The 288,358-nt window shown below is 42.2% G+C and overlaps 10 protein-coding genes and 1 long non-coding RNA gene across 13 annotated transcripts; 6 read left to right on the forward strand and 5 right to left on the reverse strand.

The window, feature by feature from the left end:
* The first annotated feature begins 841 nt into the window (after positions 1–841).
* On the forward strand, positions 842–10,928 carry LOC149303546 (serine protease 27-like). The gene is made up of 6 exons (XM_089480783.1): positions 842–923; positions 2,801–2,827; positions 3,916–4,078; positions 5,188–5,462; positions 9,368–9,537; positions 10,638–10,928. Exons 1-6 carry the CDS (start codon positions 842–844, stop codon positions 10,926–10,928), a joined length of 1,008 nt encoding a protein of 335 aa, XP_089336909.1.
* Positions 10,929–13,134: 2,206 nt separating this feature from the next.
* Positions 13,135–33,460, reverse strand: LOC149303547 (serine protease 27-like). 2 transcript variants are annotated; one of them, XR_016271948.1, is made up of 7 exons: positions 33,332–33,460; positions 23,383–23,409; positions 20,090–20,258; positions 19,269–19,540; positions 17,624–17,793; positions 14,526–16,021; positions 13,135–13,213 (listed from the first exon to the last, which is right to left on the reverse strand). XR_016271948.1 is itself a non-coding variant. In XM_089479823.1 (6 exons), the coding sequence occupies exons 1-6, from the start codon at positions 33,384–33,386 to the stop codon at positions 15,731–15,733; spliced, it is 984 nt and encodes a 327-aa protein (XP_089335949.1). In that variant the 5' UTR covers positions 33,387–33,460; the 3' UTR covers positions 14,018–15,730. The 2 variants fall into 2 exon arrangements, 1 of the variants encoding a protein (XP_089335949.1); XM_089479823.1 differs by lacking the exon at positions 13,135–13,213 and having other exon boundaries at positions 14,018–16,021.
* A 4,567-nt stretch (positions 33,461–38,027) lies between these two features.
* Positions 38,028–45,008, reverse strand: LOC149303548 (serine protease 33-like). The gene is made up of 4 exons (XM_089480784.1): positions 44,866–45,008; positions 43,642–43,913; positions 42,091–42,260; positions 38,028–38,315 (listed from the first exon to the last, which is right to left on the reverse strand). Exons 1-4 carry the CDS (start codon positions 45,006–45,008, stop codon positions 38,028–38,030), a joined length of 873 nt encoding a protein of 290 aa, XP_089336910.1.
* Positions 45,009–58,331: 13,323 nt separating this feature from the next.
* On the forward strand, positions 58,332–94,996 carry LOC149303549 (transmembrane protease serine 9-like). The gene is made up of 13 exons (XM_089480785.1): positions 58,332–58,358; positions 59,175–59,231; positions 59,436–59,484; positions 63,363–63,383; positions 66,766–66,928; positions 68,740–69,017; positions 69,591–69,760; positions 72,150–72,369; positions 78,845–78,916; positions 82,382–82,544; positions 87,339–87,613; positions 91,328–91,497; positions 94,733–94,996. The coding sequence occupies exons 1-13, from the start codon at positions 58,332–58,334 to the stop codon at positions 94,994–94,996; spliced, it is 1,929 nt and encodes a 642-aa protein (XP_089336911.1).
* A 10,168-nt stretch (positions 94,997–105,164) lies between these two features.
* LOC149303550 (prostasin-like) lies at positions 105,165–114,892 on the forward strand. The gene is made up of 6 exons (XM_089479825.1): positions 105,165–105,222; positions 107,850–107,870; positions 108,979–109,138; positions 111,127–111,395; positions 112,513–112,682; positions 114,674–114,892. Exons 1-6 carry the CDS (start codon positions 105,165–105,167, stop codon positions 114,890–114,892), a joined length of 897 nt encoding a protein of 298 aa, XP_089335951.1.
* A 5,152-nt stretch (positions 114,893–120,044) lies between these two features.
* LOC149303551 (serine protease 27-like) lies at positions 120,045–150,311 on the reverse strand. The gene is made up of 7 exons (XM_089480786.1): positions 150,252–150,311; positions 149,757–149,817; positions 136,739–136,765; positions 127,432–127,597; positions 124,882–125,159; positions 122,290–122,462; positions 120,045–120,446 (listed from the first exon to the last, which is right to left on the reverse strand). Exons 1-7 carry the CDS (start codon positions 150,309–150,311, stop codon positions 120,198–120,200), a joined length of 1,014 nt encoding a protein of 337 aa, XP_089336912.1. The 3' UTR covers positions 120,045–120,197.
* A 9,502-nt stretch (positions 150,312–159,813) lies between these two features.
* On the forward strand, positions 159,814–165,520 carry LOC149303552 (elongin-B). Of its 2 annotated transcripts, none has more exons than XM_089480080.1 (4): positions 159,814–159,928; positions 162,579–162,713; positions 163,862–163,970; positions 165,159–165,520. In XM_089480080.1, the coding sequence occupies exons 1-4, from the start codon at positions 159,866–159,868 to the stop codon at positions 165,269–165,271; spliced, it is 420 nt and encodes a 139-aa protein (XP_089336206.1). In that variant the 5' UTR covers positions 159,814–159,865; the 3' UTR covers positions 165,272–165,520. The 2 variants fall into 2 exon arrangements, with proteins under 2 accessions (XP_089336206.1, XP_089336204.1); XM_089480078.1 differs by lacking the exon at positions 159,814–159,928 and adding an exon at positions 159,939–160,092.
* A 24,741-nt stretch (positions 165,521–190,261) lies between these two features.
* Positions 190,262–196,492, forward strand: LOC149303553 (uncharacterized). The gene is made up of 3 exons (XR_016271953.1): positions 190,262–190,322; positions 191,258–191,419; positions 194,456–196,492. It is a non-coding gene; the product is annotated as an uncharacterized LOC149303553 (long non-coding RNA).
* A 3,643-nt stretch (positions 196,493–200,135) lies between these two features.
* Positions 200,136–223,753, reverse strand: SRRM2 (serine/arginine repetitive matrix 2). The gene is made up of 15 exons (XM_089480070.1): positions 223,279–223,753; positions 220,199–220,474; positions 218,685–218,789; positions 218,366–218,545; positions 217,266–217,343; positions 217,006–217,068; positions 216,568–216,594; positions 215,778–215,828; positions 215,603–215,692; positions 215,304–215,496; positions 210,247–215,183; positions 208,041–208,304; positions 203,669–203,794; positions 203,407–203,535; positions 200,136–201,237 (listed from the first exon to the last, which is right to left on the reverse strand). The coding sequence occupies exons 2-15, from the start codon at positions 220,435–220,437 to the stop codon at positions 201,228–201,230; spliced, it is 6,492 nt and encodes a 2,163-aa protein (XP_089336196.1). The 5' UTR covers positions 220,438–220,474; positions 223,279–223,753; the 3' UTR covers positions 200,136–201,227.
* A 33,354-nt stretch (positions 223,754–257,107) lies between these two features.
* Positions 257,108–268,447, forward strand: LOC149303555 (claudin-4-like). The gene is made up of 2 exons (XM_089480077.1): positions 257,108–257,190; positions 267,143–268,447. The coding sequence occupies exon 2, from the start codon at positions 267,163–267,165 to the stop codon at positions 267,805–267,807; it is 645 nt and encodes a 214-aa protein (XP_089336203.1). The 5' UTR covers positions 257,108–257,190; positions 267,143–267,162; the 3' UTR covers positions 267,808–268,447.
* A 12,224-nt stretch (positions 268,448–280,671) lies between these two features.
* LOC149303556 (claudin-9-like) lies at positions 280,672–283,584 on the reverse strand. The gene has a single exon (XM_089480076.1). It carries the CDS (start codon positions 282,891–282,893, stop codon positions 282,237–282,239), a length of 657 nt encoding a protein of 218 aa, XP_089336202.1. The 5' UTR covers positions 282,894–283,584; the 3' UTR covers positions 280,672–282,236.
* Positions 283,585–288,358: the final 4,774 nt, after the last annotated feature.

Here is a 288,358-nt window from a genome sequence, read left to right on the forward strand (position 1 = left end):
TTATATTTGTTGTTCTAGCTCCAGAATATAAACTAGTCTGAAAATTAAGGAGATGTCTCTGGAGTAGAGAGAACTAGCATTGTAATGGATGCCAAAGACACAGTGATTTTGGCTTGGAGATGTTGCTTTTGGAAATTACAGCTCCCAGAATCCTTCTGCCATTGTGGCCACATTGACTAGAAGATTCTGAGAGTTCTTCTCCCAAAAAGTAATGTTTGCAAACTTTGTGATGATTGGATTGCCCCTGAACTACATAGAGTGGCAGATGGTGACTTCCATGTCAGTCAAATGGTGACCCTGCTTCATTATTTTTTTTTTCATATTTAAAGGTGCTATCCAAGGTGATGATTCTCAAAGTTGGTTCAGCACTTTGATTAACTCCTGTAAAGTTCAGAGTAGATTCCCCACTCCACTAACATGGAAGTCACTGGCCACCATTGCAATCAGAGATGTAAAGGCCAAGCAAGAAATTGAAGGGAAGGGGGAAATTTTTCCCATTCTATCACCCATAAAAACTTTTCTCCCAGTATTTGTGTTCTAGGTCTTCACATCCCTATGAGCAATAGAGTTAGGAAGAGGGAAATGGTGAAGCCTGGAAGGAAGAAGGCAGAAGTGTCAAACTGCATCTATCCAACAGGTTTCGTAACATTCCCAGAAGGCAGACACCCATATGTGGCACTCTTCCCAGTCTTGAATACGCCCTCTTGAGATATGTATATATACGTATCCAAAGCTGGGGCTGCACAGATAATAGAGGGTGCTACCGGGTGTTTCTAATTTTGGGAGAGTGCCATCTTCTACCTCTACCTTGCCACCAAAAAAAGAAGAAAGCAGCAGCAATATGGGGCACCAAGGACAAGCACTGGGTGAAAAAAGAAGATTCGTGGAATTGGTTTTTCTAGTATACCTGCAAATATTGATGGGTAAGTGGTGTGTTGGTTGAATAATCAAATTTCCCTACTAGTAGAAGGCATGACAGACCTAGCTTCACCATGCAGCTATTAGAAGTCCAGCTTACCAGAGGCTAAAAAAGAGACATTGTTGTAAATTTCAAAAGTTCCTAACTCGCTGACCTCTGGGGTTTCTGGGGATTGTAGTACACAAAAGTTACTTTGCCATGCTCAGTTGGATTAAAGGAGGAGGCCCACTGGCATATGAGAAGGCACTCTGTCTACAGTGCCTTGAAATATGAGAATGGCATTAGGGCACACCAGGGTGCTGTTGTGTGCCACATGGTTGGTGTCCATGTTCCGCTGTAGGTCTCAGCTTATCAAAGCATCTCACTCTTCTGGCCTGATGACTGAGTGAGAGAATATGTGTCCGCAGTAAATGTCTACTAACTTTTCATAGTTCTTGTCTGGTTCAATCTGCTTGAGAGTTCCCAAACCATGTTGCTTGAAATGAAGGGGAAACCACTTAAGCTACTTAACTGCAAGAGCTTAATGACCACACCGAATAATTTTTTTTAAAATTACTTTTCTAAGTTCTGGTATTGGGTGAAAGGCCTGCACACAGGACTTCTTGAAATTTATTTATACTTTTCTAAAACAAATCTGCGGAAGAGCTCAAATCTATTCAATGTGTGGCAAGGACATTGAATGTTTTATTTCCTAAAACTAGTGAATCCAGATACAGATGTAAAAAATGGTTCAGATATAAGGTGTTAAATTTCCAGTCAAAGTAGGAAGTTCCTAGCTTACAATTTTCAAGCATGGTGGAAATAAACAAGACTTTTAAACAACTGTTAATTCCTAAAACCAGGGATGGTAAAGTATCCGTGTTTTTCTTTAAGAGTGCATTTAGGGACATAGTCTGAAGTAATCTGATAATTAAATACCTGACTTGCCTTTCTTCACTTAATTTTCACCATGAAAATATAGACTTGAAAATCAGGATGATGAGACAAGCTTTTAATGCTTTGTTGCTGATTTAAATGTATTGCCCAAATCAAGAAAGTCACACATTTTTTTAAAACAGCAATATTTCTTAAAACAGCAATGGAATAGTTTTCTCTGTTTTTCAGTCCTGGAATAGTTCTGAATCAGATTCCTGGGATTTAAAAAAGGGATTGAAAAACAGGAGGCCTCATGGACCCATTTTGAGAGATTAAGCAGTGCTGGGTACATTTCACTTTGGTATCCAATGAAATATAGTGCTGGATACATTTCAGGAGTTTATCACATGCAGTTTTAACACTAACCAGGGCACGGGACGGGATTGGACTGGAATGGATTAAAATTGATTATACTGCATGCAAAATTGCTGCTGCACTGCCACCCAACCATCACCCGCCCTGATCCGTAGGAAGAGGCGGGATAATAATAATAATAATAATTATTATTATTATTATTATTATTATTATTATTATTATTATTATTGCCTGTCCTCCAGCAGTGCTCTGGCGGCTGGTTTTGGTGCTACAGAAAGCTTCCGCAATATCAAAATTGGCCGCCAGAGCACTGCTGGTGATGGTCGGGTGGCAGCACAACAGCAATTTTGGGTGCAGTAAAATCAGTTTTAACCCATTCCAGCCTGATCCCATCCTGTACCCAAGTCAGCATTAAAATTGCATGCAATAAACTCTCAGTTTGGCATCCAATTAGATGTGCTTTTGGGGAGCAGCATTAAAAGATGCTGGAAGAAAATCCTGTATCCTTACAGACAAGATCATACTTGGATCATCCATTCACAGTGATCACAAACCATAAGATCAGTTCTCATTATGACATGACTCCTGCTTCTACGTCCCATTATTATTACATTACTACTATTCTGACTTTATTTTCTCTCCTCACTTTAGGTACCCAGCCAAGTTCTGCCAACAAAGGTGAGTGCAATTCATATTACCCTAATCTGACACATTATTAGAGAGGTTGTGCCATCAAATACCACAAAAGAGGACATGTTCTGGAGAAGTAGAATGGGAATAGGAGTAGTTATTTACTCACACCTTGAAAGGAGAATTAAAAGGATTTGTGCTCTAAAAACAAAATATCATCTACAACAAATGTATTGTCCTAGTATGAATCTTTTTGTAGGCAAAATGGCACCCTTCGTTGATAAAAGGGTTTAGCAAATTTGAAAAAGCCATAGAAGTGTCCATTTTTAAAGACTATTTTAAATAAGTTTTATGATCCATAACACAACATATATAATAAAACTTTACAGAATATCTGAATTTTCTCCAATTCAGAGTTAAACAATTCTCCTTATCAAATTGAAAACTTCTCCCCATCATCATGTTCCTTGCCTGTATAACATATAACCAAAATGTTTGTACATAGGGGCACTCCCACCACATATGATGTTCCTTTTTGATCACATCCATGCCAACAATTTGGAGAAAGTTTTTTATCATTGCTATCTGATGTGGAGTTTTATACCATTTGCTGATTAACCTTCATTGATGTTCTCTTACCTTTATATTTTTAATTTTAGTTATCTGAGAGAGCCAAAATATTAAATCTTCAGTATTTATCTTTAGATCTTTCTCCCATATACTCACCAGACCTTCCTTTATACTAAATTGTTTCTCCAAAAGAAATGTGTAAACCTTTCCTATTAACCCCTTTTCTCCCCTGATCCTTCTTTTTAATATATCCTCAAATTGTGATGTACTGTCACCTGCCATAGAAGTGTCCATAGCGAGAATACTTTGCAGTACAACGTTTTGTTCCAGGCCCCTCGTTGTATTAGTTAAAATCATTTTTAGAAGAAAAAAGAGAGAGCACTGCTGAATCATACAAATATCCATATTTTCCAGACATCAGCATTCTACAATGATCAAATGCCTCTGGCAGCATAAATCCTTCCATCTTCCTTGCTATCTCTTACTCCAGAGTATGACTGCTCCATCTAAGCAACAGAGCTAATAGCCATGAATGGGCCTATCCTAATAAAATACCTCTTCTTCAGTATGTGGAAAGCAGGGTTTTCTGAACCGGATCGTAGGAGGGAAAGATTCCCAAAATGGAGAATGGCCTTGGCAGGTCAGCATCAAGCTGAATGGGCAACACCACTGCGGAGGCTCCCTCATCACCGATCAGTGGGTTCTCACAGCCTCACATTGTTTTAAATTGTGAGTATGAACTTGTTAGTTAAAGGTGAAGGTATTCCCCTTTGACAAGGTTGCCAAGTTGTGTCCAACTGTAGGGGGCAGTGCTCATCTGTGTTACTAAGCTGAAGAGCCAGTATTGTCAAAGACAACTCTGTGATCATGTGGCCAGCATGACTGCACAGAACGCTGTTTACCTTCCCACCAAAGTGATACCTATTTATCTACTTGCATTTGCATGCTTTCAAACTGCTAGGCTGGCAGAAACTGCTAAGTTGGCATGAAACAGATAGGTTGGCATAAACGTGTTACCTTCTAAGTATTATTTGATCCTCCTGGCCATCATGTGCACATTATTTCTACAGTGTAGATGTACCCTAAGACACCCTTCTGTGGGTACCCCTTACCCATCATATGTTTGTGACAACTGGAAAAGCGAGGTTAGTGGTGGCTCTGTAATTTTGTAATGCTTCTCATCAGAGCTGTTTGGCTACCAACTAGCTTCAGCACCAAGATAAAAACTTTTTAATCAACTGAGTAGTTACTAGCTACTGTTTCATTTTAATATCATTGCTTACTTTGGCTGGCATCCTGTTGGGATGTTAAGTCATTGTAAATCAACTTACGCAAAGTTGAATTGCTTCATTGTACATTTGTATGTATCAAGCCCACATGACACTATGGGACATCTTGCACAGTGCTCCTTTCTGCATTATTGTACTGTAATTTACTAGCACAGTTGTGTATCATGTCAGCAACATTGCTCCATCATCATAAATTATGCAACATAGCCTCTGATGTCTCTGAGGAGGGACTTCAGCCTATATTTAGCCTGCATTGCTTTACAAGTCATTTTATTTTGTTCATTTTTATTTTATTTTTATTTACTTACCAGTATATGTTTCATAAGCTGGTTTGTGCTTGGGTGGGGGTTAAAACATTTCTAGGAAGCATTGTAACAGTTACATGCACTGAACTTTCTGTTTTTGAATACAAATTTAAAAATAGATTTATTTGGTGAAGAATTATCTTGGAATTCGTTTCAGTGCCTCTCGGAATACCATACTTTGTCCCCCACAACCTGAGGGGGAAATCTCCCCATAGTCTTTTATTTTCTCTCTTTTTCCCTCCAGGGTTGATTCACCTTCCAAGTTCACAGTCATGCTTGGAGCACTGAAACTCTCAAATCCAGGTCCTCATTCTATCATGACTGGTGTGAGACACATCGTCCTCAATCCTGAATATGAAGCAGGAGATATGAGAAGTGGAGACATTGCCCTGGTACAACTGGACCAGCCAGTGGAATTCTCCAACTGGATCACCCCCATCTGTGTCCCTGATGCCAATGTCAACTTCCAACCAGGACTCAAATGCTGGGTCACAGGATGGGGGGATGTACAAGGCAGAGGTAGGTACCGAAAAAGAAGCAAAACACATACCTATAATTCCATTTTTCAGCTGCTTTTAAAATGTCCCAGTCTCTCTCTCCTCCTCTCACTTTCCCTCTTTGTCCTTGGCTCACATCAGTTGCTGCAAATTCAGTTCAAAGTGTAGGGGGCAAGAGAAGAGGAGCTGGCAGAATCTTACACTCCTCAGTAGGCTCAGACAATAGCAGCCTGCTGCATCCTTTCCTAGTTTGTCTGTTCTTCCTCACTGATAACTTTTGCCATCTTGACCACACTCTGATGTTGCTTGGCCCCATGTGTCTCTGTTTTCATTTGTGAAATCTTGAGGGGTATAGCATTCCCATCCCCTGCTAAAACAGAAGCAATGGACAAGTGGTTCCCAATCTAGGGAAGCAAAAAATCCTGGGCCACCCTGGTTGGGAATCAATGAGTCGGAGAGAAATTGTACTGCAGATTTTGTATCATCTTAACATTCATTCCCTCTTTTCAGAGAATCTTGAGAATGTTCACTTTGCGCATGAAGCTGGATGCTAAGAATCTTTAACAGATTACCATTAATACACCCCATCAAAGTCCAATTCTCAAGATTGCTTGGGAGGGAGCCATGACAATTACAGAGCTATAACAATGATATATATTTATTGCTATAGATGTGCCCTTAGGCCGTACAAATCCATAGCTATGGTTGATAGAGTTCATAATGCTTTGGTTTCTGTCTGTGATATTGCTAGTTAATCCCTGATAAAACCAGTTCACAGCGCTCAGGTAGGAGGATGGAAGTGGAGCCATGACTGTTGTGCATCTCACAGTTACATCATGATAAGCTGAAATACAGAAACAGATGCTTCACATAAGGGAATTTCTATTCTATTTCTCAACAAGTATCCAAAGCTTCCTATAGCAAAAGTAATAAAAAAAAATCAATTTGAACACCTTTAAAAAAAAAACCTCAATATAAAAACATGTGCCCTATTAATAAACAGGATTCACTACATTAAACAACTCTCAGGACAGGAGTAGACATTAAGCAAAATGCATGTTTAGTTTTTTGTGAATTTTTTGGGCTATATGGCCGTGTTCTGGAAGAATTTATTCCTGACGTTTCGCCTGCATCTGTGGCTGGCATCTTCAGAGAAATGCATGTTGCCAGCCATGAACACATTTGTAATCAGACTTGCAAATTAAACCCATGTTTGCTTTCCACTAACCCATCATAAAATCAAACCTGCTAAATGCAGGTGAGGAAAAACATGGCGTATGACAAACAGATGTTTTTTGCCACAAGAAGGAGCACCTTTTCTAAGTAAATGCCCACCATATTGTATTGTTTGACCCTCAGAGTTTCAGTTCAGCTTCTAAGGCCTTTGAATCAAAGGCCATGAAACTATATCTTGCTTAAAGGGACCAGTAGAGTCAATCTGGCAATTTTCTCTCAGAAATGTGTGTGTGTGTGCACACGCGCACGCGCACGCACACGCATGCACAATTGCTTATGAAAGTCTTGGTGGTGGTGGTCAATCTTGCCTTGACAACAGAGGGCCCAAACAGATAGGCCAAAATAAAACTGCTTCGGGTCATTTTGGAGGTATGTTGTTTAAATTACACACACATCTTAAGAGGCCAGAAGCTGTGCCAAAGCTGTGCTCCAGTCCTTAGGACTGGAGTGTGGCTTTGGTGCAGCTTCCGACCTCTTCGGACAAATGCATCATTTAAGCAGCATACCTCCAAAGTGACTCAAAGCAGCTTTATTTTGGCCTGTCTGTTCGGGCCCCGAATCCTGCAAAAGTGGCCTTCATCTCTGACCCATCTTAAGCAGAAGGGGAAGCATCTTAAAAGAAAGTAGTACTGGAGTGAGTAGGAGAAGGAGTAGCCACTGTTACTGCTTGCTGGTTCCTTTGTCCATTCTCTTTGGATAGCAATGAGGTTTGTGCCCTAAGGCAGAAGTAATATGATTATAAGGAGAAGGAGAGAGAACAGTGTGTTCATCTACTTGTCCTGGAGCCAAATTACATAGGATATTCATAATCAGAAATTGCATTTTGAGTTTTGCCAAGAAACTGTCATGACAACCAGGGGGACTCTGTCCTTATTGGTATAATATATTGCATATAATGGTCTGAATACTGTTGGTTAGTACAGATTGGAATAGAACCAATGAATTAACTGTTGAATGGTGCATCACCAAGTAGGTAAATCCCATTAATTTGATGAGTCTACTGTAGATGAGAGCAATATGATTTAGACCAATGTGAGAAATAATTAGAACATTAGAGGGAATGCGTATATGTGCCCTTAAGTTGCCTGACGACTTATGGTGACCTAATGAATTTCATAGGGTTTTCTCAGACAAAGAGTACTCAGAGTTGGTTTTGCCAGTTCCTGCCTCTAAAATATAGCCTACAGTACATGGTATTCATTTACAATCTCCCATCCAAGTACTAACCAGGGCTGACACTGCTTAGTTCCCAAGATCAGAGAGGATCTGGTGTCTTTAGGGTATTTATTCCCTAATATTGGTGAGAATACTTGCACCAATAAAAACACTGTTCTTAAAGGTATTCAAAGTAATAGAGTTCAAAAGTTTATTTGTGCCTGGGACTCTCAATTTATGGACAGAAAAAGAAAAATTGGGGAGGATTTTTTTTTTAACAAAGAAAGGTCCAAAACCCAAGAGACAGGTGTGCCAATACTATTAACGTAAAGGAGACATAAAAAAAGAGATCCAGTACAAAGAGCAAAAGTTTCAGTCAGAGCAGGTGTGACCAATTCCCAACTGATGATGAATTGGCAAACTAAGATAAAGAGTGTACATATACACCCAAACACAGAAAATTTCCTTTTGTAATAAGGGAGCCACTCCTACTCTCTTTTGAGCCCAAGTCAGTTAATGTCAGATCTGCAAATAAATCTCAGCTGACAAAGGAGTTTCCCTTTGGAACTATTTTGTTGATTTATGACAGCTTTCAAGCCTATTACGGGAATGTGCAAATCTATCAGTTTCCAGTTCATCTCACATAGTTTATTTTGTCCAAACCTTGATTCTAACGTTTCCACATTAATCTATGATCTATGTTTGTGTGCACTGTATAGGTGTGTATTCACAATATGTATCTTTTGTATTCTATTCACAAATCATTTTGCATTCTCAGCATGTATTTTTGGTATTCATAGAATCATAGAGTATAATGTACATATTCTTTTACAGTATTATCTTTTCTCAGAAGTAATATCATTAAACAGCTGAGATCTGCATCAAAACATGGGGGATTAGATCCAAACTAGACTAGTTATGTAGTTTCCAAATAGGCTGGAATCATCTTGGGGATTTACATATTCGTAGGCAGACTAACATCTGTGGAAATTATAACTGTGCAGTTCCATAAAATCCATATCTAGTAAAAGGCTGCTGTTATGTAGCTACTTAGGGGAGCCAGCAAGCTGACCAATGTGTGTCAGTCCGTTGTGCACTGAGATACTGGCTAGGGAGTATAAGTATCCTGTTATGCATCTTTGCAATTCATTAATAGGGTTTCTTAGCACCTCTGCTTCATAGCTAAGTATACATAAGTTACATAATATACTGGGTTCCAGTCATAGGATTTTAGCCATGACTAATTTGTCTCATTGATTTCTATAAAAAGGAAATTCACCTCACTTACTGCCCTCATAGAACTGGGAAATCTGGCTAACAGTTATGTTTTGATTCCCATAATAGGCTGAAAGGTAAATATATTATATATTGTAGGAATTCAAGCAGAGCCACTCCTTTAGGACCATCTGTTTTCGGCCAAAGTTATGGAACATCCCAGGAAACTATCATGCTTACCCATTGTTTCCAAATGTTTCCATTTTTAATGTCTCAGTGCATTTCTTGAAATTAAATCTCTTTCTTTTGTCCTCCTTGTAGAAAGGTACCTCACATCTGATATGCTACAAAAGCTGGAGGTTCCCATCATCAGCACAAATACCTGCAATGTCCTCTACCACCAAGGCTCCGGAGAGCCCAAAAGCACAAAAGATATTAAAATGGACATGTTATGTGCTGGTTTTGCTGCTGGACGACAAGATGCCTGTCAGGTGACATTCAGCTCGGGTTCACTCCATTATGACCACAGCATGGGAAACATACTTTCATTTTACCACAACACCCGGAATTCTACTACTGGAAAATTCTGGGGAAAGTAGTTTAGCCCACTTCTGATTCAAATACTGCAGCATTTGAACACATGATTCAGATGCAGCATCACTATCATGCAACCATTGAAGCTTCTAAGGTTCACTGCCAATGGAGAGCCTTATTTGGACCTCCACTCTGGGCCTCCAGCAGCCATAGTTACTGCACCATCTGTTTTCCAGGTTATGACATTCCATTGCATTGTGGGTATAAAACATGGTGGACTATATGTATGCTTTTATGGTAGCTAACATGGTTTTTACCCATAGTGCCATAAAATAATGGAGCATTGCCATTCAAGACAATATAGGCTGCTGAAGAAGTAAGGCAACTTGGTATCACTTGAACTTCTATGTCTCTTCTATGTCTCAGTGATATGGAATCCAGTGACCTCTAGTTTGGTGGGTCAGTAAAGCCCTCTGAGGGGGAAGGCTAAATATCTCCCAAAACTACAAATTCCAGAATTCCATAGCATTGAGCTATGGAAGTTAATGTGGTGTCACACTGTCTTATTTCTGCAGTGTGGCAGCAGCCTAAGATGGGGGCCACAATTATAATTTGTTTTATTTATATACCGCTATTCCAAAGATCATAGCGGTGAACAGCAAGTAAGCTAATTAGCAAGTAAGCTAATTTGCCCCCAACAGTCTGGGTACTCATTTTAGCGACCTCGGAAGGATGCAAGCCTGAGTCGAGCTTGGGCCCTTTTGCTGGTCTTGAACTCGCAACCTTGTGGTCTTGAGTGAATGGCTGCAGTACAGGCATTTAACCACTGCGCCACCAGGGCTCCATTATGGCCATTGGGCACCCGCCTGCCTGCCAAGGACTCCATTAGCCATAGAACTACCTTGACTCAGTTCTGTTGAAGGGTTGCTACTGTTGTTTTGCTCACAAACATAGCCATTTTCTTGTTCATTCTCATGTATACCGGCAAGACATTAGGAATCTCCTCCCATGACCATACCCATATTTCCCATAATCTATTCAAATTCTTTTTGCACAGGGTGATTCTGGAGGTCCTCTGGCCTGCCAGATCGGAGAGTCCTGGCTCCTTGCTGGTGTGGTGAGCTGGGGAGAAGGCTGTGCACAGAAGAACCGTCCTGGTGTTTATGCTCGTGTCACCTCCTACCAGCCATGGATCCACAGTGTGATACCAGAGTTGAGATTCACAAGCACCAAGGACCGCTGGACAACAGTGAACAACAAAAGCGCCACCAACAGTGCCTCAACTGGCAGTTTTAGCCTTCTCTTTGCTCTTGCAGCCACTGTAGGTTTGCTATTATCTTCCAAGTAGACTCTACAGAGAAAACAGACTCGTGTTTTGTGCTATCGTCTTGTTAATCCTACTTGAAAGAACTAATCAGACTCATAATTGCCAGTGAGACCATGAAGGAGAATTCATCTTCTGCTGCTCTATTATGAAGAAGAGTTTACAGGAGCATGCATTCTTTCATCATGAAATTTAAATTTTCAGATTATCCTTGTTGTTGATTTCATGAATTTCATCTTCCAGTCCAGGACGAGATTTTGCTCAAGGTGACTGGAGCAGAAGGATATGCCTCCAAGCATTGTTTCCGGCCTCCTCCAAAACCAGGCTCCCAACATGGCCTATTCAGGGCTGTTGTCTATGGTGGGCCAGGATAGCCTATCTAACTCTCACCATTCACTTCAAGACATACTGAATAGCAGCAAACACCTGGGGAAAGGTCGTTTTCATGTACCCACAATGCCATAGACCCACCATGCTCTATCTGGGCATAGTGGGTACTGTAGCTACAATGCCATCATCTTGAAATCCTCCATTATTTACAATTCCAGTACCTGGAAGTTATTTTTGGACTAGTCATTCAGTAAACAATATAGCTACTGGTTATGATAGCCATGAGCTAGGACTACTGGGATCTATCATAGGCTAGAGGAATTTTTATTGTTTTTTGAAATGCATGAGGTTTTCTTATGAGACATCAGACTACCAGTCTACCTAGCTCAGTATTGCCCTCACTGACTGGCAACTGGCTTTTCAGGTTTTCAGATGGGGGACTTTCCCAGCCGGACCTGAAGATGACAGGATTGAAACTGGGACCTTCTGCATGCAAAGGATGTGTTCTATCATTCAGCTCTGGCCGCTCCCAAAGATTCACTCCCTTTAGCTGCTAAAAATCTGAGAATAGACACAAAGCAACAGGAAGTTCATAGGTTATGACTCTATCCTATGGAATCCTGGGATTTGCTGTTTGGTGAGGCACCAGAGTTTTCTGACAGAGCAGACAATATCTCACCAAACTACAAATCCCAGGATTCAACAAGATGGAACCATAACAATTAAAGTGGTGTCAAACTGCTTTTTTTCCTGCAGTGTGGATGTATCCTTAGTCTAGCATGAAGATGTGATGGGCAATGCTCCAGCTGTTGATTATTTCTGCCCATTGTGCAACTCCTAAAGAAACAGGGTATCGTATCAGCTGGCAATTCTTTGAACAGTTCCCAGAGGTTTTAAGACACCAGGAGTCCTGGTTTAAAGATCCTGTTCCTGGATGTAGTTCAAGAAGGATGCCTGATCCATCTGCTCAGAAAGCTTTCCAGTCAAAATAAGGTTTAGAGCCAAACCAGTTGTCATGAAATTTATGACTCTCCCGGTGTTTTTTATTAGAGTTGAAAGAAGCTGTAGAATTTGTAAGTGGGAGGAAAGGAAAGCAGGGATGCAGTGCTGGGGTATCAATATGTCAGGAGGAGTGGAGAACCTTTGACCCTCCAGACACTGTGGTCTAAAATTCCCAACAACCCAAGCCAGCATAGCACAGTAGGAGACTGTGAAAATTATAGTCCAAAGCATCTGTATATTTTCTCCTGGAGAGGAGAGACAAATTGCAATTTGAGGAGCTATAGATCGAGAAATCATTGCAGAAGAAAACTATACTCCACCTTTCTTATTTTCTATGGCTCAGATCAGAGTTTGTCACTCAAACAGGGAGAGACAATCCAATCATAGATCACATCTACATTACGTCACAAGTGACTTTAAAATGGACTGAGACTAATTAAATGTTTTCAATTATGTGGGTTTTCTTTCTTTCTGGGAAGTGTGTTGCCTATTTAAGCTTCTTCCAAAGAAGGCTTTTTATCATGCAATCACCTTGTTGCAAGCACTGAATTTTACTGGGTGTTCAGGAAAAAACAGGTGAAATCTTATTTGGAGCTGACAAAGTGTAACTTTCCGTCAGCTTACTTACATTTAGGTCCACAAACATTCAGGAAGGTGAAGATGGTTCACTGGACAGTAGTTCATGGGAGTTTTCCAGTATATCACCATGTATTCCTGCAGCCAGTGGCTGTCTGGATGGGGTTGGAGCCGTGCCCAGTCCATCCAGCATCTATTTTACAGCTATGCAATATTTTGCAAGGAGGTACTGGATACCTCCTTGTGTGATGCCAGTAAAAATAGCCTGTAAAAGTACTTAGATTGGTCAGTTAATTTATTGGAAATCACCAAGAGGATTCCTGCTAATGTCTCCCATGTATAAACATCTCATGTTTTCCAATAATTTCTTTCATTTTTTTTCTCTTTCCATCACAACAAACCTGTTGAGAAAATATGAGAAAATAAAGAGACATTAGCACAATGCTTCTCGGCTTATAGAACCTAGAGCCCTGCAAGTGAAAGCTCCATAGGGTAAAGGAGAGGCAAAAGCTACAACACAGAATAAATAGATTCTATTACTGCCTTGACAGCCAGCATGGTTTGGTGGTTTGAACATTGGGTTATGACTCTGAAGACCAGGTTTCAAATCCCTGCTTGGCCATGGAAACCCACTAGTTGACTTTGGGCAAGTCACATTCTTGCAGTCTCAGAGAAGTCAAAGGCAAACTGCCTTTGAATAAATCTTGCCAAGAAAACTCCATAAGTTCACTTCAGGGTCATGCTAAGTCAGAAATGGCTTGAAGGCACACATTTCCATCCTTCCAAAGTCAGTTTGGATGGAGTTTGGGTGACTGGAACATCAGGATTTCTGAATTTTTCTTCTTCTTTAATGTACTGCTTATATATTATGTTGTTATATTTTGTTTATCATTTACTACCTCTGTATATGGGAATTAGCTGCCTCCAAACACAAACTTCTCTTGCCATAAATATTCTTGTCGGGTTGATTTCATGATGTGCCTTCAAAGTTTGCCAACAGTAGAGCAATTTAGAAATTTTATGATTTTGGACTGATGTAATGGGCTAAGACAGTCTGGCTGCATTTGGGGGCCCTCTCACTTATTTTGCTGAGGGGCCTTGGACATGTGTTCTAAAGTCATGTCCTGACAAGACAGCTCATTCCTGAATCACTAGCATGGTGTAAAGGGTGTATATACATGTAAACATATATTTATGTTCTTATTTATTGTTTGTAACACTTGCGACAGATTGTTTTTGTTTTTGCAACATACATGCAACTTCTTAGCAAAGTCCCACACATGTGGGCAATGGAGCCCCGTCTGGTACGTGGCTCCCACTCCCACACATTATTGTCTTTCTGTTTTCTTCTTGCACAATAAACTTCATGAACCTGAACACCAAGATGAAGCAAGATTCCTCTCTGACATGAGCTGAATCTGAGCTGAATCTTATCTGAGGTGACCTGAGGACATAGGAACGTGAGCCAGGCTGCTACTAGCTCACATTAGGTAACCATTTCAGATGGGGTGCAGGAAAACCTCTTTTGTTTCTAAATACACACACACACAAATGAGACATCTTTGTCACTGCCTTCACCAGATTCTTGGCATCCTGCACCCTCTTTCTTCTAAGCTATTCATCTTAAATTGCCGAACTATTCCTATTCAGATTTGAGTATGACAAGAGCCAATGAATGTAAACTGTTCAACAAAAACAAGCTAAATACAGGACCTTTCTGCCATTTTGTTCTTCTCCATCAAACTGCTCCACCAAGGACTACCAGATCTTAGGGCTTTCCTTGGAGTCTCAAGGCCTGGACCACCTTCTTCAGTTCTCATGGCAACCTCTGCAGGCAGAGCAATGCACTGGGACAACTATGAAATTAAAAATCAGTTTCAGATCACCTCCCTGAGTAGAAAGGTTTTGAGTTTCTCCTCTCCCAAAATGTTTCCCTCTCCCCAACACATATTTTTCCCAAGATGGCAGATGAGAGAAGGCCATCACAACAGGAAAGTCTGATTTTACACCACAGCTAGCATCCTGTCATTGACATACATAAGCACAAGTCCACCTTATGCTAGTGTTTGTGGGGGTATTATGAAGCTTGTATTCTCTTTCTCCTTCCACAACATCCAAAGCATACACATACTCAGACGTGGCCATCCTGTTGCTGGTGGGGAATGGAAGGGATCAGAGAAGTGTCTGGCTATTTTCCCATGGCCAAGTACAAACCGATGTCATCAATGGATGTCAGTAGAAGATGTCTTCATTCTGTGTCTGGTTATGGGTACATAGTGAAATGTTTCTTCTCACACTCTTCACCAGCAACAGAATGGCCATGGGGTGTGCAGTCATAGCACAATAGTGAGTACTGTGTGTAGCCAAGTGTTACAGAAATCTTATGTTACCCTCAACCATGTATGAATTCAGCTATTGATAGAGAAAATCTACGGTCAACATATATTGTGCAAATATGCATATATTCACTAGTTTACATAAATAGCACCATTTGGAGCACAATGCAAGAGCCCCATTTTTCCAATATGAGGGATAATTCAGGGGAGGCAGGGGAAGAGATGTAAAGCAGTTTTTGAAATGAAGAAGTCCTGCTCCTTTGTGGATAAAAATTCTTCATAGCCTTACCTCCAATGAGGCTGTGGGTCCATAAAACCCCATGTTGAGATGATTGTGATAATGATGACGACAATGATGATAGTGATGACAAAACATAGAACTTTCTGGAATTTTCCAAAATCTATCAGTTCAGAAAGAACTAGGCTTCTAAGATGTCAACTAGGATGTATGATAAAGCAGCAGAAGCCACTGCATTACCAATAATCTTCAGACCAATTTGTAATGGAAGGTACTAGAAAGAGTCTTTCGTTCCATAATGCATTATCTCCAACAGGTAAACATTTGACCATCCTACTACCCTTCTATGTCAGAAGGGTCCCAATGAAGCAGGTGACTGTCAGCAGAAGAAATAACTGGAAATTTTGATGGATTAGGCCAGAGGCAGAGGCAGAGGGTGTCACTTGGTAGTAGGTGATGTTCACGAGGCCAAATTGGGCTCTGGGGTGGTGTTTCTTTATCCAGTTCTCATAGTAGTTGACAAGAGTGTAGACACCTGGGCGGTTGGGCAGGGCACACATGTCACCCCAGCTCACAACACCTGCCACATACCAGGCACCACTGTCTTGGCAAACCAAGGGACCTCCAGAGTCACCCTAGGTTGAAAAATGAAAGTAGTGAGAGACCACAATATTCCAGGCCACATATTGCCTCCCTCCCGCCATCATTTTATTTATATCCTGCTTTTCAAGGCAGTTTACAAAAAAGCAGAAAAAAGAATAAAACACATATAGATAAAAAGACACAAAATTAAAATCAAAACATTATTAAGTAACAGAAATAAAGCAACAGAATTAAAACGTAGTCCTAATCTGTGTTATGCCCAGCTTCATCCAACCATCCAAGCACTGTAAAGATATCCCTCCTTGTACAAATCCATCTCCTTGGTTCCCTTTCATTTTCACCTGACAAAAAGTACATTGAAATCATGGGAATTTTTCTCTGACAATGTGTGGCTTGAAGATACACAACAAAAACAGCAGCAGCAGCACCAGCATGTGTCAGAACAATGTCAATAAACAGAAGAGAGGGAAGGTTTCCTCAAAACAGCACTCCAGTTCACGTCTTTCACTATAGCTGCTATGCATTGTGTAGTCCTATCAGCAGCAGTAGCAACATTTCTCGTTGGAGTTTCAGCAGCAAATGGCTGCCATTTCCTATCAATCCAAGCAGGCATATATACCCAAAGGATTCTATAATTTTATTATACATCATCCTGAAATCTATGGACATAGGGTAGATGTAAATATTTCAATATATAAACAGAAGCAGGTAAACAAAGTAAAGGTGTATCTTTGTTACTGGGAATGGACTCACGATAAGCTTTAGTTACCTTTTGTTACTCTGCCATTTCATACCCTCCAACATTTTATTGATGAAAGCCAGGACACATGTGGCCAAGCAACATTAAAAGTATAGTCAGGATGGTGAAAGTTATTAATGAGGAAGAATACACAAGATAGGAGACCTTGTAACAGTTTGCTTTTGTCTAAGTCTACTGGAAAGATTCTGCCTCTCCCTGCCCCTCCCCTCCCTGTTACTGAGTTGAGTTCAAATTAATTTTGCACCTTGAACTCAGTTTACAGTAATAAAAGTAAGCTGAGGATCAAGGGGGGAAATAGGAAAAGGAGGGAGAAACCAAGACATTTTAAATTGGGACAAAAGAAGATTGATTGGGACTTTCTGTCAAATTAAGACAGTTGGAAGGTATGGTTATGACCTATAAAACACTGCCTGGCTCAAGTCCTGGCTATTTGCTGAACTGTTTTAAGAGGTTTTTTTATCTTTCAAGTGGCATTTCATTTTTTTACTGAAATGTTAAATATTTTAGCAGTGTAAATGGTTTAATTCAATTTTAATGCTTCATCTTTGTATCTTTTTAACTGTATTGTTTTAAATTGTGAGCCATTTTCTATCCTCAGTTTTTGGGGGGCATGAGGAGGAGGAGGAGGATAAGGATGAGTAGTAGTAGTAGTAGTATTCCCAGGATTTCAGAAGATAAAGCATTACCCATCCCACAACTCCAGATTTCCCAGCAACTACCCTTCCATTAACCCAGCCTGAATATTCCCTGCATCATCAATAGTGTTTTACCCTGTAGACCAGCCTTTCCATCCTGGTGCCCTCCAAATGTATTGAACTACAACTCCCAAAACCCCACAGCCTCCTAGGAGAAAGACAGTTGACTCCTCACTTACCAAACAAGCGTCTTTCTTTCCTGTAGCGTATCCAGCACAGATCATATCATCCTGGATTTCTCGAGTACTGGGGCTAATACTTGTACCAATATGGTACAAGGCATCACAGTGCAGCGTGTCTATCAAAGGCAGCTTAATCTGTTGCAATGTTTTTGGACCACCAAGGGAAGCTTAAAGCAAAAATGACAGGAAAGAAAGAGTGGAAATAAGAAATCAAGCAATGTAGAATAAGCAGAATATTATAAGAGGAGGGATGCAAATTCTTCTCCTTCCACCTCACTAAGATCTCAGGGCCTGGCCACCCTGGTTCTCAGGGAGAGAGGGGAGTTTCAGGGAGAGAACACTGTCTTGAAAGGTATGTGTACTGTTTGTGCGTGTGTGTGTGTGTGTATGTGTAAGAAGTGTGTGAATATGGAATATATATATATATATATATATATATATATATATATATTCCTTATTTGTTATATTTGGTGTTTTTTATTTGAATGACATACATCTGTGCAAGTGTAGTTGCTGCTTATCATATCAAGCTAAATGACATAATGAGAGGCTGCCATCTGAGTAGCACCACTGTAATATCACATTCTGTTCTTTCAATGTTATGCAGCTGATTTTTCTGTGTATGCTTTATACCTAAGTCAAGTTCATAGCTAAATCAAGTTCTATGCTGCCAAACCTTCAGTTTGAGTGCAGATGTTCAGAGAAGCTCTTGCTAACCAAATCTGATTATAGCCCAAATTATTTTTTATTAATTTTATATTCTAACATTGTCATTGATATCCTTTCCTTCTCTATGGTATACAAAATTACTTTTCAGTTAAGCTACAGTACGTAATTACAGTACCAAAATAAAAGGTGTTAAAATTTTCCTTATATGGTCAGCCAAAAAGATTAAGGGCTGGACCAGCCAAAAAAGCCAGCTTCCCAGTGGTTTGGGAGCATGGCATATGCATGATGCACATCCCAAGCTAGCAGGAAGCCACTGTGAAGCTGGCCAGACATTTATACAGCAACAGTTTTACGGTGCTGCAGCAGTATGCCGTTTGGACACCACATACCATAGGAACACCGCAAAGCTGTGGTGGCAGTGGAAAAACTAGCTTTCTGCCACTTTCTTTTGCACCCACAAATAGCTGGATTGGGGCTGTGGTGCCCTGCTCCATGGCAGCCCCAATCCAGCGTTTTTAGGCAGCGTGTTTCACCCCTTACATTCCTTTGGGAGACTGATGTTATCTTGGGCCTTTTCCCTATATATTCAACAAAACACTTCCAATTCACCATGAAATTGTGTTTTTCTTTCTTTCTTTCCTTTGATTATTTGATTTTAGTTAATTTTTCAGTCAGAGCTAGTTGCAATATCATATCATACTATGTCGTCACACATAGTCCCTTTAACTGTTTCCAAAATCTTGTGATGACCAATCTGGCTCTACTAATAAACAACCAATTAAGGGTTTGTGATAAACCTTTGCATTATATTCTTGCAAAAGTCTAGAAGAGCCAGTTCTCGAGTCTGCTGATCAGTGATATTATTTATTACAGAAAAGACTACAGCTCAAAATTTAGACACTTCACTACAGTTTCACCATAAATGTTGGTAAGAGCCTGTGGTCTAATGGCTTACCTAACAACTTCTCCTCACCTCCATATACTGGGGCTCCCCATCCTGTCACCCAGCAAAAGGTGCCACCCCTAAACCGGACTGTAGCATCTGGGAGACAAGCTGGTAGGATACTTTCAGTGAAGCGGATCGGACGTTCCAACTGGGCTAGGGCTATATCACCACTGGTCCCATCCCCAGCATAGTCCTCATGTGCAATCACCCGGGAAACCTTCACCCACAGCGCATTCGGTTCTGGCTTCACAAGCTGGTAGTTTCCTAAATTTACTTGGTATTCAGAGAGTATTGCCTTGCTGTGGGAAGAAAAAAAACAAGAATCAAGACTTGGGAAGAGTGGTATAAACATATATTGTAGGAGATCCTGTACAGATGGATTGATTCAATCTAAGAGGCCACAGGCCTGAGTTCACAAAACCTGATGACCAGGGTTCATGGGGGTTTCTCACTCATGTCACTGCTGTATATCAAAGCCTACTTGATGACAAATAATAACAATGGCAACAAGGTCTGAATGTGCAATACAGTCATTTCCTCAATATTACACAGTATGGTGTGCTCCCTGTTCAGCTATTCTAGTCCATTCCATTCTTCCAGAAACTTGGTTTTCCAGCTGTTTCACCCTGATTATTCCTCTCCAAGGTATAACAACATTTTTTTAAATAATTACTCAGTTTGTAGGGAAGGAGCTCTAATATGCTTTGGGGGACAGAGTAGTCCTCCCCAGGCTCTCTATAGCTAGCTAGAACCCTTCCTCTGAAGGTTGTTGTTTTTTCAAAAAAAAATCAGCCATTTTTCTTCTTCTCTCAGATACTTATTTGAGGATCCTTCTCTTCATGACTTACCTTGGGAAACAATGGGCTGCAGTCAGAACCCATTCGGCACTGATGAGGGTCCCCCCACAGGCATGCTTCCCCCTGTATTGGAGGCTCACTTGCCACGGCCAGGCACCTCGCGAGGCATCCTCTCCCCCAACGATACGGTTTTTGCTCTTTGTTTTCACCTGGCCACAAGCTGACAAAAAAGGTATGTGTGTAAGGGAAGGAACAAGATCATAGAATTTCCCAGAACACCAAAGATCTGTCCTGCAATTTCATGGTTTTTCTTCTTTGCTAGGAAGGAGTAACTTTGCCATATGAAGAGAATTATTATTGTTATTGTCTATTAGGAGGAGGAGGAAAAACAGTAATAATAACATCCTGCCTTTTGCCCAGATCAGGACTCAAGGCAGCTTACTACAGTTAAAACAAACATGTTTAAATTTCATGCCACACAAAAATTAAAAAGCAATTAAATGATCAAAATATGAAATTAAAACCCAGTTAAAATGAAAATCTTTAAAAAAAAAACAAATAAAGATACATGCACATTATACTTGGCCTATTTCCCTTAAAATTAAAATCAACTCTTGAAGTCCTGCTGGAAACAAAAGATCTTCACCTGGATGCAGAAAACAGTAAGAACTGCTTAAAAGCCCACCTCTTGCTCTTCGTCATTATTCCAAACAATGGTGAAGGAGGTGCCAAAGACAGGAGCTTGTGCCTTTTGCTCCCTTTTCTTGCCCACCAGACTCCAGAGTGCATCTATCATGTAGAAATAACGGACTTTGATACCACTGTAAATGCTGTAACTCCATCCTATGGAACCCCGGGATTTATAGTTTTAAAAGGTCTTTAGCCATCTCTGCCAAAGAATGCTGGTGTCTCACAAAACTAAAAATCCCAGGATTCTGTAGAATGGAACTATGGCAGTTAAAGTGGTCTCAAACTGCATTAATTCCAAAATGTAGATGCACCCTGGGTGATAGACTATGCAAGCTACCACATGAAGTCAGCAGTGGCTAGCTAGTGGCTCCCATGTTCATGAAGCTATGAATCCACTATAGATCTTAGGAGCTATCCACTGTGGTGAACCTATATCAGGGGGCAGAATTCAGCATCATGGACAACTCCATTAAACTTTAAATTAAAACCCAGAGTACATTCATCTCACCAAAGCATGGAACCTACCAGCCACCACTACTTGGCAGACCAGGCATGGGAGAGAGAACTGCATGTGTCATGAACTATCTATCTACTTAACCATTCACACAAACATAGAAATGACCCATTTTTCTATGGAGGGGGGGGGGGGGACTGGAGCAACCAGCACTATATGAGCATTTTTCTCCTATATTTAAGTGGGGAAATACAGCACCACTGATCAATCATGTACATGAGTGATTGTTATCATGTCTATGCATTTTAATGTAATTTTCTAGATAAGGCAAGGCTGTATTTCCCAGTATGAAAGGTCATATTTCTCTATATGAAAGACCATATCTCCCTGCATGAGTTTTAAGATCTTCAGGAGAGGCTGCTGGCAGGCAAAACCCTCTTTACTTAGGCAGGCCTGTGGCTATCTTAACTCATTGTTGCAGGAGAATCTTTTAATGGGGTGTGGTATATTTGTATTTTTCTACTATGTTTTAAAACAGTTTTCAAGCATTTAATTTTAACTCAGTGCTTGTTTATTTAAATGTTTCTCAACTTTTGTATTAACATGATTTTATCTGTACATTGTTTTAATTTGTTTCAGGCTTCTTTTGGTTCCATGCCAGGAGAAAGGCAGGAAAGAAACTAATTCATTAAGAGGATAAATCATGCATGCAAATCATGCAGGATGGTTATAACATGGATTATAAACAGTGTGCTGGAACAAGGATCTGTGGACAGGAGGACTCTCCTTGTAGAAGGTCCCATTGCCTCAAGTGAAGGTGTACCTTCCTCCTACACACATCACAGTTCACCCTGTTCAAGAGGTTTTCTGACCCTCTGTGTTACATTTTGAGGGGACTAGAAGGGCTGCCATTTAGAGAAGGACATGAGAAGTCCACTTTTGCCAGCAAGGCTGCATGCTCCTCTCTCTGGATCTAATCCAGTAAGAATACAATATTGAACTACAGAGTAAATATAGGGAGAAACTGAGAACATGTACCAGGTCAATTCCTACTGATCTGCAAGACCTGGCTACGAAAAAACACCAAGCCTTTTGAACTCTCCCACTCTCTGATCTGGGAAATACCCATTTGCAATTTGCTTGCAAACAACTTGGTGCTTCAGTTTGGTGCAGAGATGCTAAATTCAAGGATTTGCTAAGGCTGGGGAAATCTGTCAATGTTACTTTCTTCTGCATTTGATTTTTTTTTTCACCCTTAAGCTAGTGGTTGCTAATGCACTGAGAGGTGATAAATCATTTTAATAAATAATAAATGAGTTATTTTCCCTTCCAAATAATAACTATTAAGTTTGCAAATGTTGATACCTTTTTTTAAAAAAAAAAAAAGCACTAAAAATGAGATTTTCCCCTATCTATACCAGCCAAATTCAATAAACCCAACTATCCATGGCATGGAGAATACCATGTTATGCCTTGCTCATAGGGGTTAAAAATAAGGAACCTCTCAAGGGGAAAGAAACCCCAGCAATCTTAATTCAGGAGCACAAATATGATTCAATAAATTGGGCTTCAAACCCAGATTTTAAGAGTTAACACTCTGAATCCACTCTGAATCCAGAGCCTTGGTGGATAAATCTATTAATATTATTCACCCACATTCATTTTTCAATTTTTTCCCAACCTGAATATTTTATATTTGGACTCAAAATTCTTCTCAAGAAAGAAGAAAAGTTCTCATCCGTCCCTAGAAGGTGCTGCTGTGCCAGTTTGGATGAGTGGCTGAGAAATAGTGGATATTGGTGGCTTCCATCAGTAAGATGGTGAATCCATTTTGAATTTTAGCCTAAACATGAAAAGAACTAGCCAATATGCTGAACCTAATTAAGTGACTGGGTTCAACAGCATTTAAAGCTCAGACTAAGATTCAGAATGCATTCATTGCCTGAGTGATGTGGAAACAACAGCAACCACCAGAAATGAAAGCATTGCTCAACATTAGTGGTCTTCTGCTATCTGAAGCTGACAGCTGTTGGGGGGAAAGGACTAGAAGAGTTTTCCAGTGTCTTTCCTGTGATTTCAGGGCCGGGGTCCAATGGATTAGCCTCAACCTGGGAAAACCACCTTTGTGATCATGGTGTCTCCCCTGCCAGGTAAGCAAGCCACCTTCTGGGTTGTGATGTGGCTAAACAAGTTTACTTACTTGTCTGTGTGCCCTTCTTTGTATCTCCTAGAAAGAAATAGGGAGAAAAGAGAGAGAAACAAAAGATATCATTAGTCTGTAGTTAAGAGAAAACCATTTTAAAAAAACTGAATCAAGACCTGGGACAAAGAAATAAATAAGTTTATGTCATAATTGTAGTAAATGACTTGATTTGATTAAGGAATTTTGAATCTGCTTGAGTTTATCAACTGTTGAATTGTTCAAAAGTCAAACAGCCTATTACCAATGGGCATATGTATCCTTTTTAGGTCCCTTCTTTTCACACTCAGGCCTGTATCCATCCTAACCAGATTTAAAATGTGTTGTGCAGAAGTGGTAGTTAAGCAGAGTGTGCAGAACCTCCATAGTTATTTTCCTCCAACAGGAATTTCAGATCCAAGACTGAGTGGTGGTGAGAGGGAAAGGACCCTGAAGTATGTATTGGCAGGAGAGGCTGCCACCACACTGCTTTAACTGTCGTGGCTGCATCCTATGGAATCCCGAGGTTCGTAATTAGTTATGACATCAGAGCTCTCTGACAGAGAAAGCTAAATACCTCACAAAACTACAAATCCCAGAATTCCAAAGCACTGAGTTATGGAAGTGAAACTGGTGTCAAACTGCATTCATTCTGCAGTGTAGATGCAGCCTGAGAGAGATCAACAGTTTCAGAGCCTTCAACCTGCATTTGTTTTAGGCTTAAAACTGCATGCCTGTCCTGTGTTTGAGTCAATCCAGCATTTCAAAGGGCATGGACAACACATAGCCCAAACACGCCACCCTCACAACCCAGATTTGTGTCTTCATACCCCCTTCCCCTGCTTGCATTTGTCCTGGGAAATTTTGGGTAGGAAAAAAGTGCAAAACCTGGATAACAATCCACAGCCCCTTCCAAATGGGAGTTCTATGACCTATTGGCCTTTTGTTTGCCCCATCTAGAGTAGATCCATAGAATCTATAGGATTTACATAAGTACTTACTTACTATTCAGCTGTTGATTCAATAGGTCAAATCTAGCTGGAATTAGCAATTGAATTTATACCAAAGGCTACTCAGTTTTTAAAACAGTAGGAGCCAGTTTAAGCATATACTGGTGCTTTTTTAATAACTTCACATGTAAGGAAGGATATTTTGTTGTTGTACATCTTTGTGACTATAAAGAGATTTTGGACCCTGCCCCTATAAAAAACAATAACAGATACTTTAAAATGCCTGGGAAGAATTCCTGGGGCCAGGCAAAGTAATGTTTCCCTCATCTGGTATTTTATGAAGAGATGAGATACTTTATGAAGGGGCTTTCATGTGCATGTTCATGCACATAGAATAGTTATACACAAGGTGAAACCATGGCCTAATCACAAGGAAGAGCTCTACAATGGTACATAAATGCACTGATTATATGTATAGATGACGGGAGATATTGACATGATACACGGACAGAAGTATGGCATGCCTGTGGCACACATCAATATCAGGAGTGGGGCTACATCAGATTTTCTTTCACCAGGAAGGGGAGCTGTCAAAATCCTCCACCCACAACATGGAGCATCACTTAATTTTCTTATAAGCAGGACTTTCAAAGTGGTTGATCCCAGAATCCAGAACACCCTTCTGAGAGAGAGCCCATGGTCCCATCATCAACAGACGGAGGCCTTACTATATTATTATTATTATTATTATTATTATTATTACAAAGAGCTATCAAAAATCTGTTTTTAAGGAAAAGGCTTTTCATAGTGTGCTCATCTGCATTTAAAATAATCTCACTGGAAGTGTTTTAAATTGTGATTCGTCTTTTATATGAATTACATGTTAAAATACTTTCTTGTATGTTCTTTCCTATGTTTGGCCTTTTTAACTTTTCTATTTTAATTTTATATATATATATAAAAAGCTTGACTAAAGGAGATATAAAAGAGGACAAGGAGGAGGAGAGGTGATGGATGATCTGAGGCAGATAATCTCCCCACAAAAAGGGTCTCCTTGCCCACGTTGGTTTTTCTCAACCCCATCAATACAGTATGAGTAGTGTTAAGAAAATCACTGAAAAACCTGAACATTTCTTCAGCAATTATGCTGAAGATAAAGGTACATATTTGTTGTAGAATTCAAAACACGGTGTTTTTTCTTCCTACACTTTCTGATTGAGAGATACTCAATGCTTTGAGCTTCATTTTCCAGGACACCTGAGTGAAGCATGAAAAAAGTGATTTCAGAGGCAAAGTTGGAGAACCGGATGGTTAAGTATAAACAGTATCCAGGAAGATAAACTAAACCAAATATTAACTCCCAGGGGAGTGGGGTGGGGGGTAGAGTGAGGGCTAGATTTGGGTGGCATGAGGCTCAGGGAGCATTCGTCATTGGCTTTCTAGCCAATGTCAGCACCAACCTGGAATATCCTGGCCCTGGAGCTGCTTGGCATGCACATCCTGCTGAGCCACCTGATGCATCCACCACTGCCATGTTTTGCTTTGCTCTGAGGTCAGAATAAGCACCCAGTCATGAACACATGGTTGGGCCCCTCATTCTGCCAATAACAATCTTGGTATAGCAGTGTCCTATAAAAATAATGAACATATAACAACAAGCTATATGCAGTACAGCTCTGTAATCATGCAACTAGTATATAGCTTGTTGTTATATGATCGTTATTTCTACAAACCACTGCTATACCAGGACTGTTTTTTGTAGTTGCTGTGTGCCTTCAAGTCATTTCCAATTTATGGCAACCCTAAGGTGAACCTATCATGGGGTTTTCTTGGCAAGATTTGCTCAGAGGAGATTTGCCATTGCCTTCCCCTGAGGCTGAGAGAGTGTGACTTGCCAGAGGTCACCCAGTGGGTTTCATGGCCAAGCTGGGAATCAAACTCTGGTCTCCAGAGTCATAGTCCAACATGCAAACCACTATGCCACACTGGCTCTCAGAGTGGTATTGTATATCTTATTGTTATATGATCGTTATTTCTAAAGACTACTGTTAGTGTATCAATTGTCTGGTTGCCTTGTTATTGTTTTTGAATTGCCACTTATTCTGAGCTCAGAGCAAAGAAATGGTGGCAGTGGCAGACATGCAGCATAGCTCAGCAGGATGTGTTTCAAACAGCTGCCCAGCATCAGAACAGAGGGCTCCAGATCTTCCAGGAAGATCCAGAGCAAAGGTTGATTTATCTGAATGTTAAGAGGAGTATACCCTGGTTCTGATGTTGAATGAGCCAGGGTTTGGAGGGTGCATGATCTGGTCTCCCCACTGAGAGATCAGGGGGAGGTGGTTTTATTTGGCCCTGCAGACAGGACCATAGTCTACTAAGTACTCAAAAGATGGAAAATTACGAGCAAGTTATGTTCTGTTCTAAAGCCCATTGGGGTTTTTGCTTTTTTCCCCCTAAATTTTCAAGAATATGCACAGCATCAGTGCCCACCCAACAACAACAACAATGCAGAACATGTCTGAGCACTCCAGATTGAAGAAATGGGTGGACATTTATTGTCCTATAAAAAAAGGTAAAAAATTATTCATACAAGTTGTGCATCCACATTGTAAAATTATCTGCAAATACATTTTAAAGCAATTCATAGGTTCTAGGAAGTTGGCTTACATCTACATCAGACCATTCTTCCATCTAGTTAAGCAATGTAATCCCATCCTTTGCTGGGATGAGATACCTTGATTCTCCAGATGTTGTTGGGATACATCTCCCATCATCCTCAACCGATTCTTCCTGGGACAGTGGGAGTGAAATACAACATCTAAGGGATACCAGTTTGACTCCTTCTCTACTGATAGCAGCTATTCAGGATTTTAGGCAGGAGTCTTTCCCAATCTTGGGTGGACTCTTTCGCCACAAAAAAGAGGAAAATGGAACAGCAGGCCCACCCAAGTCCAGGTACAAGTATCCAAAGCAAGCCATGTGATTTTGACAACATGAGGCAGAATATTTTCAAAACATCTTTGGATTAATTACTGAAAAGAAAAGTACCTAGGCTCACTCTTGTGTAGAATTAAGATGCTCTGAATGAGGGACTTTTTCACACTATATAGATACAGTGATATGATTCCCCTTTGATAGACATGGTTCCATCTTATGGGATTCTGAGATTGGCAGTCAAGGGAGAGATACAGGATGGGAGACACCTGGCTAAACAACAGTTCAGGATCTAGGAGTCTTAGACCACAAACTGAATGTAAGTCAGCAATGTGATGTGGCAGCCAAGAAAGCCAATGAGAGCCTTCTTGATTGAATCAACAGAAATATAGTGCCTATCAAGGGGATTGATAGTAGCACTGTATTCTGCATTGGTCAGGCCTCACCTGGAATAATGTGTCCAGTTCTGGTCACCTCAATTCAAGAAGGCTGTTGAGAAGCTGGAGCATGTCCAGAGGACGGTGACCAAAATGGTGAAAGGTCTGGAAGCCATGCCCTATGAGAAGCAGCTTAGGGGGCTGGTAATGTTTAGCCTGTTGAAAAGAAGGTTAAGAGGGGACATAATAGTCCTGTTTAAATACTGAAAGGGATGTCATAGCGAAGAGGGAAAAGGCTTGTTTTTCATGGCTCCAGCGACTAGGATTCAATGGATTCAAATTGTAGGAAAAGAGATTCCACCTAAATCTCAGAAGGAACTTCCTGACCATAAAGTTTTTAAACAGAGGCTGAGTGGCCATCTGTTGGGGGTGTGTTGATTGTGTATTCCTGCATGGTAGGAGGTTGCGCTTGATGGCCCCTGTGGTTTCTTCCAACTCTATGATTCTATGATTCTAAATATGGGGGCAGACAGGTGACACTCAATACACTGCAGTTGAGCTGAGTTTGGCCCTGTAACCCATAACATTTCCCACTCTTGGTGACAGAAGCTATCTGTTTGATTGTGGCAGAGAAAGGGGATGCTAAATGAATTGTCACACATTTTGTGTCCCTTGCCTTTTTTCCAGCCCAGGAAAGTTTGGGAGCTACTTGTGGATTCCAAACTGCACCTTTGTATGGCTACAGCTTAGAACACACAATGGAAAAAGAACTTACTGATAACATGCATACCTGTGACATACTAAAGGTCTGCTCTTGTGAGATTTTGGTTCAAATTAATTGCACTCTTCTTATCTGAGACATTCTTTTCACAAACAGCAGGTGCATTATCTCCCAACGGAATTGCAGTTATGCCTAAACCTACAATTAAACATTGGGGGCGGGGGCTCTAATCTGCCTGCTATGTATAGTCTTCATGTTCTCTCCAAAGCCTGTCTTCATTTGATTCAAGAGCCAAAAAGGCAATGATTGTTTTGGTTAAAGATATTCTAGAAAAACATAATGGGTGGATCCTAATTTTGTTATATTTAGGTAAGATAGTTGAAATCTGTGGGTCTTAAGTTAGTCATGACTGTGTTAGAGTTGGGAATCATGTGGCCCTCCTAATGTTGTTGGGCTACAACTCCCAGCATTCATCATCATTTACAATGCTGGGAATTGCAGTTCAACACAATCTAGAGGGCCACATGATTTCCACGTCTGACTGACTTAGCCATGACTAACATAAGTGCCATTCGTATCACTGAGTCTCCTTCAAGTATGACTAAGTCTGGATAACTGGATTTATCCCAGTTATCTATAATACAAGAGTCCATATGTTTCCCTTCCCCAGACATAAAATTCACAGACATATTAGGGTTGCACCAGCAACACATAGTTCATATAGGGAGGCTTCATCCCACCACTATGAGCTGTGTGGAGCCCTCCCCTGCTTTGACCAATGGTAGAGATCATGGAGGGAAGTGGCCTATTTCCATCATGCATTGGCTTATCCCCCCACCTAGGGTCTGGGGAAAAGGCTACTACAGTTGTCTCTCAATAGTTTCTACCACTGACACCAGAGCATGGTGCCACAACTACCACTCACAGAATTCCATAGCCTTGAACCGTGGCAGTTAAAGTGGTGTCAAACACATTATTTCTGCAGTGTGAATGTAGCAATAGTTTTAGGGCTGTAGGAAGCTGTCTGATAGTATTCCCAGCTCTCCAGATAAGGGTATAGATTGCCAAAATGAAAAGGGAAGAGGGCTTCTGTACCTTTAATGCAGTGGTTCTCAACCTTCCTAATGCCGCAACCCTTTCATACAGTTCCTCATATTGTGGTGACCCCCAACCATGCAATTATTTTCATTGCTACATGCAAATATGTGTTTTCCGATGGTCTTAGGCAACCCCTGTGAAAGGGTCGTTCGACCCCCAAAGGGGTCCCGACCCAGAGGTTGGGAACCACTGCTTTAATGGTTGCATAGAAGACAGAAACTCAGCAGTTGTTGCACGCTACCTGGTTGCTGAAATTCCCTCTTCTACACAACCATTAAAAGTACAGGAACTGTGTCCAGTTGTCCACATGGTAGCCCTACTTACTAAGGCATGAGCCTCAGCAGGCACTCAGTATGGATTAATCCTGATGCCAGCAGTGCTTGTAACACTCATGTTATACAAGACTCAAGAGTCGCCTGTTGTTGTTGTTGAGTGCCTTCAAATTGTTTCTGACTTATGGGAACCTATCATGGAGTTTTCATGGCAAGATTTGTTCAGAGGAGGTTTGTCATTGCCTTTCCCTGAGGCTGATAGCATGTGACTTGTATCTCAGTTTTCAGCTGTGAAATGTTGGAGGATATGTGAGAGTCTTATTTTCAATAGGTTTGTTTGATTCTATTATTCTGGGGACCAGGGTTCGAATCCCAGATCAGCCATGGAAACCCACTGGGTGACCTTGGGCAAGTCACACACTCTCAGCCTCAGAGGATGGCAATGGCAATCCCCCTCTGAAGAAACTTGAGAAGAAAACCCTGTGATAGGTTTGCCTTAGGGTCTCCGTAAGTCAGAAACAACTTGAAGGCACATAGCAACAAGATCCCCTTTTCAAGCCATTCAGATTTATGACTTTAACACAAATCCTATTGTTAGTCCTACATTAGTGTGATTGATCTACATATTGTTTGCTTGTCACACAACAATTGGTTCAAATAATCTACTCTAATTGGGACTAACTGGTAGGTTTCAGTCTTTTAACTACATTTTGTGGTAGGGAATTACCCAACTTAAGTACATATTATGTAAAGGACTTCGGTTTTGTCTGTCTTGAATCTCCCACAATTACTAGACTTTAGGCCCTAGTATTCTGTGAGAGGGACAAAATCTGTTCACCCATTACACTGTATCACTTCAAACCACAAGTTGGTGCTTATGGGACAAAATGTTCCTCCACACATTCCTTCCAGCAAAGAAAATGCCACCTCCAGATCCTCTGTTTGTTGAAAAATAGTGCACTGGGAAGACATCAAAGATATAACTTTGCCCAGTAATGAGCTCATTCCATATGCAAGGACATTTTGGTACAATCGTGAACTCCAGCTTCCAGTTCGAAGGGGTACAGTCCAGAAGCAATCTGATCAATTTCTCTGCTCCACTTCCCAGATCAAGTGTGGAAAGCCCATGGGCCGAAAATTCTCCAGATGTCACTGGACTCCAACATCCATCATCCCTGACCAAAAGCCCACAATGTCTGAGGCTGATGGGAGTCCCAATCCAACAGCATTGAGAGGCTCACAAATTCTACACATTGGCCAAGGGCTGAAAAAGTCAATGGGCTTCAATAGTGTTGTTTTTGAGAGAAACTGTGTCAGATGAAAGAGTGTGTGGCAGTGGGTGGATATTCAGTATCTTTTTTTTTCAGTAGCTTAACTTGCAGAATCAAACACCTGTATTTACAGGGAAGGTCTTAGTATGGACCCATCAGGTGAAAGAAGATTAATCTGAGTAAGTGACCTGAACAGAATACATCTTTGAACAGTGATTTCCACAGGAGTTGGGTGTGTTTAGCTCATGGGCGGAAAGCAACCAGGCAGAATCACAAACATACTACTTGATGACCTCTGGTCACTGATCCCAACCTACTTCTCATGGCCTAAGGGCAAACTAGTTGCAATACAGGAGATCTACGTCACACCCCTAGTAAGCTGTTCTCAGCAGCCCAACTGCATTCCTCAGATAGAATACCCCCCAGGGTTCTACATTTCACCATTCATGTACAGTAACATTATTGGAGGGGAGTAGGTTAAAGTTGGCTCCCCCATTGATTACATCCTGCCCAAAAAACAGGTAGATCTGCTGCCCCCACTTGAAATAGCAGTTGGGCAGAGCTTTAAGCCTGTTTCTCCCAGGGGAAGTGTGGTGGGGGAGACTCTTCACCCTTATTTTAAAAAATTTAACATCAACTACCTAACCTCCCCATCCCACCACATTTCCACAGAAGCCCAATGACCCACATAAAAGTGAAGGGCTACACAACCTTGCCCTGAAAGTTAAAAGCGGCCAAGGTATGTAGTGACTGAGTGGCTGAGATGGAAAGTGTCAGAGGGGGATTTTGTTTGTTTTTGGTTTTAGCATACAGCTCGCCAACGTCTTATGCGGGCTTGTCATATGTGGACTCAAGGTCATGCAGACTGCGATCCCTAATATACTGAATGGGGGACGTGCTTGTGGCATGCGCCATGCCACGTGCCATGGGGGTGTGCCCCATTCATTTGAATGGGGCTTGATCATAGGCAGAATTTGCCTTACGCGGAGGGGTCTGGAACGGATCCCCCATGTAAGGCGAGGTTGCACTGTATTAGTATATTATTTTAGTATTTCAATATTTTATAGTGTGATGTTTTATCATTTGCTCTGTGTGCACCCTAAGCTTACATGGGGGATCTGTTCCATGTAAGGCAAATTCTGCCTATGATTAAGCCCCATTCAAATTATTATTATTATTATTATTATTATTATTATTATTATTATTGGTCTGCTGGAAAAGTAGAAACTTCCAGTAGCAACAGAATGCTTCATAGGAGATAACCTGACTGCCCTGGGTAGGAAGTTTTTCATGCTGAAGGCCTGTTCATGCACAGACATTCACTTTCTTGGGACACATGCATGCATCAAATTGCGCAAAATAATTTCTGGCAAGAAAGAAATCAGAGGGAGAATCCACCCAACCAAATAGTTTTCCCTGCCTCTTGCTCTAACTTTGGCCAACTCGAACAGTCACAAAATGGTCAGTTGGCAGACCTCTGATGTACACTGCACTCCATTCAACTTCAGAAAAGTCTGCTGCCAACCCCCAGCCCCAACCTGCATCAGACATCCTGACTTCTAAATCCCATTCTCCACAGCTAGGAACTAAAGCTGGGAATCACCTTTTTTCCCACATGCACAGGAATGGATGTATATGTTCGCATCCCAGAGCAAAGCTTGCAAGAGTTCTTTTTTGTAGACTACAATTTCCAGAACATCCCAGCCATCATGTCCCAACAAAGGAACTTTTATGAGCTCTGTTCCAAAATAACCAAGTATATACAGATTCTTAAATCCTTGGTCACACAGACAGCAAAGAAAAGCCCATGCAGGAGCAGGAAACAGTGAGGACACTTTCTTAGACCCCTTTAATTGCCATCCTATAATGACAGAAAAGGGTAACTCATCTATGGTGAATTAACATAAATAGTCATATATCTTCCCAATATCTTTCCACAGCTGGTAGCAGAACCACCCATCTTGCTTTAACCATTAGATTCTGCTCCCAAGATGGTCAACATCCTTCCAAAACATGTAGAATACAATTGTGGAAGGAAGACATGTCCATAAAATGCAGCCTTATGGAACTGGTTGTATTTTTAAATAGTGACGTTGGTGATTGTGGGAAAGGGGAGAGATAATCCACATAGTCTAAGCCAAAATGCCCTACTGCCACTTCATTGAACGTGACATTAAAACTTGTCTCTTCTAGAAGAGCCCAAGAGGTAAGGTTCCTATGCTCATTGCTTGGGAATCATTACCTTCATTGCTTTAATGCAGAGGGGCAGGATCTTAAAACAAAAAGGCACACAAAAATATAACCCAACACTACACACATACACACACAAACACAGAGTGCTACTTACCCTGTATCAAGGGAAGCATGGAGATGTACAAGAAGGTAGAGAGGGTGATTCTCATACTGCCAAGACTGCCTCTGCTTCACCTCCCAAGGAAGCAGGGCAATCTGAAACTGGTAACCCTCCAGGTTTGCTTCTTCCAGTGCCTAAGAGTACACTGAGCATGCAGCTACTTCCTGGCAGCCCCTTGGGAGAATGTGGACCAACCTGTCTGTCCACCCAGGCCACTTTCTGTTTTTCTCCCCCTTCCCAAGGAAACACGCCCTGTTGGCCTTCTGTCTGTCCCCTTCTAGCCAGGTCAGAATTAGCTGTGACATTCTGATGAGTTTGGACAATGCAAAGGGACCAAGATAAGAGCCACTTATCAAGGGCAATTCCAAGATAGAAAGAAATAAATTTACTATTTTTTTCCAAATGCAAAGATTTTCTTTTCTTTTCTTTTCTTTTTTAATGAGCAAAGAGAAAAGTCAAACAAGAGCCAGGAAAGCAAACACATAACACTGAAATCTAATCAGGGAGAGAGGGGAGCATATTTAACACATTCTTCTCCTTTCGCCAAGGAAAGACAAAGAAGGAGGAAATAGTTTGCACACTGTTGGCCTAGAAGTAAAAATGCAGTACCTGCCAGCTTGCTTTTCCTTGTAAACAAATCCTGAGGCTTACTGGCTGCATGTTTATTTCAGAAGAAATGGGGGGGGGGGACCTACACTGAATACAAACGCATTGATTTTCACTACTCACATTCATGTCCGTCTGGAATTTCTCCTTCTTCAGCACCAACAGCTGAAGTAGATGTGGGCTTGGCATTTTATTTTTCTAAAACATCCCAGATTGTTGTCCTGGGCCATTACAGCTGAGGGGAAGCATTCATCATTGTAAGCAAACCTCTGGGTGGGAAGCATTATACAACTCCTACAAAAGAATTCTGAGAAAACAAAATGACACCTGCCAAGATCAAAATCAATTCAATTGGACACCTACTGCCAGTATAGATACATAGATACTGTAATACCTAGAATCATAGACCACAATGGCCATCCAATTCAATCCCCTGCCAGATTCTGACTCTCCTCTTTCCTCTGCTGAGTTAATGGAGTACAAACTACTTTTAAACTTCGAAATAGGTTTGCAGCAACTAAAGTAATACAAAGACACAGGGGGAAACCAGGAGGAGACAGAAACTGGGATGAAAATGTTTGATCACCCTAGGACTGTCATATTCCAGTCCCTCATATCAAGGCATCAAATTTGCATATTCTGCAAATTATAGCTATGTATATTATTAATTTGTATTATGCAAATTCAATACATTCATCATTGTACTTTTTCTGCCATAGTGTTTCAACCAAGCTAAGAGCTCTTTATTTTTCTTCTTTTTCCCTCTAGCTGCTGTGAAGGGAAAGAGGCTTCTAAGCAGACCCAGAGAGTAAAATGATTTCCTTTACCTTCTCAAAGCTATTTGGAAGTGGAATTCCTCAATGCTGCCTAGCCCTAAACTCAAGCCACAGTCTAGTGGACACAGTCATCACACAAAACAAGGCCATCTCTGTTTGCCTCCTTTCCTTTCCTTTCCCATTTTCTGGACTTGTCAGAGGAAGTGGGGAGGAAATTGAAGAATGGCAATGCTACCCCTGAGCAGTAGCACAAGAGGAGGCTCCCACCAGTCTTCTTGCAAGTTTCCTACTTCATCACCACTGCCACATTTTAACCTACCCATTGTCTTGCAATGAAGGAGAAAACACTGCTTCAACTGGCCCTTCACTCTGGGATTTTCCAGGTTTTCTGAGACATGTGGCAACCCTAGACCATCCCAACCATACTATGCCAAATATGTAACATGCAGTTTTTAAATTCTTTTAACTCCAAGTGTGACTCCCCAGGTGTGTGCCCCCAGTTTTTATTGAGACTATTTTGTGTAGTTGTGGAAGGTTTAAGCCTTTCTCCACATATGAGGTTTCTTTCAGATTTGCATCTTCCACACCGAAAAGTATTCCATTGATAAATTGAAGTTTCCTCTTTTTTTAGATTCCATGTGAGGAGAATCATAGAATTAGAACATAACAGCCATGCAGTCAAACCCCCGACCATTCAGGAATACACAATGAAAGCACTCCCAATAGATGGCCATGCAGCCTGTGTTTAAAAACTTCCAAAGGAGGAGACTCCATCACTCTCCAAGGCAGTGTGTTTCACTGTCAAACAGCTCTTGCAGTCAGAAAGTTCTTCATAATGTTTAAGTGAAATCTCTTTTCCAGTAGCTTGAGCTATTGCTCGCTGGCTCTGGAGCAGCAGAAAACAAGATTGCTCCATCTTCACAGTTTGACATATTTTCAGATATTTAAACATGGCTATCATGTCACCTCTTAAGCTTCTCTTCTCCAAGCTAAGCATGCCCAGCTCCCTAGGTTGCTCCTCCATAGGTTTCCAGACTTTTCACCATTTTTGTCACCCTCCTCTGGATAGTTTTTAGCTTCTCAATATCTTTCTGGAATCTTGACTTCAATCAGAGTTTGGAAAAGTTCCTTTTTGGATATATCTTCCAGAATCCTCAGACAGTTTGCCTGTTAGAGCCTTTTCTCCAGAAACAACAGAAGTTGCTCTTGCTGGATACCTTAGGAATATCAGAGTTAATGTGTGCATCAGCTAGAGATCCTGACAAAGGAGCAAAGACACCAATGGCTTCGAGAAAACAAAGTAAAAGCTTTATTATAGGAACTCCATTCTAAAGATAGGGAAGTTACTCAGTGTGCTATTGTGATTTGGCTACATTCTGGGGAAGAACTGAGAGAGTTCTGGAGAGAAGACGTAGAAGCATACCTACGAATATCAGGTTAGATCACAAAGGGAGCAGGGAAGATACTTTGGTTCACTCAGGCTTTGTCTGCATGCTTCCTGTTCAGAAATACATGGCCCAAACCCTGGTTCTGGTGTGAACAATCTGGATGGTGCCAACATATAACCTCCTTATCCCAGTTTTTTTTTTAAACTACCTCTTAGTCCAGATCTTTTAGGAAGCCCCAGAGCCCTTCATTCCTGCATGGGGGGGGGGGGGGGGCAACTGTCTGCATGGAGTCTTGCTGAGCCACTCAACACATCCACTGCCATCCCAGGGCGCTCACTCTAAAATCAGAACAAGATGCCTAGCCATGTGATTGTTGCTGGATGCCTTGTTTCATCCTCAGAAGTGAGTGACCTGCAGCAGTGGGAGACATGCCAGGCAGCTCAGCAGGATGCCAGTGCAAACAGCTGCCTCTGCAACAGAAATGGTTGGCCAAGTAATGGAAGGAAGTCAGGGCAGCTCCCAGGGAGGCCCAGATACTCCCAACTGTTCCCAAAATATACTGGCCCATGTAGACAGGGCCTCAGACTTTCTAATCCTATTGCTACTGCCTACTCTGAGGCATTGTTGATTTTTCAGTGTAGGGTGTTGTACTTCCAACAAGGCGGATGAGTTTGCAAAGGCCATGTGGAGGCAGAAAATAGGTGTTAGGATCTTTAATTGCATTGCAGAAATAATCCAGTTTGACACCATTTTAACTGCCATGGCTCAATGCTATGATATTCTGGGAACTGTAGTTTGTTGTGGCAGCAGAGATCTCTGACAGAAAAATCCCAGAATTCCATAGCAGTGAGCCATGGCAGTTAAAATGATGTCATCCTGGATAATTTCTGCAATGCAGATGCAGCCAGAGAGAGAGAGAGAGAGAGAGACGACAGTAGAGGCCTGAAACAAAAAGGACAGTGGTCAGCCCCAGGTTAGTTCTTTTGGTCCAACAAAAGGCAGTGATTTGAATAACCCTGGCTAAATCAGATGATGTAATCTGCCTTTAATGCTTTGGTGTTAGACAGAGGAAGCAAGATGGCAGGAAAAGTCAAGTCTAAGGGCCTTACTACACTAGCTCAGAAACTGGATTTAAAGTAGAGTTAAAGTAGGAAAAACCCACAAATGCAGGAAGTTTATCACACAACATTTCTGCAAACCTGAAATAACACGAAAATAAAGTGAACATGAAGGGGAGAAAAACAACACCTTTTTACTTTCAGAACTTCCAAAAGTATAAAGATATATAAGGCAAGTATAAGGATAAGACATTTTATCCTTAGTGGACAAGGGAATATTGAGAACTAGTCCAGAAGCTGCTGCATCTTCCAAGAGATTTAACCACAACAGGAAGTGCTATTCCAGTCCCTTCCTAGCTTCTGAGCTCCCATCATGTATGCTTCACATTCTTTTAATTACTTACCATATGATTAGCAACTTGATTTTATAAGCAGGGGGACTTATTAAAATTTCAGGAAAGCAAAAATGAAGGAAAAGCCAGCATGGTGTAGTGATTTGAGTGCTGGACTAGGACTCTGGAGACCAGCGTTTGAATTCTACTTTGGCCACGTAAACTCATTCATTAAACCTATAAATGTTCCCTCAGCAACACAAGCAAATGTTCAAGCTGCAACCTGGGCATCTCCTAGATACCCTGTGAAGGCTGGTGACTTCCATCTCACTGGAGCTCCACTGTGACTCCACAGTGGGATTTAATCTGAATTTTATAGGGACTATCCAAGATCCTGGGTCTATTTTGCAGATAGGGTTCAGCACCATGGATAGCTTCTTTAAAGTATGAGCTTATACAAAAGTGGAGTCCCACTGGCACAGAAGCCACCAGCTGCCATTGGCAATACCACTCCATGCTGCAGGAAACCCTTATCTCGTGAATTCCAGCTGCAAAAGTGGCAGGAGGAGGAAAACAGAGCAGACAATGAGAGGCGAGCAAATGAACATTGTGAAAGAGTGCCCTTCCCCTTGTAGGGTGATTGGCACAACTCCAAACTTCAGGCCAGGAACGTAACGTTGCAGCCAACCCCCAAATGCCGACACTCTGGTGTAGACGCCGGGTCGATAAGGAAGAGCACAGCCTTGTCCCCAGCTCACAATGCCCACTAGGAACCAGGAATCACTCTTGGCACAGACCAAGGGCCCTCCGGAATCACCCTAGGAACAAAAACACAACAGTGAATCTCTCTATGAAAACTCCCTATCACAAAAGCTATCCCTAGTGCACCTTCAATGCACTCAAACTGACTTTAATTAACATGATATTAGGCTCTTCCAAACTGCTCTAAACTAGTGTAAGTCTCAAAAGATAGCTATATCCATGTCCCTAACTCCATTTTGGGGGGGGAACAGGGTGTTTGTATTGATTTAATGGATCTGCACTAGAGCAGTTCAAAAGGTTTTTAGAAAAATCAGGGTGTGGTTTGCTGAGGTGATCCTATCGCCTGAATGGGAAGTTTTCTCCCTCTTTTCCTATTTTTTAAAAAATTAAGCATTGTGGTGCTAAAAGTGCAGAAGTGTCACTTCACTGATTCACTGATGTACTGAAATACTATAATGCTAAAGAAATGCTAAAGCTGTTGTTGTTTTGATATGTCTGGTGCTGGAAATTCCCAGAAAATAGTCCATCAAAAATATTGTTTGGATTTTTTTAAAAAAAGACCTACAGCAACAAATACCTAAATCTCCTGATGCATTTTTCTTATCTGGAAGGGCCCACTGACAATTGATATTGAACTAAAAGGCACCACATTTGCCAAGATATCGAATCTGGTATTGACCATCCCACACACTTTAGTTGATAACTCCCTAACTATACTGCATTTAGTATCTGCCACCAAATTTCAGCAACGAACTACAGTATCTTTATTTTTAAGAAAAAGTTCTTGATAATACTGGGAGGGGAGTCCAATAAAACTGCTGACTTGAACCAAAAAACACTGGAGGTTGTTTCAGCAAAGGCCCATTGCCAACTTGGCATTATAATTTATGATATTATAATTTTCCCAAATTTTGCTTTCCTTGAGTGAACTGTAGGAAATTTAAATGATAATCCCTATTGGATCTTTGGGAAGTTCAATTTAAAATTCTCAGAATGCCTCAGAAACATGACTGTGTCAAGAGCACTGGAGTATTGCTTCCTTCTTCTGCTGCTGCCACCAGGAAAGCCTGCAACACTATGTATACCCAAAGACCTAAATAGGCTAAAGGCACCAGATCCCATCTGATCTTGGATGATAAGAAAAGTCAGCCCTGGTCAGCATTTGCATTAGAAACCACCAATGAATATCAGGTGCTGTGGGCTATATTGCAGGGGAAGGAACTAGTAAAACCACCACTGGATATTATTTGCCTAAGAAAACGCTATGAGATTCATGGGGTCACCATCAGTTGACAGACAACTTGGAGTGCATCCACAGTAGAAATAATAGTTTGACACCACTTTAAGTGCCGTAGCTCCATTCTATGGAATCCTGGGATTTGCTGGTGGCTCACAAAACTACAAATCCCAGATTCTGTAGGATGGAGCCATAGCAATTAAAGTGGTGTCAAACTACATTATTTTTACAGTGTAGATGTACCCTTAAAGGTGTGTGCACACACACCACAAATACAGTGGAAAGTGCCCACCAGGTGGCACTGTGGTGAAGCCTCCTCAAGCTGAAGAATCTCATCTTAGGATCTTATCACATGCACAAATAAACCGGCTTACCGCTTCCGCATTCAGTTCAGGATCCGAGATGCCCCCAGATGTTATCAGACCTAAATCACCATTGATCTAGCCATGATGCCGCTGCCCAGATGCATCCCGGGTTGAACCCTCACTCAGCCATCAATTTTTCGAAGTCAGAGAGTTTCTGATTTCAAAAGCTGAGCATGGCTTTGACCCAGGAAGCATCTGGATTTTGACATCACAGCTAGATCAGCAGCAATTTAGGTCTGGTAATATCCAGGGGCATTCCAAATCCTGAATTGAATGCAGAATATGTAAACCAGCTTATTTGTGCATGCAATAAGTTGTTTAAATTTTTTTAAGTCCTCTTTCAGAGGGGTTAACAGTTCTATTAAATGTCAAGATATTCTATTTATGGATTTCATGCCTTGTAATAGTTGTTCCTGCTCTCACTTCCAGTCATGCCCTAAATATACTATCATATCATTTACTCTATTTTTCTGTCTTAAGGTATTGTTACTTGTGGTGTCAGTGGGGTTTTCTTCCCTCCCCATCATCCCTCCATAAACTCAAGACTTTCTTCCATGGTTCTCCTCAGTATCCACATTCCCTATCTTGCACATTTATTTTTTTAAAACAAAACCTCTTATAGTCATAGTGATATAGTGCTGTGTTATTGTTTTTATGTGCCTTCAAGTTGTTTCCAACGTATGGAGATCCTATGCCGAACCTATCATGGGGTTTTCTTGGCAAGATCTGTTCAGAGAAGGGAAAGGTCAAAACCACATACAACATGTCATTAGTGGGATCTCCCAGAAGTAACTTGGAGAATAGATAAAAATGTGAGAATTTATCTTCACGCATATCAGACACTTCTGAAACAGTGGGAGAGGGGGGGAGATATCCTATGCCACAAATTTTTAAAGTCATGGGTAATCCCAGAACTTCACAAGACATAGATAGGGACAGAAGGCAGGTCATATAGGCGCGTTACAGACCGCCCCTTTGGGGAGGCCTGTAGGCACTCCTTTCCCCACCGGATCGGTGCCTCAGCTGCCAGAGCAGCAGCCTCCGAGGCCCCGATCCACCCCTATCCAGGCCACAGGGAAGCGGCAAAAGGCCGCTTCCCCGCGGCCTGGAAAGGGGTGTCCTTGGGGCTTCATGCCCCAAGGATACCCAATGGTGGTGGGGAGGAGGAGAAAGGGGCCACTTGGCCCCTTTCTCCCTTGCGTCACTGGCACAGCCATCTAAAGGCTGCGCCAGAGACGCAAATCGCAGAAGGAGCTCTGTTTCAGAGCTCCTTCTAGCGCCGTGCAAAGGGCGCTCTATGCGCCCTCGCACAGCACATTCGTGCTGCCCCATTTGGAGGCAGTGGATTCGTGACATCATAATGGCAGCCCCTATGTGTATAGGACGCCGCCATTTTGTACGTCCTGGGGACGTACTAGGGTTAGGTGTGTGCGTAAGGCACGCACTTTCCCTAACCCTAGTACGTCCCCAGGATGTATTTTATGCCTGTCTGTAACGAGCCATAGATACCTTTTTTAAAAATCCAGTGAGCACCAGACTGTAAAACTCTCACCAAATCTTAAAACTTTTGGCCAGTAAGTATGAACCCTGAGAATTGTTTTTCCTCTGGGTCAATATGGTCCAGGCCTCAGAGGGAGAGAAGAACTGCTGGACCTGATCCCCTTCCCCACCACCATTTCCTTCTCCTTTTGTGTTGTGTCTTTTTAGATCGTAAGCCTGAGGGCAGGGAACCGTCTAAATAAGAATTGTAATCCACTCTGAAAGCCTTTAGGGCTGAAGAACAGGGTATAAATACCATAATAAATAATTTTTTTAAATGGTGTAATGGTTTGGGCATTGGACTAGGAAACTGGGAGACCAGGGTTCAAATCCTGACTTGGCCATGGAAACCCACTGGGTGATCTTGGGCAAGTCACATTCTCTCAGCCTCAGAGGATGGTAATAACAAACACCCTCTGAAGAAACTTGAGAAGAAAACCTTATGATAGATTCACCTTAGGGTAACCATGAGCTGGAAATGACTTGAAGGCATACAGCAACAACAACAATAACAACAACAACATTCATTAACATCAGTAAGCACGAAGTGATTTCAACCTCAAAATGGTAAGTAATGTTACAGGGTTATGGGTGCCAAGAACTAAGTGGTGAAAAACTGGAAACCTCCAGAAATATTTGGGTCCATTTTCCTCACTGGGATCAGTTAAAGACAATGAACAAATTGTTTACCTGGCAAGCATCCTTCCCACCATGTTCATATCCAGCACAGATCATGCTATCCAAAATGGGCTTGGAACCATTGGAATCAGGCTGAGGTATATTGAAGAGCTCATTGCATTGTTCAACCTCAATAAGGAGGACTTTAACTTCTTGCAATGTTTTAGGGAAAGGAAGTGGCTCTAAGAATGCAAAGAAGAAAAGTGTATGATATATTCAAGTGAAGATGGTGAGCTCTGCCCATATAAGAGGAGTAGGAATTGTGTGGCCCATAGTACATATGTGGTGTGGGTGGGTGTGAGTGTGCAATTTCTGCCTCCAAAGACACAGAAAATCCTCAAAATGTGTGAAACATGGGGAAATATTCCTATCCTATCACCCCAAACACCACTGTCTTCCTCTACAGTCCCTCTCAAAATGGTGGCAGGAATCCAACATATTGGATTGCAAAGGAAGCGTCTTTGTTGTGATGCAAATGGATGTTAAGTTTCCTGGACTTGGAAAATCTCCCAGTTGCCACATGGCCAGAAAGAGGAAGTGCCAGCCTGCAAGATATGCTGCACCATACCATCTTAACTAAGAAGAGAAACAGCAAAATGCAGGCCTATGACTAGCATCTTCAATTTTTTTCTCCTGTTTGGTTTGTAACACCTTGCCTGATGAAGAAGCCAGTGAAGCTTCAAAAGCTTGCAACATGTATCTTGTGCATTTTGGTTGGCCAATAATGATATCACTGTTTGGTGGATTTTTATCAGGACAAAGAAGTTGTGCTAGTCGCATGCAAAATCTCAATGGGTGAATTAGGCCCATAGACAGGAGATTTCTCTTCCCCATTCTTCTCTGTTCTTTGGGACTTTCAATTTGTGCATTCAAGATACTGACATTTAATTTAACCAAGTCTTAACCTCGTAAATTTTTCCATTTAAAGGAATACTGTAGATTCAAATGTTTGCATGCAAATATAAGTTCAAAAGAGCTTGCAGCCTCTCCCTGTCTCCTTTCCTTCTCCCTCAAATTTATTTCAGGTTAATATCCACCACTGGCATTACGTGCACACCAGTCTTTCACAGATGAAAATTTGGAGACATATTGCCAAGCAGCACAGGAGTGTGAGCAAGATGATAGAAGTTACTAATGGGAAAAAACACACAAGCTAAGAGAGGCTCCAAAAGTTTACCGAGCCTATTGGAAAGGGAAAACCTTCCCTCTGCCCTTCTTCTCCTCTCCTCTCCTCTCCTCTCTGCTGAGTTACCTGAGTACAAATGACTTTTACACTTTGAGCTCAGTTTGCACCTTTTTAAAATATTGATTGATTGATTGATTGAATGTATAACCTGCTTTTCTCCCAGAATAAGATCAAAGGCGGTTTACGGTAATTTGAAGGAAGATTAAATTAAAATCTTGTTTACAAAAGTTTAAAAACGACAATAGTTCCTCTTGTGGGAGAAGAAAGAAGTGAGAACATTTTAAAAGCAGCTGAAGGGGGGGGGGGGGTGATAGAAGATTAGTTCGGACTATTGTTGCCAAATTAGGACAGTTGGAGGGTATGGCATCTGCTCTTACCCCCATATTGGCTGTCTCCCCATCCAGTTACCCAGCATGGCATGCCCTCAGGGAACTCCTCAGAAGAATATGGCAGACACACAGGGAGGATGTATGGGGTGTATTTCAGAGGTCTTTCGAGCCTCAAAAGGGCAATGTCACCCCTTGTTGCACCTCCAATATATTTTATGTTGCGGATCACTTGGGCAACAGAGACAGTCTGAGTGTTGGAGCTTAGATTTCCAATCTGGTACTCCCCCAAGGTCACTGTGATCTCTGAAAGAGGGTTCTGTCTGAGGGGATAAAAACATGGAAATAGACAAAGAAATGCATTACCAATTGGAAAATAAAACCACTTCCCAAGTGAATCAGGTCAGGGATGGTGGCAGTATCTAACGTAACTGAGCAGCTGCTAAGGCTGACATTACCATAGTGCCCTACAGAGCTTCATCTTTCATGCCAGTCCAACAACCCTCTCCAAGCATGTGCACAGTGATGAAACTGAACAGACGCAGTAGCATTCATCACGTGCTTTTTGAGATTGGTAGTTGTAGAGATAATGACCAAGGGCGGTTATGAGAGCGGGGAGGAGGGGGCATTCAGTGGAATCATTTTGCTCACTAATAACATCTTCTTTAATAGTCCCCCAAAACTTGGAGCTATCAAAAAAAAAACCAGCTGATTTACAAACCAACAACTTCCAAGTAGATTACTATACGCGGCTTTTAAACTGCAATTAGACCTGGGGGGGGGGGGGGGGACAGCTTTGATTATGCTTATTGCACAACAATGCTTCCAACCCATTGCTGCTGCATTCCCCCAACTGTGGTTAGGACATCCCTTGTTGGGAGAAACCATTACTAGCCTCATAAATGAAACGTAGCTTCAAGGGTAGTTGTAATATTGATAGTCACATGGCATCAGTGTCTCCTTGTCTCCTCCAGTGCCATCTCCAATCTCATTATGTATATGAAAATATTCCAAAATCCAAAAAACTCTGAAATCAAAAACACTTCTCATCCCAAGTATTTCAGGGAAGAGAGACTCAACCTGCATAATTTTACTGATATACTTCAGATTTTGTCCATCTGCTCCTTATTAGTTTTGTGAGTCAGGTGAAGTTCTGTTTTGCCTGTTTTAATTCTTCTTCTTTTCTTCCCATTCCTAGATTGGCACCATTGCACAGAAATGCCAAAATGTTTTGGAAATATCCAGCAACATCTTAGCTTTCTCTGAGATACTCACTTGAAGCAGTGAGCGGCAGACAACACCCACTGCTCTGCCACAAGGGACCCACCACAGAAATGCCTTTTGTTCCAACGGATGCTGACCTGCCAGGGCCAGGCCCCAAGCTTGGAAGCTTGGCCACCCACAATTCGGGAAGACATCACTGGTTGACCACAGACTTGGAGGGAAAGGAAAGACGTTACAACAGGGCTAAACAAACAATATCAGTTGATGGCTTACATCTTTTAAACTTGTTTTGCACTTACGTAATATATTTTAGCTCTTAATACTCTAAAGACACCAGACCCTGTCTAATCTTGGAAGCTAAGTAGGGTCAGCCCTGGTTAGTACTTGGATGGGAGTCCACCAAGGAATATCAGGTTCTGGAGACTATGGCACGTTACAGACACGCCAATAGTACGTACTAGGTACATACTAGGGTTAGGAAAGGGCATCTAACCTAACCCTAGTACGTACAAAATGGCAGTGCCCATTCTACATGGGCGCCGCCATTTTGACGTTGCTTTTTGCGGGTTCTTTTTGCTGTGCCAGGGAATCGCACGGTTTGTCCAAGGGTCATCCAGATCAACCCCCTGCCATACAGGAATACATAATAAAAACAGGACATAATAAAAGGAATACATAAGAAAAGAGGCCCATCCAACCTCTGTTTAAAAGACTGCCAAAGAGGTCATGTCCACCAACTCCCAAGGTGGTCTATTTCACTACTGAACAGTTCTTATAGTAATGAAGTTCTTCTTAATGCTTAGGTGGAATCTCTTCCTTTGTAATTTGAATCCATTGGTTCATGTTCTAGAGTCTGGAGCAGTAGAAAACAAACTCACTCCATCTTCTACATGACATCCCTTCAGATATCTAAAGATGGCTCCCTGATTCCAATGTAACCACACCCCTCAGATTTGGAGCTCCTCGTACCTAATTTAAAGTGGGGAAATTATTGGGCAATCCAATCACAGATGCCCCACATTGCATCAGTTTTAGCTCTAACTTTGCCCCCACTCCTCATACTAAAGCACTCTGCCTTTCTGAAACAGGATGCCCAGTTCTGAATGCAAACATTCAAATCTTACTCTCTGGCAGGAGAGGAAAAAGGAAACTGATTCAGAGATCCTAATCTATATATTGATCTAATCCTTTTGATACATCCCTCTAATTTGTAGTTATAATCCTGTTGCTCCTCCAGATTGCTTGGGGAGGTATATGGGAAGAGTCAGAAGTATGGAGGTAGATTCACTCTGCCAGCTAAAGATTGGCCTAATGTTATCTCGTGAGCCCTGTGCCTGAGTGGAGATTTGAATCTATGTCTCTCTGGTCCAAGTCCAATTATGTTGTAGCAGTGCATTCACGTGTGGAACAGCTCTGATCTCTTCCAAATCAAGCCTGCGGATCACATAACACTGGTTGCAGCTGTCAGTAAGGATTATGAGATGTCTTTTTCACATGACAAAGGGCTCACCTACATTGGCTTCTCCTAGAGTATTCTGGTCCTGGAGGTGCCCCAGTTCCACGACCCCCCCGCTACCACCTCCCTCTGGAGTGATGACAGATGGCTGTCCAGACACACATTCTGTTATGCCACCCAGCACTGCCACTGCTGGCACCAGTCATTACCCCCTAAGATCAGAAACAAGGCAACCAGCCTCAATTACATGGCTGGGCACCTCGTTGTGACCTCAGAGGGAGTGACTCGTGCCAACGGCAGTGGCATGAGCCAGGGACAGCACAGTGGCCAGTGGGCAGCAATGAGTAGTAGGACATGTGTGTCAACAGCACTTGGTGTCACTCTGGAGCAAAATGTGAGGGGTTTTTACACCAATTTAGCCAGCGGTAGAACAGATTCCATGTGGAACTGGCCTTCTTCCATAAACACAGTCCAGACTTAAATCAAGGCTTTGGCCCTGCATCGTGTAGACAGGTTGTAGTGAGGGAGCGGGGAAAACCAGTGTAATTGAACCCATGCAGACATGTCCATAATTACAGCACTTCAATAACAGATCAACTGCCATGGCTGCATGCTATGGAATCCTGGGAACTGTAGTTCCATACAGTATTTGGATGTATCTGCCAGAAGAAGTTTACTGCTTCACCAAGCTATGAATCCCAGGATTCCACAGAATGTAGCCATGGCTGTTAAAGTGCTATCAAGGTGCTAATACTGTGTGGTGTAAAAGAGTCTACTTTTCTTCTGAAAAATTCACAAAACCCTAATTACCAGGTCTTCCCTGCCTCTCAAATGCTCCGTTGATGTTTAACAAAGTTGTATTTAATGGGCTGCCACCATTTGTTTTAACATTCCTGAACTGTATGTGGAATAAAAGTTCTGTGTTACCAACATCTGACACACAATACATTACCAAGTCAATGAACAACAATCACATCCCACTATCCTTCTCTTTCCTCACATTTCTTTTCCTTTCTTCTGTTTGTCCCACCTGGCCATCTCCACAGCTCTCCAAACTCCAGGGCTATTTCTCTCTCTCCCTTCCATCCCAAACTATGGTTAAGGAAGATAGAAGATGAGGATGGGTTGAAGAGAGAGAATGGAGACTTGTAATTAAACTTCATAATTAAACAACAAGATGAACACCTATTGAGAAAGGATACAGTTGTAGAATTTAGTTCATGTGACTTTCTTACCTGATAATAACTTATCTCCCTCTGGAAAAGGGTTCAGGCAAGCAGAAGGGAAAAAAGAAGAAAGACATTAAAAATTGGGTAGAGGAACAAAATAAAACTTTTATCAAGTATTTCTCTCTGACTTCTTCTTCTACAGTCCATTCCACAAGCTCTGAAGCTGCAATTTCCAAAAAAAGTGTATCCAATTTCTGTGCTACAGTTATTCTGCCATAAGAAGGTAACTGTTAGACTCTCTAACATAAGCATTGTCAACACTTTCAAGCTTTTTTAATTTTTATTTTTTATTTTTTTATTTTATGGTATTTATACCCCACCCTTCAGCCCTAAAGGCTACCAGAGCAGTATTATTATTATTATTATTATTATTATTATTATTATTATTCCTTTGAGGACTCTGGGTACATCCATACTGTAGAAATAATGCAATTTGACACCACTTTAACTGCCATGGCTCCATCTTTAAAAAATCCTGGGATTTGTAGTTTTGTGAGGTACCAGCACTCTTTGGTAGAGAAAGCTAGATATCTTGTAAAACTACAAATCCCAGAATTCCATAGGATGGTGCTACTGCACATGAGGTCCATACAATTTCCATTTATCATCAAGGATAATTGATCCATGTCTTCATATTACAGCATTGTTTCTTCGCCTTCTGTCTTCCACAACCAATGATGTACAGCTATAAAATACATTGACCCATGAGATTAGGATAGAGTTAATAGGGACTCCATGTGTATTTGTATATAATTTAATGTGCAGTTACTGTTTGCAACTAAAGCCATTGATTCAATGTTTTCTACCATTTCAGTCTAATGTGTCATACAATATTTGCCTGAGTACTGTAATCCAGCAGGGAAAATAATTTATTTTCTTCTTTGGTTGACTCATGAATGTGCTCATAAGGAAGAGCACATGATGCCTTGGTACAAGATATCTTTTGTGAAGATAATGAGATTAGGAGGAAGAACCTTTGAAGGGAAAAGATGTGGACCTGGCTTCTACATGCAAAGTGGTTCAATAATGAGTGGCATGTCATCTCATCCTTTGTACAGATGTTTTAAACACTGCAGAATTTCTACATGAATGTCACCATTTTCAATGAAAGAAGATGCTATAGATGTGCGTAGATTGGCATGTGTGATGATTGTGAGGTTTGTTTATGCTCTGAAAAAGAGGGCTGACTCTCCCATGAAGCAAGGTGAAGGAGGCTGCCTCAAGCAGTCTATTTTGAACTACCACTGAGAGGCAGCAAATTGTAACTTATTTATATGTCTTCTGTCATAGGTAGGGGTGGTAAGAAGGGACATTGTTTGGATTTTTTGCCTGAAGCACAAAACTTTTCCAGGCTGTCACAGTAGAGCATTAGATGCGTATACCAGCCAGAAAGAAACAGTGAGTCGCTCAAAAATGTGTAAAACTGGCAATATAATTCAAAGTTTTATTTCCCTGATTCATTTAGGCTGCGTCTACACTGTAGAATTAATGCAATTTGACACCACTTTAATGGCCATGGCTCAGTTTGTAGTTTGATGGGATTTGTAGTTTGGTGAAGTGTCTGTCAGAGAGCTCTGGTGCCTCACCAAGCTACAAATCCCAGGATTCTGTAGGACAAAGTCATGGCAGTTAAGGTCATGTCAAACTGCTTTAATTCTGAAGTGTGGATGCACTCCTAGACAGCCTGGACCTAAGCTCTATGGTGTGACTCAATATAAGACAATATTTGGACCATTAAAGCAAACAAGACTTTGGAAGTCCACACACATCCTAGTTTAAAATTGTACTTGGTTCAGATTGAAAACAAGCCCAAATTGGCCAAACATTTTCTACAAATTGTATCTAGTTTGATTTAGGTTTTACTATACAGTGTTCCCTCCGCATTCACTGTGGTTATGGGTGAAGATCCCCGTGAATGTGGAAAAACTGTAAATGAAAAAAACACTATTCTTATTACATAAGAGAACACCTTTCTAGGAATCTCCAGGTCCTTTGGTGCATCTCTATGGTTAACATCTGCCAGAAGTTGATCATAGAATCATGCTGATGGACCTCTACAAATGCCTAGAAAGGTGTTTTCTCTAGGAACTTCTAGGTTCCCCAGCACAATTCTATGGTCAACTTCTTGTTGTGCTGGAAGGCCTAGAGATTCCTAGACAAAACATATTAATCAAAACTGCAAATAATCAAATCCGTAAAAGTCAAAGCCGCAAATGGTGGGGGGAGACTGTAGTTCATTTCACTGAAGTAAACGATTAACTGTAGAAGAGGTGCAATGACCAAGCTTATAAAAACAAAAACACAAATAAGGTACACACATCCAGGAGCCATCTCTTATACTCACTGTTCATCCCAAGCAGCATCAAAAGGAACAAGAAGGCCACTGTTTTTCTGACCATGATCCCAGCCTCCTCACTCTTGCATGCAACTTTGGTATTAAGAAAGGACTAAGGATACATACGTAGGTAACCCAGTTCATAAAGATGTCTAAAAAGTGGACATCATCAACAACAAGGAGCTAGGATCCCCCAAAAGCACAAAGAACCCAAGTCCAGCCAAACGTGAAGCACAACAACTGAAAATATTAAGAGATTCTCAACTCCCTTATCCAACTAACTCTCATTTGACTTTCAGAGGATGAACCCAATGCCCTGGCTTTCTTCTCTGTCCAACAGATCACTGAATAACCCAAGAATCCCTCAGTGCCTATTAAACCTCAGTAATGACCTCCCAACTCCAAATCTCTTTTGAGCATTCAAGAATGCTGAATCTTGGGCATTGCAGCTACTAGGTATGCATTCTCTTCCCAGGAATCCTAGAAGTTCCCTCTGCCCCTAGTCAGAATACTCTGAATACTAGACATCTTCCAGAACTGGCATGAATTAACTCTGGTTCCTACCAAATCTCATACAGTCTACTGCAGCTTCCTATCACTCAAGACAGAACCCAGATGCTCTTGATGTTATTTCCTTCTGTAGATCACTAAACCCATTCTTTTTGTGCCATATAAATACCACTTAAGATTCTCTTTACAGATGTCATCCTATCCTGACCTCACCTCTCACTTATCACAGAATGGATCAAAATGGGTACTTAATGATCAAAGTGGGCATGAACCCAAGAAACGTAACAATGAGTTATAGAAGAAAAGCTCCACACCTCCTCCCAATCTGGATAAGATTTAATGGAGGAGGGGGAAAGTAATGAATTTAGAGGAAAACTAAAGTTGACTAGCCTGAAGGTTTGGGTGTATTCCCATTGGAAGAATTATGGGTCAGATTTTTTGAGGGGGGGTTACAAATATGCACTACAACTGTATATATTTCTAGGCCCAAACTGCCAAACTGTATGCCAGGAAAGGTGTGTGCAGTCATGCCAACATCTCACCTTAGCAACCAGTTCTCACTTGTCTGTTCCTTTTCCTTGTGTTCATGTTTACACAACAATCCAGATTTAGGATGAATACTTGGGCTTCTTCTGGTTAAGTAGTCATTAAAAAGTTATTAAGCTGGAATGCGGTAGTTGGAACCTATTTTTAGAAAGACAATGGCTTAGATTCAGGCTTGAGTTAATCTCATGTAGGTCTCATTGAAATCAGTGTGACAAAAGTAAGTCACGACTACAAGTAGGAGTGGCTGTAGCTCAATGGTAGAGCACCTGCTTTGCATGAGGAAGGGGGGCAGTTCAGTCCCCATCATCTGCAGGCAGAGTTAGGAAAGAATTTCACCTGAAACCCTGGAGAGTTGCTGCCATTCCAGGTAGATAATACTACGCTAGATGAGCAAGTTGTCTGACTCAGTAGTTGCTTCCTACAAGTCCCCAGATTTCTGTTGTGCAACTGAGACTGAATTTAATCAGCAACCCCCCCACCCCCGGGTTCATAATGCTGATAACAGCTGTGAACTCTCTAGACTTTCCCTCGCCGCCGGAGCAGCGTTTCCAAGGGGCGGGGCTGGTGAGAGCGGCCCCATAAAGCCGGCTCCCGGCCTCCCCAAGGAGGACGCCACCGCTTGCCCTCCTCCATCCTGGGCAGCGGCTTGGAGGACTTTCCCTCGCCGCCGGAGCAGCGTTTCCAAGGGGCGGGGCTGGTGAGAGCGGCCCCATAAAGCCGGCTCCCGGCCTCCCTAAGGAGGACGCCACCGCTTGCCCTCTTCCATCCTGGGCAGCGGCTTGGAGGACTTTCCCTCGCCGCCGGAGCGGCGTTTCCGAGGGGCGGGGCCGGCGGAGGCCGCCCATGGATGAACTGTTTTTGCGCAATTCTGGCACGCCTCCTCGGGAGGACCGCCCGCGGACCGCGGAGTACCACACCTGCGCAGCACTTGTGTGGGAGACTTGATTGGCCCTGGGAGCAGAGGATGCCTGCAGTGGCTAACCTCTGCTCCTTTAATAGCCATAGAGGGGCGGGGGGAGGATAGGGATGCGGGGGATGCCTGGGCCAGGGATAACACCTTGGTGGGCGGAGCTCCAATAGAGGTTGTGTGGGGCAGGGGGAGGTATGGCGGTGGGAGAAGGGACTTGCGTTCCAGGGGAAGGCGTGACAGATGCGTCATATCTATCTCACCTTCCTGTCCCCCTCCCAACCTGAAGGACCTGAGGGTCTCTCCAACCGTACCACAAACCCTGTCGCTGCTCCTGTGCAATGCCAGGTCTCTCAACAACAAGTCCCACATCCTCCAGGAGTTGTTGGAGGACTCGAAGTGTGACCTGGCTTGCATTACCGAGACCTGGCTGGGGCCTGAAGGTGATACTGTGTGGGCTCAGGCCCTGCCTGCTGGGTACTCGGTGAAGGACCAGCGCAGGTTAGGTGGGCGGGGGGGGGAGTGGCCTTGGTACATAGGAACACCGTGTCCCTCTCCAGGAACCACATCCGACAGACTTCCTATATCGAGTGTATTTACCTGACCCTAAAGGCTAGGGACAGTCTAGGGATTCTGTTAGTGTATCGGCCACCCCGTGCATTAGCGGACTCCCTTAACGAGCTGACACAGCTGGTCGCTGAGCTGATGCTGGAGACGCCCAGGCTTCTTGTCCTGGGCGACTTCAACATCTCCCTCACGGCCAGCTATGTTCCACCCGGTGTGGCTCGGGAATTCATGGAGACCATGGCGGCCATGGGCCTGTCCCAGCTGATACAGGGTCCTACGCATTGTGCGGGTAATACTCTTGATTTGGTCTTCTGTTCGGAGGCGGAGAATCCGTGGGCGGAAATAGTTAATGTTTCCCCCCTGTCATGGACGGATCATTTCCTGGTAGAGGTGAAACTCAAGGCCTCTACCCAGATCCCCCCCGGGGGTGGTGGACCTGTTAGGATGGTCCACCCTCGAAGGCTGATGGAACCTGAGAGGTTCCAAGAAGCCTTAGAGGGACTCACGGTTGGAAATGACGGCGACTCTGTTGACGCCCTCACCGGTATCTGGAATACCGGTCTTTCTAGGGCTATACACGGGATCGCTCCCAAGCGCCCTCTCAGGCCCGCTTCCAAACGTAAGCCCTGGTATACGGAAGATCTCCGGGCAAGGAAGCGAGCTCTGCGACGGCTAGAGTACCGTTGGCGCAAGCACCTTCGCTTAGACGACAAGACTCTCCTAGACCAATTATTAAAGGACTATGGAGAGGCAATACGAGCAACAAAGAATTCGTTCTATGGTGCTCGTATTGCGTCCGCTGAGTCGCGTCCGGCAGAGTTGTTCAGAGTGGTCAGGGAGCTAACTCAGCTCCCTCCCACCCCGAACCAGATCCTTGAACCTTCTAAGGCCTGCTGTGACTTATTTAACGACTTTTTTGCTGATAAAACTTCTCGTATAAGCGAAAGTCTGAACGCCGACGTTATAGCAGAACCTAGGGTAGAAGCGTCCAGAGCCTCCGTGGACTATGTTAAACTGGATCAGTTTGAGTTGGTGAGTACCGAGGATGTGGACAAGATCCTCGGAAGTGTTCGGAAAACGACCTGCTCTCTTGATCCCTGCCCCTCGTGGTTAGCGGCCCAGGGGGGACCGGCGGTAACATTATTGTTACGCCGGATAATTAATTCATCTTTGAGGGATGGGCAATTTCCATCGGATCTTAAATTGGCCATCGTAAAACCGATCCTAAAAAAGCCCTCCCTCGACCCCCTGGTACATAATAATTACCGGCCAGTTTCGCTGCTACCATTTTTGGGAAAGGTGATCGAGAGGGCGGTTGCCATCCAGCTTCAGGCGGTCTTGGATGAAACGGATTATCTGGACCCATTTCAAACTGGCTTCCGGGCGGGCTACGGGGTTGAGACGGCCATGGTCGCCTTGGTCGATGATCTCCGTCTGGGCATTGACGGGGGAAGCGTGTCCCTGCTGGTGCTCTTGGACATCTCAGCGGCTTTCGATACCATAGACCATGGTATCCTTCTGGGACGCCTGGCAGAGGTGGGAATCGGGGGCACTGCGCTCCAGTGGTTCCGGTCCTACCTCTCTGGGAGGTCCCAGATGGTGCAGCTGGGAGACGTGTGCTCCGATGAGAGGCCCCTTAAAACTGGGGTCCCTCAAGGAGCTATTCTGTCTCCCATGCTATTTAACATTTACATGAAACCGCTGGGAGAGATCATCCGGAGACATGGGGCGCGGGGTTATCAGTACGCTGATGACACCCAAATCATTTTCTCTATGTCTCCGACTGATGCAGTGACTGGGGATGGCGTCTCTCCTCTCGCGGCCTGTCTGGAGTCAGTAATGGGCTGGATGAGGGAAAACCGACTCAAGCTGAATCCAGAGAAAACGGAGGTACTAGTGATAGGTTCCCCTGGCCCAGGAATGGCGGTGGTTCCACCTGTCCTGAACGGGGTCACGCTCCCTGTGAAGGACTCTGTGCGCAGTCTGGGGGTGCTCCTTGATTCGTCGCTTCACCTGACTGCTCAGGTGAACGCGACGGTCAAGAGCACCTGTTATCAGCTCCGGCTGATTCGCCAGCTGCACCCATACCTGGCCCAGAGGGATCTAGAAACTGTTGTACACGCTCTGGTAACTTCGAGATTGGACTTCTGCAACGCACTCTACATGGGGCAACCCTTATACCAAACTCGGAAACTGCAGATGGTGCAGAACATGGCAGCCCGGCTGGTCACTGGTGCTCCCAGGACCAGCCATATAACACCGGTCTTAAAGGACCTCCATTGGCTGCCCATCTGTTTCCGAGCTCAATATAAGGCGTTGGTAATTACCTATAAAGCCCTAAATGGCTTGGGCCCAGGATACCTAAAGGACCGCCTCTCCCCGTATATTCCGCCTCGCACCCTCAGATCGACTGGGCAGCAGCTATTGAAGGTGCCTGGGGCTAGGTTAGCCTCCACTTCGCGGAGGACGTTCTCCACAGCTGCCCCAGCCCTTTGGAATGCGCTGCCCATTGAGCTCCGCTCGTCTACCACCCTGGCCCAATTTAGGAAGGACTTAAAAACCTTCCTTTTTCAACAGGCATTCCCCAAATAGATATCCTGTGGGCCTCCCTCCTCTTTTCGTGGCCAAGAGGTTGGGTCATGGGGCTTTTTTAATCTTTTAATTTTTTTTCCTCTACTGTAGGATTGTGTATTGGATGTTTTTATTGTATTCTTATTGTAATTTTTATTGAAATTGTTTGCTTTTACTGTTGTGAGCCGCCCTGATCGAAGGAAGGGCGGCATACAAATAAAATTTATTATTTATTATTATTATTATTAGATACAAGGAATGAAAACCACTGCAAGAACCCTTTGAATAATGTACACATGAAAATGTGACAGCCAGGTAGTCAGAAATCAATGCATGCCAAAATCTCTCCCTTCACAAAACAGGCATTAAAATGTAGTGTACAGCCCTGTTTTGGGTGGCTGGGCTATCAAACACCCATACGTTCTGCTGAACCTTCTGCTTAGCAATACTTCTATGAAAAGCATTCCAGATCAGAATCCCATTTCCTGACCAACCAATGTCAAGCACAGATGAGGAATTACTACTGCTACTATTACTACTTATTCACCCTTCCCTATGGATCAAGATATAACATAACATCAGTTAAAAGAGAATATAACACCAATACAGGGAGGAAGAGGGAGGTGGGTTGAAAAGAGAAAGGTTCAAAATGTTTTTTAAATTCACATACATAGTTGTTGTTGTGTGCCTTCAAGTCATTTCCAACTTATGGTGAACCTAAGACAAATCTGAACTTTATTTAAGCAAGAAACAGTCCATATTTGGAACTAAAAAATCCTGTAAGAAAGGGACAACATGAAAACAAGGAAACTAAATATTAAACTCTTTGTATTGTCCTCCTTGAGACATGTGTTTGCATGCCCTCTTAAAACCTGTTGGCCGGTTTAAACAGATCATGATAAACATTAGTGAGTTCCACGTGAGGTATTCAAAATTTTATCAAAATATTTATCAAGTGACTTATCAGATTCTTTCTTTTAATGTTTTGTTGCAGAATCCATACACATGCAAACTTAGGATGTAAACATTTGTCACCTGAGGACTTGTAAACATGGGCAGTGATTCTGTTCAGTGCTGCAAGAGTGTAAAATTCCACCTATATGCTTCCTCCTCTGCCCACAAGCACAACATCAGTATGGTGCAATCTCATGGCCAGTCAGTGACTGAGGGTGCAAGAGGCTCAAAAACATCACTTGTGGTTTCATAGCTGGGCAGAAGAAGAGACATGATGTCTGCAGAAGTTATGCAGCTTTTCCCCAGCTTCAGAATTGTGGTCAGGGGGTGTCAAGGAAGTATCTCTTGGCCATTGGATGGGTACACCACAGCACTAAAGCAAAGGATGCTCAAGGAAAGAGCAACTGCACAAGGAGGAACAGGATACTTCCTTCCAGAATGACAAAAGAAGAATATGGTCCAATGTGCAGTTAAACCAATGTATGCAGCTGTACAGATTGGGAGAAAGGGGCAGCGAGACGCCACCCCTTTCTGCCCCGGATGGAAATCGCAATAACCAAACACTGCAGCCTCTGGAAGGCCTAAAAAGAATGCACTCCCTAACAGGTTCTTTTTAAGCCATGCTTGAGGCACCACTGACATGCATGCTATGATGAGGTCCACATGGTGTGGCGCTTTTTGAGCACTACACCGCACGGACATCATCATGACATGCCACATATGGAGGCCAGGGTGAACGTAGGGTTGCTCAGCCCCTGCACACCCTTAGTTTGGGCCCAGGCCGGTGCAAAGCACCCGTCTGTACAGGCCTTATGTCACCAATAGGATTCTGGACAATGTCCCCATGTTTCAGTCACTAGCACTAGTTACATAGTTTTTGTTCTTGTTTTTTAAAGACAGTATGTGGCTGGGACAAAATCTGTTGTTTTTCTGCCACTGGGGCACTTTTCTTGACCCAGTCAATAAAATGCAGTCAGATTTTTAAAATCCCAGAGCATTCTTTAGAGAATTATGAAGAACTGAAACAGGATGGGATATTCTGTTGGCAAACTGGGGCTGTTTGTGGAGGGGCGGCTGGCTTGTCAGAGGGTTCAGGAAGTATGGGAGGGGAAATTAACTAATCCTAACCTTAATCATAATAAAAAGATACAAAGGAATCCGGTAGGACTTTTGAGACTCACTGAAATAGGTTTGTAGCATAGGATTTTGTTGATTCAGTCTACTTCATCAAGTACTAATCTGATAATTAGCATTAGACTATAATGCTAACCTTACTGCTAACTGTCAACACCTTGGGATTTTCATTGGTATCAGAAAATACCCCACAACTCACTCAATGCAAGTTATTTTTTTTAAAAAACCCTAGTGCACAAACATTTAAAAAGGAGTCCAAGTACATGACAGGAAAGGAGGAAGACAAGAACTGGAAGGAGACTATAAAATTATAGGCATAGCAGTTTACAGTCTTAGCCTGTTAAGTTGCATAACAAGCATAATAACATCTAAACTAGTATTATCAGAAAGTTGACAGTATGACTATTGATGCCTGTAAGCTGTTGATAACATGATGCCCTGTCATGAGATCAACCATCACATCTCCAGGCAGGAGTTTAACAAGGATGATGAGTTTTTGGCACATCCTGATGCTTGGGTCTTCAAGCAGAAAATCTAACCATGAAGAGTTTTTGGTAACCAGTGCTTTCAAGATTGTATCATTTTGTTGCATGGTTTTTTTATGCTTGACTGTCCAGAACAGCATCTAATCACATGTTGATACCTTATAGAGGTACATTATCTGGGTAGCTAAATATATGGAGGGGGGAGTCACAAAGAGCTCCCTCTCTTATTGATAGATAGGATGGAAAATGTTTTAGCTGGGTCCAAGAGTCTCAACAAAAACAGCCATTTCACACTTTCTGGGAATCATGATGCACTTTGCTGAAATAAGATATGCAAAAATGAAAAAAGTTAAAATTATGCAGAATTTATCTGTCCTTACTATATTTTTATTGTGTTTTTAAATTGTGTTTTTAATAGATATTTTAATTGTACATGTTTAATCCTGTTTTAAGGGGGGGAACTTGGGACATAATTTTGTAAATGTGGATTTTAATATGTTGTGAGCCGCTTTGATTGTCTTGTAACAGAAAAGCGGGATATAAATAAAAGTTTTATTTATTATTTATTATCAGACTATGTACATTTTAGTCAATGGAAAAATTTGGTATATTGAAGATGCAGCTTCTTTGTTTAGTTGTGAAAAAATAAGCACACAATTTTTCAAGAAAAAGGAAGCCTGAAGGCTTGCAAAAATATTATGTAACAATGGGTATAAGTCAATGAAATGAAATGAAATTCATCCTGAGAAATGTTCCCTACTGGTAGAAAATATTGTCCAATATGAACAGCCTTGTTCTGTAACAGAAAAACTAGGGGTATCTGATGGTTTCCCAGTTTAACTTAATAAAGGTAAGTGTCAGTACAAATGTAAAGGAGAGAAAGGAGGGAGGAAGGGAAAGATTAAATCGAGCTAAATTTAAATAATATAACATGAACCAGGTGTCACTTTGGTGTTGTTTTCTATATATATCTGAGAAGAGGTGGAATGTTTCTTCTGCCACAATTCCATATCCACTATCAAATAAATTCTCCAAATATTGGACAGTTTATGCCGAAGGAATTCTAATGGTGGAAAGATGAGAGCTTGTTCTAAAATACCAATATGAAGGTCAAGGCCTAAATCCAATTGCTTGCCCCATTGACCCAATGTTAACTTGGTAAATCAACATTTATACAAATTCCATTCTTCTCTCATTGGGGCTAATAACAGGAGTGAGCCCAATGTTTTGGATTCTGAGATCATCCATTGACCATAAATTTTATATATATATATTATTTCAGTCAGTCCCCTGCATCTTCACCACCCCTCATCCACTCACAAACATTTTGAAGAGCCCCTTTTTAAATCTCCATCTTTCTTCACAGAGAATCATGACAGCTACCCCTTGCAAACTCTACATATTTAGTATATCTAAAAAGGAGGAGTCTGAATGTTTACAAATGAAAGACCATTTTCAAAAATTCTCCTTTCACGGAAACAGCACTCTGCACATGCTGAGTCACACCTTTTACAGGTAGATTTTTAAAACAATAATCAAAAGCTAGGTACCTTTTGTTCAAACCAGGAAACTAGTCTGCTTATTTTAAATGATTAATGCATACTGGTACTTCATAGAAAGAATGTGTTTTGGTATTTATAAACGGATTGTCTTTCTTTTTCTCCAGAACCAGCAGCAAGACGTTGAATGCAACACCTTTTTCACTGGGCCTGCAAACAACCAGGTAAGAGCAAGAGTATCCAGACGTGGGACTGGTCAAGTTGGGAAAGGTCACTAAATGCCAAATTAGTCTTATTATTGTTGTTGGTAGTTAGTTAGATAGTTACTATTATTAGTTTTAATATTATTTATTAATATTACCATTAGTGCTATTACAATAACTATAATTATATGGGATGTGACTGTCTGTGTTGTTTGCCATCTGCAGAGGGTGGCGGGTGGAAGAACTGGGCCTCCACAGATGGAAAAAGTCCAATGTATAAACTTTTTAAATTATATGGTCATTGTCTTTACACAACTCTAAATAAAACTCATTTTCTCTAACCTCTATGTCTGCATTTCTCTTGTCTTGGTTAAATCTGTCCTTAAATTGCATAAAAGTAAATCAGTTAAGGTCTTCACCTTCCTTAAAAATCACCTCTCCTGATTTAAGCTCCTAGGTATCTTGTTCAAAAGACAGATCTTTATACCACAACCATCTCCAATTTTTAACCCATTCTTTCCTTTGAAACAAGGCTTCCTGCCATGAGGTAGCTATCGCTGTTAATACTTATACCAAACCCATAGGAGAATTTTCCAATACAGTGATTTTTAAATTCAGCATGTACCTTATCTGTATCATACCAAAACTAACCATGCCAACCAAATCTTAAATTACGGCCTTCATATTCCAAGAATTGCATATTTCTAACCATTCTCTATTCCTTCAACTATACAAATCATCAGGCCTCATAACACAATTTAACATTATGGACTCCTAAGCCAACCCTTTTCTTGGCATCATGCAGTGTTTTTAATTTTATTCTGGCTTTCCTCACCTGCCAGACAAATCTAGAAATCTCTTGCTGCTATTGCACAAAAGGAATTCCATTTCTTATCATAGGAATCATTTGAAAGAGAAAGAAAAGTAAAATATTTGAAGATTGAAGGTTAATAGTAGGAAAATAACACAAGCTAGGAAAGGCTTTAGCAGTTTGCTTTTGTCTAAGTCTACAGGAAACGGCAAGATTTTATCCCCTTCTCTCCTATCCCACTTTCTACCACACTGAGTTAATTCCATGCAAACTACTTTTGCATTTTGAACTCAATTTGCAGAAAATGAAGTAAGCCAGGACAAAGGAAGGAAGTGGAAGGAGGAAAGAAATTGGGTCACTTTAGAAGCAGATGAAAAAAGTAGGACAATCAAGGATTATTTGGGATTTTCCCTGCCACATACAAAGTTGCATTTTAAAAATCTATTAATGTTTCTGTTGTGGGAAGGATAGATTCTCCTACTTTTGATTCTTGCTTTACTCTTCCCCATTATGTGGACTTCCATGAACATGGTGATTGAGGGCTGGGGGTGGAGTTCTCAATTCCTGGTCAAGAGAATGAAGAGAAGATTTAGTTCTTTTTTATCACTTCACCCTTTTCCATTTTACAGCACCAATGCCAAAAGATATTGAGTCTGAGGTAAACCATCTGCTATTCTGCAATTGTGTGGAGTAGAACAATTTGGTGAACAATTCAAAGCAGAAGATTCAGCAGTCATGCCATTGGTTCCTTCTTTGCTGCTCATGTGGTTGCTGCAGATGACAGTGCTTCAAGGTGACTAAGGATGTTGTTTTAAGGATCTGGAAATCAATCCTTAAATTTCCCCTCCCCTTTTAAAGGAGAAAAGAATGGGATGGGAGGAAGAAAAACAATGAAGCCAAAGTTAAATGGAAATCTATCTGTGAACAAAGTGGCCTCTAGCTTCTTAAAAAGAAAGTCACTGTGGTGTAGCGGTTAGAGTGATAGTCTAGGATCTGAGAGATCCAGAGGTTGTAGGATCAGCTTTATAGATTGTAGTTCCCACATTTCTCCAGCCACCATGATCAGTAACTCTTTCCCACTCTCTGAATGAAGCATGAAACTCCATGGCTGATCTTGGGAACTTTGGTCCTCCAGGTGTTTTGGACTTCAGCTCCCAGAAGTTCCAGCCAGCTTGACCATTTGTCAGAAATTCTGGGAGCTTGAAAACATCTGGAGGACCAATATTTGGCAGTTACTGGGATAGTCACTTACTGTCACCTTGTCCTGTCTTGTACGGTTGTTGTGAGAATGCAGTGGAAAGAAGACAAGCCATGCACATTATTGGAAGGCAGGATATAAATGTAACACATTCTTGTTGTTGTTGCTGGCTGGAATACTTAGTCACAATTTTGATAATACAGTCGTCCCTCCATTTGTGCAAACTTCAAATCTGCTTCCCTTGATTACATGCAAGGGGCAAACGGAGGGATATAAAATAGGGCCATGGGTGCCCATGGGGGCGCATCACCATTCAAGCCAATGCAGCTTCAATATTGGCGGATTTCTGTTTTTTTTTGGGGGGGGGGGCAGAATGAATCCCCTGAGAAAACAGAGGGGTGACTATATTGCCATGATCCTAACTCTCCCCTCCTCACTTTGCTGGACACCCACTACATGGGGTGAAGGAGGTTCATTCTGTTGATGATTGGAGCATGGTTTGTGGGAGCTGGGTCAGGAGACGTTACTTAGTTAAGTACTAAGCTATATTTAGCAAATATAACCTGATACAAAATCCTGACCATGATTTCTAAAATTACATTTTACAATTACAAAATGTTACACATTTTACAAATTTTAAAATGTAATTTTACAATTGCAAAAAGTGACACTCCTTGGAGTGTGATATATTATCCAAAAATACTTCACTTATTCCTAGATTCTTGACTAGGATTTCAATCACTGAAGATACAAAACTCCAGTCAATAGCATCAAAGAAATTATAAATGGCATTAGGACTTCTGGAGAGATGCATCTTCTTGCTTACATAATTCCTTCTCCCTAATTGCACATGTGTGGGGAGCAGCCTTTCAGGACAATGGGGAAAATATTGGTCTGTATAGATCTATTTTAAATGAACCATAAAATCTCACCATGATATTACTTTGACCTTCCAGAATGGGATTCCATTCATACAGTATTCTTTCCCAGACCTGAGCAGACTCAGCATAGTTATAATATGCCTTGCCCTGGACCTTGCCCTAGAATGGGTGTAGATATGACAATTGCTCTGTTGCACACAAATGTATGCAAATCAAACAGGTGTTTACTTTACAAGAGAAAAGGAAGATAGCTGTGTTCTTTGTGTGAAATTGGGTGGATCCTGCCCCAATACAGGAAGGAAAAAAAGGTGTGCCTTTTACACTAATCCAGCCTTCTTCAATTTGGTGCCCATGTAATGTATTGCATGCCAACTGTTGGCTGGGGATTATGAAGGGTACAGTCCAACATGTATGGAGGACACCAGGATGGGTAACATCCCAAACAGATGAGTCCATGAAGGAGGTGTAGGGATGAGGAATCAGTTTTGTTTCAGTTCACTTTAGCTGAAAAAGAAATACAGAAATGTGGAAATGTCGTCATATTTAAGAGGGAAAGAATTTTATATTAAAAGTAATATATGGGGGAAACTTAGACAGATTCGTTTATCCAGACCCAAAATGTTTTATTCTAAAAAGGTTACATTTGAACCCTGGAATTTTCAACCATGATGTTACTAAATTAGGGTTGCTATCTTTTTCTAAATTAGAGTTGCCATCTCTTCTGAAAGACTCCTCATCTTTAATAGTTACAATATGATCCCCCCCCCCCCCGCTACTATTTACCTATTAGTTTGGCCAGTACAGTGGAATAGAAGTTTTGTTTCCATTTGGTTTTGAAACATTTACTAAAATTTGCATAATTCTAATTTCAGCTGCAAAGTGCATGGAACTTTTAAAATGTTGAGTGCAGGAAAAATGGAATTCACACATTTTACCATAGACAATGTGGTATAATGGTTTGAACAGTAGGCTAGGGTCTAATCTGCACTGCAGAAATAATGCAGTTTGACATCATTTTAACAGGTTCCAGGACAACGGGTTCCACTGGTAGTCCTACATCCAGATTACAAGTCAGCATTGCATAAACACTAATAGATTGGCTAGAAATGCACTCATAAGCCTAGCATATTTGTCAGAGGCAACTCATTTCTCAATATATCAGATTACAGAAGTTTCAAAGTCTCTGCCTCGTGCAGGTTTGGCATTGCATATTTCTCCTCTGATGTCTCTTATATTTTTCCCTTTTGTTTTTCCCTCCACAGACAGTGCTTGTTCAGATGCAGGTAAGAAACTCTCTCCACTTCTGTTCAAGGATTTTACAGAGAATACAAACAAAATTGGAGTCTCATCAACATAAGAAAAGTGACATTGTACCAAACCAAAAGCCTTCTAAGCCAATAGCCCCCCGCATGGCCAAGCACCTGTCCAAGAAAGACTTGAGGGCCATAGCAGTCTCCTCCTTGAGTTCTTCCACAACTGATCTTCATGGTAGCCGTTGAGAGCCTTATTCCTCATGGATTGGTTTCATCCCCTTTTAAAGCTATCCGCATGGCTGTCACTGTATCTTGTAGTTCAACTATGAATGTGTCAACCCTGCACAGATATAGCAGTTTAATACCACTTTACCTATCATAGCTCCATTCTACAGAATCCTGGGATTTGCAGTTTTGTGAGGTACTTAAACTTCTCTGCTTGAAAGGTCTAGTTGCAGTTTAGGGGAATTGATCACAGCTCTCTGGAATAGATCTCTAAGTAGCTCTCAAAACTACAAATTTATAGCATGAAGGCACAGCAGTTAGGTGGTATCAGACTGCTATAGGTACACTGTATGGGTTTGTGCTAAGAAGTACTTCATGTTCTGTCCTGATTCTTCCACTATTTAGGTTCACTAGAGGACCTCAGATTCTAGTATTAAGACAAAAGAGAACAGCTTCTCTTTATTAGTTTTCATACATCATGCAGCATACTCTGTGCTCTCTCATAATCACCTACTACAAACCAAGGGGCTGTGCACACCAGCCATGAAGGCTGGCCTGGGGACAAAGTCGAGGCATGGCGTCCATATGACACACGACCTGCCTCCGGCCCCCATGGCAGCGTGACACCACATGCCACTCCACACAGTGTGCAGCACCATGGAGCTCCTTTGGTGCTGCATCCGCATGATGCTACACCAAAGGAGCATCTTAAAGCCATGGTTCCGCGGCTATCTGACAGATCATAGATGTAGCCAGCCATGAAAGGAATGAGTAAATCTGGTCAAGAAAACCCCATGATAGGTTCACCTTAGGGTCATCGTAAATCAGAAACAACTTGAAGGCACACAGCACCAACATATCTCTGGTCAGTAAAGGGTGAAAAGCCCCAAATTCTAATGATAAGAGAAACAGGATGCCAAGACTAACTACTGCCTTCCTGCCTTCTGCAAGACTGAGTAGTTCTTTTATTTCAAAATTCCAGCGACTTTATTTTCAAAACTGCATCTTAAATTTCAGTTTTCATGATAAAATTTACAAATGTTCAGATTGTTTATTTTAATCAGTCTTTTTTCTTAAACGATGGAATTAAACTCTACTTAGTTGGTAATCCTATGTAGTTGTATGTAGTGAATAAGCCATGTCAAAGGAATCACAATCCATTGAAGTCATCTCACAAAGCCAGCCCAAACCACCTTGTTGCCTGAGGTGAAGAATCATATGGCACCACCCATCGGCATTCATCATGTCAAAGGTTGATCAAGTTAATCTGGTACCTGGGTCAGAAAATGTCACAAACACCTTTCCCCTCCCTAGAAGTAAAAAAATACAATCGGTTTTATCCAGAGACTTAAAAGAGATCTTTGAAATCAATAGGACTTTGGTGATTCACTGCTTCCTTTTCCCTGTGATTTCAGTGAATCTGCTCTAAGTATGATTCCCTCTGGCTCGTATCTATTAATAACAAATAAAATAAACAATATTTCAGTGACACCCCAAAATGATTACCTGAGGTGGCCACCTCATTCTGCCTAATAGGATCAACCCTATAAAGCAACTGGAATTAACAGAGTAATTCAGATTAGCAAATTGCAGGTGAGTGGCTAGTTAAATGGGAGAAGGGCAAATACAGAAAATGGCTGGAATTCAGTATGGGACTCACATTTATGGAAAACAGAATTAAGTTTTGCAATGACCATATTCAGCAAAGGGCTGCCATGGTGTTACAATGGGATCTTGCTATCCTCTGGGGTTTGGTTCTAGGAATATCTATGGATACCAAAATCCGTGGATGCGCAAGTCCCCTTATATACAATGGTCTAGTAAAAAGATATCTCTTATGTAAAATTGCAAAATCAAGGTTTGCTTTTTGGTGTATTATATATATAGTGAGTGTCTGAATCTGTGGATGCAAAATCCATGGATATGGCAGGCTGACTGTACTACATAGGAGAGCTAGAGGAGTGTCATTTGCACATCAAATGTAAACAGAACACCACCTAGGGATCACTGATATGCATCAGAAGAACCCAATGCACATTGGAGCAATATTGCCAGTGCTCTCAGATGCATCTTCACAATTTCACTAGGAGGATTCATTAACATCTCTGCTACTTAACTATGAGTAAAATTACACAACTTACTATGATGTAAAATTGCAGACAGTGTTTTTGGGGGTTGTCAGGATTTTGTAATGATGTTATGAGGTACAAAAACCTGTTAGTAATATTGGAAATGTATTTGCTGAGGTTAATAGGGAGGTGAGAAGACAACAGCCAGCTACAAGCGAGAAGAGAAAGGAGTTCATTGTCCAGCTCTCCAGTGACTTGATGAACATCCAGGAGAGCTACCTTATTTCTCTTCCCTAGTCACAGAAATGCAGCTGGGATAGGCACTGCCTGCCTAGTCACCTCCCCTCTCCCTCCTGCCACCCAGTAAAAGGCTGTGGGAATGGCCAAGGAAATATAGATATCTTTGTGGGGGGAGTTGCACAAGATGCTAATAAATAGCTCCTTGCAGAATGTCCAAAAGAGAGATAAACACTAGTAATTCCAAATCAGTTTCAGCCAATGAATGCTATATAGCATATCCTGTGACGTTTCAAAGATGAAAACTAGGCTATCTGGAGCCAAACAACATCAGAGTGTCATCAGGACAGGAAAAAGTTATTAATAAGGAAAAATATGCAAAAGCAACTGTTTGCTTTTGCCCGAGCCTATTAGAAAGGGCAAAATTTCTCTCCTCTCTCCCCAACAGATTTAACTGAGTATAAACTACTTTTGCACTTTGAACTCAGTTTGTAGCAACTGAAGTAAAATTAGAACAAACGGAAAAATGGGAGAAGCAGAGCAAAACCATGTCATTCAAAAGCAGTTGAAAACATGGGACCACAGAGGAATAATTATGACTGTCTCTTCTAAACTGGGGCAGTTGGAGGGTACACAATATCAGCTTTCCAGATTCAACACAATGTCACCTCCCACTCCCTCCCTCCTCCTCCCCTCCCAAAAAACTGGAAGATCAATCTGGAATATTTTTTCAAACTTTACATACAAATATTTGCAAATGGATCCATGCTGAATGATTTTGTTTCCTCTCATGCTTCAGCTTTCCTTGGCTTGCAAATGTTCCATTTTGTGATTACTGCCACTCATTCTAAAATATCCCTCATTTATTCTTTTTTCCACAGTGTGTGAGAACCCAGTAAATGCTCAACGTATTATTGGAGGCAAGCCGGCCTCATATGGGGCCTGGCCATGGCAAGCCAGCATTTCACTACACAACTATCACCTTTGCGGTGGCACCCTTATCGCTAAGCAGTGGGTGCTGTCAGCAGCGCATTGCTTCCAATGGTGAGTCTCCAATACATGTTGCTGTGAAGCTCTGATACTTTTTTACCTCAGAGGCAGCTGATAGGATAAGACAAAATTCTGACTAAAATACAATGTAATGTTAGTGGTATCATCAAGAAGTTCTGCTTCTCTCCTCTGAACTTCTCAGTCTTATGAAACCATACTGCTTCCTAGAACAGTTTCTTTATGTATTTGGGGGACTGGAAAAGGGAGGAAGTTTGCACCCATTAGCCCACATTTGTGTTAAATTCTGGTTTTGCTTGAGTGGAAGAAATCCAGTATTAGATGCAGCCCTCTATGCCTAACAATCAGCTGCAACATGCCTTGGTATCAATAAAGCCAGGAGTCATAGCATGCTATTGCACATAGTGGCCATTTCCTCTTTGGAGTTTATCACACTAGTGAAATCCCGTTGAAAAACGGGATTTAAACTACATTAAAAATTTTAAAAACCCTGAAAATGCAGCAAGTTTATCACACTACATTCCTGCAATGGTGAAATAACGCGAAGTTAAAGCAAAGGCAAAAAGGAGAAAAGCAGCAGCAGTTCCAAAAGTAAAAAGCTGCCATTTTTCTCACTTTTGCTTTCGCTTTAACTTCACGTTATTTCACTTTAACAATGATGTCGTCTGATAAACTTCCCACATTTGTGGGGTTTTTCTTATTTAAATCCAGTTTCAGAAGGACTTCGTTAGTGTGATAAATTCCTTTGACACAAAGCTCCACCAGTGTACTGTAGTTTTATTTACTGTCAGCCCTCCATATCCACAGATTATTTATCCATGGGTTCAGTGATCCACAGCTTGAATATATTCCAAAAATATAAAAATTCTAAATCTTGATTTTGCTATTTTATATATGAGAAACCATTTTACTATGCCATTGTATATAATGGGACGTGAGCATCCATGGATTTTGGTATCCACAGGGGTCTTGGAATGAAGTCCCAACAGATACCTAGAGCCCACTGTATGAATTATGTATGCATATATGTATGTACTGGATTTGTATCCCACCTTTGTCCCAAATGAGATTCAAGGTAGCTTGCAATAATTTTAACAGGTTTATATAAAAAAGAATGAAATAATATTACTTTTAATAAATAACAGTTAAATACACAAATAAATAATACTAATATTAAAACATAACAGTTAAAAAACAATGTATAAAACCATTTCAATAAAAAATTAAATACCTCAGAGCATTAAAAACAGCACTCCAATTAAACACACACACATTGCATTAGTAAAATCCACACTTCAAAAGTCTGCCTAAAAGACAGCAGAGAGGGAGCCAGTCTGACCTCCCATGGAAGGGAGTTCCAGAGTCTAGGAGCAGCCACAGAAAAGGCTCTCTCCCAAGGCCTCTCCATCTGCAACTTCACCTGTGAAGGTAGTGGAGAGTAGTAAACAGAAAGCCCTCCCCTACTGATCTTAACACTCATGCTGGCTTGTATATTTGAACTGGGAATCCAACAGCTTCATCCTTATGCTATTTGAGGGTGACAGGGACATATTCCTTAGTGCAGGGGTAGGCAACCTTTTTGAGCCAGGGGCCGGGTTGCTGTCCCTCAGACAACTGGGGGGCCAAACTCAAAATGGTGCCCGGAGCAGCACGGAAGCTGCGGCGGGGGCGGCAATCGGCGGCAGGACCGGGCTGGGGCCGGTCCCAAGGCCTCGTCAGGCCGGATCCGGCCCGCAGGCCATAGGTTGCCGACCCCTGCCTTAGTGCATCCATCATTGAAGTCCACTTACAACAAGCCCAGCTGCTCAACCTCCTGTTATATTTTGATTTTGCTTTTACACCTACAGGAGCACTAACTACACTAAGCAAATGAAAATCCAGCTAGGTGCCTACCAACTCTCAAATGTTTCAAAGCATGTGGTGACATCTACCATCCAACAGATTATCCTCTACCCTAACTTCACCAATGAGGAGGGCTCCAGTGGAGACATCGCTTTAGTGAAGCTCACTTCTCCAGTGAAGTACTCTAGTACCATCCTACCTATCTGGCTGCCAAAGTCTTCAATACAGTTCTCTACAAATGCAAGGTGCTGGGTCACTGGATGGGGAGCAGTCCGCAAAGGAGGTGAGGAAAGGAAGAAACATTCAATGTCAATAGCCAAACCCATTCAATCTGGGACGAAAGGACATGTTAGAGCTTCTAAAGAGATGTTGCTGAGAACAGTTCCCTCATTCTTCACTCCAGATGTAACTTTTTCCACATATTTCCCCACAACTGTCACCATGTGGATGGCCTCTGAGGGACTCTGAGCTTCCATATACAACCCTGTCCCACATTCTCAGCAGCTGCTGCTTGGAGCATGTTGATTTGTGGAGATTAAAAATTGTTCTGAGAAGTTGTGGAGGCCACCTTGTGACAAAAAGGAATGGCAATCAGCACTAGCTGGTTCCAAGAAAGGGGAAAGTATTATTTTGTGATTGTCATATGGAGTAGCCAATTTAGTGCTAGGTAACTCTAGCTTCTGCTAAGAAACACAGAATTAAAATTAAGCTTCTTCTTGAATTCTATCTGGGAGAGAAGATGGTACATTGGGTATTCTTCTCCAGGGAATTAAAGGATAGAATAGTGGAAATACTAACACACTCTAAATCTCCCCCTCCTGAATTTAATAAATAATAGACTTTCTTCCCTTTTCAGTGCCACTAAAGCCCCCACAAACTCTTCAGGAACTGGAAGTGCCACTCATAGACCGGGATACATGCAACATACTCTTTAACAGAGCTAAAATTAAAGGTGTGGATCATAATCCTGTCAAGTCTGATATGATATGTGCTGGACACTTGGAAGGTGGCAAAGATACCTGCCAGGTAAGATGCTCTGAATTTTTTTTCTTCATGGTGCCTGTGGAGACAGAGGAAACCCATGTGTTGGAGTCTGTTACTACATGTGCTCTCAGAATTCATATATGAACTTATATATGTAGAGAGAACTGTTTGATACTGTACACGTACAGTCTACCATCAGTTTATATTTTAATTTGTTATTGTTATATTGATATGTTGCTTGTGTGAGTTTGTTTTTATACTGGTCAATGACCGAATAAATGTTATTACTATTACTAACTTATATATGCTCTGAGTACATCTGCTTTTCAAGGACCTTTTAATTTTGATACTAGGGTGTGTTACAGATTAGCCCCAATAATCTACATCCTTACAAGAAATATATCTCGAGGGAAATGCTGAACACAAAATAATCCAAATATACACCATGACTGCACTATGAGGACAAACAGAAAATGAGAAACACAGATAACTAGCTAGTTGTTCTAGAATGCAAAAATATTAACTCGAGTAAATTCTCAAGACTTAAAGAATTTTAAGATCCAGGTTTTGTAAGTACCTGGGAGTGCTGGATTCAGTTTGCAGGAAGTGCCAAAATTTAGAGATAAGCAGCCAGAGGTTCAGGGATTGCAAAAATGAGAAGGGAAAATAAGAGAGTGGTTCATTTAAAAGGGGGGGGGGGGAAGTGGTCATGCTGCTTTCTTAAGCCACACACATGCACATACACACACACACACACACACACACAAACCCAGGAGTTAGGTGGAATGAGCTATCAACGTGCAGAAAAAATAAATTTAGAGGTCACGCAGTTTATTTTTCTTGGGTCTCACTGGATTTTCCTGAGAAGAAGTTCATAAATGTCATGCTTCTAGCTGAAGCAACAGAGAAGAGGAGGATTCATCAAGTGCCTCTCAGCCAGAGTCAGGCCTCTGATAAAAAGAATAAGACAATTTTCAAAGAAATAGCCATGAAAAGAAGGACGCAGGGGAGAAAAATATGTGGCAGTACCTTTAAGACTAACTTGTTTTTATTTTTGCATGAGCTTTCATGGATCTAAACCCACTTGATTTAATATCTACAAAAGCTTATGCAAAAATAAAAACCAGTCTTAAAGGTTCTTTTTTTCTCCTTTTTGGAATAAGATATTGAGATCCTGTTCTTGATTCACAGGTTCTAGACCAATGGTCTCCAAATTGTGCTCTTTAAGGGATTTTGGACTTCAGCTCCCAGACTCCCACACTATTGGCCAACGTGGCTGAGGCTTCTAGCAGCTAAAGTCCCAAATTTCTTAAAGGGCACAGTTTGGTGACCACTGTTGTAGACAGTCATAAAGAGAGAGAATAGTTTCCGACAAGCCTAAAACTCCAGGCTTCAGTGATTTTAGCTTTAAATGATCTAAGCAAGATCATTTGCCAGAGATTTCAGCAATATTTCAGCAAGAGACCACCTAGACTAGGAGACAATAAGCTTTTCCTAGAAAGCGGAGCTCAGAGATGAAAGCACCAAGCAATCCCTCCCTAGGAATGAAATCAGCATTGGAGTTTGTATTCTGTTGAATGGTTTTGTGCTGGAGAAAGAACCATTAAGCTATGGTTACCCTACACAGGTTTGCATGTTTCAAAATCTTGATCTATCTCAAAATCTTGCATCATTTTGCCAGTGGGAAGGCAAAACTATGAAAGACAGAAAGAATGACTAAGGCTCACCTTTGAAATAGGAAAAATCCTGACTATATTTTGACTAACAAAAGAGCAAAATAATTGAGCTTATCACCCTGCTCCAAAGGTCATCTCTGTTATTATGATTTTCTTATCTATTAAATATTTAGTATCATCTGCAGGATGTCACACTAGGAAATAAAATTGTTTGACTGGGAAGTGTTCACTCATACCTAATGTTTCAATAAGTTTTCCCAAATCACACTCACACACCAGTGGTGATAGTTAATGGAGGGTGCATCTACACTCTAGAAATAATGCAGTTTGACACCAAAATCCCAAGACCACTGAGAAACTGAGAACATAATCACTATGGGCCCGAACAGACAGGCCAAAATAAAGCTGCTTTGGGTCACTTTGGAGGTATGCTGTTAAAATGATGCATGCATCCTAAGAGGCCGGTAGCTGCACCAAAGCCATGCTCCAGTCCTAAAGACTGGAGTGTAGTTTTGGCGCAGCTTCTGGCCTCTTAAGATGTGTGTGTCATTTAAACAGCATACCTCCAAAGTGACCCAAAGCAGCTTTATTTTGGCCTGTCTGTTCAGACCCTATGTGACTTAATGCAGGGGTGGAATGAGATCTGAACTGTATTCCAACTCCTTCATCAACCTGGTCCTCCAAATCTAATTTCAGAAGTTTCCCCATAACCATCTGCTAAGTCTAATCTCTCTTCACAACCTCTCTCTCCACAGGGTGATTCTGGAGGACCCTTGGTTTGCAATCACGATGGAACCTGGATCCAGGCTGGGGTTGTGAGTTGGGGAATAGGCTGTGGTGAACCCAACCTCCCTGGTGTCTATATCTCAGTCCCTTTCTATGCTGATTGGATCCAAGCAAAGATTAATGGCGGACTGCCCAGAATGCCCAGTGTGACACTCATCTTACTATCTCTTTTTTTAAAAATAATTTTTAGTAGAATTATATAATACGGAGTAAAAATGTAGTAAAAAATTGTACATATAGCAAATGAGAGAAAAAGAATAAGAAAACAAAATGAAGAAATAGAAGAGGGACATAACAGGGAACATAAAAGTGACTTCCAATCTTTTCTTCAGATGCTATAGCCTAATCTTAATCAAGATGCCTCCTTAATTTTAATCAAACCTCCAAAAAAACAAAAATACAATTCTTTCCATAATCTATCAATATTTCATGAATAATGAAGTAAAAAAATACTCTACTAAATACTTAGTGTAACAACAAGTTAATACAAAGTTAGCTTAAACTGCTCAAATTGTTCAGTGTTTTTACAGCATTCAGTATCCTTTACTGTCCCGATCTCATCATCATCAAGGCCTTTTGATGTAGCTTTTAGTATTTTTCTCATTTCTCTTATTTCTCTAAGCACCATTGAAAAGAACTTGACTATGCTGAACCCCTAGGCCTGATAAATAAAGCTCACTAGATGGAATATTCTTTTCTAAGCTGCAGAAAGAGCTAGCCAGAATATGGGCATACAGTGGGCCCTTGGTATCCCCTGGGGTTCAGTTCCATGCTCAAGTCCCATTGTATATAGTGGCATGGTAAAATTGTGCCTCTTATTTAAATGACAAAATCCAGGTTTACTTATTGGAATTTATATATTCTGGGGAATATTTTCAAGTTGTGAATGCTTGAATTTGTGGATTTAAAAATCCATGGATACAGCAGACCAGCAGTATTTGCATTACCCAATTTAATTGGTGGTTTACTTCAATGAATGCCAAGAACATTTTTGGTTGCTATATTAAAAATGAACCAATGGACTGCTTTCCTGTTGGATATAGGTATTTTTTATGTCAATGCATTTGAAGAAACATTTTATTTTGTAATTTTACACGTCATTTTCTGAGTGGAGTGAACATTGCCATAAATTGCCAAATATCTAGAGCATCTCTACTTTCTGAATGTGTTCAAATAATTGGAAGCAGCCTCGTCCACAACCCGATGCTCTTCAGTTGTGTTAGACGCAGGTGCACTGCACAGGCTGACTTGGCTTGATGGGAATTGTAGGCCAGTAGATCTGGAAGGTGTCAGGTTTGGAAACGCTGCTGTACTCACTTAGTTGGGACTCGGTCTACTGAGTTCCCATTCAATTTGATAATGTTTACTTCTACGTAGGCACACCTAGGACTGTTAAGGCACATGGGGTTGTTCTCGAGCCTTTGGAAACAGTTCAGCTTTTAGAAAAAAATAGATGCTTTCCCTAATGAACTTCAGTAACTCATTTCAGGATCATGTTCAACCAAGGAAGGTCTCTCATTGCTGTAATTCACATTCCAGTTTATTGATGTTTTAGACAAATATAGTTAGACATTTTAAAGAAAGAAAGAAAGAAAGAAAGAAAGAAAGAAAGAAAGAAAGATGAGATGGGACACAGTGGCTGGAATCCAGTTGGTGAAACAAACTGGAGTAGCCCAGGCTTACAATGGAGTACGTAGGTATTATAGTAAGCATATGTCACTTTTGAGATGTGACAAAATATGATCAATATCTCTGCACATAATGCCTCTCCTTCTATGGAGGACAGCTTCCACTTCCTAGGGCATATCCGTGACAATTTAGTGGCCAGAGAAAGGGACAGGTCTCTGGCATCTATCTGTCATTTTGCAGTCCAGAGAAGGGAACAACACCCCCACCAACATTTCACAAACAAGAACCTGGACGCATGTAGCCAAGCAACATCAGAATGTGATCAACATGACAAAAGTTATGCATGAGATAACACACACAAGCTAGGAGAGGCTGCAACAGTTTGCATTTGTCTAAGTCTACTGGGAAGATTCTTCCCCACTTCCCTCCTCTCCCTCCTGCTGAGTGAACTGAATGCAAACTACTTTTGCTCTTTGAACTCTGTTTGCACCAATGGAAATAAGCTGTGGATAAAAAGGGAAAGTGTATCTGGTTCAGTGTATTATTTTTAACTATTGTATTTTATTTGCTAGTTAACGTGAAATATATGTGCGCATACAGTTTTTGTATCTTCTCAATAAAATATTATAGTTACAATACTAATAATCTTAATGCATTTGTATTTTACCCTGCCACACAAATATTTCATGATTGAAACATATGGGGCTTTAGGCTTCATCCACATGGGAGAAATAATCTGATTTGAGACCACTTTAAAAGCCATGCCTCAATGCTATGGAATTCTGGGAGTTGTAGTTTGTTGTGATCCCAGAGCTCTGCTATCAGAAAAACTAAACATCCTAGTCAATGGTTCTCAACCTTTGATCCACCAGCTGTTTTGGACTTCAGCACCCAGAAGGTTTTTCCAACATGGCCAATGATGAGGGAAACTGGGACATGAAGTCAAAAACCTCTGGAGGACCAGAGATTGAGAACCACTGTCCTAGATAAATATGTGTGGTATTGGGGGGCGGGGGGTACATTCAGAGTTATTACTCTTCCCTGTAGATGAACTTACTGGAAAATGTAATGTGTATGTATTACATATCCCCAGCAGAGGGCAGGACTGGAAAAGAGGCAGCCAAATCTTCACCGGCTGTCCCATCTGCTTCACTTTCTTTTTCTGTTCCATTCATAGAGCTAAGGAAATGTGATGAATATTATATCTGAGGAACTCAAGAACCATTTGAAGGGGGCAGTCAAAGGGGACAGGGGGCACCTTAAACATACATACAGTGAAGACTTCTCCTGCCTTCAATGTAGCTGTCGACTGGGAGCAGGAAGCACTGGTTTCTCCTTGGGCCCAACCTTTTCTTATCTTTATAGTTCACAGAAATTACTGAGCAAAGGATTCTAATCTTCCTAGAGCAATGTTTAACATATCTATACCGATATGTAAATTATTAGCCAATTATGAAAATTGTCTGATGGGCTAGGAAAGAATTTACCAGCTTTCCCATGCCTTCACTCTGAACCAATATTGTTGTTGTTGTTAACCACTTTCAAATCAATGTTGACTCATGGGAACCCTATGGATGAGACATCTCCACGACTCCATATCATCCACTGCTTTGCTTAGGTCCTGCAGATTCATATTCATGACCTCCCTAATATAGTCAATCCATCTGGCATATAGTCTTCCTCTTTTTCTACTACCCTCTACCTTTCCTAGCATTATTGTCTTTTCCAGTGACGTATGCCTTCTCATGATGTGGCCAAGGTATGAGAGCCTCTGCTTGATCATCTTGGCTTCCAGGACAATTTCAGGCTTGATCTGTTCAAGGACCCATTTGTTTATCATTTTGGCTGTCCACGGTATCCTCAGCACTCTTTTCCAAGATAAACCAAAATTGCTTTAAAGAAAAGAAACAGATGGCTGAGTTTTCTTACATAGGAAAATGAAAGAAATAAAAGTTGAATGAAATGAAAGAATATGAATATATTCTTATATATACTCCTAAAAACCATTAACTTGTAAGATATAGGGTAGGCCTCTTAGGGGCTCCACCACAGAAATAAGGGCTCCATGAGTCAAAAAGGTTGAGAAATCCCTGCACTATACAATCATAATCAAAATTAAACAGGCAGCTCCAGATCTATCAAGTTCTTTTATTAACTTACAGTTTGCTCAATTTGCTCTTACTTCTCGGAACTTTCGCCAACTCCTTTTTTCTTCCTCTTCGATGGTAAACAATAAAACTAAATTTGAACTACGGGAAAATCCAAATGGCTTTTAATTTCCTGTACTCTATGGGACTGTTGGTCACAGGAATGTGTGGTTCAATTTCATGTTTGCCTTTGCCACCTGAGTTATTTCAGTCCACAATCTGTTGAGGCACTCAACAATTTAAAATATGTGTTGTTGTTGTTGTTACCTATCCTCGAGTTCACATCAGTTCCTGCAGACCCTGTGGATGAGACACTTCCAAGACCCCCTGTCCTCAACTTGCTCAGGTTCTGCAGGCTCAGGCCCATGACTTCCCTGATTCAGTCTAACCATCTTCCTCTCTTTTGACTGCCCTCTACCTTTCCTAGCATCATTGTCTTTTCCAATGATTCATGCCTTCTCATGATGTGGCCAAAGTATGACAGCCTCAATTTAGTCATCTTGGCTTCCAGGGAGAGTTTCAAACGAAGGCAATGGGAGACCGCCTCTGAGTATTACTTGCCTATTACTTGGCAGACCTATGAAATTAATGAGGTGATCAGCCTGATGGCATGCACACACATATTTTGTGTTTTGTTTTAAAAAAAAACTCACACAGGCAAATAAGCAAAATTCATAGTTACCTATGTGCCAGAGTTGAGCCCTCACACACACACACAACATAAGTTAGGAAGGCTCCCTGCTACCATCTCAAGTAACTCTTTGTTCAACTAAGTTTACAAAGCTATGATACTGTCTATATTCTGAGTCATATACTGTACAAAGAAAGTCTGCTTACTATATTGGAAAGGAAGCCTTTTCACCCGGAAATCCAGATTGAGCTTTTATTGGTTCTCCTGGCTTCCTGATAATACATAAGAGAAACCTTGATGTACGTGAGAGCCAAGACCAAAGCACACTGCTTGTAACAATTTGCTGGAGCCAGAAAATAGATACCAGCTGTATCTGTTCTACTTTTCAGATGCTGGACTAAAACAATCACTCAGAGACTTAAGTGGACTTTGAAATATTCTCCTGCAGCGTGGTACAAAGAGGACATAACATGGAATTTTATTGGGTTCTCAATAGGTTCCAAAGAGCCATGAAGCACTGAAACTGGACTAGATGAAGTCATTCCCTGGGGTTAAAAGTGCTAAACATCACAATAGGCAACCATCAACAACACAAGCAATCACACACTTAAAAGAACAGGAGACAAGAAGCTGGACAGTTCCTTCGCTTTCACTGTGCTAATTCAATTTTTTTTCCTATCTTGTTCAGTTCTCAACATCTTGTAAAGTATTAAAGGTAAGTTATGAGAAATCCACTTTGGGATTAATTTTTATTGTTCTCTGCCTATTATTATTATTATTAGTAGTAGTAGTAGTATACTTATTTTTATCCTGCTTTCCTCTCAAGACTGGGACTCAAAGTGGCTTACAGTCTAAAAACCAGTACAATTAAAAACCTATAAAATTGATAATTAAAATTGTATTAAACTATTACAATATTTAAAATATTCATTTAAAAATAGATTACAATTTTTAAAAGATAACAATACTTTAAAAACCATGTACTTTAAAACAACAGACCAACCACCAGGCCTTCAAAAATGTTCTGTTTGAAATGCCTGTCTAAACAAAAAGGTCTTAGCCTTCCATTTTTGCCTCCCTGGGAATGGAATTCCAGAGTCTAGGGGCAGCCACTGAGAAGGCCCTCTCACTGACTTGTGGCAACCCCAAGGCAGACCTATCACAGAGTTTTCTGAGACTGAAAGTGTGTGACTCCCCAAAGGTCATCCAAGTGGGCTTCCATGGCTGAGCAGAGAATCAAAATCTGGTCTCCAGGGTTGTAGTCCAATGCTCAAACCACTACATAACACTGAATTTCTTACTCCCACCCCACTCCCCCCCCAAAAAAACCTCTGAGATAACTTCTGTCTTTGTGGGGACATTGAAAGATCCCAGGGATCTCAAACAAATTTTGTATTGCTGGACATATTTTCTCTTTTCATTTCTACTTGACATTTCTTTTTCTATTTCAGTTATTTCTTCTATGTCACTCCAAATCTTCAGCCTACAGTGCCAAACACTCAGCTTTCAAAGGGTTTCCTCCTCCTCCTCCTTCTAACAACTTTAAATTTTCTTCCTTCCCCTCACTTACGGTGTGACTTGCAATGCCTTAAAAATGCCTCTGGGACAGCATCTTTTCAAATTCAGTCAAATTTCTCCCCAAAACCCACCTTTTCTGTAATGCCTTTAAAACATCCTTTTAGAAGTACATTCTATTAGAAGAACTACAAACTCTGATAAATACATAGTATGCATTTTAACTTTCACTCCTTTTTGGTACACTGTAGTGTTCACACTACAGTCCCAACCCAGATCAGAATTATTGTCCACAAAATCTGATTTTTATTTCAGTATCTTCCTTCTTTCTCCCTATGCCATAGCTCCCAACTTTGCAAAATGACTGCCTAAGCAAATTCAAGACAAAATCTTGCCCTTCTCGGTGAGCTTAGAAAAAAGCAAACAGCTACCTCCTTTCCTAGCATGTGCGTTCTTCCTCAATAACTTTTACCATCTTGACCACACTATGATGTTGTTTCACCACATATGGAATGGTTGGAGGGTATGTGATTTGGAGCACTGCTGATGGAGGCCCCAAGGTTTTATAAACATGGGTCATTTAAGTTACATCTCCAGATTTAAAGAGGAAGAGATGACACTAGCATCCATGACATAGCTGATTTTATCTTATTGTGCAGATACCAGAAGAGATTGGTACTGGAAAAAAATTGGTTGCCCAAAATTGACTGCAGCTGAACCAACTATCATAACAGGATTACAGACAACATGATGACCATTCGATTTGTGCCTTTTTTGCTGACCATATGGCTGCTCCAATTTACTCCAGCACAAGGTGATTGATGGTGATTGGAGATGTTTATGGGTTAGTCAAGCTGGGGAACTCTTGGCCTTCCCAACTCCTACAATCCCAAACTAAATGGGTGAGGTTTATAAGAATTATAGGAGGTTATCACATTACTAAAAAAATGTATGTTATCCCCGACAGGATACAGTCACTTTTCAGATTGCAAATGGGTTTTATCACACTCAGAATTGACGATGTTGCCGCTGGGTAACTGCATCCGCATGCACTCCTATCTTTGAAAATTGGCCAGCTAAGAGCACCTAGGACCCGGGCTGCATGCGAGTTGCAGTTACACAGTGGCAGCGGTTACTTTTTTTGAGTGCAGTAAAACCCTCTTGCAATCTGAAATGCGACTGTATTCTGTCAGGGATAAGAGATGGGTAATGCAATAATCTCCATAGACCACAAAATCTGTATGTTCCCCATCCCTGCCACAGATCCAGGGTCTGTTCTCTCTCACTGAGAAAACCAGGTCCCCCCTCAAGCAAGTGATTTGGGATGCCATGAAAAAACAGCAAATGGTTGGATAGCTATTGGTTTATTATTTCATTTGTTATCATTTACTGACAAAAGGGCAGTAAAATACCCAGCCCTTTAGTACTGTGCACCTTAATTATGATGGGTGGAGGAAGGCATATGCTGTGCTACCACAGATGGCAAATATCTAGGGTCAGCCCTCCATGGACCTATAAATCCAAACAGCTTTTAATCAGTTCTTTCAGCTCAAGGGCTGCTAGCGATTTCACTCCTGGTTATCATGTCCCAGGATAGTAACATAACACTGAAGATAGATTCCAGAGCTAAAGTCCCAAGGAGTCCAGACTCGGATTAAGCCCTGAGAATTTGACTATGATGAAAACACTTATTTCACGTTTGTCAAACACATCAATTTCAAGACACTTGAGAACAAATCGGCAACATTGGAATAATAGTCCCTCATGATACTTTTGCCCAAACACAAAAAGATTCACTTCTCCCTTTTCCAAACATTGGAATTAAACTAATTGTATTTTCCTATTTCGTCCAAATCAAAAAAATTATGGTTGCTACTTTTGGATCAAACCAGGATACTGAGACAGTATCAAATCATGGTGTAGTATCTTGGCTTATTCCAAAAATGGTAATCATACTTTTCCATTTCAAGTGAAATGGAACACTATAATTACATATATTCATTTCCATACTTGATAAAGACTGAATAATGGGAACCTTTGTGCAAGCAAACACTTCACACATTTCTCAGGTTAATAAGTCAAGATATGATCCATCATCCAAAATAAGCTTTTGTAATTGGGGTCTTTCTGCTTTCCTTTTACACACAACCCTTGTGTATGTCTTCTGCTGTCTAAAGTATATTTTCTGTACCAAAATTATCTTCCATTTGTTTTATATATCCTCAGGTATTGCAAGATCACCAAGAGGTAAGTGGCCTGCTTTTCTTTACAGGGATGTCACTGGGAGAGATGGAGAGCAAAGCTCCTAAAATTCAGATGTCATGTAGTCCAATCCCTTAAACAAAGGCAGGATCTTCCTTAATACACCCTTGGAGATGATATATTTAAATATTTCTAGTGTATTCCAAGAAAATAGCTGAGCATTCAGTATCTGTTTTTAGATGTCAGTATCAGTCAAAACAAGGAAAAGAAGAAATGAGAAATACAAAAAAAAAGGTTTTCACATTGTTTGGACTCTCGGGATTTGCAATTAGAGGTATACTTGGGTTGACAAAGGAGATATTTGTCTACCATTACTTCTTTAACAGAAAATTTTGGAACCAGAGGCAAAAATAACATGGAAAAATAGGGATATGTGCATAAGGCACAAAAATAAAGAACAGGTCAATATGTTTCAGTAAACTTTTTATCCAAAACTAACAATACACCCATGTAAAAAGAAACAACCAACTCAGATACACCATGCATAAGTAAACAAAAACATTGTGAACTTTCTAGAGATCACTTGAAGTCACCTTACAAAATGTATCCAAGGACCCTTTTTCCCCCCTATCATCAGCCTCCAATTTTCTTATGATTGCCATTTTGTTGGCCGCCCTTATGGGTCTATACTTTTTTTAACATGCAAGGGGTAGCTGTTGAGGGGGATTTATCTGATTTCTCCTTTACTTTCTGTTTTGCTGTCCACATATGTTTGAGCAGGGATTCTGTAGGCAGCTGCAGTTAAGCAGCAATGGGGTTAGTGTGGCCCTCAATGTTGCTTTGAGAAATCAGTCAGTCAGTGGTAAATATTAATGAACCAGGCTGAATATTCCCCAAATGCAGGAGGACTGATCTTTGGAAAAGTAACACAGAATCTGCCATATACATACATCATATAGTCAGCCCTTTATATTCAGGCGGGGGCACAGGATTCCCATGAAAGTGGTGTGTGTGCGTGTGGGCCACCCAAAGATATGGCTGGGGAAGGAATACAGGGTGCTGGTGCTGCCTTGGTGCCCGCAGAATTCACTTCATTCCTTGACCTGGAGTCTTCCACCCACCCTGGCCTTCCCTTCCTGTCTTCCCATTGATAGGTCCCATGGATGGCCCCTTCCCTCTCTCTTCCTAGGGTCACCACCTCCATTTCCATCTCTGGGCCAGCTGCCAGGAAAGAGGGACTGGAGCCAGGCGGGTGAGCAGAGCATGGCAAAACCACAGGCAGCCTATACATGAATGAAGGGATGCCTGGCAGGCTGGAAAGCTGGCTGGCTAGTGGAAGATGTGGGAAGGGCTCACCTGACAGGAAAGTAGTAGCGAGGAGGAAGCAGAGGCAGAAGCCAGCCAGGAATGTCATCCAGCAGGGCACCATTTAGCAGCAGGGGCTATGACAGCAATCGAGAGCCCTCAGGACATCCCTTATGCCCTGTGTCAAGCTACCTGCCCATCCATCCACTCACTCTCCATCCTCAGGTAAACTTGTGAGTAATCAAATTCACGATAGCTATACCCACAAGATTGGATGGCCAACTATATTTGCAAAATAATCTGAACTGAGAGATTTTGTTTCCTTATGTGCCCCATCTCTCTTGTTGTGGGAGTTATGTTTTGTTGGAAGGAATGAAAGTCATAATTACAAACTACATATCTCCAACTGTCCCAGTTTTGCAGACAGTCTATCATCCCACTTTTTCAGCTGCTTTTAATGTCCCAACTTCTCTCTCCTCCTCCCCCTTTCTCCCTTTGTCCTCAGCTTACTTTAATTGGTGTAAACTGACTTCAAAATGAAATAATAGCTTGCACTCAGTTAACTCAGGAGGGAGGGGGAGTGAATCTTGCCCTTCCCAGTAGGCTCAAGAAAAAGCAAACTACTGCAGCCTCTCCTGCTCTTCTTCTTCATTAAGGACATATTTTGACATCTTGACAACACTTTGATGTTGCTTGGCCACATGTGTCAAGCATTCATCTATGAAATGGTAGAGAGTATGGAGCAATCCTGTTTCTTCTTCTTCCTCTACAGTTTGTGGACAACCAGTGAACTCTCCACGGATTGTTGGCGGACAAGCATCCTCAGATGGGGCATGGCCCTGGCAAGTCAGTGTTGTACAGTCTGGCTATCACATTTGTGGAGGCTCTCTCATAGACAAGGAGTGGGTGTTGTCAGCAGCTCACTGCTTCTATGAGTAGGTATTTGATCAGTGTTGCTGTCAAGCCATTTCTAAGTTTTGCCCCCAAAATATTTACAAGACGGTGTTAATTGTCCACTAGCCAACTACACAGTCAGACTGAGTAATGAAAGAGTTTTCAGAAGAGAAGAAGCTGGTGACAGATGAGAGAAGATAGCTTCTGGTTAGAAGGCAAGCTAGTCATCAGACTAGGAGTCTGGCTGGCGTATTTGCAGGCAGTTAGTTGTGCGGCTGGAAGGCTGGCCCATCTCTTCAGCAGTGAGGCCACAGTTTCTCAGAGATAAGATGCTGAGTAGTATGGAGGATTTGGCTGCCCCCCTCTATTGGAGAGACAGACCAAGATGTGAGTTTCCAGGCAATCTGCCTCCCTACCAACACTACCTTGCTGTCCCAAGATAGCATGCAGCCAAGAGGTAATGGAGAAGATGCTGTCCCATTTGCAGTATAGAAGAAAAATCAACTCCCAGTATAGTTGATATATGTTGGTGGAACAGTCTCAATTTCCATCTTATTCTCAATCTCAAGTGACAAAATACCTTGAGCTGACCTTAATAAATCTGCAGCTAAGACCTAAGAACAACTAAATATTGTGATAAGGTCTTCAAACTGAGTAGCTAGGGCCAAGACAACAATTTAGTAGAGCAGATGTCATGGCACTTGACATCTTTTGAGATGGCAGCTGATGATATACTTGCATCTAGCTAACTCTTTAATGTGCAGCAAATGTGGACAGGGCTGGAAAACCCAGCAGGCCCATTTTCTATTTGGTAAGCAAGCATGATGCAGTGGTTTGAGTGTTGGACGAGGACACCAGGAGACCAGTGCTCAAAACCCCATTCAGCCATGGAAACCCACTGGGTGACTGCGCCAGGTGACACCTCAGAAGGGTTTGCCATCTTGCAACTTTCCTCAGGCAGCAGAATTTTGTGGGACAGCCCTGAGGATGAGAACTCTGAATTCCTAGTCTGAGCTCTGCAATAGAACTATAAAAATACAAAATTGTAACTATTGAGGGGGTTTATTGTTGGTTCAGCTCTTCAAACCAGTAAGAATCCTTTTATACCTCTTTCTATATTTCTGCTGTAAAAAAACAAGGAAGCTCATTATAATATGTTTTTTATAGCAGGATGGGATGGTCTAGGGAAAGTTGCCACATATTCTCTGGTCAAAGCAAGGCTTCTCTGGCTAAATCAAGCCTGAACTCTCCCCAGAAGCCAAAATGATTAAACTGAGGCTGTTGTACTTTAGACGTATCATAAAACAAAATGACTCACTGGAAAAGATTACAATGCTTAATAAGGTAGTAGGAAAAGAGGAGTACTACATTCCAAGTTGATAGACTCAAATCAAGGAAGCCACAACCCAGAGTCTGCAAGAACTGAGCAGGGTTGTTATAAATAGGGCACCTTTGAGGTCTTTCATTCTTATTGTTGCTGTGTGCCTTCAAGTCATCCTGCCTTATGGCAGTCCTGTGATGAAACTATCATGGGGTTTTCTTGGAAACATCAGGGCCCATCTGCACAAGCCAAATAAACCTCCCCAGCCACCCCACCCCTATCCTTGCCGCAGTGAGACCATATGACAAATGGCCCAAACCTCAAATCTGGTGCAAATATGATGTCTGGCATATTCAGTGCCAAACATTCTGTGTAACTCTGAAGCTTATCGTACCGCCTCTGGTGCCTAACTTACCTCTTCCGAATTTGGCTCAAATTCAGAAGTTAAGCTGATTTCATCACAGTGACCTTTCTCTCAAAATGGCTTCCTGTTGCCTCCAGTGCTAAAGTCAGGCCCTGTAAGTCACTTTGATGGTCATTTTTTCCAAATTGGAAGCTTCCAAATTGGACAAAATGGCTACTGAAGTGACTTACGGGGCCCGAATTCAGCCCTGGAGTCAATGGGAAGCCGTCTTGAGAATAAAGTTCATGTGATAAAAATCAGCCTAACTTCCGAATATGAGCCAAATTTGGAAGAGGTAAGTCAGGCACCAGAGGCGGTGCGATAAGCTCCCCTGTTTAAAATGGTTTAAATAACTCTCTGTTTGCTCCAGATCTTCCAGGAAGATCCAGAGCCCTTTGTGGGGAGGCTGGTTAAACCAGTCAACTGTTTAAAATGCAACCTTGCCCAGTAGGGTCCTATGGCACTGCAAAATGTAGGACATTACAAAATAAAAGGTAATCATGCTGATATAAATATAAATTCATACTTCTTAGTCATGCTCAAAATGGTGGACGTTTTAAAATTCCTCCTGGATAGAAGGTTGAAATATAAGATATGTCCTGCACATGGATAAAACCCATGTTTATACTGTATTAATTGTACCGTATTTTACTGTTGTAATTGGCTTGGATTCCCTGAGATTAAGCAGAATATAAATATTATTATTATTATTATTATTATTATTATTATTATTATGTTTTCCAGAATCCTCCTAGTTCAAACTCTAGCTTCCCAGAGTCCTCGTCCAGCACTCAGATCACAACAATACAATGGTACTCACTGCCCTTCATAGAGTCATCAAAGGTCAACATTGACTTGACAGCAATTAACAAAATGCTATCAGGATGGCCAAAGTGGAGGGCTTCCTTGCAGTTCCCTCTTTAAAAGGCGAGGTAGGAAATGGGGCACAGACTCAATCCCAAACTTTAGCAATGGGTTTTTTCAAATAGACACTTCCCAGAATCTATCACATTCCTAGTTACACTGGATAAGGAGCTTCAAGATTTGGTTAAAGCCCTATTATACCCATGTGACTTTTGAACTAGTTATCATTTCTTTTATTTCTATCCTGTCTTTCTCCCAAAACTGATGGTTCAGAGTGTGATTAGTGAACCAATACCATAAAGGCCAGGCCTGGAAGAAAAAGAGCCCTCCTCCAACCACCATCTTGAGGGGGAGAGAGGCCTTGCAATTTTTTTTTATTTTTTTTTTTTTGTATTGTATTGCAATTTTAATGTACACCGCTATGATCAATGCGGAATAGCGGTCTATAAATAAAAATTATTATTATTATTATTATTATTATTATTATAAAAAACCATGAAAAATTCTAATACTGAAACATAAATGTATTATCGTGTTAAAACATAACAGCCAGTCTGCACTGGCCATTAAGTCCAGACCTTTATGGATTGTCCACAATGGCAGCTGCACACCCCAGGCCAAATCTGGTGTGATTGTGATTATCTGCACAAGCCAGCTGGGCCAATATTGCATTGGCATGGCTGGCCCCTCCTCCATCCTCAGAGCCATCTTCCCTCTCAGAGTCCTTACCTACAGAAGATTTGCGGACAGGCCACCTGGCATGTCATCACTTCTCTAGTGGATGAGTTTGCCCATGCAACCAATGAGGAGCTGAAGCAGTGTTTTGGGGAAACACCAGGTCTTTCCACAACTTTGCTGTCTCCAGAGCAAAGTCGACTTAACCTGGGAAACTTGCAGTATTTCACTAGGAGTTGCTATACATCATGGAAGCAGATAGCACTGGTGTCAGGGTGAATGCAGGGTTTTTCGACCATGCAGAAAAGGCCCTAGTTATAAGCCATTTAACAGCACATCAGGGATGGAAATATAGTGTCATATCTCCTACTAAAAGCCCTTTCCTTCTCAGTTAGTCTGTTGCCAAAAGCCTGCTTGAATAAAATGTGGGGGGGGGGGGGGGGAGGTGGAAGGACAACAGGGAACAACACAGCCTGCTATCCCTTGTCTTCACCAAATGTACCTGTGTCGGTGGCAGGAACAAAAGAAGGATCTCCTGAAGACCTTAAAACCCAGGCAACCTCATATGGGAAAATAGAGCCATGCAACTAGTCTAATGGATATGTTACCACTGTGAGAAATACACCTACAAATCTCACTGGAAACAACAGCAAAGGGTTTTCCCCTAAATCCAATGCTTTATCCCAATTTGAATATGCTCATTGTCCTATAGTGACATACACCTGAATAAATCATGCTACCAAGTGGGCCAAATTATTTACCATAGGGCAACAGATGTATTGTGTTGACAGAGCCAGAAGTGCAGCTGCACATACAGCAATATTATGCATTGCAGTAGCATGTCATGCATGTTGTGCATTGCAGTTTTGCATCATGCATTGAGGTTGCACATTGCACAGTGGTGTCCAGCCATTGACAGGCTGCACAATGTCAAAATTCTGCATGGGAGCTGTGTAGTACAGATGTGGAGTATCTCCACATGCAGATATTTACACTATGCTGATTGGGTGTTTGATTGCAGCCAGTGATTGCATAGAATTTTATGTGAGTGATGAATTGGGACTAACAGTTGAATGTAGGCTCTTACTTTTACTTCTTTCTGTTGTTTTTCCTCCTATCTCAGTTTGACCACATACTGAAAAGGTTTTAAGGTGCCTCAGCTGACCTTACTTGTGTGCTACCTTGAGAAGCCAGGATATAGAGTGCCATAGAAATGTTTTAATTAATAAACAAATATGAAAATTGTCCTGACAGTGGTGCATCTTCTATAGCCCAATGAAAGCATGAGATTTATGGGTGGCATTGGACTACACCTCCCAGTTGCACAAGCTAACATAGCTAAAGGTGAAAAATACTGGAAGCTATAGTCTAATGACATATCAACAACCATTTGATTCCCATTCCTTGCCTAGTGTAGCAGAATGATATTATCATCTCACTGTGTCCAGTCATGTTTTCTGGTATATAAATATTTTGACCATCAGCAGAACAAGGTGTGAAATTTTACTGGTCTCATGAAACCCCAAACTTTGCTTTACATGTTCTTCTTGTTTTTTTCTCTTGTGTTCACAGTGCACTATTCCCTGGCCAATATAATCTGGTATTTGGTGCCTATCAGCTCTCAGACCTCTCCAACAATGTGGACATCACCTATGTGAGAAACATTATCCTCCATCCTGCCTACAATGGTAAAGCTGGCTCCAGAGGGGATATCGCTTTAATTCAACTCCCGTCTCCTGTGAATTTCACCAACAACATCCTCCCAGTTTGTCTGCCAGAATCATCTGCAAACTTCTATACAAACAACAATTGCTGGGTCACTGGATGGGGAGATATACAGTCTGGAGGTGAGAAATGTTCTTTGTGGCGTCCATTCAATCTCTGTTGACTTTTGTGGTATTTCTATATACAGTCCTTTACAGGGGAGAGGGAAAATTCAACTCCTTTGCCCAAGGGTCTTAAGTAGGTGGAAGAGGCATGTGGCTTGAACCTTACCAAGGCCTCCAGATTAGCCCCTAGCCATTGCCTCCTTTATAGGAGGGGAATTTGCTTGATAATTGAGAATCAAACCAGATAAATCAGATAAATGCCTCAGCAATCAAATTTGCAAATTAAGGCGGGTTATAGACCGCCCATTTGGGGTGGGCTGCACCCACCTCTTTCCCCAGTGTATCGGGGCCTCAGCTGTTAGAACGGCAGCCGCTGAGGCCCCGATCCGCTGCTTTTCAGGCTGCGGGGAAGCGGCAAAACGCCGCTTCCCCGCAGCCCCAAGGACACCCCGCGGCGGCGGGGAGAAGGAGAAAGGGGCTGCTTGGCCCCTTTCTCCCTTGCTTCACTGGGTGCAGCCGTCTGAAGGCTGTGCCCAGCGAAGCAAAGTGGCGCCGCAAACCAGGAAGGAGCTCTGAAACGGAGCTCCTTTCTGGTTCGCGCTAAGGGCGCCCTAGGCGCCCTGGCGCGGAGCGAGGACATCACGTCTGCGCCGCCCCATATACAAGCAGCGCAGATGTGACGTCCTCATGACGGCGGCCGTCTGGAATGGCCGCCGTCATTTTTTACGCGCAGAGCGCGTATTAGGGTTAGGGAGGTGCGGAAGCACCGCACCTCCCTAACCCTAGTATGCGCTCCGCGTGTACTTTCATGGCGGTCTGTAACCCGCCTCTGTCTTCAGTTACCTTCTGGTGGCCAATCACAGATCATATGAAAGTAAGGAAAATCATATGCTATGACAAACAGATGTCTTTTACCACTTAGGAAGCACAGCTTCTAAAAATGTGTTGATTGTACTGTTTAGTTTGACCCTTAACTGTTGTAACTTGACAGTTATAGTGAGGATACTCAAGTTAGGGCTGAAACAGACCACCCTAAAGGGGCGGCTTGAAGCCACCTCTGAGAGAGCCGGTTGGGGCTGCAGCAACTGCATGTTGCGGATCCCATCCACCTTTTTGCCAGCCTATAAAAATGCTGCTCTTTTTTGAGCTGGCAAAAAGCCAGCTTTTCTCACCTCACTTTGGCGGTACAATGTTCCTAGACATGTAAATGCCACACCACCAGAGTGCCTTGAAGCCAGCTGCCGTGTGGGCAGCCAGGCAGCATGAAGCCAGCTTCTGGGCACCTTGGAGGCATGTATTGTGCATACTCCATGCCCCCAAGCTGGCTGGAAACTAGCTTTTCATACCACTCTGTACCGGCTCTTGGTCTATCAAGACAAGAAGAGCAGTGAAAACATCTCATCAAAGACTAAGAGGTTTCCTTTGGGGTAGCCTACACCTGACGAAGTGGGCTGTAGTCAATGTTTCAAATAAGCATATTAGTCTTTAGGATACCACTGGACTCTGCTTTAAAATTATAGTAAAGCCATAAAACACAGTTACTATACATCATTTCTCATTAAACAGTCACAGTCATCATATAATATTACTATACTTTCATTACTGGCAAAAAGAATTCATTGCAACTCTTTGTGGCTAGTTGGGTATGGAAATGCCTCTGAACATACTCAGTGTTTTTACAGTTAGACACTAAGGCGCTTTACAGACCTCCCAAAAGGGCGGTCTCCCATCGCCCTCATTTGCTGCACGGAGGAGCCTCAGTGCCCAAACCACACGACTCCTCCGCACAACAAAAAGAAGCCGCAAATAGCGGCTTCTTTTTGAGGCGCCATTATGATGCCGCAAAGCACCATTGGCGCACTTGCAGCATCATAATGTCACCGAGACATGTGGACACTAAGTGTCTGCTACGTCAAAATGGCGTCGCCCATGTAGAATGGGCGCCGCCATTTTGTACATGCTCGACGCGTACTAGGGTTAGGGGCATCCAGAAAGGATGCCCCTTCCTAATCCTAGTACGTGCCGAGTACGTATTTTTTGGCAGTCTAGAACCCGCCTAAGAACCTTGTCACATTACAAAAGTAAGATGAGAGGCAGCAAGATAGAAGCGGACTTCTGTTTCCTCTTTGTGTGATGTCCCTTGGGAAGGTAGTGGCCATAAAGTGTGCCTTTTGCCAAATGGATTTTTCCAGTGTGATAGTAAGTGCCCTGATCATGTAGCCCCTGAAGTAGGCCTTTTCTCATACAGACCACAAAGGCATTGGTGTACTGTAAAAGGAATAAACAGTTGACCATCGAAGAGGTCATTCACACATAATTCTTTTTATCTCAAGTATAAAAATAATCTCACTCACGCATTCCAGGTTTGTTTTTCACACTATGGAACTGCATCTCTGGGAGTTCAGTTGCTCACTCATTTCAGCACTCGAATAAAGATGGAGTTAATGATGTGAATGTATTTGAAGCACCTTCAAGGCATACAGTGTTTTATCCCAGTTTATCCCAGATCTATTTGCATTGGTTATTTACATAGCCAAGAAGTTGAGGAGATTATCACATGAAGCTCCCCACCTCATGCTGTTGCAGTTTTTTAAATACCCGAAACAGCAACAATTCTTATCATGCTACTGCACAATTGTGAATTGATAACAGGTTGGTGATGTATCTTAATGCACTACTGTTCCCTTCACTTGTCAGCTGAGAATTATCAAGAGCAGTTGCCTCAGATCAGGTGCTGGGGAGAAGGATAGCCATTTTTCAAAAAGCAATCCAGCAATCTCTTCCCAGTTTTTGGCACACAGAAAGAGCTCTGCATCCTTTCAGAAACTTTATCTTCCTCCCTATCCTTTTCTCTGCAGCCACACTAGCCTTTTTGTGCCTGTAACTGGGATGGGCTGCTGGGTTGCTTTTTGACCGACTTCTTCCACCTTCTCAACCTCCAACAGCTCAGGCACCATGAAGAACTATCAAGAGCAATCACTCCAGATCAGATGGTGGGGAGAGGAGGGAGACTATGGAATTGGTTTTGCCAGTTTTAGGCACAGAGAGGCCAGCCTGTCTCACTTGGGACAAAAGGGAGTGTCGGGGGAGGAAATAAAGCTTCTGAAAGGGTGTAGAGCTCTTTCTCTGTGCCTGAAACCAGGAAAGGGTTGTTGGATTGCTTTCTGACAGACGGCTTAACAGTGGGAATGACAACTATTAACGGGATTTTCCTGTTCTTTGAAAGCTGTGGGAGAAGTACAGATTGGCTGCAGGATGCCTACTTCCCTGGCACAATTCAGTGCGGTAGGATCCTGCCATTATAGAGAACATCCTACTTCTATACCAGAATTGAAGGTTCATGCGATCATCTCCTGAATCTTTTAGAAAATGGACATCAGTTATCCTGGATTAACTGGTTTTTTGGCGCACACACACACACCAAAAAAAACCTGAATCAGATGCATTTGAAATGCATATGAACAACAAAGATTCAATCCAGATTCTACAAGGATTATTTTCACCATCTGGATAACCCTTTAAAGCATGTAGAACTTCTCTCCTTATAGTTTCTTCTATCAGTTATGGCAACAAGTTCTGGAGATGGGGGAAATGTTGTGAAAATGCCCAGAGTGTATTGAGTGTGTTTCTACTGAGTGCTTACTTGCTAATAATATGGACGCCCACTATGTATGCGTCAAAGGTCTCCTGTCACTGAGCTTTACTAAAGTACTTTGTTTCTCTCTCCTCCAGTGGCATTAGAAAAGCCAAGGACCCTCCAGGAAGTGAATGTGCCCCTCATCAACCAAGGAATCTGCAACATACTTTATAATAATGCTCCAGTTGAACATATGACCTGGAATCCCATCAAGCCTGATATGTTCTGCGCTGGTTATGCAGAAGGTGGTAAGGATTCCTGCCAGGTAAGAAGCTCCATCACCTATTCTTCATACAGCCATTGTCTGCAATGGGATAACTGCCTCCTTTAACTTGTTCAGGAGCCCTTTTGCACTACACAGTTATGCCATTTCGACTGCCATAGCAATATTCTATGGAATCCTGAGACTTGCAGTTTGGGGAAGGGCATTTAGAACTCAAAGCCAGACAGCTCTACGACTTTCAGAATTCCATAGAAAGTTGCCATGGCATTTAAAGAAGAATCATAGTGCTAGGTTTTAGAGTGGCCATGTGCAAAAGAAGACAAGGCTATGCAACTTTAATTAAAGAAAAATTTCAGCAAGTGCCAAAATGTTAGCATGACTCTTAAAAATATAGGAGGCCTGTCTTCTTCTGTGTCTTTTGCAACCATATTTTATCCATAAGAACTCACAATGTAGGGCTGTGCTCCTGTCAACAGCAAGATTGTCAGAATGTGGATCCCTTCTGTTTGTTTGGACAGAATCAGATTTAAAATTAGTACTCTGAGCCGAAAACATGTCTATTGCATTTATTTTTCAATCCTTTCCATCTAAACTGATGGGAGGGGGAACACTTGCTTTTTAAAAAGAAATCAAAAGAACCTATTTATTTATTTATTTATTATAGCAATAATTTTAAAAGATTAAAAATACAGTTGACCCTCTGTTGTTGTGGGTGATTTGTTTCGGAACCACCACCACCATGAAAACGGAGGCCCACGCATATCCAAGCCCCATAGGCTTGAACAGAATGCATGCCTGTGAGTGAGCGTGCACAAGGCACGCACCGCTGAAGCATGCCCCATTGGAAATAGCAGTCATCGCCCCTCTGTGAATATTCAAGGTCACAGGTCAACTATAAACTGAATCGTTTATCAATTAAAAAGTAGCACATTCAAAACTGGTTCAAACAATATTATATAATGCAACCATAACACATGTGCAGCCTGTGAAAAATCAGTTTGGCCCAAACATTTACAGGTGGAATGCAAAATTCTTGTGCCTATTTTATATATAGGGTGGCCAAGAGATCTGTGTATATGAGAGATGCATGAGAGTATATTCTTCCAATTCACTAGTCAGTTCCAACAACAACATCTGTTTTCTAGTTATTTTTATAGTTACTTTTAAGGCACATTTTCCAGATGTATTTTTATAAGAATTTTTTGAAATTCCATTCTCTTATCAATCCTCTGCACCACCCCCTACAGAAAAGGTAGTGGAAAGTAATTTTAAAAAGCAACAAGCAACACAAGTAATATGATGATGATTACTTTTATTACATTGCAAAAAAGCAAGAACAATCTGTTACTTCATAAACACTGTAATAAGAAAACAAAACAAAACTAGTTTTCAGTGGGTTCATCCAAAAGGAGGGAAAGCCTCTGGAACTATCCAGATTTTCCCATTCTTTTTGTTTTGATTATCAACTCCATATCTCCCCAGCTTTGCATCCTAACTCTTGAAATACCTGGGTTTCTCTCCCCCCCCCCCCTTATGTTCTTACTTCTCCCCTTCCCAATGATCACTTGTCACATCTAGACTTTGGCAACATTTCAGAAACTGACTTTCACCAATTTCCACTGAATCCTTTTTCATTATATATTATTCAGGAGTTAAAGTGTTAAATAATAGCAGTGTTTTACTGAAGGTGGCCATCTTGGTGTCTCCTGGGTCATAAATAATAATAATAATAATAATAATAATAATAATAATTTATATTCATATATATATATATATATATATATATATATATATTCTGCCTTTTCCTTGTGGAATCAAGGCGGATTACAAGCAAAGGTAACAAAACATTGCAGTATAATCCAATAGCAATCTGAACGTAATCATGGGGTTTAACGTTATTGCATGATAGACTACCACACACAATTTTGGGCAATGGGAAGTCAGTCCAAATGCAATCATAGGGTTTCACGTTATTGCGTGATAGACTACCACGGGCAATGGCAAGCTATTTTCGTAGGTCCAAGGCAAACAAGGGTTCAAGGAAACAAGAAGCCAGTGTTCACAGCAATCACCAATAATTGCTGGCAAAGGGTCAACGTTCCCCAGCTGCTTCAATGCGAGATGCCCTCTCTTGTGCCAGCTGTGGCTTATTAGCAGCTTGCCTCTCTGCAAGCCTCCTGGATCGACGCATGCAAGAACTCTCAGCTCTTCGCTGCCTAAAGGAAGGAACCTCCAGGCTTGTTTCTTCCCCAGAGTCACCACTAGGCTGCTGAGCCTCAGGAGGGATCCCCACAGAGCTAGGACCTGGCTGAGCTTCAACCCCTGGGGCTGAGAGATCAGGGCTGGGGTCTGGCAGGGCAGGATTAGGACCTGGTATAGCCTCTATCTCCTCTTGCATTTGAGGAGCCACGGCCTCCTCCGAGTCCTCCGAGTCCTGCTCTTGGCTGGCCATGACACAAAACAACAATCAGTTATCAATGACATATTTAAAATAGTTAAACTCTGGGCCGGTGCAGCCAGGGGTTCTGCGGGCATTGGAGCCAGCATAAAATACTCTGCCGCTCTCCTTCACATTCTTTTCAGGGCTGGTCCGGAAAGAAGAAGAAAAAACCAGGAGCCGGCATTTTGAAAGTGCTGCTCTCTGAGGGCTTATCCCAGTAGTTGCCTCAGGTCTGCTGGGCTTCAGGTGGTCCAGAGCAAGAGAACTGGACAGGAGAAGACAGCCTCTGCCCTACAGTCCTTCCGAAGGCCACTGGGCTTAATCAAAATTCACCCTCCTCACTGCCTCTGCTCTTCCCAGCTCAGATGGAATTAGGGGGCTGTCAGTTGATGTCCTATCCGGTTCCTTCGGCATCTTAGGCTGCAGCTGCCAGATGTTATAGGCTGGAGAGAATGAGGGAGAGGTGCCTTTTGAGCCCTTTCTCCTTCGGCATCTCAGGCTGTAGCTGCCAGATCTTATGGACCAGGAATAAAAACATGGAGAAAATTTCCCCCATACTCCCCAGAAAGCAATTTCCTTTTAGGAAAAATGGTCCCTGGAAGTCCTTGGGTGGGGCACAAAAGCAGTTCTGTGCGGCACATGTGGCCACTAGCCACACTTTGCCCACCTGTGAGGAATGCCATTATATTTAACAAATTCCATCCCAACTATATTGAAGAAGTGGCTGAGCTAATATTAAGCCTGATTCATGCAACCTCACTGAGTACAGCACTGCAAGTCTGACATTAAGAATACTTGCAACTGGCATGTCTTATCAGCCACCATTTTCTTCTGCAGGGTGACTCCGGGGGACCTTTGGTTTGCAAAGTTCAAGAAGGATGGACTCAGGCTGGGATTGTGAGTTGGGGAATAGGCTGTGGCCAGCGCTACCTCCCTGGTGTCTACACTTCAGTGTCTTACTATGCCAACTGGATTGATGATATAATGCATGGTAGAAATACAAATAGTGGTTCAGAAAATGATGGACCAGAAAATAATGGGTCACAAAACATACCTCTTGTAGCCATCTTTATTCTTACTCCCTTGCTGGCCCTCTTGTGAGATGCCCAAACTCTCCAACCTCTGTTTCACCTCTCACTGCATGGAATAGGAACATTGGTTGGGCCCTGGTTTAAATATGGCACAATAATTAGGTGGAAGGAATCAGGGGACCTTCCCCAGTTCTTCAGTCTGATGACCTGAGATGCATCTGCATCACCAGTTTCAACTGCAGGACTCACTTCCATGATTTGACTGTGGTTTAAGTGCCCCTCCTCTAAACTCTGAAACCAGTGACTTGGAGAAAAATGCTGGTGGTGAATCATAATGCTCAGGATGTTTTACATAACACAGTACTGTTTTAGTGTCCATAGTCAAAATGTGAAAAATATTAATAATAATCTCTGATATGTTTAATTTATCTACCAAGCCCCTGTCAATGCATTTTAATAAAGTGACAAACAATTAATTTCTTCTTTTGAATCAGTTTTTTTTTTACAATATGTGATTTTCCAGATACAAAAAGATTCATTTGTCTTTAACATATAGAGCATTTAGCAGAGATTTATATCACCTAGAAGATACATTTAGAGCCAGTATGGTGTAATAGTAGGAGCATTTAGACTAGGAAAATTATCAGACAGAGGATAAGGATGGGAGCAAAACAGATTGCTCCCATCCTTATCCCATCCCAATGGAGTTCCCATTAATACCAGGTTCATTACATTTCACAGACAGGAGAAGAACGGGATAAGTGTGGGGTGTGTGATAATCTTTCCCCCAATCGTGCAAATGGGACAGGAGCAACCCACTTTGCTCCCGGCCTATCACTCTGTCTGATCATCTATCCAAACTCAAGAAGACAAGGGTTCAAAACTCTGCTTGGCCATGAATACCTACAGTGTGGTCTTAGGCAAGTCACACTCTCTCAGCCTCAGAGAAAGTCAAAGGAAAACCTTATGAACAAATCTTGCCAAGAAAACTCCACAGCAGGTTCACCTTAGGTCAGAAACAACTTGAAGGCACACAATAACATAACAGAAGACATGCTGTAGGTCACGAAAAGTACAACAAAGCTGAAGAGAAAACTAGCATGTGTAACTCTTACCCATGTTTGACAGGGAGAGTACTTGTACTAAGTGAGTCCTGCAGTATTTCCTAATCCCATAGGAATTCCAATAATTTGATTCAAGAAAAGCATCAGCTTTGCATGTCCTTATATTTCCTGAACCACTGAGAATTCCAGTGTTCTCCCTCCCTAAATTCCCTAAATAGGACTAACCTACTGATGATGAGAATGTGCAATTTTTCTTTCTTGACAAAATTGCTAGTTTTAAAAATTACACTAGCAGTTACCAACAGATACCCCAATAACAAAAAGATCAGCATGATCATCAATATGTAAGTATGACTGATCATTCTGGTCATGATCTTGTCCTTCACACTTGTCTGGCATCCATCAAGTGGCACCAGACAAGACCTTTATGAGCTGAAATGTACAGGAAGACTGTTAGGTTCATGAACAGGTCTGTAATTCCTGTAATTCTCAATCAAAAGGAAATGACTATTCCCCAAAAGGCAGAGAGAACCCAGGAGTCTTGCCAAGGGTAAGGAAGAAAATCTCAATGATTTAAGAGATGATCTATTCTTCTTTGGCCCAAGTTGGCTCTCAAAGAAGGAACACAGGCTTGATGGCAATGACTGTAGCCAGAATGACATGTTCTCTTCATAATTAATACACACACACATATACACCAAGGCATTTTCCCATCCTAACATTTAGTATTTTCCACTTGACATTTAGTATTTCTCAATCAAAACCTGGAACAGTTACCTTTTAGGTCAGAGTTTACATAATCTTACCCCTTCCAGAAAAGTGTGGGCAGCAAGATTTAGAACTGCAAGAAGAAATAAATTATAATAGTGTAAGATGTGAGGTAGATTATTAGCTAAGATAAAGACATTCATTGCATTGCATTTGAAGAATTTAAACAGAATCCAGAGATGACAGATGTTCTGTCAAGTGAGAAGACTACTGATCCCTAGATCAGTGCTGCTAAAAACGGCAGCAAAGACCTAACATCTAACTAAGTGATTTTCTCTTCATGGTTTACATATTTAAGCTCATATTCTCTATATCTGTAAAGCTCATTGTTAGGTAGCATCTACTGCATTATAAAATACAGTCAGTTGTAAGCAATCTGATTTAGTCTGTACACCAAAATATCCTTTCTTTTCCATCCTTTGCATGACCATCTGACAAACATAGCAACCCTTGGGAACACAGTACAATAAAATGCTTTGCTCTGTTACTTTTCTGGTAAACTGGTGAGTCTAGTGTATATTGCCCTTTAATTAAAAGATTAAAATCCAACAAGAACAATTCAGAACTTCAGTTGCCTGAAGCACAAAGAACTGAAAAAAACCTTTCAAGTGAAACCTTGGGAAACTTAGGTCATCCTTGCTCCTTCATTTCAGAGAGATTGGTTCAATTTCATGGGTGTCAAAACAGGAATTGGACATTGGTGTTATTGCCAATTCCTGGAATTTTTTAAAAAAAGGTTATGTGGGGAGAAGAAATTCTGATTAGGTGTCAGAACAGAATTTAGGTTTTCGGGCTGGTTTCACAGAAAGGTGTCCAGCAGTTTCTGGCATATTTATAAGCAGATTGCATTGAAAAAATTCTGTTCACATGGACCCTGTCTGCACAGGCCAAATAAACTGGACTCCCTGTGTCCTCCCTACAGGGAGTCCAGACGAAACCCCATTTCTGTTGCATGCAGACCAGATAATATCCAACACGTTCAGCACCAGAACTGGGCTTTACATCCCCACTTAACAGCATTTTAAAAAGTTACATTTTGCTCTGGATCTTCCAAGAAGATTCAGAGCCCTCCATTGTGACACTGGGCAGCTGTATAAAATGCAGCCGACTGAGCCACCAAGCGCATCTGTTGCTGCCACCAATCAAGGCACCCAGCCATGTGATCTGTCACTGGGCACTTCATTCTGACCTCAGAGCAAAGTGATCCAAGCACTGGTATCACTAGGTCTAGCATCACCTGGTGCAGTATCTCACATACCACACCATGCAGAAATCTTTAGTAATGTTTCTTGTACTAATGTTACTCATAAATGATGATTCCCATATATCACTGAGTGTAGTGGTAAAAGTTGTGATATAAAAGAACTAGCAAAATTAAAATTAGACTTTAAATTATAGTATCACATGCTCAGTCTAAACTGATTTACCATGTACATAGTTTCATGTGGTTCAAGTGAAAATTTGGTACGGTGATTTTAAAAAATTTTAATAGATTTTTTTTTAAAAGAATACTTTTTAAAATAAAATATATTTAAAAATTAAAGTTAAATTTAAAAAAAAATCTGGGGCCTTTCCTTTCTCCTCCCACTGAGCCTCACCCCACTCACACCATCTCTTCAGTCTTCATAAAGGGACACAGGTGAATGCCACAGTCTGTTTCTGCCCAAAGGCAGATGTTTAGAAAACAGCTTTGTCACCCCTTCGGGTGCCAGCTGTTGCAGTCTACACTCCCCCCACATCCCCTAATGATGTCACTAGACCCATGATGGCAGCAGACACATCAGGTGGCTCAGCAGAATGCATGTGCAATCAGCCTCCCAGCATCAGAATGGTGAACCTTTACAACAAGGGAGGGCTCTTTCACACAGAGGAGGCAAGCTTCATTAAACCATGATTAAATCATGCTAATAGCATGATCGGGGGGAAGATTATCTCCCATTTGTGTCCCATGCATAAACAGTAATGGATAAGTCATAGGATAATAATGAGTGTTTCTGGGATTCTGCATGCAGTTTTTCTTCTTGCCTGGAGCTGAGCCCACCAAAACTGGTGTATTTGCACCCGTTGTCTCGCACCTGGAGATATTGTCCCACAAAAACTGGGACGTTAAATCTGGCAACCCTATCTTCAGTGCTGGTACCATTCCCTCACATGACTGTTGTCAGGAACTCATCAGAGCCATGTAGTCAATGCTGGCATATAACAGAGTATAACTGGCAAATTCAGAAACATGGTTCACAGCCCTCAGTAGAGATAACAGCAACTGGATGTCTTCCAGGAACTGAAGGAATGCAGGAATCTCCGGGGACTCTCAGCAACCGATGCCAGGCTTCAGCTGATTAACAACCAGACAAGCCAAGTCTCCCGAAGTGCTATCTTTATTTACATAGTGCTATCCAAATCACCAACGCTATAATACAGATCACACAAATACCAACTCCTACTACAAGCCACAAGCAATTACTGGAAGCCCTTGAGTTTATATAGCCTTCAGACCATGCGGTCTCCCAAACTCAATCACTTCCTGTTCCACACTCTAAAGTGTCCTCCTGTGCAATCCAGACACAAATTTCATCATCCAGGTTTAGTGCACGCAGGCACCGGAGTGTCCTTGAGCCTATGAGCATCAGCTGGAGCCTGTGCATGATCAGCCTTGTCCTTCCCAGTGCTGGATGCTCATGGTCAGACACACATACATCTAAGCATTTCCCAGTGTGCTGACTTTAACCCTTTGACAACTGTGCACATGCAAATGCAGACACATGCACACATAGCCTCTGACTGAATGTTCCCCAACATCTAGATTAAGAGAAATAATAGTGCCACTCTATTCTGCTTTGGTCAGGCCCCACCTGGAATACTGTGTCCAGTTCTTGGCACCACAATTCAAAAAGGATGTTGAGAAACTGGAGTGTGTCCAAAGGAAGGTGACTAAAATGGTGAAGGGCCTGGAAACCATGCCCTATTAGACACAACTTAGGGAGCTGGGAATGTTTAGCCTGGAGAAGAGGAGGTTAAGAAGTGATATGATAGCTCTGTTTAAATATTTGAAGGGATGCCATACTGAGGAAGGAGCAAGCTTGTTTTCTGCTGCTCCAGAGAACACAATCCGGAACAATGGATACAAGCTCCAGGAAAAGAGATTCCATCTCAACATTAGGAGGAACTTCCTGACAGTAAGAGCTGTTCAACAGTGGAACAAACTCCCTCGGAGTGTAGTGGAGTCTCCTTCCTTGGAGGTCTTTAAGCAGAGGCTTGATGGCCATCTGTCAGGGATGCTTTGATTGAGAGTCCTGCATGGCAGGGAGTTGGACTGGATGGCCCTTGCAGTCTCTTCCAACTCTACAATCCTATGATTCTATGAACATGGCAGTGGCAGAAGCAACTCTTGTAACAGCCCTGCTCATGTGCTCCTGAGAGAGAATGAGGCAGGGTGGCATGGTTCATTCACAGTGATATGAATGTCCACTGAAGCCAAGCATCTGCATAGGTGGGAGGACTGGGGGAAATGAATATCTGCTGATTTTTCTGGTTCACCACCACCATCATCACCATCGTTGCTCAGGTCCAATAGATATTGAAATCAAGAGCTGGGTTCTGCATTGATCTCACCTTATTCTCAGAAGAGACTGCTAGAGGATGATGAGCTGCCACCATCCTCCTCCTCATTCTTCCCCCTTCTTCCTTCCATTCTAAGGGGGACAACTGGCAGTCCTGTTTGATTGGTGGCCCAGAAAACTTCCCCTTCCCACATTAGCCAACTCTGTGCTTACCTTGGGTACATATCCAGGAGTAGCTGTGTTGGGTTCTGTGGATTTTGGATGTTATTGTACTTACCTTGGGTGTTTGCCTATGTGTATTGGGCAGCAGAAGTACATAAACTTAGATTTTTCATGTGTACTAGAGCAAGGAGGAGTTTTTGTCTGCTATCATTGCAGATTTTCTGGAAGGAGGAGGGAGGTTTCCGTGATGTCGAGCACTGGTTCCCTTCTTATATCTGGGGATCCTAGATCTCAGCTCCTGAACCCACTTTTCTGGACATCAAGACAAGGGGAGGAATCTCAGGGTAACAACACTGTCCTGAAAATATTTTTTTTAAAAAAAACTGTTGGCTCTCTCTCATTGCTGCAGGTCACTTTAGAGCAGTTTCTGTTGACCCTCCAAAGACCTCATTTGTGTCATTTGTTACACTTAGGAGCTGTGCAGACCACCCCTGAATGGGTGGCCTGCAGTCACCTCTATCTTTGCATGATCGGGGCCTCAGCAACTGCACGCCACAACCTCGATCTAGCCTTTCCACAGCACAAAAAGGTAGCACAAAAAGCAGCTCCTTTTTGTGCCTTGGAAAGGGCACCGTAGCCACTGGCCCCGCAGCTTTACAGCACTCCTTTGGTGCTGTGTCATGTGGACGTAGCGCCAGAGGAGTGCAGTGATGCCATGTTGCCATGGTGGCAGAGTCAGGACATGCATTTTGTGGATGTCACACCCCAACTCCAGGCCCAGGCCAGCCTTTTTCAGGCTAAAAGTTTCAGGCTTAAAAGACTTACTAATTTTTCAGGCTAAATTGTAGTTTTTCATTTGGATGACATGCTCTGCACAGTTGTGACCAATGCTTAATGACCCATCAGGCACCACTTCTGTGACATTACCAGCCACTAACTAAAGGACTGCTGCCAGACTGCAGAAATAAAGCAGTTTGACATCATGTTAATATCCATGGCTCAATGTTATAAGATTCTAGAATTTGTAGATAGAGTATCAGAGCTCTCTGACATGGAAGTCTAAATATCTCACAAAACTACTAATCCCAGAATTGAGCATTGAGTCATGGTAGTTAAGTAGTGTCCAACTGCTTTAGGATTCTGGGAGACCTGGGTTTGAATCCCTGCTCAACTATGGAAACCCACTGGATGACCTTGGGCGTCACACTTTCACAGCCTAAGAGGAAGGCAACGACACACTTCCTCTGAATAAATTTTGCCAAGAACTCCTAAGGATGAGCTCACCAATATCCTCCTGATCTATGATTCTATAAGTGGGAGCAGACTGGAAGGCCCATAACAAAAACAACAAAATCCTGACACCAAATATCAGTTGATGTAGTGTATGCTTATTTGGCTGCTGTCATTCTCAGATAGTGCAGACTGGAATCTTGTGAAGAAAACCCTAGGATAGGGTCATCGTAAGTCAGAGCTGATTTGAAGGCACATAACAACAACCACCACCAAAACAACAGGTCCTGATGCTCAGTGCTTTTTCTGGACAATGCGAGTCCCTTTCCACATATGGAAAAGAGATTTGTGGGCAGTATTTTTCATGCTTTAATGAGATGCTTGCAAGCTGTAGTAAACTTTTAACTGTAATAAGTCCGTTTTAACTGTACTGCTACTTTTGCTCCAGTAAAAAAGGATAATCTCTGATGAAGTGCAACTCATTTCAGTTTGCATCAGAATGAAAAAGATAGTGTTTCTTTGTTCAAACCAGGAAGTGAATGTGTTTACTGTAAGCAATTGAGACATAAACCGTCCTAGAGAATGAGCTTGAGTTTTTATAACAAAGTGTGTTTTCCTCCCGCTTCATCACTGGAATCAACTGCCTTTCATGGAATATAATCTTTTCAGGTGAGTCCAGAAAGAGCAAGGTATAAAAGGCTATGGCTAGCATAAGATGCTAGGAAAGGGGAGCCACCATCAACATTGCAGAGAGGTTGGTAACACTGAATAGGGAGTGGCCAATGGGATGCAATCAGAGTTATGGTCAATACCTGTGCTTTATCTCATATGAGCTCCAACTACATAAAACAATGGACTCTACTGCTCTTCTGTATAAAAGTTAAACACCATCCACCTGCAAGTTGAATATTAAACAATCTAACTGCAGCAAAGCCAAGAAAGAGACCTGAAACCAGTTCTACAGATGTTTATGGCTGTAAGATGGGAGGAATGCAAAAGAGAGTAGCGTGGAAATTGTGAGAGGTTAGTTGTGCCTAGTGGTTAGAGCAACAGGGCCAGAGCAGTTCCAATGTGCCCAAGTGTCAGCTACTTTTGGGGGGGGGGGTACATCTGTTTGTTTTGCCACTGATCTCCAGCTAACCGACCTATTAAGATTTTCCCTATCTCTGTTGTATCCCATGAAATGTATGCTTGCTGTTTGTGATATTTTGTAATGGTCATTGTGCCTTATAGAAATAAACTGTTGTTGATACTTTTTTGTCCCTAGTTTGCTTTTGGGGAGTGATCATAGTTTTAGAATTCTGGTAACCTTGCTATTCTTCAAGGATCAGTGCCCTCCATGTGTAATTGAATTCTCTGGCCAGAAGGATGGGGAAATGCATCTAGTCCCTTTGTTGTTGTTGTGCGCCTTCAAGTCATTTCTGACTTAGGGTGACCATAAGGTGAACCTATCACATGGTTTTCTTGGCAAGTTTCTTCAGAGGGGGCTTGCCATTGCCATCATCTGAGGCTGAGAGAGTGTGACTTGCCCAAGTTCACCCAGTGGTTTACATGGCCAAGCCAGGATTGGAACTTTGTTCTCCAGACTCATAGCCCAATGCTCAAACCACTACATCACACTGAGCCTAGTGAATGTGAATAAACCCAGCCTTTTCTTCTGACCTAAAGCTAAGTCCATCATAACTGGAGAATTTTCATCTTCCTCTCCCACTAGAGATGACCCATAAAAAGTGGATCTATCTCTGGTGGATCTATATGGGTTTTAGTTCAGACCAAGGAACATCAACAGTCTAAGATATGCAGATGACACCATACTACTCGTGGAAAACATGTCAGATTTAGAACAATTACTGAGGAAAGTCAAAGATGAAAGTGCAAAGGCAGGCTTAGTGCTGAACATAAAAAAACAAATAATGATGATCACAGAGGAACTACACACATTCAACCTAGAGAATGAAGAAATCAAATTAGTTAAAGATTTCCAGTATCTTGGATCAAACATTGATCAGAATGGAGGCTGCAGTCAAGAAATCAGAAGAAGACTAGGCATAAGAAGGGCAGCTATGAAAGAATTAGACAAGTTCCTAAAGTCAAAGATATACAACTGCACATCAAAGTTAGAATCGTCAAAGCCATTGTATTCCCCATCACCATGTACAAATGTGAGAGATGGACAGTGAAGAAAATGGACAAGAGGAAAATCAACTCTTTTGAGATGTGGTATTGGAGAAGAGTACTTAGGGATACCATGAACAACCAAAAAGACAAACAAGTGGGTTCTTGAGCAGATAAAGTCAGAAATTTCCCTGGAAGCCAAGATGATCAAATTAAGACTGTTATACTTTGGTCACATCATGAGAAGGCATGAATCATTAGAAAAGACAATAAAACTAGGAAAGATGAAGGGCAGTAAAAGAGGGAGACCGCACATCAGATGAATAGACTCAGTTTGGTGAGATCATGGGCATAAATCTACAAGACTTAAGCAGAGAAGTGGAGGATAGGGTTGCTTGGAGATGTCTCATCCACGGGGTTTCTGTGATTCAGGTACAACTCAAGGGCAATTAACAACAGCAACAAAAAGATCTATCTATAAGGCTGACCCTAGCCCAAAACAGATGCAGCATGTTGGATAGATTCTTTAAAGAACAGAATAAAACCCAGCGTGTATTTTCAACCCCACTGATATGGGAGCCACAAATGGTGAGTTGGATGTGTTCCCTCTGTGTAATTCTGATTTGTTTGTTTTGGTCCTCATTTTGGGGTCTGGGATGGAATTATATGTATCTTTAACTATTAGGCACAGAGTACTTTATGAGGCATATTTGGTGTGATCAAGAACTGCAGTTCTTTAGGGGGAAGCAGGTTCATCTTCCACCTCCCTAGAAAATGAGAATTAAAGAAGGTTTTTTAAATTAAAAAAAAATCCCAGTTGTATTCATATACATGTTGGATTACTCATGCAAAACTCTGGTGATTAATTAACTGAAATGTCTTTATCAAAAACCCTGCTTGATTTGCTTTTAACTGCTGCATGGCGTGCTGACGTCTTTCTTTTTCTCAGGCAGTAAAGAAAGACAACCACAACATGTCTGTGTTAGATATTTATGGTATGTTTGCTGCTATTTGAATCAACCTGCCAGAAAGGTTGACATCATTAAGATTAGGATTGGGTAGTGAATTGGCAAGGGCTAGACAATCTCAGATTGTGAGAGACAGCTCGAATTTAGGATTTTGCTGGGGCCTAGAGAGTCCAGGGCTGAGACTTCAAGGCTTCACCTTAAGACTCAGGAAGAAGGAAATGCCACAAACCCTACCCTTTTACCTTTGCTATGAAATTTTATAGCACAGATACCGAGACTGAAGTGAAACGGCCTTACCTGAAACTGATGGGAGCAAAAACACATCGAGTACGCTTTGGGTCAGGATCATGAAAGCTAAAGCAGGGGAGACCATGACAATTGAACCGTCTCAGCTGGTGGTGTGGCTGCTGCAGCTCATGATACTACAAGGTGAATTGCTGGTGTGGGGAGACAAGGGAGGGTGAGGGATATCTGGTGATAGCAAGAGTTCCTGACCTTTCCCATACCTTTCATGGAACAGAAGAGGGTAGTAGAAGAGGATCTTTGAGTAAGGAAGTCCAAAACAAAGTAGAGAGAGTCATGATTTGGAGTAAGCTGGGCTTGGGATCCTGACTTTTGGAGGGGCCACAACCCTCAGAATCTGCCACTCAACATGACCAACATCAACCCCACTAACCCTTGACCTGTTTCCCACTAGGGCAACTATCATCTGATGCTACCTGGATGGTCATGTGGAGTCCGTGACATCATCCTAGATATCAATGGTGGCTGTACCACTCTTTAGGGACAGGCGGATGTGATGTTTTTGCATTGAAAACCCAAGGCTTTTTTATTTACCAATGTTTCTCTGTTTGTGGTAGAAAAATTAAAGTAAAGAAGAGGATGGGACATACACCTTTATTTTGAAGTTCATTTTTTTATTTATGTTTTTTTTCTCTGTAAAATTAAAAATAGCAATGACAGGGTTCCCCAGCAATCTTCTATCGAGGCATGGACCACACTCACAGCAGCTTGGACTGGACAATATTGTAGCATCCAACACCTATAGGCCAGGACTGGGAAGTAGCCACACTATAGAACTACACCAGTTTGGTACCACTTAACTGTCATGGCTCCATCCTATGGAGTCCTGGAAAATATGGGAGTAGCTACTCCCACCTTTTGGAATGCCCTTCTATGGAAGACTGGGCATTCCCTCCCTTTCTTTCAACAACAGGCAAAGAGCTTTTTGTCTAAGCAGGCTTTTACTGTGTAAGCAGGGGAGCTTCTTATTGGGATGTTTTATTTATCTTTTTAAACATTTGCACGTCTTTTAAATGATTTCATACTGTTTTATGTGGTGATTGTAACTGTTTTTATATTTTTGTTCTGAATTTTCTTTTAATTGACTCTGCCTGGGAGCTGCCTTGGGTCCCACTGTGGGAGAAAGGCAGCATATAAATGAAATAAATACATCAAAAAATAAATTGGTGAGCTTCTTGGAATTCTCAAGTGTTCTCCAAGAGCTACAGAACTAGAATTCTCTGGCACTAGAATTCTAAGTAGCACATAAAGCAACAGGATACCATGTGATGGAGCCATGACACTTAAAGTAGTATTAAACTACTATAACAGTGCAGTCTGTCTCATTTTCTTAATCCTTCCTTAATTTTTTAAATTCTTACTAAAGCTGTTAAATCCACCAACCAGAGCCAGGAGTACAATGTACACACTCAGAAGTACAGGGCAGGCAGCCTCAGAATATATTCTGAGCCTTGGGATGCATTTTAAGTGCCTGAACTGAACTCACACTGATGTCAATTCTTGGTTATGCCAAGTGTTCCTCATTTACTCCACCTAATTTAAGATTTTCTGCAGCAAATCTTTTGTTACTCTACATCAGGTTTATCAGTAGATTCTGCCATAACTTCTACTCACCTCTGCTTTAGGTTGTAACTTAGAGGGAATCAGGATTTGCATAACAATATTTTGAAGTTTTGGGGTTTTTTTACATCTAGTTACGCAGCATGTCTGTTGCTTTACTAAGGAAGGGAAATGCTTATCAGTGGTGTTTATCCACTGATAAACCCCCCCATAGAAAATACATCACATTGTCACGTGAATTTGCATTGTTGGACCTGCAGTTGCATCGGAAGAGAACTGCAAAAACCTCAGTGTGATAAACACCAGTGTAATGAAATGAATGAAATGAAATTTTATTTATATACCGCCGTTCCTATGATCACGGCGGTTTACAACAGGTAAAATACAATACAATACAATTTACAATACAATTTACAAGCAGCATAAAAAGCATGTACTACAATACAGCAATAAATCCATCCTATACAATCAAATAATAAAGCAATCTAAAAATACATTAGATAGTATACAGCAGCGAGAAAAAGACAGGACGTATCCCAATCAATCCCTAATGAGAAAAAATAACTAAGCCCCTCTCTATCTCCCTCCCTCTAAAGAGACCCCAACAACAGGCACTCCGCCTGATGGTATAAGCGGCGGACAGAGTCCCCTAGGCCACCCCTGCCCAGATGGAGAAGGGCAATGGCAGCGTCTTCTTCGGGGGGAGCCGGCGGGCCGGCTTTTGTAGGGGCCGCTCCCACCGGCCCAGCCCCTTGGAGAAACGCCACGGCCGCGGCGGACAAAGTCCTCTGGGCCGCCCTGCCCAGATGGAAAAGGGCAACAGCGGCGGCGTCCTCTTCTATGTCATTCAGTCTGCACACATACACACCCTCAAATGTACACATAGATTGCTCATTTCAAAAAGTACAAGACATTGGGATGGATCTAGACAATCATGTTCTATTCAGGTGTTCAAACAAGGATTTATCTCAACATGAAAAGAACTGAGTTAGTTAGCCCTGCCCTTGCCATCATTTGATCACAAGAACAGTGATTGTTCTGAAGTGGACAGCCTCTTCTATGTGGGAGACTTTCTCCATAAGCCAGAACCCTGTCCTCTGGATCCTTTCCCCCCCATATTCACATACCTAGCTTTGCATTGTTTTCCCCCTGTGTCTTTTATGTGAAATAACTTCCTTTTTTCTTTTACCTAGGTGCTGTTAGTGCAGAAACAGGTGAGTGACAATACCAAAATATATTATGTACAAGGATTTCACAAGCAGAAGTGAGACAGATTTTAAAAATAAATAAATAAAAAGTGGAAACCCCTAACATTGTAGAGCTAGTGTAAACCTAAAGATCATTCACACCAAACTTCCATCTTAAGACCAAAGCTTAGAAACATTATATCACAATATATCTCTGGTCATTCATAACCCATGCTGTCCAATTTGTGCATTATGTATCCTCCAACATTTCACATATGACAACCAGTATATAAGTGGCCAAACAACATCAGACTGGGGTCAAGATGTCAAACGTTATTACTGAGGAAGAACATAAAAGCAAGGAGAGGCTGCAGCAGATTGGTTTTGCTTCAGTCTACAGGGAAGGGCAAAACTTTGCCCCTCTTCTCCTCTCTCACACACACACTCACTGAATTGAGTTTAAACTAATTTTGTACTTTGCACAGTTCATAGCAAATAAAGTAAGCTGAGGACTGGGAGGAAAGGGAAGCTGGGACATTTTAAAAGCAGCTGGAAAAGTGAGCTCACAAAAGATTAATCAGGATTGTGCTGATTTGGGAAAGACAGTCCTGATTAATCCTCTGTCAGCCCACTTTTTCAGCTGGTTTTAAAATGTCCCAGTTGCATTAACCTGCAACAAAAAATGTAGATGTGGAATTCCTAGTTAAATATCGATGTTTAAATTTATTTTGAACAACAAACTAGTCAATTCAAATGCATTTTACCTTAAAACATGTATTTCCAAGCAGAAATCACCTGTAAGCTGCTTAATATATTCAGAGTTCAAAATCCAAAGGATAGTTGTATACTGCTCTGATGTGCACATTATGGGATGTGCATATCAGATTGATTTGTGTTAGAAATCAGAAGGGTCAAATTCTTTGACCATTCTTAACATTAACTTGCCAGAGAAATACTAACTGCCTTTAATTGATGGCAATGTTACTTTAAAATTCTACTGTAAATATTCACAAGCAAATTAACTACCATTGAGAAATGTTGCCCTGCCCTCTTGCTCCGTATCAGTTCTGCTCTGTGATGATCATGGCCCACTCTCACACAACCAAGTCTTTTCTGTCCTCCGCTTTCTTCACAGCCTGTGGGGAGCCGGTGACTTCTCCACGAATTGTCGGAGGGCAACCAGCTAACAATGGCGAATGGCCCTGGCAGGTCGTCATTTACATAAATGGCGCCCAGGCTTGTGGAGGCTCCCTCGTAGCCAATCAGTGGGTGGTCTCTGCCGCTCACTGCTTTCTGTGAGTATCCAAGATAAGTTGCTGCAGCTGAATCTCTCCTGCTGCCTGAAGTGGGAAAAACCAGTGTTAGGGAAAAGTTAGTGCTAGACCTACTACATTACATCATTAATTCAAAGATATAGCCATGTTAGTTTGTAGAATCATTATGTAGAGAGTTCTTGTAGCACCTTTGAGACTAATTAAAAGAAAGAACTTAGCAACATGAACTTTTGTAGACTTAAGGGCCCGTACAGACAGGCCAAAATGAAGCTGCTTTGGGTCACTTTGGAGGTATGCTGTTTAAATGATGCATGTGTCCTAAGAGGCCAGAAGCCATGCCAAAGCCATGCTCCAGTCCTAAGGTTCAATCCCTGCTGTACATCCCAACTATCAGTTACAAATTCTCTTCTGTTTCTCTGTACAAACAAGTTCTGTGAGTCCATCAAGTCTTTCTTTGTATTAAGATGAGTTGCCAGACATATACAGTATACTCTCCACAATCGCTGAGGTTAGGGGTGCAGGACCTCCATGAACATGGGAAAACCACAAATAAAAAAATTGCAATTTTTTTCCGAGAGAGCACCTGTCTAAGGAGTTTATCGCACACATGTTTGTAAACGTTCTGAGGTCTCAATGGTAACGGAACGGAACGGATTTTATCGCATAGCCTCGTGACCGAGACGTTTGCAATGGGTTCCCATTCCGTTCCGTTCGCATAAAATGTCCCCGATGATTCTCTTCCGTCCTCCCTCACCAGTAAACGTTATGAGAACGGAAAATCCTCTGTGTGCAATATCATAGGCGTTCCAATTGCATCCCCGTCCGATCCCTACAGTTATGACGGGCCATCATGCTATCTTTCCTTTACCAGGTTCCCTTGCAAGATGTTTTAACAACTTTAATTCCTCAAAATTATAGAACATCTAGACATGTCTCTATATGAAAAATAAAGCAGGAAACAGTGTTTGATACCAGAAAAAGATTTCAGGTAGGTATGGAGTACTTCTACCAGATCAAAAAAAATTGAACGTTTCATGCGGAAATGTGTCTCCCACATGTCGTCATCCCACAAAGTCATCACCTCTTCACGCCACCAATTCTTCCTAAGAATTGGACGTAACCACCATCTCTGAGGTGATGGAAATGTGGATAGCCATTCAAGGAGATCTGGGGGGGGGAGGTGTCCTCTACATCCATGAGCTCAGCAAGGGCATGTCTGAGAGCAACTTTTTTAAAAAACAAGCAGTACATAAGTGTCCTCCTTCTTCTCCGTTCCTGCTCCATTATCAGGTAACGGGAGATGGTATGGAGAAGGACCAAAACATGAGAATCCATCTTAGGATAGAACACACAGGGAACGAGAATGCCCCAAGCTCCCTTTGAAAACTGCGCACAATTTTCTTTGTAAACTGCGCATGCGCAAAGACAGGGTGGTCGGGGCGTCATCAGGATGGGACCTGGCTGTGCGGTGATATCCGTTCACAGCAAGGTCCAAAAACGACAACAGGTCGTTTTCTCCATTGGCGGTGTGCAATAGCGATAGTTCTTTTCGCGTTCACATAACGCTAAGAAGACTTAATGCGATAGCGTTCATCATCAGCCCGTTTCCTGATCTGTCCGCCTTGTCAACAGGAATGGAACGGGAAAACTGTGAGTGCGATAAGGTTCTAAGTCCTCCAGTGCAACTCTATGGTCAACATCTGCTGGAAGCTGACCATAGGATTGCCCCAAAGAATCATTCTCTCTAGGACTTTCTAGGTCCTCCAGCATGACTTCTGGCACAATTTGAATATAGAGTTGTTCTGGAGAACATAGAGATTCCTAGAGAGAACAAATTAACCAAATCCATGCATAAACAAATCCATGAAAGTGAAAAACACAAATCAGGGACGAATTTAAGGTGTAATCCAGGAATTATCTCATCACTTCAAAATTCCACATCCAGAAAAGGTGGGAAGAAAGGATTTTTCATTTTCTCATGCATTTTGCTTTCATTGTCACTCTTCCAGAGAAGATGGTGAATATAAAGTTCTACTGGGTGCCTATCAGCTCTCAAACCCCTCAACCAACATGCTGGATTCTAGTGTGCAAAAGGTTTTCTCACACCCTGACTACAATGGCCATGATGGCTCCCCCGGTGACATTGCTTTAGTCCAGCTGACCTCCCCAGTGAATTTCACCGACTACATCCTCCCTGTCTGCCTGCCAGATGCCTCCATACAGTTCTCCTCAGAATCAAACTGCTGGGTCACTGGGTGGGGACAAATTCAAGAAAACGGTAAGAAACAAGAGGGGAAATGTTATGTTCTTCTTAGTTAAACTCAGCACAGCTGATTTACATTTTATTTTACTTCATGACAGGGGGTTGGGCTGGATGGTCTTTGAGTTGTCTTCCAACTCTATGATTCTATTACTCTACATATGGTGTTATTTACTAGTGGAGGGATGGCTAAGTGTGCTCCTCTTTTGTTGTTGTTGAATTCCTTCAAGTCATTTGTGACTTATGGTGACCCTAAGGTGAACCTTCATTGGGTTTTTCTGAGGCTGAGAGTGTGTGATATGCCTAGAGTTACCCAGTGGATTTCCATGGCTGAGAGGGAATTAAACCCTGGTCTCCAGCATCATAGTCCAATGCTCAAACCACTACACCACATTGGCTCTCTTTTTTTTATTTAAAATATTTTATGCTACAGTATTTATATGCGTAGTATTATTATTAACAATAACTAAAAAAAATGTGCATCTCTAAACCAAGCTAAGCCCTACACTAAACTGAACCTGGAATGGATTTATTACCTTGTTGATAATGGTTGTCAGCAGATGCCATGATCTCTAAAGGGGGAAGGAAGAAAGAGTACTCCATTCCTTCCCACAGCAATCTTCCTCTCCATTTCATCCACCAAACATACAGGTTGCTTTTTCCTCACTACTAGCAGCAGTGGGGAAGGAGCAATCCTTATGAAATGGTCAGGAAGCAGGAATCCCTGAAAATATGTGTGTGATGTGTAATGTGCATTCAGGTCATTTCCATCGTATGGTGTCCCTAAGGCGAACCTATCACGGGGTTTTTCTTGCAAGATTTGTTCACATAAGGTTTGCTGTTGCCTTCTCCTGAGGCTGAGAGCATGTGACTTGCCCAAGGCCACCAGTGGGTTTCATGGGTGAGTGAGAATCAAATCCTGGTCTCCAGAATCATTGTCTGACACTCAAACCACTGATGCTCAAATCATTTAAAAAGAGAAGTTTACCCAGAACTTGATAATGGGAGAGATTTCCTCAGCCCACAACTCATTGAGTGCTCTTACTAGCAGTAGAATTACTAGAATTATGAACATATGGATGTAAAGTGGCCTGCACTCACATGTTATAAATACCCAATTTCCCTGCTTATACAGTGAATTTGGGGGCTCCAGGGACTCTTCAGGAAGTGCAGGTGGCATTCATAGACCGAGACCCATGCAATGCTCTCTATAACATAAACCCAACAGCTGAAATTGGCATGAATCCTATCCTGCCTGACATGATCTGTGCTGGTTACCCTGAAGGTGGAAAGGATGCCTGCTTGGTAAGTTGCTCCATGACTTTCTGTTCATTTGGCCATTGGCCATCATGTGCAGAGAAAGACCACAGTCTAGCTTTTCTCAGAAGAACCAACAGTCCAAAAGGGGACTCCTACTCAGAACTTCAAAGTAACTCATTATAAATCATGTACTATGAGCAATTAAACCCTTTTTTGCACAAAGACATAGGTAAGGTATATCAAAGTTGTAACATGTGTGAGCTGTGGTTGTCTGTTGACTTAAGGCAACCTAATGAATTCCATAGGACTTTAATGGTAAGGAATATTCAGAGGTGGTTTTATCTGTCCCTTCCTCTGAAATATAGCCTAGAACACTAGTATTCATTGACAGTATTCATTGACAGTCTCCCATCCAAGTACTAACCAGAGCTCACCTTCCTTAGACTCCAAAATCAGACAAGATCTGGTGCCTTTAGGGTATGCAGATATAACTAGGAATAAATGATGTTCCTTAGCATTGCTACTGCCACCAATCCCAATAGCTCTTCAGTGGCTAGTGGGGGGTAGAGGAGATTAGAGAAGCACCTACATGTATCCATAAATGCAGACTGATGATATTATCCACCAAGATCCATCAGGGCCCTCCAAAGGTCTTGGGAGATAATGTAATTGTTCTGTGTGGGGTTTTGAGTCATAGCCAGATGTTTCTCCAAAACTCCCAGCTCTCCATCAGCCACTGAAAAACCATGAAGATGACACTATCACAGCAAATAGTGAGTTCAGGGGCTTTGATCATTGTGAAGGAAAGAAGACAATATCAACCTCTACAATTATCCCCTCCCCCAAAAAAGGCATTTGTTGGACTTGTATACGTCACTGATATGACATTTCTGCCAGCCCTTTAGTGGAACATTATAACTTTCAGTACAAGTGTATACAACTTCACAAAATAATGAGGGAGGGGATGTGGCATAGCTCAAGTGCTGGCTCATGCTCTGCTGTAGATGTTGCTGTGAAAATGTGGTGGGTGAGAGTAGAATGTCTTTTGTACCACAAGACAGCAGCATGTAGCATTCAGTGGTTTGGAGTCACTTTCTGAACTTGCAACTGTGAGGGCAACTTACTGCATTGGAGAAAAGGTATTTAATTGTAACTAGCACACTAATGCAAAAAGCCAGGCTAATCATGAGATCTCTTCTGTAACTTTGCTCACTATTGGTACTGGAAATATGGATGGGCATGGATTTTTTTAATGGTACAGTATTACTGTACAATACTAGTGTGAGGGAATGAGTACTCCCTTTCCCATCCAATGATGAGGAAGAAAAATGCCTGATTTACCTGGATGAATTGCAAGTGTAGAGCTAGACAAATCATTTGGTTCTGGTTTTAATTGTTTGGGTTTGAGTTTTGGTGCAATATATTGTGGGGTTTTTAAAAAAAAAAACACCTTGATGAGAATAAAATGTTGCTGGTTATGCTGGAAATTGCCCCTGAAGGCTCTGAAAAAAGAGAAATGTTATCTGATCATTTAAAAAAAAATACTGAGAGCTATAGCAAGAAATACAGCTTCCAACAGTAACACTGTTGCATTTACTTCCTCTATTTTCTGTTCTTGTTCTGCAACAGACCAATATCTCCCAGACTCCAACAATGCCTTCCTCTACCCAGCCTCTTAAGGAGCTTATCACTTGGCAAATAAGTCAGTTTACCTCTTCCAGCTTCAATTCTGGATCCAGGATGCCCCCAGAAGTTATCATACCTAAATTGTCACTAATCTGTATAGGATGCGGCTGCCTGGATGCATCCTGGGTAGCTCAGCCTGCACTTTTTTGAAGACAGGGAGTTTCCAACTTAAAATTGGCATCCCACCTAGATCGTTGGCGATTTAGGTATGATAACATCCAGGGGCATCCTAGATCCAAAATTGAAGCTGAAAGCGGTAAGTCATCTTGTTTGCCCAAGCAATAATCTCATAGGTTTGAGCCTCAAAACATTGCCTGCAATGATGTGCTAACTCTCACCTCTTTCCACAGGGTGACTCTGGGGGACCCTTGGTTTGCCAAATCAATGGAATTTGGAACCTGGCTGGGGTTGTAAGCTGGGGGGATGGTTGTGCCAGGGCCAATCGCCCCGGTGTTTACACTTCAGTGACTTACTACGCTGATTGGATCCAAGCAACAATGGATGATGGACTGACCAGCACACCCGCCATCACCCTTCTCTTGGTGTCTCTTGCAGTAGCCCTCTTGTGAGATATTCAACTCTGTGTCTTCCATCTGCCAGCTAAATGTGTGAAATATGCAAAGTGCTGGTTGAACTCAACTAGGCATTGTACAAAATCCCTACATAATATACGTAGAGAAGGACTTTTAGGAACCTTATTCCTTTCTGATTAATTTAAATTGTTTAAAAGTGATTTGATAGTTATTTAGCTGCTCTGTCATACTCCAATCAACCACAGGAATTGCCACTCAAAGATGAAGAATGAATTGCAGAGTCCAATTAAGAAGCAATGAGAACAGCTTAAGAGAAACAACATAAGTATGTTTTATTATAGGAACTCCATCTAAGAACAGGGATACTGTCCTACTACTGGATAGTAATGGGGTGGCAGCAAGAAAATTGATAGGGAAAGGAATTGAAGACATCCTTGAGGGCCCTTTCATAATACACTTGTGATTGCACTTTAAATGTCATGGCAACATACAAGAGAATCCTTGGATTTACAGTTTAGGGAGGATTATTTACAAATCGCAGCCAGAGGACACCACTGGAAATCCCAGAATTTCGTAAGATGTTGCCATTGCAGTTAAAGTAGAATCATAGTAGTATAGTGTGAATACACCTTGACAGTATCAGCTTACATCAAGATGGGAACAAGACAGACAAACCAAGAGGAGAAACAACCAGGTCACCCTAAATACCTGACTCTACCACGGCTTTCCCTGTAGGCTTTCTCAGTTCTTTGTGTGACGTGTGGTGGTTCTGATCCCCACTTCCAACAGAGGATGGTGCTCAAAAAGCTAGTCTAACAATGGGCTTTGGTTAGGAACCATGAACCTAAAGACATGATAACATGAAAAACAATGTTTAGCACCCTTAATTCAATTTTGGTGTCATAATTCAATTCAAAATAGTCAACTCCTAGCACTGCCGGTCAAAAGACACTGTGAAGTGTTTCCACCCTTCCATCATTCATAGGTTTTCCTTGGTAAAGAAAAAGAGGGAAGAAGCACTTGCAAAACTAGGAGCAGTTACACATGGAAGAGAACATCATCTGGACAACCCTTGTAAAATTTTGTCAATGAGGCAGGCTGATTGAGTAATAAATCCCTCATCTGGAAGCACCCAAAGAAAAATTTCTCAGGCCTTTTAAAATATTGTATCATGAAGCTGTGAATAAATTCAAGATTTGGACTATATGATAAATGCTATTTATTTGAATTACTTTGATTCAGTCTGTGAAAAGTAGTACTATTTCAGACACAAGGTGATTGTGTATCTTGATACATAGTGAATGTGACTTTATACACATTGTTTTTATATCATCAATACATTGTTAGATTTGTAAATGCTTTACCACTATTGCCTTTTGCATATATGTTCAGTCAATGAACTTCCCTTTCTACCAGTTCAGTCCACACACAGAATCACATAAATGCTGACCCAAATGGGCAGCTGGAACAGCATCCTAACAAACTGGCAATTGAAACACCATTTCGATCTTTTTTTTAGCACTACCTCTGAAGAAGTACTTTGTTTGGAAATATTTTCTGGTCTTCCCTGATGCATACTCCTAATGCATTGTATTGTTTTTGTTACAACACAATGAGATGGGAGGAAGAATTCTATACTTCCTTTTAGTTTTGTATTTCACATCTGATGACACTCCATTCCATTTAAACCACAGTTGGGCATTATGCAGCCCTTTGGGACGGAGATCCCATGAGGTCTGTGGGACCCCCAAGTTGCCTCCAGCCTCCACTGGTCCCCATCCAAAAAAAAAAAAATCAGCCAAAATACTGAGGCTTTCAGCTAAAAAAGGGGGGTGGAAGCACCTGCTGGGGCCAGAATTCAAGTTGGAAAGAATGCAGCCCTTTTAAGCTGTTTCAGGCCTTTCGATCCCCAAAAAACAGGCTGCTTGGGAAAAGCAAAAGGGAGGAAGAAAGAGAGAGACTAACACCATATGACTGCCAAATATCAGGTGCCTTCTAACTCCCTTGCTAGCACAAATTGGTTTTTCCAGGGCTCATTCCCACTTACATTTAAACTGGTTTGGGATTTGCTTTCACTCCGTGTTGGTAAAGCGCTTTGAAAAAGTTCGTCGTTCCCACTATGAAAGTGGATCTCTTCTGTAATCGCTTCTTTTTTGGCATGATTGCCATCCCTACAGGTTTGTGCAGATTCAAAATGAATGCCAATCATCTATGCATCATTAGTGTCATCAGTGGCAGCCCTGGCAGCCCAGCTTGGGAACTATAGCTTTTTAAAAAAATAAATTGATTTAAAAATCAATTCATTGTTATTGCAACTGCAAGTAGGAGAGGCATGGCAGGGGGAAGAAAGACCCCCATGGGTCCCCTCCAGGCCCCTGTCAAGCTTGGATCACTTGAGCTGGGCATGGCAGGGGGGAGAAAGACCCCTGCGGATCCCCTCCAGACCCCTGCCATGCTTGGTCTTTCTCCCCCCTGCCTTGCCTGAATCATCTGATTCAAGCATGATTTGGAGGGTATCCGTGGGGGTCTTTCTCCCCCCTGCCATGCCTAGATCAAATATAGATTTTTTAAAAAAAATTCATAGATAATTTGATTCATTGGTTTTGCAACTACTCGAATTTGCACACTTCAGAATCAATTCTTTTAAAAAGACCACTAAGAAACTAGTGTCTGGAAAAATTAGTTTTTGTGTGTTTGCCTCACTTTATCATAACAGGAATCGATCAAGTTATGACAGGAACCGGTTTCAAATGGGAACAACAGTCATTTAAACCGATCAGAAATTCACTTTATTTCATAGTGGGAACACACCCTAAGTGTGAAAAGGTCAGACATCCATAGTGGGGCCATTCTTATGTCAACCCTCCCAGCATTTCTTGAATATTAAATTGATATTAAGTATGAGGTGCAATCAGAGGCCTGGTCTTGTGGTATCATGAGCATGTATTTTTGGGGTTTAAAAGAGGGCTCCTCCAGTTATTTTTCTAAAGTAATTAATTCCTGTTACTTCTTATGGTAATTTTAAAGGTATATCATTGTTGTTTCTTGCGCCACAGATTTTGATATCCATGGGAGGTCTTGGGGCCCAACCCCAGCAGAGTGATTTCCTTGCTTAATACTGTTTTGTGATCTTTCATTACTTGTTTTAGAAATCATATTTGTTTTTCCAAAATTAATGAAAAGTAATGCAACTCTGTTGTTACCTTCTGTTACTTATTTGGCAAGCGGTGGGTGTCGGGGTGGGAATTAGAGAATGCTATAAAAGTCTTGTCAAAATGGATTCAAATGTCTTTGAAGATTAACTTTCAAAAGTAAGTGGAACATTTGATTTATGATATCAAGTAGCTTCATTCCCACACATTGTTTTTTTTAAATGTAACTTCTGTTTTTGTTCCACCAAAACATCACTCATTATGGATGACTACATTACTTCTGATATTATTTCACCATTCTGTCATGCTAGTTAAATTACTAAATAAAAATCAAAATATAAAAAAGTAGTCGGTTGCTGTAGTGTAACTGCAATCATGCAATTGCAGTCTCCAAAAAAGCTGTATAATCTCAAAAGACTGGTGGCTCCATCTGGTGGCTGCATCTGGAAGCACCTAGCAAGGGATTTCTCAACAGGGATGTAAAGAAATTATCTGCAAATTATCTTGTCCTGAATGCCCCGGAACATCTCAGCAAGAAAATGGTCAACTGAGATTTTTCAAACTTGTTGGCTTTTTTTTTTTTTGGGGGGGGGGATCATTTGCACAAGAAAATTTGTTTCCTACAAAATAAAACCCCACATTTTTACACACAATTTTATGTAAAATACACTGCTTTATGCACAAAAAGTTGATTTTTTTTGTCCAAACAAGGTTTTGCACAAAAGCAAGGGTTTTGTGTAAAAAAAAAATATCGTTTTTATAAACATGTTTGCAAAAAAGCTGCAAAGTGCAATCACTGACAAGGGCACTGCATCTTCTGTAATGCTGCCTAATGCAATGAAAACTTTTTTAAAGTTATCCCTGCATGCAAAAATGACATAAGCAAAGATTTGCATCCCTCAGGCTGAGCTGGGTTTGGAACTCGAAGCATTTTGGCTTCTGGCTTCCTCCTTCTGTTGTTTCGGTGCAGGAGCAAGAAGTCCTGACTGCCTGTCTCAGCACTGAAGCTGTGTTTCTTCCATCTCTACTTACCTCTATATTTTGTTTTTAAAAAATTCAAGCAGTACAAATTGTACAGAAGTCCTCAGTAACCTTCTTCCAAAGGAATCCAAACTTGGGTCAACACTGCACAGAAGTACTCTTTCAGTGAAATGCGCAGCAAGCCTCTTCTTCAGTGAAGAAAAACATCTACAAAATCATGTCTGCTTCTGAATCAAGTTCACAAGGAGCCAGCATTGTGTGGTGGTCTGAGCATTGGACTACGACTCTGGAGATCAGGATCCAAATCTTGGACAAGTCCCACTCTCTCATCCTCAGAGGATGGCAAAGGCAAGCCCCCCCCCCCCCCGAAAAAATGTGCCCAATAAAATCCCATGATAGGGTCACTTTATAGATAACCCACCCCAGGTTACTGATCAGGTATTTAAAAAGCAGATGGTTTGTAGCCTCAATAAGATTGCTAGATGAAATACAGAACATGGTTCCTGTACCTTTAACACTTGTGTAGAAGAGGGCATTTCAACAAGGGTTGTCTTCACACAAACAACACCTGCTAAAATTTTCTTTTCTGTAGAAACATTAAAGGTGGAGGAGTCCTTTCCTGGTAAAAGCTAGCCTTCAGCTTGAAAAGGAACTATAGGCCTGTTACAGACTGCCAAAATAAAGCTGCTTCGGGTCTCTTTGGAAGTATGCTATTTAAATGATGCATGCATCCTAAGAATCTGGAAGCTGCACCAAAAGCTGCACTCCTGTGCTTAGGAATGGAGTGTGGCTTTGGCATGACCTCCAGACTCTTGGGACCCATGCATCATTTAAATAGCATACCTCCAAAGAGACCTGAAGCAGCTTTATTTTGGCAGTCTGTAACAGGCCATAGAATTTAAAAAAAGTCTGCATCTTCTAAGATTGTAGTGAGTCTAAATTCTCACTTCCAAGAATTCCAGGCCTGTAAATACAGCATTCATCGTCTTAAAAATTTGACCAGCCTTACTGCTCACACCTTTCTTTTTTCTTTCTTTTTTATTATTAAACCCACACAACTATTATACAAGCAAGACGGTTAAAATAGCCCCACTGAGATTCTTTTGGAAGGTGCCGAATCTTTCACACTCAGGCAATAAAGCCCAACAGTTGTATTCTTTCGAACGCTTGCTGAGGCTCATCCAAACTGATACTGAAGTTGGGTGAAGCTAAGATGAGTCCAACAGTGTTTCGCTCAGGACCAACAGAAGAGGAAGGAGCAAGACAGTGGCACAATTTGTGTGTCTCCAGGAGGCTGCGTTCTGTGCCATAGTATTCTGAATCCAGTCCATGAAAGAGGAGGTGCGAGTGTAGACACCAGGTTGAATGGGGTTTCCACATCCAAACCCAAAGCTCACTACTCCAGCCAGGAACCACGTGTCATTCAGTTTGCAGGCCAAGGGTCCCCCAGAGTCACCCTGACAGAAGAAACAGAAAGGGACATCATGAAGGATGGGGCTAAGAGCAACAACTGAGTAAGAGGCAGTACAGACTGGAAGTTTGTGCTGCCCTGACTGCATCCTACGGCCAAACTAGGGCTGAGTGTCCACACGGCCTCAGCCCTAGTTCTGATGCGAGGACACCATCTTGACACACACGCATACAGGTGGCACGCACCATGATGACTTCACTCGTGTCATCCCTTCTAGGGGTGTGGCTGATGTGTCTCCAATCCAGCACTTCCAGAGGTGGTATAGAGCCGCCCCTAAATGGGCTTCGTGTACCGCCCATAAGTTGATTTTCGACTACAGCTTCCAAAATCCAACTGCTATGCTTAGTGGTGAGGGAATCTGGCAGCTGTGATCAAAAAAATCCCTTTCCCCACCATTACTAGACATCATGGATATATATCTTACACATACACACACACTCTTCTAAGTTTCTAGCACATTTTCATTTTTTGGATGCTGCTGTGTCAGGCCTTATTGCCTGGACCTGCAGTATCACTTGTTCCGGTTTCTGCAAAGCCACCACAACAGCCTTTTTTTAAAAAGTTACATGGTTTTTTAAAGTTACATGAAAATCTGCCCATTCACCAGCTGGCAGAAAGCACAGTCCTTTATACACTTACCTGGGCATCTGTACATCTATCAACTTACAGAAAATACTGCGCAATAGACACTGTGCTTGTTCAGTTGAACCAACCTGACTACCCTCACTTTGAATATACAGTATAAGCAGCCTCACTTCACTTGCCTCATAACTTTACATTTCTTATTTTCTGCAGCTTTGTAGTCTGTTCAAGCTTTTGTACTTGCAGTTCTGGATCTTGTCTTTGTGATCACACTACAGAGTGATGATGCTTTATTCCACATTAGCTGCAATGGCAACATCCTACAGAATTCTAGCATTTGCAGTGTACTGAAATGGGTATTTAGAATTCACAGCTCCCTCCCCATTCCAATTTGCAAGACTTTTTCTCCCATGGTAAAAACTTCCCATTTAACAGAAATTGCTCCCTCCCCAGTCTGATTTGCAAGACTTTTCTTTCCATGGAAGAAACTCCCTGGTTAACACCACTTGCTCCCTCCCCAGTTCAATTTGCAAGACTTTTCTTTCTTCCCATTTAACACCACTTGCTCCCTCACCAGTCTGATTTGCAAGGCTTTTCTTTCCATGGAAGAAACTTCCCATTTAACACCACTTGCTCCCTCCCCAGTCTGATTTGCAAGGCTTTTCTTTACCTGGAAAAAAACTACCTGTTTCATATTTTTCTTTACATAGAAAAAACTACCTGTTTCACACCACTTGCTTCTCTACCTGGTCCATTTTGCAAGCCTTCTTTTCCCATGACAAAAACTCCCCATTTAACACGAAGGATGGAAAGGGGGAAATACCACTTCCCTCCTTCCTTCTCCTTCTCTGGAACTCTTGCCACCACTTAACACTGATTCCCAGGTGCTGGAGGGGAGGTTTTAACATCGGATTGAGAAGGGAAACAAATTATTTCCCCCTTTCCATCCTTCGTTCTAGCCCCCTAAGTTTTACCCTCGACTAATCCACAGGTCATACCAAAATCCAGGATTTTGACCCTGAAACCTTCCCTCAACTTATACATGAGGTCAACTTGTACACAAGTATATACAGTACATTTACAATATTCAATTATAGTTGACCCCCTAGAAACTAGAAAGTATACATACTTGAAAAGAAATATTGGTTTAGCCACTGTTGAACACTAATTGATGGTGTTCCTGTAACTTCAAGTTCCTTCCCACCTCAATATTCCCTATTTTAGCTATAAAGGTGTGTGATCCTTACCTGACAAGTGTCCTTCTTGCCATCAGGGCTCGCAGCACAGATCATGTCTTCATAAATTAGGGTGTAGTTCTCTGGTAAAGGAAGTGGGCTTGTTTTATTCTGGAACCTTTTATTACACTCCTCAATATCGATGATTTCTATATCAACTTTCTGCAACGTTCGAGCTATAGGGCCTGGTTAAAAAAAAGGAAATACAGAGATGAGGCATAGATTCTGTTTCTCTCACCATGAATTGGTTATTTACCTTCTACTGGCTCCCCAAAGGCAGGAGAAGTAATGATGTTGAAGGCAGCAATTATCTCAGAGCTTGGAAACATAACCGTTTGGGACTCCCCAAGTCCCAGAATTAAGTGGCCAAGCTGACTAGGGGATTTCATAGAATCACAGAGCAGGAAGAGATCACAAGGACCATCCACACCAACTCCCTGTCATGCAGGAACACACAATCAAATAACTTCTGACAGATTGCCATCCAGTCTCTTTTTAAAAACCTCCAAAGAAGGAGACTCCACTCTCCAAGGCAGCATATTCCACTGTCAAACAGCTCTTACCATCAAGAAGTTCTTTCTAATGTTTAGATGGAATCTATTTTCCTGTAGTCTGAATTCATTGCTCTGCCAATGGATTTGAGGTTTGTAGTCCAAAAATTAACTTTTCCTAGCTCTGGATCATAGTTATTTGGTCTGAAGTACAAAGTTATCCAGCTTGAGGTTGCTGGATAAGTTTTGAAGCAAGCATCATTATCCAAAGATGTTCTTCAGTTCAGTACATCAAATGTAGAATCAATAGTTTATAGCCAATAAATATCCAGATTTCATAAATCCACAGGACATTGGCTGATCATAGATCTCTCACTCACAAAGGTGTCTAGCTTGAGGTCACTCACAAGTCTAGAGACCTGAATGGTACAATATTCCAAAAAAACATTTTTTAAGGTACAGTATTGCAAAAAACATACTTACAGGTAAAGACCCTATCCTCTCCTTCCCCATGCAGCAAAGAGGAATGCCCATTAATTGGAACAAGAAAACCATATACCCTTTTTAAAGTTAACCCCACCTTTGGGCTTCTTCTTTGTTTTGGTTTGATTTTGATAGGATTACATCCTGGATTTTTTCTTTTAAGCATAGCCTCTAGGTAAGAATAAAATTTTCGTTTTGTGATTGGAATTGTCTCTGGATGTTCTGTAAAAAAGGCAATTTTTTTTAAAAAAATGAAGAACTATAGCAACAGATGGAGCAACTAAGAGGAACATTTCCTCCACCTATTTTCCCACTTACACAAATCATTGGAATATAAGGCTATCAGGGGCTGCTAGTTGTGATGATTAATCAAAGTTGGGATAAGTTACTTTTTTAAGACTACAGCTTCTAGAATTCCTCAATCAGCAAAGATCATTGTGAGAGTTACCCCAAAATTATTTTTTCCAAACTCTGTTCTCTTTCTTCTGACAATTAAAGCCCTGAGAGCACAACACCCCCTCTGACACAGGGTGACATTATAAGCAGGGGGAGAACTGAGATATCAGCTCCCACCACGACCACCCTTAATGTACATGGACTGCAGGTCAGTCCTGAATCTGTGTGGGAAGATTGCTATCCTTGATCAAGGGGTTTCCCCTCCTCTCCATAACAGAGCAGCCCGGCAGTGTGTATACGAGCAAAGAAAGAACAACTTCATTGATAGGATTCCATTTCTCGAGAGGATTCCATTTCCATTCCATTTATTAGCTTGCAAGGTGACGTTACAGAATAAATTCACATGTACATTACTGAGATTCCCATGACTTCATTCAGTGTACATGTCTACTTGGTGTTAGGTTTGTACAATCAACAATAGAGCACTCAATTTATTTTCCCTTAGTCAGCCAGTGTTGCCCAAATGTAACTGTAAATGATACAATGAGCAGAGGGAACCATAGTTCCTCCTAGCAGCTTCCCAGCAGCTGCAACAAGGGTATCTGTAACATGCCAGGCTAGCCAAGGTCAGTTCCCTTCTGACCCCCACTATCAATATAGGTGAACTCTAGTTTGCTAGTGATCATTGACTTTGGGCATTGAAATGTGAAAATGTCTTAATTATAGAAAATCACACCTTGAGAGCATCTAGTCTGACTCCAACTAAAAGGAACTTGGAATCTTGGTTTAAACTCTTATATAAGTCATTGAAGTACTCATAGGGCCTCAGAATTCAGCTTACAACATCATCCAGCCTGGGAAGGAGTGATAAGGCAGGCCCAAGCCCATCAGGCCTAGCCTGAAGAAGAAAAGACCTCCCTCCATGCCATCTGTCATCATCTGGCCTGGGAGGGAGTGAAAAGGCAGGCCCATCTCTATCAGGGCTAGCCAGAGCAAGAAGAAGGGCCCTCCCTCCAGTCCATCTGCCTGGTCCAGGCCTCAGAGGGAGAGAAGAACCACTGGACTTGATCCCCTTCCCCACCACCATTCCCTTCTCCTTTTTATATTGTAAGCCTGAGGGCAGGGAACTGTCTGAATAACTATCTGTCTCTGAGAGCCTTTAGGACTGAAGAGTGGGGTATAAATACAGTAAATAAATAAAAGCCACTCACAAATTACGAAAACACATCCTTACCTTTGTTTACGAAGCTGCCCCAGCCAGTAGCAGAGCAACTCATCCCTGGAGAGAAAGGATCAGGGCTTGAAGAATTTGGAAGGCAGATTGGTAAAATTGTGCGGGAAAATTTAACTGGTTCACTGAGCTTCACCAGGGCAATGTCACCACTGAGAGCGTCTCCAGCATAATATGGATAGACTATGATTTGGCTGATGGAGGCTGAGATCATAGTGGGAGCCGGCTTGGGAAGTTCATATTCTCCCAGATTTACTTTGTACTGGGTTGGATCCAATGGCCTGGGGGAGACAAGGAAAAGGAAGCATCTAGTACACTGCCGGGGCCAGAGTTCAAATCCTTGGGCAAGCATGAAGTTTAGTAGGAAGCTTTTGAGAAAGAATTGGTGTTGCTTAAGGCATCAATGTGGCAACATGCACTTAGCATTTTATGTATCTAAGGATAACCATCAACATCATCATCACCACCATCTTGTTTTACAAGATGTCAACAGACAGACATTAATTCCATGATAGATGTACATCAGGTGTGGGCAACTGTGGGAGGCTAGGGAGCTGCATTAGCCTTTAAAGAGATCCTGAAAGGTCACACACCTCCATGCAATAAATGTACCTAAATGCCCTCCAGGGAAGGGGAACATTATGCCATGTTTTTAGCCCCCACCCCCCGGACCATTTTAGGCCCAGAAGAGGCCTTTTTAATAGCAATAGTGAGTACATTTCTATACCAATTATCAGTACACTTAAGCACTCCTTAAGTGGTTTACAATGTGTAAGCTAATTGTCCCCAACAAGTTGGGTATTCATTTTAGCGACCTTGGAAGGATGCAAGGCTGAGTCAACCCTGAGCCCCTGGCTGGTATTGAACTCATAACCTTGTGGTTTGTGAGTCAGTGGCTGCAGTATAGGCATTTAACCACTACTTCACCAGGGCTACCAACAACAACAGCAATAGGAAGTCTGTCCTAATAGCATAATGGAGCTTAAAACCATGATGAAAATCAACCCCATGCTCCCAGAGGGCATCATATGGATTTGAAGGTAAAACAACACTGCTGAAAAAATTACAAAAAAATAAAAATAAACCTGGGGCCACATAGACAGCCCTTGGGAGTGTTACTATGAATGAGCAGAAGCCTGGGTGGGTGGACTGAGTGAAGGTAGGGAAGGAGGAAATGTTATTTCATAGAATCATAGAATTGGAAGACACTACAAAGGACCATCCAGTCTAACTCCTTGAGATGTAGGAATACACCGTCAAAGCACTCTCAGCAGGTGCATATCCAACCTCTGTTTTAAAACCTCCAAAAAAAGCGATTCCAAACCTGCAAATTCACACTCCAAGCCAACATATTCTATGATCAAACAGCTCTTACCATCAGAAGGTTCTTTGTAATTTTTAGATGGGCCTCTTTTCCTATAGCTTGAATCCATTGCTTCACGTTCTAGTCTCTCAACCTCAATAAGACATTCCTTCAAATATTTAAGCATGGCTATTGTGTCACCCCTTAACCTAATCTTCCCCAGGCTAAATAAACCCAGCTACCTAAGCCGCTGCTCACAGGGCATGGGTCCAGCTTGTCAACATCATTCTTGAATTGTAGTGGCCAAGACTGGATACAGTGTTCAAGGTGAGGTCTGACCAAAGCAGAATACAAAGATATTGTTACTTCCCTTGACACCATACACACATTGATGGAGCCCAGAATTTCCTTGGCTTTCTTAGCTGCTACATCACATTGTTGACTCATGTTCAGCCTATGTTCCACCAAGACATCTAGATCCCTTTTGCATATGTACTGCAGTCATGCCAGGTGTCACACACCCTATATCTTTGTATTTCCTTTTTACTGCACACATTTATTATTATTAGATAGTTATAGCCACTTCCAAATAAGGACTTCAGCAATGTTACGCATTAGAATCATTTCGTTTTAGTGCTTAAATTCTTCTTTCCCTTGCTTCCCTTGCTGTTGACTCTATATCCTGGAAACAATAGCTATGTTTTACTGGCTGTAGCCATTTCAGCTCATTCCAGAATAATACAGACAGACTGTCAAGGTGAGATAAAATCCATTTTGGAAAATACTGCATTAATTAAAAGTGACCTGGGAAGTAGGAATGAGAAGTCCTTGCTAATATTGGGAGTTCCCAGGAAATGTTTTTGGATGAAGAAACTATAATGTGGACAGGCAAAATAAAATGGGTTTCTACAGGAACAAAATCTGGGACTGCTGAGATTTTCTTCCCATCTGGAGGGGGCACTATATTGCATTTCCTCTTTATGGTCTATTTCAGTGTTAGACTAAAATGTTCTTAATTAATTTTTATCAGAGTCTTAATTTTGTTGATTGGGTGAGCACACATTGCCTGGTCATGAGCAAAAGTCCCCAGGGCCATGGACTAGGAGAAAGGTTCTGCCTTGTAAAGTCAACACCTGAGTCTGAAACTTTTAACCCAAAAAATTCATGCCACATAACAGTACTGCAATCTACATTCCCTCCAAGGTCATCAAGGCAGCGTGCGCATTTACAACATGATCTTTTCTACTCACCCTTCAAAGCAATGAGCAGCTGTCACCACCCACTGGTTTGAAATCAAGCTGCCACCACAGGTATGTCCCCTGTTTTTCCTAATGCTAATTTGCCATGGCCATTCCCCTTGTTTGGCATTAGTGCCCCCAACAATCCGAGGAGAGGCCACTTGTGGGCGGCCACAGGCTGCAAAGGAAATGGAAGAAGTATTAGAAACATTAGATAAAGCAGAAGTAATGTTAGGGAACATTGATGCAGCTAATTCAAAGAAATTTGAACTACATATGTTTCACCCATATATATATTTTTCTTCATAGGACTACAGCCAAGGTTTTTGTGGGGTTTGTGCATGCACACATGCATATAGAAAAAAACAGCAGAATTGTACAATTTTTCTGTGGGACTTGGAAGAAACCCTAGAAAGAGATTGCAAGGGGAAGAAAGATGATCAGTTAGCATCAGTGATTGATGCACTTGTAAGATGGATAAGTAGATAGACCACAGTATTCATGTTCTATTTCAAAATGTCCCTAGACCAGTGGTTTCCAACTTTTTCTATGCCCCGCACTGCTAGGAAATGTTTGATTATTGTTTGCACCACTACAAAAGTTGTAAAATATCACATTTGAAGATGAAGAAGTCTAATTTCTAATTTTTGAACCACATCGGCAATACGGCAGATGAATTTAAAAAAAAGGTTTTTTTATTTTTTTTATTTTTTTTTAATAATCTTTATTGAATTTTAACATATAAAAAAAAGGAAAGTCAAGCTCTTTTCTAGTCAATATAGTCATGCATTGTTCCTTTACTCTTCTCTTTCCCTCCCCCCTCCCCCCTCCCCCCTTTATTGTTCTTTATGTTGCTGAACTCTTAGCTACAATTTTTAATTCCTCATAAAGTCAATCAAGTATTGACTCTTTATCTCTTGTTTATCCTTACTCTTCTGCTTAATTACTAAGACTATATTTCCCATACATCCTCTTTTCTCTTGTTTTTAACAAACCAAGTATTATCCCTTCACCTTTACTTAATACATTTTCTACATATTCACTATATATTTATCTATTTTTGCTTAATTATTTTTCTATCTCTTATCAGATTGGTATATTTGCAGCAGCCTTATCCAGGTGTCATTCCCTTCTTCATCCTCTTTCTCATTTAATGCCATTGTTAATTTGTCCATTTCCCATGCCTCTAGACTTTTCTCTAGCCAGGTCTCTATATCCGGCGTCTCTTTGCTTTTCCATTGCTTTGCTAATACTATCCTTGCTACCGTAATCAAATATAGTATGGTCTTCTTTTCTTTTCTTAATTCTTTATTTTCGATTATATTCAGCAGGCACATTTCTGGGAGTAATGGAAATTCTATTTGGGTTATTTTTATTAAAATCTTGTGCACTTTACTCCAAAAAATTTTTATTACGGGGCATGTCCACCACATATGATAGAAACTGCCTATACCTTTTTCACACTTCCAACACAATGCTTTATCCTTTTTATATATTTTTGCTATTCTGCTCGGGGTAAGATACCATCTATGTATCATTTTATAATAATTTTCTTTAATATCCATGCATAATGTAAACTTAAGATCTTTCCCCCATGCTTTTTCCCAGCTTTCTAATTGGATATTATGCCCTATATTTTGTGCCCATTTTACCATTCCCTGTTTTATATAATTTTGTTGTAATTCCAGCTTTAAAAAGTGTTTATAGAATTTTGCTATCTTTTTTCCTTTCCCATCTTCTAATATTATATCTAATTCTGTTTTTTTATCCGTTATGCCATATTGATTCACATCTATTCGGTATCTTTCCCTTAGCTGATAGTACAGAAACCACGGTATATTATAACCCTCCGCATATAAATTTTCCCTTGTTTTCATAATTGTTTTCCCTTCCTCCCATTTCAATAAATCTTTATACTTTAGCCAAGCCTTACCCTCTATTTTCCCTCTTTGAAAAAGTGCCTCATGTGGGGAGGTCCAATCTGGTAGTTGGCTGTAAATTTTTCCTTTATATATTTTCCATACCCTCCATAATGATCTTCTTATTATATGATCTTTGAACTCTTTATTTAATTCCACTCTATCTAACCATATATAAGCATGCCAACCGTATCTCAGATTGAATCCTTCTAGTTTTAGTGTTTTTTCGTCTTTCAACTCTATCCACATCCTTATCCACTCCATACAGCATGCATCGAAATACAATTTAAAATCTGGCATTCCTAGTCCTCCTCTTTCCTTAGCATCTGTCAAGGTTTCCCACTTAATTCTCGCTTTCCTTCCTGCCCAAATGAACTTTCTTAAATCTTTCTCCCATTCGCTGAACACTTTATTATTAGTTATTATTGGTATGTTTTGGAATAGAAATAAAATTTTTGGTAATACACTCATTTTCACAATCGCTATTCTCCCTAATAACGATAATTGTAACTTCGACCATTTTTCCAGATTCTTTTTTATATCTTGCCAGTTTGTTTTGTAATTATTGTCAAATAATTCACTATTTTTTTTCGTAATCTGAATTCCCAAATATTTAACCTTTTTCTGTATTTGTATTCCTGATTTTCCCTGTAATTCTTTTTGTTTACTTTCCTTAATATTAAATGCGATTATTGCTGACTTTTCTTTATTAATTTTTAATCCTGCTAAATTTCCAAATTCATTTATTATGTCCAAAATTCTGATAATGTTTTCAATTGGATTTTCTACTATTACCATTACATCATCTGCGAATGCCCGAATCCTTATTTCCTCTCCTTTAATCCTGGCTCCTTGTATCCTTTCTTCCTGTCTTATTCTGTTACATAATATTTCTAGACACATTATAAATAGTAGGGGTGACAAAGGACAGCCTTGTCTTGTACCTTTATTGATTATAAATTCTTTTGTTTTAACATTATTTATTATAACTTTTGCTTTTTGTTCTTTATATATCTCCTCTATCCATGACTGAACGTTGATCCCAAAATCCAATTTTTTTAACAATTTTATCAAAAAAACCCAATTCAAATTGTCAAAGGCCTTTTCCGCGTCTAAAAATAGCATAGCTGCTTCCTTTCCTGGTTTTTTTTCATAATATTCTATCAAGTTTAAAATTATCCTTATATTTTGCTTTGCCTGTCTATTTGGTAAAAAGCCACATTGATCCTCCTTTATCCAATCCTTTAATACTCTTTTAATTCTTTCTGCCATTATAATTGCAAATATTTTATAATCAACGTTGAGTAACGATATGGGCCTATAATTTTGAGGGTGTCTCAAATCTTTCCCTTCTTTAGGGATCAAAGTTACATTTGCCTCTTTCCAAGTATTTGGTATTCCCTCTACCAGTATTTTGTTGAAAACTCTTTCCATTGGTTCTAACAATTCCTCTTCAAATATCTTGTAATATTCTAGAGTGAACCCGTCAGGCCCGGGTGCCTTCCCTTTTTTCCCTTTTTTTATCGCTTCCCTGATCTCCTTTTTCGTAATCTCTTGATTTATACCTTCCTTTGTTCCTTCCTCTATTTCTATTCTCTCTATTTTCTCTATATATTTCTCTAATTTCCTAAGTTTCCCTTGGCCATATTCCTTTTCCCCGTACAGTTCTTAATAGTATTCATAAAATATATCTCTTATTTTTGTTTGTTCTGTTGTAATTCCTTGATCTCCTAATATTTCAACAATTTGCCTGGCCTCTTTCATTTTTTTAACTTTATAAGCTAAAAATTTGCCTACTTTGTTCCCTTGTTCGAATTGCCTTTGTTTTATAAATTTCATTTTTTTACTTACCTCATCTGCCATGTTTACCTCTAATTGTTTCTTTAATATTTTCAATTTTTTCCCTAATTTCGCATTTCCTGGCTTCTCTATTATCCTTTTTTCTATATCTTGTATCTCATCTGAAATTTTCTTGGCCTCCTCTTTGTTTCTCCTATCTCTCTCACTTTTTTTCTTTATTAAAAGTCCTCTAATTACAGCCTTGTGTGTGTCCCATATAGTTTTCATACTGGTATCTTTTTCACTGTTTTCTAAAAAAAAGAATTTCATGTGCTCTTTTAATTCTTTTATAAGTCCTTTATTTTTTAATAATGTATTATCCAATCTCCAATTATATTCTTTTCCTTTTTGTTCTAATTCTAACCATATTTGATTGTGATCTGAATTCTTATTTATTTTTATTTTAACCTCTGTTACTTCTCTCATCATTTCTGCTGAAATAAAAAACATATCTATCCTAGATGCAGAGCTATGTGGAGCTGAGAAAAAGGTATGGTCTTTAAGTTCCTTGTTTTTGGTTCTCCAAGGGTCCAATAGGGATAGTATATCTAGCATATCAAAGAATTTCTCTGGAAGTTTCCCTTGGTTCTCTGCTATCTTTTTATTTGACATTCTATCTAATTTTGGATTTACTACCCCATTCCAATCTCCCATAAATATATGATATTCATATTCCAAATTTGTTATTTTCTTTAATAGATTTTTATAAAATTTTGCTTTTTTTTCCTTTGGACCATATATTCCCACTATCAATGTCTGTTTCCCATTAACCATTGCCTCTATTCCTACATACCTGCCCTCCTCGTCGTTTAGCACTTTTTTTATCGGGATTTTATTTTTAATATACATAGCTACTCCGTTTCTTTTCCTTGTGCCTGCTGATATAACCACCTCCCCCAATTTTGGATTTCTTAAATATTTTTCATCTTTTTTCTTTATTCTCGTCTCTTGGATGCTGCAAATATCCCATTTCTGTTTTTCTAATTCATGAAATATTTTTTTCCTTTTGTAATTCGAATTCATTCCTTTTATGTTCCATGAGAGGAACTTCATTTTCGTTATTATTTGTCTTTCCTTTTATTGTTGTTGTTCTCTTCTTGCTTCTTCTTTCGGAGTTTTTACTTCTTCTTACTCCTTCCCTTCTTCCCACTCCTTCCTTTCTTCAATTGTAATTTCTGTATTGTCTCCTAGACTCCTTAATTCCTCTTCCCACTCCAGATCTGCTCCCCCCGTTGCTCCTATAGGGAGATCCTCATCATCTACATCAGCTTTTCCTTCGTCTTCCTTTTCTTCTTTCTTTTTCTTTTCTTTCTCTTCTTCTTCCTTTTGCATTCGATTCTGCTCCTGTTCTTCTCTTCTCCTTTCAACTTCTAAATCTTTATCCAGTTTTTCTTCTTCCTTGAACCATCTACTGTATTGTAGAATATTTTCGCTTTTTCCACTGTATCTATTTTATAATGTCTCTGCCTCCACATGAAGGAGATCCCCTCCGGTAGCTCCCATTTATATCTTATGTTCTTTATTTGTAGCGCTCTTGTTAAGTTTGAGTACTCTCTTCTCCTCCTCAAAATGTCGCCAGGTATGTCCTTGAAGATTTGAACCTCATTCCCATCTACTGTAATTTTCTTTTTATAGCTTTCCTGAATTATTCTATCTTTCACTCTCTCTCGTGTAAAATAAACCACAATGTCCCGTGGCAAGTTTCTGTTTTTAGCTGCAACTGAGTTGATCCTGAAGATCTTATCCACGTCCAGATCTAAAAGTTCTGGTTGACATTCTATCAGGTTTGCTAACACTGGAACTACTTTGTCGTATAGATTCTCGTTGTATCTTTCTTTCAGACCTCTTATTTTAATACACTTTCTTCTTTCTTTCATATCTTTTATTTTATTTTGCTCTTTTTCTTGTGTTTGTGCTTGAGATAATTCTTGTGTCACTCTCTCTAATTCCTCAGTTTTTATTTCCAGCTTGTTCACTTTCTTCTTAATTCCTTTCATATCTTCTGATAGTTCTGCCATTGTATTTTTCAGTTCCTCCATGTCTTTTTTGAAATCTGCCCTTAGTTCGTCTCTAGAGTCTTTGATTTCTTGTCTTATACTTGTCTCTATTTTTTGTATCGCCTCTAGTATTTTCCAGTTCGGGTCTGTTGTTTTAAGTTCCACTGAAGCTCTTCTCGGTATCATCTGTCTTGCTTCTCCACCTTGCATCATCTTTTTCTCTTTCTCTTTTTCTTGTCCTCTAGTCATCATTTTAAATTCCTCTAATTCCAGTCGTCGGTGCTATTATACCTCTTTGCCACTACGCGTCGCTCTATTTCTTATTCCTTTTAAATTCTTTTCTGTTTCCTTATTTCTATTTCCCAGTGTAGTTATACCTCCTCGCCACTAGATGTCGTTTCCTTTTTCCCCCTCTGTTAGTCCCTTTTGAATTCTCTTCTATTTCCTTATTTCTCTTTTCCGGTGTAGTTATACCTCCTTGCCACTAGATGTCGTTTCCTTTTTCCCCTCTGTTGGCTCTTTACCAGGACCTTCTTGCTTCTTCTCCTTTCTCTCGCGTTTCCGGTTCCTGTCCCTTCACTTCCCTTCCCCACACGTGGCGTCTGACCTTGAAAACGCTGAACAGTAGGTTTTTAGTCCTAATATCCACTGCCTCTCTTCCCAGTCCCAAATCGTCTTCTTCTCCTCCTGGTCTGCTGTCGTCTTTTTCTCCTCCTGGTCCGCTGTCGTCTTTTTCTCCTCCTGGTCCGCTGTCGTCTTCTTCTCCTCCTGGTCCGCTGTCGTCTTCTTCTCGTCCTAGTCTGCTGTCGTCTTTTTCTCCTCCTGGTCCGCTGTCCCCCTCCTCTCCTCCGTTTCTGCTTCTCTTTCAATCTCTTTTCTCATCTATACCCGCCGCCTTCCCTCCTCTCCCTTCCTCCAAGCAAGCGGTCGGGCTGCTTCGCTCCTCGGTTTGTATTTTCCTTCTGCTAACACACGTTCTTCTTATTGTTATTTTATAGTCTTAAATTGGTTTTCTCTCCTTCCAACCTTCCTCCTCTCTACCTCCGATAAAGTATGTTTGATGAGGATCTCAATCTACAGCAGCAGCTTCTTTCCTCCCACTCCTATTCTTCCTTCTTTCTTCTTTCTTTCTTTCTCCCCCTAAAAAACCGGGCTGGCGGGGCTTTGCTTGCGCCCTGCTTATAGTCGCGGTTTGCCCTCGTCCTCCTTTCCTCCACCGATCCCCCACAAGAAGCCCTTTTAGTGGCTCCTTCTGCAAAATCCTGTGGTTCCTAGAGGACCCCGCGGGCCCGCCCGAGTCCCCTTTACCGGGGGGAGCGATTTTCCCACCAAAACACTATAAGCGGTCACTGCTTCTTGCCTGCTACCGCAAGTTGCAGCTTTCACTCCGCCATCTTTCCCGGAAAAAAAAGGTTTTTTTAAAAAAGCTTTTAACTCAGTGTATAAAATGCAAATCTAAATTGAGCAATTAGTTTCTAATTTATTCAAAATAAATTGAGTTATGATTTGTGACTCTTCACTCAAGGACACAAGCCAGTCTTTGTCATGCTCCCTAAAATTCCTTCTCACAACCCCTGGGGTTGCTGGCACCTCAGATTGGGAACCCCTGCCTTAGACAAATAGACAAGTTCCATTTTTCACATCCTGTTTCACACAGTACCTGGATGGACCAACTGAATTTTTTCCATGCAGTTTTTAAAAGTACCTAGAATTATCTAACAGATTTTCAAAGGTTGTATTGTGATATTTCCCTATTAAGATTACTTTTTCAATTCATTTACAAAAAAAGTTTAATCCATGTGACACATAGGTCACCAGGGCACACCAGGTCAACAGTAACATTGGATTGATACTGGAAGATAAGATCAAGGGCGGAAGCGGGAAATGTATGAAAGAATGGAGAAATTATCACCCAAGCTAAATGGCACATAAACAAGGAGAAATGTGAGTACCTATTGTAGAGGTGCCATTTGGTACAGGTACAAGAAGCTGTATGGTCCATAATTGATGCATAAATCAGAAGAATGTGTACAGTCAACAAAAATGTGCCTTGTAATTGATGCCTTTCAAAGAATCACAAAAGTATTTGAGGAGATTACCGAGGATGGGGGGGGGGGGTGTCAATTGTTGCTCAGCAACTATGGAATTCAGAGCCTAAGCATCTACCACAGGTGATTGAAACCAACATGGTCACACTGACCAGAGGATTGTGCGAGCTGCAATTAAAAAAAAAACTTTTCCACTCTTTGATCAAAGTTTCTAGAACATAGGCTAAGGGAGCCCTTTACTATGCACTCAATGCCCTGGCTCACGGGTAGTTTGGTAGGTTATAGCAGTAATAGTAATAGTAATAGTAATAGGAGTACTAGGAAACATATCCAGGAGTAGCCATGTTGGACATATAGCAAAATATTATTGTGCCAACCAAGTTTATTATCACAATGCTTTTTCCCATTCTGGGCAGGAGCAGAAACCAGAATGGGACCGTGTGTTATTGCACAGCTCCATACCCAGATTGGAGGCATCCCGTTCCTGATCAAAAGGTTTCCCATTACTTTGCTAAGAATGAAAAGACTCGTGTTTAGTTAAGTACAAGAGAAGTCCCAATTGGGAACAGGATGCGTCTGATATGGGCATGAAGCTGTGCAATAAGACACAGTCCCAGCCCGATCTCAGTCCATGCCCAGATTGGGAAAAGATAGCCAGTGTGATAATCTCCCAAAATGCACAAAAGATGTGTCACAAGTTTCGAAGCTCCACTGGCTTCTTCATCAGGCAAAGGTGTTAAAAATATGCTAAAGGCACCAGAACTCCTCTGATCATAGATGCAAGGTCAGTTCTGGTTAGTACTTGGACTGGAGACTGCTGACAAATACCAGGTGCTGTAGACTATAGTTCAGAATTCCAATAGATATGTAGATTGGTAAGTAGATAGATGAAGGCCAGGACAGTGTAGTGGTTTCAGCACTGGACTACAATTTTGGAGACCAGGGTTCAGTTCTCCTCTTGGCCATAGAAATCCACTGGGTGACCTTGGGTGAGTCACACTCTCTCAGCCCCAGAAATCCCATGACAGGGTTGCCTTAGGGTAACCATACATCCGAAACAACTTGGAGGTACTCAGCAAAAATACGTAAGTAGATGTTATCATTCATAGATAGATAGATAGATAGATAGATGCCATAATAGATGAGAGAGATGCCTTATCAGATAGACAAATCAGCTTTCAGCAAAGAACCTTTCCATGAAATCACACTGCACCAATCATAGTATTTTTCTGTCAATGCAGACAACTACTTCCATTTGTAATGCTTCTATTTTTCCTCAGTTGTCCATCATTTGCTTTTTCTTGAAGTGTTTTGGAAGAGAGGCAGATTGTTGAGGCAAGGAGGAAATGATGGTTCCACCTCTAATAATAAATAATAAAATATTTTTTTAATGTGTATCCCACCTCTCTATCAAAGATAACCTATTACCTCTGAGTCCAGGTTAAAAGAAGCATTCCCCCCCCCACAAGCCCTCCACTATGGGATTGGTTGCCCCTTATGGAGTAACCTTTCTCACCTGTTTGAGCAGAACTGTTTTCAGCACCTGGAAGAGAAAGAGATGGGAGTCAAAGAATGACAAATTGAACTGTGCATTTTTGCCCTAATCTCAAGTAGCTAAGCACATTTAAAATGCCAAATATAATAATCTCGGTTGAATGTGGCTCTTTTCGAGGTGTAGCCGCTTTAGGCGGATCTACTGAAACCAACGAAGGCTCACGCAAAATTTTCTCCTCCTGTGCCACAATGGATCTATCTGAGGCATGACAATAAACAATAAACTCCAGTCTCCCTAGCACTGTGTTCGGAAGGGGGGAAAAGTAATTACCTATCCCTCCCATGGCACACACAGGAACAGAAACAGTTTCATTCCTGCACAAGGATTTCCCATGAAGCTGGTTTCCCAGAAATTTACATTAAATGGCTATAAAAGGAGCAAGTAAGCTTTGATTGTATGAAAACACCCTTCTTAACTACACTTGTATCTCCAGATTACTGTCCAACTTTCCATGCACAATAGAGAGAAATACCATAATACGGGGAATTATTGGTACCATAAAATGATCATGCATACCATGAAACAACGCTGGGAAAAGTGGAAGACTGTAAGAAAAGAGAAAGACCACAGAACAGATCGACTGTCTCAGTCAAAAAGCCATGATCCACAAGAACTCAGGGTGACCAGATGTCAGAACTGCAAGGGAGGACAAGGTACAGCAAAATGTAGGATATTCAAGTAAAACGTAGAACATTAAAAAATAAAATCTAAGAACACTAATGCTTCTTAGTCATGTTCAAAATGGAGGACATTTTGAAATTCCTCCTGGACAGAAGGTTGAAATGTAGGACATGTCCTGGAAAAAGGGGACATCTGGTCCCTTTGCAAGAGCTGAGCAAGGCTGTTCATAAACGGATGGGGTCTTAGGGGTCTCACATGCATAGGAGCGCTAGTGTTGTCGTTTGTACCAGTTCACCTGAACCAGTGATTAAAACTGTGAAAAAACGCAGAGGCAGAAATGAGAGCCAGGAGTAGCAAAAGGGAGAAGGATGAAGAGACTGGAGAGGTGAGAGGATCCGTGGCAAAAAAAGGATTGGATCCTCTAGAGAAGGCCTGTAGCTAAGCTGGGGCAACCTCGGGGGCCCCAGCCAAAGGGGGCCCAAAGAGACACAGCTCCTTTGTCTGCCTCAACAGAGCCACCATAAGTGCCCTGGAGTGGCGCTGTGATGTCCCTTGTGCACCACGCCATTTGGACGTGCCGCATGAGCCACATCATTGAAGTGCACCCCGTGTAAATGTACTTTCTGCCCCAGGGCCCTAAAGGCCTAGCTACAGGCCTGCTTCAGAGACTTGAACTGTTGCCACACTACAGAAATAAAGCAATTTGATACCACTTTAACTTCCATGGCTCAGTGTCATGGAATTCTGGGGTTAGTAGTTTTGTGAGTTCTTTAGCCTTCCGTGTCAGAGCGCTCTGACAAATCCCCAATTCCACTGCTCTGATCTATGGAATTTAAAGTGGTGTCAAACTGCTTCATTTCTGCAGTGAGGCAGCAGCCATTGGGGTGAGGGGGAGATTGGAAGCACCTCACCACCCAGCAAGGCTGCTACCAAGAGTCTAGAGGAAATACCAGCCAGATGCTGGGAGAGCAACATTGCCACCTCTTAGCACCCTGGCAGGGAGGGAGCAAACATCCTCACATGACACTTTTACACATGCGGGCAAAATTAATAATAAAATAGTACTGATTATTAATTATTTTGAATGACACCACTAAGGGTTACCATAAACCAGAGCCAAGGTGATGTAACAACAAAGAGAAATACCAACAAATGAAATATTCCCTGTTGTGTTGTTATTTTTTTCATCCTCCTAAATATACAACCAGCAAAGCTGGCATATAAAGTGGCCCCCAGAACACTGATTTATTGACATCAACTATCACCTCCTTCAGGCTTCTCCTTCTCCTTCACAGGGAGTGTGATGGGTCTGCTGCAAGAGGGATGGCAAATCAAATTCTGATTTAACTGCTGCTCCAACTATAGATGCTTTAGGGCTGCATCTACACTGCAGAATTAATGCAGTTTATATATATATATATATTTATTTTTTATCCTGCCTTTCTCCCAAGTTGGGACCCAAGGCAGCTCACAAAATATACATATACATATGCATATACAGAGAGAGAGAGAGAGAGAGATTGACATCACTTTAACTTCCGTGACTCCATGTTATGAAATTCTGGGATTGATAGTTTTGTGAGCTATTTAGCCTTCTCTGTCAGACATATCTGCTGCTACAGCAAACTACAAATCCCTGGAATCCATAGCATGTAGACAGGGCAGTTAAAGCAGTGTCAAACTGAATTAATTCTATAGTGCAGATGCAACTTCTGATGAACAAGAGCTCTCCAGGTACTTAGAGGTTCAGTGGCATCCACTCTGTACCATGAGTTCATTAGCTTGAGGAAGGGGTATGAATTTTCTCAACAACAATAATAATGTTGTGAGCTATTATGGTTATGATGCAAAATGATTTGAGGGTCTTGGTCCTGAGGGGGCAATTAAGATCCATTCACTTGACAAAAGGTACTAATTTTTGTCAACAATGGAAAACTGCTAGAACTGCTAATATATTGAGGAGGGGAGCTTGTTACACGTAGAGGAAAATGGGTATGATTCCATATCATGTACCAGTCAGGGAGGTACACCTCAGTATCTACCAAAAATCTTTCCACAAATCATGGGAAAGTGATTAAGCATAAATTGCTATTATAAAGAACTATGTTGGGGTGAAAAATCTTCAAGATGCCAATAGATTTCACTTGTATATAAGGCACCACCTTTTGTCAACATTGATAATCCAGTGGTAATCTTCCCTTTGTCTATGAAGAGAGGGCAGATTGGTCAATTGAGGTGTACATGTTTTGTTTTGTTTTGTTTTTCTTGCCATTTAGGATTAAAAACTGCTAAAACAGGTTTGTTGGTATGGAGCCACTGCAGTTTAGGACTCTCTTTGTGGGTTCTGGATTCATGATGAGTTCAGGAGCTTCAGCTGTTACTACTACATGGGAGTAGGCTAGTGGCTCCTGTAGCAGTGGGGCAGTGAATCCACTCCAAGTTTTATTCTGAATTTTAAAGGTAGTACCTAGGGTTGCCATAAACTGGAAATGACTTGAAGGTACACAACAACAACAAATAACCGAAGGGGCTAATCCTGTTTTAGGGACAGGGATCAAACTCACTGACAGATCCTTCAAAATTCAGCTTAAACCCAGACTGCATTCACTGCCCAACTGACATGGTAGACGCCAGACACTACTGAGCTAAACTGAGACAAACCTTAGTTCCAGACACCACATTATTCTTCTGTGCCCCTTCCTCAGGTTTCTGTGCATCCTACCTCCCACTGGGATCTCACTGTTATACTTACTCTATCCAGTACCCCTCCATTTTCCCATAGATTTCTAGGTTGTATCCACACTGCTCAATTGCAGTCCTTTGATACCACTTTAGCTGCCATGGCTCCATCCCATAGCATCCTGGGATTTGTTATTTCATGAAGGATTCAGAATGATGTATGGTAAAAAGACTCAAAGGAGTCACAGATAGAATAGGGAACTAGTGAGGAAACACAACCTCCAAACGATCTACCAACTGACCAAGAAAATTCAGTAAATGTGCTCAGTGAAGGACAGGAGAGACCCTCTCACAGCCGCAGGAGTCTACTACATACCATGCAGCTGCAGACAAGTCTACATAGGGACCACCAAACACAGTGTTCAAACACAAATCAAGGAACATGAGTGACATTGCAGACTGGGTCAGCCAGAAAAATCAGCAGATTTTCCCAGCAGACAATGGATCATTAATTAAATAGACACACTGAGGACTTGCCATACAACAACAGAACAATACACAGATACACATGCAAATTGCTTCCTCTCAATCAATAGTATATACAGTCACCCCTCCATTTTCATGGACTTGAGATCCACGGTTTTATTTGCAGAGGAGCGACCTCCATTAAAGCCATTGGGGCTTGAATATCTGTAGATTTCCAAATTTGCAAGGAGGGGGGTCCAGAACGGATGAGTTTGGAGGGAGGACTGTATATCCCACTCTCTTCCATGCCAGCATTCTCTGAAGATGCCAGCCACAGCTGCTGGCAAAATGTCAGGAATAAACTCTTCTAGAACACGGCCTCATAGCCCCAAAAATCCACAAAAAACTCAGGATCACATTGCTTGCCTTCCTTGGTGTTGCACCCACTTCAAACCCTGTTCTAAGCTGTATCTACACTAAAGAATTGATAGTTTGGCATTGCTTTAACTGCCGTGTCTCTCCAAGCTATGGAATTCTGGGATTTGTAGTTTTGTGAGATATTTAGCCTTATCTGTCCAAGAGTGCTGGTGCCACAACAAACTACAAATCCCATGATTTCATAAAATGAAGATACGGCAGTGGTGTCAAATTGCATTAATTCTGCAGTTTGGCAGCAACTGTAGTTTCCACTCCTGCGATGTGGAGCTGGAGGTTTTTGTTGCAAAAGCAGGAATAATATAAAAGGGCTCATGCTGCAGTTCACTGTTTGAGTGACTTGACTTAATAGGATCCTGAACATACTTCTTCAATGAGCTTATGCTAGTTGGGACCAACTAATCAGATCTAGTACAGTGCCTCATGGTCAATAAAAAAAACACCATGCAACAGTAAGGGGTGCAGTGGCTTCCCTGTCAGTGGAGCAGTAAATCTGCTTTGGGTTTTAATACAGGACGCTAACCTGGAAGCCGCTTCGACTATCATTTTTAGAAGTCAGAAACTGCTGGCTTCTATAAATGGCTGCCGAAGTGACTTACAGGACCCAGGCTGCACCCAGGATTGACTCGGTGGCAATTTGGAAGTGATTCCTGTGTGATAACACCCAGCTTCTCCTGATTAAGTACTGAATTCAGGAAAGGTAAGCCAGGGTTTTAGCCCCATGTGATAGTGTTACCCATGCTGCAATATAAATTTTGGAATCAATGATAACCCTTGGATGACCCCTGGCCAGACTCCAAGCCTGTCCGCCATTACTGGCAAAGCGAGAGGACATGTACACCTCCCCTAAGGGAATTCCCATATTAACATCTCAGAGGGTCCAGGGAAGTCGCATGAAGGGATTATCTCAAGGCTGGGAAGAGTGAAAGGATTGCCTTCCCTGAAGCCATCAACCTCCTCCTCGAACCTATTGTCCAAGTGGCATAAGCCCTTTATACTATCTAAAGCAGACATCCAGGTGAAAAGAAAATCTTTAAAACACCTTTGTTTCGGCCAAGCCAGCCTCTTTGCCTCAGGCCAGATTTGGCCTATAAAAAGTCCCCACTTTGGCTGCTCAGCGCGCCATTTTTCAAGGTCTACTTGCTCCACGTCAGTCAGACCTCTGTTTTGGTAGCCGGCATTTCTGCTCAAACCCAGGTTGCGGGGCAGACTTGTCTCACTGTCCATCACTCCATTCGCTTCCCAGAGGGAATCTACATTCTGGTAAGCATCTCCATTAGTAACGCCTGAAATCTGTTCCCATCTTCCAACCCTAATTTTCCTGAGTCCTGAGTGTGTGTGTGAGTGTATGTGCAACGCATGTGTTTTTCCCCTATTTCAATAAATTAGACATCTAGTTATTAATATCCGTCTCAGCTTTATTTATTGGGATCCCCTGGTCTACTCCGTATACATATCGGGAGGGCGATTTCGGTGGGCTCTCGTAGCCAGCCCCCTCTTGCAATATTTGGACTAATAACAACATAATAAAATTCCCCTATGGACCCTTGGCTACAATAGGGTCCACAATCAAAGATGTTAAATTTTATAGCCCAAATAAGTTACGGTATATACTCAACTATAAGTCACCCTTACCTATAAGTGAAGGGCAGGTTTAGAGGCCAAAATTATGGATTTTGATCTGTTCCATGGATAAGTCAAACGTAAAACACAGGGGCATGTAACAAAGGATGTAAAGGAAAATTCTGACAAGTATAACTGCATGTGTTCACCCTAAAGGATGGAAGGATGAGATTGTTGAGGAAATCAATGCTTCTTTTAGGTGCTCTTGCCTTTTGCCTCAAAGAAGAGGATGGTTCCTTTTTTTATAGGTGTTAAAGCACATTACTTATATTTACCTAAGGATAAGTTGCCTCAGATTTTTTGGATCAATTTTTAACTAAAATTTCTAGACTTAGACATGAGTATATACAGTACAACTTCTTAAAACTCTTTTTAAAACCTGAAGTGGATTCACCAACTCACTAATATGGAAGCTGCTATCCACTACAGCTATGCAGCAGGTTAACATTAAGCAGCAGTACACTCAGCATAGAAATGACCCAGGGCAGACAATATAATTTAAGGAATCTAAATCCAAGATTCTAACCAGCAAGAATTCCCACTCCCAGGCAAACTCCATCTTCTCACATAGCATGGAACCCAAGAGTTCTCACTGTCAAGACCTTCAACAGGTAGTACTACAAGATCTAGGCTCCCTGGCTTCTATGCACCTTTGCTAGGACCCACTACTTCTTAAAGGATCTTTGATCCCAGATGCGTCTACCACAGACCCTCCCAGTGATAGTTTGGGATGACAGCTATCAGGATCCCACAGCCCCTGACCATGCTGGATGTGGGATTCTGAGAGTTGGTTTCCAAAAAAAGTCGCTTCTCCAACCTCTGCCTCCACTTTCTCCTCCAGGTCAAACTATCTTCTTTCCTGAAGAAGATTAGAACTGGCAAACAGATTTGCAGAGACAGAAAACAATTGCTATCTCTGGAACAAGAAAACAAGAACTGTTCCTACATGATTCCCTAAGGTGATCATTGAGGTCTTCCTGATGCTAGTGGATTACAGTTCTCAGAGATCCTTTCCAATGTCCATGCTGGCTAGGGTTGCTGGGTGTTATAGTTCAACACCATTCTGATAATGGGAGTCCTCCCATGATCAGAACCTTCCTCCCAGGTAACAAAGAGTTAAGTAAGATGAAGTGGCACAGTTATATTTTAATGTGGCTCAGCATCGCAGAGATAGTAAATGCCTAATAAGATGACCAGTTGGGCAGAAGTCTGAAACTTTGAGATTTTTCTCAGCAGAGGTTATAAAAGGCTGAGAAAACAATACAAGGAGGCTGGAAGGGACTCTCTAACAATGAACTCTTGGAGGATGGATGCTCCTGTCCAGTAGCTAGTCAAGACTGAAGAAAGGAATCCAGATTTCCAGCTACTGCCTAAACATCACGGATACAATTCCCATCTGATCTGTGAGTAGAATAGGTGAATATATTAGCTAGTCACACTGGGGCTTTTGATTACTTTTCCTGATTGGCTGAAATGATCTAATCTGTCAGTAAATTACAATTATTAATCTTGTGCCTGACGGAAAGATGTCCTTCACACATGATCTCTGGAAATTCCATCCAGCTCAGGCAGTAGCAGGAAAAGGGGATTCCAGAGACCATTATAACCATCCACACAATTTCAAACTCCAGTTCTGGATGAACCTCAATCACAAACATACACATATCTCTGGCAGTAGAAAAAGAAAAGAAAAGAAAGACAAACGATTTTATCTCAGGATACTCAAACTCTGTTGCCTGAAGCATGCATCTCTCTCTCTTGCACACACTCATGCACTCAAGTAGCTCACCTTTCAGCAACAGGAGAAACAGCACCATCGGGGTATAACAGAAAGTCAGCATGGTCCAGGCAATCCTGGATAACCCTACCCTGGTGTCACCAACAAGGAAAGCAAAGAGAAAATAATGCTAGGCTTCCTTGATAAGACAAGGCACTGTTTGGCACTGGCAGGACTGGTACACAACTTATAAAAGAGGGACATTACTACGTACAAGAGAAGCTGTCAACTTAATCCCTTGAGGGTTGTTCTCCCTACCACACCCTCAGGTATCAGGTGCTTATCTACCTCTTTCATGATTGGGAAGATGGAACATCCATTTCGATCTCCACCTCTGTCTGTGGTAGATTCATGATGGAGGGGTGAGTACGAGTGTGTATGTGAGTATGAGAGAGAAAGAAAAAGAGAGATTGTAGTTGTCCCATCCACAAGGTCCCTGCTTCTTTACAGTTGTGTACAGAGCAGAGCATTCCCCCAGTGCTGTTTATAATTCAGAAACAGAATGAAAAGAGAGAACAAAAAGCTGTACCCACTTAAATTCTCACTTCAAGACTTGTAAAGCACTACAGCCTACTCATCTGATTCCAGACACAATTCAGGAGGGCTGGGACTGACTTTTCACTGCATGTGATCAGGCAGGGCCAGACTTACATGCAAGCTAAGTAAGCGCATAAGTAAGCAATAGTTTAGAGATTCAGATGATGAGCAGTCCCCAAAAAAGAAAGAAAGAAAGAAAGAAAGAAAGAAAGAAAGAAAGAAAAGGGAGGGAGACAGGGATTAATGCTATTGAATTTCTTTAATTTGGCAGAGTTTAGGGTTACAAAACATCTTAAGCCAATCCACTAATGAGGTCTTTTAGTGTTTTATGATTTATGTTTCAGGGACTGATGTTTACCAAAATACTTATTACCAGTAATAAACTGATGTTTACCAAAATACATATTACCAAAATACTGGAAGGACTACTTCCTCCACAAATAACAGTCTAATGCTCAAATTTCAGGGCATTTTTATATCTTCCTCAGAACCACCCCTATTGTTAGTCTCAATGAGGCTGGGTACTAGCACAGAAAGCAAGTGTTAGGAGGGGTACTAGTATTATAACTGCACAGTGCGAAAATATGGTTATGAAAGCTAGACAGTGAGGAAAGCTAATCACTTCATTGGAAATGTGATACTAAGAGATACCATGGATACCGTTGACTGCTAAAAGGATAAATCAGTATGTCCTTGAGCAAATCAAGACTGAGCTCTACCTAGAAGCCAATATGATTTAACAGATGCTGGCTTACTTTGGCTATATCATGAGAGGACATGATTCACCAGAAAAGATAATATTTGGTAAAGTAGAAGACAGGGTAAAAGGGAGGATTAAACTTTCTTAATAGACAGGGGCCATGCAATTATGTATAATGCTGGCAGCAGTCTAAGAGGATGCAGTGGGCAAATAGTTAGTGGTGGATGGTGGTAGCATCCATGCAAATGGACCAGTAGGTTTTCATTTGGGTTTTAAGGTGATAAACCTTATCCCCAAAATAGGTTTAGCACCAGAGATAGCTCTGTCAAAGCTTGGATTAAAATTCATAATGGACTTGCCACATCCACTAATATGAAAACCACCACCTGGAACTGAAGATATTTAATACTGATACTGGGCAGTAAAGTGGTCAAAGGGCTATATGCTCATAATCTCATTATGCTTTACAACCCTATGGGCAGGCCAGTCCTATCCCCACACTAAACTGTTTGCAAATTAAACTGACAATGGGGGTCCATCCAACCTAAGAGTCAAAGCTTTAGTGCCAGATTGCTTCCCACAAGCCCATCTTCCCCAATCCTGATGTTCTCCAGATGGGATGGACAGCAACTCAAATCATCCCCACCAGAATGGCCCTCAGCCTGGGATACACATTAATCTTCTTGTTTCAGAACCTCAGAACAGTAACACTTTACAGTAGACTAAACTCACACCCAGGGTGTGGGCTAGTAAACACTGAACGTTCAATTTAACAGAAACAAAAGACCAGGAACTGACATTTCAAAGTGATAGAAAGAATTTTGTTCTATATGGTGATTATCCTCTGACCTTTGTAATATATACAACCACACTGTGCTTCATACCAACAATGCTTGGTATGCTTTTGAGGTGAATGAATGGGCCATTTTGGTGCTAGCAGGAGCCGCAGAAACATCAAAAGCAAATAACACATGTTTTTCTAATGTCCTGTGTATCTCTCTCTCCATTTCTGTCCACACTCTTAGCATAAGGATAAGAGTTTCAGCAGCAACATGCAGTGTGCTCACGTGTGCTGTTACTGCACATATCCCTTTGTTCAGGGTTGGCCCTACCACTAGGCAGTGAGGTGGTTACCTCAGGCAGCAGATGTTTGGCAGCATAGGAGGAGAGAATAGTGTGCCCCACATCTTGCTCTGCATCCTCTTAGCTAGCCTTCTAACTTTAGTAGAGTACAAAGAAAGAGGACAGAGGTGTGTTCTGTTATACAGAGTGTAGCAGAAATACTGCAATTTGAGCTTATTGCAGAAACAAGGGACCTTTTTGCACCGCTTAAATAACCCAGTTTACCTCTTCCGAACTGAAGTGTAATTCAGACTGCAGCCAGGTCCTATCGCAAGGATTTTGCTGCCGAAGCCCAGGTCCCAGGTGTGCTTCAGAAGCTTCATTTCGAAACCAGCAGCTTTCCAACTTAAAAAAATGGCCACCAAAGCACACCGGGCACACTGGTTGCCACTGGGCTGGACTCACCTGGTGGCTTCAGTAGCAAAATCCTTCCAATAGGACCCAGAATTACACTTCAGTTTGGAAGAGGTAAGTCAGGTTATTTAAGTGGTGCAATAAGGTCCAAAATTATTACCTAAGGTGTTCTAGTTATGTTTATTGTGTCAAGAAATTCATCTTGAAATCATCAATGATTTCTATAGCAACCTTATGCAATGTTCAAGTTGGAGGACCTGGTTTAAAAAAAGGAAATACAGAGATGAGGCCTAGATTCATTTTCCCTTAACATGAATTGGTTATTTACCTTCTATTGACTCCCTAAAGAAGAAGAAGTAATGATGTTGAAGACGATAATTGGCTCAGAACTTGGAAAGCTCAAAGCTTGGAAATATTAACATTTCAGATTCCAAAGTCCCAGAATTGAGTGGTACTCCTGGATAGAGTGTCACAAGGGTAAAAAAAAATATCTGAGAACCACTGTGCTATGGGATTTCTGTCTATCTTTTTATATGGATATTAATTTGGCTTTGAACAGCATTTCCTCTGAATTTGTCTGTAGGCTAGCTGGACCTGATCTTCCCATATTGGGCAGCTATGTGGACTCAATTCTTCTCCCACCACCACCACCAGAAACAGAGATAAGAACACTCTGGCTTTTCTTGCCTGTGGGCTCCTCTTCTTCATACCCCCATCCCACATCAAAAGTGGCAGATCTCAGAGGAGGAAGAGACAAGAGAGAGGTCCAGGGCAAAGCACCAAAAAGTGACTTTATAGACTGCAATTCCCAGTGTACACCAGAGATCATGGTCACTGGCCATGCTTACAAGGGGCACATGCTGGGATCTGTAATCCAAAAATTCACTTTTCCAGGTCCCCATGCATGGGATTTGATTTCTGGAAGGTTTCTCCTCCAGCTTTGTTCATTTCCAGCTCCTGATTGCAAGACAGGCAAAAGGAAGAAAGACTGCAAAAATGAAAAGTGATTGTAAAAAGGGTCTGTTTCCATATACATGTGTAACATCTTTTGTTCAAAGGCTCTAACAAACAAGCAGGAGGCCCCTCCTCTGTAAGATATTGCAATTTGGAGGCAGTCTGCTCAGCCTCAGAAGAGTGGTCTAAAACAACTGCTCTCTTCTCCACAACATGAAGAGACACTCATATGCATCTGGGGGAGAGGGAGAGAATGACGATACTGCATCACCACTGCAGAGAACTGCATTTCATGCTCCATGCCCCATTCCCTTCCTGTTAGGAAGCTGTTACGCTCTGTAGGATGCTGTTACAGCCATTAAATGGTCACGACAGAAGATGGAGGAAAGTAAGCAGGGAGCATGGAGGTGACTGTCTTAAAAAAAAAACAACATGTGTATAACCTCGAGCTACACAAAAAGACAGTCATCTCCCTGCTCCAGGCATGATCTTGGGCAAGTCACACTGGAAGGCAAACTCTCTCTGTACAAATCTTGCCAAGAAAACTCCATGCTAGATTCGCATTAGGGTCGCCATAAATCGGAAATGATTTGAAGGCACACAACAACAACTTCAAGCTAAGTGTGTCTCTGCCACATGGCATTCTGTGTATTTCTTGACACTTTCTATTGCAATGTGATAGAACATCCAATTGGTTAAGTCCCAACTAAAGTAGAACCATTCAATCAATTGCAGAATGGTGAGTCAATACATACATAAACCTAATGTCTCCAATGGGATTACTCTAGTCAGGATTAAAAAAGGATTAGGCCACAGTCACAGGGGCGGGTGACACCACTGCTCCCCAAACATCTGGCTTTTGGCAGAAACAGGTTGTGGCATCCCTTTAAAATGCTGAAGAAATGGTGTCAAATGGGCAAGGATTAGTGGGAAGAGAAGGGAGAGGGTTTTCTTTTGTTTTTTTAAAAGTTAATTTTACATTTTAATTTTTAATTTAAAAATTAAAAATCAAAATGTTTTCTTTTACATTTTTCTTTAAAAACATAACATCTTTCCAGATTTTCACTTTAACCAAATGTACATGTAAATGCATTTAGGCTATGCATAGTAGTTTAAAATATAATTTTAATTTTGTTTATGTCACAACAATTACCATTCAGTGATATATGGTAAATACGATTTATGAGTAACATTACCACAAAAAACATTGGCAATGATTCTGTATGGTCTGGTATGGGAGGAGGTCAATGGGGGGGAGGGGTGACACCATAAGTTACCATGCCAGGTGGCACCCAACCCTAGTGACACCAGTGACCACAGGGTGTTGTGTTCACTTTCATGTTTATTTTATACATATATATATTCCTTGATGGTGCCTTCAATACTTAGATTAAAATTCAGAGAATGGAATTGTCAGTCATTAACATGAACTGGAGATATTTAATGCTGAAACAACTCATTAAAGTGCTCAAAGAGCTGTGTACTCATCATTTCAATACTCTTTACAACCCTATGGGCAGGGCAGTACTATCCCCACACTGCACTGCTTGCAAAGTAACTGACGATGGGGCTTCATCCAAACTAGGAGTCACAGCTTTGGAGCAAAATTGCTTCACACAAACCAGCCTTCTCCCATCCTGGGGTTTTCCAAATGGCTTGCACAGCAACTCTCATCATCCCCCACAGCATGGCCATCAGCATGGGATACACACCAATCTTCTGAATGCAAATGTACAGGTATACAGTTTTGGTTCTTGTTTCAGAACAGTAACACTATATAGTAAACTGAGCTCACACACAGGATGTGGGCCAGTAAACACTGAACATTCCATTTAACAGAAACAAAAGACCAGTAACTGACCTTTAAAGTGATAGAAAGAATTTTGTTCTCAATGGTGCTTTATGCTCTGACCTTTGTAATATATACAACCACATTGTGCTTCATACCAACAATGCTTGGTATGCTTTTGAAGAGAATGAATATGCCATTTTGTTACTGGCAGGAGCCACAGAAATATCAAAAGGAACTAACACATGCTTTTTTCTAATGTCCTGTGTATTTCTCCCTCTCTCCATTTCTGTCCCACTCTTAGAATAAGGGTAAGAGTTTCAGCAGCAACATGCAATGTGCTCACTTGTGCTGTTACTGCACATTTCCCTCTGTTCAGGTCTGGCCCTACCACTAGGCAGTGAGGTGGTTACCTCACACAGCAGATTTTGAAAGTTGGCAGCCAGGCCACGGGAGAAGAGATCAGCGTGTCCCACATCTTGCTTTGCATCCCTTTAGATAGCCTTCTACTTTTAGTAGAAGCAGTGGCATCAAGGGTGCAAGGGTGCAGCCTGCAATGGGTGTCACTCGAGAAAAGGGATGACACTGGGATGGCCCTCTCCTTGGCACTGCTATCTCAGGAAGCCCTGCCCAATATGAGGTGACACCAGGGGCAGGAATACCACTGATTAGAAGACAGAGGTAGAAGACCGAAGTGTGTGAGCATCTGGTATTTTTATTACACAGAGTGCAACAGGACTAATGTAATGTGATCTTAGGGTAGAAACAAGATTAATTGTCCAGGATGCTCGAGTAATGTTTATTGTCTCAGGAAATTCATCTTGAGATAGGAACACTGAGCTGTGCAGTCATCCCTCTGTATCCAAGTATTCAACTATCCACGGTTTGAATTTTTTTTTAAATATATATAAACTCCAAAAAGCAAACCTTCATCTTGCAATTTTATATAAGGGACACCATTTTACTATGCCATTGTATTTAATGGTACTTAAGCATGAGATTTTGGTACCCACGGTGGGTCTTGGAACCAAAACCCAGCAGATACCAAGGACCCACTGTTCTTGGTTAAAAGAGCCCCTGATGCTGGCTCCTATGTGTCTGGATAAGCTAGCAAAAATTACTGGGATTGGATCTCCATTCCTGCTTCCTATTCAGACAAAGAGACTAAGGATATTACCACACAAGCCCCATTCTTGCCGCAATAGTGTCATTTTTTAAAAAAATTAAAACTAAGTTTCAGAGCAGCCTTTATTGCACGTTTTGTCAATCACACAACTGGAGTTGCTTCTGCCCCTATGCTCTCTTCCGCACTCCCCATTAACCGCATCTCCAACCCCTATGCCCTACCCAGCAGCCTTTTATTGTCATTGTTTTTAATTATTTTTATTTTCATTTTTTCACGCAATTCTACAGCTCTGTTATTGTGATTTAAAGTGGGGGTTTTTTGGTTGGTTGGTTGGGTTTTTTTAAGAAAAGAAATAGGAGAGAAAGGCAATCAGCCTGCTTAGGAATAGCAAGTGGGAGAGAGGACAGGAAGAGAGAAAGAGACACTGACACCATGACACTACCAATATCTGCCCCATCCGTGATGTTTTGCATCTAAGGATTAGCTCAACTGCAAGCTCATTGACAGGTTTACCCTGTCAATTAAAAGGGATGCCCTAACCACCCTTTGGGGACACGACAGTTATGGGTCGGAGGCAGTGACGTGCAATAAGTATTGCCAAACCAGTTTTCTTCCAACTGTAATCACGGTTTAAAAGTCACATGTAAGAATCTCTCCAGTTCCTGAAGAAGGGGAAAGTGACCTCAGCAGGAAAGAAAGAAGCAAAAGGCCCAAGTCCAGATCTAAGGAAAAACAGAGAAGAATTGCAGGGAATATCTCATTTCCCACTGCCCCTTCTCCCGCTCATTACTTGTCTCTTTCCTTCCAACAAGAAATAAAAAACATCATGAAGACATTCTCTCATTGCTTGTATTGTAGAAAGTTTCAGTGGGTAGTCCAGTCAGCTTTTGGACATGAAAAGGGGAAAATGACACCTTCTTCTTTGCCTAAGGCAACAGCATATCTTGGATTGGCCCTACATTAGTTTTATCTGCATGGTATACAGCAATCCCCTAAAACATCTGGTCCTTGACTTTTCTCTACATCAAGACCAATGCAAAAACAGCTCTACTTGGATTTAATCTCATCAAAGAAAGCCAGGCTCAAAAGCAATGCAATAATCACACAGGTCAGCCTTTAGTACCCAAGTTCAGAAACGTTGTTAGCCTGCAAAAATGGCACTAGCCTGTACTAAGAAGTTAGGGATCTATATTTCTATATTAGTCCCCCATGGCTGTTGTGGAAACAAAGAATATAATATCACAATCTGATATATGCTAACCAAACTTGTAAATGAGAAATTGTGAGAACCAACTGTCCTTCCACTCTCTGGCTACCTGCACAGAATTCCTTGATTTAGTATGGCTTCACAAGGGGAAGAGGGTGTCTTAAATTGTAAACTGTAATTACAGTATGAGCTTGTCTGCTAAGGCAGACAAGATCGCTAGCTCAGCAGCATCCCATTCTAAGAGATTTCAGAGCCAAATTGTGGAAAAGGGGTGAGGCAGACAAGGATTATGGGGGATTAGCTAAATGAGGAAACGAGTCTGAATCTAAGTATATGGACCCAGAAACATAAAACCCAACTAACTGGGAAATATGTCAACCCAGAGCTGGAGTGAAAAGACAACATTAAAAAAAAAATCTCTAGGCAGTTTCAAAAATGTGTCCAGTGGCACAGCCATTGCCACCATTTCCTCTTGGGCTCACATGCCACACAGTCTTATTTACTGCACACATGATACAGGTGTTGTTTTAGGCCTTATGCTGTGCCTGGAACTTTTAGAAGGCACCTTACCAACACAAACAGATGTTATTTTCCCCCAGGGTCTGTACCATTACTGCCTGGGCTTGTAGAACAAGAATAACTGTGAAGCTGGCCCCGCTCCTTCCCTTGCCCCCAACAGCATGAGTCAAGAGCAGAATATGTGCACCAACCAACTCTCCCCCCAGTCCCCACCTCATGCTACTGTTTTTTGGTGTGCCAATGTGTGCACAAACACAATACACATACAGGCAACCTCACACTGAGCCAGAGAGTCCTGGCACCAGTTATGAGTGGGTGAAGCTGGTCTTGAGACAGGGGTACATAACTAGACAGGGTCTGTTTTCTGCCCCAAGGCCTCTCCAAGAGAAGACCAAATTGCCAAAAATATCAAGGGAGAGAAATGGGAAGGGTTTTTATGTTAAATGATGAGGAGGCTATAAAGTATATAAAAGTTTAATTGCTGCTATTGTAGATTTCCAGGAGAAGCAATTCACTTTGGGAAGGCCAAAAAGGTGTATTCTGAGGAATCTGAAGGGCTTGAGAGTCGCATGAAGTCCTGAGGCCACACTTTGCCCACCCATTATTTAAAGTTACCTCACAGACAGAAACATAACCTTCTCCTCCTCTGTTGGTTTCGCCCTGATATTTGTTTTCCCCATCTAAAAATGTCCAGCAGTTTTCTGAGACTTCAGACAGTGCCCTGAGACTTGACAATCCCAAGAACCAGCAAAGTGCTACATTGTCAGGGCAACTGTACATTGCAACTTCCTTCTGAGTTAAATTAAAGTGGGTTCTTGCCATTGGGATGAGCATTGCCAGATTCTTTTTACAGGCAAAATAAGGACTTGTTGAATAATTATTTAGAGAGATTTTGTAGCACCTTTGGGTCTAACTCAGTATGCTATAACTCCTTTGCAACTATGAGTCTGTGAAGTTTGGAGACTTCATTGGCAGGAGGGAGCCATTGCAGTTTAGATGTTCCTCAAAAGCTGTCTTAAACCTGGGCTGTCATAGAGAAGAGGAGACATAGAGAGATGTTGTAGCACCTTTAAGACTAACTGAAAGAAAAAGGTTGGCAGCATGAGCTTTTGTAGACTAAAGTGTACTTCCTCAGATGCATAGGGTCATCTGATTGAATTATGTGAGGAATTGCTTTTAGTTCCACTTCCAAATGATTAAAGAACAATGTTTTAATAGCTCTAAAAAGAACTGCTGGGGATGCAACCATTAAAATATAAATCCAAATCAGTGCTAGTTCTTCCACCACCATGATAAAAAATAACAGCATGATCCTATATTTACAAAGAAAATGTGCTACTGTGTTCCAGTTAAGTTTAATGGAGCTTACTCTCAGACATATGGTTATATGTTTGCAGTCTAAAAATTGTCACAGAAGATAGCCAGTACTGTAGTGTCGACTCACATGTCCAGTACCACACTACACTGCTTTTGTTGTTGTTACAGTGACACATTGGGACTAAAAAAATGGCAACCTTATGTCAAATGCAACAGAAAAAGAAGGGCTAGAGATGTTATTATACAATTTCCCAAATTTTGGCATTTTTTAAACCACACATCCCAGGACTCATTCACTCCTCCATACTGAATAAGACCACTCAAATTATAGTATATTAGCTTTAAGCTGTTAAACTTCTCCCTTTAAGTCTGGTTCAATTTTTTTTTGCTGCCCATAAGGACCTCAAAAAGCAGAAAATAAGTACTAAGAAACTATGTCAGTGTGAGCGAGAGGCTCAGTCTGTTGTTCATTATTTATGGTTACAACAACCTCAACAGCTTTCTTAGCTATTCGATCTTAGGATCTATAGAGTACATGATAACCACAAATTTATTTTTAGTCCTTTTGGTCCTTGAAGTCTCCCTCACATCAGTCCTAAAACGTGAAGACAAATAAGGTAACAGTGAGTTGCTCCCGGTGAAGAATTTCTGCATAGAAATTCCTTGATTATGAACAGTGACATGATTGGAAAATGCTTTAATTTGCAAACTCTGAGATCAACATAAGCAGTATCTACACTTATGATTGTTGACAAAAGATGTTTGGGCAAAGTTTAAAAATCTGAATATATACCAATTCATCATGTGAATTTTTAGTTCTGTGTAAACCATCTGCTATCATTCTGTTACATCATGGTATACTCTGGAAAAGATGCCAAAATAATGTGTCCCAAAAAATTAAAGGAAAGTGACCAAGGGCCCGAACAGACAGGCCAAAATATAGCTGCTTCAGGAGACTTTGGAGGTGTGCTATTTAAATGATGCATGCATCCTAAGAGGCCAGAAGCCATGTGAAAGCTACACGAAAGCCACACTTCAATCCTAAGGACTGGGGCACAGCTTTGGTGCAGCTTCTGGCCTTTTAAGATGTGTTTATCATTTAAACAGCATACCTCCAAAGTGGCCCAAAGCAGCTTTATTTTGGTCTGTCTGTTTGGGCCCTATAGTATTCTTTCAGTAGAGTACTTATGAGTCTTTTCCAGACAAGACTCTGGAACATCTGCAACCCTACCAGTCCCATCAGTCCTAGCCAGTATTACCAATTAGGAGGAATAGTGGGAGTTGTAATCCAACAACAGCTGGAGGGGCATGTGATTCTTATGCCTGCTTTTTCAGTTAATGAAATGGGAACTGTAGTCCAGCAAAAGCAGGAGAGTGATGTGATTCCCATACATACCTGTTTATTCTGTTGAGCGATTCCACATATTACAAGACTGTGTCATACTCTCATATATTTATATTTGTTGTTATTGTCTGCCTTCAAGTTATTCTCATCTAAAATAGGTTTAGAGAACCTATCTTAGGATTTTCTTGGCAATATTTGTTCAGAGAGAATTTGCTGAAGCTGAGAGAGTATGACTTACCTGAGGTCACCTGAGGTCACCTAGTGGGTTTCCATGGCTGAGTATCATATATAGCGAACCAAAATAACAGGAGGCACTCTCAAAATGCCCACTAAGAATGGAACATGCTCAGTGGCTATGGAACATGGTGGGGAGACACCAAACACAAGCGCATGCCACTCACATGGCAACATTTTTGTAGGGCCCATTTCATTAACTAACATAGATGCTGCTGCCATCTGGTGGCGAGAGATATAATTGCAACCAGATCTGTCCACCATTCTCTTCTAACAAGTTACATATTTGACTTTCCCTTCTTCTCAAATGTTTAATACTGGGTTTAATATCTATCTATCTATCTATCTATCTATCTATCTATCTATCTCAGGAGGTGTTCAGGGCTACTTCTGTCAGCATCCTACATCAGTTTTATGCAAACAATAGAAAATGATGGTACAACTTTTGCGGAGCTGTATGCTGCACAGTGCACCCAGCTTGGTGTAGTGGTTTAAGCATAGCACTATGACTCTGGAGAGCAGGGTTCAAATCCTAGCTCAGCCATATAATCCCACTGGATGCCCTTGGGCAAATCACATGCTCTCAGCCTCAAGGGATGACAATGGCAGACCTCCTCTGAACCAATCTTGCCAAGAAAACCCCATGAAAACCCTCCTTAGGGTTGGCCTATGTCAGAAACAACTTGAAGGCACACAACAGCATGCCATATTAGAGAAGCAACTCATTTTCTTGTTTGAACACACTCCATGTGCAGAGATAAGGCAATTAGGAGAAAATGGTAAATGCGTTTAATTAACTGTTAACAAACTAAACAAATCTAATTCAATTATATTCACATTAGAAGGAGGGAATTAACAGTTAAGTTTATATGAAATTATCATTTAAATTTAACTGCCTGCACTGAAAGCTTTACCTGGATGATGCTGGAAAACATGTTCTCCAAAATTTCACTCAGTGGCTCAGTGGGGCAGTTAGTTCAGAAAGCAAGTGCTGGAAAGGGCAGTAGCATTATAATTGCACAGTGTGAAAGTATGGCTATGAAAGCTGGACAGTGAAGAAAGTTGATAGGAAGAAAATCAACTCATTTGACACATACTGGAGAAGAGTTCTGTGGACTGCTAAAAGGTCAAATAAAAGGAGCAAATCAAGCCTGAACTCTCCCAAGATGACTAAACTGAGACTGTCATACTTTGGACATATGAGAAGACATGACTCACTAGAAAAGGTAATAATGCTTGGTAAAGAAGAGGGCAGCAGGAAAAGAGGAAAACACATTACAGGTGGATAGATTCAGTCAAGAAAGCCATGGCCCTGAGTCTGCAAGAAGCAGGTGACTTGGAGGTTTCTCATACATAGGGTCTACAGAAGTCAAAACCAGCTTGACAGCAGTTAACAACAAAGTGGAGGAGAAAGTTCTGTGATGGACAAAGGGGTCTTTATTTCACTTGGATTTCTAGCTTTCTACAACTCCTGCAAGCATTCATATTCATATAAAGAACTATCTGGTCGTAATAATATGGATGCTTTATTATTTTTAGAAATGGAGTGGAGAGAGGGAAAGATCAGTTACTGAGATTAACCTCAAAATTCCTTAACACATTCATTTCCCCAGAACTACTCTTCTGGGTTGGATTTTGTGACCTAAACATTTTACAGTACTTCCCCCAATTACTGATTAAAAAATAAGAAGTAGTTTTGTATAAATCGAACAGAACCAATTTTTTTTGGTAAAGAACCAACTAGGAAATGCCTTAAAAAAACATCCATAGCTCTGTGTCTCATTTAGTAACTTAATTACTTTATTCTGAAATTAAATTCATGCTGAAATTCTTACTTAGGTCAGTCACTTTAGTAAAAATAATAAATTTAAGTTGTCCCTTTTCAAAATTTCCAACTTAATTCAAAGCTTGATTTTAATTATTTGCAGTCACTGTCCATGTGCACATCTTTCTGGAGTTTATCAGATAAGGAAATTGGAAGTATAATCCAATGGCAATCCGAACGCAATCATGGGGTTTAACGTTATTGCGTGATAGACTACCACACGCAATTTTGGGCAATGGGAAGCTATTTTCGGGCAATGGGAAGTCAGTTCGAATGCAATTCGAATTCACGTAAATTCGCCAAACTAGCAAATTCACGTGAATGCGTTCTGGCCCCACTTTCTTTTCATTCGAAATTAGGAGAAATTCCTCCCGTGTGATAAACTCCGAAGTATCGCCTTGAGAAGAGTCCAAGAAATTTAACATCAATTTGTAACAGAAAATTTTGCAATCTAATATGTCTCCATCCTTTGTGAGACCACTCTGCCTAACAAAGGGGCCTGTGGGCTCACAAAGGATGGACACAAATTGGATGGCAAAGCAAGTATGTTTAATTTTGTGTTGCAAAGATGTTAAATTTCCTGGAATCTGAGAATCTCCCAGTTGCCACAGGGCCAAAATGAGGAGGTGCCAGCCTGCAAATCCCCCTCCGTACCATCCGAACTGAGAACAAAAACAACAAAATGACTAACACCTTCAGTACTTTATCTCCTGTATGGCTTTTAACACCTTGCCTGATGAAGAAGCCAGTGTAGCCTCAAAAGCTTGCAACTTATATAGTGTGCATTTTGCTTGGCCCAGTAAAGGTATCACTATTTGGTGGACTTTTTTGATGTTACTGGATTTGCTCTATGGTCAACAGGGCTAACCCCGGATGTTTCCAGGCCTACGTTTTGTATCAGAGGTTGTTTCTGTTGTAGCTCAGTTGTTCTTGAGGGATCTCAATGCAAGCAGAGTCCAGTCCCTTTTTCATCCAGGTGGTGACCATGGAGAAAGGGCAATAAAAGACAGATACAAAAAATTAACTCCATTAGCAAGAGAAAAGTAACTTCCCTTGAGGTGTCCCATAATAAAAAGCTAACTGACCCTTTCTTGGGCAAAGAACATTGAATTTCTCAAAAAGTCCCTGTATTGTTGCATCTTGGGGGGGAAATTACACACTGTTTAGGGAAAACTTGCTAATTGTAGCCCAAATGAAAAGAGGTTTTGTGTCTGTGTCTGTTTTTTTGTTGTTGCTGTTGTTGTTTTGGAGGTTAATACTTCAACGAATTAAGTCCCAATTCATTGCTCCCTCTTGTTAAAATTTCCAAGGCAGTTCTCTTGCCCTGCATTGACTTCCCAGAGAGATATTCTCTCAGGTAAAAAGAACAGTGTTTATTTGGGGTTTTACACATCCACCTCTAACCCCAGCAAATGAGGACCATCGTAATCCTAGTTTCTTTATTTCAACAAGTAAACAGTTGAGTGCCATAAATCCAGGGGTGCATCTGCACTGTAGAAACCATGCAGTTTGACATCACTTTTAAGTGCTGTAGCTCCATCCTATCTATGGGATTTGGGGGTTTACAAGGCTTTTGAGCCTTTTCTGCAATATAAGAATGCTAGTGTCTTTCAGGATTCTGTAGGATTGAACCATGGCAGTTAAAGTGGTGTCAAACTGCATTGTTTTTACAGTGTAGACACAGCCATTGAGAACGAGAGGCTTGTTCAGTCCATTGACAGGATTTCTGTGGGATGGATCCATGGCAGTTAGAGTGGTGTCAAACTGTGTTATTTCTACAGGGGAGATATCAGTAAATGCCTTTATTTATTTATTATTAATTCATATGGCCAGCATATTAATTGCTTCACAGGATGATGGTTAATTGGGAATCCCTGCTATTGCTGCTACTACACTGTTTTAGCAAGAGCCAAACTCTTTAATTAAAAAAAAACCCTCAGGACTACAAAATGGCGGCCCTCCCCCGCCCTCCTCCTTCATGCCCTTCCCAAGATGGCGGCCGTTTCGGCTTGCGCTTAAGTACGCGACGCTTCTTCACACTAGGCCCATTAGAATCATAGAGTCCTTTGGGAAACATTCTACGTCATCCACGGCTAGAGCGGAAGTGACCTTCCCAACATGGTTCCCAGAGGCCGCCGTTTGTTTTTTTAAACTGTCAGTTCTATTGTCAACTCTTGGTCGTTCAGGCTGAAAGTTTAAAAATATACCAGGATAAGAATTAATATGTCTTTCGGCCGCAGAAAAATTGACCGAGGAGGAAAAAAAATCCGGTATATCCTTGACCTCACCAAAATGGCGGAAGCACCCACCTAACCAACACCTCTCCGTTGCCATGGAGACAGGGCGGGGCGGGGCGCCGCGCTATAAAACGGACCAATGGGAAGCGCCTGTCGACGCTCAGTGAGCCAGCAGCAGGAGACCTCGTCAAGGTGGCTGGATTTTAGCGCTCCCTTCCCAAGATGGCGAAGAAACCTTGCTTGGAGGCTTCCGCTCCCCCTCTGTCGATCTCTATGGTTTTTTCCGTGAGTCCTCTCTCCTACTCTATGGTTTCTGTCTCCCTCGGCGCATGCGCGACGGCGGCTGCTTCCCCAGGAAACCCGGCGTCGCGGTGCATGCTGGGATACAAGGGGTCTTGCTGCTTTTTCCTCTCTGGGGGCTCTGGGCTGAGGCTGCGGCGGCAGAGATGGTGAGTCCCAGAGGGCAAGGCAAGGCAAGGCAAGGCGAGGCAGGGGCTTCCGACGCCGCCCTGACAGCCCTCGTGCGAATAGAAACAGAGCAGCCTTCGCTCCCGCTTCCTCTTTACCTAGGTCTCCCCTCCTCCTCCCTCCTCTCTCTGGGTCTCTCCATCCAAGTAAGGCCTCCCCCTTCACACACACACACACACACACACAACCACACACCTGGACACTTTCCCCAAAGTCCAGTAGTCCTCCTTCGTGGCAACCATTTTCTGCCCCCTACACACACACACACACACACCCCTATATACACACTACACACTTTTGGGGGTGGCAGGTCCTCCTCAGCCCTCCACACACAACCACACACCTGGACACTCTTCTCCAAGGCCAGTAAACTTCCTTAGTGGCAACCATTTTCTCCCCCCCCCCACACACACACACACATACACCACATACCTACACACACAATACACTTACTACCCACTTATTAGAGTTGCAGGGTTTCCTCAGCCCCTCCACACACAACCACACATCTGGACACTTCCCCGACACCAGTAACCTTTCTTAGTGACAACCATTTTCTTTTCTTCTATACATCCACACAGACACAACCCACGTACTTACACACACAGCACACCTATCTGTCCACTTTTGGGGGTGGCAGGTCAATCATTTTCTCCTCCTACACACACACAACACACCTACCTACACACAGACACACACACACTTACTTGCCCGTCCACTTTTTGGGGTGGCGGGTCTTCTTCAGCCCTATACACAACCACACACCTGAATACACTAACCCAACGTCAGTTGGGTTAGAGTATTCAGGTGTGTGGTTGTGTATAGGGCTAAATTGTTCTTAGTGGCAACAATTTTATCCCACTACACACACAGACACAGTACACTATGCAGCTTCCCACTTTTGGGGGTGGCAGGGCATTCTCAGCCTTACATATACAACCACACAACCTTGACGCTCTTCCTTAGTGGCAACCATTTTCTCCCCCTACACACACACACACACACCATGCCTACCTGCCCACAGCCACACAACACACCTACCTACCTACCTACCTTTTTAGGTGCCAGTTTTAATTCAGATAAGCAAACACAGACATAAATATACAATAACCAAAACAAACTGCTGCAGCATTGATTCTATGTTTCCTTGAAAATAAAAGCCAGGGATCTGAAGCCTAAAGCTACAGTTCTTATTTGGCAATAAATTAATGTGGTAAGATTTGCTTCTAAGAAACTTGTATACATTTGCCTTGCGTGTTTCCGTTTTCAAAACCTAGGTCTAGAAGCTTGCTTCACTTATCGCAAGAATAGAGACTGGCCAGAACTAGTTTATTTTGTCAGAGTTTGTAGAGCATTTGGTATATGATGAGTACCTTTGCCTCACATGTCCAGCCATAATTATAAGGGCTGCTTCAACGTAACTCACAGGAAGCTGTATGGACATCACTGTTACGGGCAGGGCGTGTTGTTACTTGTACAAAATTAACCCCCCTTCATACACATGCATGAGAATTAAGTAGCAGAATATGATGATGGTGACTAGCCCACACTTCTTCAAAGTACAGGTGAAGCATAATGCTGCAAATGGAACAGTCAGTTATTAGGAAGCATTTTAATGTTCCTCTCTTTCTCAACTAGCACCAGTCTTTCCAGCAGGTACCTCAACTATTTCCATCCAGATAGACAGTCTTAAGAAGCGTAACCTGAACTTCTTGTCTTCCTTCTCCCTACTCATCTCTTATCCCTTGTGTGCCATATCTTAAATTTAGATTAGAAGCCTGAAGGCAGGAACTAGCATTCTGCTAATTTTTGTCTGGTGCTCTGTGAGGCCAGAAGATGGAGTACAATATTTTTCCACCTGCAGTCTCATTGGCTCAGTTTATTCTACCATGTCCTTCTGCTATATGTACAGATCCAGCAAAAGATCAGTGCCTGAATATAACCTTTGCAGTTTTACCTGCAGGCTATCTATCTATCTATCTATCTATCTATATCATCCATCATCTATCTATGTCTTTCTCTGCAGAGATGTCTTAGCATCTTGATCAGATAGTTGTGAGCCTCCAGGGTCTCAGGCCCATAGTTCAGTAGTAGAGCACTTGCATTCAGAAAAGACCCACGGTCATCCTTGGTGCTCAGTATCATGCAGAGAGGTAAAGAGGGTAAAGTGAAAGACTTCTACCTGTTAAAGTAGGCAATACAGGAGTATGTGAACAAATAAGTCAGGTCTGGCGTTAGGTAGTTTCCCATAAGTAAGACATTTTACTCAACTTTGTAAATAGCCATTCAGTAGGGAACTTTTAAAAGGTAAACTTGTTTTCAAGAAAACAGGAAAGCTTCCAGAGATTTGCACACACACACATCACCTATAGTTCAAGCTGCAAATAGCTTGTATCTGTTAGATTGCTGAATGTTGTGGACAGGTTTGACTAACCATCCATTGCTGGTTTTTCCTCCCCCTCCACAGGACGTCTTTCTAATGATCCGACGCCACAAGACGACCATCTTCACAGACGCCAAGGAGTCCAGCACAGTGTATGAGCTGAAAAGAATTGTTGAGGGGATTCTTAAGAGACCCCCAGAAGAACAGAGATTGTACAAGGTATGGCAGAAGATTTCCCCAAAGCTGTGCAATGGAGAGAGTACTCCAAAGCCATCTCTCTTGGGTTGTGTGACATCAGAGCTGACTTGTGTTCTGTGTAATTCAGAGTTGTTTTCCAATTTAGATCTTGACTTCTTAGCCGTTGTAAAAACTAAATGCTATCTATTAGGTGTTTAGAGTGAAAAGAGTATGCATGCATTAGCCAACTAAGCAAGTATATCTATGAAACAGTAGTTGGAAACCAGCAACCTGTGAGGCAGTAGCTAGCCTACATGTCAAGTTCATCTCCCACCCATCTAAACCTTTCATTTTTCCACATGCAGCATGAGGACATTAGCTATGCCTGGAAGGTTCCTTTTAAACCCAGTTGATATATGTACTCCTTCTCCACACCACTTCCTCCTTTCAGATGAAATGGTAGCTCAGTCTGGATGGGCCTTTGTAACCTTGGCATTCAGAATGAAAGCAGTTCATCCTGCATTCTGATTCCTGATCATGTTAGAGATTAAACAAAGTAGAGATATAAACTAGAACTGCTTTCAGTAATGTTCTTGTTCATTTTGTGCAGATCTATGCTTCTTCTATCCTTTGCAGCCTAACTCTGTGGACAGTCACCATGTGCCAAGGCCACCTGGGCTTCTATCACAACATTTTCTTCTTGGGATTGTTGTTTTGGGCCATGGTGATGCTCCTAGGTATCCTTTGACTTGTCAACTATGGTACAGACAGCATCAGAAACATCTTATTCATTCCTAATCCTTTAAGGTGATGTCGCTGCCCATATACTGGGAGATGGCCATCCCTCTGGAGCATAACGTGGAGGATCATTGAATATGGTGACTTAGTATTAATTACAGGTCCTCTCAGCACCTACTAATCTTCCAAACGGTCACTCAAGAATTAGCTCTGCTAGCTTCACAGCCTCAGTATTCTTCATTACTCAACTCTGCTGTTATGGGGGCTACATCCTGGCTAGCTACACAGAGGCAGCTGCAACAAGAAACCTGATTGCTGTGTTTGTGTTACTTCTGACCACCACATCTCAGGAATAGACAAGGAGCACTTGTGTTTGATGACAAGATGAGTTAAATCTATGCACATTGCTAAGAGTTCTTTTGCTTCCTTGTGCAAATGACTCCATCCTCCAGGAGGACCAGCTGTTGGATGACACCAAAACTCTCGGAGACTGTGGCTTCACCAGTCAGACAGCACGACCCCAGGCCCCAGCAACAGTTGGCTTGGCCTTCAGAGCCAGTGGTAAGTGGTATCATGTTACAGAGTACATGCTTTCACAAACATATGGCTTTTCCTTCAAGAGCCCATTACTGAGGTGCCTACAATGAAAAGGATTCTCTCTGTATTCATTCCTCCACTTCACCTTAAATGAAAGGAGGAGCTCTGAGGACACAAGAGCTCTGGAGGAAGTTACATGTGAAACAAGACAGTCCCTGGCTCGGATTAAAAGCACAGCAGAAAAGGGAAAAGGTACAGGGAGAGATGGGGGCGGGGAATAACATTTGAGTATAGCTTTTGATGTACGCCTTGTAACAAGCAGCTGGGGTACAAACCAGGAAACCAGATGGGATAGCTGTTACTAGGTGACAGTGAGTGAGCCAAAAGTTGCTGGTCTTTCAGTATACCTGATGAAACAGCCCTGCTTACTTTTTCTTCCTTCTGCTGCATTCCCTCTGAAGTAGCTGCATCTTCTGTCTCACAGTGCAAAATAAAATAGGATAGCCTATCTTTTTCCCCAAAAAAATGTCTGGGAGAGGCAAAGCAAAGAGGTACTGTGATACCCGTCCCACTGTCTGATGTCCAGGCTGGACAGTCTCTGGCTTGAGGGCCTCATCCAGCCCAGATAGGTTTTTCACATGTTTCACAAAGCCTTTCCATCAAGCATCACCTTGAAACTGGAAAGGAATCTTCAATCAGTATATATTTTCATATTCAGTGTTCAGCTATCAGGGAGCATTGCATTAAGTACCTGTCCAGCTTGCTTCCTCTGCAAAGGGGGAAGGTGTAGGGTGGGTGAAGCCAAGCAAATAGAGTGATTGGAGTGATTTCTTAACTGCACCCAGCCATTCTCCAAGGAGGCCAGAGACCTGGCTGATGTTAGGTGGTGTGGTTCCAGTGTTAGCAGTTCACGAAGTCAGTAGAGGGAGATAATATGCCCCTTTGAATCGGAGTCTCCATCCCTGTCCTATATGAAAAATGTTAAGCCTTGAGAACAATGTGGGTGAAAATGCCTACTATTTTTAAATGATAGGTGCAAGCTAGTGAAGCATGCGTGATTTGAATCCTGTTTTTCTCACAGTGGGCTTACAGAATTCTTCAGCACTACATGATTTGTGGAATTTTTTATTTTGGACTTACAATAACCAGTTTTACAGCAGGAAGTAGCCCAGCTTCAAACTGACCACATTGTCTTTTCTCTTTCTCTCGTAGAAGATGCCTTTGAGCCCCTCCGCATTGATTCCTTCTCCAGCCCCCCAGAGCTCCCAGATGTGATGAAGCCCCAGGACTCCAGCAGCAGTGCAAATGAGCAAGCAGTGCAGTGAGGCGCCGAGTGCAGCAGAGTGACCTGCAGTGGCCCTCTCCTCCTTCCCCCTCATGCACCCTTCTTCTGTCCTTCAGTGTGGAGAGAGACATGGCACTATTCCTTCCCACCAGTCCATGGTCCCCTTTTCCTCCATCCCTCTCTAAGCAAGACTACACACACACCCAAACCCATCCCCACACATCAAGCAGAGCTCTGTTTTCACTTTGGTTTTGAAAACAATAAAGGTTCAGCTGTTTTTTTCCCCCTTTTTTGTCGTGTTGTGGACCTCTGCTATGAAAATTAAAGGGGGTCTGCCTTGAAGGATTGTGTTGTGTCAGATAGTTCATCAAGGTTGTTACATAGGTGAACTTTTCAGGTCTTATGAGAGCTCTCAATTCTATTTGCTGTTCCCTTAAAGAAGGGGTGGGAAAAACATGTGGCCCTCCAGGTATTGTTGGACCTTTGTGTATCTTCAAAATAGTTCCTGATTTATGGTGACCCTAAGGATGATCTATTGACAAGACGGTTCAGAAGACCATTACCTGCCTCTGAAGCTGAAAAGGTATGACATTCCCAAAGTAACCCAGTAGGTTCACATAGTTAGGATTTGAGCCTGGGTCTCTCAGAGTCCTAGTCGATTACATAATGCTGGCTCATGTTGGATTGTATTTTCTATTGGTATAGTCAATCGTGCAGCATGATGGAAGTTGCAGTTCAGTGACATCTGGAGGACCACATCTTTCCCCATCATTTAAAACTAACACAGGCTAGAATGTGTTAAGCAACTAGGCCAGAATCTGTGTCCTGCTCTCTTCCCATCCTTGATGGACTGCAAATGATGAGCAACGCTGGGGCTTGGAAAGTTTGTTTATCCCAGAGGAAGGCTGGGATCTAAATGTCCTTGTTTTCAGATCTGTGGCTTGTTGGCCTGAACTGGGGCAAGGAAAAGGGTAAACCCCATTGAAACATCTCTCTATGATCACTTGTAACATCCACTATAAGACTTAATGTCCTGTGCACCACATGATATATCCTGCCAGTTTCTTCCCGCTAAATTATACATTAGAAGATCTAAATTTGAGGAGACAATGGGGGTTGTTAGCAGAATGCTGATTGTTCCCTTAAAGTGTCAGCCATTTCAGTCATGAAATCCCCTAGTCAAAAACCAGAAAGCATTTATTAGAAGTAGCTAAGCCTTAAAATATATGCCTTCTGATTAAATTGTCATGGCTCCATCATTCCTCAATAACATGAGAGCTGTGGTTTTGTAAGGAGGCTTGGAACAGCTAGCTGATTTATAATGCACAAAATTGCTTCAGGAAATTAGTTTTTCAATGTTGTGTGTCATGCCACCAATTCTCTGAACAGCTAAGGACATCCAAGACCTAGGAGGTGCTGCCAAAAGAACTTTATGTGGTTAGCATGAAGAAGTGATAGTGGTCTTGGAAATAACCTGAATGTTGACCTGTGAAAATGGATTTGTTCTCTTCTGATCCAGAAGATGAGACTAGATGAGTTGGAAGCAGATTTAACAATATTACAAGAAACAATAAAGATAAGCTATAAACAGATTTAACAACGTTACAAGAAACTTTTAACACAACAAACTATATGACAGTGGGTCAGAGGCAGGTCTTGAGCTACAAGTTTTCAGCCAGAGGCTAGAAGCCATTTGTCAGGAGTGATAGAGTGGCAAGTGTCCACTATGATGTGGGATTGTACTAGATGATTTCTATGACTATAATCTCAAATTATCTTTGATTAGTATATTCCATTCTGCAGGTACCCCTTGGGAATTATGGTCACTTCGTTAAAAGATTTCTAGCCTTTTAACCTTATTGCTTGTAAGTCTACAAGATACCATGCTGGCATTTGACACAAACTCCAAAATTCTGCAATGTAGAATTTATCTGTGCATTGAAGTGAGCTACCATCAACACAGTGAAGGTGCTTCTGACTAGAGGCCTGTTCTGGGTCTGGAGATGGACTATTAAAAATAGGCATCCAAACCATGGTCAGAAGCCAACACATGCTATGTTCTGTTCTCAGCCTGCCACCTGCTTAGGATACAGGTAAAGGAGTTTGGTGTTAAGGCTTGCAAGGACTTGATCAGCATCTTAAAATGTAGGCCATTCAGTCTGCTTGTAATATCTGTTAGGTCAAATTGTAACAGTTCCCTCCCCCCCAAAAAAATCTTAATCCATTTGCACCTCAGCATATTGAGAGAGGGAGTGAGGAGCAGTTAAAGGAGTTTGGTGTCCTTTCATAACAGGAATTATTTTAAATAAATGTATATTCCTTGGGGTTGCCAGACCAGGACCATCCCAGAGCCAAAACCTAAGAGCTAGGGACTTCCACTGTTGATATACTTGAGTGCAATACATTTAGCATCACCCATATCTCAGAGCATGTAATTCAAATACCAAGTCTCACAAATGTGAATGTTTGGTTGGAAATTACACTCATGCTTTTTTTTTTTCCAGGAAGGAAAACCACACTTTTCCTAGCTCTATTTTTAAACAATTTTGCAAACATGGCTTTTAGGAATACAAGAGTTGTTGTCCAAACAACCAAAATTTTTCACATTGCTTTGAAGATTACTCAAATGCATTCTGCAGCAACAGAAGGCTAAAATGACATGTGTGTGTAGTTTTCACGACAGTGCTTTTACTAATTATTATTATTATTATTATTATTATTATTATTATTTCTATACCGCTTTTCCACATTGATCAAAGCGGTGTACAAGCAAAGAATACAACAATACAACAATACAGAATAAAATTACAATATATAAACATACAATAAAACAGTGTAAAAAAATTCAAGTGCAATTTAAAAACTATTAAACCCAAGTCAGAGCCAGCCTTGAGATTCATCCTGCTAGCTCTGGGAACTGGAGTAAAGGGTCTAGGCCCAGAGATCTGGAAACCCCAATAGTCATATGTGACTGAAGGCTGAGCCGGTTGGATATTCAACTATGGAGTTTATCACATGAGGGCAAACCAAAAGTCCCGTGCAGAAACCCCACAAAAGCGAGTAGTTTTTCACACATGATGGGGTTAACGTGACATTAACCCAAACAGAAAGTAGACAAAATCCATTCCTTCTTACTTTCAGTATTTTCCAAAAGTAAAAAGGGGTGGGTTTAGTCTAGTTTCCATTTGGGTTAATGTCACATTAATTATTAACTCTAACATCTGAAAAACAACCCGCTTTTGCAGGGGTTTTTAACTTTCTGTTCAGGTTAACCTCAAATGTTGACTGATGGTCTTTTTCAGTTTATATCCAGTTTGCACGGGATCCATCCCGTGTGATCAACTCCCTTGTCATAAAACACCCAGTGTCCTGCCATTTGTGGACAGTTGGGGTTTTAAGAAACTAAATCAAGATGGGCAACTGTTGTTGTATGCCTTCAAGTCATTTCTGACTTATGGCAACCCTAAGACGAATCTGTCCTGGAGTTTTCTTGACAAGTTTCTCTGTAACCCTACAGATTTTTTTGGACTGCAATTCCAAAAGCACTTCCCCATTGGCTGTCTTGACTGGATGTATGCCAAAACAACAGGGCCACAGTTGTCTAGACCTCATATAGATGGAAGGAAGGGGTAAGAAGACAGAAAGCCAGATATGTGAATATCCAAAGCAGCATTGCCTTTATTGGGCCAACTCCAAAGCATAAAATACATTATGCAAGCTTTAGAAACCTCACTGGCTTCTTTATCAGACAAAGATATTAAAAAATTACACAGGAGAAAAATGGTGATGATGTTAGAGTCACAGGCCTACAGTGAAGCTTCAAAAGCTTGCATCGTGTATGTTATGCTTTGCAGTTGGCCCAATAAAGCACTGCTGCTTGGGATTTGGTTTTTCTTCTAATTTCCTGCATAGCTAACTCAGCTATCTGTGCAAGGTATCAACTAAGGTAAAACAATTTTTTCTTCTTAAATTTGGACAGGATTGGCATGTTTTACCTCTACATCTACCAAATTATTCCTGATGCCAAAACATGGAGGCTTATTGAGAAATCCCTTGTCCTCTGCCTACAAAGAGGCCTGTGGCCTCATACGAATGGAGACAAATTGGATTGCAAGAGAGGAGTCCTTGTTGAGATGCAAATGGACTGTAAATTTCCTAGAGTTTGAAAATCTTCCATATGGCCAGAAGGAGGAAGAGCCAGCCTGCAAATACCATCTTAACTAAGGACAGAAACAACAGAATGCAAGCATCTTACTAACATCTCTTAATTTTTCTGTTTGGTTTGTAACATCTTGCCTGATGAAGAAGCCAGAGGAGCTTCGAAAGTTTGCAACATGTATATTGTGCACTTTGGTTGGCTAATAAAGGGATCACTGTTTGGTGGATTTTTGTTTGAATCAGCTATCCCTAAATATACAGTTGGCCCTCCACATTTGCAGCTTTGACTTTTGCGGATTTGATTATTTGCGGTTTTGATTAATATGTTCTCTCTAGGAATCTCTAAGTCCCCCAGCGCAGTTCTGCTGGACATTGACCATAGAGTTGTGCTGGAAAACCTTGAAGTTCCTAGAGAAAACACTTCTTTGGGCATCTGCAGGTCCTCCAGCATAATTCTATGATCAATTTCTGGCAGATGTTGACCATAGAGTTGCACTGGAGGATCTGGAGATTCCTAGAGATGCTCTCTTAGGTAAAAAGAATAGTGTTTTAATACGTCAGTGTTGTAGACTTCATAGGGAATGGAGAAATAGCTTCTAAAGGAAAGAGCTAACCACCAGAGGGCACTGAACCTTTTTTAAAACAAAAGGTAGTTTAAAAGCCTTGTGTGTGTGCCTTAAAGTCACCTGTTGATTTATAGCAAGTCCTACATTTAAAAAACTATGCCACACTGGCTCTGTCTTAAAATAATACGTATTTTAAAATATGTTGTCATTCAGGCACAATACCTTTGTAGCTGACTTTTTTTTTATTGATCACTCTTCCTCCAAGGAGCCATAGTTCATCTGACATTCCTCCACCAGCTATTTAATCTTCACAACAACCCTCTGAGGTAGATTAATGTGAGAAATTATCACTGATCTTGCTGTCACTTTGACTTTCTGGACTAAGCAAGGATGTGAAACCAGCTGTCATCTATCTAAATCCAACACACAAAGCCATGGGAAAACTTTAGGTCCTCCTGGAGAGCCAAAAGTTCCCAAGTTCTATTATACCCACAAAAGCAGAGGTGAGGAATTTCAGACTTCCAGCCATAGCTGAACTACAACTCCCATGATCTCTTAGTATTGGCTCTGCTATCAAGGTGTGATGATCCAATGTCAGAAGGTTACAAATTGCCCACCTAACTCTCAAAAGACTGGAGTCTACGAAAGCTTATGCTGCCAACTTCTTTCTTTCAGTTAGTCTCAAAAGTGCTACAAGACCTCTCTACGTACTGATTCCACAGACTAACATGGCTATATCTTTGAATTTTCAACAGCAGGGTGCACATCATTAATATAAGGAAAATCTAGTACATGAGAATTGCAGTGTGGTTTTTTTTATCCATACACAGGTTGTACTGCAACTTCTATCATTCCTTAGCCAGCTCAGATTTAATGGGAATCATAGATAGCTGTCTCAGGAAGATTAAATTTAGTGTTACCTCTCTTCAGGTACTTGTACTTGCATCTACAACAGAGCTTTGGACTACAGTTCCCAGAATTTGTAATCCCCCCAAAAACATTTTCCAATACAAAGGAGTGGTTCTTCCCAGCCCTTTGGGGTTAAGTGTGAATTGTTGTTGTTTTTACATTGCATTTTTGCAACAACAAAAAAATGTAACAGAACCAGAAGGTCCTTTTTTGCACCGGATGAATTAAGAAAGGGATGGTGATCTTGCACATTTTTAACAACGCAGTCGCTTTTAAAGATTTTCACTGTTGGGTTTCCAGTTGCATTTGTTCCCCAGCATTCGGTCCTTTGTGGCATTGCTGGGCGTTGACAAGTTCTCTCTCAGCGGTGCTACTGCCAGTTGAGGAGGCCATGTGGTCACTTTCAAGCGAAGAAGCCATGTGGGCAGAAGACGTTGGTTTGGTTTCGAATCCACCATGTCACGGAAAAGCTAAGAGAGGAGCGCCGTGTCCTGGTTGGGCAGCTGTGGTTTTTCTTGTGATGTTTGCATGAAACGGGAAGCTTGGTCGCCTAAACTATTGTCTCTGTGCTTCTGGGTGTCTGTGTTTAAAGGCACAGCTGCATGACCACAGCTTGGAACTTCTTGTCCTCTGAAAAGCAGCAGCTGCCCTTGTGTAACAGAGCAGCGTTCCTTAAGGTTTTCATCACAACTCTAAGGCTACAATCCCATCGACACTTTGTTCTTGTTGTGTAACTTCAAGTCATTTCCAACTTTTGGCGACCCTAAGGTGAACCTATCATGGGGTTTTCTTGGCAATATTTGTTCAGAGGTGGTTTTCCATTGCTTTCCTCTGAGGCTGAGAGAGTGTGACTTGCCCAAAGTCGCCCACTCTGCAGCAAACCTATGCTGTGTTGGGGGACTCTGGGTGTTGTAATCCAAAAAGTTCAAAAACCTCAGTAATCATGACTTTTATGGCAGTAACACAAGGAAGAGAACTGTTCTAAGGCTAAAACATTGCTTTTAGGCTACATGAAAAGAAGGGTAGATGACTGACAAAATGAGGGGTGCAGAACTGTGGATGGTTAGGGGGCATTAGCTCCTCAGTAGCCCATGGAGGGCAACAGTTGCTCCACAAAAACAGATTTAAAAAAAATATTATTGCTCCAAATGTCTCTAGAAAACATGGAGGCATTTTTACCATGACAGCCAGCATGGTGTAGTGGCTTGAATGTTGGACTCTGGAGACCAGGGTTCAATTCCCAGCCTGGCCATGAAACCCATTGGGTGACCTTGACCAAGTCACACACTCTCAGCCTCAGGGGATGGCAATGGCAGATCTCTTCTGAACAAATCTTGCCAAGAAAACCCCACGATAGGGTCACTCTCAATTGGAAACAACTTGGAGGCACACGACAACCAAGGGCCTTCTTGGGCCGTTTCAGGTCCTGGAGAACCGTTATTTAAAAACAAGGAATAACTAGAAGTCACTTCCTGTTTCAAAAAGAGGTATCTTCTGGGCATACGTTGACCCAGGGGCCCCCCAAATGTCCCCTGGCCCTATAGAGTCATTTGGGGATAGGGGGTTTCCATAGCAGAAAATGCCCTTCACATCCCCGAGGTCATTTTGGAGCAAAACAAAAAAATTGAGCCTCCCTGAGGGGTCCTGGAGGTCACAAAAACAGCCCTGGACTAAATATAGCTAATAGATTTATTTTCCATACTCCCGCTGAACACAGTGGGCCTATCGCCACAATGCTACTGTTAGGCCCAACTAGAGTAGACTAAATGACTCAAATGGAATTTTATCTATGTGTTGACGCACCACTGAACTAATGATTCAATGGATTTAGTAGGGGCCACCAGTAGCATCCAGGTCGTTGTCTGAATAAACATTTATAGGACTGGGCTGTATTAACTGTAATACCTAATACTTAAGGATGAGTTCATCCCGACTGAGATTCTACAATTGCATGGTGAAAGTCTCAGTTCCAAATACAAAGACCAAAAATCTCTATTTGGACTTTCTTTTTTAAAAGCAAATTTTTAAGTCCATAAAGTTGCAAAAATAAATGTGGAAGGTCAGAGATCTTGCTGATTTAATAAAACCAGGATTATTTCCAGCTGTAATGGGGCAGGATTTTAGTGTCTTGATTCATGCTTTGTCCCTCTTTAGGGCTAGCAGACAAATATTCAGAGTCATCCATGTATAACAAATGCAGAATAGTTGCAGCAAAAAAAAGCCACCTTGATGCAATCGTATCGGGTTTGATTTCTGAAAGGCAGGTCCAGATGTCTTGCTCCGCAAAGAAATATGTTGGACAGCCTAGCAGCAAATCATAATCTCTAGGTCTTCCTTGTTTGCAGGGTTGGTTTACACATTCATTCATTAAATTTCTATCTTGCCAAGAATAGCACTCATGGCAGCTAATAATATCACAACGGAGATCCAAATGTAGTTTACATCATGCTTAACTAAAAACATGAATTAAAAACACAAGTAAAAAAACATAAGAAAGAAAGATAGGACCAAACCGATAAAAAAATATATTGATAGCAAGCATAAGGCCTAACCAGATAAATAGGCCATTGCCTGCCAGTGATAGGATAGAGTGGGAGCCAACCTTTCTCTTAGCAAGGAATTCCAAAACTATGTTGGGAGCAGCCATTGAGAAAAACCTCTCTCACAGCCATCACCCATAAAACATGCCTATGGTAGTAATATTGAAAAGGAAACTGTTGTAAAGTTAGAGCTTCTCAGCCACTTGGAAAAAATGTGCAGGTTCGAGATTATTCTGGCTCCTGGTGAATACAAGTGAGTATGTGAAAGGAAAGAGAAAGAAAGGGGCAACTTGCAAGGATGTCTAGAAAGTGGACTGGAATGGGCACCACTTTAGATCTAAAACCTAGGGCCCCAACAGAATAATGCAAAGGGATTTTGTAACCCTTTTGAGACTAGCCAAGAGAAGGAAAGAAAATTGTAACACAAGCTTTCGTAGACGTCTTTCTCTCCGTCTCAAAGGTGAAACAAGATCCCTTTGCGTACTGAGCCAGACTATGCCTTTGAACAAATAGAATAAATAATACTGAAATCAATTTGTTGGCAAACTAGCTGGTTATCAGCCTGCTGGTTGTCACTAACCACAGTGAGATTCCTTTGTCCACTTCAGATATTCTTGCACAATTCTGCTCTTTATCTATACAAACACCCCTTCATTGAGTTCATGTCTGTTAGCTTCCCTCTGTAGGAAGCTACTGAATTTCAAATAAGATCTAAAAGAGGTTGGAAATGTGATATCTTAACTACTATAGCCATATTTTTAATATTAACAAAACTAAAGCAAATTTGCAAAACATCAAGCCTTCCTCATAGGGTAACTCAATGAAGAACTGTATGGTTGTTTTTGTATGTCTTCCAAGTTGTTTCTGGTTTATAGTAAACCTATCACGGGTTTGTTTGTTTTTACAAGATTTGTTTGGAAGAGGGCTGCCATTGCCTTTTTCTGTGGCTGAGAGTGTGTTATATGTTCATGGTCACTCTGTGCATTTCCATGGCCAAGCAAGAATTTGAATCTTGGTCTCCCAGAGTCCTAGTCCAATATTCAAACCATTACACCACGCTGGCTCAAAGATCCATTTAGGTGATTCAAAAGATGACAAAGAACATGAAAGCAGTTTGAATTGTATTTGGGGGCGAGATGTGTAGCAAAAAGCTAAGCAGGAAAGTGAAATCCTGCACATTAGCTCAGCCCTCCACAGCCTGCCAGCAGGACCAAAGTAAGGAATGATAGGAGCTGTAACAAAATTAGAGGGTACTAGGTTGGAGGAGACTGCTTTAATTATGGAAAATCTTTCTGGCAGCTTAGATGTCATCACATGTACAAAAATTGTGTGTGTTGTGTGCCTTCAAGTCATTGCTGCCTTATGGCAACCCTAAGGTGAACTTATCAGAGGGTTTTCTTGGCAAGTTTCTTCAGATGGGATTTGCCTTTGCCATCTTTTGAAGCTGACAGAGTGTGAGTTGCCCAAATCACCCAGTGGGTTTCCCAGGTCGAACAGGGATTCGAACCCATACAATTCCATAGAATGCTGCTACAGCTGTTAAGGTGGAATCATACTACTATACTTTTATAGTATGAAAGGGCCCTTTTTCTTTAAATTAGACATTTACTGGACAAGTCTTCAAGGTTGATCTTATGTACAATCGTCCCTTCCGATTCACGGAGGACCCCTTGTGGAACACATACACACACACCGTGAATCAGAAAAACCACAGATATGCACCATTTTGTCCCTCCTGGCTTCCTGTCTGCAGAAATTCAAAACCACGAGTGAGAAGTCAGTGAATTCGGAGGGACAACTGTAATGTAGACCAGCCTTAGCATCACCTTACCACTGCTCTGTTATGGTTTTGACACATCATTGTAGTAATGCTTCTTAAAAGCAACTTCCCAAGCTCTGCACCATGGTGACATGCAGCAGGTTCCAGAACAGTTCCAGGGATCCAAGGGATCACACAACATAACTGTGTTTAGAATAGTCTTGAGGCTTTTAAGTATGGAAAACCCAACAAAAGAAGGGCATTTTTGGTATTAAAGCAGACTCTGTCCCCTTCAGCAATAAGTGAACTACAATTCACATCAAGCCTTACCACTGGCTGCACTGTGTAGTAGCGATGGAAGTTCAAGTCCCAACACCATCTGGACACTCAGGCCTAACAGTAAACTAGGATATGTAGAGGAACAGAAAACTAAGAAAGATGGTCCGCACAGACCTGTAAGGTGCCTTATCTGCTTTTCCAAAAACATAGTACTGGCATGTAGAACTTCGAGTTTTTTCCTGAACTTCTGTTATCAAAATATTGACAGTAAATTATTTTCCCTCTCCTCTACCTAAGTGTGAATTGCTGTCCCACACATTTTTAATGCTGAAGAAAAGATATAAAAAAACTAATGTACAAGGTAACTACTGTTATGTTCGTGCAGTTTGTGAGAGTGTGTTGCCATAGCTGTTTTCTAAGAGCTTTGAGTGTGATTTTTGTGCAGGATTATGGTTTCCACAGAGCTGGAATGATAGGATCCCAGTTGTTGTTTTCTGCCCTGGGAGGTATTCCTTTTAATGTGATTAAATACTGGTACTCACAGGCAATTGCTTATTTGTTTCTTTAACCATAAGATTCTGAAAGAGATTGTGGTTGGGGGGAAAAATTGATCTCTAACTATAATAATTTTTATGCAATGGTTCCTTGAGACCTGAAAATTATTTCAAGGGTTTCTCCAAGGAAAAGAGGTTGAGAAAGCATGCTTCACGAAGCATGGATTTGAACCAGTCAGCAAACTGCTGGAAAGACAACTCCCGATGCAAATTCTCAGTGTGCAATTCATGACACATACCATTCCTGGCTGAGCGTCATCATTTTCCTCCTTGCATTTGTGATCCAACCATGGCTGCCAGGAGGGTGGTGCTGGACGGGGGGAGGAATGGGGGTGAAGTAATGGAAATGTACGGTGGGGCGAAACGCCAATAAAGTTTTGGAACAGGTCACCGCGTCTATAGCACCCACAGGTGACAACTGTCTCGCTTCTCCCTCCCCCCCAAAAAAGTACAGAACTAAGATGTCTTTCTGCAAGGAGCCGAAGCCACAAGGCGACCACATCCTGCCTCAGAAAAATGGCGCCACCATCGTCCCCCCCCCCTTCTCCCCTGCCCCGTTGTCTTTCTGCCCATATAAGGCCATCGGCACAGCTCTGTGGGCTCAACCCCTTCCTTCACTCAACCACCACCCTGCTATGGGAAGTCAAAGCTCAGCACCCAGAGGAGGAAGGCGCTGGGGGGAAGGGGGGTGGGGAAGAGGAATCTAGTTGATCTGAGCAAGAAAGAAATGGAGGGCAGGGACACCTGGGTTCACAGTGGGAATTTTAGTGGAGAGGAAGGCTACGAAGGAAGGGAGACCAGAGGTCCTCTGAGCTGTGCAAGACCACTGTGGGTGTTGTGTGCCTTCAAGTTGTTTCAGCTTAGGGCGACCCTATCACAAGGTTTTCATTGCATGTTTCTTCAGAGGGTGGTTTGCCATGGCCATCCTCTAAGGCTGAAAGAGTGTGACTTGCCCAAGTTGACCCAGTGGGTTTTCATGGCCAAGCAGGGATTCAAATCCTGGTCTCCAGAGTCATCGTCCAACACTCAAACCACACCACCACGCTGGCTCTCAGGAAAGACAGCTATGGTGGGGAATAAGAAGGGAAGTAACTTCTGCACGCTCTGAGACAAGGGTGGGGATGCTGAGAAAGGCCAAGGTCTTGGTTTCTCTACGACAAGTGAAGGGAGTCTAAAGGGTTACAAATGGTTACAAAAAAGTGACTCAGGAGGCCCATTTCCTTAAGTAGGTTTGCTCCAGTCCAGCTCATCTCAAAACCAGCCTCTTTCTCTTGTCTTCCTCTACCCAGAGACTTCTTATCACTCTGAGAAGATCAGTTCTAGCAGCAGAAGCAGGGTGGGTCCTTCCCTTTCCATTTGCCACAAGGCTAAAAACAAAGCAAACTGCCCATCCTCCCATGAACAACCATTAAAAAAAATTGGTATTGCAATGATGGCCGCTAACTTGATTTCAAACAGCTGTTGTTACATGAAGCACTAAGTGTTGTGTGTCCTCACGTCGTTTCCAACTTATGGAGATCATATTATGAGGTTTTCTTGGCAAGATTTGTTCAGAGGAGGTTTGCCATGGCCTTTCCCTGAGGCTGAGAGAGTGTGACTTGCCAAGGTCACACAGTGTGTTTCATGCCCAAGACAAGAATGAAACCCTGGTCTCCAGAGTCATAGTCCAACACTTAAACCACTATGCACTATCGTCTGTGTAAAAGCTGGTAACTGGGAGAGAAATGGTGTCTACAAATAATTCCCTGCTCCTGTTTTTTGAGCATGTCAGTTCTATAGCAGAAAGGCTTGAATATTTTCCTCCCTGTCACCTCTTCATGAGCCACACATGTTCTCTTACTATCTACTCCTTAGGAACATACACAAGAATCACCTTTTCTAAGGTTGTACCTAATTCAATGTTTTTGTTCCAATGGCAGCCAAGAGAACACAAAATCTGGACAGTCAGCTTTACTCTTTCAATGGAAAGTTCAATATATAGATAACAGATAATAGCCACTGATGAAGCCACCCTTTGTCTTGTCCTTTTGGGACATCATTTTGAAAAGGCCAGGTATTTTACTTCTTTTGCCTAAGAGGCTGATTCTCTATTATATTCATTTTACAGATAAGGAAACTGAGGACAAAAGCTAGCAACTTGCCCAAGGCTACAGTATGAACCTGTGCCCTAGGAGAAACCTGATGCCAATAGATTAAGATTTAGTCATCTTTAGAACAGACTTGCTTAAATTAATAACATTTAGTAGGTTCTGAAGTTAGTCATATTTTCAGTACATTTGCTATAAGGCTGATACAGGATAACTAAAACTGAACTGATGCTCCAGGGATGAGAATTTGGTGGCCCTCCCAGATATCTCTGGATTGCAATTCCTAGCATCCCTCACCACCGGCTATGCTGGCTAGGGCTGATGGGATTTGCAGTCCAGCAACATCCGGAGGTCCATCTGTTGCCTGCTTCTGGCTTAAGGGGCCACTTTGGTCTTGCAGTCTTGATCCTAAATAGTTTCCTTCTTTCAAACAGCTACCTTAGCCAAAATAATAATAAAAAATAGGACACATTGTCCTTGTCCTAAACCTAAAGGCACAGAAACAAACGCACAAGATGAACCGATTTCTACTGCAACTAGAATTTCCTTTCCCAAAATGGCCACTTACTCTCACAGGTTTCAATTTCTAACCCTTTCTAAATAGAGACTATATTTGCCCCCGGCCCAGCCCCCCCACCCACCCTGTCTCCAGCTAAGAGAGAATGGGGAAGTGAAGGAAACGGTACAGCTAGAAAGGAAGCAGGTGGGTTCTTGAGGGGTGGGAGGGAAGGGGAAGCTGATCACTGGGCCCTTTTTTAGCCCAGAAATAAAGCAGAAATTTAAGTTTGGGGCTTGAACACAGATGACAGTGTCCACCTGGGGACACTAGGGAGGGGGCTGGATCAGGCTCAGCTGAGCAACTGGTAGACTTTTGATGGGTTTAAAAAGTGTTTAGTTAGGCAGCAGAACTCCTTTTGCTACAAATGTTAATTATTTATATCAAAATTCCTGATATATAAAATATACCAAAATTCCCAAACTACTTTACCAGGGACAGCTGTGTTGGCCATACAGCAAAGCACAATAACATCCCAAATCCGCAACACAGTGAGAGCCAGCCAAAATGCACAAAATACATGATGCAAGCTTTCGAAGCTCCACTACATCATGCAAGAGGAAAATGTGATCTGCCTAATAAACTGAATTAATTCAGCAGTGCAGATTGGACCAGAGTCTTAGTCCAAGAAATAACATTTGAACTCCATTTCCAGCACAAAGATGCTTCCTTTGAAGGTTGCCTTTGTCCTTTACAACCTGGACCTCAAAGGAAGCATCTTTGTGTTGGTAATGGAGTTTAAATTTTATTTCCTAGACTTTGAGACTTTTGGTCCAATCTGCATTGCTGAATTAATGCAGTTTGACACCAGTTTAACTGCCATGGCTCCATCCTATGGAATCCTGGGAATTGTAGTTTGTTGTGGCACCGGAGTGCTCTGATAGAGATGGCCATCCAGCCTCTGTTTAAAGACCCCCAGGGAAAGAGACTCCATTACACTCCCAGGGAGTTTGTTCCACTGTCGAACAGCCCTGACTGTCAGGAAGGTCTTCCTAATGTTGAGGTGGAATCTCTTTTCCTGTAGCTTGCATCCATTGTTCCAGGTCCTGTTCTCTGGAGCAGCAGAAAACAAGCTTGCTCCCTCCTCAAAATGGCATCCCTTTAAATATTTAAACAGAGCTATCATATCACCTCTTAACCTTCCTTTCTCCAGGCTAAACATCCCCAGCTCCCTAAGTTGTTCCTCATAGGACATGGTTTCCAGACCCTTCACCATTTTTAACCACTTGCTGCATTTTTTGTAAGACCCATAATCTGCTGCTTTAAATGGTCACTTCGTTCTGACTCTGCCCAAGGATGCCAATCTTCCAGATGTCCTGGTAATACTATGACAGATTATTTGTCTACCTAGCCCCATGCTGCCTATTTTGACTGGAAGCAGTTGTCCTGCTTTTTGGGCAAAAGCCCTTCTCATTGCCCACTAGCCCCCCTTTCTATAAGAGATTCTGGGAATTGGACCTTGAGCATATACAATACTTCCTCTACTACCTGCCTGTGGTACTGTGTATTTGCTGCTGTTGTGTGCCTTCAAGTCATTTCTGACTTTTGGTGACCCCTAAGGTTGGGTTTTATTTGGCAAGTTTCTTCTCAAGGGGTTTGCCCTTGCCATCCTCGGAGGCTGTGAGAGTGTGAATTGTCCAAGGTCACCCAGTGGGTTTACTTGGCCAAGCTGGGATTGAAACCTTGGTCTCCAGAGTCTCATAGTCCAACACTCAAACCACAACACCACATGATTATATATAGTAGTATACATATCATTGAGTATATATAGTAGATCTCTTCAAAAATCATAGGCTCAGGGCCTGTTATAGTAACATGTAATGTCTTGTAGCATGCAGCTTTGTTGTCGGATTTTCTTTGTAGGTGCAGGAGGATAAAATATAGGGAGCCCCAAGAATGGAAAACGTATCCCTTCTTTTCCTGTGACCTCACCTACCTCCACACACAGCTCAAAATGTGAGTTTAAAATAGGGGCTAAGTAACTTTGGGGGGTTAAAAGGCCCCCTTGTCCCTCCCAGGGACCTTGGAAGGCCACACCGGCTATAAAAAAGTAAACAATTAAAAATCCCCCCATTGCCCTCAAGATAATGTTTCCACCACATCTTTGGCCCTTTCTGTGTCATTCTAGCCAGATAAGGTCTATTTTCCAACTGAATATGACGCAGATGTAAACCTGTAAGTCATTTTTTAAAAACTGATAGCAGGAGACAAGGAAAAATTGCCTTCCAGACTCTTAAAAGGTGTTTGGGTGCATTTTGAGGTGAGGGAGACATTTCAAAGGCCAGCAAGGTCACAAAAGCAGACTAAGGGAGCTGTTGGTGGCCTATAGGCCACATTTTCCCCACCACTTCTCTGAAACTACCATTTTTATAATTAATTTTTCATTCAAACAGTGAGAAACGAACTGATTTTTTTTTTGAAGTGGCATGATGCACATTCATATGGAGACAGACATTTGAAACAGTAATTACTCAAAATAGAAGAAAATTAAGCTTCACTATGATCAGTTGTGTTAAATGACAGACTTAACTCCTAATACAAGAAGGAAATGGGGTGGAAGAAAGGGCAAGTATCCCTACAGTAAATTCCACATAATTGTTACCGTGCATCTGCAAGCCATAGTATTTCCCCCTCTAACATGGCTAAGAGTTAAGGGTTTTTGTCCCCCCCAAAAAAAAAACTCTGAGAAGGCTATAGGTTAAGAGAGGAGTTAAGAATTTGCAACTGTGTCAGCTAGAGAGAGAGAAAGAGGTCCAGACTGAGACATCAGTGCGTATGGCTTTCTCTTTCATGGTCTGGGCAGGATGTGGTTGCCCCATCTCTTCATACATTTTCTGGGTGTCTGCAGTTCCCCCTCCCAAACTGAGCAGATATTCTCAGCAATGTGAACTGAAGAGAAAAACATCATAGAGAGGTAGAGGGAGGTGATACAGGGTGCATCCACACTATATAAATAATGCAGTTTAACCACCGTTTAACTGCCATGGCTCCATTCTACAGAATCCTGGCATTTGTAGTTTGGTGAGGCACCAAAGAGAATGCTAAAGACCTTGTAAAACTAGCAATTCCAGGATTCCACAGGATGGAGCCACAGTACTCCATCCTATGGAATGGATGTCAAACTAATGAAAGGAGGGCAGTGAAGATGGATCTTTACAGTAGTGATGGACTGTTACAGTGCAGATGCACTCCTAGTCTACCCTAAACTAGCTTTCCCCAACCTGGTGTCCTCAAGATGATTTGGACTACAACTCTCACCATCCCCAACCACCATGGAAGTCTTGTTTGTTCTCTCTAATAGCTAGATCTGTGGGCCCAGCAGCTGACCTAAGTCTGCCTTAGTGTTGCTCCATCTTGCTGTTGTTTCTTGCGTACATGCCCACAATATGGTAACCGTGAGATGAGCAAGGAAAAGAAGGGATGGTATCAGATCGCTCTGCCCTTCTTTTCATGTTGGGGCAGAAGATAGGCATGCTGTGACAGTGGTGGAAAGGGGGAACCTACAGATAATATTTTTGATCTAAGCCATGTATGTGTGTGTGTGTGTGTGTGTGTGTGTGTGTGCATGCATGCATGCGTGTGCCTTCAAGTTGTTTCTAACTTATGGCAACTCAAAGGTGAACCTATTGCAGGGTTTTCTAAAAACCCACTGTAGCTATCATGGATGTTTCATGTATGGGGATTTCATAGTGTTGTGCTTTATTGTTCTTGTTGATTTTTTAAATTTGATCTTCCACCTTTTGGTGGAAAGGACATTAAAAATAAATTATTATTATTATTATTATTATTATTATTATTATTATTATTATTATTGAGCTCTGTACTAGTAACTGCAAGTGGTACCATCAAGACAGGACTTTGGAGCCCCACTCAGAAGAATGAGAAGAATGCTGTGGCAAGGTGGCTTACCTGATACTGAAGTAATACTATTATGTCATCTGAAGTCCTGTTTAGAAACCACTAAATTCCATCTAAAATTACCTAACCCTACCACTGGTGAACAGGGGAACAAAACAAGGTCATACACAGTGGCTTCAGTTATTGGGGAGGATCACTAAAGTATGCAAGAAAACAATGGATTTGTCCACAATACATGTATTTTTTTTCCAAAGTGGAAAGCGATTCAACATGTGTGTATTTGCAAGATGTAGAGAAGCTGGTTCCAGTTTGGCCATAGGGGATGGAGATGAGGAAAAGTGTAACACGTTGCAGTTCAAAGTGGTGGTCTGGTCAATAACCTATTAGCTGCTGGCCTGCAGCAAGTTTCCAAGAAACAGTTGTAGTCAATGAACACAGTGGTGGTGGAGGGAAAAACACAAGCCAGTCCAACACATCAGATAGCTTAAGAAGCCCTGGTCAACCACATCGGAGGAAAATGTCGACTATTTTTGAACACTGCTTTTCATCCCCTCCCCTCAAAATTGTCTCCACCTCAAACTTTCTAATGAGGCCGCTGTCTTCATCCACATTCCCTTTAAATCCACACAATTATATCTGCTCAACATTTATCTCTTGGCAGGTTCTTCCTGACCTAAATACCCTGAAGGCACCAGATCGTGTCAGATATTGGAAATTAAGCACATCCAGCCCAGGTTTGTACTTGGATGGGAGACCACCAATGAACACCAGGTACAAAAGGATATCTTGCAGAGGAAAGAACTAGCAAAACCAACTCTGGGGATTCCTTGCTCAGGAAAACCCTGTGAAATAATGGGGTTGCAACTTGAAGGCACATACACATAGGTTTGTCCTCTTACATCGTCATCATCTTCTGTTATCTTCCCCATGGTCACATTTAGATGGCAAGATTGTTCAGGGAAGGACTTTTCCCCCTCCTTTTTTGATTATGAAATGGTAAAATCCTACAGACTGAAGTCACCATCTGAATATGTTTCAAAACCTAAGAGTTGTTGCTATCTCCTCCCCACTTATCCCTAATCTACCCTTTCTATGTAATTTTTATGTAAACCCCCCTCCACCGCTACCACATTACCCAGAGCCTAGGCTTCTTTTTTTTACCAGGCTCTGATCCATACTAAATATTTTGTCATTGTGTGCACACACAAAGAGCCGAAAGAGGCTGGAAAGCGCTGTTAGAGACCACCTGCTGCAACACACTTTACAACTTGAAGCTGGCCTGAGAACTTCTGCAACTGTCATGGCTCTTCCCTCATTCTTTATCAAACTGCAACTTCCTCATATCCTTCCACAGACATCAGTAGCTTCATGTGCACTTAAAACAGGGTGGAAATTGGTTAACACTCACAGCAGAGGTGCTGTCTCCAACATGTCTGCTGTGAAGATACAATACAAGGTCTGCAACTGTAAATATGATAGCTTTACATTCTGGCAGCTATGACCCAAATTCTGGCAGTTACAGCAATTTCCAGAATTTGTAGACCACATGTTATAAGCAGCGAGCACCAAAAAAACCCCTCTCAAACTAGCTTGCCTGAAAGAGGGATTCTCAACAGCTTTGTCACAATTAGTTTTTCTAACCATAATGAGATAGCTCAGAATCTGTTGGGGGTGCACAAGTTTTACATCCAAAAGGTCCTAGACTCAGCTTTTGGCATTTTGTGTTTCCATCTTGTGTTTCAGGAACAGACAATGGCAAAGGAGCTTTTCTGTAATGCCTCGGAGAGATGTTCCCAGTCAGAACAGACAATTTCTCCCCAATTCAATGCCTGCTGAATATTCTTAATTACAGCTCCGTGATCCTGACCACTGACTATGCCTGAGCAGGGCTTGTGAGTGCTCTAGTACAAAACATCAAGGCATTCATTTGAGGAAGGCTGGAGTCGACCAGAATATGGAAAAGTTGATATGCAAGTCCCAGAATCCCCTAGCTAGCATAGTCACTGATCAAGCTGGCTTGGGGATCCTGGGACTCTCTAGTCTAATTCCTCCAAACTGTACAGTAGACAATATTAGTCAACAGATAAATAGCCTGATCTGGTTTAAGGCAGTTTCCTATGTTCACATGTCAGACACAAACTGGGTAAATACATCCCAACTACAGAGTGGTGACCTGTCTGAGGCTGTCAGCATCCTGCAAGTTCCCTTTCCCCAGGAGTGCATCTGGTTTCTTGGGAAAGAGAAGAGTGTTCACAAAGGAACAGAAGTGGGCCACAGGGAACCTACTCAGAGCTCAGAGGAATGAGAAGCCTACACCTCTCAATTAATTCCTATAAAAACAAAAGAGTCTTTGTGGATCAGGCCAAAGGTCTGTGCTCACCAGCATCCTGTTTCTCATAGTGGCCAAGCAAACACCTTTACAATGTCCATACAAAGATACTAATGGCAGCCGTCTTTCCTCAGTGTTGTTTCCCAGAAACTGATGCACAGTGATGTACAGCTTGAGAGCATGGAGGTTGCATTTCATCATCATCATCATCACTAACAGAACCACCATGTTGGGGCCTTCAATGATAGTTCTGAGAACCATCACTGTAAGGATCTGTTCTAGTGGTACCCAGCTGCATTCTGTCCACCAGCTCTCCAACCAGCATATACCTTCCCACCTCTGTCTTTTCAAAGGCCTCAGTCAAGATATTGTTGTTTTGCGAACACAGAAACATGGTCTTGTACTTCTTAATGCAGAAAACGGTAACGGAACATTCTCACTTGTTATGGGGCCAAAATTTCAGCTACGACAACATCACTTCCTGACTTCCTTGGTGATAAAAATATATATACTCACATCTCATCAGATAAGATGTTCTGGTAAGCATTAAAAGCCACCGTTGAGAGAAAGTGGAATAATGTAGCTGAAGGGAGAGAGAAATAGAACCAAAAAAGTCTACTTACAAATTTCACTGGAGAAGCCAATAAAGAATCTTCCATGTTCTCAGGTACATGGTGATATATACTATTCAACCCTTTAAAGAGACTATTTATCACAGTCTCTTTAATGTACACTTCACAAAAAATAAAAATGTACAAGGCACACATTTGTTCATTTGGCTCAGGCATGGACAACTGTGGTCCACCCCCAGCCCCAACCAGTATAGGCAATGCTGATTAAGTATGGGAACTGTAGTCCAAAAACATCCGTAGGCCACATTTGTCTCCTCCTGCTTCATCTAAACATCCCCTAATAACATTTTACTCCAGTTCTGCTTTGATTCATTAAAAAAAAGGTTAAAGCATGGTGTGAACAGGGGAACACAGACTTCTTCACTACAGGGTTCATATGTGCATTCCTGCAGGCAGCCTGTCCTAATCCTCCTTCGGGTGTCCATGTTTACCGCAGAGAGGAACACTTCCTCTCCAAACAGCAGATAAAAAGGGAACCTGAAATAATATAAAATGATCTCATTGAATATGGGAGCAAAGTCAGGGATGTACTTCTACATAGAGGAGGGAAAGGCAACTCAGATGAGAATCTGGTAATCCTAGATCTCCCACCATTTTAGTTTTTTTCTGAAAGTAGACCCCAATTTGTACCTTGACTGGGATGATGTTATTGTCTGAATCCCAATGTTGCAGTTAAAGATTGCTGGACTAAGACTAGGGAGCCCTGATTTCATAATCCCCCCTTACTTGTGACTCTCACTAGAGGCCCTTGCACCAGCCATGCACATTTTCAGTTTAACCTGCCTAATAGTACAGTGGGTCCTTGGTATCTGCTGAGGTCTAGTTCCAGGACCCCCTGTGGATGCCATAATCCGTGAATGCTCAAGTCCCATTATATACACTGGCACAGTAAAATAGTGTTCCTTGTATAAAATGGCAAAATCAAGCTTTACTTTTTTGAATTTATCTATTTTTAAAATATTTTCAAAGTGTGGATACTTGAATCCATGGATAAAAAAAAATCCATGGATATGGAAGGCTGACTGTATTGTGAGAGAACAAAATGTGAATGACTCTCAGGCAGGGATGGGATAAAAATCAAACAAAAAATAGAAGGATCTAGCAACTATTGTTAAGATGGCTTCACTATTAGTGATGCAAGGTCCACCCAATACAACTGTTGTTTGCCACTTTTGGGACACCTTTAGTATGATATACAAAAAACAAACCTTCCTGGAGGGAAAGACCTTACAGGGAAGGTCCACCCAATACAACTCTGCAGATTTTCAAACAAAGAAACTATAGGAGAAGAGAAGCTAACCTGTATCAAGGTCCCCTTGTGAGAATAGAAATTGACCTACTAAATATTCATTGATAATATCCAAAGACATTTTGAAGTCTTCAGGTTCAGAGTTGTTCAATTAACTTACGAATGTGAAAGCCTCTCTTCTTCCAATGTTCCTCTGCTGAAGCCACCTGATAAAGGGAGTATCCAGACTGATTGAAAAGTCCCAGATTTTGTTCCTGTTCTTTCAAATTTTTATGCCAGGTTAAAATAAGCCTAGTTGGGCAGCTGGTATAAAAGGTATCTGTACCAGGAGCTGACGCAAAATATTCTTGGATAAATAAAACATGTATGACTCTTTTAAAATCAGAAAGAACAGGAACAAAATCTGGGACTTTCTGGTCATTTTAATTAGTCTGGATGTGTGCAGAAAGGACTTCTAAATCTGCAGCTCTTTCTGCTTCTTCCAGGAAAGCACAGGCCTGAAGGATGCCTCAGGGCAATTTTTTCTATGCCTCTGTCCTAGACCAGGACCCACCACAACACCTATCAACCCTTGGTATCTAAACTACAGACAGATATTCTTGACCAGAACAGAGGGCAGATGCAGACTAAAGCAAAAGCCGAAGAACATGACCACACAAACCTACTGGCTCATGGCCTGTCAGATGATTGGCCCAGCCACTCCAAGAATGGGCAGGCAATGGATTTCCTGGTAGATGGTCGGATAATTTGTAGCAGAAGAGTAAGGCTTACCAGTTCTCAAATAATTAGCTGTAGGAAATAAAAAGGCTTGTACCAGTACTGTACTCCCCAAATGAGCTTACAGAATCCCTGAAATGTAGGAAGGATGGAGTTATGCCACTTTAAAAAACAGGACATTTGTAGCAGAAACCTTTCTATATACCAGTGATGGTGAACCTTTTAGCGTCCGAGTGCCCAAACTGCAACCCAAAACCCACGTATTTATTGCAAAGTGCCATGTCCCTCTGGCTTTCTAGTAACAATGTGCCCACAGAGAGGGTTCTGAGTGCCACCTCTGGAACGCATGTCATAGGTTCACCATCACTGCTATATACTTTGTGACTGCAAACGTCTAAAAATCATGAAGTTATCAGCACATTCTGTAGAACTCAAAAGCAGTTCAAAAGAATTTGCACTGTGTGTGCAAGTGTGTGCATCAGGTGTGTGTGCGTGCAAGTGCCGAACCACATTCACACTGGCCAGCTTTTGCTTTTCTACCCCTCTAGAAACCTCTTCTTCTTGTGCTCTAATATTTTCTAAAACCTTTTAAACCATACTCTTTACATCCAATACTCTGCAATTTCAAGCCACTAAAAGATGACTATGTTGAGTTCAGAATGATACAGTCCATGTGTGAGTGGGTGTTAAAAAGCCAAGTGTCACATTACAGCACACCACAAGCTAATGGCACAAGTAAACAAGGAGGCATCTGCTAGAGATATGTGCAGTTTAAAAAAAACCAACACTTTGTTTTCCATCCTTACCTTCCCCAGGTCATTACTCTGAGGATGAAAAGCGGAAAACCAGACATAAAATGCAATGCAAGATAAACCTATAGCAAATGATAAATAGATTGGGGGAGAGGGGAGAGAGAATGGGGAAAGAAGAAAAAGCCTCTTCTACAGGTACTGAATACCACCAAAAGTTGTAACTAAGCTCCAGCCAGAGCAGCATGGAGGTAAGTTTGGGACAGAAAGGAAGAAAAAGAAGACAGGATACAGGATTGCCCAAGACCAGAAGTTTCATGAAGTTTATTTTCCAGTAGCGACTGAACTCTAGCCAAAAGAATCCTCTGTCCCAGTAGGTTACCTGGAATTTGATGCAGAAATTCTACCTCTCCCCATAACTTTTATCCAAGACCTGAATATAGAACATAGATCTTGGATAGATGACAAGTGTAAGGGAAGAATTTAAAAACAGCATTAATTGGGATGAATCCAAAAGGCCTCCAAGCTCAACCCAAGTCAATGCATGAAGCATGTAGCAAAGAGAACCGAGACTTAATGTCACAGGGCTGCAAACCAGTGCACTGGAACAGAGCATTTCATAGAAATGTGGGTTTGGATTTTAAACATTTGCTCTTCTTAGTTACCCCTGTGCTTACCAAACTCAGATTCATGCTTCGGCATGTTTTATATGTGCACTCATGTATGTGATTATGCAAGGCAAAATAGAAGATGAGGATAAACACTATACCCCAAACCACCAAGAAGTACATCCCAACTGCAAAACAAAAAAGATAAAGGCATATTCTAACAAGGAAGATTTACAACTTTGAAAACCACTATCTCAAAAGCCACTAGCCAGACGTTTATTATTATTACGGAAGAAGTAGAAAAGTTTTCCTAAATAAAAACTCCCAAACTTTCAAGGAGGAGACCCAAGTACCCATTTTATGGAAGAGGATTCCATTATGTAGAAACGGCACTGCCTCAGTAACTAGAATATGTTCAAACTACTTTAGCTAGACCCTCCAAAAATACTCAAAGCATGTGTGTGCACAGTACATGAGTTAACAAACATCATCTGTAGATGAGAAACAATATTCTCAAAGTGATAATGACTTTGTATTCAGGGTTTCCCTTGGGGTAAAGGTCAGGGGACTAGCTGAGCTTCTCAAGTGGATAACAGGATGACTCTGCTTCTGACATTTGGTCTTCCAAGGCAGTAAGAAGTGATTCAGAATTGGTAGAGATTTTAGAGCAGTGAATAGCATTGAGAAATCCAAAATTTCTTAATTTGCAGCACTGTCTTCAAATATCACATACAGGGAACCCATCTCTCTCTCTATCACACAAACACCCCAAACACACACCGCACATTCCACTTCTAGGTCATGTAAACATCTGGCTTCTTTAATTTTCATTATATGGGTGCAGGCATCAAAAAGAAACATTGGCCCTGGTCTTGCATCTTCTGTACCAACCACTGGACTACAGTGTGAGTAAGAGGGCCAAGCCAGTGCTCATGAACAAGGTCAGCATCTGTTAAACCCATGTTCATGTATGGCGGTTCATATTGCAAGCATATCATGCCTCTCTCCTTGCCGTATTACCGTCACCCTAAAAATGTCAAGAAAAGAATTTGTTTCAGTTCTGTGAAAAGGCTTCTATAGCCTGGCCTTAGCTACAGATGCACCCATGAACACGCACAAACTCTGTCCTTCAGAAGAGGATGCAGGTGTCTAAGCTGCCCCCCATGGGACCCTCTTACCCCATTCCTTTCACTAGATCCTAACACAGCTAAAAGCTACCCCAACCCCCATCTCAAACAGACTTAACCACAGCTCCTTCCAACATTGGGGGGATGCAAGACTAAATTCAGGGGGGTAGAATAGCTGCAACTTCCTGCCCCAGTTAGAGAAGAGAGGCCTCTTGACAGTTTCCTGTGGTTTGGGGCAAGGAGGAGAAAGATAGCAAGTGTCATGTGATTATCTCCCCGAGTGGGAGGAGATACATGGTTGGATGGGTTGGACAAAGTCTCTATAAATGGGCTAAGCCCCACTGCCTCCATCTCTCTACTGCAGCTGGCAACCTGTCTCCTGAACTGGCCTGATATTTTACAACCAACCAAGAGGTAGTTTTTCCATAATTCCTATGGGCTGTTAAGTAAGGGTTGGGAGCAGTGGGACTATATGACTTTAGGCTTTTAACACGAGTTGTGAATGGAGAAGGTGAAAACTCAGGGTGGGGATGTTTAGTGGTGATCAGAAACCAGATCTGTGAAGCTGAAGGCTTTCATGGCCGGCACCCACAGTTTTTTAAGGGTTTTTCGGGCTATGTGGCCATGTTCTAGAAGAGTTTATTCCTGATGCTTCGCCAGCATCTGTGGCTGGCATCTACAGAGAATGCTGAAAATGCCAGCCACAGATGCTGACGAAACGTCAGGAAGAAACTCTTCTAGAACATGGCCATAGCCCAAAAAACCTTCAAAAAAACTATACAAACCAGATCTCTTAGATTCTTAGAGACAGCAGCACACATTGGCGTATTTCTGGAGTGCTACCGTCTAGAATTTCTGGAGATATATCATTGTATCTGGGAGGATCTCAAGAGCCTAGTGTTTTCAAGAGGGCAAAGAGCAGGAGAAATTCTTGGGTTCTCCTTAAGTATCTTTATTGACTTGACTCATACTTTTCAAAGGATGGAAAAGAAATGGGGGGAAGGGGTTCACTAACACATAGGCTATTAATCCCAGTGCCTCACACCCTCTTCTAAGCAAGCTTAAAATGGGAAGCAGGAATAGGGAAGTTACCCCTGTCAAACCGTCGGGTAGCTCATGCAAAAAGAAATATGGCGGCTGCACAGCCAGCGGTTGCAGAGTCATGACTATTCAAGCACTTGGCTTGCAGAGAGTTCTGGGAAACTTAGCACACATACCCTCTAGCGTCAAGAAAAGGAACTGATTGTTCTTTCTGGCGGCAAATGCTGTTCAAGTTTGCAATGAATGTCTGAACTTCAGATCTACTTTTTACTTGCTTTAAGCATGGCAACTCACTCCTTTCTATGCAGAAGCATACAGTTTTTGAGGAGATGGATTTTGAGCCCCAGCATTCTTCACACAGAGAGGGCCCTTGAAGAAACGTGGGTGATCTGGGATTCCATTCCAGGAAACTCAATTTTCCTGCCTCCATGAATCCTGTTCTAAGACAAGCATAAGGATCAAGGCAACAGGTAAGGTAGGCAAATCCCTTCCTCACTTTGGGAATACAATAGAATCTATCTGAGTGAGATGGGAAACAGAAAATGATTTTTTTTTAATTAGATTGTTTTACAATTCTAGAACTATAAAAAAAACAATGTAGAAATGACAGTCCTTGCTGCTGCATCTGAAAATTAATTCTCCACAAGCAAGAGGGGTTTCTTGCTTGTGGAGAGATTGACATGAATAGTGCAAGGAAGATCCAATCAAGAATTCAAAATAAGGAACAGCAGGAAAGATGGGGGGAAATATTGGATTGCAACAAGATGAAAATAGAGATATAAATTGCATATCCTTGTGGGCAAATGGTTACATATAAGCTTAGATTATGCTTAATGATCTTGGAAAAACAAGATGGTTTTTTTAAAAAAAACATCTTTATCAGAAAACTTTTTAGGGATTTTACTCCTTCCACTTCTTTCCTCTGCTCTGTTGTTATCCAATTTACCATCGTATTATTATTGTAATGCAGTGTACAAACTGCTTTGTAAAATATTTTGATTCTATTACACAAAAATGTTGATAGTGGAATCCTCCACATGTCTACTTAGAAATAAGTCCCACTGTGTTCAGTGGCATTTACACCCAGGTAAATGGGTATAGGATTACATCCTAAAATGCTCCACTCCCTTTAATTGGGTTTGTACTCAAGATGTGTGTATTGGATCACAGCTAAACTGAACGGCAAGCAAGTTAAATACTTGTGCTGCCATTTTACACCAGAAGTCACTGAACTGAATAACGTACAGCTTGAGGAATAAGTGGCAATAAGGCTTTCTTCCTAAATTCATTTAGGACTAGACTTCAATGTCAGTTCTTCTCGTACTCTACTAATACATTAATCATTATTATATTTCTTGTTAGCAGGGCCTCTAAATATTCTGTCATTTTATGATACCAAAAACTTTGCTTAGAATATAAGACTTCCCCAATTGGCCATGTTGGCCGGGAATGATAGAAGCTTTAGTCCAACACTTCTGCAAAGCACTGGTTTTGGAAATGTTGACATTAAATGTAATATAATTTCATTATATTAGGGAGACAGCTATGCTGTATACAAATAATTATATTCACTATAGGTAGAGTATTTTTTAAAGTTGCCCCTAAGTTACTGTGGTAGCTGCAGTTAGTCCACTGAGCACTTCTGAAACTAAAATATTAAGTAAAATCAAGTATTCCTTTTTGAATCCTGTTTATTCTGGATAAATCCTAAAATAAATTTCTCACCTTCCAAATTCCAACATACTGTAGAGATGGGCTTGTACAACATCAGCTCTTGATACGCCATTGCAAGGCAGCAAATGGACTGATCATTTGCAGCAAAATTCTTGCGTTTACTGTCTGCCTAAATCTGCAAAAACAGGGAAGCAGTGCCCAGCCATTGAATTATGTATTAGATGAGTTCCAAAATTGTGACCCATGAAGACTAAGTACTGTATTAAATCCAAATGGGAACCAATGAAGTATTTGCCATGTGCATATACTTTTGCAATTCCAGCCAAGATGGCATTTGCCCATCAGAGATCATAGAATGGGTTATCTTGCAGTGGCAATATTAATAATCTTTAAGAATACACAAGGCTAAATCCAACAGCTACTCCCAACTAGAACAAACCTACTAAAACCAATTGACAAATTATAAATTCACATTAAGTTCAATTGGACTTCCTTACTTAGGACCAGCAACTGGATTTCATGTCTTGCCTTACAGGACATTATGGAGAATATTAATGTTTCTATTGTGCTACTTAAATTCTGGTAAATATTGTGACAGGGGGATTCAGAATTGTTCAGTGTTGGTAGCTCTTTTTCTCAACCCTTGCCTCTTAAATGCACTCCAGTCTATTAGGATATTAGGGAAAACAGGGATTTCTCTATTGCAGTACCAATCCTGACAGAGTACTTTTTCAGGTTATTAATGGGCCCAAACAAACAGGCCAAAATAAAGCTGCTTCGGGTCACTTTGGAGATATGCTGTTTTAATGACACACACATCTTAAGAGGGCAGAAGCTGCGCTCCAGTCCTTAGGACTGGAGCGTGGCTTTGGTGCAGCTTCCGACCTCTTAGGATGCATGCATCATTTAAACAGCATGGCTTGTCTGTTCAGACCCAAGAACACATTACTTGTGAATTCAGTGGCTGTTTTCATTGGTTTTGTGTTGTATTTTTCTTATTTAAGGTGTTCCCTAATCAAGTGTAGGGAAGTCTCCAAATATTGGACTCCAACTTGATCTTGCCATGGCTAGGATTGTGGGGCTGATGGGAGCTAGAGTCCAGCAACATGTTGAAGTCCCCGGTCCCATATAGTGATATGTATTGCAAGCAAAGAGACAATGCATTTGCACCACAGTGCAACAGAATACTAAAATACTGAAAGTTACAGAACTAGTTATGATCCCTTAGTTTCAGAGGTTTATGATCCAAGTCTTAAAATATAACCTAAACCTATTCAGCATTTTAAATTTCACTATTGTGTACCTGCTTTAAAAACACACAAAAACTATCACTTGCCATAAACTGCAAATAAATTTTAAATAGGACAATACTTAAAAACCTGCTTTTTAAACACTCTAAAATTAACATGATAATATAATACAAACCTCTTCTATTTGGCTTGCTTTACTTTTCTTGGATTTCAAGGCTAATTGCTCATCTCTCCTAAAATCTTGCCAGAAAAAACTGAAATGCCTTCACAATCCTGCTACAAACACCAAATCACACATTTCACAATCCTTACAACTTTTTTCTTTAATCCAGCCAGGGCATTACAGATTTCATAGCAGGGACTGAGAAAGGCAGCGTGAAATACATTTTCCTCAACATCTTTCACCGTTTCTTATTCAATTTGGTATTGCTACTGAAAAACGCAGGGCTATTCTTCATGAAGCCCTAGGAATACTAAAATAACATCCTTCAACATGTAAGTTCTAGACTGTGAGAATGCTCCCATATCCCCTAGAGGATAGGAGGGGGAGATATTATTTAAAATTATTTGTTTGTTTTGCAGGTGCACATGTGGCCCTCCAAAGTCTTTTAGGATGCTAATAAGGCCCCCCTAGCCTTCCACAATTGCCCACCGTTGCCTGAATAATGGGTTAAATTCCCATTATCTCCAACCAGCATGGTCAATGCAAATCTTCCAATCAAGATACCTCGTTCCCAACTCTGGAGAACCTGAATGTGTTGTGTGAACTAGAACTCTTAAGTTTGTTCCCAAGCTGGGAAAAAGTACTGAACGGTGCATCAGTACTGCTGTATGTGCACTGGGTTAGTTTTAGAAAAGTGAAAGTGTTAAGGATGTTGTGCTATAGAGTTGGAAATGAGGAAGCGTAAGCTTTGAGGTTAAAAAGAACACAAGGAAGAGACTGTTTGGGGGTTGCACTGCAAAGGAAAATAAATGGATGGATTTTAGCAAGCAAGAGGCACTGTGGCTAAGAGTAGTAGCAGATCTGGAGGACAAAAGAAATATATTAGGAACACAGTATTAAGGACTTATCCCTCATTCAACAGCAATAGCCATCTGAGAAGCAGTATGATGCACACTCTTTTTTTCTATGTGTTTTCTTGTTAATGTACACATAACCTAATTTAGCCAATAAACCTTTATTTTTCTCCATACAGAGAAGGGAGTGAAGGCCATCCAAACAGAAGGATATAAAATGGGTGTGGGAGGAAGAAGGAAAGGACAAGGAATCATTAGTGGATGGAAAGAATTTGGTGGCCTTCATAATTTGTACTATTTTGTGTGTATATTGTGTATGTTGTAAATGCACATCAACATACTTTATTTACTCTTCTGTTCTGCATCCCCCAAAGTAGCATAAAACCCATGTAGACTGTGAGCCCATGTGGGTAGTAAATATGCTTTTAATGTTATAAAACTGCTGTCTTAACCTCAAGTCCACAAGAAGAGGCACATCAAACCTCCTTTCCCACTAGCATCTCCCTGTTGTTTCACATGTAGGGAGCAGCCTGTGGATGGGGTAGGGGAGATGAACAGGGACGATCAGATTGGAAACCATACATAACTGAAGACAATGACAAGAGCCAGGATGGGAACCAGAAGCTGCATTTTTAAGGACAGTGGACTCATCCATAAAGTAGAAAGCACTACTAAACGCTCGTGTCCAAGTGTAGTGTTTCCTACTTTATGGATGAGTGTACTGTGAGCAACGGAGGCAACAAAGGAAAGCAGAGCCCAGCATAAGGACAGAAAATGAAAGTGGGGAGCACAAAGTGGAAGTCACAGGTTTGTCTATAAAGTGCATAACATACTGTTTTAAATACACATGCCTTTTATCACACTGCTGCTCTACACATCACGTTCTCCCATATAGCACAGATGATGTTCCCAGCTTTATGTTATGCCTGCAACGTGTAACATTGAGCTCAAGTAAACTGGGAGCAGGAGGAGCAAGATTCAAAGTACAGTACCAATTTACTGGTATAAGAGTAAGTATATTTGAAAATTATTCTGCCTCTGCCTTCTTTCCTCACACACCTTTGCTACTACCTTTTCCACACTCAGTGTAACAATGAGTGACACTGGCCAGCCTGCAGCAGCTGCATGCCTACATTTAGTAAGCGGAAGGAACTGGGATGTGTGTTGCATTTGCCTAGTGAAGGACAGAGTCCAAAACCAGAATTTCTTAACACTCCCTTCCTTCATTAAATAAGCTGCTTACACAGCCATGCATACAACATACGTTTAAACAGCAGGGAGTTGATGGGGTAGCAATAGCAGAGTGAAAGCTGGAGATATGTAAAGTATGTACTTTTAATGGCTGTGTAGAAGAGGGAATTTCAACAGGTGTTATCACAAAACCAAGTAGCAAGCAGCACCGGCTGAAATTCCTTCTTCTATTAAAGGTACAGGAGCAATCTCTAGTTTTCAATTTGACAACCTTCATTGGAAGGGGCTAGTTATTATCACTGCTTAGGTGGACTAGCTGTGCACATACATTTGAACATGGAAGGGAGGAGAAATGCTACTATATTTGTATTTGATGCCCACAACAATAATTAAAAACAAAGTTAAACACAATGACATTGTTGTATTCCTTCATGGGGGTGGAGAGATATTGGCTAGGGTGCAAGGACAGAAGGGCCAGGATTTCACAGATGTTGTTAATTTTAAAATACCATTAAGAATCTGCACTATGGGGCTCTGATGTAAAAACAGTGGATTGGATTCAGTCAGCTGCATTTTGATGCCACTGAAATCAGTGTTAACTGTTAACCATAACTAAATAGTGGGAACCAAGTTCAAGTAATCTCCTTGGGATTCAATCCATTACTTACAGATCAATCTATGTAAATCCACCACACCAGTCCCAAGTAACTTATACTCACCTTGTCACTACACCTGGCCAGATAAATTCAGGCATGCAGACACATAAACTTGGTGCCACGGAACCAAACGGGGGGGGGGGGGGGGTGGGGTGGGGTGGGGTGGGGTGATCTGCTCAGTATGGTCTTCTCACACATCTTGTTATACAGAAATTCTAACATTCTGTTTAAAAAGTGACAGTCTGTTGAGTATCAATCATCAGAAAAAAGTGAGAAGAATGGGCAGCTGTTAGTAAAGACCTAGACAACAGGAGATGGGTATTTCTAATAGAAAGGGGGAATACTATATTCCACACAATCTTAAACCCTATTTACTCTTGACTCACCCCTCCACTATGTACACCAGGTAAAAGGGAGAAGGAAAGCTACTACCTGTCAACCTGACCAAACTACTGGGGCAGCCACTCACACCAGCTCCACATACCTTCCCTGGGACTCTTGGAAGACACAGATGGGTAATACAAAGCCCTTCTCTCATCTGGGGTGGGAACATGGTCCTCCAAATGTTCTTAAGACTATAACTTCCATTAGTCTCAGCCAGAATACCAAATGGTGAGGTCTGACAGGAGTTGTAATTCAAGTATTCTTGGAGGGCTATGTGTTCCTGTTCCCTGTTCTATTCAGTGAACTGGAACGCCCATTATCACTTACCACTAATAGTAATGCTAGGGCTGATGGAAGCTGCAGTTTGGAGAACTCCATATTCCCATCCCTGACTTACGATGTGTATGCCTTGAAATAAGGTAGAAACTGAACCAGCCAAACCAAGGAGCTGGTGATTTCCAAAGGGACCATCAGTCAACAGAACTCTGAAAACATTTTGGTATTTTTAAAATTTAAACCACATGGACATATACACATTATTTAAAGGCTTCAATTCCATTATTTCCACTCAATATATTGACCAATTCTCTATTCTACAGATTTTAAAAACGAACATAGTTGGTGTATGCTCACTTCAGTACAAAGAAACTAGTGCAGGATTGTTTCCACCTTCTGAGACACTGAAGATCAACTATTTTCCAGCCCTGTAATTCCAGCTTGGAGGAACACTTTTGTGTTGAAACACAATTGATTTCAAGTTTCACTGCTGTGTGATGGTATAGCACAAAGTGGGAAAGGGGCAACACACAAAACTGAGGGCAAACAGAGTGAGGGTGGGCCTGGGAGTGACAGCAGGGAGAACTTCAAAAGAGCAAAGAATCTTTCTCAGAACACAATTAGGTTACACAAAACTCACTACATGAGCCCAACTCTACATGTCACAAAGAGCAGCTTTGCAAACTCCATTTTGAGCATTTTCAAAAGTCCACTGTTGGGTAGTGAGCAAAAAAAAAAAAGTTTTTAAATCCTTCAGGGCACACAATAGCTCTTTAGAAATTATGTGGTTGACAGCCATAGAATGGGATAAAAAAGTCCAGAAAGCAGATTTTATCACAGAAAGGATGAATACACTCTATATGTTGAAGCCCATTCTAGAGAAGAAAATCAACAAAAAACCCAGATGTCCTTCATGTGGGAGAAGGAAAAGAGGAGGGGAAGGGAAAGGACTGGTATTTTCAGTCTTACCCAAGATGCTCCAGAAGCAGAATCCTTACCACAGAGCAATAGCTGTGGTAAGGATAGCAAAAGTCCAAACGTACAAGCAAGCAAACCTAGGAGCATTCTAAGAACTTACTAAGAACCAAGACAAGACAAGGTGGACAAGATGACAAATGGAATGTCTGGTACAAAAAAAGCCAAATTGAAAACAATGGGGAAGAGGCTGACAACAGAATCAGTCTTAACCGTAAGGTAGCACAAGTTTATGGTCAATTTGGGGAGTTCCACTTGCAAGAAACACATGAACATTTATAAAACAAAAGCAGGCACCATAAAACAAGTAACACGGGCCATAACAGATTCTAATCACTATTACTAAGCATGACAGGTGGGAACTAGATATGTCTAGGCTTTTTTTTCTCCTCCTCTTCCCAACCCCACAAATGACACTCAAGAATCCTGAAGTATTCAGTCCCTTCAAATTGAAGAAGTGGGCAAGGAGAAGAGAAGGTACCTCACTGCAGAAAGTGGGGTATAAGTACTTTGGTAAAAAGGGAACCAAATCAAATGTAATGCACTTGCAAGGAGAGTAAGGGGCAGAACAGACAGGCAGGAAGGAGTGGGCCGCTCCGAGCCCAATCAACCCGGGGCCACAAATAGGAGCAAAAAAGATATGCTCTTTTTGGAGTCAGATTTGGGCCACCTTAGACCGCCTCAGCGTGACCCCGTGGCAGCTTCCAGGAGCATGCATCATGTAAATGGCAAGCCTCTGGAGCAGCCTGAAGCCACCCTGTCCACCTGTCTATTTCAGGCCTAAGTTTATAACCTTTTCAGCAGCACCAATATTACTGAAAGCTTGCAACATAGTTAGACATTACGACAGTACAGAATTTGAAACCAGAAGGGGGAGAAAACATCTTGATTTTTTTCCACATCAGAACCAAAGCATTTCTCTTACTCATACTCAGTGAGAATATGAAGAGTCCCACTTTGGTCAGTCACATCCAAGATCTTGTTGCAGATTTATATTGGTAGTCCTTAATCGAATGGCCCAAACCTCCAAAGCAATGTCAGGATGGTTTGATTTCTTCTTTTTAAATTAGTGATTGGCAAAATGCAGCCCTCTCAAATACAACTCCTAGTATTCCTCACCACTGGTTACGGCTGTTGGGAGTTGTAGTCTAACATCACAAGGCTGTAATTTGACCCACTCCCATTTTAGAACTACTGGGCTTCCCCTTCCCTAGCAATATCAATTACAAATTTCAACCAAGGTTTGCTGTCACAGGTCTCCTTCCTCAACAACTGAAAGGGACAAAATGGATACTTTTCTGTTGCAAGTTTTTCTCTTTCTTCCTTCCTTTCCCTTTTGCAAAATATCAACTCAAATCAATGCTTAGGAGCTCCTAGGAAGATTAAGATGGCCCTTTCTCTGCTTGGTTAGTTGGCTGGACTAAGCTGACATAGGGGGAGGTGTGGATCATGTATGCATTATAAAATAGTATGTTTATCTTTATGCTACCTCCAATCTTTAGGAAGGGCAGTGTAGTTTAAAACATTCACTTTTCCTTGAACCAACAGTGGTGTGATTTTAGAAATAACTAAGGAGCAACTGAGGACTTCAGTTTCCATCCTCTGGAGAGTGCTTTATGATTAAAGCTCCAACATAAATGCTCATAGACAAAGAGCCGTGTGGCAGGAAAAAGGAGAACAAAACCATCCATACATAACTGGAGTTCTCCTTTGATGATACCCCAGAAAAGGCACAGATAAAAGTCTCAGGGAACAACAGTGACTGGATTTCGTAATTTTTTATTTGACAGAAAAAATCTCCTTGCTGTACATATCAAAAAAAATTAAATGCTTTTAAGAAATATGAAGAAACTTCTGTTCCCACCCCTCCCTGATTTAGGGTTTCTCAGTTCTTTCCAGCAAAATCTCCATCACTTTCCCCCATAAAATAACTGACTGCCCAATTTCCAGTCCCTATTCTTGACCCCTCCTGACCTGGCTCAGCTGATCAATATGAAAGAGTCTGCTTTGAGGGAGGGATGAAAAGGAAAAAAGAGCACAGCACATTAAAATCCGTTTGTTTTGGGGGTTAGGAATGGTCTGATTCTCAATTTTGTTACCATCTAAAGCCAATTCCAGTGCAGCAGGCTACTGAAAAAAAAACCCTTTCCCTTCTCAAAAACAAAAATAAAAACAAAAAACTTTGCCTGCAGGCTACAGAGGGAGGCCTACTTCTGGCCCAGCCCTCCCCCCCAACTCACCCCATTGAACTCTGAGAGATCTCTAATGCAACATGCACTCCTTCTGGGGTTTTTTTCCCTACAGCCCTCTGCCATTTTGGACAGGTGTGCCTGAGAAACACTAAATCAAACAGATTAGCTCACATATCTCCCTACTCCCCACCCAACCACCCCCTTTTTGTGTTTTCTTTTTTTAAAACCTTTTATGTCTAAATCAACGAAAAGAAGACCCCTCTCTCGAAACACAGAAGTAAAGTATTTTTAGCTGTAAAACGCACAGAAAAAAACGCTCACAGGAGAGGGGGGGAAATCAAATGAATGTCACCAACTGTCGGACGAGGAGGAGCGTAGAGGCAGCGAATCCTGGTGGGTGCTGAGCAGAAATGTCCAGGGAGGAGGGGAATGTAGCTGCCGACAAATGATGGGCAATAAAGACAGGGACAGTGAAGGAAAAAAAACTAATGAGAATAAAAAGCCAATGGCAAATGAAGAGCCCCCCTCTCCTCCCACACAAACACACTGGTTTCCAATGGGCATCAGAAGGCAGGGGGCTCCCACCTGGGACAGCACTGTGGGAGGCTGGGTGGTGCAGTCTGTGGTTGCATGGGCAAGGGCTTTCCAGATGCTCCAAGAAGCTTAGGGGGACCTGAAGAGATTAAAAAAAGAAGAAGAAACAGTTAAAAGCAGGTTTTGCACCAGCCCAGAAACATATAATAATAATAATAATAATAATAATTATTATTATTATTATTATTATTATTATTATTACCACCCCTCTTCAGCCAAAAGACTATTAGAGCGGCTTACAAATTGTTAATTAGACATTTCCCTGCCCTCAGGATTACAGTCTAAAGAGGCAATAATAATAATTAATAATTTGTTTTATTTATATACCACTATTCCAAAGATCATAGCGGTGAACAGCAAGTAAGCTAATTATCAAGTAAGCTAATTTGCCCCCAACAGTCTGGGTACTCATTTTAGCGACCTCGGAAGGATGCAAGCCTGAGTCGAGCTTGGGCCCTTTTGCTGGTCTTGAACTCGCAACCTTGTGGTTTTGAGTGAATGGCTGCAGTACAGGCATTTAACCACTGCGCAAGACACAAAAGAAGGGAATGGCAGTGGGGAAGGGGAAAAGTCCAGCAGATTTTCTCTGTTACATAGATATGCTTGCAAACATTTCTTATCAAGTTTTGTTGTTTATTGTGTGCCTTCAAATCGTTTCTGACTTATGGCAACCCTAAGGCGAACCTATCATGGGGTTTTCTTGGCAAGATTTGCTCAGAGATGGTTTGCCCTTGCCTTCTCCTGAGGCTGAGAGAGTGTGAATTGCTCAAGGTCACCCAGTGGGTTTACATGGCTGAACTGGGAATCAAACCCTGGGCTCCAGAGTCACAGTCCAACGCTCAAACCACTATGTCACACTGGCTCTCAAACAGCATCTAATACATATAATATAATAATCCTTATAATTCACACACATAAATTGCTTATCTTAAAGTAAGCTGGTCACTGGGATATTTATAGGACTGAACCAGTGATGGAGAAAAAAGTGCAACAAGCCAACTGGAGAAGTTTCAACACCCTAAAGCATCTGCAAGTAATTGAGGAACACAGCAAGGGAAAGGTCATCCACAATCTCCATACAGCCAGATCAACAGACGTGCTGCTTCTATCAGTCAGTTCCCAAGTCTATTTTCAAGTCGCTACACACCATCTTCTGTGGAGTATGCCAGCCAGGGACCAAAGCAAACTGTCAAAACGGACTGCCATTTATTTATAAAGCATTTTACCAATGTATGAGGTTTTATCAGAAACTGTTCTGAGAATCCTCACTGTCTTGAAAGTAAGGCATCAATACAATAAATGTTACCCCATACAGTACTTTTATGTATGGAAGAGGATCTAATCCATGGCCCCTCTCCTTGAGAAGACAGATTAACTAACAAGCATCAAAGCAAGTTCAATAGGGAACGCACCCAATATCACATCCAAACCGTTACAGGACAAGACTTGCTTCACTTCAAAAGAAAAATACAGCTGCACCACATGATTTCAGACCATTTAATGATCCCTTAGATCTGAATCTCCAAGGACAGTAAGAATGCTGAATCACAGAGTCTCTATGGGTCACTGAATCCAATCCCTTGGTCAACACAGGATCTCCAGTTAAAGCATCCCCAGCAGGCAGCTGTCCAGAAGGCGCCCTCACCATCTCTCTAGGCAATTGTTTCTACTGCCAAACTGCTTCCACTGTCAAGAGGTTGCTTCTACTGTTATATCAAAATCTACCCTCCTGTAACTGAAAATCATTAGACCTACCCTCTGAGAACTGAAGAGCATATTGTGTCTGAAGGGCCTGGGGGTCAGATTTTCATCCCCAGCACCCAATAAGGAACACACCATGTCCATAACTCACTCAACATAAAAGAAAATGATTGGGGGTGGCTATTTCCTGTTCGGGTTTGGGAGACCCTTCCCTCAATACAAAACCTGCCACTTCCGGAGGCTTCCAGAAAAAGGAAAAAACATTTCTGAGTGGAATTTTCTCCTTGAGACAGGAAGAGTGATTAGGGGAGCCCCATGGGAGCCACACAAAAAGGACACTGGAAATGTCATTTTCAAAATGTACTTTGCAACCCTTGGTCTGACAAATTCCATCCAACATTCATCGAAAGTGAGACCTAAAAATGGCTGCTCTCTAATAACAGTTTGCTTCTGCATTTTTAATTTTCATGATATGTTGTGTGTGATGAGCCTCACTGAGTACTTTGTGAGAAAAATTTAATACAAGCAAGCCACAAGCACACACTACCTTGAAGTTCTGCGGCGGGGGACTCGGGGGCTAGGGGATTTGCGTCGCCGTTTCCGTCCTGGAGACCTGCTGATGCTTCGTCTGTTTCTCTGCATGGATCTGTCCCTAGACCTGTCCCTGGACCTATCCCTGGATAAAAAAACGAAGGCAGAAAGTTGAACCAGATCCCCATACCAAACATTCTCGCAGTTACTTTTCAAGCAGACCTACCAATCACACAGTCTCCACATAAAAGTGAACCAAATTGGATTAAGATACTTACCTGCGTCGTTCCCTTGAAGCCAGGGGTGGCTGCACTGGAGGTGAAGCTCGACGCCGTTCTGCTGGAGAGTAACTGAGGGAACGCGAATCACGCAATGAGTCAATAGGTTTCCGGGGGCTGCGTGACCTAGATGCAGAGAGAAAGGATAGTTAAATGACATTCACCACAATCTGACATGAGAAGAGAAGACCCTTCAACCGTAGAAATTACACAGGTGCTCTGCAATAAACTATTGGACAAGAGAGGAAGATCCACATTTCATTAGCCTGGGAATATATTTCATGTTCAGAAACCAGTAGCCCCAAGTGCAGCATCCAGAATAATTTTGTTTTTTGTCAGCTCAAGTTTTTGGGGCCCTCTGGAAAGACCTTGAAAAACCCCAACCTTCTGCTATACCTCCCTAGCTCGCCAATTTTTTAAAAACTAAAAAATGTTTTTACTAAAAGGCCCCCACACCTACTGTAAACCAATTTTGCCACTTTTCAGCCCTACCTCAGCTCTTCTAGGCTTGGCAGAGGACATCTTTAAAGCAGATGGGGTTGCCATCCAAACATTATTTCTCATTTTCCCGAGTTTCCTTTCCCCCTAATCAAAAATAACCACAAGATTAAAAATTCAAAGGTACTATTTCATTAAATAAAGGTCTTACTATGCAAGTGCCAAAATGCATTTTTTTCAAGACAGGAGCTTCAGTATGAGCTACTTTCAACACTGAAAAAAAACCCCAACATCTGTTTTGAAATTGCATCATAAATTTCAGCAAGATGCAAACAATCTCAAAGCCAGGCTCTTTTACAGTAGACAATATCCACTCTCCTGTATTCCCTTTCTCCTAAGAAAAGAAGAACTTAAAATCCTGAATGCCTCCAAGTCAGTTGGTGAATTCACCTTCTGAAAAAATGCCTGCTTTTTAATTGCAAAAGTTGGTCCTCTGGACCACTTCCAATCTTTTGTTTATGTATTTTGACATTTTTTTTTTTTGCCAGTCTGTGTGGCCCTCAGAGGGTCACGAAGACAGAATTTATTCCCTTCAACCTTTGAAAGATGCAAATGCCCTGGTCTTAACAATGACAACTGTCAAAGTATTTTTTTCTTCTAGTTATTACATTAAAAATTATATAAAAGCTTAAATTCAACTGAAGGAACATTAACATACATTTTCAGAACTGCAATAAAAAATTAAGTTACAATCCAGGTATTCTTTTAAAATGACTAAATAAAGATACAAATCTATCATTTCTATGGTTCTTTTTCTTTTGTAAATGTTTCTTTTTGATGTTTCTTTTTTCAGTTCCTGCCCCCCGCCCCCCTTTCAATTTGGAATTTCTCCCATTTGGTTCCAGTTGTAGCAAGAGGCAAAACCTCCATCTCCTTTCTCTCATTTTGTTCAGTCATGGCCTTAACATATGAAACTATTGAGAGAAATAGCTATGTTAGCCTGGAATATCAGAATGCAAAGGGATCTTGTAGCACATTTGAGACTAACCGAGAGAAAGCTGTAGCGTAAGCTTTTGCAGTCTTGGTGTACTTCCTCAGATCTATCCATCTGATGAAGTAAACCAAGTCTATAAAAGCTTATGCTACAACTTCTTTTGCACACTTAGTAACAAAAGGTGCTACAAATTCCCTTTGCATATTGATATGGAACTATGTTCTCTTATACATGTAGGTGTGGAGTTGAAGACATTTCCATTACTTTACTTTTAAGTTTTGTGTTTAAAGTAAATGCTATACTAGCTGGACTGCTGTGTTCCAGTAAACAAATCTGCAGATTGCATACAATCAAGTAAATGTGCTACAGCCAGTGGATATACTTAATCAACACAAGACTGAGCCAGACTCCCTTAGTGTTACCCTGAATCTTTAGATGCCAAAGAACTTTCAATAGTCCTGTTTCTGCCTGCTCCTTTCATCCAACTTAATTGTAAAAACTTACATTTGCTTTTAAGGGTGAAAACTCAAGCTCTAAACTGCACAGTTGGAACAAACCTTGCCTTTTAAAAAATCTTGCCAAGAAAACCATTATAGGGTTGTCATAAGTCAGAAAGAACCTGAGGTACACAAGGACTTATGGTCTTGTATGCCTTCAACTCCTTTCCAACATACAGCAATCCTGTAATGTGGTTTTCTCAGCAAGGTTTATTCAAAGGGGGTTTGTCATAGCCTACCTGAGGCTGAGAGCATGTGACTTATCCATGGTCACCCAGTGGGTTTCTATGACTGAGCAGGGATTCAAACCCTGGGCTCTAGAGTTATAGTCTAATGCTCAAACCACTACACCATGCTGGCTCAAAGTCTCCTCTACATGGACATAAAAAACTTCCATTAGCATTAGGCTAAGACCTAAGTGGACTACAGGACACATATTTAGTTAAGATATGAAATTAAATGCAAACTGGAAAGCTAAAATATTTTCTCATGGTGATTATTTTGATTACCTTTTTTTAAGTATTTGTACCCAGACAGAAATGCTATGATCAAGGTTTTTCAATTAAAAACTAGTGTCCCCTGGAACCCCAGGGTTCTGTGAGAAGCTGACATGGGAGTCCCACGAGAGATCGTGACTGAAAAAGAGACTTTTTTAAAGCTGTATAAATAATAAATTTTAAGAGTTATGAGTTCCTGAGACTTGATAATTATTTTGAGGATTCCTTCATGGTAAAATGGTTGAGAAAAACTGTTGTAAACTGTATATAATACTGAGTCTACACTCCTATAAGATGCCTACACTCCTACCTATTGAGTGTAAATCCCTATAAAATAGCTTTCGTTCTGAATGGAAGGTGCTGGTAATGGCATTTAATGCCCGAAATGGCTTCAACAGGAGTGACTCCTCCTATATACATCTGCCTGAATGTAAGATCGGCTGGATGGCCTCTATTCTATGTACCACCAATGGGAGACATAGGAGAAGGACTTTTCTGTTGTAGTACCTCAGTTGTGGAATGCCCTTCCCTTGGAGACCCAATTCAGTACAGCTATTTGGCTCCAACTTTACAAGCCCTTAGAGTCTAAGGAGTAATGATGTAGCTAGTATTTTTATAAGTAGGGTTGAATTTATGTAAGTATATTTTAAGCTGCTTTAACTATTTCATATATATTAGACTATGTCAAATTGCTTTACATTCTCTTCATTGTTCTAAAGTGCCTTTTGTCTGTACAGAGTGGGTTATAAATATTTTTATAAACATATCTCCTGTTATTGACACTGGTCTGCATATAAGGTCTGACTTCCCAACCAATCTCACTTTTTTACTTTTGAAAATACAGCAATATTACAGAAAGACTAGACTGGCTAGAAGAAATACCTCACAATTTGCTAATCCCTCTTAAAATATTGAACAATATGTCTTCCCATCAAAACATCCAAATAACAACAACAACAACACTCTCATCTTTTCTCTGCTGTAGTTCCTACAACCCACCTATTTCCAGATCTGGGGAGAGTGAGAGAAGTGACAGAGAGGTGTCAACTATTTCCTACAGCTGGACACACAGCAGCAACACCACCCTCTGGGATCTCCAGAGGACTGCAGGAAGTCCCAGAAGATACCTGTTGCTCTGCATCTGGTTATACGGAAGCAGCTGGATGCTTCTTCGCTATTCCCCTGCTCTCCCCCTCAGCCAGGACATAGCCATGGGGGGGGGGGGGCACTGCAGCAGAGAAAATGTCAACTAGGGAGAAGTTGGGTCACTGTGCTGTCAAGTACAGAATTCTGAACTCCTCAGTGATCATCAAAGTGAGTTTTGATGGTATACATTGGATTTATATCATAGTAAACCAGTAAAAGGATGCCAGCCACCAAGTAAAACTTGAGCCGAGTTTGTTCGAATGCACAAATTACCTTGTACTGAAAAGTCAATGAGCTTCTTAAAGAATAAAGCCATCACACACAAGTTCATTTTGTTTTACTGTCCAGCCAGCAAATACAAGCTTCCTTAACCTCTGTTAACAGATATAGGGCTCAGGATTCAGCTTCTCTCAGCAAGTGATTTGGCTTACCTTTCTACACAATTATGGTCTTAGTAAAGCCTTTCTAGTAGAATCTCATGTTAACACCACTGTGTCCCCCCCCCCCCCAAAAAAAAAAGAAATTAGTTCCATAAAGCTTTTCCTTTACCCTAACAGTTTTGGGTGTTTGATAGTATTCTTAAGCTGCCAAGGTCTTTAAAACATTTGCACTGGACATATGGTGCCAGTGGTCACTCAAAGCGCTCAGTGGGCTTGCCAGAAGATAGACCCTGTTGGTGTTCAGACAGAAAGGGCTGATTTCCCCTCAGGCTATGGAACTCAAGAGAAACATGGCCAATAAAGAATGTCTTCAGTTTTTAATAACAGACCATCTCTCATCCCCAGTAACCAAATACTTACTTCCTCTTCTCTGGAGAGGGCTTCTTTTTGGGGACCACCTTGGCTGGTGCCTGGGAGCCAGTCTTAGGAGGTGATGATGAGGATGATGAGGAGGAGGAAGAAGAAGAGGCTGAAGATGATGAGGAGGAGGAAGAGGAGGAGGAGGAGGAAGAAGAAGAAGAGCTACTGCTGGAACTACTGGAGCTCCGAGAATGGCGCTTATGCTTGCCAACTTCTGGAGGCCGCTCATCATGATTACTCTCCTTCAGCACTGGGCTTGGTGGCCTAGGGTGCAGGAGAGGATAGAAGAGATATTATCAAGCTCACACATGCAAGGTAGATGTATCACAAAGAATAAGAAGAGGTCTTGGTTTGGTAATGCAAGGTTCTTAGTTTAAAAAATAAGGACACACAAATTTCAAGAGATGACGGTTAAGTTAAAAAGCCTTGAAAACTGGTCAACTTAGTCTTACTTCAAAGTTCCTCTCATCAGCATAACTTTTGCTGCTTCTCTCACAGTAACAAAAAAAAATCTCAAGTCTTCCCACTACTCGGGTTGCTGCTGTAGAAAAGAAATACAGGAAGTGGAAGACTTCAGGCATTTTTAGACCAGCATATAAACAAACTGAGGAGAAGCAGCAATCCTGCCACTAAGACTGTGTCTTAAGAGAGTCTCTAGCACCTGTTAACAATTCAAAATTTGGGATTATTCTGAGCAAGGATTCCAGTGGTCAGCCTCCTGCCACCTCCTCAGCTCTTGCCAATTTTCCCTTCTTCCTCTACCACCCCAAACCTTATCCCAATTATCTAAATACAATGAACTGGGATCTGGGGGAATAAATTTACAGATGGTACTTAAAACTGTTAAATGCAAATACAGCAATTAGAAAATATATTCTGCAAGAGAACTCTGCATCCAGACATACCACAGAGGCTTTGATGAAACAAACCAACTGCATGAAGCCTGACAATGGTACTTGAGAGACACAGAGCAATTCTGTAGTGGGCTTCCTGCTAATACTTAGTAAAGTGAAAGCAGGGTGGCCTCTGGTGGACAAAAGCCACAACTGCAGCATTTAAAAAGACTGTGACAGAAGCATTTCAATGAGGTATGTTAAACCCATTACAGAAAATACAGAGACCTCATGTGACACTTTGTGGCACCTTAGTCTATGAAAAGTGGTTTTCCTTTGTTAAATTTCCTGCATAAAAGAAGAGGGGAAAACCAAAAGCAGTAGGCAAAACAAAAAAAACCTGTAAAAATGAAGTGCAACTTCTGCAGCTTGAAAAGCATATAAGGTAAGTCGAAGGCTTTCATGGCTGGCCTCCATGGTTTTTTTTGGGGGGGGTTCGGGCTATGTGGCCATGTTCTAGAAATTTTTCTTCCTGATGTTTCGCCAGCATCTGTGGCTGGCATCTTCAGAGAATCTTCTCTGAAGATGCCAGCCACAGATGCTGGCGAAACGTCAGGAAGAAAAATTTCTAGAACATGGCCACATAGCCCAAAAAACCCACAAAAAATCATGTAAGGTAAGCACAGTGAGCATTCATTCTGAAAAATACATTATGTTATCAGTAGTTTTGCTGTCACAAATCTCTCAGTCAGTACAACTATACTAATCATGTTGTGCCTTATTTGTTTTATGATACTCTAGTTAAAAGACTGCCTGATTGCTGGAGATGACAAGAAATTCTATCTGATACCAAAAGGAAGGACAGAATGCACTATCACTGTTCCACCATCCCACTTGCAAGCCACCAAAGAGGAAAAAACGCACCCCGACTCAAAGTCAGCAAAGAAACACATGGTGTACTGGCTTCTTAGTGACTTCTGTGGTCTTATTTAAAAAGCTGGTTTATGTCTCAACTAAGAACTAGGTTCTTTTGCCCCACCACAAATGTTTGATAAGCACAGCAATGCTAGGAAGATAGTCATGGCTTGTGCTTGTCTTGTACTCTTGCAAAACAATGTCTCTGGGGTCTCAAAATATTTTAAAAGCAAATTAAATGTGATTTTTTTTCAAGATGTTACAAGATTGTGTTTCAAGAGGGAAGCATACTACAGTACTATCCAATTCAGGGGGCTAGGATAACAAAATACTGTAGGCCAGGGACAGGAAGGGAAATGTAGCAGGACACATGACCTAGAAGCAAGATTCCAGTGGCAATGGGATGTAGGCAATAAATAGTGGCTGCTTGAGGGGGAGAAAGAAAGCCAGGCTCTTACTTTTTCAGTTCAGTCTCGGCCTCGACATCTTTTGTTGGCTGATCATGAGGGCTTGATTCAGATGAGCTGGATTCGGAGTCAGAATCAGAAGATGAGGACGACGACGAAGAGGAGGACGATGATGAAGAAGAGGTGGATGAAGCAGATGAACTTCTCTTTGCCTTTGAGGGGACTGAAGGTGGTGGAGAGGGGAGAGCCAGTTGTGGGGCTGTGGAACAATTGCTCCTGGCATCCATCTCCATGGTATTGGAAGCTAACTGTGGCTCAGCCTCTAGTGTTGGAAGGTGGCCTTCGGGCCTTTCCACTACATTTCCTTCAGCTACAGATTCTTCTTCTTTTGGAACTGGAACTAACACAGAAACCAGGGCTGGCAAGGGACTGGAGGAAGCAGAGGAGGGAGGGGATGGTGACCTAGCTTTAACTGGAGAAGGGGAGCCTGCATGAGAACTGCTTCTCCCTGATAAAAGAGGAGTACCAGTAACTGCATCATCCCTAACAAGGGCAGACTGTATGGTCTGACTCTTTTCTTTTGGGATATCTTTTAGAGTTGTGGAACTACCATTCTTCAAAACTGCAGGAGACTCACGTAACATGGATGGTGTAGGAGAGAGGGCCTTTTGGGGTTTGGAAGAGTCTTCCTGAGGTGGAGTTGAAGTATGAGGAATGGCAGTGTTGCTTCTGCTGTGCCACAGAGAGGAGGAGGATGACTTCTCCTGGCTGTCAGCCTTAGGGTATCTCTCCAACACAGGAGGGGAGCGGGATTTCCTCCCTGGAGAGGTGCAGATTTCCCGGGAGCCTGACCTGGAATGCTTCCTCACAGGAGATGACTGAAAATCAGGAGATCCTCTGGTCCCGGTGCCTTTGTAGGCCACTGTGACACGCGAAGCATCTAGCCTTGGTGGGGAACGGGATGCATTCCGACTGGCAGAAGACTGCTGTGGGGACAGCCTTGACATCTCTCTCCGTGCTGGTGATCGGGAATTAGCCCTGCGTGGTGAGGAGACAGAGTGCTCACCCTTCCACTTGAAGTGGCTTTTGTCCTGCCGAGGAGACCTTGAGCCACTTCGGCCTGGAGATGAAATGGACCTTTCCCTCCGTAGCAACCCCCTGGATTTGTCTCGTTTCTTGGAGAGTGAACGGGAGCGGCTCCTCTGTGATGGGGAGCGAGATCTTCCCCGTCGCAAGGCGCTTCTTGTTCTATCACATTGGGATGATGACTTAGACCTATGTGGGTACATGCTGGTGTCTGACTTCTCTCTGGAGCGTGATCTGGATCTTCCACGCCTCAGAGGTGTGCGAGATTTCCGTCTCGGGCTCAGTGGTGATACAGATCTCCGCCTTCTTGTAACTGGTGTCCTAGATTTCTCTCTAGGTCGTGGAGATGACCCAGACCTGCGCCTTCGGGGAGGGGTTCTTGATTTCATTCTGGGTCTCGGAGATGATCCAGATCTATAGTGACGGCGAGGTGGTGTTCTGGACTTCATTCGGGGCCTTGGGGATGATCCAGACCTATGTCGCCTTGGTGGAGTTCTAGACTTCATTCGGGGCCGTGGAGATGACCCAGACCTACGTCGTCTTGAGGGTGTTCTGGACTTTACTCTGGGTTTTGCTGGTGATCCAGACCGGTCACGTTTTGGTGGAGTTCTGGATTTTGCTCTAGGTCTAACTGGTGACCTTGAAGTTCGGCGTTTTGGGGGTGTCCTTGATTTTACAGGTCTCACTGGTGACACAGATTGGCTTGGAGATTTTTCTTTCCGTTCTCGGGATGAGTCCGAACTGCTGTCACTAGACTGGCTTCTTGGCTTTTCCTTAAGTCCAGGATATGATCCTGATCTGCTTCTCCGAGGTTCATCTCTCATTGTGTCTCTCCTCTCCAAAGGTGATCTAGGCCCGATCATTTGAGTTCTTGAAGTTTCTCTTGCTTCTGGAGAACCTGTAGGCCTATTGTGCTTTGCAACTGCTACAGATATGCCATTCTCTGGTTCTGGAGAGGAATCTGACCAGCTGTGCACTGGGGAAAGTGTAGATTTGCTTTTATTGACTGACATGGCTGCAGACCGGCTCAATTTGGGGGGTGACTGTGATTTGTCATCCTCTGCAGATGATGACGACGATGATGATGAAGACGAAGAGGAGGATGAGGAAGAGGACGAGGACGAAGATGAGGAGGATGACCCAGATCTACTTCGCCTCAATGGAATCTCTGACTTTTTCAGTCCTGGTGGCGTCCCTGGCTGGTCTTGCCTTGTGGGAGATTGTGATTTCTCTTTCCCAGAGAGAGATGAATTTGATTTACTCTTCTGGCATGGTGAAGTAACGCTCTCCATTACTGCCAAGGAACCAGATTTGTTGTGCCTTGGAGGTGACTTTGATTTTGCTTTCACTTCTTCAAATTTATTTTGCTTTGGAGAAGATTTAGATTTGCCATTCAGTTCAGGAGATGATCTGGATCCACTTCTCTTGGAAGGTGACTTAGACTTCTCTTTCACTGCTGGAGGGGAAATGCCAGATTTGACCTGCTTCAAAGGTGATGTAGATTTCTTTGCATCAGGAGAATATCTGGACTTGCTCCTGGGAGGCGATTTAGACTGTTCTTTTATCAATGGTGAAGAGCCAGACCTCCTTCGCCTTGGTGGCGATCTGGCTTTCTTCAACTCTGAGGAGTCGGGTTTGCATTTCTCCAGTGGAGGACTGGATTTCTTCTTCAATTCCGAGGAAGATCCAGATGAAGTTTGTCTTGGAGGAGAAACAGACTTTTCTCTCAAAGCTGGAGGTGATCCAGACTTGCTCTGCCTTACGTGTGGTGATCGAGGTTTTTCTTTTATTGCTAGAGGCCTTCCAGATCTGCTTCCCTGCGATGGAGATGTAGACTTTGGTTCTGGCGAGGCTGCTCGTCTTGAGGGAGATAAGGAGTTTTCCTTTGTTGATGACTGAGAGGAACTAGATCGGCTTTGTCTTGGGGATGAACTTAATTCTTTCTTCATTCCCAGGGATGACCCTGACCTTGGCTTTGTTTTTGTTTCTGGAGAAGACTGAGATCTGTTTCGTCTTCTTGGCAATCTTTCCTCCACATCTGAAGGGGACCCAGACCTGTTATCTCTCACAGGAGAGTTAGATTTCCTCCTCAGTGCTGGAGATGAACCAGATCGACTTCTTCTAGAAGGCATCTTGGACTTCTCTTCAGCCACTGATGAAACATCAGTTTTCTTTATGGGTCTTGGAGATGAACCAGATCTGCTCCTTGGGGACATTCTGGGTTTATTTTTGAGTACTGGAGGTGTCCTGGATCGGCTACGTCGGGGAGGTGATCTAGATTTCTGCTTTGGTGTTGGAAAAGAACGAGACCTACTCCGCCTTGGGGATAATCTTGACTTCTTTTTCAACCTTGGAGAAGAACTAGAACGACTGCGCCGTGGAGGTGTTCTTGACTTTTTCTTCCTAGACCTTGGAGAAGAGCCTGAACGACTTCTTCTAGGAGACAACTGGGATTTCTTTTTTGCCTTTGGCACAGAACCAGATCGACTCCGCCTGGGAGACACACGCAACCTGCTTCTTGATTCAGGTGATGATCCTGAACGGCTACGTCTCAGTGGTTTTCTGGACCTGTCTCTTGTTCTGGAGAAAGAGTCAGAGCGACTTCTCCTTGAAGAAATTCTAGAGGCTTTCCGGCCTGAAGATGATACAGACCTGCTTCGCCTAGCTGAAATCAGAGACTTCTCTCTTCTTGGTGATGAGCTTGATCTCCCTCTTCTGGGAGGGGTTCTGGTTCTAGATCTGCCTCTTCTAGACTGAGTCCTGGATCGAGACCGTGCTCGTCTGGGTGGCGTCCTAGATCTAGACCGGCCTCTTCTTGGTGGAGTTCGTGAGCCCGATCTCCCTCTTCTGGGTGGGGTTCTTGACCTCCCCCATCTCCCACTAGTTCTGCTTCTAGACCAACCATGCCTTTGGGGAGTTCTAGAACGCGACCAGCCACGCCTCTGAGGTGTACGAGATCGTCCCCATCTGGGAGGCGTACGTGACCGTGACCTTCCCCACCGCTGGGGTGTTCTTGATCGGCCACGCCACCGTGGACTGCGAGAATGGGCCCTTCTCAGAGGAGTCCGTGAGCGGGATCGGGCACGTCTTTGTATAGATCGAGATCTTCCCCTCCTTGGAGGTGTGCGTGATCTGCCTCTTTTAGGTGGGGTGCGAGACCGTGACCTACCTCTGCGAGCAATGGGTGTTGGTGAAAGAGACTTGTCTCTGCGGCTGGCTCTTGACCTGGTGCTCTTCGGTGGAGGTGAGCCTGATGGTTCACGTCGAGATGTGGTCTTGGAAGATTGTTTGTTCCCAGAGCGGGAAACTTCAGGGGATGAGCTCAACCGCTCTCTCTGGGTAGAGGCTTTCTCTTTGTCTTGTCTTTTGCGGGCCTCCTCTGGGGAAGAGCTACGAGAAACTTGGGCTGGCTTTCTTGCTGGTGAAGGAGAAGAAGAGGAAGAGGAAGAACAGCTACCACTTTCTGATGGAGAGCGGGAGCGCCGGGATGAAGCATCCTGAGAGACCTTCTTTGTCTTGGCCTCATTTGTCTTAGAAGCAGGAGAAGATGAGGAAGCTACTGGTTGCTCCTTCTGGTCAAGGGACACCTTAGCCTTGGATGGTGGAGGAGTCCCATTATGATCTTCTGCTTGTTTCTTAGGTGGTGGGGAGGCACAGGTAGGAGACCTGCTCTCCTTAGAGGAAGGGCGCTTGTGCCCTGAGACTTTTTCCCAAGGATGATCATTTGACCCTGGGGAGCAATGCTTGAGCCTTGAATCCCGTTCAAATGAGGGGGTAGATTTTCGATCCCCATGCCGAGCAGACTTTTTCTCCTTATCTCTTTCCTTCTCTTTGGCAAGAGATAAAGGACTGGTTGATCGTTGGCGGGTCTCACACAATGGAGAATGCTTGGATGATGTTTTCTGAACAGTTAAAATACAAAAATAACTGCTTAGACTCCATGGCCTCTCCCATACAAGTACAAACAACTTCCACTAGAGTTAGGCCACCATTTTCTAAATCACTAGATTACAAGTCCTTACCTCCCGTTTTTCTCTGCTTTCTCGAGGACTTGTACTCCTGCCCCGCCGGGCAGGTTCAGCAGAAGATGAACGTTCTCTCTCTGGCAGACTCTTTGAAACCACTTCACTTTCTTCTTGTTTCCGCAAAGGTGCTGATGGAGACTTGCTCTGACGTCTTAAGGTGGCTCGTTTCTGGGTAGTGATGCTGCCTGACCTGTAAATAACAGGTAACAGAGGCTTAAAACCAAGATTATCTTCAAGACTCCGACCAAAACTTGATATCTAGTTATAAGCTCTTGGATGTGCATAGCAACACATACCTGCTGCGGGAAGCATCTGAAGATGAAGAACGATCTGCAGAAGACGAGCGCTCCCGACGGCCTTTCTGAGAAGCAGATTCACTAGTGGACCTAAGAGACAGTTAGAAACATAGCGGAACTTTGCAAGGCCTCAGCAAGAAGTGATCTATATTGCAGATGGAATAAATTACTTTACCTCTTGCGTTTCTTTTCCTTAGATTTGTGCTTGCTCTTGGGACTTGGAGACCTAAGAAAAATTTTTTGCTTTGAACCATTCTGAAATAATGAAATGCTTTATATACAGTGTTTCCTCCCTTAGTTTCTAGTGTCTATGGCAGAATCATGCCACCCTTAGAGCAATATAGAAGAGCTTGCCCCTGAAATGGTTCCAAATTCACAAGATCAACAGCATAATCTTTGAAGTAATATAGTAAAACTACATGCATGGCACCACTCAGCTAAGCAGCTTAGATATCCTTAAAGAACTCAGTTCACTATAACTTATATAACAATTTCAAAGATACAGCTGTGTTAAGTATGTACAATCAGTATGTAAAGAGATCCTGCACCACATTTGAGAGTAACTGAAAGAAAAAAGTTGGCAGCATGAGCTTTCGTAGGCTTAAATCTACTTCCTCAGATGCATTTGGTGGAGCAGAAAGCCAGGGACATATGTATATTTGCCATTAGTGTGTGAGAATGTCAAATTCAAAATTCTTTGTGTAGGGAAATGAAGTGGTGACATTCTCACACACTAATGGCATATAATGACTGCCCCAGGCTTTCCACTCCACCAAATGCATTTGAGGAAGTAGACTTAAGTCTATGAAAGCTCATGCTGCCAATTTCTTTCTTTCAGTTAATCTCAAAGGTGCTACAAGATCTCTCTACATACTTATATAATGATTGACAATCTAAGTAAACAAAGTAAAAACTGCAATTTTATATCAAAAAGTATTCAAAAATGGTTTACTACCACCACTCACCTGTGCTTCCTTTTCTTTGACTCTGACCTGGAAAAAAAAAAGAAACAAGGTTTTTCCACACTAAAGCTTGTGGTCAAATAAAAAAGAAATGTGAGGAGGTGCCTAGAAACAACACTGGTTTGGCAAAAACAATGTGCCAAATTGCTAGTGAAGTAGAAGCATGGACTTCCCATTACCCCACTTCATGTTGCTTACACACAAAAATAATAAAGAAGTCTGCAATATACAGGGAAAGAAAGAACTGACCCTAAAAATTTGGTGTTCCTAACCACAATTGAACTTTCTTTTCACAAAGAGAAGTTTATCTCAGAAAGCCAAAAAATCTGTTTTAAAATACATTTACTTTAAGATAACCATCAATTCAAGTGCCAAACAGCCTGAAGTGAGCCCCAACCATCACCAGAAGCCAGCATGCTTTTTCCCAGTACAGTCCCTTACCTGTGTTTCTTTTTCTTTGAACTCTTCTTCCTCTCTCTTCGAGAAGGTGACCGGCTCTCAGACCTTGAAAGAATAACAAAAAGGGACTTGGAACATATCTCAAAGAGACAATTTTGGGCCTATACATCCAAACTCCCTTGCCTTCTTCCCTGTCTAATACATACCTCCTGCCCAACCAATACTCTTCCCCCTGTAATCTCTGCACCCCATTTCAGGGTTCTGCAGAGGGAACACCAAGGTGTTCTGGCTCTCCCACCCACCTGCCTCGGTCTTTCTTCTTTTTCTTCTTTTTCTGTTTTGGAGATGGTGATCGAGAGCTGCTGGACTCTTTGACAAGACTGGGGAAATAAAGATGTGTAGTTAAGGAGCAACTTCCCAACAAGAAGTTTCTAAATGCAAGTTTTTCCTTCATTCCTCCTCCTAATCAAGCAGCTAAGCTGGCAGATGAGAATGGTCCCCTCAGACCCATAGATACAAAAGCAAAATAAAGCTGACTGAGTATATGACAAAACCACAGAATCACAGTTCTTACAGAAATGGCCTAAGTCAACTTGACTAGACCCACTGGATCAATGGGAATTTGGTAAGTCAACCATTTGATTTAGGCAAAGATTTCCTAAGGTAATATAAACTAGAAAATTATTTTCATGTGTTACCATCTCTAGATGATATTTTCTATGTTTGTTACACTTTGAAAACTTTTAGAAAAAACTATGCATTATGTTTATAAACTAAAATAAAATGTAAAAATATTGCCTCTTAATTAAAAATGGTTCCACCTCTTTCTCTGCTGAGCTAGACACAACTACCGTATTTTCTGGCGTATAAAACGACTGGGCGTATAAGATGACCCCCAACTTTTCCAGTTAAAATATAGCGTTTGGGATATACTCATCGTATAAGACTACCCCTCTTCCAACGCACACCAAATAAAAATTAAAAAAACATCAGATTTGATTTCAATATGGTAATTTTAATTCAAATGACATGCAGGTACTTAGCAGGAAACCTTGTTGTATACAAAGCCTGCTTGGATTTGTCAGCTCTCCCTGCCTGCCCAGACCTCCCTTTCTTCAAGACTATCAAAGCAGTAGCTGCTTTCATACAATCGTCACATATGGTGGGGATGCAGCCGCGGCTGTTTTTGAGCTCCCCTCACTATATGTAGCGACCGCAGATTCTCCATTCCGGCTCAGAAGTTTCAGCACCGGCCCTATAAGACGACACCCGGAGCATAAGACGACCCCCAACTTTTGAGATTTTCCTGGGTTAAAAAGTAGTCTTACATGCCAGAAAATACAGTACATCTGTCTGCCCATTCCAACCCACTCACTTCCTCTCAGTAGGGATCCTAACCTACCTGTACTGTTTTTGCTGCTCCTGCTGTTGCTTGGCTGCAGCAGCTGATGCTGCCTCCTTGGCCCTGCGGTTGGGGTCAAAAGAGCTGCCGTCAACATAGTTGTCGCTAATACCAAAAGCAGCTCGAAGCCTTTCATTTTTCTTCTCATTGGCTTCAGCCAACTGATGAGTCTCTGTGACACTGGAGAAGAACAGTAGCAGTGATCAGAGAGAGGAATGGGCAACTGTGAGAGGAATCTGAGGGGAAGAATATGGGAGGAGCTGAGAAACAACAAACATTGCAGAGGTAGCGTACTACATCACAACCAAGCTTTACTTACGTTGACTTCTGCTGCTGTTCCCCTTCCTTGACCATTGCTACATCCTTCTCAAGAAGCATCATCCGAAAGGTGGTTACTTTTTCCTGGATCTCCCCTTCTCCATACCTAGGTTGTATACACGAGATTTAGCAGATCGAATCGAAACAGAACTTACTCCTGCTTTTATGAGCTACTACAAAATGTTTCCAAAATGTATAAACTGTAATAGACACAAAAATTCACCTTGCACCATGCTAATAGTTTTTAATCTATCAAACCACAGTAGATATAAATAAAATGCAAACCAAAAAGGCGTTACTTCAAGCCTTCTCCTTGCTATGAGCCTTCAGTAAGTCCCTGTTCTTACAGCTTTCACCTCCCACACCTGCATTACAGGAATGCTAACCCGACTCACAGAGTTATTCTAAGATTACAGCTATAGTACTTTATTCAATATTTTAAAGTACAACACCAGGTGGCTGGGAATATAGAGCAATAGAACTAGAATGGCTGTGCTACATAAATGCATAGCATAGATAGTACTGCTACATGTAGTATTATTTTCCACTATGGCGGGATACAAACGGCCCTCAAGGGGCCGTTTTCCCGCCGCCGCCATTCGCTGCGTAGGGAAGCCCCAGCTGCCAGACCGCGAGGCTTCCCTGCGCAGCAAAAAAGGAGCGGCGAAATGCCGCTCCTTTTTGGAACGCGGAAGTGGCGCTGCGAGGGGTGGAGTGCGTCCTCGCGACGTCACTTCCGCCGCGACACGTCTGGACGCACAGCGTCCAGTACGTCAACATGGCGGCGCCCATGTGGATGGGCACCGCAAAAAAGTACGCGCTCCGCGCGTACTGGGAGGAAGGGCTGTCAGGAAGGTAAGAACCTTCCTAACCCTAATACGGCCCTTCCTAACCCTAGTACGCGCGGAGCGCGTACTTTATGGCGGTTTGTATCCCGCCTATGTTAAAAGAAAAAAAAAATGGCCTTTATTTTTATCATGTATCAGATTTAACTTTCTAAATTCAACTATTCCTCCAGTTCCTATAAAAGCGAGTTATTCATATACCACTAGATAGATATTTCACTGCAAGTTTCAAAGATAAGTGAAAAGATAAATAATGTTATGCTAAATATGTATTTTAAACATTATGCAGGGACACTTGAGCATGCAGCACTAAAATCAAAAGATGTCAAATCAGCAAAAATGAGGGCATGCAGGCATTGCCACAACCTTATGTTTATATATCCAGTATATCTTAGTTATCATGTTTAAAGGCTTCATTCTACTACAGTTCAGAATAATTTAATAAAATAAAGCAAACCACTGCGAAGATCAAAGTGGCCAACAGCTGAACAAAAACAATTCTGAATGTCAGGCACACACATCCATATTCCAAAATCTTGTGAGCCACCTTCCATTGCATTCAGCATCCTTCAATTCCTAGTTATCAGTTGTTGTTCCCACTTAGCTTCCTATCCATCCCCTATGGTTATGTTACAAATGCCTTCACTTCTACTGTTCTGTAACCACTTACCCCTGCTCTTCCATGAGCTCAGCCAGCTCTAAACATTTCAGCTCAACTTTCCGCTTGCGCTCGTGGTCCAGGATCTCCTGGTTGGGTTTTTTAACTAGAGACGACTCCAGCTTCCTCAACTCTTCTTCTGACTTGTAGTCAGTGCGATCCTTCTTGTGGCGCACGGCCGAGAGGTTGCGCTGCACGTAACCGTTAGTGCCACTGCCCCGGGGAGTGGGGAGTCCTATCCCATTGTACATGGCTCTCACAGGCTAGCACCACTGGTGCCTCTGATACCTGAAAATACAAGGAGTATGTCAAATGGCAGGAATGAAGCAATTGTCAGCTTTTACCAGCTTTCGCTAAAGTGTTTTAGACTTAGTTCCCAGAATCCTTGACCACTAGGCAAGGTAACTAAGGCTTCTGGGAATGGTGGTCCAAAACACCTGGAGAACCAGAGCTTGGGAGCCTTTGTCCTAGACTGCCAGTGCTCCCCAACTTACGCCAGTATTACATTATTCCAAAACTCAAGCACTATAAGCTATCCCAAAGAAACTTGGTTTTCAGCTCACAGCCCTTGCCTCTGCCTCCAACACTTCAGAATTGCTCTCAATTTTAACAAAATAAATAAAAAGGATCATTATCCCTTAGAACAGTGCTGCTAGCACTATCTAATATGATGTATAAGCAATCCTTTGTCCCCAACCCCGACCAGTACCATATTTGTGTCCACAAGCTACAACTTTCTTTCTTTCCTAGAAACTCTCCAGGAACCAACAGCTGACGGTTCATCGACCCATGGAACAGCACTGCTCTGAAGACAGCAAATCCCACAAAGCCTTGTACCTCAGCCACTATTCTCCTAATCTCTTCATATATAAAATGGCCTGATGACATCTGCTGGGATTTGGTTCCAGGACCCATCCTCCCCGTGGATACCAAAATCCTTGACTGCTCAAGTCCCATTATAGACAAGGACATGGTAAGATGGTATTCCTTAGATAAAGTGGCAAAATCAAGGTTTGCTTTTGGAATTCATTTATTTAAAAAATATTTTCAAATCATAAATGTTTGAATCAATAGGTAACAAAAATCTGTGGACATGGAGGCCTGGCTCTGTGTGTGCGTGTGTATATTACACACACACATATATTTAGCCTCTTCACACCGGCCATTTCAAGTCTCCTTCTTCACTAACGTTGCAGTCCTAGGCACAATGACTTGGAAGTTCAGTCAGCCAGCCTTCCAGATAAATATGCCTAAAAGGCTGGCCTAAATCACCTCTCTTCTTACCTGGCTTAAAATCTCAATCTCCATACTTAAAGCACACCTCAAAACATCCCTGGGGCTACAATTGGGTCCCCCCCTTAAGATTTCTTACCATTTGAAAGGTTTCTTACCCTTACTCTGTATGTGTGTGTGTGTATATGTACACACCTATACATATATATATATATATATATATATATCCCTATCTTGGTGTTAACTTGCACATGCTCTGTGGACATGGAGGGCTGACATACACACATATATTTAGCCACATCAGCCATTTCAAGCCTCCTTCCCCACTAAGGTTGCAGTCCTAGGCACAATGACTTGGGAAGCTCAGTCGGCCTGCCTTCCAAATAAACACACCTGAAAAGACTGGCCTAAACCTTCTCTCTTCTTAAGTGACTTAAAAAATCCTCTCAAATCTCCATACCCTAAAGGCCACCTCAAAACGTCTTTGGGCTACATATCCTTTTAAGGTGTCTTAGCCTTTGAAGGAACCTGTCCCCTAGGTGTTGAGCAGGCTCTCTCTCCATGGCCTGAAAAAAAGAGCCTTCCCTCCCCACCCAGATTTTAAAAACCACCTCATTTTGACCCACCTCCAAGAAAAAGAGGGGGCCTGGAGAGAATGTGTACACATATATCCCTATCTTGGTGTTAACTTGCACATGCTCTGTGGACATGGAGGGCTGACTGTGTACATACATATACACATACAAACATGTTTGTTTGTTTAATATACATTTCATATATGTGTGTGTTTGTGTGTGTGTGTGTGTGTATATATATATATATACACACATACATACACACACACACATTTCCATCACACATACATATATTTAACCCCTTCACACCAACCATTTCAAGCCTCCTTCCCAATTCAGGCCCAATGACTGGGGAAGCTCAGCCAGCCAGCTTTCCAAATAAATATGCCTCAAAGGCTGACCTAAATCATCTCTCTCCTTACCCTTTGAAGGAAGATGTTCCCTATCTTGGTGTTACCTTCCACACGCTCTGAGGACATGGAGGGCTGAGTCTCTCTCTCTCTCTCTCTCTCTGTATATTCACACACATACAAACATGTGTTTTAATATATATTTCATATGTTTGTGTGTTTATATATATATATATACATATATATATATATATATATATATCTGTGTGTGTATGTATGTATATAAGTGTGTGTGTATGTATATATTTCCATTACACACACACATATAAACATGCTATATATATATATATATTTCCATCATACATATATACACACACATACAAACATGTTTGTTTATATATTTTATGTGTGTGTGTGAATATGTGTATATATGTATATGTATGTATGTGTGTGTATATATATATATATATTTCCATCACACACGCATATAAACATGTTCAATATACATTTCATATATGCGTATGTGTACATATTTCCATCATACATATACACTTACAAACATGTTTGTTTATATATTTCGCGTGTGTACATATATAGATAGATAGATAGATAGCCATCACACACACACACACACGTATATTTAACCTCTTCTTCACTCACACCAGACCTTCCCAGCCTCCTTCCCCATGAAGGTTGCAGTCCTAGGCGCACGCCTGAAAAGCCTGGCCTAAACCACCTCCCTCTTTTTAACCTGGCTCTAAACCCATCTCTCCGCTCTCACCGGCCGCCCTCCTCCTCGAGGCCAGAAGAGCCTCCACCATAAGCCCAGGGGTCCGCAGAACCCAGGCCCGCCCCGCCTAGGCCCTGGTCCCCCGCCCTGGCTCCCTCCCTGAGGCCCCCGAGGGAGGCCGCCGTGTCCGCGCTCCTTCCTCACCCGACGCAGCAGCGTCCGCCGCGTCGCAGGCGAAGAAGAGACTGAAGGCGAAAGGGGAGGATAGCCATAAGCCGTCCCCCCCACCTCCACCTCAGCCTTCCCGTCGACCCCTTCGCTCCGCCCGAGGCTTTGTGGGAAACGTAGTCCTCTCCCTCAGGAAGCCAGGCCCCGGATGCCTCGGAATAACAGCCCAAAAGACTACAACTCCCGAAAGGGCTCTTCTTCTTCAGCAGCGCGAAGGTCGTCCGCCATTTTGTAAAGCCTTTTTGATCTCGGTTCTCCTCCCGAGTCGATCTTTTTAAAATATATATATATATATATATAATTATAATTGTTATTCTCCCGTTCTTCCTTCTCGTTCTCACCCGACCTAAAATGGACGCCAAAGGACGCGTTGGTTGGTTGGGTTGGGGAAAATGGGGGCAACGAAAGGATCGTGCCTCCCGTCAGCCACCGCGCGCTCCCGAATTAGAGTCACAAGGGGGTGGGGTGCGGAGCTCTCGCGAGAACTCGCGCTAGAAAGACGTGTTGTGGCGTACATCGCTCTCTCTTTCTCGCCTCAGCGCCTTTCAGGGGAGCATGCTGGGAGTAGTAGTTCAGTTGCCTCCACGGGGCCATTGCAAGCGCTTCAGATTGCTACTGCGGGCGGACTACAATCCCCAGCAGGCACCGGGTGTCATCACCATTTCCCTTTAGCACAGTGTCAAGCAAAGAATTATTATTATTATTATTATTATTATTCTAGAGGTATTTCCTCTAAAGCCCAAAGGGGAAGATTGGTTATTTTCTTTCTGTGGTCAATAAAATTTGAAAGTCACCTTTATGATACACTATACGTATGTGTGTGTATATATATATATATATATGTATATAAATATATTTTATTTATATAATATAATATAATAATAAAAATATAAATATATATAAATATATTTATATGTATATATATATATATATATATAGTCAATCTTCCCCTTTGGGCTTTTCAAGAAGTCCCTCTAGAATAATAACAATTCCCGGCCTGACACAGCGCTAAATGTATTTATTTGTTTAATATAATTATTATTATTATTTATGTCCTGCTACAGTAACACAAAAGTAACAATAAAATACATAATACATATAAAACCAATACATATATAACCCCCAACCCCCCTCCTTACCTTAAAAATAAAACAGAAATAAAAATGACAGCAATATAAAATACTAATTAAAATTAGTTGCGATAGACATATTTGAGGCGAGACATCTTTGGGGGCAGGTATATATATTTCATATGTGTGTGTTTGTATTTTAAAATCATGGGCTACATCCGCTCTGCAGAAATAATCTGGTTTGACACCACTTTAACTGCCATGACTCAATGCTGTAGAATCTGGTAACTGTAGTTTTGTGAGATACTTAAGCCTTCTCTGTCAGACAACTATGATACCAAAACAAACTACAATTCCCAGAATTCCACAGCATTGAACCGTGGCAGTTAAAGTGGTGTCAGACCGGATTATCGCTGCAGTGTGGATGCAGCCGTAGAGCTGCCTGCCATTTTTGTTTCTGGTCCACTCTGGTCCAAAACACACTGCAGGAATAATTCAGTTTGAGACCACTTTAACTGCCCTGGGTCAATGCTAGGGAATTGTGGGAACTGTTGTTTTGTGAGACATTTTGCCTTCTCTGTCAGAACTCTGGTGCCACAATAAACTACAGTTCCCAGGATTCCCTAGCACTGAGCCAGGGCAGTTAGTGCTCTCAAACTGGATTATTTCTGCAGTGTGGACCTCTTTAGTGTAGTACTGTATATAGACTGCTGTTTCGTTCAGTGAAGGGTTTATATGTTAAAGGAACTGCAACAGAAACTACAGTCAAGAGATAAGAAAAAGACTAGGAATGGGAAGGGCAGCCATGAAAGAACTAGACAAGATCATAAAGAGCAAAGTTATAAAATTGAGCACCAAAGTTAAAATAATTCAAGCCATAGTATTCCCCATCAATGTGTGGGGATGTGAAAGCTTGGCAGTGGGGAAAGTAGATAAAAAGAAAACTCATTTGAGCTGTGGTGCTGGAGAAGAGTGCTGAGGACAGCCAAAAAACAAACCAATGGGTCCTAAAACAGATCAAGCCTGAAATACCCCTAGAAGTCAAGGTGATCAAATTGAAGCTGTCATATGTGAAGTCAAAGGCTTTCACAACCAGCACCCATAGTTTTTGTGGGGTTTTTGGGCTATGAGTCCATGTTCTGGAATAGTTTATTCCTGACGTTTCGCCAGCAGCTGTGGCTGGCATCTTCAGAGAATGCTGGCATGGAAGAGAGTTGGGTACATATACTGTTGGTTGAGAGGAAGCTTGGCTGTCATAGTTTGGCCACATCATGAGAAGACATGAATAATTAGCAAAGACAATAATTATGGGAAAGGTAGAAGGCAGGACAAAGAGAGGAAAACTGCACACCAGATAGTGTTTGTGTTTGTGTGTGTGTGTTTCCATCATAGGCAGCATCCGCTCTGCAGAAATAATCCGGTTTGACTACACTTTAACTGCCATGACTCAATGCTGTGGAATTCTGTAGTTTTGTGAGATATTTAGCCTTCTCTGTCAGAGAGCTCTAGTACCAAAATAAACTACAATTCCCAGAATTCCACAGCATCGAGCCATGGCAGTTAAAGTGGTGTCAGACCGGATTATTGCTGCTGTGCGGATGCAACCATAGAGCTGCCTGCTATTTTGTTTCTGTTCCACTCTGGTCCAAAACACACTGCAGAAATAATCCAGTTTGAGACCACTTTAACAAGTTGCATCCCTGAATCTACTACAGGAGCTAAGCAGAGTAGTGGAGGACAGGGGGTCTTGGAGATGTCTCATCCACAGGATCGTCATGAGTCGAGGTCAACTCAAAGGCAGCTAAAGCGGTCTCAAACTGGATTATTTCTACACTGTGTTTTGGACCAATGTCTAGCAGTCCAAGTTTGGACCCACAGGAAAGAGCAGACTCACTGCAACATACTGCTCTCAGATGGGAACCAGACTATGATAAGGAGGAATATGGTACTATACCAATCCCAGATGTCCAGAGAGGCACAGCTGGGGCTATAAGTGTGTAAACATGAAGAAGAAATAAGAAGCCTGGGAATGTTTGCTCACTAAACACTGTAACCTCCAGAATGGACCAAGCAGTGTGCTGTAAATATATAGTTAAAAATCTACTGTTTATGAAATACACAGTATATAAATGTGTGACTAAACACTATAACCTCAGTTGTGGCGGTTATAGTGTTTAGTCTGACAGAGGGCTGAGTGCTTATGGCCTGTTACAGACTGCCAAAATAAAGTTGCTTCTGGTCTCTTTGGAGGTATGCTATTTAAATGATGCATGGGTCCTAAGAGTCCAGAGGTCGCACCAAAGCCACACTCCATTCCTAAGCACTGGAGCGCAGCTTTGGTGCAGCTTCCGGATTCTTAGGATGCATGCATCATTTAAACAGCATACAGTGGTACCCCGGGATACGAATGCGTCGCCTTACGAAATTTCCGGGTTACGAAAAAAATCCATTTAAAAACATTTTTCCGGGTTACGAAGGTTATTTCGGGTTACGAACAAAAATTTGGTGCTTTTCGGCGCGATTTCACACGGAATCGCGGCTTTCGCTATTAGCGCCTATGGGCATTTCGGCTAGCGAAAGTTTCCGGGTTACGAAAGCGGCGGCGGAACGAATTAATTTCGTAACCCGGGGTACCACTGTACCTCCAAAGAGACCCGAAGCAGCTTTATTTTGGCAGTCTGTAACAGGCCAAAGTTTCCCCTTTGTATTGATATTTGCTCACTCTCATTTTCTAGGATGTTCACAGTCTAGATAACATGAGATTTACTGGAGCCAAATAAGCTGCATTTTAAACAGGCCAAGTTCTAAAACTGAGGAAGAGAGAGTTAAAATGTTTGTTGTTGCTGTTGTTGTGCACCTTTAAGTCATTTCCAAATTATGGCAACCCTATCACAGGGTTTTCTTGGCAAGATTTGTTCAGAGTGGGTTTGCCTTCATCTTTCTCTGAGTCTGAGAGAGTGCACCTTGTCCAATGCTACCTAGTGGGTTTCCATATCTGAGCCGGTATTCGAATCCTAGGGTCCAGAATCCAAACCACTTTACCCCTATATTTTGAGTCATGCTTTCTTAAGAACATCAAGGCCCAGAGGTCTTTCATTGTCCAAGTATGGATGGGAGGAACGAAAAATGTGTGTCAACAAATTGGCAGCAGGAGCGCAGAGAAATAAGTACCATAATAATCAGGAATACTAAGATTCCAAGGGTAGCAATGGTTGTGTTTTAATTATGTTGTAACCCGCCTCGAGCCGTGAGGAGAAGCAGGTAAGAAATAAAATTATTATTATTATATTATATTATTAGTCAACATTTGGATTTACAGTTGCCATAAGATGTGAGCAAGAGAATCAGGCCTCTGGTCACCTGGGTGCATAGAGCAACAGATATGAAATCACAGGGGCAGAGACCACTTGTTAAAGGGCATCTATCTATTGCTGGATATGTTCAGAACTTAGGAAATTTACTTTTTTGGACTACAGTTCCCAGAATCCACATAGACCTTCTTTCCTGGACTTGAACCCCCCAAAACTGGAGAACTGATGCACTTGTCTCCCATCTGGAGATGACCCACAAAAACTGGAGAGAGAGGGCCAGACCGAGCACATAAAATCTAAACAATTTTAAGTAGAAAAAGGCAAACAGAATTTGTTGAATTTTAATGAGGAAGGTGATATAATGCAGAGACAGAACAGCCAATGCAGGTTAAAATCCCACAGAACAGCAGGTTGAAAAGGGGGGCGGGAGAGGCTGAATCATCTTCTAAAATAGATGATCTGCAGTATTTTCATTTTGCTAAAAGAGACACCTTGGTGCCGAAGAGGTAATTGTAGCTACATCAGCTGGAAAGAAAAAGTAATCATGGCAAAACAACAGGGCTTCTCCAGCTCTATCAGCAACTACTCCGCAGGCAGTGATAAATTTTGAAGCACAGTCAGTCATTACAGACCCTACCTAGGGCCACCAAACAAAAAAAATGTGGAGAACTATGTTGATCCATATCAACAAAGCAGTTCCACAGTTTTCATGGAGAGGAGAGGTCTTTTGTAAAGCTAATAGGTCTTGAAGATGTTGAAAGTTTGGAGAGCAGAGAATTTAAAAAGATATGCAGATGACACTACATTACTAGCAGCAAATAGCAAAGACTTGAAATGACTGCTGATGAAGGTTAAAGAAGACAGTACAAAAGCAGGATTACAGATGAAGAACCTCAGAAGATGTATGTAACTTTAAAGTGGGTGACAAAGACATTTGAATTTTAAAGTTTTTGGTATGGGTGACCTTTGATCTGTTATTGAAATAAAATCGGTAGTTAAAAAGAACCCAAAAGAGTAAGACCTAGAAGGACAGCTGTGAAGGAACTAGATATGATAGTCTAATACAAAGATGTATCATCCAATATCCAATCCAGGTAAGGTTGCCATAATGGAGGACCTCCAAACCGGGACAAATGTAGGACCAGGTTTGAAAATGTAGGACTTTTTTTTTAAATTTCCTGGCTAGGAAATTTTTAAAAAAGTCCTACATTTTCAAACCCTGTCCTCCTCCTCTCCTCCTCCTCCCGGCTTCGGAGGACGCCTAGGCCGGCTCCCAAGCCGGGAGGAGGAACGGGGGCCCCTTGGAATCGCGGCGATCACCGCAGTGCCAAGCAGCCTCCTCCTCCTCCCGGCCGCCCCTCTTCGCGGTGATCGCCGCGGTGGGAAGCGGCCTCCTCCTCCTCCCGGTCTGGGAGGAAGCCTCGGCCGGCTCCCAGGCCGGAAAGGAGGCGGGGGCCGCCCCTCATCGCGGCGATCGCCGCGGTGGGAAGCGGCCTCCTCCTCCTCCCGGTCTGGGAGGAAGCCTCGGCCGGCTCCCAGGCCGGAAAGGAGGCGGGGGCCGCCCCTCATCGCGGCGATCGCCGCAGTGGGAAGCGGCCTCCTCCTCCTCCTTGGCCTCGTGGAGGCCTTGAGGACCCCGCGGCCGGAGCTCCGACCGCGGAGCCGCCTCCAAGGCCTCGCTGGGGCCCAGGAGGGAGCATCTCCGCGGCTAGAGCTCCAACCGCGGAGAGTCTTCCCAGGCCTCAGCAAGGCCTTGGAGCCGCTGTGGGGGCTGAGGTGGCCGCAGTGGGCGGGGCCGTCCCAGTTTGGGCGCCAAACCGGACCGGGACCGGGATGGCACCGCCCAAACCGAGATTGTCCCGCCCCCCGGCAGGATATGGCAACCCTAAATCCAGGATAATACATGCCACAGTATTTCCAGTTTCTATGTACAGATATGAAAGCTGGTAGGGAAAAATAAAGTAATTTTAAATGCAGTACTGGAGCAGAGTTCTATGCATATTGTAGACTGCCGAAACATCACATAAATTGATCCGAGAGCAATTCAAGTCTGAACTCTCACTAGAAACCAGCATGACTAAACTGAGGCTATAATACTTTTGACATATCATGCAAAGGCATGACTCACTGGAAAATATTATAATGCTAGGTAAAGAGAAAGGCAGTTGGAAAAGAGAAAGGCCGCATTACAGGTGGATTGACTCAACCAAGGAAGCCAGAACCCTGAGTGTTCAAGACCAGAGCAGGTCTGTTATGAATTACTGAAGTATCTCATTCATACGATCCCTTTAAGTCAAGGCTGACTTCACAGCACACAGCAACAACAGTGTTAATTGTCTTTTCCGGACTGCCTTTCCCACAATGTTTAATATAACAACAAGGACCGCTCCGAGTAATGTGCAATTGTTAAGACAACCCATTCCTTGACCCTGCAAGTAGTATAGGGCTTTAATCTAAGTTTAGAGGAGAAGGAGAGGACTGGATAGAAGAGAGATGATATTGTCACCCCTGTTAACAAAGCAATCCTGGGACTTTAATCTTATGAATTCTGGTGCCGGTACAACTCTGTTCACAGATCACTGTTCCTGTAGTTGAATTAATATAATTTTGCTAATTCTTAGGTGAAACATTAGTGTTGCTGTTTTATAGCACCATCAGTGAACATGACACTTTACAAATAAGGGTCCCGAGGATGTTGAAGGATATCAATACTGCAATTGTTTCCAAACTCATAAATATCTGAACGAACTGAATTGAGTCCCATTCAAGGAAAAAGTAGGGGATATGTATGTTTGTTTAACATGCCACATGCCACATGTTGAAAAAAATGCAGTGTGGAATCTAACAATTTTGCAATTACATTTGCCGGTTTCTGTAAAAACAATTGAGCAATCCCGTGGTATCAGTTGTGCATGAGAAGGCTAATGATACAGGAGGAGGAAAAAACCATCATCATGTTTCCACAACAGCATGTCATTTCTAGTATGCACTGCACTTCTGACTTCTCTTGCTGCGCCCCCAAGAAACAACACCAACAACGCAAACAAAAACAGATCAAAAGTATGGAATGTATGTTGCAAGAGGAAAAGCTGGAAGTATTGGCCATGTTTGGACAAAGGTGATGACAGCAGATTTCAAATATTTAAGAAATTGACCTCAAAAAAGGGAACTGTGTCTCACCCAGGGGGACTTCCAGTTTTAACCCTGTTTTCCTTACCAAACAACAGATTTTTATGGAAAATCCTTCTTCTTAATGTGAACTTCTCCAATTTTGCTGCCATCAAGGCTGTGGGATTTTTACTCTTCAAGTTGCATAATTGTCGAACTTCGTATGTGCACGTTTTATTTGAGGATCCCGATTCTGTTCATGCCTACATGGAAGTCAATCTCACTGACTTCAGCGGGGCACTTTTACATAGTTCCACAATTCCAGATTCAGGATGAATGTCTCTGCTGCATTGCACCATCAATTTTCAACTTCATCATTCTTGCACACGTCGACCAGGGACATAGCCAAGGGGGGGTTCTTGGGGTCCGGACCCCCCCTTCCATTAGAAAAATGAATGGTGTGTGCTGTTGTGCCCCTGCGTCCAAGCCCCATTATAATGGTGGCACTTAGTCTGGACCCCCCTTCCTAAAATCCTGGCTATGTCCCTGCGTCGGCTTGGTTCTAGTCAGCCCCGATTGTGAGACTGAATAGAGTTGAGCTTAAGAACATAAGAAGAGCCCTACTGGAATAGCTCAAAGGCCTGTCCAGTCCACATCACCAGCATGAATGACTTTAAAAGATGATTAGATAAATTAATGGAGGCTAGAGCTCTCAATGGCTGCATGTTATGTTAGTATATTATTTTACGTATAGGAGGCAGTATGCCAGTGAGTGCTAGTTTCTCTAGTGGTGTGTATATGTGGATTTCCACCATGTTTGGACGTCTCTAGGGCCCCTAAGGGTCAAAAACACTTTTTTAATCAAAATTATTTTAATTGCCCTGAAATGTCCCGAAATGTCCACTAGGGGGCAGTGGGCACTTTGGAGCCCATTTTGCAGCCTTCCTGGACCAATTTAGCAAATGCATTAACCTCAAAAATCCATCAAATAGCAATACCTTTATTGGACCAACCAAAATGCACAATATACATGTTGCAAGCTTTCAAAGCTCCACTAGCTTCTTCATCAGGCAAGGTGTTAAAAACCATACAGCAGAAAAAAAATGTGAAAATGTTAGTCATTGGCCTGCATTGTGATGTTTTAGTTCTTAGTTCAGATGGTATGGATGGGTATCTCTTGCAGACTGGCACCTCTTCCTTCTAGCCATATTGCTGCTGGGAGATTCTCAAAGTCCAAGAAATTTAGCATCCATTTGCAACACAAAAATATACTTCATTTGCAATTCAGCATGTCTCCATTCTTTGTCAGGCCACAGGCCCCTTGGTTAGGCAGAGGACACTGCATTTCTCAAGGAGTCTTCATTCCTTTGCATCAGGAAAAGGTTAGGTGATGTTGAGGTAAAACATGCCAATGCAGTCCCAATTTTAGGGCAAAATGTTTTTCCTTTGTTGGAGGTGGAAACCTCAAATAGGATTCCCGTGTTGCAGCTATAATATCTTGAAAACCAGAAAACAGCCAGGGGTAGCCAAGTTGGCCATATAGCAAATCCAATAACATAAATTATCCACCAAACAGTGATACAGGAAGGGCCTTTATTGAAATAGCAATGGAATAAGCCTCTGAAATATGCAAGAGGCCATGTTCAGTAAAGCCATGTGAAATGCCCCAATGTGCTTAGTGTGTGTTTTGGAATGGAGGGGGGGGGTTGGGCAGAAAGGGAAGTACATTTCTGCCATCTGTTTAGGAATAATGCCAAAATGTCCTCCATTTTGAGCATGCCTAAGAAACATGCATTTATATTAACATTTTAAAAAAATCATCCAATTTTTTCGAGTGTCCTCCATTTTTATTAAAAGTGTCCTACATTTGTCCAGGTTTGGAAGTCCTGACTTATGGCAACCCTACCTGTAAGCCAAGATGACAAAACTGAGATTATCATACTTTGGCCACATCATGAGAAGGCATGACTCACTTGAAAAGACACTAATGCTTGGAAAGGTGGAGGGCAGTGGAAAGAGAGGAAGACTACACACCAGACGTATAGACTCAATTGGGGAGGACACAGGCCTGAATCTGCAGGACTTAAACAGAGCAGTGGAAAATAGGGGGCTTGGAGATGTCTCATCCACAGAGTTGCCGTGAGTTGACTCAAGGGCAGTTAACAACAACAACAGCAAAATACAACAAACTCCAAAGTCCACAAGTGGTGATACCTTCATTGGGCCAACTCCAAAGCTTAAAATATTTCAAAGCTTCACTGGCATCTTCATCAGGCAAAGATGTTAAAAACCAAACAGGAGAAAAATGGTGAGATGTTTCAGTTAAAATGTATTGGGGGATTTCAATGCAGGCAGACACCATTCCTCTCATTAGCCATTTGAGGAAAAGAACAAAGAGCAGTAAAGGACAGGTAATGCAATTTCAGCTTCATTAGCAACAGAAAAGTAACTTCTCTTGACATCCAGCTGCTCCTATGCTGCGTGAAACTAACTTCCTTTCTTAGGCAGAGAATACTGAATTTCCCAAGGAGTCTTGTTACTGTTGCATCTGGAAAAACCTTTAGCTGCTGTATAGGTAAAACCTGCCAAATTGTAGTCCAGTTCAAGAGTTTTACCTTTCTTTGAGGCAGAAAACCTCAAAGAATTGAGTCCCGGCCTCTCTTTCCCTCTTATTTAGGATTTCTCTGTTGTGGCTCAGTTTGGTATCTTGCAATCCAAGGAGCAAAAATATTCAGATGTAACTGTGCTGACCATGCTGCAAAATACAACAAAACCCCACAATGCTTTCCAAAGCATAAACAAACTATCTCAAGAGTGCAGTTTCTCTCTTTGGAAAGTGTTTTCATGTGAGAGTGACAATGCCACAAGAAGTTGTGCAAGAAAGCAACTGTCCCTGGCAGTTTGTTGTACTTGTCTGGGAAGGAGTTGTTACCAAGAGTTGCTTGCAAGGATTTGGGGGAAACAAGAGGAGAACTTTGTATAACCCTGTATATGACTTCTCTCATCCTCCCTGCCAAGAAGCATGCAGAGAATTTAATGCTTTTCATCAAAATGGGAGGTGAAGAGTGCAGGAGAAAGGCCCTCTTGAATAATTCTGATATCAAGTAGCTCTCGAAGTCTGAACAGCCCTTGCAGAAATGCTCTGCCACTTGTCTGAGTGAATGCAGCTGCTGCTTTTATAAAAAAGAACTGAAACTTGGGCCGACATCACTTCAAGATAAGTGTGCCCTGTTTCTGCTGTCGACGTAAATATGTTTTTCATGGTTCTCATCTTCAGCGTATTTCTCAGTCTCCTTCCCTGTCATGACCACAGGAAGGAGCTACTGTTGCAGGTTCATAACCTCGAGGCATAGATGCTGTTTCTGGAGCCATAGCTTAAGAATAAGAAAATATTCCTGTTATTCCTGTTGACACAGTACACATGGAAATGGAATCCTGGTTGGCCCATTGAGTTTCAGGATGAAAACGTGCTACCTCCAAACTATGCAGATTATATAAAAAGCAAAGCCTTCCACAGTGTGGAGGGTGTGCACTGTGTGGATCTTGTATTTCCAAAGGTACAAATGACAACCTCGAGATGATTTCTAACACCAGCCCAATAGATTTTAATTACTTGCCACAAGCTATTACACAGTGGCACAGGAGAAGCCAAAAGAAGTGGTCCTAATTTTGTTTATTGAATGATCAGACTCAAAATGATAATTTAAAACTGAAGGCAATAGTATGGTAAGCATTCCCACATGATCCTAGAATTCTTTACTGTGTGACCATTTCCTTTAAGAAACATATAAAGCATCCCAATGCCTGTGCTTGCTGGGGATGATGGAAGTCTAGCCTACAGCTTGCTGGATGTAAGACTGTGAGAGTTGTAGTCCAAAAATATTAATTTCCTAAGGTCTTTCTACCCACAAGGGTGAGACTGTGGAGCTCTGCAACTGTGCCTCAAGTCCAGAAGGGGGCAGGGCAGGGCAGGGCAAGAATGAAAGATGGGCATCTAATTCTTGGGCATCCTAGACATAATTGGCACTACTTTTTGCACTGGAATCACGACTACTCTAGGTGCAAATCTCCAAACAGCAGTTTGGGCATAGTATTGCTACTTTTTCATTAGATATTCTTTTTATGTCCTTAAAAGAATTTGAACACCCAAAGAGAAATACAACAAAGTCCACAAAGCATTGATACCCTTATTGGACCAATTTCAAAGCACAGAATTAATCACACAAGCTTTTGAAGCGTCACTGGTTTCTGCTTGCAACAAAGGTAAAACTCTTTTATTAGTCTATGCTTGGCAATTATGTATCCCCCCCCCTTTTTTTTCCTCCCCCTGATTTTCTCCTGCTTTTGCAAAACCTTGGATTTCCTTCGAGCCCGTTTTGTGCAAAGATCTTGCCATTTTGTCCAAACAGGATTTATGCTTGGAGAATGAGCAGGGGCAAAGGGTCCCTGACACTCCAAATCCCATCATCTCAAACCCAATGATGAGAGTTGTAGCCCAACCATACAGTGGCGGCCACAAGTTTTACCACTCCTAGTTTATAAACACTAAATACTGGGGTTTCCTACATCTAATTGTCATTGTGCAACCTGTCTTCCATGAATTTGTCTAATCCCTTTTTACAACCTTCTAAACTAGGGGTCATCACCAGTGCCGGATTTATGTACCAGCTAAGTAAACTCCAGCTGAGAACATTAGATTATGAAGGGGCTACAACAAACAAACAACCAGCCAAAAGCAACTGAGAATCATACTTTGAAAAGTAGGTAATGTTATGGGATCTCTGAAACCGGACATAGTTCAGGGCCTCTGCATGTCATATTCTGGCCCTGGTATTTGCCGTGTCTTGTGGTGGCAAACCCCACAAATTATCTGTATATGTTGTGTGAAGAATTATTTTTGTTTGTCTGCCCTGATAAACTATTTGCTATCTCATGTCTGTATCTAGCTACAAACACAAACATCAAATACACAACTTCTCTTACCATAATGCAAAAAAGACACCTTAGACAGCATATGATGGAAGGGGGTGATAACAGTCCACTGACTATTCTCCTTCATGGGTGGGGGATGTATGTATGGTCCATGTGCCCACCCTGTGTCTCCAAAGCTACATTGCAATTCTGTGGTCAAAGAATCAGCTGTTCCATTACCAACATGGAAGAAAAATCCTACAACCAGTCCAGTCTAGTTTTGTAGACAGAAGGCTGGACAAGGAAAAGGGATTTTGTCCTCCCCCTCAGGCAACAAAATGACTTGAGCTTGCACTGGCCAACTGAAGAAGCTACTTAATGCAGCTGATGAAGTAGGCTCTGGTCTACAAAAGCCCATGCCACAATAAACTTGTCTGTCTTTAAGGTGTCACAAGACACATTTTCATATGACAAATTAGCATGGCTTTACATACCTTCCATTGGGAATACAATGGCTTTGGGCGATTCTGATTTTGCTGTTCAGTTGTATGTTCTAATTTGGCAGAAAAGACAGTCCTAGTTAATCCTCTGTTGTTGTTGTTGTTTTTGTTGTTGTGTGCCTTCAAGTAATTTCCGATTTATGGCAACTCTATCCCAGGGATTTCTTGGCAAGATTTGTTCAGAGGAGGTTTGCCATAGAGGCTGAGAGTGTGTGATTCACCCAAGGTCACCCAGTGGGTTTCATGGCTGAGCGAGGAATCAAACCCTGGTCTCCAGAGCCGTAATCCAACACTCTAACAAGTATGCCACACAGGCTCTCTTAACCCTCTGTTGTCCCTCTTTTCAAAAATCATCTAGTTTCTCTCCTCCCACTTTGCCGCTTTGTCTTCAGCTTACTTCAGTTGCTGCAAACTGAGTTCAAAGAGCAAAAGTGGCCTATGCTCAGTTTAGCTCAGCAGAGGAGAGAAGAGAGGAGAGAAGAGAGGAGGGGGAAGATTCTTGCCCATACCAGTAGATTTAGGGGAAAGCAAACTGCTGCAGCTTCTTCTTCTGTAATAATGTTTTCCATCTTGATCACACTCCCATGTTGCTTGGCCATATATGTCCTGTTTTTCATCTGTGAAATGTTAGATGGTATGACTTCCCACCATTACCCCCCAATATCATTGGGATTACCTAAGCCAGCGCAGAGCCAGCATGGTGTAGTGGTTTGAGTGTGGGACTATGACTGGAGACCAGGGTTCGAATACCAGTTTGGCCATGTAAACCCACAGGGTGACTTTGAGCAAGTCACGCTCTCTTGGCTTAGAGAATGTCAATGGCAAACTCCCTTTGAAGAAGCTTGCCAAGAAAACCCCATGATAGGTTCGCCTTAGGGTCGGCATAAGAAACAACTTGAAGGTACACAACAATCACAACAAACCTAAGTTTAGCAGTGGTTCCCAAACTTTGGTCTTCCAGATGTTTTGGACTTCCACTCCCTTAATTCCTGACTGTTGGCCAACCTGACTAGGCATTCTGGGAGTTGAAGTCCAAAACACCTAGAGGAACAAAGTTTAGGAATCACTGTTTTAGGAACAGGAGAGGAGGGAGAAAAATCTTTTTGGCTATATTGAAGCAGGACCAAAGGAAGTTGGGGAGGTGTGAGGCAACCATATCATTCTCTGCATATATACATAAAGGACAGTGCAGCTGAAAAACATGGAAGGTGAGACAGGAAAGTCTTCCTCAGTAAACAGGTTGTAATAACATTGGCAAGGACATCTTAAGCATAACAAGGAGCATACACAGGTACCCAAACCCCCACAAAGGATCCCAGCAAGGCACCCTTGGCACCTGTGGCTCTAGGCTCCAAACACTCCCCCCATTGGCACTGTAAAGCAAACACAAAGCCATGCTCCAGTGTTCTTTGCAGGATCAAAGCCAAGGAACAAGCAGTTCCTGGAGACAGATTCCAAGATAATGAGCCCTAGGGTAAAAGTGAGCATAGGCCTCACCTAACACAAGCACACATTATATGTGGTGTCTTGAATGAGTAACTAAGGTAGTAAATTGGTTGTGCACATATACAATGGTAAACCGTCCCCATTCCTTGCAAAAGAGTCAAAAGGTCTAGTCTCAGGACCTGGAATATTCATGCAGCTGCCTGAAAGTTACATACCCTTGCTTCTGGATCCTGCATGGCTGATGCCCTGTCTCAAGCCCCATCGCCATTTGGGCCCAGCACACCCTCAAACATTTTGCAGGTGAAAAGTGGGACACATGTGGCTAAGCAACATCATAGTGTGGTCAAGATAGCAGACATTATTAAGGAGGAAGAACACAAAAACAAGGAGAGGCTGCAGCATTTGCTTTTGCCTAAGCCTATTGGGAAGAGCAAGACCCCTCCGTTCCTCTTTGCCCTGCATTCCCACATATATGACATTACTGAGGATGGTTTCCCATCTAAATGTACATGAGCACAAAATATTTCTGCACTTTGAACTCCATTTATGCCATGGAAGTGGGGGTGTTAGGGAGGGTGGTTATGTCAAATGCATTTGGAAGGACGTCTCATTTTGAGAAGGCAAAGTTAGAGTAATAGACTAAAGTTAGGGGTACTTGGGTTCATATCTTCACTCATCCACAAAGCTCATTGGATAATGACCACAGGTAAACAATTCATATTCAATCTAAGGAACTTTTATTTACAGCTGGATGTTTAGAAAATAGCTTGAAGGCTATATTAAGCAGTGAAATGGCTGCCCTGATGGGATAAACCCACTCCCACAACAAGGATGCCCTCCAAATGTATTGAAATACAAAAATTCTGTGATTCTATTATTCTGATTGTCACCCCCAATCAACATAACTGAGTACGTTGATTAAGGCTGCTGCCACACTGCAGAATTAATGTACTTTGACACCACTTTAATGGCTCTAGCCTATGGAATTCTGGGATTTGTGGTCTGTTGTGACAGTAGGGAGTAGTGGTTTGCGTGTTGGATTAGGACTCTGGAGGCCAGGGTTCAGTTCCCAGTTCAGCCATGAAACCAACTGGGTGATCCTGGGCAAGTCACACCCTCTCAGCCTCAGGGGAAACCTCCTCTGGACAAACCTCCTCTAAACCAATTTTGCCAAGAAAACCCCCATGATAGATTAACCTCCGGGTCGCCACAAGTCAGAAATGACTTGAAGGCACACAACAACAGTGTGGCACCAGAGCTCTGTGACAGAGAGAAATCTCACAAAACTACAAATCCTAGAATTCACAGCTTTGCACCATGGCAGTTAAAGTAGTGTCAAACTTCATTAATTCTGCAGTGTAGATGCAGCTCAAGTAACTCCTTCTGAGGCTGCTTTCTATGGGTTAGGATTAAGATCCTTCTCCCATTCTGCCAGACCTAATTACTTTTTAAAAAATCTTGCACCGGAAGTGGTCTCCATTTTCCTAGCAGTAGGCCTCCATTTGCTGTTTCCATGATATCCACAACAGCAACTGCAGAGCATGATAGCATGTGGTCCACATTTCTTCGATACTCAGGTTCCAAATACTGACTCACAGCTAATACTGAACTGTCAGTGATTCAGCACAGTGTTTTGTTTGTTTTCTGTTGTTGCTTTTATTTTTTTATTTATTTTTATTTATATACCGCTATTCCAAAGATCATAGCGGTGAACAGCAAGTAAGCTAATTAGCAAGTAAGCTACTTTGCCCCTAACAGTTTGGGTACTCATTTTAGCGACCTCGGAAGGATGCAAGCCTGAGTCGAGCTTGGGCCCTTTTGCTGGTCTTGAACTCGCAACCTTGTGGTTTTGAGTGAATGGCTGCAGTACAGGCATTTAACCACTGCGCCACCAGTTTTGACAATTTTGACAACAATTTTGACAACAACATCCTGGAGGAGCTTCACTCCCTAAACCAGCCTTTCCCACTTTTGACCATTTAGTAGTATCAGACCAGAATAACCATAATCTTCAATCACCTTGCCATGGTGGCTGGAGATTATGGAAGTTATAATCCAACACATCTGGACATCTGCCCTAATGCAAATCTTGAGACAAATTGCTTTTTAAAAAACTATAACTTCTTTGTTGGTGGGAGGTACTGAAAATACAAGATTTTTTTTTTTGCTAAGCATAAACTAAATGCTAATGCTCTTTAACAATATGACTTGCTAAAAAAAATTGCAGTGCATATTCCATTCTTATTTCTTAGGAATAATCTTAACTCTTTCGACCCTTGTGCCAGGAAAATCAGTGTCGCCTGGTTTGTCCCCATTTTTGCCTTGAGGAAGCATCTTCTTCACATCTGGGTCCCAGAGTTGGGAAATTAGCTTAGTTTGCCTACATCAAAACAGGGATGGGAATCATACAAACCTCCAGATGTTGTTGGACTGCAGCTCCCAGCATTCCTCATCATCGACTCTGCTGGCTAGGATTGCTGGGAGCTGCAGTGTAACAACATCAGGAGGGTTGCATGATTTGATTCACATCCTGCCTTGCAATTTGGGTGGAGAACATGTTGGTCTCCATATGTTATGGGGCTGCACATCTCATCAGCTCTAGGCAACATAGGCAATCTTGTGAGTTCTTGGGGAGCGCAATCCACCAACCATTTAAGAGCCACACATTCCCCATTCATTCCTCAAGAATTTAAGGTAATTATCTTGCATGGGGGGCAGGTATGTTAATCTGTTGCAGCCAAAATAACAAAGATTCCTGTGGGACCTTAAAAACTAACAAAATTTGATTTGGCATAAATGTATGTATGTATGTAACCTTCCAACTAAAGCAACATTCCATGCTGATGAAATGGTTTGAGATTTACTGTCATGTTAGAAGGTGACACAGATCTCTTTGCTACAACTCTTTGGTGTCATTAACATTGCAAATCAGGTGAATAGATCCATCCAGTCTAGGTCAATAGACAAACAAGTTTTCAGCTGTTAGAAACAATTTTGGCCTCAAATGGCCAAAAAATGACTCACTTGATACAAGCCTCTTTTAACTTTAATAGACATGTTGATATCCAAAAAATTAGCAAGTTTTCAGCGTAATAATATTCTGCTCACTCACTAATAGCCAAAGTCATACTGCTGTTAAAGGCTCAGTTGAAAGGCTGGAAAGCCTTTGAAAGTAGAGATAAGTTTTTAAAAAATATTGGAAGCTAAGCAGAATCAGTCCTGGTTAGTACTTGGGTGGGAGACCATCAAAATAGCTGTAGGCTATATTTCAGAGGAAAGAATTGACAAATCCACCTCTCGTATTCCTTGCCTGAGAAAACTCTATGAAATTAATGGGATCACCATAAAACGACAGACAGCATAAAGACACAAAAGGGTTTAGGACTTTGTCACACGGGAAGCAAAGCACCCAAATCCCATGGATAAGCAGGGTTTAAATCCCGTGAATATCCCACTTGCGGGATTGTTTTCAGATGATGTTGCACAATGTTACCATGATCCCGGACTTAATCTGTGAATAAAATGACCAAAATGTGCCACTTTTTACTTTCCGGATTTTCCCGAAAATAAGAAGCGGCCAAATTGTGCACTTTAATTAATGGGTTATGTCCGGGATAATGGTGACATTGCACAACAATGTCTGAAAACAATCAGGATATTCCTGGATTTAATCCCTGTTTATCCACGGGATTTGGGCGCTTCCCTCCCATGTGATAAACTCCTTAGTCTACTCTAGACAATAATAGTGGGTGGCTCACTTGTCAATGAGGTCTGTGAACCCACATTGGATTTTAGCCTTCTCTGTTTTATCCAAGGTGCTGAACCTAATCCCCCCAAAGCATCCAGCACTTTGGATACCTCTTTAGCCCTCCAGATGTTTTGGAACTCAGCTTCCAAAAGGTCCAGCCAAGGAATTGTAGTCCAAATATTTGGAGGGCCATTGCCAGGATTAGAGATTGAAGTAGTGATAATCATGCCAACAGGTACCTAGTACTGTCAGTTTTTTTTTTCTCTCTACCTTAAACTGTTCCAGGCTGAAAACAGGACAAACCTGGGTCTATTAAATTATATATTTAGACTTATACCATGACAGACAAAAGTGTCTACATGATGAGAATAGGAATTGCATTCTTAAAGCACTTCCAGGGCTCGCAAGGTCACAGCAGGGCCTAAATACATCCGAAATGCACCAGATCTTGACATCTAAGCAGAGTCAGTCCTAATTAGTATTTGAATGGGAGACCACCAACAAATACCAGGTGCTGTAGGCTATATTGTAGACTGAGAAAGAAACTGGCAAAATCACCTCTGAGTTTTCCTTACCTAAGGAAACCCTGTGCAATTAATAGAGTTGCCATATGTCAACAGGTGACTTGAAAGCACATATACACAGGGTCAAAGCTTTTTGATTAGCAGAGACAACAGAATTATTTGCCTCACTTCAGAAGCTTCCCTGTTCCTTTTAATTTCACTACAATCCTCACAGAAACTTAGAGACAAAACCAGTTTTTCTCACCAGCATCATGCATTGTTGTCAACTCTCCATGTTGTAATGCAAACTGAGGGGTGGGTGGGAGTGGATTGGTTTTGAATGGGGGAATTAAGAGCTATTCACTAGACAAAAGACCTGCTTCTGGTAGAGATGAAAGCTGGTAGAATGGGTTTTATTGATATTCATCAACACAGCTGTCATCTGTCTACATTTTTGAATTTTCCTTAAAAGCATGGTTGGGGGGATTATCATACAGAACACACCTGCACTTCCAAATGGACTGTTATACTACTGTACATATGTACAGTGCACCCACGTTATATGCAGGCATGCTATATATGGCTTTAAGCTTATGTGTAAAGCTATGCAGAAGCGTGTGGGCCGCCATATGCACTTGAATGGGGCTCAAGCATAGGCGGAATTCGCCTTATGTGGGGGGGGGGGTCCAGAACGGATCCCCTACATAAGGAGAGTTTCCACTGTATCTTCATCATGAAGAAGCAAGGTGATATAAACATCTCCTTGGCTGGCACCCATTTAAGCCTTGTAACTGTAAATATCGATCAAATTTAACGCAGCTTTATTTTATGAAAGAAGATATGAAGCAGATCAGCTTATGCTCCAGCTCATATAATTAGTGTCAAGAGAATAAAACTGGGACATTTTTTAAAAAGCTGAAAAAGTGGGATATAGAGGATTAATCTGTATTGTCCCCGACAAATTGAGACAGTTAGAGCAATGACCTTTGAGCTGTCCTCTGTTTATTTATTGCCTTTGCCCACCGATCCACCCTCTTCTCCCCAGCAATCTCAGACTAGTCTCCTGCAACCTGTTTGGTCTCACGTCTTGTGAGTAGGGCACTCACATGAAAAGAGAAAACAAAGTCTCCTGTGGCTTTAACATTTGTATGGCAGAGGGAATGATGAGCAATAGTTGCTGGCATTCCCTCTTCTTCCACTTGTATATCTAAACAGCATCCAAGTGTTATCAAAATGATAGAAGTTATCAGTGAAGAAGGACAGACAAACTAGGAAATGCTGCAGCAGTTATCTTTTGTCTGAATCTACTGGGAAGGGCAGGATTTTGCCTTCTCTTCTGTTCTACCCCATGCTGAGTTAATTGAAAGTAAACTACTTTGGTACTTTGCGGCAACTGAAGTAAGCTGAGGGCAAATGGGGGAAGCAGGAAGAAGAGAATGAAACAGGGACATTTTAAAAGGAGCTGAAAAAAGCGGGATAGAGAGGATTAATCTGGATTGTCCCTGACAAATCAAGACAGTTGGGGGATATGGTTTTTCTATATGGCCACACAACCCATGGAGGCAATAAAGCTGGGAGACTGTGACCAGCCTAGCTTCAAGCGCTGTCATAAGTTGAACCTGAACTGAACTGAAGCAACTAACAATAACAAACCACACTGACTATCCATAGGAATCAGCAGATGATCATGAACATAAACTCCTTTAATGTCTAATTCTGCTGTTCATTGTTGCTTTATTTCATCTGGGGTTGGTGAGTTGGTAGTATATTTTAACAACATGTTGTGAACTGTCCTGAATATCTGAATCTGAAAAGTGGTATATTATAAATCTTTAAATTAAATTAGCAAAGTGATTACATGTGGAATAGATAGGAACACTGTTAGATGGATCCATAATTGGTTGGGAAAATGTGTTCAAAGGGTCTTCCTCAATGGCTGTGCTTCAAACTGGAGGAAAGTCTAGAGAGGAATACTGCACTGTTCTGTGACTGATACTTATGTTTATAGATGATACAAAACTAAGAGGAGTAACTAACACATTGGAAGATATGAACACGTTCAAAAGCACCTTGATAAAGTAGAAATTGGGCTGAAACGAACAGAATGAAATTCAAAAGAGACAAATTCAATATTTACGTTTAGACCTCAAAAACCAAATGCACACTTATAGGATGGGGAATACTTGGCTCAATAGCAATGCATGTGAAAAAAAGATATTGAGATTATTACTGATTATACATTGAGCATGACCTAGCAGTGTGATGCTGCAGCAAAGAAGGCAAATAATATATTAGCATGTGTTAATAGAACCACAGTTTCCAAGCGAAAGAAAATAGTCCACTATATTCTGCACTAGCCAAACTCCATATGGAGTACTGCACTCAGTTTTGGGTACCTCATTTTAGGAAGGATATAGACAAGATGGAGCAGGTTCAGAAAACAACAAGGATGATAAGAGGTATGAAGAACAAAGCTTATGAGGAAAGGTTGAGGAAGTTAGGCATGATAAAAAAAAGACTGAGGAAGATGCATTTTGCATCTGAAGAAGTAGGCTCAAGTCTACAAAAGCTTATGCTACAACTTCTATCTATCAGTTAGTCCCAAAGGTGCTACAGGATCCCTTTGCATACTGACTAGCTAGCAGTTACTCAGCCAACAACAAATTCCCTTTGTTTAAACAGCATTCCAAGAGACATAATGGTCTTTCTGTCATTTCACTCACAGTTCCTTTGATGCAATGTTATTAGGCAAACAAACCACCAGGCAGTTTTCTTCCATAAAACCCATTAAAATTAATACAACCACCTGAGCAGATTTCTAAGGCTTGTACTAATAACTATTTATATGGTTGATGTTAATTCTTGAGAAATATATAAGGACTTTTTTGATGTTCCTTTCCTTCTCAGTGCTGGAGAACACTTCTGCAGAAAAACAGTTTACAGCCGAATATAGTCCACTGTTCTTTTATTTCAAAAAATATCAAATAAGATAAAGAAATGGTAAAAAGGGAATACTTTTTTGCAAATATTTGTTGCCATTGTTGTTGCTGTTCTTCTGTGCCTTCAAGTCACTTCCAGTTTATGCCAATCCTAAAGCAAACCTATTCTGGATATTTCTTCAGAGGGGGTTTGCCATTGCCACCCTCTGAGGCTGAGAAAGTGTGACTTGCCCAAGGTCAGCCTGTGAATTTACACAGCTGACCTGGTATTTGAACCCTAGTATACTATAGTATACTGTTGTTTCATTTTAAAAATTGTTTAATAGATCACACATTTCTTTAGGATGACTGGAATCTCAGGGTTTGGAAAGTCTGGAGACGTATTTTATAGTTAAGGTGAACTGGACAAACAGAATATGAGCCAGAAAAACAACAACCATCACATAGTGTGTGTGTGTGTGTGTGTGTGTGTGTGTGTGTGTGTGTGTGTATGTCTGTGTGTGTACCTTCAAGTTGACTGCTGACTTATGGCAATCCCATTAATTTTATAGGGTTTTCTAACTGATTTGTAATGCAATTTCCCCCCTTTTGGTCTTGTTATTGTTAACTATGGTCCAAAACACAGAAATAATCCAGATTGAGACTGCTTTTTCACTGCCCTGACACAGTGCTAAGGAATCCTGGGAACTGTCGTTTATTGTGGCACCAGAGCTCTCTGACAGAGAAGGCAAGTTAAAGCCATCTCAAACTGGATTACATCTATAGTGTGTTTTGGATCAATGATGGTTCGTGTCAATTGCTATATGAATGTGATGTGTAAAATAAATATTTAATTCCCTTTCAGCTTTTGCTGCTGTCTCTGACTTCGCCCACACACTTTTATTTCACATTATTATATTTTATGACTATTGATCAGGTTTTACCCTCCATGTTCACTGGGGAGTTTTGGGAGCTCTTTCTGGTCAGGCAGGTTCTGCCAGTGACTTTTCCAAGTTTTGATTTTCACAGTCCTTTTTTCCAGTTTGCTTCAGGGCTTTTCACACATTGGACAGAGAGATAATTCTAACTGAAAATGTGAGGGAGCTATCTCAAATACTGACACCCTAATGTTTGTCATTGTGATTTGTCAGCCTTCTTCTTTTTGGCAGATATTTCTAATCCTCCAGTCAGTATTCTGGGATTAATACTAAATGTTGGTTTTATAGCTTGTCTTCTTACCAAAAAGCCAATTTACTGTGATTAGACTGAATTAAAAAGTGTAGTTTCTTCTAAATCAGCAGCAAGAGGTGCTTGGTAAGAGTTCCTGAGCCTGAGGCATGTACTGGCTTGTCCTAAAAGATAATAAAATCTACCATTATGCAGAATGAGGCCCCAGGAAAGAGGTTTTGAATGTAATGAAACACTAGTAAATTCTTACTTTTCCCCATTGTATTTTTACTGCTAAGCAGGGTCAGCCCTAGTTACTATGAATGCCATGTGCTGTAGGCTACATTTCAGAAGAAGAAACTGGCTAAACCACCTCTAAGTATTCCTTGCCTAAGAAAATCCTATGAAATTCATGGGGTCACTGTAAGTTGACTTGAAGGGACATACATACTGTATACCATAACTCAAAGGCACACAATAACACAACAAAGTGAAGCCCTAAATACCCTCAAGGCAATGGATCTTGTCTGATCTTGGAAGCTAAACAGGGTCAGTCCGGCTGGTACTTGGATGTGAGACCACCAATGAATGCCAGGTGCTGTAGGCTATAATTCAGAGGAAGGAACTGGCAAAACCATCTTTGAGTATTCCTTGGCTAAGAAAACCCTATGAGATTAATGGGGTCACCATAAACTGAGAAGTGATTTGGAGGCACATATACACAGAGAAAGAAGGAGAGCCAGTGTAGTGTAGTGATCTGAATGCTGGAATAACTCCCATTCACATTAGACAATTATAGTGCTGATTCCACTTTAACTGCCATAACAGTATTTTATGGAATCCTGGGGTTTGTAGTTTTGTGGGGAACTTGAGTTCTCTTGCTGAGGAATCTAAATACCCCTCGCTAAATTGCAAATCCCAGGATTCCATAGGATGGAACCATGGCAGTTAAGGTGGAAGCCTTGGTGAGAGGACTCCAGGAGGTCAATGCTCAGCCATGTGTGACCTTGGGCAAATCAGACTCTCTGAGCCTTAGGGAAAAGTAATGGCAAACTTCCTCTCAATAAATCTTGCCAGGATAACTCTAGGATTGTTGTGCCTTCAAGTCATTTCCAGCTCATGGCAACCCTAAGGTGACCCTATCATGGGGTTTTCTTGGCAAGATTTGTTCAGAGGGTGTTTGCCATTGCCTATTCCTGAGGCTGAGGCCTGTTACAGACAGCCAAAATAAAGCTGCTTCGAGTCGCAGTGGAGGTATGGCGTTTCAATGATGCATGCGTCCTAAGAGTCCAGAAGTTGCACCAAAGCCATGCTCCAGCCCTAATGACTGGAGTGTGGCTTTGGTGTGGCTTCTGGACTCTTACGACACATGCATCATTGAAACACCATACCTCCACTGTGACTCGAAGCAGCTTTATTTTGGCTGTCTGTAACAGGCCTGAGAGAGTGTGTCTTGCCCAAAGTCATCCAGTGAGTTTTATGGCCAAGCTGGGATTCGAATTACTCTGGTCTCCAGAGTCATAGTCCAATCCTTAAACCACTATGCTATGCTGGCTCTCCAAACTCTACGATAGGGTTGCCGTAAGTCAAAGTCAACTTGAAGGAACAGTGTTCTTTACCTGTGAAGCTTATGGCTTCACAAAGGACTGAGGCAACTTGGATCTCAAGAGAAGCATCTTTTTTGTCTTGCTAAATGGAACTTAACAGTTTTTCCTAGAATGTGAAGTCGAAAGCTTTCACAACCAGCATCCATAGTTCTTTGTGGGGTTTTTGGGCTATGAGGCGGTGTTCTAGAAGAGGTTTTTACCCCTAGAGTATCCACATTGCCAGAAGGAGTGGAGGTCAGCCTGAATGATTGTCCCTCCAATAACACCTGAACACAGTAACTTCTTCACAAAATGCAGGCTTGTGACTAACATTTTATTTTCTCCTGTATGATTTTTAACAACTTTGCCTGATGAAGAAGCCAGTGGAGCTTCAAAAGCTCGCAACATGTATTTTGTGCATTTTGGTTGGCCAATAAAGATATTACTGTTTTGTCGATTTTGGATGTTATTGTACATGGCCAACATGGCTACATAGCCAACACAGTTACCCCTGGATATGTTTTGAAGGAACAAAACAGTTACCCCTGGATATGTTTTGAAGGAACATAACAAGAGTATCAGCATCTTGTGGTCTGAGTGGGATGTGACCCACACATATCCCATTTGAACAAAAGGCTGTCAGTGGGAAAGAGTATATGAAATTGTCCTTTTAAGCTAATGCTATCTGTTCTGCCTTGCTGTCCTCCTCCCCCTTTTCTTCACATTATATTATCTGAAATTATGGTGCATTACAGACCGCCCCTTTTGGGCGGCCTGCAGGCGCCCCTTTCCCCGCTGGATGGGGGCCTCAGCGGCCAGACTGGCAGCCGCTGAAGCCCCGATACGCTGCTTTCCAGGCTGCGGGGAAGCGGCAAAAGGCCCCTTCCCCGCAGCCTGGAAAGGGGTGTCCTTGGGGCTTCAAGCCCCAAGGACACCCCGCAGCGGCGGGGAGAAGGAGAAAGGGGCCGTTTGGCCCCTTTCTCTTTTGGTCCGCTGGGCGCAGCCATCTGAAGGCTGCGCCCAGCAGACCAAACCAGGCCGAAACGGAGCTCCTTCTGGGGTTGCGGAAAGGGCGCCCTAGGTGCCCTGCCACAACCCCAATACGTCACAACCGCGCCGCCTCGTTTGGAGGCGGCGCAGTCGTCACGTATCGATGGCGGCAGCCGTGTGGAACGGCCGCCACCATTTTGTGCGCGTAGAGCGTGCACTAGGGTTAGGGCGGTGCAGAAGCACCGCCCCGTCTAAACCCTAGTACGCGCTCTGCTCGTACTTTTTAGCCTGTCTGTAACGGGCCTATGTTCCAGTTTCTCTATCCTCTTCTCCCTTTGTACTCATCTTACTTCCACCCATGTAGACTGAATTTAAATGCAAAAGTAATTTTCACTCAGTTAACTCATCTGTAGGGAGAGGAAAGAATAGGGCAGAGCCTTGCCCTTTTTAGTAGGCTCAGGAAAAAGCAAACTGCTGCAGTGTCGCCTAGCTTGGCATTTATTTCTCATTAATAATTTTTGCTACCTTGACTACACTCTGATGTTGCTTGGCCACACTTGTCCCATTTTTTATCTGTGAAATGCTGGAGGGTATGCAGTTGTTCCAAGTGGTGATGGGGCCTCAGGCGAGACATCAGCCATTTAGAATCCAGCCAGGATATGTGACTTCCAGGCAGCTGATTGAACATGCTATCTCCTAAAACTGCACCTTCTGGCAACTTTGCAAATAATAATAATAATAATAATAATAATAATAATAGATTTTACTATGAGCTCCCTCTAACACAGCAGTTCTCAACCTGTGGGTCGCGACCCCTTTGGGGGTCAAACGAACCTTTCACCGGAGTCACCTAAGACCACTGGAAAACACATATTTCCAATGGCCTTAGGAACCAAGACACTGGTCCTCTTTATGGTTGGGGGTCACCACAACATGAGGAACTGTATTAAAGGGTTGTGGCATTAGGAAGGTTGAGAACCATTGCTCTAACACAATACTGTACAGTATGTTCTACCTACTAATCATTGTTTGTTGTTGTTGCATGCCTTCAAGTCATTTCCGATTTATGGTGAGCCTAAGGCAAATCTGTCACAGGATTTGCAGGGGCTGAGAGTGTGTGACTTATCCAGGATCACCCAATCGGTTTCCATGGCAGGAAATTGAACCCTGGTCTACAGGGTTGTACTCGGATGCTCAAACCACTACACCATGCTGACTCTCACTCTTCATTCATGCTACCCCTTTTGAAGACCACACTCTTCCCCAAAATGACTTTTATTGCTGGCTTGTCAATGCAGCCAACAAAACAAAACCCAACCTCCTTACACTCCTCACCAGTGGAAACATCTGGAGTGAGTGTCATGGCTTTCATCTTCCTTTTCCCAGTTCCTTTCTAGTCTTTGTGCAACGAGTCACTGAGAACCTGTTGATGTAATCCATGTGAAACTCCACAAAAGGAGAACTCAACTGTCCACAAGCAGAATCTATACACCATGGGTCATTTTTTGTGTGGTTATCTTTGAAACAGAGGGAGCAAAAGCCAATTCATCTCAACCCAGAATGCTTTCTTTGTTTACCCATGTATCGAGGCCTTAAAAATGATATTTGGCCACTAAAACAATAAAATGAGCAATAAAAACCCTTCATAAAACTAGAGGTCATAAAAACAAGTTGCAGAAGCTGCTCAGAAAAAATCACTAACCATTGTGAGACATTCAGCTCAGGGAAAGAGATGTCTAGGAAAGGTTTGACTGTTGCATTCAGACTTTGAATAAAACCACAGTCATTTAGGAAAGCATTTTGAAATAAGTAGTGGCCTGGGACCTAAATGTGCATCTAGGAGTGAAGAGAACTGAGGAGGTGAGTAGCTATTGTAATCCAGTTCTTATCTTGTTGCTTCTGTAACACATGCCCAATATTTTAAGCAAGACCAGAAGTGTCTGGCCACAGCATTACTGTGGTGAGAAAGTACTGAGCCCTCAAAGGCAGCTGTTGTATTCATTCCCTCTAGCAGGTGTCTGGCTATCATTTTGGGAAAGGAAGGGGACCCACTAAAAATTAGATTTTTAAAATACAGACTTCTTTCATACCCTAGAAGTTCAGACAAGTAGGAATATGCGGCTGTATGGAAGGATCATATCTTCCTATATGAACTGCCTGTGTCCTGAGATCTTTTGGGGAGGGTGGTCCTACCACCCTCACAGGTACATCTGGCAAGAACCATGAGGGCCTTGTTGGTGGCTGCTCCTACTCTCTAATTCTCTTTCTAGAGAAGTTAGACCGGCATCTTCCTTGCTATCCTTTTATAGGCAAATGAAAACATTTTGTTTTGGCAAGCTCAGGGACAAAGGGGCCTTACATATGCTTTGTTTGTTTATTGTTTTTAATAGTTATGCTTTTAACTGCTTTGAATTTTGATAGTTTAATTATATGTTTAACATATATGTGATCTATCTATCTATCTATCTATCTATCTATCTATCTATCTATCTATCATCTGCTCTATCTACCTGAGTGATCTTGGGCAAGTCACATGTTCTCAGCCTCAGGGAAAGGCAAAGGCAAATCTCTGAACAAATCTTGCAAGGAAAACTTCATGATAACGTCACCATAAGTCAGAAATTACTTGAAGGCACACAACACACACATCTTTTGTAAACTGTCTTGAGTCCTGGACTGTGGGGGAAATGGGATGATAGTAGTAGTACAGTAGTAGTAATATGATATTTGAGATACAGCAATCCTTAGTCAAGCTGTGCAACCTTATCTTGTTGACTGAGATGAAAGCACCACTGAGTTTACCTGCTGCATTTATACCTTAAGGTTGAATCGCCACTGCAGAATGAATGCAGTTTGACACTTGTCTAACTGCTGTAGCTATTAAATTCTGGGATTTGTAGCTTTGTGAGATATTTAGCCTTCCCTGTCAGAGTACCATTGTTGTTTGTTCGTTGTTGTGTGCCTTCAAATCATTTCGAGCTTATGGCAACCCTAAGGTGAACCTATCATGGGATTTTCTTGGCATGTTTATTCAGAAGCCATTGCCATCCTTTGAGGCTGAGAGAGTGGACGTGCCCAAGGTCGCCCAGTGGTTTTACATGGCCAAGCTGGGTTCGAATCCTGCTCTTCAGAGTCCTAGTCCAGTGCTCAAAGCACTATGCTACACTGGCTCTCTCTGGTGCCATAACAAACTACAAATCCAAGCATTTCATAGCATTGAGCCATAGAAATTTAAATGGTGTCAAACTACATTATTTCTGCATTATTTGATTTGCATTCCTGGCAGGTGGTTGGACTGGATGGCCCTTGTGGTCTCTTACAACTCTATGTTTCTATGATTCTCCAATGCAGATGCAGCCTAAGCGGACAGGACTGAAGCCTTCATCTGCACGGAGCTGGGAATAAGTCCCACTAACTTCAGAGCAACGGACTTCAGAACAAAGATATTCAGAGGATAAAGTACTTGCCTCTCAGTACATTTGCTTACAGTGCTTTGAATCCAGATTTAGCCATCCTTAGATTCCACAACTGTTTTAAGTTGTGGATATGTAAATCCTCTTATATTAGGGTGTCTACTTTAAGTATGAGTCAGTCAAGATCTAACCCATTTCTCCTTTATAAGCCTTGGCATCCTTCCTGTTGTTGCTGCTGCTGCTGTTGTTCATAGCTATCATCAAGTCAACTTTGACTTAGGGCAACCCTATGAATAAGAGACCTCCATTTCTCCCAGTTATCAACAGCCCTGCTCAGGTCTTGCAAACCCAGGGCTGTGGCTTCCTTGATTGAGTCCATCCACCTTTATTGTCATCTTCCTTTTTTCCTACTGCCTTCTACCTTACCAAACACTGTTGTGTTTCCTGATGAGTCATCTTTTCTCATGATATATCCAGGTTCAATTTTTTTAGTTATATGGTTATATTTGGTTGAGAGACAATATGGCACAGTGGTGTGAGTGTTGGACTATGCCTCTGAGACCAGGGTTTGAATCCTAGCTTGGCCATGGAAACCCATTGGGTGACCTTGGGCAAGTCACACTCTCTCAGCTTCAGAGAATGGCAACCTCCTCTGAAGAAACTTGCCAAGAAAACCCCATTATAGGGTTGCCTTAAGACAGAAATGACTTGAGGGCAGACAACAGCAACAAAACTACCAGGAGCCCATTCATACTACACAGGTATAGCACTATGAATCCATTTTTACTTGCCATGGTTACATTCCATGAAATCCTGGGATTTGTAGCGTAGAAAGAGGCCAGTAGAATTTTCAGCCAGGGCACTCTAATACCTCACTAAACTACAAACCTGAGGATTGCACAGGATGGAACCATGACAGCTTAAGTGGAATCATAGCACTATAAGTGTGTTGTGTGAAAGGGCCTCAGAAATTCATACATCAGCAATAAGGAATTTGTGGCTTTCCAGATGTTGTTGGACTGCAACTCTCATCATCCCTCACTGTTGGCTTTGACTGATGGTAAACGTAGACCAAGAACATCTGATCTGGAGCCCCACAGGTTGGTCATCTGCAACAGAGATGTTTGACCCACTTTGGACCTTGGACACAGTTTCATCTGCTGAGTTTCTGTCTCCAGTTCTAAAAAGTACAGACCCAGTTAGGCTTTTGAAAAGTGGGAACTTTCTTTCCCTCCCCCATCTGGAGACTGTTTTTCTCAGTTCTATTGTTGTTGTTCTTCCTTGTCCCCACCCACCTTCAGGGACATGAAAGGGCCGGATCTTCCAGCTGGATCTACTTCAATGGTTCATTGTCATGCCCCAGCAAGGTGGGTAATTTACACCCACCAGGAGGCCCAAGCAGTCAACCCATTTCCTTGTTCTCCAAGTACCCAGATCCCACCTCCCATCCAACAAGGAAACTGATGCAATGCTTCTGCCTTAAATAAGACCATAGTGCTTAATAAATCTAGTTCAAAATTAATTATTTGAAATAATAAATACAAAGCCACCCCTGAAGAAATCAAACCTACTTGCGGGACAGCTTCTTCCCCAGAAGGCCTGAACCACAATCTCAGATGAGAGAAGGATGCTCCTTGGAATTTCACAATGGGGGAAAAAATCTTCATATGGGGTGTGTGTGTGTATTAAAATGCCTATACCTCTTGGGCAGAGCTTGGAAAACTTACTTCTAGGACTCCAACTCCCAGAATTCCCAAATTTCCATATCTCTCTGTGTGTGCTCTGTGCCTTCCGGTCATTTCCAGCTTATGACTACCCCAAGGCAAAGCTATCATGGGGTTTTCTTGGCAAGTTTCTTCAGAGGAGGGTTGCCAAGGTCATCCTCTGAGGCTGAGAGACTGTGACTTGCCCATGTGTTTTTCCATGCTGAGCTGGGATTTGAATCTTGTTCTCCAGAATCCTAGTCCAGCACTCAAACCACTATACCATGCTGGCTCTCTTCCATACCTAGAGGCAGCCAATTTCAACATAGTCTTAAACAACTTGACACTTGGATTGGGCAAAGTCTTCTCATCCCATACATGTTCATCTGTGCTAGGATATTTGTGTTACCTCCTGACTACTGTTTGTTAATGGCCACAGTAAAGATAATAATCAGTGTTTCTACAGTCTGCATTTCAATGTCCACTTAGTCCCTTCTCACCCAAGTGCTGTATAAATTTCTGCCAACTGAGGCAGCAATCTGTTGCTCTGATCAAGTGATTCCATAGAGACTTCTACAAAATAAAGCTTCTTGAGCCTTTAAGGTGCTGATAGACTGTTTACTGTTGGTTTTGCCGCAGCAGATTAACATATCTAGCTCTCGGAACATCTTTGGCACTGGGTCCCATTGTATTCAGTGGGATTTATTCTACTGTTAAAGGTGCTTAGGAACGGCAGCCCGAAATTCCACATTCTCTCCTCTGGAATTAAGGGTTAAAGCAGGGACCATTGGAGGAGTTTCACATTCTTGAGTTTCAGGGACAATAAGGAAGCTGAGTGGAATGGAAAGGATGGGGGTTGGGAGCTAGAACTCCTGAACTCTCTTTAGGCAAGGTAGTAAGTCTGTTCTTCACAAGAACAGAGCTTGGAAGAGTTATTTGTTAGACTACAGCTCCCGGAAGGTCCCAGTTGGCTGAATGGGGAATTGGGTGATGAGACTGCAGTCCAGAAATCAGAAGAAGACTAGGAATTGGAAGGTCAGCCATGAAGGAACTAGACAAGATCTTGAAGTGTGAATATATATAACTGAATATTAAAGTTAGGGTTGTCCATGCTATTGCATTTCCCATTTCTATCTATGGTTGTGAAAACTGGTCAGTGTAGAAAACTAATAGGAAGGAAATCAACTAATATGAAATGTGTTTCTGGAAAAGAGTTCTACAGATACCATGGACTGCTCAAAAGACAAATAAATGGTTCCTATAGCAAATCAAGACTGAACTCACTATAGATACCAAGATGACTAAACTGAAACTTTTGTACTTTGGACATAACCTGAGAAAATACAATATTGCTTGGTAAGGTAGAAGGCAATGGGAAAAGAGGAAGACTGCATTCCGGATGGATAGACTCAATCAAGGAAGCCACAGCCCCGAGTTTACAAGAACTTCATAGGGTCACCGTAACTCAAAGTCGACTTGACAGCAGTTAACAACAACAAAAGTCCCCAAAGGTTAACTTTTCCAAGGTGTGCCAAATGGTAGAGGCAGGGATGACCATCCCTGCCCCAAGGGCCATATTCCGTAATGTGAAACCTTCTAGGAAAGCATGACAGTAATAGGCAGGGCAAAAGTCACACACACATTTCAAGAGACATCAGAACATTCAGCTGACAGAAGCAAAGGACAAAATGATGCCTTCCCACTTCATTCCATGTTCAGAATCTGTCCATATTAGCACTTGAACTGTACTTCAACAATGTGATCAGGACAGTTTACTCCACTCCATCTGAGGGATGTGGGTAGATTTAGTAGTTTAATTAGTAGGCCTAATCTGAATTGGGATGCCTATATCTGAGTCCCCAAACCTGTTATTAGTGCCTTTATTCCAGCTGGGAATGTGTGAATTATTATTATGTTTATTTTTATGTTTAGTTATACCCCGCCTTCCTCCCAGTACAAGGACTCAGGTGTGAAGTCATGTCGAAGCCAAGGCTGCCTCAGAGAACGTCGAGAGGGCTTTTGTTGTTGTGTACATTCAAGTTATTTTCGACCTATAGCAACCCTAAGGCAACTCTATCATGGGTTCTTTTTTGGCAAGATTTGTTCAAAGGAAGTTTGCCATTGCCTTCCCCTGAGGCTGAGAGCATGTGAATTGCCCAAGTTCTCCCAATGGGGTTCATGGCTGAGCTGGGAATCAAACCCTGGTCTCCAGAGTCATAGTCCAACACTCAAACCACTATGCCATGCTGGCTCTAAACTCCTCAAGCCAAAAGCAGTGAGTATTTTGTGCATATTTGGTTGGTCCCATAAAGGCATGTCCATACCTGAATAAGGATCTTTTTGGCTCACAGCTCCTGGTCATAACTTGATACCCACTCTATGGGTGTATTTTGGGCATCTTTGATTGGCCCTATAAAGGTTATCCCTGTTTGGTGGGTTTGGGATGTTATTTTACTTTAGATCAAAATCAAGGGAATTAATAGTGCCACTCTCTTCTGCTTCAGTCAGGCCCCACCTGGGATACTGTGTCCAGTTCTGGGCACCACAATTCAAAAAGGACACTGAGAAACTGGAGCGTGTCCAAAGGAGGGTGACTAAAATGGTGAAGGGCCTGGAAACCATGTCCTATGAGGAACGACTTAGGAAGCTGGGGATGTTTAGCCTGGAGAAGATTAAGAGGGGATATGATAGCCCTGTTTAAATATTTGAAGGGATGTCATATTGAGGAGGGAGCTCCAGAGAACAGGACAAAGAGCAATGGATGCAAACTACAAGAAAAGAGATTCCACCTCAATATTAGGAGGAACTTCCTGACAGTAAGAACTGTGACAGTGGAACACGCTCCCTGGGAGTCTCCTTCCTTGGAGGTCTTTAAAGAGAGGCTGGATGGCCATCTGTTGGGGATGCTTTGATTGAGATTTCCTGCATGGCAGAATGGGGTTGGACTGGATGGCCCTTGGGGTCTCTTCCAACCCTATGATTCTAACAGCTCCTGGTCATAACTTGTCACCCATCCTGCGGGTATATTTTGTGCATATTTGGTTGGCCCCATAAATGCCCATGTCTGAATTTGGATCTTTTTGGCTCACACTTCCTGGCCATAACTTGAAACCCACCCTGTGGGTATGTTTTGGGCATATTTGGTGGGCATATTTGGTTGGCCCCGCCAAGGTTATCCCTGTTTGTTGGTGGGTTTGGGATGTTATAATGCACTTGGAGATGTTGTTATACTGGAGTCTTGGGGAACCCTGGTGGAGACCCCTCCCTCAGGGCTGTACATGATGACGAGGAGGATCCCTCCTTCCCTCCCTCGGCTTCCTGTCCCAGGGCGGGAGTTTCACCTGAGGATGACGTCGTCGCGGGGCTGAGGGGGGTGTGGTTTGGGAAAGGCCGGGAGGGGGGGGGAGATATACATATATATAGCCCGGTCCCTATGGAGCGCAGCATCATTCTTCTGCTCTCCGGGAGTCTTGGCTGCTGAGCTGCACCTGCCCTCTTCGGCTCCGCTTTTAAGGTGAGAGGGTTGGAGGGATGCAAAGCCAGGGCGGTCGCTTTGGCCAAAGGGGTTGGGGGACAACTAAAAAGGCCAATGCAATCCACACTGGAGAAATAACCCGCTTTGGCACCGCTTTAACTACCCTGGCTCAAGGCTTTGACATTCTGGGAGTTGGAGTTTGTGGCACCTGTTCCCACCTTTTATGCTCCATCCAAGATTTTTTCTTCTTCTCTTTGACGCTATATTCTTCCTATAGATACGTTAGGGAAGTAACTGTAGTGACTGTAAGAACTGTGTCTGATAGTAGACTAGAGTGGTGTGGAAAGGAACTTCGTTACTCTAAGAACTTTGCCCGCTCCTCTAACTAGAAACCACTCCTATCAATATAAATGAATGCTTCTCAGTCATGCTCAGAATAGCGGACATTGGGGGATTCCTCTTGGGCAGATTGAAGGCTGAAATGTAGGACAAGTCGGGGGGAAGAGGACGTGGTCTGCTCATCTTGACTCTCATTCATTGGAAGTCTTCAAGATGGGTTTTTGGGGCATCTTTTAGGAGTAGTTGAGTTGGAATAAATGGCCCCTGAAGCTCCTCTTGATCCTATAATATGCTCTGGCTTTCCATTTGGGTTTCCATCGCCACAAACTCTTGACTGGGGGGAGTTTAAAGGGCGGTTTTCAGTCCTGGAGAGGGTGCCTCTGAGCATATGCAGAGAGCTCCTGAAGCCTGTTAGGACGAACTCCTTTCTTGGTCGATGTCGGGGCTCCAGAGGTGGTTACTTCCCTTCCCTCGGAAGGTGAAAAGAAAGCGATAAACTCCATGGGGCAATGGGCTTCAGTCATTGTAAGGAGTGCCTCTGAGCATATGCAGAGCCAACCCTTGGTCGGTGTTAGGGCTCCAGAGGTGGTTACAGTACTTTTCAGGTCATTTGCCTTCTTTCGGAATTGGAAAGAAAGCCTCAAAAGTGATAAAACTCGATGGGGAAAATGGGTTTTAGACATGTAGAGGGTGTCTCTGAGCATATGCAGAGGGCGAGTCAAGGCTGTGAGCTGGGAATTAATCCTAGGTCAGTGTTGGGGCTCCAGAGGTGGTTACTGTCGGATCATTTCTAGACTAGGAAAGGAAGGCTCAAAAAGTGATAAAACTCGATGGGGAAAAGGAGGTCTCGAGGCCAAGCCTTCCTCCTCCTCTTCTCCTCCTCCTCCTCCTCCCTTGACCGGTCCTGGCAGGTTTGGGTGGAGAGCATGGCTCTGCCCCATAGAACCCCCCTTCCTCCCCTCCTCCTCCTCCTCCTCTTTCCACCTGAGGGGAAAAGGGGGGTCAGTTTCGGTTGAAGGGCGAGGGAAGGGCAGCCCAGCCCTGGAGGGGGAGAAGGAGGGAAGGCTTTTGTTCCCTGGAGCAGAGATCCCCCTCCTGGCCTCGTGTCTCTTTGTCCGGAGCCTGGCATCGTCGGAGGGGCTTTTTCAGGAGGGATTCCCGCTCTTTAGGACAAAGGGGGTCCATAGGGAATCATTGGAGAATACTTGCCCCTAGGGAATCATTGGGGATTACTAGCTCATAGAGAATACTTGGACCGTCCATAGGGAATCATTGGGGAACACTTGCCCAAAGGGAATCATTGTAGAATCCTTGCCCACAGAGAATCATTGGAGAAAACTTGCCCATACTTACAAGTAATCCCCCTGATTCCCTATAGGCAAATATTCTCCAATGATTCCCTTTGGGCAAGTATTATCATTTGTTTTAGTACATCCCGGTGGTCAGGAAATCTCCCCAGGGCATCTCAAACCCACAAAGAGCCTTGGGTTGGAAAAGTAACTGTGTGAATGTGTTATTTAAACTTATGGCGACCCTATCTTTTTCTTGACAAGGTTTTTTGTTGTTGTTGCCATTGCCATCTTCTGAGGCTGAGAGAGTGTGGCTTGCCCAAGGTCACAATCCTAGGGCGAACCTATCATCTATTGAGCGTGTGTGTTTTGGTTATGCATTTAAACTTTTGCATAATGTAATTTAATTAATTTTATACAGGTTTTGGATGATTTTAATTGTTTGAACTTTTTGTTGTAATTTTTTGTTTTATTTTTTTAATAATAATTATTATTAGCTTTCAACAAAGTAAAAAAGGGGCAAATAAAAAATAGATGGCAGTATAATCCTCCTCTTAATAGTTATACAAATATAATATCATTAATACTCTGTCTAATACTTCTTATTTTCCTTAGATCGGATATTAAATGTATTATTTTTAATATACTTGTCATAATTCTGACATAGTCGTTTCTAGATTATCATGTTGCATTGTTACCTTTTAAACCAGTTTGTAGTTCTTGCTATTCTATCAATATACGAATGTATTTATAAACCATTTTAATTTATCGTATGTCTATTCAAACACAATAGTCATACATTTTACCCTTTTCTGTTTTTAAAAAAATCGATCACTGGTCTCCAATCTTTCTTAAATTAATCAAATCGATTTTCCCTTAATCAATTGTGTTAGTTTATCCATTTCCATGTTGTAATGGTTTTTTTATCCTTGAGCTGCCTTGGGTCCCTTTCTGGGAGAAAGGGGGCACACAGATGAAACAGATAAATAAAATATCATGGGGGTTTCTTGGCAAGTTTCTTCAGAAGGGGATTTGCACTGGCCATCCCAAAATGATTTTGAGGCTGAGAGAGTGCAGCTTGCCAAAGGTCACAACCCTAAGGCAAACCTATCCTAGGGTTTTCTTGGCAAGTTTCTTGCCATTGTCATTCTCTGAGGCTGAGAGAGTGTGACTTGCCCAAGGTCACCCAGTGAATTTTTATGCTCAAGCAGGGAATTTAACCCTGATCTCTTGAGCCTTAGTCCAACGCTTAAACCATTACACCACAGAGAGGTATAATTCCAGAACTTTGGAAATCCTTAAAAGATTTCCATATACATGCAGGGAAAATCCAAATGATCTGGCTTGCAAGATTTCTTGTCTCCTACGAACAACTCAGTATGTGTGAGTAGAAATGGGGCTGGTGTTTGGCACTGACCCGTATGTGTCCATCTGCCTAAATTTATTGGGATGATATTTTGGAAAGGAGCCTTCTTGCAAACCCACTGGGTGTGACCTCCGGCAAGTCACACTCTCAGCCTCGGAGGGTGGCCATGGCAAACCCTCTCCAAAGAAGCACCTTGATATTTTACTTATTTCTTTATGACCTCTTTCTACCAGAAAGGGATCCAAGACGGCTCACAGATAAAAACATTTTTAGAACATTACAATAAAAATATAAAACAATTAAAATCATCTAAAACTGTGTAAAATCACATTAAAATATACAAAAGTTAAAAAGCATAACTAAAACACGCACCTCGATAGGTGATAGGTTCCCCTTAGGGTTGCTATAAGTTGGAAACGACTTGTTGCAACCGGTGAAGTCATATCCATTGTCCAAAACACAATCCAGTTTGAGACTGTTTTAACTGCCCTGGCTCAGTGCTAGGGAATCCTGGGAATTTACTGTGTTTATTGTGCCAGTGTATTGTGGCCCCAGAGCTCTCTGACAGAGAAGGCTAAATGTCTCAAAAAATTACAGTTCCCACAACTCCCTAGCATTGAGCCAGGAAGGTTAAAATGGTCTCAAACTGGATTATTTCTACAGTGTGCTTTTGACCCATATTCACCTGTTCCATCCAGGTGTGATGAACATATTTGGCATAGCTCCTTGTAGATCGAAACCCTTAAGGTGGAGGAAACATTTTGATGCTTTTTCATAGCTTGTGTAAATGATCTACTAGTGGTGGCCATTGTAGGACAATAAAGGCTTTCTCCACTACACCCCACTGGGAATGCCAATGGGTCTTACTGCCTCATGGCCAATGATAAAAGTATATCCTTTGTTCCAAAGGATGCCATAGAGGCTACTCCTGATCATGATTATTACTCCAATCATATGAGTAATAATGAGCCACGCAGGTGCCTCTATTAAAGATTAGTGCCTCCTTAATACTAGTGTCTAAAGTCCAATAGTTTAATTCTAGATTAAGCCATGTTTTATTTATTTCACTTGCAAAGGCGTGAGATGGCTTTAAAGTTGCCAGCAAAGCACAATGGTTTGCCAGAGCTTGGTAAAATCTTTTGGACTCCCAGAATCCCCCAGGCAGAACTGCTAACAGTTAAGATTTGTAGCCCTAGATTGGGATGGGAATTACCTGGTCCTGAAGATGTTGTTGGACTATAGGCTAGCTTCCAGCGTTCCTCGCCATTGGTTTTGCTGGCTTGGGCTGCTGGGGTTTGAAGTCCAGCAACAGTTAGAGATTCCTACCTGGCCTAAGTCCAAATCCAGCTATGGGGTTCCAATTAAATCAATTGCTGAATGGGAGGTCAGTAGTCAGTACTATTAAAGTGTCTAGAATAACTTTTCCAAGTTGCTGTTTAGGGAGCACTTAGCAGTCTTGTTCCTCTCTGAATAGCATGGGCATGGGCTGATTCCCACAAATACTCTTTCCTGTCCAGCAAGCAGAGAAAGTTGTTCCCTAAAGCAGGGAAAGAGCCATAAATCTTGCAGTGGAAATAACTCTGGATTAATGTGCTGTTGAAATGCATGGTCTTGTACAAGTCATGAAAATTTAACCTGAGGCTTTTAAATAGTCGAGATGCAAAGTTTTGAGTCTGTAATTGTTAAGCCTTGTTAAAATGTATGTTCAAGTTGCAAGGAGGGAGTGGGGAAGTGTTAACTAACCTGTCTGAAAGACATTGAGTGTGTGTAAATATGTGGCTTCTCTGTACAAATTTGGGTCCAGGATTTGGGAAGTAGATAGTATTCAACCTCATTTCAGACCTCAGGTCTACCTTGAGAAACACCAGCACTTTGGAGAGTTACTTGCTTGGACTACAACTCCAAGACCCCCCCCCCATGGTTGGTGGGGGATTCAGGAAGTTACAGTCCGAACAAAGTAACTTCTTTGTTAACCATCATTTTGCCCTCCTTACTGTATGTTTGTCTTTATTCTAATCTACCTTTTCTTTTCCTTTCCTTCTCTCGAAGAACTCTCAAAACGAAAAGGTGCTACTGCTGGTATGATTAAAAAGCACAGCACAACACTTTTTGTGGGCCCCATCCTCTTCTTGCAAGACTGTATTCCATGGGCAAGACTCATAGCTGAAAAATGCATGAAAGCAATAAAAAGGGGTCTGGCCTTTCTGGTTGCTAAATGCACCTAGCCTTGCCTCTCTTCCCTGCCTTTCAGATTAGGGGCTTTCATGGAGCTGAGGGTGTAGCATCTAAGCAGGCCTGACCTTTGCTGTGCTTACCTGTTTGAGCTTAGGTTTAGGCTGCTCAAATAGAGCAAAAAACCTGCCCGGGCTTCACAAGTGACTCTGGAGGATTGCTGTAGGCAGTTGAAATGTGCAGAGAATGCGGGTGGATTTTGTTAACCTAACACTCCAGTGTTCAAGGACCCCTTACACTTGCTGGGGCTTAGCTTATCTAGAGTCTACGCTCCATTCTCCTGGAGCCAAACCATCCAGGAGATCTGCAGCCGAATTGCCAGTTCTGTAAGCAAAGCTGTGGGGATCAGATGAGAGAGTGACAATTTTGTAGGAGAGATGTGGCAGTGAGAGACTTACTAATCCTTTCCCATGTTTTCTTGTTCTGCCAACCTGAATTCCCTTTCCTTCTGCTTTACCCTCAGCAGGCTGGCCCTATCATTGCACAGAGAGGCAACTGCTTCTCAAGTGGCTTATGCTGGTGGGGCTGTCATGCATGCCTCCTCTCCTCAGTCATTTCTCCTGAGCCTTTGGCTGTTTCGCACTTTCAGAGGGCAGCTACCATGCTGCCTTTTGGTGTGGTAAGAGACTATGCAGTCACCATTGCTGAAGTAAAACTTTAGCTCTCTGTTCTGTATTTGGAATGGAAGAGGTTGCCATTTCACCCTTTACCTTTGACAGAAAAATATCTTGAGCTGACCCTGTTGCAGAGAGGGATTTTTTTGTTTTTTGTTTACCTTAATCTTTGATCAGAGAGCATGGAGAAGTTAGTTTATTTGGACTACAACTCCCAGAATCCCTCAGCTTGCAAGCAACACTGCCATGGCATTGTGGGGAAGTTGTTTTCCAAAGAAGACCTGGTTTCAGGCTCCCTATTTGGTAATGTCTCCAGATGAAGATTTGTTTTTGGGGGGCAGCAATGTTTGTCTAGCTTCCACTGAGCAAAACTGGTTTGTTCTGCAGTTTAGACTTGGCTCTTAAGACCTGGGAGTCTAAATAGTGACAGTGACTCTGATCAGTATGTGCTAGCTTGGCACAACATCTTGGTACAGCATGATCGTAACATTCTCATCCTCAATTTGAAAGAACATGTCCCTTGCCCTAAAAGGGGAATGATTTGCATATTTCTAGATCCTATTGCATTCTCTTCCAATCCCACAACTGTACAAATATACTTTATACCTGAGGCTTTATTACCACTGCAAAGAAGTTGGTTTATACCCATGAAAACTCATGCTAAAATAAAAACTAAAATCTTAAAGGTGCTGCCACTGTTCTTTTTTCTTCTTCCCATCCCTTCCTCCTTTTTACTTGCACAGCTACTTGTTTTTGGTTAGGATTGCATTTGTGTTTCCTCTAGTCTTGCCCCACTGGCTTCTGTGGTATTTCACATGGATAGACATTAGAAGTCTTTAGGCTAGTAGGACCTTCATTCATTCTCCCACACACATAGTCCATCTTCTTGGACCCACAGCAAGGACGGACATAAAATTGAAGGACATGGTATGGTTTTCATCCTCAGAACAGTAAGTTTTCTTTTGCCTGAACCTACCCTAAAGGCATCAGATCCTGTCTGATCTTTGAAGCCGAACACAATCAGTCCTGGTTAATACTTGCATGGGAGACCACCAACCAATACCAGGTATTGTAGGTTGTATTTCAGAGGAGATGACTGACAAAACCACCTGAGTATTTTTTTGCCTAAGAGAATGCTATGAAATTCATGGGGTTACCATGAGTCTGTCCCCTCCTGTCCTCTCTCCCCACTGAATTAATGGATTGAAAACCACTTTTGCATTTTGAAATAAATTTGCACCAAACTGAAGTAAGCTGAGGACAAAGGGAAGGAGGAGAGAGAAACTGGGACATTTTCAAGATAGCTGGGGTGGTGGTGGTGGTGGTATGACAGAGGATTAACTGGAACTGCCAAATCAGGACAGTTGGTGGAAGGTATGGAACGGGGACCTTTCACACAAAACCTTTAGCACACATCTATATTCATATTTATACTCCTCATCTGCCTGGTGTAGCAGGACATGCCTGGAATCTTAGGGATGAGGTAGGCTGAAACGCAAATAAACAATAAGTGAAGCTGTAATGTCAGTGAAAAGCATGACACATTGTCAGTTGGGCAAATGGTCTTGCCCAATAGACCTGAAATATGTTGCTAAATATGGTTTTTCCTCTTGCCATTGAGAGTCTGGCAAGAAACCTTTGTGTGAGAGCTTTACCTTCCTGGCTGCAGGTAGTGATGCAATTCTTGAGGTTGCTCAGAGGGCAGGTGTTTTCCTACCTGCTGGAAATGCCTCTTGGAGGAGCAAGGGAAGAACGTCTAGTTGCACAAGCGCTGCAATTCTAGGCATGGAGGATGATTGATCTGTTCTGTTAACAAGCAGAAAGGAAAATAACCACCTCTTTGCTGGCTTGGTTGAGACTGGACCTTATCTTGGAGAAGTTGCATGACCTGATGAGTCAAAGGATTGGCCTTCTGTCTGAAACAGGCAGGGAGTATCGCCTATCGCCTACTCACCTAGGTTGACTCTTGTCTCTGAGTCAGGTGGGGAATATTTCTTGAAAAATGAAAGTACTCTTCCTGGAAAGAAGAATAAAGTCATCAGGCACCCAGCATTTGGATAAGTTGTTTTTTTCAGATTAGAACTCATGAATTGCCCACCCAGCATGCCTTGGGATTTTTAGTCCAAATAAGGAACTTTTCCAAGCTGATCTACTTCCTAGTCATCTCATTGCTATGGCAGCTATTCTAACACCAAACTGGAAACCAAACTAGAGGGTCCAACTAGATACCATGCCAGATAATTAGCCACTTAGGACAGAAATAGCATAGGATTTTCAACTGGGATTTGGAAATAGCCAGCAGAATTGTAGGCAAACTACTTCTCAACAGTAATTTACATCAGCCTACTTGGGTACCTTCCTGATGATGAAGATTATGGTGATATTTATTTTATCTTGCCTTTCTCTCAAAATTGGGACTCAAGGTGCCTAACAATTTAAAAAACACAATGCAGCTTGAAATGTGAACATTCAAAGAGGATTAAAGTATGACAATATTAAAATTGTTTAAATTGTATCCTTAGACAATTAATACAGATATTGTGCCATAGCCAGAGTTTGGAAGAATTGGTTTTAGAGGTGGAGTATTTATTTATTGAAAGCAGGGGTGGCAAAGAATGAAAAGCTGGAAGGGGTTTTAACTTCCCCTTCCCAGAATGGGCACACCCACCCACATCACACTCAACTCCCAGATGCCTTCTAAAGCACATGGAGAGCATTTTCACCTTGTTTTTGAGCATTCCTGAGCCATTTGGGGCCTGGAAGAGGCCTTGTTTTTAACAACAGGAAAGGAGCAGAAGAGCATTGTGGAACAGAAGGAGGAAAAAGGGGAAGAGAGAAGCAAGTACAAAGCAGCCCTTGATGGCTCTGGTTCAGATGCAGTGCCGTACTAGACTGTGTACTAAAGAGGAGGGAACTTTCTTGAATTGACGCATGTTGCTTGCTCATGTAATGCCAAGCAGTGGTTTCACGTGATATGGGAACTGACTTCATGTCTTGCTGTTTGTTTACTGTTCTTGACATACATGACATGATTCCCGTAGCCCTGCATTGTCTGCTCTGATTGGCAGTAGGTTTGCAGAGTTCTCCCCCCCCCCCCCATCACCTGCTACCTGGTCTTAAAAAAAAAAAAAGCTGGTGATGACAAGAATTGAGCCCATGACCATCTGCATACAAAGCATGCACTCTAATTTTCTGTGTTGGCTAGGGAATCCTGGGAGTTACCACTTTACCAAGCTCAGTTTGGAAAATAAGCATTGCCAAGCCTCCTGTAACTCTGATCACCTACTACCTGTGCGACTTTTTATCAACAACATTTTCTTGGCTGGTTCTGGAGGAGGTCTTCCAGAGGGGGAGAAAGTTCCTCCCCTTTCTTAACACACTCACACATACCAAAAGAAGAAATTATAGCTTCATAAATGAAACTACACTTAGCCAGAAGGTATTTTCCCTCTAATATTTAACCCCATTGATGGGGTGGGCAATGGAACAAGTGTTGGACTCCTGGTTCTACTGGAAAAAACAGGTTGTATAACTGCATGCGACTAATCCCTAGTCAATGCCAGAGCAACAAGGGAAAACCGGCTCGGCAAGGGGAACCTTGAAACACAGTGGGCTGTATAGCCTTTGAAAGTGGCCTGTGAGATCTCTTGTTCTGTTTCAGGTTAAGAGCAGGTATTACTTAAAGACACTCAGGTTGTGCTGAATGCTAATGGGGAGAGTATCAAATCAGAACCTTGTTAAGTGAGAACATGAATCCCATGACGTTGGGCTCCATTTAGCCAAGGATTGGAATCCTGCCTCCCTTCAGATGTTGCTGGATTGCAATTAAGGAATGCTGGGAGTTGCATCATTCTTAAAGCCATGCTTGGCAGAGATGATAGTTGTAGACCAGCCACAGTTGAGGATCCAAGGTTGAAAGAAGCTAGTTCAATCTTTGTTAGAGGCTCATGGCCAGTAGCATATTAAGGGGTCCTGAATTCTGTATATTAAACTGTGCATAATACTGTAGGTGGATCATAGCCTTCCTGAATACATGTTCTTCTGGAATATAGATGCATTTTCAAAAGCTGTGGAAAATGTAACTTCTGTGCAATGTGAAGAATAACACTGCTTGAATATTTATCAAAGTTTTTTCTTCTGTACCTCTACAGGACTGTCCTCACTAGAAGCCATGGTGTCTGCTGGTTTCCAGATTATGGGCATGGCCCTATCGGTGCTGGGCTGGATTGGAGCAATCATTACCTGTGCCCTGCCCATGTGGAAAGTCACAGCTTTTATTGGTACCAATATTGTGACTGCTCAGATCACCTGGGAGGGGCTGTGGATGAACTGTGTGGTGCAGAGCACTGGCCAGATGCAATGCAAAGTCTATGATTCCATGCTGGCCTTGCCCCAAGATATCCAAACAGCTCGGGCTCTGATGGTCATCTCTGTTCTCATAGCTCTCCTGGCCTTGATGGTTGGCATTGCGGGGGCCAAGTGCACCAACTGCGTGGAGGATGAGGATACCAAGGCACGTATCATGATTGTCTCTGGTGCTGTCTTTTTGGCCTCTGGGATCCTCTGCCTCATCCCTGTGTGCTGGTCAGCCAACACCATCATCCGTGAATTCTACAGCCCATTGGTGGGTGAGATGCAAAAGAGAGAGCTGGGAGCATCCCTCTATATTGGTTGGGCATCCGCGGCCTTGCTCCTCCTTGGAGGGTCACTGCTGTGCTGCAATTGCCCCAAGAAAGATGGCAACAACTACAGTGCCCGGTACACCGCAGCTGCCTCTCAACCCAGAAGCGATTACCCCAGCAAGAACTACGTCTAGGAAGAACATATTGATAGCGTCCGGAAAACTCAATGATGTTGGGTCTCCTTGGATTGGAAGAAGGAGAAGGACTGCATTCCTTCTGGGACTCTACAATGAGTGTCCCTACTGAAAACCAAACATCCTGGTCCAAGACGACCCAACATTTTTGTCCCATCAGTATTCTTTCCCCATTCCCCATTGTTACAATATTCATTGTACAGGTGTGCCCTACAGACATCAGAACTCTCCTTCTGGATAACATGTGACTTCTGATCAGTGTGTTCTTCTTGATGTAGATAGATGTGGTTCTGGATCTTGAAAATCCTCTTTCCATGCTGTTTATAAATCATTAATTCTTGTCCCCTCCCCCAAATGTTCACCAAGGGACTCCCAACTGCCAAAAATACCCTGAAGACCTATTCCTGTTCAATAGGATCTTTCGTCAGGATAAGGGTGGAAGTCAGTAACCCAAACTGGAATAATGAAAGCTGTGATATGTTGTACCATATTATTTTTTAATGAATGGGGTTTAGTCTCTTATTGTTGTTGTTGTTTTGCTAACATGTATTGTGATTGTTGCTAACTTGTATGCATTTCGTATTGGATGCCAGTTTTTCTTTTTTAAAAAAATATGACCTGAATAAAAATAATGCTTTTGTATATGGTAATTTGTATTGGTCTTATTATTTTGAGTGAAGAATTGGGGTTGAGCATGAGATTCTACATTTTAAGTTAGAATATGTCCCTGGAACCCTTTGACCTTGCAGATAATAATAATAATAATAATAATAATAATAATAATAAATTTTTATTTATATACCGCCCTGTGGCGAACCAATCCGGGCGGTTTACAGCATTAAAATAACATACAGCATAAAAACAGTTTATTTCCCTCCCCCCTTAAAAAGTAATTAAACAACATATCTAATTTAAAACCACAATAACTAGTTAAAATAACAATAAATTAAACAAAATAATACCAACCAATAAACCACTGCAACTTCAGTTCTAAAGAAAAGGGGGCTTTGAAGACATTACTGAGGAGGGGGAAATCCTAAGATCCTGAGGCCGGGATATTTCAGTCTGGGAAGGCCTGCCTGAAGAGATCCGTCTTGACAGCCTTTTTGAAGCTGTCCAAAGATGTTAATTGACGGATCTCATCCGGCAGGCCGTTCCAGAGCCTAAGGGCGACAACAGAGAAAGATGATTTGAACTATTACTCCCATAATCCATTGCCATATGCTCTGCTTATAGAAATCAGAAGTCCAAAGATCTGGACAGACAAAGGGATTTTTTGGGGGGGGCTTAGCCAAGTGCCAGTGCCTAAATACCCTAAAGGCAACCCATGTGATCTTGGAAACTACACAGGTGGGAAAACACCAAAGAATACCAGGTGCTTTACATTTCAGAGGAAGGAACTGGGAAAACCACCTCTGAGTATCCCGTGCCTAAGAAAACCCAGTGAAATTATGGGGTCCCCATAGGTTGACAGGTGACATGAAGGCGCACATACACACAAGCCAAGTGCAGGTCTCCCGATGGATGTTGAACTGCAATCCCCCTCAGCACTAGCCAGCATAGCCAATGGTGGGGGATGATGGCAGTGGCATCCAGCAACATCTGGAGGGCCACACTGTCTTTGTTGTGTACTTTCAAGTTGGATTCCAACTTATGGCGATTCTAAGGCAAAGCTATAATTGGGTTTTCTTGGCAAGATTTGTTCAGAGGGGGATTGCCTTTGCCTTTCTCTGAGGCTGAGAGAATGACTTGCCCAAAGTCACCCAGTGACCCAATTAAGGCAACAGCGTTTCAAAAGTCCTTTATTTAAAAAGCTTAACCTCTAAAAACAGCACCATCAAAACACCATGAGCTCCAAAGGGTCAGGAGAAGATGGTAAATTCCTTCCACAGTGGCTCTCATGGCTGTAGCTGAGAGTGGAAAGTCGAGCTGTGAAAGTGATTGACATTATTCCCTCATAACTTTTCTTTTACATTAACTGCTGACAGTAGCCCAAATCATGGTTTTCCTCTGCCATACGTTTTATTTCCAACTTCCTTATCAGGTAATAATTTCCAAAAGAGTAATCATGTTACTCTACTGCAGCAAAGAAAAAGGAGGCCTCTGGCATCTTAAAGGCCAGCAAATATATTCTAGTAACCATTTTTGTGGAATACAGACCATGAACACTCATGCTATATAATCTGTTATAGGAAAGTGTCAAATTGGGATATACAAGGATGCCTCTAAACTCATGAGATTAATGAGAATTGTTGACAAATACTTGGATGAGAGACCATCAAACAATAACAGGTGCGAGGAAGGAAGGAAGGAACTGGTGCAAGCACCTCTATTTCTTATCTAAGAAAAGCCTGTGAAGTTCATTGGGTTGCCATAATACAGGCAAGTTGAAGCAACACACACACACTTAGTCTATTTAGCCAAGCTCCCTCTAAAAAAGTGCTGGGCTGCAATTGCTTGCAAACCAGCTGTGATAAAGAATAGAGCATAAATGTAACTAATCCATATGAAGCTGAAAGTCTTATGGGCTATGAAATGAATTTATAAGAATGTAAGATGTTAGGTGGGATCAGACAAGAGACTTATCCAGTTTTCTATGTGAAACCCATACGCTTAAGTGATACAACTATACCATCTGTCTCACAGCAATTACATACAACTGGCTTGTATAGGTTTGTCTCTGGATTCTCCACTCCAAGCATGCATCTGAGAAAGTAAGCTCAAGTCTATGAAAACTCATGCTACCAGCTTCTTAGATTCTATAAGATCCCTTTTCATAGGAATACTGGTTCTGATACTGGAGGTAATATATAGCTATTATGAATAGGACCCACAAGTGGCCCTAACCTTCATACATTTATCCATCCTCCTGAAACCGTCCACATTGACAGCCATCACTACCATACCCTGCAACTGTCCTGATTTGGCATTAATCCCATCCCACTTTTTCACCTGATTCTGAAATGTTCTGGTTTTCTCTCTCCTCCCTCTTTCTCACTTTGCCCTCTGCTCACTTCAATTCTTGCAAAATGATTTCAAAGTGCAAAAGCAGTTTGCACTCAACTCAGTAGGAGAGAGGAGAAAGGAGGAGTATAGTCTTGCCATTCTCTGTAGACCCAGGCTGCATCCTCTCCTAGCATGCCTGTTCTTCCTCATTAATAAATTTTGCCATCTTGACCATACTCTGATGTTGCTTGGGCACATAGGTCTTGGTTTTCATATTTGAAATACTGGAGGGTATGGCAATGTCATCTCTGCATAGAGGGACTGGCTCTGTAACAAATAACAAATGGGTTCTAAAACAGATCAAACCTGAACTTTCTTTGGAAGCCAAGGTAACTAAATTGAGGCTGTCATACTTTGGTCACATCATGAAGAAAAATGAATAATTAGAAATGACAATGATGCTAGGAATGGTGGAAGGCAGTAGAAAGAGAGGAAGACCACACACCAGATAGTTAGACCCAAATGGGGGACATGGGCCTGAGCCTGCAGGACCTGAGCAGAGAGATTGAGGACAGGGACCTGGAGGTGTCTCATCCACAGGGTCATCATGAGTAAAAGTCGACTTGGAGGCAGCTAACAACAACAAATAATTCCTCTGCAGCGGAACACCTTTATACCTGATTCTGAACAAGAAAATTGGCAGTCAGTGATGAAAGAAAAACACCCATCAGATGGTCAGAGGTACTCTTAATATAATTCTTCATTTACTGAAGGCAGGTTCTGGCACTGAGGTTCAGTTCAAATGAAGCTGATTGGCCTGTCTTAGAGCCAGGTGTGTCTTGCCCAATAAACCTTTCCAGAAGAGAAGGCTATATGTTTTATGGCTTGGGAGCAATTGTAACCAGAGGTGGTGAAGGCACAGCAAGAGAGGCAAAAGATAAGTGACCACTTTGCCCCAAATAAGAGTGCACATCTCTAAGGAAGATGTGTAGAAAGGCTGCAGGAATTCATAGCTTTGGGCCAAGGCTTTCTCCTTTGGAGAATTTTATCTCTGCCCTAACTTATCTCAACCTTTGGTCCAGAATACTGACCAAAAACAAGAATGTTTCTGTGTTTAATAGCAGGGAAGCAACATTTTGTGGCCTCAGGGGAAGATTTCACATCACAATGCATCTCACACGCATACAGGAAGACCATCTCCCAACAAAATGTTGCCATGTTGAGTACTCCTGTTTCAGGTCTCAGCAAGCTAGGCATGCCCTTGTTTAAAGTGGCTGTTTATTGTTGCGTGCCTTCAAGTTTTTTCTGACCTATGGCAACCCTAAGGAGAACCTGTCACAGGATTTTCTTGGCAAGATTTGAACAGAGGTGGTTTGCCATTGCCTTCCTCTGAGGCTGAGAATATGGGGATTGCACAAGGTCACACAGTCGATTTCCATGGTTGAATGGGATTTGAACCCTGGTCTCCCAGTCTTAACCCAATATTAAAACCACTATACTCATCCAAGGTATGTCATTCCATTCCTCCTACCTTGTTTTTGCATTCCCCCATAGTAGTTGATCCCAACCTCATGGCTAAGGGTTGCAGCAAGTCCTCTTTAGGTTATTCTGTGATAGTTCATGCTCCATCAGAAATACATTTGTATATCTAAAAAGTGTGGGGTTCCCTGAGGTGCATGTTTGCTCTCTGGATTCCCCCATGTCCCGTGCCACCAATTTGGCTACATAGCTATTGGCACTCAACATCTGAGTTTGCTATCAGAGGGAGTAATAAATATATCTTTGTGTTGTTTAACTTCTCAAGCAAAAAGTTATTTTTGAAAGTTGCTACCAATTCCAAGCTGACTAGGACTCTTAGTGGGTGCCTGATTCATAGGATCACCATAAGTTAAAGCTGACACGACAGCAAATAATAATAAACCAATTCTGCAAGATCGTTGCCCTGAGACTTAGTTGGCTTTATTATTATTTTTCTACATGATGTATAATACATTTTTCTATATTAATATTTTCCTACATTTCTAAATATTTACAGTGTACCCAGTTTGCAGTTTTGCCTTTTTTCAGACTAGAGAATGAACAATGCTGAATTCCAGTTCATTGACATGTTGTTGCACAGTCGAAAGGTTACTGTGCTTTGTTTGTTTAGCAATTGCTTTGATTAACAACACAGGTATTAAGATAACATTTTTTTAAGAATAGAAGTTTTATCTGTAAAGAGTGTCATCAGCCCCAGTTCCTTGCCACCAAAGTGTTTACAGTCTAAAATAGACAGGAAAACAGTAGAGGGAGTGAAGAGGCTGCAAAACAAGAGCTGCTTCCACAATGCAAAATTAATGCTCCATTCTGTGGAACAATGTGATCTGTAGTTTGTTGTGACATCAAAGATCTCTGATAGAGAAAAGTAAATATCTCACAAAACTACAAGTCCCAGATTTCCATAGCACTGAGCCATGGCAGTTTAAGTAATGTCAAGCAGTATTAGTTTTGCAGTGAAGATGTAGCCAAGGATAATGGGAATAATGTAGATGAATGTGTTTCCTCACAGCCAAAAGTGAGGCATATTGAGCTATCCAGTCCAAGAACATCTGGAGAGGCCATTGCAGGCTATTTCTCAGGAGAGACAGGTTGTGAGGGTGCACAAGGTTTGAGGTGCATCATGGAAGACAGAACTTTATCACATCATCTCCATTCTCGACGGTGGAGAACCTTACTACACCTAAAGACTAGCGTTATATTGGCTATTGGGATGTTTGTGTTTATTTTCGACTTATAGCAATGCTATCACAAAATTTTCTTGGCAAGATTTGTTCAGAGGAAGGTTGTCATTGCCTTCCTCTGAAGCTGAGAGCATGTGACTTGCTCAAGGTCACACAGTGGGTTTCATGGCTGAGTGAGGAATCGAACCCTGGTCTCCAGTGTTGTAGTCCAACATTCAAACCATTATGCCACAATAGCTGTGTTGACAGTTTTTTCAGTCAGTGGCAAGGTGTGGGCTAACCGCACTTCAAGGATAAACCAGTGATGAGAGAGAGAGAGAGAGAGATGGCATCATGCAATAGGTTTGGCGAAAGATGCTATTATCCAACTTGTATGGCATTTTAAAAGCTGTGTGTAATAAAGTCCTTAGCCGTATAGGTAAAAGGCAGGAAAATTATAAAGTTCTGGATTTTTTGTTTTTGTTTTGTTTTTTGCAAGAGAGGGAAATAATCTTAAGAACAGGACTGGCCCAAGACATTTGCTGCCTGAGGCAAAGCAGCAAATGGTGCCTATAATAATAACAAAGTAAATAATTAACAATTCATTGCATACCCTCCACCATTTTATAGATTAAAATCAGGACACATGGGGCCAAGCAACATCAGAGTGTGGTCCAGATGGCAAATGTTATTACTGTGGAAGAACTCACAAGCTAGGAGAGGTTACAGCGGTTTGCTTTTGTCTTAACCTTCAAGGAAGGTCGAGATTCTGCCCGCTTCTCCCCCTGCTGAGTTGCTGCAAACTACTTTTGCACTCTGAACTCAGTTTGCAGGAAATGAAGAAAGCTGAGGACAAAAGGGGAAGGAGGGAGGAGGAGAGAGAACCTGGGACATTTTTAAAGTAGCTCAAAAGTGAAATAAGAAAATTAATCAGGACTGTACCTGACAATCTGGGATAGTGTGTGGGTGGGGGGGAGGGGGGTATGTTATTGTCTAGTCAAGATACCAAAAATCTGTTGGTTGAAGGAGAGCTAGCTTATTATGCCTATCTGTGAAGGTGTTAGGATCGAGGTCTTCGTTGTGTTGTTGTCTGCCTTCAAGTCATCCAACTTATGGTGACCTTATCATGGGGCTTTGTTGGCAAGAACTGTACAGAGAAGGTGTGCCATTGCCCAGAAGCTGAGAGCATGTGACTTGCCCAAGTTCACCCAGTGAAGTTCATGGCTAAACTGGGAATCGAACCCTGGTCTCCAGACTCGGTGTCCAACACTCAAACCACTACGCCACATCAGCATAGCAGAAAGAGAGCATGGAATTGCAGGCAATGAGATAGACGTTGGTGTCTTGAATGTAGCCAAGGAAGATGGCAATAGATTTGAAGGTTGCACACAGGTCTTGATGTGTTTCTCCCCAGCAAATCCCCCATGCTGTGGTTTGTCCAAAGTTAGACATTTTTCCTCCTCCCCTGTCTCATCACCCTCTCATTCCAACCTCCCTCATGCCAATCTTGTCAGAGGAGACTCTCTCGCATGCCAAGGAGCCTGGCTTCCTTGTCCCTACGTGCCTGGCTGTGGAAGGCTCGGCCTGGCACTGGAATGTACTGGTACCCCTCCAAGAAGCCATGCAGGGATCTCTCCTTAGAGGGGTCGGCTACTGGGCCCACATCCAAGAAATTTGGAGTTGGTGTAAGGTGTGTGTGTGTGTGTGTGTGTGTGGTGTGTATGACAAAAGCACATGCTTGCTGTAGCAGAAGGAAGCCAGCTTGCCAGGTTTTTCTCCTCAGTGTTTGGATAGCTAGCACCTGAGTCCCCTTCAAAGAAAATATTCTGAAAATGTGTTTGTGTGTGAAAACCTTTGAAAGGGGGGAGCTGAGAGAACAGGGAACCTCTCTACCGATAGCGCAGAGTAGACAAAGCACTGCCTAATGGCAGCAGCATTTTTAGTCTAGGTGCCTGCAATGTTTGCAAATAAATAATTTCCAGCAATGCAGTGGGGAATATTGATTAGATTTTGCTGTATCTACATATGTGTGTGTGTGTGTTTTAAGACTATACCCCTTCCCAACTCAACTTGTGATTTGGGATGATTTTTTGAGTGTTGGTCTCTGGAGTTGAGGGTTTGATTCCTAGCTTGGCCATGAAACCCACTGGGCAAGTCACATGCTCTCAGCCTCAGGGGAAGGCAATGGCAAACCTCCTCTAGACAAATCTTGCCCAGAAAACCACATGAACCTTAGGGTTGCCAAACTGTAACAACTTGAAGGCACTCAGCCACAACAACATGCTGAAATCTCAGAGGGACAAAATGTGCCTTTTAGGTCCCTTCTTGCTGCCTCCTCCTCACTAGTATGATTTGATTTTTCCTCCATTGATAATTGGACTATATCACCCTTTGGGTCCCTTCCCACTCTATAAATCTATAATTTTGCCTTCTTTTTGGCCCAAATTCAGTGGCCTCTTCCCACCTTAGGAAGGAAGGATGCATATCCTCCAACATTTCACAGATGAAAATCAGGACATGTGCAACCAAGTAAAATCTTGTGATCAAGATGGCCAGTGTTATTCATCAGGAGCATTAAACAAGCTAGGAGAAGATGCAGAAGTCTGCCTTTGCCTGAGCCTCCTAGAAAGGGCATGATTCTGCCTCCTTACTCCTCTCCCCCACTTAGTTGAGAGAAAACTTACTTTTGACCTTTGAAGTCATTTTGCAGCAATGGAGGTAAGCAAAGGACAAAGGGGGAAAGTGGGAGGAAGAGAGAGAAACTGGGACATTTTATTATTATACTCCAGGGCCCTGTCTGCATGGGCCTAATACAGTCCGTCCTCACCATACGCAGGGGATCCGTTCCAGATCCCTCCGCGTAAGGCGATTTCTGCCTATGCTCGAGCCCCATTGGAAACAATGGGGCTCGTGCACGGCGGCGTTGCGGCGCGGGCGTGCGCAGGGCGCAACGGGCGCGCACGCCCATTTAATTGAATGGGACGCGCCGCCCCTTCCTCCCCGCACACGCCCCGCGGCTTGAGTGCGTATGCTCAAGGCCGCGTATGGCATGCCCGCATATGGCGCGGGTGCGCTGTAAAACATCCTCCTCAAATCCTGATTCTGGTGTGAATAGTCTGGATGACATCCAGCCTGGTCATATACCGCGTATAGTGGAGGAAAATAATTCAGATTGGAAGAGGTCTTGGGGAAAGTGCTCTCTGGTGGCAGCAGAGCTTGAAAAAGTTACTTTTGAGGGCAAAAAGACTGAGGATCCCTCATTCATCTACCAAACTCGTAGGCCCTAACAGGGCATATGAACTGGAAGCAGCAGGTGGTTGTAATATGTGTGCATGCACACACACATACATTTGTGTATGCAGACACACACTTTATACATGCATGCATGTGCCAATTTTCTACAATGCTTCAAATGCAGCTTCACACTGCAGCACTGTACGAAATCCAAATGGGACCTAGACACAGCCAGCAGATGCCACACAATATTCCAGGATGATCACAAAAAAAAGTAAGGAGAACCCCAGAGCAGGCAGCAGTGGTGAGCCATGCCCGAGGCGCCAGATGTGAACTCCAGCCCTTGTTCAATTGGTACTGGGTGCGCCAATGAAGGCCCAGCTAGGAACATCAGACATTTGCATTGTAGGTTATATATAGTTGTGTTTTGCATCCAGGATTCAGGCTGAGGATCAGCCTGGGAAACCTGATTCTTCTCCAGCCCTCAGCTGCCCACCCCTGCCATGTCTCAGTGACAGTGCTTTCCCCTATAAAGTAATAAGAACAAGGAAAATGTCCCTAATCATGATCTGTACCAGTGTAATGACCACAACGAACCCATTTGCATGTAATGCATACCCCCCTTATAGTGTAGTAAAATAACTCACTTTTTGCTCCAGATCTTCCTGGAAGAACCAGAGCCCTCAGTTTTGATGACAGGCAGCTGTTTGCACATGAATCCCGCTGTGCTGCCTGCAGGGACGTAGCCAGGATTTTAGGAAGGGGGGGGTCCAGACTAAGTGCTACCATTATAATGGGGCTTGGGTGCAGCGGCGCAGCAGCACACACCATTCATTTTTCTAATGGAAGGGGGGGGGGTCCGGACCCCAAGATCCCCCCCCTTGGCTACGTCCCTGCTGCCTGGCATGGCCACCCTTGCTGCAAGTTGTATGCTCTGAGGTTAGAACTAGGTGCCAGCCATGCGATCGATGCTGGGCTCCTTGTTCTGACCTCGGAGCAAGTGATTTATCACAGCATTGGCCATGGCAGCGGTCAAAGCAGGATGTGCATTGCATACAGTCACCTGGCATAGCTACAAGGGGCCTCAAAACAAAGGGCAGGTCAGGGCAGCTTCGGGCCTGAATACCCTGGAGTATTCTGGCCCATGCAAAACCACTTCAAAGTCATAATACCTGAAGTGTTTTGTCTATGCCATGCTGGGGGATGCAAGGCTATTTGCATGTATTCAAGAACATTTCACCACTTACCACAATGTTGGTCTGACACCTTCCTTTAAATACTTTCTGTATAGATCTCTGTGTCAAACTAACATCTACCTAGAGAGAACTAATATATTCTGAACTAAGAGTTTATCCCTTAAAGAAAAGGAAGGTGCAGGTACAGCCACTCCTGACCTAGACATCCCCATATCCTCCAGTTTCCCGGTTTGGCAGGGACAGTCTCAAGTGATCCTCCATAGTTCCACTTTTTAGCTGCTTTTAGAAGGTTCCAGTTTTTCCTTGCTCCCCCTCTCCTTTGTCCCTAGCTGCAAAATGATGTAAAAGTACGATAGTATTTTATACTCAATTAAATCAGCAGGGAGTAACTCTCCCCTTGTGTATTCTTCTCCATTAAAACATTTGCCATTTTGACCACACTGTGATGTTGTTTTTCCGCATGTGTCCCACTTTACATCTGTAAAAAGTTGGAAGGTATGCCTAAGAGATTTCATACTCCCTTTTCGAATGAGGAGGAGGAGGATTCACAGGGAGACATTGTTTTTCATGCCAGAAGTTTGGGATAAAGAAAGATGTAATTGTGAATACTTCAGTCCTCATCATTGTTTGAAGGACTTGGTTGCTGAAACGGCCAAGTTCAGATTGGAAGAGGTTTTGGGGAAAGTGCTCTCTGGTGGCAGCAGAGCTTGAAAAAGTTACTTTTGAGGGCAAAAAGACTGAGGATCCCTCATTCATCTACCAAACTCTAGTTGGTAGGCCCTAACAGGGCATATGAACTGGAAGCAGCAGGTGGTTGTAATATGTGTGTATGCACACACACATACATTTGTGTATGCAGACACACACTTTATACATGCATGCATGTGCCAATTTTCTACAATGCTTCAAATGCAGCTTCACACTGCAGCACTGTACGAAATCCAAATGGGACCTAGACACAGCCAGCAGATGCCACACAATATTCCAGGATGATCACACAAAAAAGTAAGGAGAACCCCAGAGCAGACAGCAGTGGTGAGCCATGCCCGAGGTGCCAGATGTGAACTCCAGCCCTTGTTCAATTGGTATTGGGTGCGCCAATGAAGGTCCAGCTAGGAACATCAGACATTTGCATTGTAGGTTATATATAGTTGTGTTTTGCATCCAGGATGCAGGTTGTAATCTGAGGATCAGCCTGGGAAACCTGATTCTTCTCCAGCCCTCAGCTACCCACCCCTCCCATGCCTCAGTGACAGTGCTTTCCCCTATAAAGTAATAAGAACAAGGAAAATGACCCTAATCATGGTCTGTACCAGTATAATGACCACAATAAACCCATTTGCATGTAACATTGAACGACATGCTTTTGGAGCATTGAAAAGTGTATGCATAGTGTGTATACAAAAAAGCCCCATGTTCATCCAGAGGCATCACTAGGGTTGATATCACCAGGAACGGTTGCCCAGAAAGGGCTTCTGGGGGCAGGCGAGTGACAGGAAGGAGTGTGTACTTGTGTCTTCTTCTCCACTGCACTGGCTTCCTCAGTAAAGAGATCAAGGGCAGTGGAGAAGCCAAAAGGGGTGTGCACTCACCTTCTCCGGTGCCTTTGCTTCCTCAATCAAGAGAGCCATGGCAGTGAAGGAGCAGGCACCAGCAGCACTACATACCACCACCACCACCCCCAAGCAAAGGAGGAGGGCCTGACCACCAGCTTGGCCTCCCTCTCTGAGGTGTCACCCAGTGTGGTCCATATCCCCACACCACCTTAGTGACACCTCTGTGTTCAGCCCTCAACATTACCAGTTATCTCTCGGAAAGCATCCTGCCTGAAACTCTAAAAACCTGCTGCCCAATCCTAGCTAGATGGACCTATAATATAAGGCAGATTCCTATGTTCTCCCAGCCTTCCCAGAGACTGGGAAAGTTCTTCTTTTTTTTTTGGATCAAAGCTCTTAGAATTCTACAGCCAGCATTGTCACTGGCTGCAGCACTGACCAAGCTGCAGGATCCTGGATGGTTTAGTCCATGCTCTGCAATTAAACTCATATCGTCAGGCTTTTGGTTTTCCCATACACTTCTATAAGACTTTTCTAAAATACCATCTCCATTCTCAGTCATGTATACCTTCCTTCTTTCCTGCAGCCACACCATATCTGTTTCTCTTTGAGCCCGTGTCACGCAACATTAGCTTCTGATGAAGTGAGTCTTAGTCAATGCCAACATATGATGTACATATGTTGACATATATTCTACATGTTTTCCACCTACCTTTCCTCCTGTACACCAGCTGCCAGGTGTAGTTGCCATGCACTCCTGTCCCTTCATTTTGGGCATATTTGTGATACATTTTTCTACCCTTCAATAGTATCTGGTTTCGTAGTACTCTCACTAGGGTGCTTAGTTTGAACCTTGCCCCAGAACCTTATAAAAGAACAGCCATCAAATCCTCCCTTTCATTGAGGAGTTCTTTCCTTTCCTTTGAAAGAAGGATTGGCAAAGTATGCATAAAATAGTAGGAGAGTGCACTTGAACTTACACAAACTTTCCTGAATAACCAGAACAAGTCCACACCACAAGGCTTAAAGAATAAGGTCTCCTATGTCAGATGGTCAACATCCATGAGTCTTGACACCCAGCGTTATTCCTGTTAGCAACAAACCATTTTCAAAAATGTATTTACCACCTCTCCCAATATCTCTCTTGTTCCCATATTTTCTCCCATCCTTTGATAGTTACAGACCCACAATCCCTCCTCCCAACTGCAAAAAGACAACTGACACATCTGGGTTACAAATATTTATCTTATATATCTGATACAGGTACCAATAACTTGAATTGCAGTGCTGGACTGAGAGAAGGTCACAATGGAAAGGCTCACGTGGATATCTCTGAAATCTTCCCATACCTTTCCCCTCAGGACATCTGTGGGATGGAGGCAGGGAAGGTGTGGCCATAAATCTTTTGTTGTTGTATGGATGTAAGTGTGTAAACTGGAAAAGGCTCCTGTACCTTTACGGGTTGTATAGAAGAGGATATTTTCAGCAGGTGTTGTTTATGGTTTAATGACAAGCAACACCTGCTGAAATTCTCTCTTCTACACAACCATTAAAGGTAGAGGACTCCTCTCCAGTTTTCAGTCTGTCAACCCTATCCACATGTTCACACCAGATTCAATACCAGAATGAATGGGGAGCCCTAACACCTCAGGCCTTCTGTTTCTAGACTATGAGGAAAGCGGGATAAAATGCGCTTGAGTATGGAAGAGACAGATTTCCTCCTTGCATTCTGTAAGGTGGGCACCTGGGGTAAAAACAGCCCTCTCTGTTTGTTCAGGCCCCTGAGAAAAAGCCAATCCCTTTGCAAATTATTAACCAGTGAGCAAAGCGCACCAGTTCAAGGCAAGGCAGGGCCAGGGTCTTTTGCCAGCCCCGCCACTCCACATACACTCACCAACCCAATCCTTTTGTTTCTTGGTAGCCATTTCCTCCTACCATTCCTGCCCAAACCTCATGGTGCAGCCTTCCCTCCAGTATTCACTTCTATCCCAATTCATTTCCACTCAGTGTCAAATTGTGGCTCGGTTTACTTTATCTGTCCATTTCTTCTTAAGATGCCATTTCGTTTTCAGACACCCAGTCCCATTCATTCTCTAATTTCTTTCAGCCATAAAAGCATCCATTACCCACTTCTTCATTTTAATATTCCATCCCTGGTTCTTCAGCTTTCTATTTCCCCTCATTTCTTCTACTTTGAATCCTGAACGCATCAGTTTGTTTTTTTTTACAGTGTGGCCAATTCTCAATATTGTTTCCTGCTTGTCTTATATTTAATTTCTCCATTCCTTTGTTCTGTTCTTGCCTTCCTTCCTAAGTGTCTATATATTCTCACTCATCCATGCTGAGATTTCCCAGGCCCACACACGTCTGCTCGCTTAGCCATTAACTTGTCTGGAATGGATACTTATCCTATCTTCCTGCTCTGGTTTGTTCAGCCACCTGTTTTTGCATCCCTCTTGTACTTGCTGGGGCATTTGTCTCTTTCAGAATTGTTTGCTCATTCTGTTGCATATACCTTTATTTGTTCAGGTCTTCACAATCTCCCACTTGTTCAGTCTGACATATTAACCTGCCTGTGCAATCACGTGCGTGTACACACACACACACACACACACACACACACACACACACCAGAATTACCAGATATCAGAGGACACAACCCAGACTGATGGCCTTTGTTCCACCTCTTAACTGTAAAAGTCCCTGGGCCAGTAATTTCCATCAGGGTATGGGCGTAGCAACATCTGGCAAGTCCATATATCTCCACATGCATGCACACACACAAAGAAAACAGCTATTTATACGTAGTCCCGCTTGTCAATCCCACTGCCCGGAGGTGCACTGGATCTGGCAGGGACAGAGTACCCAATGCGGGCTGGGTAGCGATCCTCCCTTGGTGGGCAGGAGCAGCACAGAAGCGACCCTCCCAGGAACAGCAGTGCTGAAGCTGCCCAGCCGACATAAAGAGCAGCTCCCAGCTCCCTCTTGAGTGGCTCAACCACCACTGGGTTGAAGAAGTCGCGGATGATGGAGTTGGCTGACCAACACACAGGGATGAGAGTGAGGAGCCCTGAGATGATGAAGAGGGAGCCTGAGGTGATGACAATGCGCGCCTTGGCCGCTTCATCCTCCACACAATTGGTACACTTGGCTCCCATGATGCCCACCAACAAAGCTAGAAATGCCAACACCACAGAGACCACCATAAGAGCCCGGGCGGCTTGGACATCCTGTGACAAAGCCAACATGGAGTCATAGATCTTGCACTGCATCTGGCCTGTGCTCTGCACAATGCAGTTCATCCACAGCCCCTCCCAGATAATCTGCGCCACCACAATGTTGTTTCCAATAAAAGCTGAGACCCTCCACATGGGCAGGGCACAGGAGAGGATGCTCCCCACCCAGCCAAAGATGCATAGGCCCATGGCCAAAATCTCCAGCCCAGCGGAGGCCATGGTGGATGGTCCTTAGCGTAGTCGATGGGGACACAGTCTTCTTCCACTGTCCTCTGGGAGGGTCAGGGAGGATGACTTATGGGTGGCAATACCCAAAGACAAGCTGTCTTTTACAAGAATGGACAATGTGAGGATTCAAAACTACAAACAGAGGGATGCAACACAATGGGAGCTGAAGTACATCCAAACAGAGCAAGATCAGGCAGGTAGGCCTGGAAAAATATTCCGGCAATGTGAGTGTCTAGATAAGGAATTCTTATGCAGCTCCTCTTTACGGAAATGAGACTGGCTGGCAGTGCCGCTATAGAAGAGACCTTCTCGGGTTACCTGCAAAGAAAACCGACCTGGAAGGTGACAGTCTACAGCATCCAGAAGGTGATTGATGATGTAAGGTCCATGGATACCTATTTGAGAGGAGGTCCGGGGTGGTCCAGGGACACCCGCCTGTCACCTTATGAGCTTGGCTGGAGACAGGATGGACCTGGGTCTGACAGGTGAGGAACCAGCAATGGAGAAAGGCTCAAGGAGAAGCTGGTAGTGGACAATGGATAAATCCCTTGCCTTCTTTTTGCTCTCTGGCTCCGACAGGCTGTTTGTTGTTGAATTGTTCGCCTTCACAGGTACCTGCTGTTGTCTAGAAGGATCCCGTGAGAGCCCTACGTAAGGGACAAGGAGGGGCGGGTTATATGAGCCCCCAACAGGTGGCTGGGAGGGGCAGGCAGACCAAGCCAGAAGGGCATTGGGGGATCCATGGTAACACCAGACTGGGTGGTGAGGTTGAGGAGAGAGTTTGAATATTGCTTTATTTTCTGTTGGCTAGTTGGGCAGCTGCCCATTCTAAAGCAGAAGGGGGGTGCCAGAGAGGCTAGAGAAAAACAAGTAGGAGTGGAGGGAGGGAGAGAGAGAGAAAGAGAAAAGAATACAGGGAGTTTCTGTGGCTGAATTCCTCTTGGAGAGAGAGAGGCACCGAGAAGTGGAATATATCAGATATTCCCTGTGCCAGCTGATTTCCTGCACAGTGTAAGACATGCTGCGCCTGCAGTAGATAACTGTTAAAATAACAACAAAATGGGATGGAAGTCTAGTATCAGAACACACAAAGACATATACACATGTCATTGTACAATCCTAACTCCCTCTAGGGCAGCGAATAAAAATATTAATACATGTATTGATTATTAAAATATTTATGTCCCATCCTGTATCCAATGATTCTAGTGCCGCACAAAATCAATTGCAATAATGTTAAACTGTTTAAACTATGAAGCTGTAAAAAATAATGGGCAGTCTAGAAACATACCACACCATCTAGTGAACGGAAATCATTTTAAACTGTACAAACTGAATGAAATCATCAGCCCACAAAGGCTTTAACAAAAGGCATGTTTTTTGCTTGGCACTAGTGAAGCCAACATCTATGCCAATTGGGTGATAAGGGGAGGATATTCTCTAATCAGGGTGCCACAACAGAGAAGGCCTTTTCCTGTGTCCTCATACTATATTATAATCACTGTTGTGACAAAAACAGAGGCCCTCCCTTCAGCAGTAAAACTTAACATTGGAGAACTAGTACAATGTAATGTAATGGACAGATTTAGTTTAGGATGACTCAAATCTCAACACAGTCATGAAAAAAAATCTGGTGGCATTTCAACAACTAAAAAATGTCATCATGACATAAATTGTCATGGATGGCAATCTATTTCATCAGATACATGAAGTGTTGTTTTGAGTGTAGTTTTATATAGAGGGTGAGGCAAAAATCACTTGACAGTGACTATTGCTGAATGTCCGTTGAAAAGGTTGAATTAACACATATGTGTGCATGTGCCTTCAAGTTGCCTGTCAACCTATGGCAGCACTTGGTATTCATAGGTGGTCTCCTGTCCAAGTACAAACCAGGATTGACCCTATTTAGCTTCCAAAATCAAATTAGTGTTGGTGCCTTTAGGGTATTTGTGTATTAACTGATTTTGCTACTAATTTAGCTCCCTTACTTATTATTTTTTGTTATTAAATTACAGTTTTGTAATGTGTAAATGCAACTGTATTTCAGATTTTTATTTTATTTCATCTTTCATTATCTCATTTTGCATTAACAAACACATAAAACTGTTGGGTGACTTTTGCCTTACCCTATATATACATGGTTTGGGTGGCAAAGGCTATACAAAAAAAATGGAATGCAGAACACTACCGAAAATACAGTAACACTTGCAGTATCAACCATGGCCATTTAGGAACCAGTCAGTGAAAGTAATATTCTGTGGATATCATGGACTACTAAAAAGACAAATAAAGGAAGTCCAAAATCAAATCAAATTCAGGCTACCCTGCTTTGGGCTTATCATGAGATGGCATGACTCACTGGGATAGGCAATAATGCTAAGTAAAATTGAAGGCAGTAGGAAAGGAAGAAGACAATAACATAGGTGAATTATTATGCCCCAAGTCTGTAAGACCGGTTGAGGGATGTTAATTACAAGGTGTCTTGAAGGTCTCTCATTCACAGGGTCACCAGACATCTTGAAACCAAGTTGATGTCAATTAACAACAACAAACAATCTAATTAGCGGATGTACTGTGACAAAAGAACCTTAATCCCAATTAAGTCTGTAGAAGATAGGCTCAAGTCTTTTGATGGATTGTAGTTCATCAGTTTCAGTTGCAATGTTCTTGCTGACCTTGGGCAAGTTATTCCCTCTCCGACTTCTCAAATTCATGGGAAGTTTCAGAGGAAAAAGATCTTGGAGGAAGGATTACCTAAAAATGAAATAAATTAATATGTGTTTATATATTGCTTTCTTGCTTGAATTTGTTTCTGTCCTAAGACACAACAAAGCCCAATCCTAAACATTTGTTCTCAATGAAAAAAACACCACTGTTTTTAATAGGGCTTACTTTGCAGGAAGATTGCTTGGGGCAGGGTTATTAATATCAGGGGTGGGATGCAATAGGCCAGTGAAAACAGAAAATGCAGCCGTGGAAGCATCAATTATCCAGTTAACAATCCATAACATGGGCATCAACATAATTTGGACAAATTTAATTTTGTCACAAAACTGGCTGTTTTAAGAATCAATTGATTTTATAGTCCAGAGCTGATGTTTTCCTGGCTGGACTAAAAAGGTCTTCCTATGACCAAGATGATGAACAGAGAGAAAAGACAGGGGAAAAAAGAAAAGAAAAATGCACCTGAGGATGTAGACCAATTCTACAAAAGCGTATGCTACAACTTCTTTCACAGAGTCTTAAAGGCGGTACTAGATTTCTTTGTACACTGTACATACTTACCTAGATAACTTTTCCTGGCCTCCCCCACTTGATGGAAATGTCACTGAACCATTGTCTGATCACTAGCAGAATAGACCTCCTTCTCCTCATGCTAATGCCTTGTAAAGTAGGTTGGAGAGCAGGGAGTTATGATCGTGGCAATAGTGTCACAGTTGTGACAGCAATTGTGCATACAGAACAGTTACGAATGAGCTAAGTAACTGTTCCATGTTAATGATGATTACTTAGTCACAGTTTTGACACTACTGTCACCCTAATAATCCCCCACCCTGTACTTTCTCAAGCATCAGCTGCATGTGGAGAAGGCAGTCCATTCTGCCAATGATTGGAACATGGTTAAATGATCAGGTCTGGAGTGGGACTGGGCACAGATAAGTTACTTAGGCCCAGTACAGGCAGGCAAGAAAACGCCAATCTTCTTTGCTGCACAGCAAAAAACCACCTTCTAGGCCTGGCACAGACCAGCAGGGTAACTCCAACCTTCTTTTTTGCTGTGTCGTAAGGGCTGCGATGCAGCCCTATCACACTGCTTGCACTAAAAGATGCATGGGTGCTCAGATGCCCACACATCATAGACACGTCCCCCGTGTGGGCAGTTCCACACAATAATGGTGCCACCCACACATAGTAGGGCTTGGGAGCGTGTGGTATGTGCGCATTCCCTAGCCCTACTATTGGCGCCAGGACACCACTTCCCGGCAGTGTGTGCCGGGCCTTAGTTAAATATACCTAACTAAGGCCCACAACAGACCGTCAGTTTGCAGTGGCCTGGGGCCAATTTTAGTGTTCCGGAGTGCGTAGCATCCGCACACTCCAGAACCCTAACACGTATGGACGGCCCCATATTTACGTGATGCCATCCATATGTGGCACGTGTGCATGACACAAGTGCAGCACCATGTCCACACCTCCGGGCACCACACTTGCGACGTGGACGCGTCAGAGTGCGCCAATGGTGCACTGATGACGTCATCCCTGTGCGCCAAAAAGAACCCATTTTTTCCAGGTTCTTTTTGGTCCGGAGGGAAGCTTCACAGTTTGGCTGCTGCGGTATCCCTCCGCGGGAAAACAGGCCACTGCCAGCCCAGACTTTCCTGCAGGTATGTACCGGGCCTAAGTATACATCTGATATAGAATTCCTACCATTAGTCTTACTCTCAGTATAAACAGTCATATCCAGAGGATAGTACATATCTCATAATGCTAGTCCAGGGCAGGGAAGTTTCATTATTTAGTCAGTATAATGGGAATGTTTCTATCTCCAGGCCAAATTGAGTCATGTTGCCAAAGTCTGATAAAACAAGAGCTGAGCACACATAAACTGAAATAGGCTGATAAGGTGGCAACCACAGTTGATAAGCAAGACTCTTGTGTGTATATGGTTGGTATTTCCTGGCACAGCTGTAACCTTAGCTGAGCTGTTGTTTTCTGATCCACAGATGACAGTCCTCCCCCAACCTAGTAGAACAGATCAGAAAGCTATAGGACTTCTCACATGCAAATTATAAGTAGGCCAGGAACAATCTAAAGGTCAGCATAGACAGAAGTCATCAAGAAGCATCAGGTCATTTGAGGAAAAACTGAAGAAAAGGAAGAGAAATGTGGCAAAATTTCACAAATTAAAATGGGGAAATATATTTTTTGAACATCCTGATGAGCCAACATCATGTAGTGGGATCCAGCATGGTGTAACGGTTATGAGTTGGACTAGGATTATGGGGGACTAGGGTTTGAATCTCCACTCCACCTTAGAAACCATTGGGTGACTGTGGGCAAGTCACACTTTCTTTGCCTAAGAGGAAGGCAATGGCACACTTCCTTGTAGGAAATCTTGCCAAGAAAAGCATAAGATGAGGTCACCAACATCTTCCTGCTCTATGACACTATAAGGAAGTAGACTTGAAGGCATATAACAAGAACAACCAAATCCTGACATCAAATTTCACTTGGTGTAGAGCATGCTTGCTTGGTTATTCTCAGTTTTGCATCTAGCAGGTGTTAACTGACCGGAATTTTGGACCATCAAGGATTCATATTCTATAGGAATCTACAAATCAGTGAGGTGTGCTTGATTTATAGATGTGACAAGCTTGAGGGATGGCAGAATTGGAAACAAAGAGAGGGAAAACATCACCAAATATTGACACTTCAAAATTGAGATTCAGAGCCTC

The sequence above is a fragment of the Sceloporus occidentalis genome, unplaced genomic scaffold (genome assembly GCF_023333645.1).
Source record: "Sceloporus occidentalis isolate IW3139 unplaced genomic scaffold, rSceOcc1.0.p SCAF_14, whole genome shotgun sequence".
Classification (NCBI taxonomy): Eukaryota; Metazoa; Chordata; class Lepidosauria; order Squamata; family Phrynosomatidae; genus Sceloporus; species Sceloporus occidentalis.

Excerpts from the sequence above, each read along its gene's own strand:
- LOC149303546 (XM_089480783.1), top strand. The coding sequence starts at position 842 with ATGGGGCACCAAGGACAAGCACTGGGTGAAAAAAGAAGATTCGTGGAA. Across the intron at positions 5,463-9,367 it reads GGGGGATGTACAAGGCAGAG|AAAGGTACCTCACATCTGAT; the intron begins GTAGGTACCGAA and ends TCCTCCTTGTAG. Across the intron at positions 9,538-10,637 it reads GACGACAAGATGCCTGTCAG|GGTGATTCTGGAGGTCCTCT; the intron begins GTGACATTCAGC and ends CTTTTTGCACAG.
- LOC149303547 (XM_089479823.1), bottom strand. The coding sequence starts at position 33,386 with ATGAGAATCACCCTCTCTACCTTCTTGTACATCTCCATGCTTCCCTTG. Across the intron at positions 19,541-20,089 it reads GCAGCCCATTGTTTCCCAAG|CAAGGCAATACTCTCTGAAT; the intron begins GTAAGTCATGAA and ends TTCTTCCCACAG. Across the intron at positions 17,794-19,268 it reads GGGAGCCCCAGTATATGGAG|CTTCCCTTGGTGGTCCAAAA; the intron begins GTGAGGAGAAGT and ends TTTTGCTTTAAG.
- LOC149303548 (XM_089480784.1), bottom strand. The coding sequence starts at position 45,008 with ATGTCTTCCCGAATTGTGGGTGGCCAAGCTTCCAAGCTTGGGGCCTGG. Across the intron at positions 42,261-43,641 it reads GGGAGACAGCCAATATGGGG|AGCCACTTCCTTTCCCTAAA; the intron begins GTAAGAGCAGAT and ends TTGCATTCTTAG. Across the intron at positions 38,316-42,090 it reads GTGGGAAGGATGCTTGCCAG|GGTGATTCCGGAGGGCCCTT; the intron begins GTAAACAATTTG and ends TTTTGTTCCTAG.
- LOC149303549 (XM_089480785.1), top strand. The coding sequence starts at position 58,332 with ATGGTTTCCCAGTTTAACTTAATAAAG. Across the intron at positions 78,917-82,381 it reads CCAATTTACTCCAGCACAAG|TTTGTGGACAACCAGTGAAC; the intron begins GTGATTGATGGT and ends CTTCCTCTACAG. Across the intron at positions 87,614-91,327 it reads GGGAGATATACAGTCTGGAG|TGGCATTAGAAAAGCCAAGG; the intron begins GTGAGAAATGTT and ends TCTCTCCTCCAG.
- LOC149303550 (XM_089479825.1), top strand. The coding sequence starts at position 105,165 with ATGACAATTGAACCGTCTCAGCTGGTGGTGTGGCTGCTGCAGCTCATG. Across the intron at positions 107,871-108,978 it reads TGCTGTTAGTGCAGAAACAG|CCTGTGGGGAGCCGGTGACT; the intron begins GTGAGTGACAAT and ends CTTTCTTCACAG. Across the intron at positions 112,683-114,673 it reads GTGGAAAGGATGCCTGCTTG|GGTGACTCTGGGGGACCCTT; the intron begins GTAAGTTGCTCC and ends CTCTTTCCACAG.
- LOC149303551 (XM_089480786.1), bottom strand. The coding sequence starts at position 150,311 with ATGTGGGACACGCTGATCTCTTCTCCCGTGGCCTGGCTGCCAACTTTC. Across the intron at positions 125,160-127,431 it reads GCTGCTCATTGCTTTGAAGG|GCCATTGGATCCAACCCAGT; the intron begins GTGAGTAGAAAA and ends TGTCTCCCCCAG. Across the intron at positions 120,447-122,289 it reads GCAAGAAGGACACTTGTCAG|GGTGACTCTGGGGGACCCTT; the intron begins GTAAGGATCACA and ends TTCTTCTGTCAG.
- LOC149303552 (XM_089480078.1), top strand. The coding sequence starts at position 159,973 with ATGCGCGACGGCGGCTGCTTCCCCAGGAAACCCGGCGTCGCGGTGCAT. Across the intron at positions 162,714-163,861 it reads AAGAACAGAGATTGTACAAG|GAGGACCAGCTGTTGGATGA; the intron begins GTATGGCAGAAG and ends TCCATCCTCCAG. Across the intron at positions 163,971-165,158 it reads CTTGGCCTTCAGAGCCAGTG|AAGATGCCTTTGAGCCCCTC; the intron begins GTAAGTGGTATC and ends TTTCTCTCGTAG.
- SRRM2 (XM_089480070.1), bottom strand. The coding sequence starts at position 220,437 with ATGTACAATGGGATAGGACTCCCCACTCCCCGGGGCAGTGGCACTAAC. Across the intron at positions 218,790-220,198 it reads GAGCTCATGGAAGAGCAGGG|GTATGGAGAAGGGGAGATCC; the intron begins GTAAGTGGTTAC and ends TATACAACCTAG. Across the intron at positions 216,595-217,005 it reads TCAAAGAAAAAGAAACACAG|GTCAGAGTCAAAGAAAAGGA; the intron begins GTAAGGGACTGT and ends TTTTTTTTCCAG.
- LOC149303555 (XM_089480077.1), top strand. The coding sequence starts at position 267,163 with ATGGTGTCTGCTGGTTTCCAGATTATGGGCATGGCCCTATCGGTGCTG.
- LOC149303556 (XM_089480076.1), bottom strand. The coding sequence starts at position 282,893 with ATGGCCTCCGCTGGGCTGGAGATTTTGGCCATGGGCCTATGCATCTTT.